The sequence below is a fragment of the Delphinapterus leucas genome, chromosome 17, assembly GCF_059928025.1.
Source record: "Delphinapterus leucas isolate spDelLeu-1000000601 "Yukka" chromosome 17, BTC_Dleu_Yukka2, whole genome shotgun sequence".
NCBI lineage: Eukaryota > Metazoa > Chordata > Mammalia > Artiodactyla > Monodontidae > Delphinapterus > Delphinapterus leucas.
Genome location: NC_143145.1, coordinates 42,319,362 through 42,551,139, shown reverse-complemented (window position 1 = coordinate 42,551,139; position 231,778 = coordinate 42,319,362). Strand labels below are relative to the sequence as shown.

The window sequence follows — 231,778 nt, the reverse complement described above, 5'->3', positions numbered from 1 at the left end:
TAGAAAAGTTCACAGAATATTTATCTCTATACAAATGGTCTTAAAATTGAGAAGGTTATTAAGACTGAAATATATATATGTATATTTTTTGTTTGTTTTGTTTTGGTTTTGGTTTTTGGTCGCATCACACAGCTTGCAGGATCTTAATTCCCCAACCAGGGATTGAACCTGGGCCCCAGCAGTGAAAGTGTTGTGTCTTAACCACTGTACTGCCAGGGAGTTCCCTAAGACTGAAATTTTTATCTTACCGGCATATAAAACCCACAAATGACAAATTTGTCCCTGAATTATTGAGTGCCACTCCATGCGTTTGTCTTTATATTTCACTAGACTATGAGTAAAGGAACTACAGTGACAGGCCAGTCCTAGCATGGTTATTGCCCTGTCAGGGACCAAAGCTGACCCAGGCAGCAAGCACCGGGTAGAATATGGAGAGGCCCAGGTGTATGAAGATGAAAACAGCTTATTGTTTATGGAGACTCAAACCAAGACAGCTATGAACATGAATTATTCCTTCCTGGCAACAGCTAAGAAACTGCCAGAATGAACCCTAGAATCTGGGGGTGCCTTGGGCCAAAGCCTGGGTATGGATCTCCAAGAACAGTCCCAGCAGAGTAAGAGTCAGTGTTGTAGCAACTGAGCAGGTGGCTAGCAGCAAACAAGTGTTGAGCGAGCATGAGAACTAAGAAATAACCTCCATCCCCACCGCTCAGCACACAGCCCCTACGGTAGAAGCACGCTAAGCCCTGGCTCCCAAGGGCTGCCTCCTAACAGCTCCATCATGGCACTTTTTACCTCTCTAGCAACCAACACCAGGCAGTTGTTGCCACTGGCCTCCAGCCCCTACCCTGGGGCTTGGGGGTCAGGGGTCAGATCCCCCAGGACTCACCTTCTAAAACAAACTTTCTTTACTTTGCATTATAGGTACAAGACAGTGACCTACTTATCTTTCCTCCTCCTCGCCATGTCTTCAGAAAACATTTTTCGTCTCCTGCCCCTTCCCATTCTGCTTTTGGTCAATCTGCATCCCCTTTTCCTCCTCTCCCCAGGATGGAGAAGGTGGTGAACCCAGGACCTGAGGAAGGAGGTTTTCTGTTCAATGACATTAAAGGCCCTCGGGGGAAGGTAAAGCTCAGAGCAAGAGGGAGTTTTTGTTTTTATTTGGTTGGAGTTTCTCATATTTGAAAACACTGCAGTATTCATGAGTTGGCCATGTGGAGGGTGTTTCTAAGTGGAGGTGAGAATGGGAAGAAAAGTCTTGGGCACCAGGTGGGAGTCATGTTGTTAGTAACTGGGCAGAGGTGAAAGAGGTGGAGCTGCAGTGTCATCTGTGCCTCTGGATCTCTTCCAGGACCTAGTTTCCCCTCACCCAACCTCTTAGATAGCTTTTCCCCCATAGTGGGGGAGACTCTGGACCCCAGAGTCCTCCAAAGAATCTTCACTGGTTGCCTGAATCTCGGGTGCTGCTGTGATCTAATTGGAGGAGGGACAAGTTTCTGATACCCATACTCTGATTTATACATAAGCATTTTCCCCCCTCTGGCCTGCAGATGGCCTTAGCCCCAGCCACTAAATCCCCCTGCAACTTTGTTCTTTAATGGTAGTTCAGTTGTGATAGTTGTTTTATGAGGGTTCTGATTGATTTACCTGCCTTCTTACCTTTTTAATTAAATGGAATCCAAGGTGTATTTGAGGTTTGGGGAGGGGCTGTAGAAAACAGTATGGGCGGCAGCTACTCCAACCCAGTCTCCACTGTCAGCTTCCTCCAATTCTGATTCTTACTTCACCTATATTCTTGCCAACCCAGCTCTTGGGTAGAGGTTTGCCTTTCCTGGGGAATTATCTGAGAAACTGGAGAAGGATCTCAGGATAGTGTAGACCACAGTAGGGGAATGAAGAGGAGTCAGGCAAGAGGGAGGGGTTTTCTATCCTTTCCCAGGGTTCACATTCAGTTTGATCCACTGGTTATCAAGCTTTTTCTACTTCCCTCTAAATAGGTATGATCTTCAGTTCCACTGTACAGTCTGTTCTGTCCCCCACCTCCCATGAGCCCTATTTCTTTTCTCCTTTGTTAGTAATTTTAGTTTGGCCTCTCCAGGCTTATGCCCAAACCCACCCACCATGCAACCAGTGGTTTAATCCTTGTACCAATGGGGGTGGCACCACAGAAGCCTACCTGTGGCCCCTTATATCATAACACGTGCTCCTGTGGACAGGGAACAACTGGCACTGAAGGTCCCCCACAGCTGTCTCACAGCAGCAGAGGACTTTCTAAATCTCTAGCCTCTCTTCACATCCCTCATCAGGTATTTTAGGGTGTCTTTGGGAAGCCATCAAGGCAAAAGAGAACTCTGAACTCCTTTTGTTCTAGCCCAGAGTTTTGAGAAAATTGTGGGAAGTAGATAGGAGAGACCACAGTGACTTAGGATGGAACTTTTCTGCCTTCTTGGCCTACAGACTGCCTTCTGTCCCAGAGCAGCTGAGAAAGCCATAAAGCTGAACTTCTGAGGGACCCCGCTTAGGTTCCCCCACTTAGGCCTTCAATTCCTTTCCTTTCCAGGGGCAGCCTTGCTGTCCGTGGCCCTGAAACACGCATACATTTACCCCTTCCTTTCCTGGCACCCACAGTGCATCCTTACAAGTGGAAGAATTAGGATAGCTCTCAAATTTCTTTCTTCTTTTTTTTTAAAATAAATTTATTTATTTATTTATTTTTGGCTGTGTTGGGTCTTCGTTGCTGTGCACAGGCTTTCTCTAGTTGCAGCAAGCGGGAGCTACTCTTCATTGCAGTGAGTGGGCTTCTCATTGTTGTGGCTTCTCTTGTTGCGAAGCACAGGTTCTAGGCGCACAGGCTTCAGTAGTTGTGGCACATGAGCTCAATAGTTGTGGCTTGCGGGCTCTAGAGCTCAAGCTCAGTAGTTGTGGCGCACGGGCTTAGTTGCTCCGCGGCATGTGGGATCTTCCCAGACCAGGGCTCGAACCGGTGTCCCTTGCATTGGCAGGCAGATTCTTAACCACTGTGCCACCAGGGAAGCCCTCAAGTTTCTTAAAAATGAAGTTTTTCTCTGTGCTGCTTTCTCCGTGGAGCAGGAGAGAAGATGTTTCATTGCCTTGGGACTGGGAAACCATTTGTCCAGCCTTCGTCTCCCCTCCCCCACCCCCCTTAGGAACAGGATTGGCCTTAGCTTCTGGACCTATCTGCTGCCTTTCTTCTGCTCCCTACCAGCTCTTCTGCTTTCCTGTGAGCTCTGTTGGGCTTGAAGAATCTTAGTGTTTACTTCCCAGCTCTTCATTTTTTTCCTTCTGTTCAGATTTTGGTTTTTTTTGGGGGGGCATGTGTGTGTGTGTGTGTATGTGTGTGTTTTTCTACTAAGAAAGTTTTTGACTTTTTCCCCCCTTCTTCCTCTTCCAACATAACAATGGTAATGGAATTCAACTGCTGATTTACTGCGGCATTTACTGTAAGTAAAAAAGGAAAAAAAGCAAAGAAAGAAATTAAATGAATGATAGCAATGACCAGAAGAGAAATAGAGACAATGAAAAATTTCTTCTACTGAACTTTATATGTGTGTCTCTGTCAGTTAAAAAAAAAAAAATTAATTAATTAAATAATAATGTAATAATAGTAATAAAGTACCTACCAGCTTTTTTTTCCCCAAGGTAACAGTAGTGTTTGTTTTATTTTAAATTGCACACATCTATAAACCTAATAAACAGGTTTTTTCTATTTTTTTTTTATACAGCAGGTTCTTATTAGTCATCAATTTTATACACATCAGTGTATACATGTCAATCCCAATTGCCCAATTCATCACACCACCACCACCACCACCCCGCGGCTTTCCCTGCTTGGTGTCCACACGTTTGTTCTCTACATCTGTGTCTCAATTTCTGCCCTGCAAACAGGTTCATCTGTACCATTTTTCTACGTTCCACATATATGTGTTAATACACAATATTTGTTTTTCTCTTTCTGACTTACTTCACTCTGTATGACAGTCTCTAGATCCATCCACATCTCAACAAATGACCCAAGTTTGGTCCTTTTTATGGATGAGTAATATTCCACTGTATATATGTACCACATCTTCTTTATCCATTCATCTGTCGATGGGCATTTAGGTTGCTTCCATGACCTGGCTATTGTAAATAGTGCTGCAATGAACATTGGGGTGCATGTGTCTTTTTGAATTGTGGTTTTCTCAGGGTATATGCCCAGTAGTGGGATTGCTGGGTCATATGGTAGTTCTATTTGTAGTTTTTTAAGGAACCTCCATACTGTTCTCCATAGTGGCTGTATCAGTTTACATTCCCACCAACAGTGCAAGAGTGTTCCCTTTTCTCCACACCCTCTCCAGCATTTATTGTTTCTAGATTTTTTGATGATGGCCATTCTGACTGGTGTGAGATGTTATCTCATTGTAGTTTTGATTTGCATTTCTCTAATGGTTAATGATGTTGCAGCTGTGTTTTTTTCCCTCAAGACTGCTTTGGCTATTCAGGGTCTTTTTGTGTCTCCATACAAATTTTAAGATTTTTTGTTCTAGTTCTGTAAAGAATGCCATTGGTAATTTGATAGGGATTGCATTGAATCTGTAGATTGCTTTGGGTAGCATAGTCATTTTCACAATATTGATTCTTCCAATCCAAGAACATGGTATATCTCTCCATCTGTTGGTATCATCTTTAATTTCTTTCATCAGTGTCTTATAGTTTTCTGCATACAGGTCTTTTGTCTCCCTAGGTAGGTTTATTCCTAGGTATTTTATTCTTTTTGTTGCAATGGTAAAGGGGAATGTTTCCTTAATTTCTCTTTCAGATTTTTCATCATTAGTGTATAGGAATGCAAGAGATTTCTGTGCATTAATTTTGTATTCTGCAACTTTACCAAATTCATTGATTAGCTCTAGTAGGTTTCTGGTAGCATCTTTAGGATTCTTTATGTATAGTATCTTGTCATCTGCAAACAGTGACAGTTTTACTTCTTCTTTTCCAATTTGTATTCCTTTTACTTCTTTTTCTTCTCTGATTGCCGAGGCTAGGAGTTCCAAAACTATGTTGAATAACAGCAGTGAGAGTGGACATCCTTATCTTGTTTGCTATTCACTACAAAGTCTTTACCAAAGATTTAAGAACAACAGTTGGGAAATAAAGAGTAAATACAGCTAGAGAATGTGATCTACAAAATCTCTGGAGTGCACAGCACACAGCTATCCAGCTCATACTCTGCCTGCTATGGGCTGAACTATGTGTCCCTCTGACAAATTTGTATGTTGAAGCCCTAATTCCCGATGTAACTGTATTTGGAGCTAGGGCTTTTAGGAGCTAATTAAGATTAAATGAGGTCATAAGGGTGGGTGTCCTAATTTAATAGGATTGGTGGCCTTATTAGAAGAGGAAGACACAAGGAATTCCCTGACGGTCCAGTGGTTAAGACTTGGCGATTTCACTGCCTGAGCCTGGGTTCAATCCCAGGTTGGGAAACTGAGATCCCGCAAGCCATGTGGCATGGCCAGAAAAAAAAGAAAAAAAAAGAGGAAGATACATTCTCTCTCTCTTTCTCTCTCTCTCTCTCCCCCCACCCCCCGCCTCTGCATGCACAAACCGAGGAAGGACCATGTGAGGACATATCAAGACAGCCATCTGCAAGCCAGGAAAAGAGGTCTCACCAAGACCGAATTGGCAGGCACCTTAATCTTGGGCTTCCCAGACAGGAGTGAATTGGGAGAATTTCCAGTTAAATAGTTGTCTCCTGTCACACATGGAATCAGCTATATGCACTCATTTCAAGAGTAAGTTCTCTATGAGAAATGAATTTCTGTTGTTTAAGGCACTCAACTATGGTATTTTTAAAAATTTATTTATTTATTCATTTATTTAATTTTTGGCTGCATTGGGTCTTCGCTGCTGCACGCGGGCTTTCTCTAGTTGCAGTGAGCGGGGGGCTACTCTTTGTTGTGGGGCGCAGGCTTCTCATTGTGGTGGCTTCTCTTGTTGTGGAGCACAGGCTCTAGGCACGCGGGCTTCAGTAGTTGTGGCTCACAGGCTCTAGAGCGCAGGCTCAGAAGTTGTGGCGCACAGGCTTAGTTGCTCCGCGGCATGTGGGATCTTCCCGGACCAGGGCTCGAACCCGTGTCCCCTGCATTGGCAGGCGGATTCTTAACCACTGCGCCACCAGGGAAGCCCCTCAACTATGGTATTTTGTTGTGACGCCCAAGCAGACTGATACACTGCTCCATGTAGTGAACTCCACCTTGCTCTGACAGGAGTTGCCGAAGATGTGGCTGTAATCAAGAAGGATATTTAATCCATGGCAAGCAGAGGAAGAACTTTTGGGGCCTTAGAGTGCCCAGACTGGAGATGACTGTGGACTTGGTAGATGGACTCCAGGGAGAAGAGGGACACATGAGACAAACTCCTGTGCTTGAGCGCCAACTTTCCTTTCACCCCCAATTTATGACCAGTTTGTGTGTGTGTGTGTGTGTGCGCGCGCACGTGCACGCACACTAATGCATATTTTATTATGCCTCCAAGTATCTTTGGAATTAAGACATTTTAAATATAGTTTAAAGTGAGTACAAGAAGAATGAAAGGGGAGGCATTAAAGAGAATAACCGTAGAAAGCAAACAGAAAGAGGCAGAGAGAAAGAAAAAGGAGGAAATTAGAAGATGGGAATAAATGGTGGAGGAAACACGGATTATTAGCGTGAGTTCCCTGCATTCACATCAGTTGGCAACATGAGAAGTGACTAAAGAGACAGCAGGGTCAAGAAATATTCAACCACGGATGTAAAAACTTACATTGATTATCATTGGGAGAAGTTGGGTGAATGCATAAAGGAACTCTCAGTAGTACTGTTTTTGCAACTTGTTGTGAGTCAAAGTATTTAAAAACTGAAAGTATATGCATATTTAAAATATATAAATATACTTTAGCTTAGAAGAAAAGCTACATCTAAAACTCCACTGAGCAGGTAATATAACATACTGTCAAATAAGAGTATAGTTTATATCCGTTAAGTGATCTGTTGAATAAATATTCTTTTCTTTTAGTTATATTAAAGTTTTATTCAAGGGATAGACACCTACAAAATGGGCAAATGGCAGAGGTTTTGGTCTGATACTATTTAATTAATTTTAACTAATAACTAGGGAAAATATGAGGGACATACAAAGAACAAAATATGGACATTTTCCACAGTTATGAAATTGAATAAATATTCTTTTATATAGATCTTGTGCCAACCAATGTGCTAGGAGCTATGAATATAGAGGTGAAAAGATAAGGTCACTGTCCACAAGGAATTGATGGTTTAGTGGAGAAATAGACACACATATAATAAATACAAATATATTTAATAAATATAATATAATATGACCACCATTTCAAAGGAGAAATGGACAAATTCTGTAGTGGACATTTGTTTGTTTTGGTTGTCCAGCTTCTAAATATCCTTCCTATTTGGAAGCAATCTGAAGACCAACAAGAGGCAAGGCTGCACTGCCCAATATGGAAACCTAAAGGGGGCCCTGCCATTGTCCCCTGTATTGGCAGGTGGATTATTAACCACTGGACCACCAGAGAAGTCCCAAGTTACTGGTCATTCTTAGCTGCAGTGGTATGTTGGAGTCACCTTGTACCTGCTCATGAAAGCTTATTGTAAATTATTCAGGAATATTGTGAAAATATTGTGACAATGCTGAGTGTATTAATTTCCTGTATCTGGTATAAAAAACTGCCACAAACTCAGTGCTTTAAAGCATCCCAAATTTATTACCTTATAGCTGTAGAAGTAACAAGTCTGACATTGGTCATCAGGGCTGCATTCCTTCTGGAAACTCTAAGGGAAAATCTGTTTGATTGCCTGTTCCTTTCCTTGGCTGTAGGAATTACCTCCATCCATCTTCAAAGCCAGCAGCATAGCATCTTCTACTCTCTCTTTTTCTGACCTCTGCTTCTATTGGCATATATCTTTCTCCTCCCTGTGATGACATGGAGCCCACCTAGATAATCCAGAATAATCTTTCCATCTCTAAATCCTTAATCACATCTGCAAACCTCATTTTGCCATGTCAGGTAACATATTCACAGGTCCTGAGGATTCAGCTGTAGATATTTTTGAGGAGCCATTATTCAGCCCACCATTAATGATCAATCTTTCAATTCTTACTGAGTACAGACTTGGTCTCAGATTCCTAACACAAGCACTTCATAGCAATAGGTCTGAGTCAGCACAGGAGATAAAAACCTATATTCCTATCTTTAGCCAATGTTAAATTTGTCCAATCATTCAACATATATGTATAAAGATTTTACTATGAGTTATGTGTTGTGCTAGACAAATGTTGATGGAAATGGATGTAGACCCTGCCCTAGTGGAGGTCAAAGTCTATGGGGGAAGAGAGGCACTAAGCAAGTAAGCAAACCAAGGAATACAATAAAAAAGTAAGAAGAGTGCTAGCAAGGGAACAAACGGGGTCCTGATAGAGAGCAGGTGTGATGGTCAGGGAAGCCATGTGTAAGAAGGTAACAAGCTGAGGCTTGAAGGATTGGGAACCAGTGCTGTGAAGAGTGGAGAAAGATGTTACCAGTGAGGCACCTCTGTGTGGGAAAGCTCTGAGGCCGGACTAAATGCTTTCATGGAACCAACACTGACAGTGCTGAGAGAGAATGCTGTGGCAGCCCCAGATTGCTTCCTTGAGGTACAGATTCTCTGAATAAAGCTGACTTATTTCCCCATAGAGGACTTACCATGGTGAGACTGTATTCACCTATGGCCAACTTCCGTCCCCACCTGGCCACAGCCCAAGCCACACCCTTTGACTAGAGCCATCTAGCAAAGAAAGCTGTTAGAAAATAACCTTTGCTCTCATTCTTCACCTGTCCAGATTGCCATGCTGCAGCACTTGAGTTTGGCCAGAGTCTTTCAACAGTCTGTTTTTCTGTGTAGGAGGGAGAAATTGGACTTGTGCATTAGTTCAGAGGGATATAACATTCTAGACAAGTAGGTATTGCTTTTATTTTAAAAGAGCAACTAGTATGTTCTCTGCCCACGAATCTGTTACACACATTGACGCTGTTAAACAGATACACTTTAACTGAATTAAAAAGGTACAGTTTTACCTATCTGTTGAATATTTGAAAATGTCGTAGTAGTTTTTTTCTTCCAGAACTGCTGTTTCCGTCTTGCTTCATATTTCATGTTTGATTAATACTGTCATTGTTCCTAAATGCCCCTACTGTTAACTACGTTTTATTCATTGGAACCTCTAATTTGTTTTTTATTATTGTCCTTTCTGTTTTCAAATTAAGGTATTGATATTATTCCCACTTTTTAAACTTTTTTAAATTGAAGTATAGTTGATGTACAGTATTACATAAGTTACAGGTGTGCAATATAGTGATTCACAATTTTTAAAAGTTATACTCTAGGGCTTCCCTGGTGGCGCAGTGGTTGAGAGTCCGCCTGCCGATGCAGGGGACACGGGTTCGTGCCCCAGTCTGGGAAGATCCCACGTGCTGCGGAGCGGCTGGGCCTGTGAGCCATGGCCGCTGAGCCTGCGCGTCTGGAGCCTGTACTCCGCAACGGGAGAGGCCACAAAAGTAAGAGGCCCGCGTACCACAAAAAAAAAAAAAAAAGTTATACTCTGTTTATAGTTATTATAAAATATTGGCTATATTCCCTGTGTTGTACAATATATCCTTGTAGCTGACATTATTCCCATTTTAGGACAGAATTCTTGAACTCAAAAACAGAAGCTTTAAAAATCTCTATTGTCTCTTGTCATGAAGAACTCTTTGGTAGGAATGTCTATTTTAAGGAACTTTAACAAAGGCCAGGGAGGGAAGGCAGAGTTTAATTCTGCAAGTTGCTGTACTGACTCCATATGGCCACCAGGGGGAGAAAAAACCTTTGAAGCTCTTTTATCTCCAGAGCTTCTGCAGTACTTTTCTTTAGCCGTAATCTTTGCCTTTGACTTGTTCCAACCCAAACATGTACATAAATTAGGGAAGTAACTTGCATAAAGCAGCTCAGTCCTGTTTTCCTCATATAATATAATTCCTGGGAGCCTTTCCTATTTGTTTACTGCTCCACCAAAATGGTTAAGTGGCCCATATGACAAAGTGAGCTTTGTAAGCAAAAGTGAGGTCATGAGGATAAAAATTCTGACCACTACTGCGTGCAGACATGCCCCAGTAGATCATGTAGCAGAGAATCAAAGCGAACTCAGCTTTTCACACAGATATGTGCATCTTTTACACTTCAGACTGAGCTCTCAAAAGTGGCTGAAAAAAAAAGGGAGGGGCCCTGGATACTGAAAGGGTAACAGTGTTTTAGCCATGCTAAAAGCAACACTAAGCTATAAAATGACAAGTGCAATGTATTCTGAGGGCTCCCTGCCACTTCACAGAAGAGGAACTGGGAGCATAATTTCATGTAAAGAAGTTCTAGACAATATTGCAGTCATTTGATCACTGACAGGCAGCAGGACTTATTCAAGCAGGTAGAAGTAGAGATGCAGATGTGACAGGTCATTTTATAATGATCATCTAATAGATTTCATGAAAAATTGCCTCTATTTATATCTCTATTGATGAATTTACTAAAAGGAATGTGTTCAAATTTATCAAAAAACTGATAGAGTAAATTCAATTTAGTGAATTATTGAATTATTTTAACCATGTCTTCTAGATTCTCTCCTAACGCTCCAATCACTCATGGACTCAAACAAACAAAAAATGTTTGGCACTGCCTTCTTAAATTTAGGTTCAGCAGATGAGGCAATTGGGCTCAGATATCTAAATTTTTATAAAGTTGTAGAGATGAGTTTGATTCATGGTCAGACCTGAGAAAAGGCGACATGGATTCACCATGTGAATGAATGGTGATGAATTCATTATTTCTGACAAATATGTCAAGGTGGGACTTCCCTGGTGGTCCAGGGATTAAGACTCCATGCTCCCAGTGCAGGGGGCCTGGGTTCAGTCCCTGGTCTGGGAACTAGATCCTACATGCCGAAACTAAAAGATCCCACATGCTGCCACTAAAGATCCCGCACGCAGCAACAAAGATCCTGCATGCAGCAACTAAGACCCGGCGCAGCCAAATAAATATATAAATAAATAAATAAATATTTCTTAAAACGTGTCGGGACCTCCCGTGGCGCAGTGGTTAAGAATCTGCCTGCAAATGCAGGGGACACATGTTTGAGCCCTGATCTGGGAAGATCCCTCATGCTTCCGAGCAACGAAGCCCGTGCGCCGCAACTACTGAACCTGCCCTCTAGAGTCCTCCAGCCAACAACTACTGAGCCCGCGTGCCACGACTACTGAAGCCCATGCACCTAGAGCTCGTGCTCTGCAACAAGAGAAGACACCGCAATGAGAAGCCCTCACACGGCAAGGAAGAGTAGTCCATGCTCACCGCAACTAGAGAAAGGCCGCACATGGTAATGAAGACCGAACGCAGCCAAAAATAAATAAATAAATAAATTTATGTTTAAAAATGTGTCAAGGTTATGGAAGATGGAAGATGGATGAAGGGTATACAGGAACTCTCTGTACTTTGCAACTTTTCTGTAAATCTAAAATTATTCCAAAATAAAAGTTTATTTTAAAGTTAAACAAAAAACTTAATAAAACCAATTTAGTTAAATAACCATTAAATATTTTATCTAAATGTTTCCCATCAAAAGATATTTTAATTGTCAAATTTTTTAAAAAAGGAGATTGTAAAACAGTTTTATATGTATAATACAGATGAAATACAAGTAACTGAAAAAATATATTATACTACATGTTACAGTTTTCTCTCTTTGGAAGACGGGATTATAGGTGATTTTTTTTTCTGGTTACCATTATTTTTAAAATTTTCTATAATAAGTAGGTGTTATTTTGGTAATGAAAGAGGTTTTGTTTTTTGGGTTTTTTTCAATTTAATGTTCTCCAATATAACTCTAGAGAGGTCCCATATCAAGGCCAGTTATCATGCACAGCTCTGGGCTTTTTCCAAAGTTCTGATTCTTATTAATTAGTGCTTTCTAGGAAGTACTCCACTTAATGATGGTAATTTGACTCCAGGCAGAGGTTGGAGAAGACAGATTCAATCTCCTCTAGGTCCTTCAAGTCAGAGCAGATCCACAGCTGGGTCAGAAAGCCCAAAGATGCGGCTTCCCTGGTGGCGCAGTGGTTGAGAGTCCGCCTGCCGATGCAGAGGACACGGGTTCGTGCCCTGGTCTGGGAAGATCCCACATGCCGCGGAGCGGCTGGGCCCGTGAGCCATGGCCGCTGAGCCTGCGCGTCCGGAGCCTGTGCTCCGCAACGGGAAAGGCCACAACAGTGAGAGGCCCGTGTATCGCAAAAAAAAAAAAAAAGAAAGCCCAAAGATGGTTCATTGGGAAAAAGTACTAGTCTTTTACATAACATAAAATTTACCATTGTAATCATTTTTAAGTATACAATTCAGTGGCATCAGATAAGTACATTAGCAGTGTTGTGTAGTCAAAACCACTATCCATTTCCAGAACTTTTCATCCTCCCAAACTGAAACTCTCTACCCATTAAACACTAACTCTTCATATCTCCTTACCCCCAGCCCCTGGCAGCCTCTTTTTTACTTTCTGTCTCCATGAATTTAACTACTTTAGGTACCTCAAGTAAGTAGAATCATACAATATTTTTCCTTTCGTGTCTAGCTTGTTTCACTTTAGCAAATGTTTTCAAGGTTTATCTATGTTGTAGCATGTGTCAGAATTTCATTCCTTTTTATGACTGAATAATATTACATTGTGTGTATATACCACATTTTGTTTATCTGTTCATCAGTCGAGGGACATTTTAGTTGTTTCCACCTTTTGGCCATTGTGAATAATGTTACTATGAATATTGGTGTACAAATATCTGCTCAAGTCCCTGCTTTTAATTCTTTGGAGTATACAATAACAATAATTCTAGGAGTCGAATTACTGGGTCATAAGGTAATTCTGTGTTTAACTTTTTCAGGAAAACAGCTAAGCTGTTTTCCTCAGAGGCTGCACCATTTCACATTCCCACAAGCAGTACACAAGGAAGGGTTCCAATTTCTCTATACCTTTGTCAACACTTGTTATTTTCTGTTTTTGTTTTGTTTTGTTTTATTTTGTTTTTTTGCGTTACGCGGGCCTCTCACCGTTGTGGCCCCTCTCGTTGCAGAGCACAGGCTCCGGACGCGCAGGCCCAGCAGTCACGGCTCACGGGCCCACCCGCTCCGCGGCATGTGGGATTCTCCCGGACCAGGGCACGAACCTGTGTCCCCTGCATCGGCAGGCAGACTCTCAACCACTGCGCCACCAGAGAAGCCCCTTGTTTTGTTTTGTTTTATCATAGTTATCGCACTGAGTGTGAGAACCACCCACATTTTATATGTCACATGTATTCTTAGCAAGCACACTACCAACAAACAATTATACTTGTTTGTTAAGACTTGTCACAATAAAAAAATAAAAAGATTTGTCACAATAATTAATAATTGACCCAGGACAGTTGAAAAGCAAAGTTTGCTGTTTACTGTCCCATCTCCAGGACAGTGTGTCAGAAAACAGGCACGGGACTAGATTGCCACCGGAAAGCAGGACTAGAGGGGGCAGGAGGGCTTCAGAGGGAAATACTGGAGAGGCAATCAGAGCCCAGAGGAAACCAAGCAAAGCCAAAAGCACACGACAGGGGGCGCCTTCAAGATGGCAGAGAAGTAAGACGTGGAGATCACCTGCCTCCCCACAAATACATCAGAAATACATCTACATGTGGAACAACTCCTACAGAACACCTACTGAACGCTGGCAGAAGACCTCAGACTTCCCAAAAGGCAAGAAAGTCCACACGTACCTGGGTAGGGCAAAAGAAAAAAGGAAAAACAGAGACAAAAGAATAGGGACGGGACCCGCACCAGTGGGAGGGAGCTGTGAAGGAGGAAAGGTTTCCACACACTAGGAAGCCCCTTCACTGGTGGAGACAGAGGGGTGCATGGAGGGGAAGCTTCAGAGCCATGGAGGAGAGCACAGCAACAGGGGTGCAGAGGGCAAAGGGGAGAGATTCCTGCACAGTGGATTGGTGCCGACCAGCACTCACCAGCCCGAGAGACTTGTCTGCTCACCCGCCGGAGTGGGCGGGGCTGGGAGCTGAGGCTCGGACTTCGGTCGGATCCCAGGGAGAGGACTGGGGTTGGTTGCGTGAGCACAGCCTGAAGGGGGCTAGTGTGCCACAGCTAGCCGGGATGGAGTCCGGGAAAAAGTCTCGACCCGCCTAAGAGGCAAGAAACCATTGCTTTGGGGTGCGTGAGGAGAGGGGATTCAGAACACCACCTAAACAAGCTCCAGAGATGGGCACAAGCCGCAGCTATCAGCATGGACCACTGAGACAGGCATGAAATGCTAAGGCTGTTGCTACAGCCACCAAGAAGCCTGTGTGCAAGCACAGGTCACTATCCACACCTCCCCTCCCGGGAGCCTGTGCAGCCCGCCACTGCCAGGGTCCCAGGATCCAGGGACAACTTCCCCAGGAGAACACATGGCGTGCCTCAGGCTGGTGCAACGTCACGCCGGCCTCTGCCGCCACAGGCTCATCCCGCCTTCCATACCCCTCCCTCCCCCCGGCCTGAGTGAGCCAGAGCCCCCAAATCAGCCGCTCCTTTAACCCCATCCTGTCTGGGTGGGGAACAGATGCCCTCAGGCGACCTACACACAGAGGCAGGGCCAAATCCAAAGCTGAACCCCAGGAGCTGTGCAAACAATGAAGAGAAAAGGAAATCTCTCCCAGAAGCCTCAGGAGCAGCAGATTAAATCTCCACAATCAACCTGATGTACCTTGCATCTGAGGAATACCTGATTAGACAACGAATCATCCCAAAATTAAGGCAGTGGACTTTGGGAGCAACTGTAGACCTGGGGTTTGCTTTCTACATCTAATTTGTTTCTGGTTTTATGCTTATCTTAGTTTACTATTTAGAGCTTATTTTCATTGGTAGATTTGTTTACCGATTTGGTTGCTCTCTTTCTTTTTTAATTTCATATATATATATTTTTTCCTTTTTCTCTTTTTGTGAGCATGTATCTGTATGCTTCTTTGTGTGATTATGTCTGTATAGCTTTGCTTTTGCCATTTGTCCTAGGGTTCTGATTGTCCAATTTGGTTTTGTTTGTTTGTTTGTTTGTTAGTATAATTTTTAGCACTTTTATCATTGGTGGATTTGTTCTTTGGTTTGCTTGCTCTCTTCTTTCTCTTTTTTTTTTTTACTTATTAATTTTTTTAAATAATTTTTTTCTACTTTGATTATTTTATTTTATTTATTTTATCTTTCTTTCTTTTTCTCCCTTTTTTTCTGAGTCATGTTGATGACAGGGTCTTGGTGCTCTGGCCAGGTGTCAGGCCTGAGCCTCTGAGGTGGGAGAGCCAAGTTCAGACCACTCATCCACCAGAGACCTCCCAGCCCCATGTAATACCAAATGGCAAAAGCTCTCCCAGAGATCTCCATCTCAACGCTAAAACCCAGCTCCACTCAACGACCAGCAATCTACAGTGCTGGACACCCTATGCCAAATAACTAGCAAGACAGGAACACAAACCCACCCATTAGCAGAGAAGCTGACTAAAATCATAATAAGGTCACAGACACCCCAAAACATATCACTGGATGCAGACCTGCCCACCAGAAAGACAAGATCCAGCCTCATCCACCAGAACACAAGCACTAGTCTCCTCCACCAGGAAGCCTACACAACCCACTGAACCAACTTTACCCACTGGGAACAGACACCAAAAACAACGGGAACTACGAACATGCAACCCGCTAAACAGAGGCGCTAAACACAGTAAGTTAAGCAAAATGAGAAGATAGAGAAATACACAGCAGATGAAGGCGCAAAGTAAAAACCCACCAGACCAAACAAATGAAGAGGAAATAGGCAGTCTACCTGAAAAAGAATTCAGAGTAATGATAGTAAAGATATTCAAAATCTTGGAAATAGAATGGAGAAAATACAAGAAACGTTTAAAAAGGACCTAGAAGAACTAAAGAGCAAACAAACAATGATGAACAACACAATAAATGAAATTTAAAATTCTCTAGAAGGAATCAATAGCAGAATAACTGAGGCAGAAGAACGGATAAGTAACCTGGAAGACAAAATATTGGAAATAACTAAGGCAGAGCAGAAGAAAGAAAAAAGAATGAAAAGAATTGAGGACAATCTCAGAGACATCTGGGACAACATAAAATGCACCAACATTAGAATTATAGGGGTCCCAGAAGAAGAAAACAAACAAAAAAGGGACAGATAAAATATTTGAAGAGATTATAGTTGAAAACTTCCCTAATATGGGTAAGGAAATAGTCAGTCAAGTACAGGAAGCATAGAGAGTCCCATACAGGATAAATCCAAGGAGAAACATGCCAAGGCCCATATTAATCAAACTATCAAAAATTAAATACAAAGAAAAAATATTAAAAGCAGCAAGGGAAAAGTAACAATTAACATACAGGGAATCCCCATAAGGTTAACAGCTGATCTTTCAGCAGAAACTCTGCAACACAGAAGGGAGTGGCAGGACATATTTAAAGTGATGAAAGGGAAAAACCTACAACCAAGATTATTGTACCCATCAAGGATCTCATTCAGATTCGATGGAGAAATTAAAACCTTTACAGACAAGCAGTAGATAAGAGAATTCAGCTCACCAAACCAGCTCTATGACAAATGCTAAAGGAACTTCTCTAGGCAGGAAACACAGGAGAAGGAAAAGACCTACAATAACAAACCCAAAACAATTAAGAATATGGTAATAGGAACATACATATCGATAACTACCATAAATGTAAATGGATTAAATGCTCCAAGCAAAAGACATAGACTTGCTGAATGGATACAAAAACAAGACCTATACATATGCTGTCTACAAGAGACCCACTTCAGACCTAGAGACACATACAGACTGAAAGTGAGGGCATGGAAAAAGATATTCCATGCAAATGGAAATCAAAAGAAAGCCGGAGTAGCAATTCTCATACCAGACAAAATAAACTTTAACATAAAGACTATTACAAGAGACAAAGAAGGATACTATATAATGATCAAGCGATCAATATAAGAAGAAGATATAGCAATTTTAAGTATTTATACACCCAACATAGGATCACCTCAATACATAAGGCAAATGCAAACAGCTATAAAAGGGGAAATCGACAGTAACACAGTCCTAGTAGGGGACTTTAACACCCCACTTTCACCAATGGAAAGATCATCCAAAATGAAAATAAATAAGGAAACACAAACTTTAAATGATATATTAAACAAGATAGACTTCATTGATATTTATAAGACATTCTATCCAAAAACAGCAGATTACACTTTCTTCTCAAGTCCTCAAGGAACATTCTCCAGGATAGATCATATCTTGGGTCACAAATCAAGCCTTGGTAAAATTAAGAAAATTGAAATCATATCAAGTATCTTTTCTGACAACAACACTATGAGACCAGATATCAATTACAGGAAAAAAATCTGTAAAAAATACAAACACATGGAGGCTAAGCAATACACTACTAAATAACCAAGAGATCATTGGAGAAATCAAAGAGGAAATCAAAAAATACCTAAAAAAAAAGAAAATGAAAACATGATGATCTAAAATCTATGGGATGCAGCAAAAGCAGTTCTAAGAGGGGAGTTTATAGCAATACAATCCTACCTCAAGAAACAAGAAACATCTCAAATAAACAACCTAACCTTACACCTAAAGCAATTAAAGGAAGAAGAACAAAAAACCCCCAAAGTTAGCAGAAGGAAAGAAATCATAAAGATCACATCAGAAATAAGTGAAAAAGAAATGAAGGAAACAATAGCAAAGGTCAATAAAACTAAAAGCTGGTTCTTTGAGAAGATAAACAAAATTGATAAACCATTAGCCAGACTCATCAAGAAAAAAAGGGAGAAGACTCAGATCAATAGAATTAAAAATAAAAAGGAGAAGTAACAACTGACACTGCAGAAACATAAAGGACCATGAGAGATTACTACAAGCAACTATATGCCAATAAAATGGACAACCTGGAAGAAATGGACAAATTCTTAGAAAAGCACAACCTTCTGAGACTGAACCAAGAAGAAATAAAAAATATAAACAGACCAATCACAAGCACTGAAATTGAAACTGTGACTAAAAATCTTCCAACAAAAAAAAAGCCCAGGACAGATGGCTTCACAGGTGAATTCTATCAAACATTGAGAGAAGAGCTAACACCTATCCTTCTCAAACTCTTCCAAAATATAGCAGAGAGAGGAACACCCCCAAACTCATTCTACGAGGCCACCATCACCCTGATACTGAAAGCAGACAAAGATGCCACGAAAAAAAAGAAAACTACAGGCCAATATCACTGATGAACATAGATGCAAAAATCCTCAACAAAATACTAGCATACCGAATCCAGCAGCACGTTAAAAGGGTCATACACTATGATCAAGTGGGGTTTATCCCAGGAATGCAAGGATTCTTCAATATATGCAAATCAATCAATGTGATACACCATATTTACAAATTGAAGGAGAAAAAACATATGATCATCTCAATAGATGCAGAAAAAGCTTTTGACAAAATTCAACACCCATTTATGATAAAAACTCTCCAGAAAGTAGGCATAGAGGGAACTTACCTCAACATAATAAAGGCCATATATGACAAACCCACAGCCAACGTCATTCTCAATGATGAAAAACTGAAACCATTTCGACTAAGATCAGGAACAAGACAAGGTTGCCCACTCTCACCACTATTATTCAACATAGTTTAGGAAGTTTTAGCCACAGCAGTCACAGAAGAAAAAGAAATAAAAGAAATCCAAATCAGAAAAGAAGTAAATCTGTCACTGTTTGCAGATGACATGATACTATATGTAGAGAATCCTAAAGATGCTACCAGAAAACTACTAGAGCTAATCAATGAATTTGGTAAAGTAGCAGGATACAAAATTAATGCACAGAAATCTCAGCATTCCTATACACTAATGATGAAACATCTGAAAGAGAAATTATGGAAACACTCCCATTTACCATTGCAACAAAAAAGAATAAAATACACAGGAATAAACCTATCTAGGGAGACAAAAGACCTGTATGCAGAAAGCTGTAAGATAATGATGAAAGAAATTAAACGTGATACCAACAGATGGAGAGATATACCATGTTCTTGGATTGGAAGAATCAATATTGTGAAAATGACTATACTACCCAAAGCAATCTACAGATTCAATGCAATCCCTATCAAACTACAATGGCATTTTTCACAGAACTAGAACAAAAAATTTCACAGTTTGTATGGAAACACAAAAGACCCCAAATAGCCAAAGCAATCATGAGAAAGAAAAACGGAGCTGGAGAAATCAGGCTCCCTGACTTCAGACTATAATACAAAGCTACAGTAATCAAGACAGTATGGTGCTGGCACAAAAACAGAAATACAGATCAGCGGAACAGGATAGAAAGCCCAGAGATAAACCCACGCACATATGTCACCCTAACTTTGACAAAGGAGGCAAGAATATACAATGGAGAAAAGACAGCCTCTTCAATAAGTGGTGCTGGGAAAACTGGACAGGTACATGTAAAAGAATGAGATTAGAACACTCCCTAACACCATACACAAAAATAAACTCAAAATGGATTAAAGACCTAAATGTAAGGCCAGACACTATAAAACTCTTAGAGGAAAACATAGGCAGAACACTCCATGACATAAATCACAGCAAGATCCTTTTTGACCCAGCTCCTAGAGGAATGGAAATAGAAACAAAAATAAACAAATGGGACCTAATGAAACTTCAAAGTTTTTGCACAGCAAAGGAAACCATAAACAAGTTGAAAAGACAACGCTTAGAATGGGTGAAAATATTTGCAAACAAAGCAACTGACAAAGGATTAATCTCCAAACTATACAAGCAGCTCATGCAGCTCAATGTCAAAAAAACAAACAACCCAATCTAAAAATGGGCAGAAGACCTAAATAGACATTTCTCCAAAGAAAATATACAGATTGCCAACCAACACATGAAAGGATGCTCAACATCACTAATCAGTAGAGAAATGCAAATCAAAACTACAGTGAGGTATCTATCACCTCACAGCAGTCAGAATGGCCATCATCAAAAAAATCTAAAAACAATAAATGCTGGAGAGGGTGTGGAGGAAAGGGAACCCTCTTGCACGGTTGGTGGGAATGTAAATTGATACAGCCACTATGGAGAACAGTATGGACGTTCCTCAAAAAACTAAAAATAGAACTACCATATGACCCAGCAATCCCACTACTGGGCATATACCCTGAGAAAACCATAATTCAAAAAGAGTCATGTACCAAAATGTTCATTGCAGCTCTATTTATAATAGCCAGGACATGGAAGCAACCTAGGTGTCCATCGACAGATGAATGGATAAAGAAGATGTGGCACATGTATACAATGGAATATTATTCAGCCATAAAAGGAAACAAAATTGAGTTATTTGTAATGAGGTGGATGGACCTAGAGACTGTCATACAGAGTGAAGTAAGTCAGAAAGAGAAAAACAAATACAGTATGCTAACACATATATATGTAATCTAAAAAAAAAAAAATGGTTGTGAAGAACCTAGGGGCAGGACAGGAATAAATATGCAGACATAGAGAATGGACTTGAGGACACAGGGAGGGGGAAGGGTAAGCAGGGATGAAGTGAGAGAGTGGCATGGACATATATACACTACCAAATGTAAAATAGGCAGCTAGTGGGAAGCAGCCGCATAGCACAGGGAGATCATCTCAGCACAGGGAGATCAGCTTGGTGTTTTGTGTCCACCTAGCGGGGTGGGATAGGAAGGGTGGGAGGGAGACTCAAGAGGGAGGAGATATTGGGATGTATGTATATGTATAGCTGATTCACTTTGTTATAAAGCAGAAACTAACACAACATTTTAAAGCAATTATCCTCCAATAAAGATGTTAAAAAAAAAAACAAAACACGACAAAGAGATAAAAGAAGAAAAAAGGAGAAAGATTAAAGAGTTAAGGGGAAGGAGTAAGAGACCAAATATTCAAAGGAGATTTTACCCAAACAGAAATATTACCACCTGTCACTCATCTGGATCAAGCCCGCCTCCAGAAAAGCCAGTTTGGCAGGTTGAAAAAAGAAAAGGGTAAAAATCAAAGCTTCTGATTTGAGCGTTAAGAAACATATCTGGACATGACCCTTTTATATTTTGATGCTTTTTGGTTCCTTCTTTAATCCCCACCCCAATTAAATTTCTTAATTTCAGAAATTAAGTGATTTCTGAAATTAACCTGGGCATTACATAATCACAAACTTATTCAGGCATCTGCAATGAAACTCCTTTCACCAGCTTTCAGAAATAGATGTCTGGTTGTGTGCAATCAATTAATTACCAAACTTGCATGTCTCATACACCATCCTGTCCCGCAAAAGCATTTTGAAGACTGACAACATAGTTTATATTTTAAAAGAGTTTTTAAACTTTTTATTTCCTATTTTTTTCTAGAACTGCTAGGTTTTAATAAAAGCCTTCCATTTCAACTGTAAAGGATTAATCTCGAAGCCATGAGTAAAACATTTTAAAGTATATATAATATTTTTGATTGCAATAATTGACTCCTATTCCTAATGCCTGTTTTCCTCCATTTCGCACTGGAACTTGGTGATCTGAAAAGAGATTTTTTTTTTTTTAATCTTAAAATTAAAAACACTTGGGAAAAATATTTCAAATATTCTCTTGAAACGTTTGTCATAGAAAAAGAAAAAACTAAAGAAAAATAGAAAAATTCTCAATGGAACCTTAGCTATTATGCTACTCTCCAAAACTAACTTCATTTCTAGGCACAACTAACTGGACATCTTTGGAGACCTTCAGGGAAAATCTACTGTGCTTCGGGACATAATATAGGTCATTTAGTAAAACAAAATTTCCTCATGAGTCAGCAGTGGGACAATCTTGTTTATACATAAAATGACACATAAGGCATAAACAGGAATCTCAGGTTGACCTTTTAAGGTGCCAAGTAGGCATTATCTCATCTATTTTACTATATGTCATTTCAAGAACATATTTATTTACAACTTCTCTTCTTTTTCTTAATTTCTGCTGAGGTTCCTTTTTTATACTGTCATTCAATTCCTCTATATCAGAGAAACAATCAAACACTGTTTATTGAGCCCCTTTTGTGGACACCACACTAGCAGACATCATGAGAGACAGAAATGAGGTAAAACATAATTCTTGGTCCTTAAAAGAAGTGACTTTTTTTTTAAGATTTCACAAGAGCTGTGCGGCCTGTTTGTGAATGTACGTTTTGCCTTCTGATATAATTAGTTATTTAAACATCTGTCTCTCCCAATAGACTATACATGTGAATTCCTGAAGATAGGGATAAAAACTATCCAGGAACCAGGCTTTATTCTTCCATGGATCCATCACAATCCAATAAATATTTATTGAAAAATATAAACAGATGGGCCACAATTTATAATATCATGTTTCTATAGTTTATTAGTTAAGTTTCAGGAGTTCAGCACAAGGTTTCCCATAGACAATTTTTAAATTGGTGGTTCAATGACCAAACTGGTAAAAATGGGAGTTCAGTGGCCAAACCTACAACACTGGAAGTTGAATTTTGATACTATATTCTAGTATGTAAGGTGTAGGAGAGCAGGAAATGTTTCTGTCTTGGTGTATCAGTAAGAATACTTTTGCTACAAAGCAACATGAATCAACTCTACGGGAGCTTAACGTGTACAGAATCATAATCAATGAAGCATATGACAGAGGAAGAGATTAAACTATAAGAGCACACGATAGAGAAGGATAGAGAAGGTATGTGGAAAGTTTCCAAGAGGTTGTTTCATTTAAGGTGAATCTTGGAGGAACAAACACATTTCCAGGCAGAAGAGAAGAGAAAGGACCATCCCAATGGCAGTGGCAGCTCCTGCAAATGTGAGAAGGGGAAGTGAGAGGTTACTTGAGGCATCCAGGGAATGACTGTTTAATAGGACAGGAAATAAAATTTTCAAGTATTCAGTCATTGATTCATATAAAAATATTTCTTGAGTGCTTAGTATGTGCTAGTATAATGAGTGTTTGTTGTCTTTTTAGCTATCAGGTATCCATTTTCTCTTCCCAAAATCATCTAATTTCCTTTCGAGAAATTGCTTCATCCCAGTTCATCAGTTATATGGTACTTCATCAGGGGCCCTACTTTCATGGTTAGGGATGGGGATAGCTAGGACAATTGGATATTCCTTTCTTGAACTTTGCCCAGCCAAAGAGACAGAAAATGGTTGGAGTTCATCCAGTTTGCTCCAGCTACAAGACTGTTCTGTCCACTTCTGTTTCCTATTTCTTAAGAACAGCCCTGGACCCTTCCTACTTCCAAATCTGGCTCTCCATCCTTCCCTTCTATGAGCTGATATCCCTCCTGTAAATTCCCTTTGGTTTAGGTTAATTAGAGTCGGGCTTCCATTGTTAATAGCAGAAGACTCTTAACAGATACAGCCAGTCCCTATGTTAGCAATGATAACGTACAACTAAAAAAGTGGTGGTTCTTATTCTGAAGAAGCATATTTTCCAGAATGGGGTTGGGGTCGTGGTGAGGATTATATAAAGAAACATAACTGGGACTTCCCTGATGGCACAGTGGTTAAGAATCCGCCTGCTAATGCAGGGGACACGGGTTCAATCACTGGTCTGGGAAGATCCCACATGCCACGGAACAACTAAGCCCGTGCGCCACAAGTACTGAGCCTGAGCTCTAGAGCCCGCGAGCCACAACTACTGAGCCATGTGCTGCAACTACTGAAGCCCACGCACCTAGAGCCTGTGCTCCACAGCAAAGAGAAGCCACTGCAGTGAGAAGCCCGTGCACCGCGACGAAGAGTAGCCCCCACTCGCCGCAACTAGAGAAAGCCCGCGCACAGCAACGAAGACCCAACGCAGCCAGAAAAAAAAAAAAAAGAAACATACTTGAGTTATGTAAAAGATATAATGAGAACATAAGGAGAGCAACCCTACGTCTGTCTGGGAAAATCAAGACAGACTACACAGAAAAGGAAGCTCTTACTCTATCTCCTGAAGGAGAGGAAGAAATTTATGGATAGGGAATTGTGGAAGGACATGCCAAGAAAAGAGAACTTTATGCAGGAAGGAAAAATCATGGCTTATTTGGGGAAACTACAAGTATATTTTAGAACGTGCAAAAGACCTTGTATAGGATGCAGAAATGTTTGCATTTTATCCTATAAACAGTGACAAGTAATTCAAGAAATTTTAGGCAGTAGAATTATATGACAGGATTTATATTTAGAAATATAACTCTGCAGAGCATTGAGAATAAACTAAAAGAAGGTAAGAGATGGGAAGAAGGAAGAAGTGTGAAGTGTGAGTAGGAGGGATGGGATGGAGAGGAGTGAAGTATTAGCCTGGAAGGAGAAAGTTTCCACAAACAAAAATGTTATTTAGGTGAGAGATGGCAAGGGTTCAAGTCTAAAAATTATAGTGGGAAGGACTGTAGAAATATCTAGAGATATTTCAAAAGGTATTTGACAGACTTGAAACCTGTTTGCTGTGGGAATTGAAGGAGAGCTGAGGGAGAATAGTATGGTCTAAGATAAAGGATAAATCACTGGGTAATTGGTAACGACCAAGATAAGGCACGCAGGGGAGGAGCAGATTTAAGAAAAGATGATGTGGCACGTTCAGGAGGCTATGACTGCATGTCAGGTCTAGAGTTCATGATACATGGATGTGAGTTATCACGAATCAGTAATTAAAGACGTGGAAGTAGATAAAATTACTTGGGAGAGTATGTGGAATGAAGGAAAGAAGAGGGCCCCAGATGGAAGCTTGATATGTAGCAAGTCTCCAAATATGGCCCCAGGGAACCACACCTCTCACTATTTATGCCCTTTTATAGTCCCTGCTTACATCAAGTCTGAGGTGTCAATGTTCTATATCTTGGTTGTAGTCATGGCTACACATCTACATGCATCTGTCCAAACTCATCAAATTGTACACCTAAAATGGGTGAGTTTTACTAAATGTCAATTATCCTTCAATTTTTTTTTTAATTAAGAAGAGAAATAAAGCCAAGAGAATGACATTCTAGTTCTATTATCTCCAGTGTCCTTGAGAACCAGGATTTTTGGTGAGGAGAAAATAAGGCACAGATGTAATATAGAAGGTTATACAAAAATCTCGTAGTCCTGAATTAGAATTGAAAATATCGTATGACTCATGAAGTATTTTATCAAAACGAATGAAAGGAAGAAAGGAAGAGATAAAGAAAAAAACAGAAAAGAAATAATGACAAACTCAAAGGCAATTAATAACTCTAATACTCAAATGTGGTCTTAAAAATGCTTTTCAAGAGGGCTTCCCTGGTGGCGCAGTGGTTGAGAGTCCGCCTGCTGATGCAGGGGACATGGGTTCGTGCCCCAGTCCGGGAAGATCCCACATGCCACGGATCGGCTGGGCCTGTGAGCCATGACCGCTGAGCCTGTACGTCCGGAGCCTGTGCTCCGCAACGGGAGAGGCCACAGCAGTGAGAGACCCGCGTACCGCAAAAAAAAAAAAAAAAAAGAGTAGACCCAACTCGCCGCAACTAGAGAAAGCCCATGCGCAGCAACGAAGACCCAACGCAGCCAAAAAAAATTAATTAATTTTTTTAAAAAAAGTGTGGCACTGCCATTAAAAAAAAAAAAATTAAGTGGTTTTATATGTCTCCCAAAATGTAACATGACACATCTACTTTGGAAAACTGGCAGTTTCTAATAAACTTATATATATGCCCTATGACCCAGCAATTCTGCTTCTTAGTAACTTCCCCAAAGAAATTAAAACCTACATCCATGAAAAGAGTTGTATACAAATGTTCGGAGTAGCTTTATTCATAACAGCCTGAAGAGATCTGGAAACAGTCTAAATGTCTATCAGCAGGGGAATGGAGGAATTCCCTGGCAGTCCAGTGGTTAGGACTCCATGCTTCCACTGCAGGGGGCACGGGTTTGATCCCTGGCTGGGGAACTAAGATCCCGCGTGCCACGTGGCACGGCAAAAAAAAAAACAAACAAAAAAAACAATTAGGGGAGTGGATAAACAAATCTGTTATATCCATACAATGGAATAGCATTCAGCAATAAAAAGAACTATTCCATGCAACAGCATGGGTAAATCTCAAAAATGTGACGAGTGAAAGAAGACAGACCAAAAAAAAAAAAAATCACATATTGTCTGATTCCATTTATATGAAGTGCAACAACAGGCAAATGTAATCTACGGTAATAGAAGTCAGAATAGTAGTTATCTCAGGAGGGCAAAAATCTATTCTTCCCAGGAAGTTTGGAAAAGTACACGTTATAAATCCTTTTGTCCGAGTCATTTTTATTAATAGAAAACTAGTTTCTCTCCACCCTCACTAAATAAACGTTGAACATTTGCAAAATATCTGTTATTTGAAGGGATACCAAATTCTCATTCCAGCCCTGGGAGTAACTGCCGTCTGTATCATGAATAAGGGACATGGAGAAAAAAAGGAAACACACCATCGAGGTGTTGAGGGGGAGAGTGTAACTGAATACAGAAATACCTTGGCCTTCACCACCCCACAGAGAAAGCCAGTTCTCCTGAACCCCCCCGAGTTGAGAGATTCTCCACTGCCTGGGTCCTTCTGGGAACGGAAGCTGAAGATGGAGGGAGTTTAGAAAGAGGGAGTGCTGTCATTGCCGTCAGAAATGAGTGTTTTCAGTTTCAGCTGCTAGGGGGCAGAATTGCAGCAGCAGGAATGGTGGAACGTTTCCAGATATGGAGAGGCTGGAGGCCGAATTAGGCACCTAGCCAGTGAAAAAGCAAGAAAAGTTACAGGCCAGAAAAGGCATAGGAAACATAGGCTCAGCAGAGCTGGTAGGTTGGAACGAGGGTGTGTACAGACCAGGAGCATAATGCTGAGGTGGCAGTAGGCTACTGAAAACTACTGAGAGGCAGGGTGAGAAGGGCCCAACCAACCTCCAGAACCTGGCATTGCCTCTGACAAGGGTACCAAGGTGTAGCTACTGCAAGCAAGAATCCGTAAGCCCGGACACTTAAACATATATTGGGAGTGGGGGGAAACTAGAGGAACAGTTTTCAGAGGGAACCTCCCAGGAAAGTTAGAAGGAATCAAGAAGCAAGTACAGAGAGAAAATGGGGGTGGCCTCTGTGAAAACCGAGGTAGGATTTTTCAGGACAGTGGTGAAGAAATTCTCCTCGGTCAGTAAATTGTTGATTGAAATCTCACTAGCGTGCTTCATCTTTTTTTTTTTTAATAAATTTATTTATTTATTTTTGGCTGCATTGGGTCTTTGTTGCTGTGCGAGGGCTTTCTCTTTGTTGCTGCAGAGAGCTGGGGCTACTCTTCATTTCAGTGCATGGGCTTCTCATTGCTGTGGCTTCTCTTGTTGCGGAGTGTGGGCTCTAGGCACGTGGGCTTCAGTACTTGTGGCACACGGGCTCAGTAGTTGTGGCTTGTGGGCTCTAGAGAGCAGGCTCAGTAGTTGTGCTGCACAGGCTTAGTTGCTCTGAAGCATGTGGGATCTTCCTGGACCAGGGCTCAAACCCGTGTCCCCTGCATTTGCAGGCGTATTCTTAACCACTGCACCCCCAGGGAAGTCCCTAGCTTGCTTCTTCTTGATCTTAAAGCTTCGATCCCAGGTAAAATGCAATGCCTCCCAAAAATGGAGTACTTGGAGTATTTGTCAGTCGTCTGCACTATTGTGCAAATGAGTGATTTATTAGACAAATGTTAATTGAGCATCTGCTTTGTGGGGCTAGAGCTTGCATTCTAGTGGGGCTGTACCAGCAATAAACAAGTAAACAGATACATAAATTAAAATTTCACACCATGAAATGGCAAAGAAGAAATGAATCAGATACTGAGAAAGAAAGACTAGGCAGGTTGGGAGAATCTTCAGTTAAGATGCTCAGAAGAGTCTCAAGGGTGATGTCTGAGGAGTGCCAAGGAATCTACAATGCAGAGATCTGTGGCAAGAACCTTCTAGGCAAGAGGGGACAGCAGTTCAAGGGTTCAGACTTTGTAAGCTCCAAAATAAGGGGTTGGATTTTATTCTACTTGCAATGAAAAGTCATTGGAGAGTCATAAACAGAAGAGGGGTCTAGCCTTATTTACATTTTTAATAGTGTTCAGTGAGACATCAGCTCTAAGGAGGGCAGAATGGAAGCAGAGAGACCAATTAGGGACCAAGTGCAATAGTTTCAATGAGAGATCATGGAGGCTGAACTAGAGAAGAAGCCGAGGGATGGAGAGGGGTGGAGGGGTATTGACTATTTTCTAAGTGAATGAGGGAGGTCAGCAGAAGCAGAGATGATGGCTAGATGTTTAGCTTGAACAACTGCATGGGTGACAGTGCTGTTAAACGAAAGGAGGAAGGCTGCAGAACCAGTCAGTGGTTGTGTCGGTTGTGGGGGTCAGGGCTCTATCTTGGACATGTTGAGTTTGAGATGCCTAACAGATATCCAATGGAGATGTCAAGTAGGCAGCTCTGGAGGAAGGTTGGGGTGGAACTGTACATGCCATCAGCATATGGAGAGTAGAGGTGCTAGCGTTTGGATGGCATTTAAAGCCATCTGCTTAAATGGGATCACCTAGCAAAAGAGTGCAGATGGGGCAGAAAAGGGAGCCCAGCCAGAGCTCCAGGCATGGGACCTGGAGGGGTGAGGCCCGGGAGGTGGACAGCAAATGAGCTGAGAAGGAAGAATCTGAGAGGTAGGACAGCCCAACATGTGGAAATCAAGAGCTGGACGTGTTTCAAGCTCAAAGGGTGTGCCGCCGTGTCTAGCGCTGCCGAGCTGTTGCGCAAGATGAGAAAGCAGTGATGATGACCTTGGCAAGGGTAGTTCCAGGGAGTGAGGAGGTTGAAACCCCACTGGAAACAAGGTTGTGATAAAAGGAAAACTTTCTGAGGACAGAGCTTCCTGGAGGCACTGAAAGCAAATCCCAAACAGAAGAGGTTCCCAACCTGGCTGAATGTCAGAATCATCGGAGGAGCTTAAGAATATATACACAAGTTTCCTGGTCGCCTCCCAGATCTACTGACTTAGTAGGAGTGGGAATTGGAATATATTCGTAAATTATTATTTTTGTCATCGTTAGTTTTGAACTTAGTTTTTACTAATTGAACCTATATTGTTTTACAAGCTCCTCGGGTAACTCTGATTTAGCTGATTGGAGTAGAAGATGAGTGAGGCAGGAATATTCCCACCAAAACAGGATAAACACTTTCTCCTGGTTTGAAAAAAAAAAAAGGTTTATTAACCTATAAACATTTTGGTAGAACTTTCAAATTTTGTTTATCTCCCCTAAATATTTCTTCTACCTTTAGAGCTTGCTATCACTTTTCTTTTGATGAACTTTAGCCAAATACAAAATGAATATTCACAGAAAAACTCAGAAACAGGTAACCAGGCTTAGGCATCCTGCTCTTTTTCATGGATATGTCTGCTCACGACTGTGATTTTATACTGCATACATAGAATTAGAGAATAGAATTTTTTTCTGCCATTGAAACTGTTTTTTGTACTTAATAGTGGCGCTGGTTTTAGCAGTTTTGACAGTGTTATGCAAATTGCCATCAGAACGGGTTTGAGAATTGTTAAAAAGAGCCCTGAAATCTATTCATGCTCTCTCTCTCTCCCTTTTCTTCTCTAAATCTCTCTCCCTCTCTCTCTCCCTCCTCCCCCATTGTCCACCACCGTCCCCCAACCATCACCACTTTTCTCTCGCTCTCTCTGCTCAAGTAAGCAATTTCCTCAAGGGAGGAAGGCCTGAAAGTTAAATTCCTGTCCCCCTTGAGCTCAGCCGGCTGGAAGAAAATCCCAAAACGGGAGTAATTTGATATGTCTGGAAGAAGCAGTAAAAACAAAATTTAAACTAGGAGCTTCCCTCAAAGAGGTCTTTATAACGTCTATGTGCATCACTTCACCGTTCTCAGTGCACCACTGTGTCTATTACTTCGTCTGATCCTCATACCAATCCTGGGAGAAACTACGCTCTTAACAACTTCCCACCATTTAAAAAAAAAAAAACAGATGGATAAATGGAGGCTTAGAAGGGTTAAGACAGTTTCTGGGGGTCTTCAGGTAGAAAAGTATAAACTTCTAAGTGACATTTTCACAATCACAGAGTGAAAAAGTGAATGAACTCGGCAATGAACAGGAACAAACTATTGATACATCCAACAGTTTGGATGACTCTCCAGGTAATTATGCTGAGTGAAAAAAGCCAGACCCAAAAGATTACATACTCTATGATTCCATTTATATAAAATGTTTGAAACGATGAACATTTAGAAACACACTAGTGGTTGCCAGGGGTTAGGTATGGTGGAAGGAGGTAGGGCAGGAGGGGGTGGGTGTGGCTGAAATAAAGCAACAAGGGATTTTTGTGATGATGGAACTGGTCAGTATCTAAACTGAGATGGTCGATACCTGAACCTGCACATGTGATAAAAGTGCATAGATCTAAATACACACACACACACACACACACAAATGAGTATGAGTAAAACTGCAGAAATCCGAATAATAGATTATTTCAATGTCAACCTCCTGGTTATGATATTGCACTTTGGTTTTGCAAAATATTACCATGGGGGGAAACTAGGTAACGGATATACTGTATTTCTGTTTAATTTCTTACAACCGCATATGAATCTGTAATTATCCCGATAAAAACTTCAATTAAAAAAAAGAAATGAGTCAGGGTGTGTCCCTGGCTCCTGGCTCTTGTCTGTGCATTATTTACCTTCCCCAAGTGTAACGAAATGAGATATGGCCTTGCTCTTGGAATCCCTAGTTTGACTCAATGCCTTTGGAGTGAATGAGTTAGAGATGGGGTATATCCAAATTTGACCATGGAAGGTATTGTTAAATCAGGCAAGGAAATAGTTTCCCTAAATAATTAAACTCAACAACAAGGATTTACTGTGTAGTGCAGGGAACTATATTCAATATCTTGTAATAAACTATAACTGAAAAGAATTTTTTAAAAGAATATAGTTATAAACATACATATGTATAATGGAATCACTTTGCTGTACACTTGAAACAAACACAGAATTGTAAATCAACTATGCCTCAATTAAAAAAATAATTTAATAGAAAAAAAGAAACTCCCAGAGTGTTTCCTACATTGAGATCCAGAAGAACTTAGATTTTTTTTTTTTTTGAAAGTATGGTTTTGGCCCCACCTCGCAGGATCTTAGTTCCCTGACCAGGGATTGAACCTGGGCCACAGCTGTGAAAGCGCCGAGTCCTAACCACTGGACCGCCAGGGAATTCCCAGGAGCCAGGAGAAGTTAGATTTCACACCGAGCATTGCAACATTCTAATTTTTCTGAGCTAGCTATTCCAACACATACACCCTGAGTTTTCCCTGACTTTGGGGGCTCAGCTACGGATAGGGGACAGCGGTAAGTATAGAAAGGAGAGGACAGTAATACAGCCTTAGATCTGTGGCGTGCAGCAATCGGAGTGGATGGTGGGAAAGGTGCTGCTTTCTAAGCGATTATTTGTGTGACCGAACCAGAAGCTGAGGGTCGGTCTGACCAACAGTCTGGAGCAGAATGCTCGCCTGTTCCATGCCTTGGATTTTCTTTGCCCTTTTATTTCTCTTCTCTTCTTGTCACATAAATTTAGTTGCTTTTCTCTCCCCTCTCCCCACTGCAATTTCTTGTCTGTCTCTTTCTCTTGATTTTTCCTTGCTACATTTTTCTACTAAGACCACATTTTAATTAATACACAATTTTAAAATATTAACCAAAAAAATCACAAGAGAGTGGCTGAAGGCTGGTACAGTTCTTGCCATGAGCTCAGGACTGCAGCTCCAGTCCAGAGTGGTCTGCACTGCAACAGCTCCCTGACACAGGTATGCTTCATTGTGGGGAAGAAAACCTGAGTTACCATCTGGCCCACACCACTAACTGGCCACTTGACCTAGAGCAGTTTTCTTCCTCACCTACGGGACAAAAGGGATGCACTAAGAACTCCCTCTCCAAAGTCTCTAAGTTTTGTCTGAGTCTCAAGAAACAAGCCTTTCTGGCCAGGAGTGGTGAAATGCTGAAAAAAGGCTCACAAATGTAGGTGAAAGTAGGTCACTTCATTTGGAGCCTTTCCCGGAGACTGGGTGTTCCTAGGGCCAGTAAGTTATGATCAAACCATGTGCCATCAACCCAGGGCTGTGCAGGCAAGCGCTGTAATTACACTTAGGCCTTAATGGCTGGCAAGACCTGTAGGCATTGGACCACAGAAAGGGGGTGGGTCATCAGGAAAGGAGGAGGGATCTGACCTGTGCAGAATGACTGTCGAACTAGAAAAGGGAGGTGATTCATTTCATGCATCTAGGCAGAAGTTTGGGTGGGGTGATTCAAACAGTGGCAGAGAGAAGGAAGAATTGGCTCTCCTTAGGGACTGAGTGAAGAATAGAAAACAGAAGTAGAGTCAACTAGTGGAAAACACTGAAGAAAGAGAAATGGCTATTCCCCGGGGCTGATTCCCATAGCAACAGCAAACCCCAACCCCTAGGCCCTCACAGGTTAGGAGCAAAGTGGAGGAGAAATTGCTCGTTGGGGGCGGGATACACAAACGTTTATTGTGCTCTTAGTCTGTGCCAGGCACTTTCATGGGTGTTACCTCATTTATTCTTCACAGCAGTTCTACAAAATAAAAATATCTCCATTTTTTATTGGAGAAGAAACTGACATTCAGGGAGGTCAAGTCACAAAGTAGGACCTTGGGCAGAGCCAGCCCTGAAACTGGGTCTGTCTGAGTCCTAAGCCTGAGCTCTTCCTTAGGGAGAGCTGGATACTTCTCTTTAGGTCCTTTTTAGCAGCTGCCGAGCCACCACCTACTCTGAAGTCACTTCTCACCTTGCCACTGACCATACTTGCTCATACACTAATGATAGCTCTAGGAGTGCCACATGATCTGGCAGTGGGCAGGGAGCTGTGGCCCAGATTTTGAATCAGAAAATCCTGAATTTGAATCCTGACTCTGCTAACTTGGTGCCTGTGGGCAAGAGGCAAAACTTTATTAAGCCTCATCATTCATTTCTTTAAAGTGGGAATACTAATACTAAAGTCCTAGAGTTGCTGTGAGAATTATATATAAATGTAATGTGACGCTCAAGGCTTGGCACATTATCAATGCTTAATAAATGATGGCTATTAAATTATACCAACATGAGCCTAAGCAGGGGTTCTCAGGCTTGGCTGCACATCAGAATCACCTGGGAGGCTCTGGAAACGCCGAGGCCTGGGCTGACTCCACACCCAGGGATTCTGGCTTAATAGGCCTGCGGCGCAGTCTGGGTTTGGGAGTTTCACAGACTCTCCGGGTGATTCTCCCATGGTTCTCAAGACTTCAGAACATGCTTCAGGATCACCTGGAGGGTGTGTTGTAACACAATTTACTGGGCCACATCCCCAGGTTCTACATCTGAAATCTTAAATCTTTCAGACAACCTCCAAGCTTTCCAGCTTCCTTAATGAAAATAACATTTTTATTGACTAGCTGTTTTGTGAGGTTGTATTGACTAGCTATCTTGTGCGGACATTATACTAACTCCTTTACAGGTAGTGTATCTCATTTAATCCTTACAAAAGCCCTATGATTATTTTTCATTTTACAAATGAGGAATCTGAGGGACTTCCCTAGCGGTCCAGTGGGTAAGAATCCGTGCTTCCACTGTTGGGAGCGGCGTGGGTTCAATCCTTGGGCGGGGAGCTAAGATCCTGCACGCCGCTGCTTGGCGCGGCCAAAAAGAAAAGAAAAAGAGGAATCTGAGTCCCTGCGTCTCTGAGAGGTTAGGTGACTTGTTCAAGGCCCCACAGCTGCTCAGTGGACAGAGCCAGTTTGGACTCCCAAGCGCATCCTCTTAATCAAGACCCCGTAGGCCCTCTTTTCCCCCTAATGCAACTGTTCTTTGATCGTACTGAGAACTGCAGGCCTCGGCCTCTTGTTTCTCCCAGTCTCTCAGCTATCATCCTTCCTTCCTTCCCTCTCTATCCTCCAGCCATGCCAAGGGTGGAGCCTGAGAACTTGCATTTCTAACAAATTCCCAAGGTGATGGTGATGCTGCTGGTCTGAGGACCACACGTTGAGAACAGCTAGCCTAAAGGAAGTGGGGAGGGGGTTGAAAGGTGGAAAAGCACTTGTTTTAAAATCCCACACCCAGGAATCATGGTTAGGTCTCCAGAGATTCACAAACCGTTTGCTTCCAGAAGCAGAACAAGGTTCTAAGCCTGGGTTTCCTCACCTGTTGAATGAGGTTGTTCAGAGTGGTCGGGAGATGTGGTTATAAGTGCCTGGGATCTGTGGGTGGCATCGAGTGGGCGTCCAACATCTAACCTGGTAATTGGCAGAAGGGGCACCTTTGCCCTAAGTCCTAATATATTTACAACAGGTAGTCCCATCAGGAAAGGAAACGTTCTTACAAATTCTTTACACCTTGCTAGACAAAACGTCCTGCCCTCTGCACAGCTGTTCTTCAATGGCCCCACTCAGGGAGTCACATACAATGGCTTTCTGGCACAAACTCTGCACAGCAAAGCATCCTGGGTTTGCCCTATGATCCCTCCCTGGAATATCTGCCATTTAAAAGACTTTGATAGGGAGTGTGAAGTTAATCACAAATTGAATTACTATTAGATGGAACTATCTAGAGGTAATAAAAATGCCTTTCATTGGGGAGAAAGATAGCTGAGTTAGAAGCTATAGAACTACCACCAGGCAGGGTCCTTCTCTCTGTTCAGTTTCCTTGGTAATTCAGCAGCACTGTAGGGTCTAGACTGGGGCTGACCTTGTCTGAGTAGAGTTTTAGTGAGGTCACTGGAGGGGGTGGAGGATGGATTTAAGAGGGCAACCCTGGAGCCAGTGTTCCGTTCAGAGGTTCTGAACAAGGCAAGAAGAGGCAGCCAGGGAGCGGAGGTGCTGGACATGAGGTTTTAAGGAACAAGAGTCTGTAGGCCTTGTGATACACTGAGTATGAGGGGTGACATGGAAGAAGAGTCTAGCATGATGCAGGATTCTAACTCCCAGAAGAGAGTCTAGAAAGAGAAGTGGGTTTAGTTTAGCTGGGGACACATACAATTGTATTCATGTGTTTGGAACAGCTGAGTGGAGGTATCCAGTAGCTAACATTTATTGATCAAAATAGATACTGTGATCAGTGCTTCACAAACCTTATTTCTCAAGTCTTTTGGAGAGGTACTTCATTTTCAGATGAGACAAAGAATTAATCAATAAGCTAAATAAATTGTCTAAGATGGGTAATAGAATTGGGGTTGAAGCCCAGTCCCTAAACTGGGAAGAGATGTTTTCTCTGAGGCCCTGAGACTTGGGAGTAGAGCTGGAGCCATGGCAATGAGGGAGAGAAAGAAGGTGGAGGGAAACAGTGTTCAGAGGATGAGAAACCTGCAAAGGCCACCGAGAAGGCCCTGCTGGAGAGGTAGGAGGAAGACCAGGATAGACTGTTCCCTTAAAAGCCAAGCAGGGCTTCCCTAGTGGCGCAGTGGTTAAGAGTCTGCCTGCCAATGCAGGAGACACAGGTTCGAGCCCTGGTCTGGGAACATCCCACATGCCACGGAGCAACTAAGTCCGTGCGCCACAACTACTGAGCCTGCGCTCTATAGCCCACGAGCCACAATTACCGAGCCTGCGTGCTGCAACTACTGAAACCCTCATGCGTAGAGCCAGTGCTCCGCAAAAAGAGAAGCCACCATGATGAGAAGCCTGCGCACCACAACGAAGAGTAGCCCCCACTCGCCACAACTAGACAAAACCTGCACGCAGCAACGAAGACCCAACACAGCCAAAAATAAATAAATTAAAATAAATAAATTTAAAAAAAAAAAGCCAAGCAAAAGGAAGCGATGCATCAAATGAAGGGACAAAGTGCCGTATAGGAAAGGACAGAGCAGCAGCCGTGGGATTTAGCAACTTCCCATTGGTGACCTTTGCCAGAGTAAGTTTCAGCAAATTGTGGGGACCTAAAGCTAGAAGATTATTGCTCGGTTGAAAGAGGCACAGAGGAAAGGAAGAGGAGAAAGATACTAAGTTTTCTGAGGCAGTGGCTGAAGAGCAGGAAAGAATAAAGGCTTTATCTAGAGGAGCATCCACGAAAAGGTTTTCTTAATGAGAGGGAAGATTTGAAAATACAGTTTAAAAATATGTGTATGTATTTATAATCACCTAAACTTTTTTTTTAAGTAGGTGAAAGCTTTTGTTTTTGTTTTTAATATTTATTTATTTGGCTGTGCTGGGTCTTAGTTGCAGTATGCAGGATCTAGTTCCCTCACCAGGGATCGAACCCAGGCCCCCTGCATTGGGCACGTGGAGTCCTAAGCACTGGACCACCAGGGAAGTCCCTAAACTTTTGTATTATGAAATATTTCAAGCGTACAGGAAAATTAATGATATTATATAATGAATATGCTCACCCACATTTGTCATATCTTAATGTTTTACCACATTTTATATACATGTATACATTTCATGTTAAAAAATTAGCCACATCATGCTTAAGTTTTCAAATGGTGACTGTTATGGCCTGTCTTCTGAGAGACTGTTGAGATGATCTGATTTATTTTCACTCATTAAGTGCCAGGGCTCTTTGCCTTGTGTGATGCCTGTGGTACAAGCCTGCTTAGACAGGGTGGGGAGACTTGACTCTGTAACAGAGTTGCGTTGTACCCACGTTAAAAACAGGATTAACATGTAAGTTTTTTTCTTTCTGGTTATTATTCTTGTCAAGCTTTTAGAATCAAAATCACATTAACCTCATGTCACTCAAAGGGTACAAACTTTCATTTACAAGATATGTAAGCTCTTGAAACCTAATTTACAGCATGGTGACTATAGTTAATAATTTATAGTTGAAATTTGCTAAGAGACTAGATCTCAAATTGTTCTTACCACCCCCAGTCCCGCTCCCATGCATATCCAAGCATGGTGGTAACATGTAAGGTGATGGATATGTTAATTTGATTGTGGTGTCAGGATGGCGAAGCGGGAGGACGCAGTGTTTGAGTCTCCCCACAACTAGGGCACCTATAGGATGCTGGTGGGGGGCCTCGATGCACAAGGAGACAAGTGAAACCCCTGAGCGACCGGGTAGGACATGGGGGGGAGTGGGGGGAGGAGAAGTGGAGGCTGGACGGGACTGGCGCCCCTGAGGGGTGGCTGCGACAGAGGGAGGGGTTCCCACACCTGGAGGGACCCTCCGGGGCTCAATGGATTGGGGGGAGCTCAGTTAGCGTTTCCCCCACCCAGTCGGCCCTGGGAAGCCTGCTGGGCTCCTGGGCGCGGTCCTCCCCGCTCTGAGGCCCCCTCCTGCCTCGTGGGTCCTAGAGGCATAGGAGGGAGGAAGAGGGGGGAAGAAGAGGAGAGGTGGATGGGGAGGGGCCCTCCGGTATTGGAGGATCAGGGGAGACGCAACTAGTTTCCCCTGCCCACTCAGGCCCCAGGAGCCTGCTGGGGTCCCAGGCCAGGTCTTCCGCCTTCCAGGGCCCTCCCCAGCTGCGTTGGTCCTAGGGGTGTAGGAGGAAGTGGGGGGAAGAAGAGGAGGGGCCCATGCAGAGGGATCCTCCAGGATCGGAGGATCAGGGGCAAAGTGCCCAGCCAACTCAGGCCCAGGGAGCCTGCTGGGGTCCTGGACCTGGTCCTCTGCCCTCTGGGGCCGGAGGCACTCCTGGGCCCCTCTGTGACACTGAGCCTAAGCCCCGCCCCCAACACCCCAGGGCCTTTTCCGACCCTGTGGATCCTAAGGATAGTCCCCCCACCCCCGCTAAACCTCGCCCCTGCCTAAGCCCCTCCCACCGCAGCCAAGGCCTTTTCCAGCTTTTTTTTTAAAACTTTTTTCTTGCTGTGGTGGTTCTGTTTTACCTTCCAGATGTTGTTTCATCTATATTTTTTCTAACATACCTTATTTTATTTTTTACTTTTTATTTTTTTCTTATTTTATTTCATTTTTTTTTTTTATTACTATTCTGCTCCTTTTTTACTTCTTTTTTTTTCTTTTTGCCACCCCACGTGGCTTGCAGGATCTTGGTTCACGAGTCGGGGGTTGGGTCTGAGCTCCTGTGGTGGGAGCTCCGAGTCCAAACCACTGGACTAACACAAAACCTCAGACCCCAGGAAACATTCACTGGAGTGAGGTCTCCTGGAGGTCCTCATCTCAGCACCAAGACCCAGCTCCATCCAACAGCCTAAAAATTCTGGTGCTGGAAGCCTCAGGCCAAACAATCAGTAAGACAGAAACACAGTTCCACCCATCAAAAAAAAAACACAATGAGACAACAAGAAAATATGTCATAGATGAAGGAGCAAGGCAAAAACCTACAAGACTAAATAAATGAAGTGGAAATAGGCAACCCACCTGAAAAAGAATTCACAGTAATAACAGTAAAGATGATCCAGGATCCCGGAAATAGAATGGAGGCATGGATTGAGAAAATACAAGAAATGTTTAACAAAGATCTAGAAGAACTAAAGAACAAACAAACAGAGATGAACAACACAATAACTGAAATGAAAAATACACGAGAAGGAATTAATAACAGAATAACTGAGGCAGAAGAACGAATAAGTGAGCGGGAAGACAGAATGGTGGAAATAACTGCCAAGGAGCAGAAAAAAGAAAAAAGAATGAAAAGAATTGAAGACAATCTCAGAGACCTCTGGGGCAACACCAAATGCACCAACATTCGAATTATAGGGGTCCCAGAGGAAGAAGAGGAAAAGAAAGGGTCTGAGAAAATATTCGAAGAGATTATAGTCAAAAGCTTCCCTAACATGGGAAAGGAAATAGCCACCCGAGTCCAGGAAGCGCAGAGAGTCCCATACAGGATAAACCCTGGAGAAACACACCAAGGCACATACTAATCAAACTAAAAAAAATTAAATTCAAAGAAAAAATATTAAAAGCAGCAAGGGAAAAACAAAAAATAACATACAAGGGGATCCCCATAAGGTTATCAGCTGATTTTTCAGGAAAACTCTGCAGGCCAGAAGGGAGTGGCAGGATATACTTAAAGCGATGAAAGAGAAAAACCTACAACAGAGATTACTCTACCCAGCAAGGATCTCATTCAGATTTGACAGAGAAATCAAAAGCTTTACAGACAAGCAAAAGCTAAGAGAATTCAGCACCACCAAACCAGCTTTACAACAAATGCTAAAGGAACTTCTCTAGGCAGGAAACACAAGAGATGAAAAAGACCCACAAAAATAAATCCAAAACAATTAAGAAAATGGTAATAGGAACATACATATCGATAATAACCTTGAATGTAAATGGATTAAACGCTCCAACCAAAAGACACAGACTGGGTGAATGGATGCAAAAACAAGACCCATATATGTGCTGTCTACAAGAGACCCATTTCAGACCTAGGGACACATACAGACAGAGAGTGAAGGGATCATGCAAATGGAAATCAAAAGAAAGCTGGAGTAGCAATAATCATATCAGATAAAATAGACTTTAAAATAAAGACTGTTGGGTTTCCCTGGTGGAGCAGTGGTTGAGAGTCCGCCTGCCGATGCAGGGGACACGGGTTGGTGCCCCGGTCCGGGAAGATCCCACATGCCGTGGAGCGGCTAGGCCTATGAGCCATGGCCGCTGAGCCTGCGTGTGTGGAGCCTGTGCCCCACAACGGGAGAGGCCATGTCAGTGAGAGGCCCGTGTACCACAAAACACACACACACACACACACACAAAATAGAGACTGTTACAAGAGATAACGAAGGACACTAGGACTTCCCTGGTGGTGCAGTGGTTGAGAGTCCACCTGCTGGCACAGGGGACACGGGTTCGTGCCCCAGTCTGGGAGGACCCCACATGCCATGGAGCGGCTGGGCCCGTGAGCCATGGCCGCTGAGCCTGCGTGTCCGGAGCCTGTGCTCCGCAACGGGAGAGGCCACAACAGTGAGAGGCCCGCGTACCAAAAAAAAAAAAAAAAAAAGAAGGACACTACATAATGATCAAGGGATCAATCCAAAAAGAAGATATAACAATTATAAATGTCTATGCACCCAACATAGGAACACCTCAATATATAAGGCAAATGCTAACAACCATAAAAGGGGAAATCAACAGTAACACAATAATAGCAGGGGACTTTAACACCCCACTTACACCAATGGACAAATCATCCAAACAGAAAATAAATAAGGAAACACAAGCTTTAAATGACACAATAGACCAGATAGCTTTAATTGATATTTATAGGACATTCCACCTGAAAGTGGCAAAATACACTTTCTTCTCAAGTGCACATAGAACATTCTCTGGGGTAGATCACATCCTGGGTCACAAATCAAGCCTCGGAAAATTTAAGAAAATTGAAATCACATCAAGCATCTTTTCTGACCACAACGCTATGAGATTAGAAATCAATTACAGGGAAAAAAACTATAGAAAACACTAATACATGGAGGCTAAACAGTGCGCTGCCAAATAACCAAGAGATCACTGAAGAACCCAAAGAGGAAATAAAAAAATACATAGAAACAAATGACAACAAAAACATGACCACCCAAAACCTATGGGAAACAACAAAAGTAGTTCCAAGAGGGAAGTTTATAGCAATTCAATCTCACCTCAAGAAACACGAAAAATCTCATAAAATAATCTAACCTTACACCTAAAGCAACTAGAGAAAGAAGAACAAAGAAAACCCAAAGTCAGTAGAAGGAAAGAAATCATAAAGATCAGAACAGAAATAAATGAAATAGAAATGAAGAAAACAATAGCAAAGATCAATAAAACTAAAAGTTGGTTCTTTGAGAAGATAAACGAAATTGAAAAACCTTTAGCCAGACTCATGAAGCAAAAAAGGGAGAGGAGGCAAATCAATAAAATTAGAAATGAAAAAGGAGAAATCACAACTGACACCACAGAAATACAAAGGATTATAAGAGACAAACAACTATATGCCAATAAAATGGACAACCTTGAAGAAATGGAAAAATTCTTGGAAAGGTACAATTTTCCAAGACTGAATCAGGAAGAATTAGAAAATATACACAGACCAGAAAAAATGTAAACAGACCAATCACAAGTAATTAAATTGAAACTGTAATTAAAAATCTTCCAACAAACAGAAGTCCAGGACCAGATGGCTTCACAGGTGAATTCTATCAAACATTCAGCGAAGAGCTAACACCTACCCTTCTCAAACTCTTCCAAAAACTTGTAGAGGGAGGAACACTCCCAAATTCGTTCTAGGAGGCCAGCATCACCCTGACACCAAAAGCAAACAAAGATATCACAAAAAAAGAAAATTACGGACCAGTATCACTGATGAACATAGACGGAGAAATCCTCAACAAAATACTAGCAAACAGAATCCAACAACACATTAAAAGGATCATACACCATGATCAAGTGGGATTTATCCCAGGAATGCAAGGATTCTTCAATATATGCAAATCAATCAATGTGATACACCATATTAACAAATTGAAGGATAAAAACTATATGATCATCACAATAGATGCAGAAAAAGCTTTTGACAAAATTAAACACCCATTTATGATCAAAACTCTCCAGAAAATGGGCACAGAGGGAACCTACCTCAACATAATAAAGGCCACAGCAAACATCATTCTCAATGGTGAAAAACTGAAAGCATTTCCTCTAAGATCAGGAACAGAGAAGGATGACTACTCTCACAACTCTTATTCAACACAGTATTGGAAGTCCTAGCCACGGCAATCAGAAAAGAAAAAGAAATAAAAGGAATCCAAATTGGCAGAGAAGAAGTAAAACTGTCACTGTTTTCAGATGACATGATACTGTACACGGAAAAACCTAAAGTGCCACCAGAAAACTACTAGAACTAATCATTGAATTTGGTAAGTTTGCAGAATACAAAATTAGTGCACAGAATCTCTTGCATTCCTATACACTAACAATGAAAAATCAGAAAGCGAAATTAAGGAAACAGTCCCATTTACCATCATAACAAAAAGAATAAAATACCTAGTAATGAACCTACCTAAGGACACAAAACCTGTAGTCTGAAAACTATAAAACACTGATGAAAGAAATCAAAGATGACATAAACAGATGGAGAGATATACCATGCTCCTGGATTGGAAGAATCAATATTGTGAAAATGACCATACTACCCAAAGCAATCTACAGCTTCAATGCAACCCCTATCAAATTACCAATGGCATTTTTCACAGAATTAGAACAAAAAATTTCACAATTTGTGTGGAAACACAAAAGACCCCGAATAGCCAAAGCAGTCTTGAGGGAAAAAAACGGAGCTGGAGGAATCAGGCTCCCCTGACTTAAAACTATACTACAAAGCTACAGTAATCAAGACAGCATGGTACTGGCACAAAAACAGCAATATAGATCAATGGAACAGGATAGAAAGCTCAGAGACAAACCCATGCACATATGCTCACCTAATTTATGACAAAGGAGGCAAGAACATAAAATGGAGAAAAGACAGCCTCTTCAATAAGTGATGCTGGGAAAACTGGACAGCTACATGTAAAAGAATGGAATTAGAACACTCCCTAACAACATACACAAAAATAAACTCAGAATGGATTAAAGACGTAAATGTAAGGACAGATACCATAAAACTCTTAGAGGAAAACACAGGAAAAACACTCTTTGACATAAATCACAGCAAGATCTCTTTTGACCCGCCTCCTAGAGTAATGAAAATAAAAACAAAAATAAACAAATGGGACCTAATGAAACTTCAAAGCTTTTGCACAGCAAAGGAAACCATAAACAAGATGAAAAGACAACCCTCAGAATGGGAGAAAATATTTGCAAATGAAGCAACAGACTAAGGATTAATCTTCAAAATATACAAACAACTCATGCAGCTCAATATCAAAAAAACAAACAACCCAATCCAAAAATAGGCAGAAGACCTAAATAGACATTTCTCCAAAGAAGGTATACAGATTGCCAACAAACATGTGAAAGGATGTTCAACATCACTAATCAGTAGAGAAATGCAAATCAAAACTACAATGAGGTATCACCTCACATGGGTCACAATGGCCATCATCAAAAAATCTAGAAACAATAAATGCTGGAGAGGGTGTGGAGAAAAGGGAACCCTTCTGCACTGTTGGTGGGAATGTAAATTGATATAGCCACTATGGAGAACAGTATGGAGGTTCCTTAAAAAACTAAAAATAGAACTACCATATGACCCAGCAATCCCACTACTGGGCATATACCCTGAGAAAACCATAATTCAAAAAGACACATGTGCCCCAGTGTTCATTGCAGCACTATTTACAATAGCCAGGACATGGAAATAACGTAAATGTCCAGTGACAGATGAATGAATAAAGAAGATGTGGTACATATATACAATGGAATATTACTCAGCCATAAAAAGGAACAAAATTGGGTCATTTGTAGAGATGTGGATGGACCTAGAGTCTGTCATACAGAATGAAGTAAGCCAGAAAGAGAAAAACAAATATCGTATATTAACACATATATGTGGAATCTAGAAAAATGGACAGATGAACCTATTTGCAGGGCAGGAATAGAGACATAGACATAGAGAACAGACATGTGGACACAGGGTGGGAAGGGGAAGGTGGGACTAATAGGGAGATTAGGATGGACATATATACACTACCATGTGTAGAATAGATAGCTAGTGGGAACAAGCTATAAAGCACAGGAAGCTCAGCTCGGTGATCTGTGACGACCTAGATGGGTGGGATGGGGGGCGGGAGGGAGGTCCAAGAGGGAGGAAATACAGGTATACATATAGCTGATTCACTGCACTGTACAGCAGGAACTAACACAATACTGTAAAGCAATTATACTCCAATAAAAAAATTTTGATTGTGGTATCATTTCACAATGTACAGACATACCTTGTTCAACTATTGCAACTGGACGATATTGTATATTTTACAAATTGAAGGTCTGTGGAAACCTTGCGTCAAGCAGGTCTATCCGCATTATTTTTCCAACAGCATTTGCTCACTTCTGGTAATTCTCCCAATATTTGCCTCTGTGTCACATTCTGGTAATTCTCCCAATATTTCAAACTTTTTCATTATTATTATTTTTGTTATGGTGATCTGTGATCAGTGATCTTTGATGTTATTACTATGACTTGCTGAAGGCTCAGATGATGGCTAGCATTTTTAGTAATAAAGTTTTTTTTTTGGCAGGGTGGCTTGCAGGATCTTATTTCCCTGACCAGGGATTGAACCCTAGGCCCTTGGCAGTAAAAGCACGGAGTCCTAACCACTGCAATAAAGTATTTTTTAAATTAAGGTATGCACATTGCTTTTTTAGACATAATGCTACTGCATACAAAATAGACCACAGGAGAGTGCAAACATAACTTTTACATGCACTGGAAAACCAAAAAATATTCTTATCTGTGTTGTCTGTATTAATTATGGTTTTCACATTAATAATTACTTACTTGGGGGATTTCCCTGGTGGTGCAGTGGTTGGGAGTCCGCCCGCCAATGCGGGAGACATGAGTTCGATCCCTGGTCCGGGAAAATCCCACATGCCGCAGAGCAACTAAGCCCGTGCGCCACAACTACTGAGCCTGTGCTCTGGAGCCCGCGTGCCTAGAGCCCATGCTCTGCAACAAGAGAAGGCACCGCAACGAAGAGTACCCCCGCTCGCCGCAACTAGAGATAGCCCACGCGTAGCAACGAAGACCCAACGCAGACAAAAATAAAGAAAGAAATAATTTTTTTAAAAAAAAGAGGTACCATGCTTAAAAAAAAAAAATTACTTACTTGGAAAATAATGTTATTAGGTCCTGGTATTAAAAAATCATTGATGGGGCTTCCCTGGTGGTGCAGTGGTTGAGAGTCCGCCTGCCCATGCGGGGTCACAGGTTCGTGCCCCGGTCCGTGAGGATCCCACATGCCGCGGAGCGGCTGGGCCCGTGAGCCATGGCCGCTGAGCCTGCGCATCCGGAGCCTGTGCTCCGCAACGGGAGAGGCCACAACAGTGAGAGGTCCGCGTACCACACACACACACACAAAAATCATTGATGATTCACTGGTTTATATGCTGCAGTATCTTCATTTGCAGTTAACTTTACTAATTTTTACTTCGTTTTGGGTCACTGTTTAACAAAGATTCTTGGTCATCTGTTTGTTTTAATGAGATATTTAGGGTTATAGAAATGTTTGCCCTAATAAAAGTCTACTTGAATATTGCGATATTCACTTTATTGTGGTGATCTGGAACTGAATCCACAAGACCTCCAAGGTCTGCCTGGTATATATGTATATCAAGACATCATGTTGTACACCTTAAATATATACAACTTTTATTTATCAATCATACCTTAATAAAAAATAACATATTAATCTCATAAAATAAGTAAAATTGTAATAAAACATGCCTCCATCTTTTTTTTTTGGCTGCCCGACACGCTTGCAGGATCTCATGTCCCCACCAGGAATTGAACCCAGGCCATGGCAGTGAACTCCCAGAAGTCTAAACACTAGGCAACCAGGGAACTCCCAGCCCCCATCTTTTTTAAAACTGTAATGTAATTTAACTTACGTAATGTAATATGGGGTTTGTACAGTTTTTAAAAGTTTGGAGAAGTCTTCTCAGAGTCTTTTGAGACAAGTGACCATTTTTTCCCAAATATCTTCACTGATTTTACCAATTTTAGTCACTGTAAAAAAATCAATTAGAAATGTTTTAAGTAAAAGAGAAATCTTCATATCTTATTCATTACAGATAAACACTATTACAGTTTCATACACTTCATCCTCCCAGTCTTTAGAAAAATTTTAAATTGGATTATATATATATACCTTTGTAACCTGTGTTTTTTTCTTCTATCAATAGATTTTGCCCATCATTTATGTCAATACATAGAAAATTATGCTGTTTTTATACCACATCAAATTTCCAAAATTTTTATTCTTAAAAACAATCTATAAGTAAATCAACTATACTTCAATTTAAAAAATCCTTTGAATTATCATTAAAAAATGTTTGTGATGAACAATTTCTCTTTCTCTCCTTGAAACATTCGTATTCAAACATTTAGTAAATAAAGTACAATTGCAGGTTCATATATTTGCTTCCCCCCCAGAAAAAAATCTTGATATTTCTAAATGTTACTCCAGAAAAGTTCCACTACTTACACTCCCAGGAACAGTGCATGAAATGGTGGCTTGTCTGTTGTTATTCAACTAACCATCTGGTAAGTGCCTGCTGCTTTCTCTGCCGTGTAGATCTTCATGGAGTCTCTTTGGCCACCTTGAGTTTGCTAACCTTACACTATCACAGGCAGTATCCTCTTCTATTTCTTTAGCACATTTTATAAGCTTGTGGCTTAAAATAACATTTCTGTCATTAAAACATATGTCTGAATTATACCACTTTTTTCCGTCCGTGACTTTGTTAATTTGAATTTTCCTTTTATTTTATTAACTACGCTAGTGGTTTCAAAATTTTATTTCCAAGCCATACTGTTTGTCATCAATTACATAAAGGCAAAAAATAGAATTGATAAGCAAACCAATATAGTTCTTCTAAAAATTAACAAAACTAATTTTTCAAATCCCTAATTTTATATGAAATATGGCAAAATGTTAAGGTATGGCTGAACTGGGTTGTAAATGAAACAGATACTTTCTTTTTATCATCTTTAGCAGAGACTTAATTCATCATTAGCTTCTTTCTGAAAAACTTTTTTATGAATATTTTTTAAAAATTATTTAAGAACAAAGAGATTTTCTTCTAAATACTGACTTAACTATATCTGATATGTATTATACCTTATATTTTTATTTTTGTTCTTAAGAAAACTGATATTTTCATCTGGATTTGCTTTATTACTTAGGTTTTATTTAAGAGACTATATGTATATATACATGTGCACACACACAGTACACATACATGTATGAATGTATTGATTTGAAAAAACACTGCACTAAAACCATATTTAAATTTTGTTTTGTCATTGTCTAAGAATGTCCTATATAGAAATGTTATCTTGAGGTATTAACTGTATCTTTGTCCTATAATACAGGATAAAATTCTGTGAATCTCACAACTACACTTGTGGAGAGTGTGTTCCCCATGTTCTACCAGTAAGATCTTTTCACATGAAAGTCTACCATGAATTTTCCAGTTCTGTAATTTAAATTTTTCAGTATTAGGAGAGTGACATATTAACTTTTCAAATATACTCTATTGTTATGGTTCCTTTTTATCTTTCACTCTGCCAGCTTTCCAATGGGTGTGGTAGCTTTGGCTCATCCAGGCAGTGGGAACAATCTGTACAAAGGAGGTGCCAGACCGTACACTGGTGGGGTACCTGTGTGGTTTGGCGGGCCTAGAGGATAGAGAGTAAAGGAAGGAAGGGTGATGGCCAGGAGAATGGGGAGAAAAAGGAGGCCAAGGCCTCAGTAAGATCAAAGAACAGTTGCCTTAGGAGGAAAAGAGGCCCTATATGGCCTTGATTAAGAGGTTGCACTTGGGAGCCTAAACTGACTCTATTCGCTTAGCAGCTGTGGGGCCTTGAACAAGTCACCTAACCTCTCTGAGCCTCAGATTCCTCTGTAAAGTGAAAAATAATCATAGGGTTGTGAAGATAAAATGAGATACACTACCTGTAAAGCAACTAGCATAATGTCCAGCACATAACAGCTGATCAATAAAAATGTTATTTTCATTAAGGAAGTTGGAAAGCTTGGAGGTTGTCTGAGGTTTAAGATTTCAGATGCAGAATTATTCTGAAGTGTAAGTAATTGTTTCCTCTCATAAGTAATTGTTTCCTAATTTTGTTTATTAAGGAAATTTCCATATCATTATATCACTTGCCCATTATAGCATGTATTCACATTTTATTTTAATTATTTGCTTCCCTAATGTAAACCTGGGGCTCTGAAAGCTGGGATGGGCCTCATTCTTGTTTATATTCTCAGTGCACCAGGCATTTTGTCACCCCCATAACATTTGTTGAATTGATTTTGGAAGTCATTCGCACAGAAGCCGATGGCTGAGGTAAACGAGAAAGATCTCCAGGAGGGAACTTTGGGTCAGGAACTGCGCACTTTGCTAGAGACTAACAGTCTGCAGATTTGATTTCTGTTCTCATTAACTGTGCACTTACAAGTCTGGCAGAAACATATTTTCACAATGTTGCCATCTGCTGCATTCATTACTTGGCTTCATGACTGCTGCCTGTTTATAAAATTGATAATAAGCACAGTGGTGATTTATTAAAAATTTAAAAAGAGCAAACGTAGGGACTTCCCTGGTGTCACAGTGGTTAAGAATCCGCCTGCCAATGCAGGGAACACTGGTTCGAGCCCTGGTCCGGGAACATCCCACATGCCGCGGAACAACTAAGGCCGTGTGCCACAGCTACTGAGTCTGCGCTTTAGAGCCCGTAAGCCACAACTAGTGAGCCCGCGTGCCACAACTACTGAAGCCCACCTGCCTAGACCCCGTGCTCCTCAACAAGAGAAGCCACCACAATGAGAAACCTGTGCACCGCAACAAAGAGTAGCCCCTGCTTGCCAAAACTAGAGAAAGCCCGTGTGCAGCAATGAAGACTCAACACAGCGAAAAATAAATTTGTTAAAAAAAAAAAAAAAGAGCAAACCTAACAGTTCTCTGTTGCCTTATTGTTTACACATAGGCAGAGGCAGCTGTCCCCTAAGAAGTCAGACTTTCCTGTCTCAGAAAGGGGTAATGGAAAAGCAACCAATTAGAGGTAACAGCGGGGTTCCCAAGCCGACTTTGCTGCATACTAGCTGTGTGAATTGAAGGAATCATTTAACCTACCCAAATCTCACTTGCCCTATCTGCAAAATGAAGATAATACTTCACCTACCCTTTTTAATAGATTTGAGTAACAAATGGAATATTGCATGTGAAATCCTTAAATACTGCATAGTTCTCTTCTATAAAAACGCAAAACAGGATTCTCACTAATTCACTAGAGCCTGGTTTTTAAGCTCTTTCTAAAATGTTGCTACTAATAGCCCAGTGGAAATGCTTCAACTCAACATTGGACGCAGTGACATATATTGAGAGCACAATTTACTTATTCACTGCCATATCCAGTGCCTGGCACAATGGCAAAAAGTGCTTGATAAATATTTGTTGAATGAAAGAAGGGAAGTATGAAGCTGGGCAAGTAGGTACAACCAGTAGGCTTCTGGCTTTAAACTGTGTGAATGAAGCATGCTGATCACCTGAGGCTTTTTTTTTTTTTTTTTTTTTTTTATGGCCACACCCGGCCGCCTTTGGGAACCCGTGCCCTCAGCAGTGAAAGCGAGGAGTCCTAACCACTGGACCGCCAGGGAATTCCCACCTTAGGTTTTTTGTTTTTTTTTTTTGTAATTTAGACAAGTCTTTTTCCTATTTATTTTGGCTGCGCTGGGTCTTAGTTGTGGCACTCGGGCTCTTAGTTGCAGCAGGCCAACTCCTTAGTTGCAGCATGCGGACTCTTAATTGCAGCATACATGCGGGATCTAGTTCCCTGACCAGGGATCGAACCCATGTCCCCTGCATTGGCAGGCGGATTCTTAACCACTGCGCCACCAGGGAAGTCCCCCACCTTAGCTTTGAAAGAAGGATTTCCAGAGTGAACAGAGTTGGTTGTGGCAGACAAAGATGAAACTATTCTCCTTCTCTGTTTTTTTCCAATTGAAGCAAATTCCTTTGTACCTTTGTCTAATCTAAGGAGGTAGGAAGAGGCTTTAGGAGAGGGTTTGAATCAGCATTTTGTCTGAAAATATTTTTAGTTAGTGAAACACCATCAGTTAACAATATTTAACAATAATTAAAAATGGAATACGGGTTTCCCTGGTGGCGCAGTGGTTGAGAGTCCGCCTGCCGACGCAGGGGACACGGTTTCTTGCCCCGGTCCGGGAGGATCCCACGTGCCGCGGAGCGGCTGGGCCCGTGAGCCACGGCCGCTGAGCTGAGCCTGCGCGACCGGAGCCTGTGCTCCGCAACGGGAGAGGCCACAACAGTGAGAGGCCCGCGTACCCCCGCAAAAAAAAGAAAAAAAAAAAAAAAGGAACACACTTAGCAGATAGTACCGCCCTTACCGCCCATATCTAGACTGCTTCCTCTCCTGTGTCTCCTAGCCTAGGGAATTGCTGGCTGCTCCAACCCGGTGCTTTTCCTTCTTTATGCCTCTGCTCTGCCACCAATAATCTTTCCTTCCAACTTCCTGCTAAAGTCTTAAACTTCTTTCAAAGATTTCAAAGAATTAATTACTGGATCCACAAGTATTTATTGTGTTCATTGAGTACCTCCAATGTGTAAGGATGAAGTAAGTTCATAGTCTAATTCTAGTTGGGGAAGAAATACATATGAACACACAATTTTAATGCTATATGATAGGTACTTTTCATACACCAGCTTTATTGACATATAATTCACACACCATAAAAGTCATCCTTTTACAGTGTACAGTTCCGTGGTTTTCAGTATATCACAGAGCTGTGAAACCAACATCACTATCTAAATTTAGAACATTTCATCACCCCCAAAAGAAACTCCAGGTTCATTAGCAGAAATTCCCCATTCTCCTCTCCCTCCCAGCCCCTGGCAACCACTAAACTACTTTATGTCTCTATGCATTTGCCTGTCCTGGACATTTCATGCAAATAGAATTATACAGTATATGGCCTTTTGTGACTGGCTTCTTTCACTCAGCATAATGTTTTCAAGTTTCACCCAGGTTGTAGCAAGTATCAGTACTTCATTCCTTTTTACAGCTGAATAATATTCCATGGTATAAATATACCACATTTCTTACAGTTAGGTCTATGATCCATTTTGAGTTAGTTTTGGGTACAGTATAATGGAGGAGGTCTAACTTCATTCTTTTGCATATGGCTATCCCACTGTCTCAGAACCACTTTTAAAAACACTATTCTTTCCCTATTAAATGGTCTTGACACCCTTGTAGAAGATCAGCTGACCATAAATTTAAGATTTAAATTTTTATTTTATTTTATTGAAGTATAGTTTACAATGTTGTGTTAAATTCTACTGTATAGCAAAAGGATTCAGTTATACATATGTATGTTCTTTTTCATATTCTTTCCATTATGGTTTATCACAGGATATTGAATATAGTTCCCTGTGCTACACAGTAGGGCCTTGTTGTTCACCCATTCTGTATATGAGTTGCATCTGCTAATCCCAAACTCCCAATCCATCCCTCCCCCACCTCCCCACCTTGGCAACCACAAGTCTGTTCTCTGTGTTTGTGAGTCTGTTTCTGTTTTGTAGATAAGTTCATTTGTGTCGTATTTTATTTTATCTTTATTTATTTATTTATTTTTGGCTGCATTGGGTCTTCGTTGCTGCACGCAGGCTTTCTCTAGTTGCGGTGAGCGAGAGCTATTCTATGTTGCGGTGCGCGGGCTTCTTATTGTAGTGGCTTCTCTCGTTGTGGAGCACAAGCTCTAGGCATGTGGGCTTCAGTAGTTGTGGCGCATGGGCTCCGAAGTTGTGGCTCGCAGGGTCTAGAGTGCAGGCTCAGTAGCTGTGGTGCACGGGCTTCATTGCACCGTGGCACGTGAGATCTTCCCAGACCAGGGCTTGAACTCGTGTCCCCTGCATTGGCAGGCGGATTCTTAACCACTGTGCCACCAGCGAAGCCCTGTGTCATATTTTAGATTCCACATAGAAGCGATATCACATGATATTTGTCTTTCTCTGGTTTACTTCACTTAGTATGATAATCTCTAGGTCCACCCATGTTGCTGCAAATGGCATTATATCATTCTTTTTAATGGCTGAGTAGCGTTCCATCACATATATGTACCACATCTTCTTTATCCATTCATCTGTCGACAGACATTTAGGTTGTTTCCATGTCTTGGCTATTGTAAATAGTGCTGCTATGAACATAGGGGTGCATGTATCTTTTCAAATTATCATTTTCTCCAGATGTATGCCCAGGAGTGGGATTACAGGATCATATGGAAACTAAGAGCTTCTTTTTTGATTCTCAATTCTATTCTATTGATCTATATGTCTATCCATATACCACATTGTCTTAATTACTATAGCTTTGTAGTAAGTTTTGAAGTTAGGAAGTGAGAGTACTCAAACTATTTTCTTCCTTTTCAAGATTGTTTTAACTATTCTGGTTCCTTGGCCTTCCATATGAATTATAGGATCAGCCTGTCATTTTCTGCAAAAAAGGCCACTGGGGTTTTGATAGGGATTGAATCCATAAATCAATTTGAAAAGTACTGCTATCTAACAACATTCAGACTTCCAGTCTATAAACATGGGATGTCTTTCCATTTATTTAGGTCTTCTTTAATTTCTTTCAGCAATGTTTTATAGTCTTCAGCGTACTCATCTTACGCTTTTGCTAAGCTAATTTCTAATTATTTTATTCCTTGTGATGAGATTGTGAATGGAATTGTTTTTTAATTTCATTTTTGGGTCATTCAGGGCTACTGTTATAAAAATACAACTGATTTTTATATATTAATCTTATATGCTATAACCTAGTTGACAGTTTTTAAATTTTTTTAAAATAACTTATTGAAATATAGTTGATTTACAATGTTGTGGGGGGGGTTGTTGTTTTGGCTGCATGGGTCTTTCTGGTGTTCAGGCTTTTCATTGTGATGGCATCTCTTGTTGCGGGGTCTAGGCACAGCCTTCAGTAGTTGTGGCTCGCGGGCTCTAGAGCGCAGGCTCAGTAGTTGTGGCGCATGGGCTTAGTTGCTCCGCGGCATGTGGGATCTTCCCCGGCCAGGGCTTGAACCTGTGTCCCCTGAATTGGCAGGCAGATTCTTAACCACTGCACCACCAGGGGAGTCCTTGTTGACAGTTTTTTAGTTCAATTTTTATGTCGATTCCTTAGGATTTTCTATTACAATATCATGTCATCTGTGAATAGTTTTATTTCTCCTTTTCCTATCTGGATGCCTTTTATTTTCTTTCCTAATTTCTTGGGCTAGAACTTTCCAGTATACTGTTGAATAGAAATGGCAAGAGCAGACATTCTAGTTTTGTTCCTAAACTTAGGGAGCAAGCATCCTGTCTTTCACCATTAAGTATGAGGTTAGCTGTGGCTTTTTCATAGATGCTTTTTATCAGGTTGAGGAAGTTTTCTTCTATTCCTAGTTTGTTGAGTGTTTTTATCATAAAAGGGTGTTGGATTCTTTCAAATGCTTTTTCTGTGTTAATTGAGATGATCATGTGATTCTTGTCCTTTATTCTATGAGTATGGTGTATTATTACATTGATTTTTTTTGTATATTGAGCCAATCTTGCATTCCTGGGATAAATTCCACTTGATCATGGTGTATAATCTGTTTAATATGTTGCTGGATTCAATTTGCTTTATTTTCTATATTCATAAGAGATACTGGTCTGTAGTTTTGTTTTCTTGTGATTTCTTTATCTGGTTTTGGTATTAGGGTAATACTGGCTTCACAGAATGAGTTGGGCAAGTGTTCCCTCCTCTTCCATTTTTCGGGAGAGTTCGTGAAGGATTAGTCACTTCTTTAAATATTTGGTAGAACTACCTGTGAGCCATCTGGGTGGATAGGTTCTTTAAATGCTATATGATAGGAAGTTTGAGCAGTTGTGGGAGGTTGGATGAACAAGTGGCCAACTCTGCCTAGAAGAAAGGAAACTGGAAAAAGAGGAAACAATAAGAGTTTTATTTATATAGCTGATATGTTCAGGGTAAGGAGAATGAGAGGAAAGGGGCTGGAAAGACAGGCTGGAGACCATGAAGCAGGACACTGAATGTGTGATCCAGACCCTCACCGGAGATAATCTGCTACTTCTCCTATGTGGTTGTTCCTGCCATTGTTTTGAGAGCAGGGGAGGTAAGGGAGGTTAGTTGAGGGTTTTTTTTACTAAAGAACAGAGCCACTGACCAAAGGATGGTGGAAATTTAGCTAGCAAACTATCAGTCAGTAAAGATCACACTTCAAGTGGAAGAATGTAGTTGAAGCCTGAGTGTCCAATAAGGAAGATGGAGAGCTGATAGAGTAGGTACAAGTTGGCGGAGGTAACAAAGTGAGAATAGAAAATGGGTTAGCCACACCGGTGACCTAGGGGTTCAGAAAGCATTCCTGTGCAGGTCATCTGCTGCAACATCCTTATGCTTATGCTTTCTCTGGGCTAGGGCCATGTTCTTAAGGGGTCCACACCTCACCAAGCTCTTTGAACTTTGCCTGTTTTATCAGATTTCAGTCTCCTTAACAGCAGAGATCATGTCCTGTGTGTCTGTATCTTCTACAGAGAGATTTACTAAAATCAAAAGAATGCATCCATTAAAATTTCTTTGGGGCTTCCCTGGTGGTGCAGTGGTTAAGAATCCGTCTGCCAGCTCAGGGGACACGGGTTTGAGCCCTGGTCCGGGAAGATCCCACATGCCGTGGGGCAACTAAGCCCGTGCGCCACAACTACTGAACCTGCGCTCTAGAGCCAGCGAGCCACAACTACTGAGCCCGCGTGCTACAACCACTGAAGCCCGCGTGCCTAGAGCCCGTGTTCGGCAACAAGAGAAGCCACTACAGTAAGAAGCCTGTGCACTGCAACAGAGAGTAGCCCCCACTCACCACAACTAGAGAAAGCCCGCGTGGAGCAACGAAGACCCAATGCAGCCAAAAATACATAAGTAAAAAAATAAAATTAAATTAAAAAAAACTTGGACAGTTTAAAAAAACAGAATGGCTCATCTAAAGTCCACCTCCTACCTCCTGCCCCACCACCAAAACTCTTCTGAATTCTCAGTGTGTCAGGCACTAGCTCCAGAATCAGACTCCAGGAGAGTAAGAACTGTGTCAGCATCAGAGGTGGACTCCCAAGTCTTATTTCCATCCCCTAGGCTGCAATGAAGAGCGCTCAACCAAAATGTCTTTTCCCTACCAAAAGAGATAATTGTAACCAAAACCAGCTACACAGACATCTCTGAGTCCCATCTAGAAATCCTGTTGTATTCTCAGCGTGTACCCACGCTATCTGGGTAGTCGTGGACACAACAGGGAAAGAGCATTGGGTTGGGAGCCAGGAGACCTGAGCTCCAAGTACAGTCCTGATGCTAATTAACTGTGTCACCTTGGTTGGGCAAGTCACTTAACTTCTTTGGCCTCTTGTGAAACAAGGATGTAGGAATAAAATTTTCAAAATTCTCTTTCAAATATGAAAACAGTAAACTTTGATGACACATTTGATACTTATTTTAACTACCATGCTATTTATAACTATTCTAGAATGTTACTTCTTCTAATGGGTCTCAAGGATACTTTATAATTCATGATTATCTTGTAAACAAGCTGAAGTATAAAATGCAGATTACTTTATAAAATTTAAGGTGTGATATTACTAAACTGTTAAGTCAGTTTACTGTAGCTTTGCTTTTGTGGCTTATTATTGGTCATGTGTATGTGTTGAAGCTCAACTCTCATAAGGAGATAGGTTTTACTTTGTGACAGCTTGCCTATTCCATTTTTTAAAAAAGATTTCTAAAGTATAAAAGTGGTTCATGTTGAGTATAGTATAGTGGCTAAACACAGTTTCTGGAGTCAGAATCCCTAGGTATAAGTCCCAACTCTGTCAGTGCCACTTGTCATTTTCACCAAGTTATTCTTTTTTTTTTTTAAGCTTTATTATTTATTTATTTTTGGCTGCGTTGGGTCCTAGTTGCTGCACGAGGGATCTTCGCTAAGGCATGTGGGATCTTTTGTTGTGGCGTGCGGGTTTTCTCTTCTCTAGTCGTGGCGCACAGGCTCCAGGGCACATGGGCTCTGTCGTTTGCTGCACGTGAGCTCAGTAGTTGTGGCACGTGGGCTTAGCTGTCCCGCCACATGTGGGATCTTAGTTCCCTGACCGGGGATCGAACCCGTGTCCCCTGCTTTATAAGGCGGATTCTTTACCACGGGACCACCAAGGAAGTCCCTCACCAAGTTATTCTTAACCTCCAGTTTCCTCAGCTGTAAAGTGGGGGCTAAAAAAGAGTACTTTTAACTACCTGTGAGAATTAAATGAGATAATGCTTGTAATGGTGTTTGGTATGTAGTGATGATTCAATAAATAAAAGCTATTTTATGGTTGTTATTTATATATGTAAGGAGAAAGATCTCCTTTCTCTTCTCTCTCCCATCAACTTCCTCCCAGGGAGTAAGTCCAAATGATTTTTTTTTTTTAAGATGTCTTACCTCTTTTTTAAAATAATTAATTAATTTTTGGCTGCGTTGGGTCTTTATTGCTGCACACAGGCTCTCTCTAGTTGCAGTGAGCGGGTGCTACTCTTCCTTGCAGTGCACAGGCTTCTCATTGCAGTGGCTTCTCTTTGCTGCAGAGCACAGGCTCTAGGCACGTGGGCTTCAGTAGTTGTGGCACTCGGGCTCAGTAGTTGTGGCTCGTGGGTTCTAGAGCACAGGCTCAGTAGTTGTGGCGCATGGGCTTAGTTCCTCCGCGGCATGTGGGATCTTCCCAGACCAGGGCTCGAACCCGTGTCCCCTGCATTAGCAGGCAGATTCTTAACCACTGCACCACCAGGGAAGTCCCCAAATGATTTTTTGTGTTGCCTTCCAGAATGAAGATGTGATTCAAAATATTGTTTGCAGAAATGAATTCCGATTTAAATCAGATATTTCCCCTATTAGCTAAAGCAGGGATACCGATTTGGACAAGAGAGGAGCAGTTCTTCTATTTCAGAAGTGTTTATTCTTCCGTCTAAGTTTAGCAAAACTGATAGATTCCCTCACCAAATTTCCTTCCCAAGTTCTAAGCATGAGCAAGTTCTGCTGGTTGTTAAAGTACATATAAAGAGAATTTAACAATGGGAATGAAACCAGCCATAAGGACAGTGACCAACAATTGAGAGTCTAGAATTTTAGTAAAAGAAAGTCACTGTCCACGTGAAATAGATAATACAGGGCAGTATTTTAAGTATATAGTCTATAGTGGTAACCACGAAGGGCTTCGCTATCTGGGAAGCATCATAGATGGATTTGAGATTTTACAGATATACAAAGAGTATATGTTTTATTCCATAGCTCCAGTTCAATTTGAAAAGGGGAGCAACACGACTGAAGTTGGCTTTTAGACTTTAAAAAATGGTGTTTAGGATTAGTAAGTACATGTTATTTACAAACGAGGAGGTAACTGCCAAAACAGAAAAACAGCTTAATGGGGATAGTAGCTGCCTCTGGGAAGCAGGAATCAGAGTGCAGGGGGAATGCAGTTCTTTATTATAAACCATGTGCAACTACTAGATTTATAAAACGATGATTTATATTACTTTGACTTAAATAAATATATATTAATTTTAAAACAAGTGAGTTTTAGGAAAATCAATTTGTTGATACTTTTCAGAAGGGATCAAGGCACTGGCTCCGAAACCCTGGCATATAATTTTCCCAATGTGAGGTTGAATGAGTCAAAAAAGGACAATGTGGCAAACTTTTCATAAAGCTGATTCATATAACTAATATAAAAACTGTCCTTTTTTCTGAGATGAGTATTTTTGGTGTTAAAATAGCCTTTCTTTTATGAAATAAAGGGGACAGTAAATGGTAATTGGTTTTGTTTTGTTTTAAAATATCCTTCTTGGGAATTCTCTGGCGGTCCAGTGGTTAAGACTTGGTGCTTTTACTGCCTTGGCCTGGGGTTTGATCGGGGAACTAAGATCCCACAAGCTGCACAGCACGGCTAAAAAAAAAAAAAAAAATCCTTCTTAGCAAAATTAAAAATTGAGGGACTTCTCTGGTGCCGCAGAGGTTAAGAATCCACCTGCCAATGCAGGGGACACAGGTTCGAGCCCTGGTCTGGGAAGATCCCACGTGCTGCGGAGCAACTACGCCCGTGCGCCACAACTACTGAGCCTGTGCTCTAGAGCCCACGAGCCGCAACTACTGAGCCCGCTTGCCACAACTACTGAAGCCCAGGCACCTAGAGCCCATGCTCCGCAACAAGAGAAGCCACCACAATGAGAAGCCTGCGCACTGCAACGAAGAGCAGCCCTCGCTCGCCGCAACTAGAGAAAGCCCGCATGCAGCGGCAACGAAGACCCAATGCAGCCAAAAATAAAATAATTTTTTTAAAAAATTGAAATTCTTTCTATGGCAGTCACTGTTCCCTCCTTTTTGGTTTAATTTTAAAGGTCTGTGAAATCCAGTATTCCTAGAAACCACTGGATGTGTGGGAAAGGTTAGAGCACACAGTGGACGGTTGCATCCATTGGAAAGATTCTGTAGTTTTGGCCCACAAAGGTCACATGAGGAATGGAGCGGGAGTGAGTGGGGAGACTCCAAGGGACTTGGGGAAAACGTAGACAGGGGGGTGGAGGGGTGGGGGGGAGTCAAGGGTGATGCCCAAGGTCTTGCCTTCTCCTCAAGCACCTTCAGTCTTTATTTCCATAGCCAGCGCCCTCCCATCATAGGCCTCTGTACACTGTGCTGCTGAGACAGCGCTTTCCCTCTTCCTTACCCGCTCCTACCTCTGCTTATTTCACTACTTGTGGATTTTAATTCAAATACTGCTGCTCATTGGCCTCTTTCTGGTCTCCCTGATGGTGTTTATGTCCCCTTGTGCAATCCCAGAGCACTGTGTACCTTAAGGACACTAAACACCGTTTGCAGTAATACATTTGCTTTTGTGATTATTTGTGCCCCCACTTAATAAGGGCAAGGACCCTGTTTGTGTTTATTCCCTATTTATTGTGTTTCCGGTGCCTAATACCTTTCTTGCCTGGTGCATAGTGTGGTGCCAGTACATAACTGTTAAACAAATGACTTAATGTATCCATCAGGACTGACACTTTGTAAAGACTTTTATAGTCGTTTAGGAATCTCTAGGTGAGAATGCGCTGACATGGAAATGAGATATAGGCCTCTCATAAAAATTATCCTAATTGTCTTCAAATGGCGGTGTCCACCAAGTAAACGATCTCAACAGCACTTTAAATACTTCAAACAGACACACAGCAGGGCAACAATGATTTCTTGGTCTTTGGGTTACATTTTACCAGAATAACAAAACTGGCCCTTTATCAGTCAAATAGTTGGATGAGTAGGCAAAGTACAGGGGAAGCAGAGGAACTCAGGAAATAAGAGTAACAAAACTTCTTTCCTTCCTAAAAATCTTTAAACACTCCCGTCAACCCACCTTGACTTAAAATATAAGGTCTGCTGCTGTCCTTTCCTCTCAGACTGGATTTTGAGAGAGGCAAGGAGGTACAGTCATCCCTTGGTATCTGCGGGTAATTGGTTCCACCCCCGCCCTTCCACATACCAAAATCTGAAGATGCTCAAGTGCCTTACATAGAATGACGATAGTATTTGTATATAACCTAGGGAAATCCCCCATTTACTTTAAACCACCTTCAGATTACTTATAACACCTAACACCACGTAAATGCTGTGTAAATAGTTGCACTTTTGGGAATTTTTTTTCCCTAGTATTTTCAGTCCTCGGTTGGTTGAATCTGCCTGTGGATGCATAACCACAGATACGGAGGTCTCACTTTACTCCCGAAAAAAGGACTTGAGGCCGGGAGTGAGGAGGGAGGAATTCCTTAGGTGGCATCTTCTCCCTGGATGCCCAGTTTAAATGGATCAGTTCTGTAGTCCCCAAGGAGAAGACATGTCTTGCCCAGATTCATGGCCCATTTCCCTACGTGTAGTTTTTCTGTGCGTCTTCCTACCACCGACAGTCAGTAAAATCTTATTTAATGTTTCATCCTCACTTGATGGTGTCTTCAGTCCAATCTAAGGCCAGAGCCTTTGTGGTCGTTGTCTGGAGAGACCCCTCCCCATGGGGAGATTCCTATTTTGTAGTAACCTTCCTGGTTCTCAAGTTTTTTTCCTTAAAGAAGACACTTCTTTATACATTTCCTCTCCCCTGAAAACCTATGAAGTGTAATCCCCATTTTTACAGGTGAGAAACTGAGTCCTTGTAAGGCTAAGGAACATGCCCACAGCCACGAGGTAGCACATGGCAGGGCCGATTATTAAACCCATACTTTGTCCACACAGATCACCTATAATAATTGCTATAATAAAGGTTCAGACCAGTAATTTGCTTAAATGTGTAATGCACTGAGTAATTCATAGAAAATTATATATAATGTATTTAGTTGCCCTGACCATCATTTCCCCCTACCTCTCCACTTCAGAGAGATTGGATGAGTCTAGGGAGTATAAAATGTGATCTGTTTTACAACTTCATCCAATACAAATAACTAGGAAACACCAATGGCTTGTGGTAGCCTCAGAATAGAAGCTTTTACTTTGATTTCCTCTTTTAAAAACTGAGATATAATTTACATACCATAATATTCACTTTTTAAACTGTACAATTCAGTGGTTTTTAGTATATTCACATGTTTGTACAAGCACCACCACTAACTAATTCGAGAACATTTTCATACTTTGATTCCTTTTTGAAGGCTGTTTTCTTACAGGTATGAGAGAACAACTGAGTACGTGCAAGTGAGAACTCCAAGAAAGATCTAGAGACTCAAAACAAAACTGGAGCCAGCAAATGCAGTGCTGCTACTGTAGTCTTTAAAAGGGAGCTGCATTGCAAGTAATAAGCATATGATATCTAGGTACCACTGTGTCAATAGTCAGGCCATGGTGGGCACGTTTGTCTTCTGTCTAGTTCAAGGGCTGCTCTCTAAAAGTGGTAAGAGGAGAAGGGTCCAAGGAGCATAATGAAGATAATTAAAGAGCAGGGTAGTAAGATTCATGATGAAAACTTTAAAGAGCTTGCAGTAATTTAGTCTAGTTATTTAAGAAAACCTTCAAGGAAAAAAAAAAAGAAAATCTTCAAGGATATGAAACGATTTTTATACAGAAAATAGTGACCTTTTCTTTCTCCTTCTTTCACTAAGGAAAAGACAAAGAACATGGGTTCATTCTATAGTATGGAGGATTAGGTTAACCTAGAAACTCATGAGACAGACCCTTGTTAAACACCAAATGACGGTGGCAGCAAAAAGTCCTCTGATGCTTTAAAAAAAAATTTTTTTAAGTTGCAAAGAATAGTATAAAGAATTCCTTCACTCAGATTCTACAACATTAACATTTTACACATTTGCTGTATCATTCTCTCTCCATGTATGTATATATATATGTATGTATGTATATATGTATATATTTTTTCAGAATCGTTTGAGAATAAGTTGTAGACAATGATTTCCCGTTATCACTAAATACTGGGTACTTCTTAAAGCAAAGGACATTCTCTGCTGAACTACAGTAATATTACAAAAATTAGGAAATTAACAGTGATACAATATTATTATTTAATGTTCAGCTCTTATTTGATTTTTTCCTATTGTCCCAATAATGTCCTTTAAAGAAAAAAAAAAGTTTGTTTTTTAAAGGAAAAAAAAAAAAGTTTCTGGCCCAGGATCCGTATTGCATTGAGTTCTCATGTCTGGTAAATTCCTTTAATCTGGAATAGTTCTTCAGAAAATAATTTCAAGGTCTTTCATGACTTTAAGAATTTTAAGAATACAGGCCAGTTATTTTGCTGCCTGTCCTTCAACTTGGGTCTCTGCTGCTTTTAACAAAGATTCGCTTCTGTTCTGAGAGTTTTAGGTGCGGTCTTTTTTTTTTTTTTTTTACATCTTTATTGGAGTATAATTGCTTTACAGTGGTGTGTTAGTTTCTGCTTTATAACGAAGTGAATCAGTTATACATATACATATGTTCCCATATCTCTTCCCTCTTGCGTCTCCCTCCCTCCCACCCTCCCTATCCCAACCCTCCAGGCGGTCACAAAGCACCGAGCTGATTTAGGTGTGGTCTTAAGTGAAGACCAACGGTAAAAGGAGGTGCGAGGTTCCTCTCTCGTACGGACTATTCCTGCTATATTAGAACTGTTTGTAGCTGGTGGGATGGACAATAAAACGTCTTTGTATTAGGAACTGACCTTTTTGTATTACATAGTTTTCTCAGCATCCCTGCATTTTACAAGAGTTTAATTTCTTTAACAGAAGTAGTTTCGTCTGTTAGCAAAACAGACAATAATTGTATAATTAGCACCTACTCTTTTAAAAAACATTTGAGACTTGAATTACCTGTAGACTCCCATTTTCATAATCTCACCGTTGCAGTGATGAACTATGCCCTAGCTCAGGAGTCAAAGAGCTGCAAAAATGGGTGGGTGTTACTCATTAAAATCATTCAACAAATATTTGAGTACCTGGTGTATGTCAAGCTCTGTTCCAAGCCCTAGGAATACATTCGAGAACAAAATAAAACAAAAACCCCTGTCCTTGTAATCTAGTTGGACAAATTAAACTTTAAATTAAAAAAATCGCACACCAGGAATCCGACTTCTTAAAGAGGAAGAGTACAAGTCTCTGAGAAAAGGGACAGCCCTGCGGTTCGATTCTAACGTGGATAACGCCGCTGAACCCCTGGCTGGTAATCAAGTTCTCAGTTTATCCAGACGCGCTACTCAAATGATTAATCCGAACACCAAAGACCTGAAAGGACCGGCGGGGCAGGACTTCCTGAGCTGTTCTAACCACTTTTTCAGCAAGTCTCCCGCCCGGTGTGGGGCCTGACCGCCCCGCGGGGACCACGCACCTGGTCTCGCGCCCCTGCGCGGCGGTACCTCCGGCGCCCGGCAGAGCCGAGCACCTGGGAATCAGTCGCGCACCGAGAAAGCCCCGCGGGGAGATGGCTCTGGGGAAACGGCTCCTCCGGCGGCCTCGCCCACTGCAATGCAATCTGGGTGGCTTTTCCAGGTCCCTCCCTGCCTCGTTCCGCGCCCAGCCCCTGCCCCCGCGGCGCCTGCGGGCCCGGGAGGGTGGCTGGGAGACACGAGGACTAGGCAGGGCTGCAGCTGCGAGCTAGCTGAGGGGCGGCGGGGGGCTCTTTCCGGCCCCCGCACCCTGAAGTCCAGGAGCCGAAAGCACGCGACTGTGGAACTCCAGCTGCGGACGAGGGAGGGTGGTACCCAGCACCCTTGTGGGCCCTTGCAAAGCTTCCTGGCCCTGGTAGAAACCGGCCTTCTCCCGCTCTCTGGGGACGCGAGCTGCGCTACCTGTGCCGCGACCGTCGTAGCCAGCACCCTCTCCAGCCAGGAAGCGCGGCGCCGTCGGCCTCAGACTCCTAAAACCCTTCCGCCACCTCCCCACGCAGTCCGCGCTTCCTCCGCGTCAGGAAAGCCGCATCTCCAGCTTCCCCTGACATGCGTCCTGAAAGGTTCTCAGATTTGCACCTGGAGTGGGTTACTGGCGTGATAGGTGTCTGGTTGCCCGTTTTCACCTCAGGAATAAAGGGCTGGACACCTGGAGCCGAATTAGTAATACTTCAGACGGAATTGTGTTCCCAAGAAGAGATCACTTTCAAATATAAAAGCCGAAGAAACTTCATCTCTAGCGCTTTTCTCTCGAAAATGTCAACAGGACCCACCACACTGCCGTCCGACTTGGTGGCAGGACGATGGGGGCGGCGGGTGGGGGGCGGAGGTGGGCGCTCAGGCCCCTGGGCAGATCTAACTGCGCTAGGTAGGGAGACCGCTCGGGAACTTGGCCAAATCGACACAGAAGTACAAAGAAGAAGGTATGAGGTAGAGGGCGGGAGATCAGAGCGGGGACCTGTGGAAAAAATCTGGCTTTGGCCTGATTTAGGAAAACATTAGGTACTGTAGATACATTTCACTTAGGGCCCAGGGCAAATCAAAGGAAGTGGGCCCCTGCCCCGGAGGAGGCTCCAGTCTCGAGCTAGAAGCCAGGACCAAACAAGGAGTAGCAATTAAGGGAGTAGTTGAGAGAAAAGGGCGTGGGTTCCATTGTGCCTGAACTTCCTCACGGGCGACCCCCTGCTGCTTTGCGCGCCGCAGCTGAGTCCTTGGGCGTCCCTTGGTGGCTGGGCGTCCAGTCCCGCGAGTTCCGCTCAGCCGCGCGCGGGGGGTTTCACTTCCCAAGGTGGACAGTACCTCGGGGTCTGGAGGAGCGGACGCCCGGAGAGGGGGAGGGCCCCAAGGGTTTCGCCTGCTGTTTGCACTTCAAGGTGTGTTGGGCTCGGGAGAGGCTTTTCCGGTGCTTGGCAAGTGCTCCCGCCACCTCCCGGCTGCCGTTGGCCGGTCCCTCCCTCCGTGGTTCGCCTTCTTGGGGCGCCGCGCCCTGGGTAGCTCCGCACCCGAGCCACACCTCTGGCCTCCTTTCGCCTCTCCGCGCCAGGCCTTTTCTCTTGACCCTTTAGGACCTCCGGCTTCGCTCCCCACAGCCGGCATTTCCCCAAGACCCCCACAGTTCGGCTACTTCCAAATGGGTAACCCGTCCCTGTGTGCCCTTTAGCCCTCACCCTTTTCCCGTGCGGCCTCGGCTACCCTCTGGGTGGCAACCGCCTCTTCCCCGCCCCTCGCGTCTCCCCCTCCTCCCTTCTTGCCCTCCCCTCTCCAATCATCCAGCCATTGTCTCCCGCCCCCTCCTCCCCTTTCCCCCGGGCGGCCTCCTCCCCCACCGCTGCCACGTCGTGGTTTGAAGGAGCCAATGGGCAGGCGCCGCCAGGTGTCTCCTACCTGCACCACGTGGGGGAGGGGGAAGGGGCGGGCAGGTAGAGCCACATCCCAAAACAGAAAAGCTTTCAGCCATTGCGCGCGCCTCCCGCGGGTGCAGCCCTGCTCCAGGGTTTTTGCATAGACGCACGGGCAATTGAATACAAAAAGGGCAGGCCTCCTCCGCCCTCCTTCTCACCCCCCTTCCTGCCCTGGGTGTGGAGCTCGGGCCAGGTGTGGGCTTGGGTGGTTGGTTACCGCCTTTTGCACCAGCGGCGGCGAGGAGGGGGGGGGGTCGCTCTTTCTTTTTCTCTTAGAAGAGGTTTTAGCACAGGTTTCCTCGTTCTCACTTCCACCTCACCTCACCGCCTCCCGACCCCCCTTCTCCCCCTCCCCACCTATCGTCATGACGGCGTCTCCGGATTACTTGGTGGTGCTTTTTGGAATCACTGCTGGGGCCACCGGGGCCAAGCTGGGATCGGATGAGAAGGAGCTGATCCTGCTGTTATGGAAAGTCGTGGATCTGGCCAACAAGAAGGTATTTATCCACGTTTCTGTCCAAATGATAGGAGTGGGGCAAGAGCTTGTAAAAGTTTGGGGAGTCGGTAAACAAGTGCTCTTGTTTGCCCACTTGGGAGGCTGGACCCGGGGCCTAGAGAACCCAGAATAAAACCAAACCTCTTGGCCAACCGCCTTGGAACCGTTTCAGTCTTCCAAAATCTGGCCCAGGTGGGGAGGCCGGGGGCCGCCAAGCCATGCTCTCTACCGGACGGGGGACGCCCCGGGAAGGCGGGGTGGGATCCTTGGGGGCCCAAGTGCTCACTTCCAGGGCCTTTCGGACCTGATCCGGGTGGGGGTGGGGCTGGGGGCTGGGCTGCGACGACCTCTCGGCCACTGGAGCCGCTGGCGACAAGTGAGCTTTGATTCTGAGGCCAGACCCGTCGAGAGGTGTGGGCCGCCCCAGCAGGGGAGCAAGGAAGGAGAGCGAAGGTAGAGGTTCCCAAGCTGAGGAAGGGAAAACTGACCCCTAATTTTCTCCCCCGGAGGTGGGACAGTTGCACGAAGTACTAGTTAGACCGGATCAGTTGGAGCTGACGGAGGATTGTAAAGAAGAAACTAAGATCGACGCCGAGAGCCTGTCCTCGGCGCCGCAGCTGGACCAAGCCCTCCGACAGGTGACAGCCCTGGGCCGCGCCGCCCACCCCATCTTAGCCACCCGGGCGTCCCTCCAAGCCAGCCCAACTTTATCAGGTCCCACGCCCTCGCCGGGCGGTCCACGCGTGTCCCCGGAGCGAGGGGACAAGACCTGGGCTTGCAGCCCCTGGTGGACCTTCTGCGAGGAGGTCGCTGCTCCTTTTCGCCTCTCAGCCCCCCAGGGTCTTTGGGCCAAAACTTGCTAGCTTTCGAGTTGCTTTCTGAATTATTCCTGGGGCCAGAGAATCTGCCGAGTTTTACCAGTCGAGTGATGAGCGGAGTTTGAATCCTAGCGCTCCATCTCCAGCTCCAGACCCCAGACCCCAGACCCCAGACCCCAGCCCCGCCAGCCCTCTGCCGGGTTTGGGTCTGCAGCTCAGCCCTGGGACAGGGGGCGCTGTGGTGTAGACGACCTGTGGCGTGCTGGAGGCGGCCCCAGCTGGGTGGGAACCTGAAGGTGCCTGCTTGGGTTTAGGCTCCTGAACTCCCAAAGGCCCGGTTCCGGTTCCGCTTCCTTCTTTAGTGGCCTTGGTCCTAGCGCCGGGAGGGTTTGCAGACCCGGACATGTGAGGCTGCTCCTTGGGTCACCGTGAAAGTAGTGGAATCCCCTTACTGGGATTGAGGTGACCTAAAAACCGGCTGCTCCAGGGTGCCGACGGGTACTGGATTGCGGATAGGGCGGGGCGCTAAACACCTGTGCACAGGTGAGTGTCCGGCGCTCTCACGGCTTCTGCCCTAGCACAGGAGTTGCGAATTATAGGGGAAAGTTATCATTTCTGTGGTGTGTTACAGGAAACGTATTACTAGATTTTCCAGAGGTCTATATACACATTACCCACATTCGTATCAGAAACTGACATCTTTCTTAAGTCTAGAACATCCTAACATAAAAAACAGTAGCGCCGGAGAATGAAGTAATCAGAAGGCAGCTTGCTGATGAAATGAGACCCCTGACTTAAAAGTCTCCAATGGATTTATCACAAAAAAGAAGGCGGTGGGTGTTGAACGGGAGGAAGAATGCGTTTACTAAATTCTCCTGTGCGTAAACTGAGGATTGACTGGAAAGCTACCTGTATAAAGGAAGCTACACGGGTTTTGGGAACGGAGTCTTTCTAATGTTGCCCCCAGCATTGGTGTTCTTCACAGCAGTTAGCGCGGTTTTCTCAGGTTATAACCAAGTGGGGCCACTTTTCAGAGTTTGTAAATCCTGCATCCATTGCATCCCTGGGTGTGTTTTGTTCTTTTCAGTTTAACCAGTCAGTGAGCAATGAACTGAATATTGGGGTAGGAACCTCCTTCTGTCTCTGTACTGATGGGCAGCTTCATGTCAGGCAAATCCTGCATCCTGAGGCTTCCAAGAAGGTAAGAGTGCTGGCTTCTCGAAAAAACGATTGGACCTTAGGGGTGACTGGAGGCTTAAAAAATGGTTTATCCAAGTTTCTCCATTTTAAAAATATGCATATGAAGAGTTAGTATTTCATGAGTACAGAATTTGTTTGAGAAGATGACAAAGGGATGGTGGGGATGGTTGCACAACAGTGCGGATGTACTTAATGCCACTGAATTGTACACTTACAAATGGTTAAAATGGTAAATATTGTGTTATGTATATTTTACCACAATAAAAAGGTCACAACACTTTCATAGAGATGTTTGAGATTACAGTAATTGTATAGATACCCTTTGGTGACTTAATAAAATTTCCTTTTTGTTTATGTCAAGTTTTTGAGATGCTTGACATGCTCTCTTTTCCAAAGCATATTAGCTGAATTTTTGACATTTAAACTAACTACAAGTAGGTAGAACTGTATTTTAATACATTGTAATATTCCCGTCTGTGTGCCTTATCCTAGAAAGGAAAGAGCAAAGAAAAATCCAATTAAAACTTTTAAATTGCAATTCTAATAATTTCATTAAAAAGTTTTGTACTCTGACTTAACCATATAACTAGTGAAGTGTTAATTATAGCATGCTGTACTTTGTGTGACTTAAAGTAAATGCTCAAAACTGATTGAGTTTTGTGTCAAAACAATAGGGTCACCCCCATCTTTTACCTTTACTTATCTTTCTGGTATGGAAAAGAGTATGAAATGAGAAAAATACTATCTTACTGTAGATGTGATTTCTCTCTCTGGGAAGAATACTGAGGGGCTGAGAAAAAATGGTGAGCACAGACAGCAGACCCAGTGTAATCAATCATTGCTAATATAGTTGATCTTATCAACTTAGTTAATTAGAGCTGTAACTTTTTATTGTGGTAGGCAGATACTGAACTTGAAAAGATGGAAGTAAAATATTTTTAAGGAAACTTTGTGAGGTAAGTCTTGCAATGAAAAGTTTAGCCTGGCATTTGATGTCACAAGTGAGTAGTCAGTGCAGATTTTCTTTCTTTTTACTCCAATAGGGAAAAGGGAAGAAATGAACTAAATGTATAAGGACAATTTTAAAAGTCTGAAGGAGAAACTCAAGTTCCTATATCTGGAGGCTTGAAGAAAACACTCCCTTTTACATTAACCTTAGTAATTATTTGATGAAAAGGGGGGAGTATATTTTATTAATTAAATGCTAGACAAATTGCTATACCCTTAATCCAGAAATAGATTTATATGAGAATTTTTTTTCCCCTCAAACTCATGTAAGGGATAAAACTTAATCCTTCCCTATTGGGCTGGAGGAAAACAGCTGTTTTTGTTATTTTAGGTACACTGCTTTGGATGTGGGAAAACCTCCAGAGAAAAATTGAGACATTTTCCTGAGCTACTTCTATTAGGATTTTGATAAAGAAAACTAAAACAATTAATTTAGTATCATTATGAAAATAATTCTATTCATTACAGAAAAATAAGGAAATGGTAAAACATAAAAGAAAATAATCCTTCCAGTCAGAAAACATTAAAGTGGTTTTTTGAATGTGAGCATAGTTGAATGTATTCTTTCAGAGTTGTAGAAAAGGCTTACTTTTACAAGGAGCATTCATACTACACAAACATTTTAGCCTACTTTAAATTTAATATAACATTTGTATCCTTCGTAAGCAGTAAATAAAATATTCAGTATTTTAAATGGATATACCTATTGAAACCAAACATTGTTGGACATTTGAGTTATTGTCATTATAAACAGCTTTTACATAAGCATTTTTGTAGGTAATCTTGAAGATTCACAGTTCTTTTGGTAACTGTTTTGGAAAATGTCACCACGATGTAGTGATACCTATTTCAAATATAGCGTGAGCAGGTCACATCTAATAGAATCCAATAAAGGAAATTTATATAGAGACATTATTACTTAAATATTATGGGTCACAAACATTAAAAAGTATTTATTTCCTTGACTTTATAATGTACAAATTCCCCATAAGTGAATACAAATTATCTTGAAATTAAAAAAAAAAATCTAAATTCAGTGTAACAAAATTAAATTTTGAAAATTATTCAATGAAGATTTTTTTTTTTCAGGAAAAAAAAAGTGACACAATAGTATAATATTTGCTCTGACAGTTGAGCTTTGTTTAATTACCACAAGAGTGATGCTAATAGCTAAGAACGACTGGTAGCACCTTCTCCTTTGCCGTTGGGATTTGTGATATATTTTTTTTTAAGTGTAATTTGAGTTCTCAGGTTTAGCCAAAATAATAACGGTCAGGAAAACTAATGTGCGACTATAATTTGGCACAAAAATAATCCTCTTCAGGTAATCAGGAATTCACTGTCGTAATCTAATTTTAATACACAGAATATGTATTATTAGAATCCAGTATTTTAAACTACTAGGTTTTAATAGAAAACTCAATTTTGATAATCACATAGAATCCTATGTCTAGATATGTATTGTAAACATATGCATCTGTATGAAAACTGAGAGGGTTAATATTGCTGCGTGAAAATACAGATGGTCTAAAATAATTATGGCTAGACAAAGTACATAATGTTATCAAACAGAAAATATAGTAGCCCAAATGTTTTATAGCTTCAGAACTGTTTTGAATGGAATACATAATGGAGCACAAACGTATAATCTATTGCCTTAAAATAAGATGAATTTTTCTTCCATGAGACTTTTACGTAGGATGTAATACTGTAACAGAAAATGAAGACACTCTAATGTTTAATTTAAAAATATTTTTTTAAATTGTGGTAAAATATACTTACATTCAATTCTTAGGTTCCCAATCATTAGGGAATCACTGAACTAAATTTATCTAGTTAACGGTGTCTACCTTGTCCCTCCTCAGAATGTATTATTGCCTGAATGCTTCTATTCCTTTTTTGATCTTCGGAAAGAGTTTAAGAAGTGTTGCCCTGGTTCACCTGATATTGATAAACTGGATGTTGCAGCAATGACAGAGTGTATCCTTTAAGTGATGACCCAGGAATCATTTGAAAAGACAGCTCCAGAAAACAATGACAATTCAAGAAACTTTAAAACATTTTTAACTTTGACAGTGTATGAAAATTGACTTGTCCAAAATTTGTCTACTGTGCTAGGAAAAATGGTGCAATTACTGGCGTCTTTCAAAGTAGTTATAATTTACTGAATTTGAATAGTGATTTAGATGGATTTAGACATGGATTTTTGTTAGGTGAACACATCTAAAATAGAATTCAATTTTGGATTATGGGAGTGGTTTTGTTTTTTCAGTTGATGAATTGATAAATGATAAAATTGATAAATTGATAAAAGAATGTGGTGAAGACCACATTCTTTGCCAATTCTAAGGCCACTTGTTCTTGATTATCTTGGTTTTAGGGTTAATTTCATCTTTTGAATGGATAAAAATTTTTTAAAGTTTGGATGTATACTCTTGACAAACAGCTGTTCATTGGCACCCGTTTTAACCTTCTCTGGGTTTGTCAAATACATGTAGATTGTGGTAATTATTACAAGCCATCTTTTGAGATGATAAAATGAAGCTGAGATTTTATCCCAAATTCTTTCATAACCAAGAAAATATATCTGATGCATTATGTGTTGTAAAAGTAAATTTTATAATCACAAATCTTGTCATGAATGACCCATCATCTTTCATCCAGTAAGTCTTTAAAGTGCTAACTAATAAGAGTCATGTGCTAACATATCAGATGTAACACTGAGTAATAGAAGTGTTGGGGACTCGCCCAAAGCCACTATGAGAATCATCATGAAGTCAGATTCAAGTTATTTTCATGAACGTGGGGGTATAGATGTTTATTCTAAAAATTTCTCATCCATTTTCAGGTGCTAAAGCTTGATTTTTGTTTTATTTCAAAATTTCTTGATGTAAAACGTTGTTTGGATATTTTTCCTAACCATTTGTAAACAGATCAAACCCATTTTATTTGCCTTCTTGGAAGTAGGTAGCTAGAATTTTGGTGTAGCTGATTTAGCTACTAGTTAATTACTGGTTTAGCTCCCAGCAGTGCCAGGAGAAGGGTAGAATAAGCGCATTTGAGTGAATTCTTACAAGAGTTTCATTAGAAGGTTGGGACAGTAGAAAAACTTGCTATGTGTTTTGTTGGCTTAAATGCTGTATGAATTAGCTCAGGCTGCCATAACAAATACCATATCACAGTTCTGGAGTATGGGAAGTCCAAGATCAGGGTGGCAGCATGGTTGACTTCTGGTGAGGGCTCTTTCTGGCTTTCAGATAGCTGCCTCTTCCCTGTGTCTCAAATGGTGGGTAGGGGGAGTGGCATGGCCAGGAGTGTTGGGAGAGGTATCTTTCTTTTCCTCTTTTTATAAGGCCACAGGCCTAACAGATTAAGCCTCCTTCCTTATGGCCTCATTTAACTTTAATTGCCTCCTAAGTACTCTATCCCCAGATACAGTCACATTGGGGGTTAGTGCTTAAACACATGAATTTTGGGGAGGGACACAATCCCATCTATAGCAAATGCTAAACCATTTAATGTGCTGGTACAAAATAGAGAACGAAAAATTCTGGCAAAGCGTTAGTAGATATTGAAGGGAAAGTGTAATAAGTTAATTTAGAGAAAGACAACTTGAGTAGGAAAGACAGTATATTAAGAACCGTTTATCCTGACTGCTCTGTTTTCTCTTTTAGCAAAGAAAATCTTTCCCTAGTAATTGTAGGTCAGATATTAGTAAAAATTTCCATAGCTACAAATAAGAGGTTCTTATATTTAGGTATTTCGGGTTTTCTCAATGTGTTCACAGTTCAGAGAGCTTGTTAAAAGGTTACCTATTTTTTTTCTCCTTGGTTTCTTCTTAAGAGCTTCACGTATATACGATTTGGGGTTATTAGTAAACATCTTCAGTATGGTAACCTGGGCTTTTTACTTGCTCTATGCTGTATTATCTGCACAATATATACGTACTTTTAAAAAGTACTATATACTTTTATATAGTTTTTGCATTGTCTGACCTTAAAGGTGACCTAAGGTGAATGGGTAAGCTATGCTGATTATTTTTTCTGTCATTCCTTTTCATCCTAGCTCTATAACTGTTTGTTGGCAGTTTTTTTTTCAAGTACCATGGAGAGGAAAATCAGAAATATTTGACTACAGTAAACAGGTGAATTGTGAATAAAGCTAAGCTGGGCTTCATTTCAGCCATATAACACCTGACATTTGAGGAAGGATCTCATGACCATTAAGTAATGCATTCATTGAAAAATTAGGGAATTTTTCTGTTTATTTTAAAACAGCCTAATTTTAGCCTAGTTTCTTTGGCCTTACATTGGAAGTCTTAGCTTTTTTAGTTTTATTGCCAATCAAAAAGTGGATTTTTTGTTTTTGTTTTTGGCCACACCGTATGGAATGTGGGGATCTTAGTTCCCCGACCAGGGAAGGATCCCTGGCCCCTGCAGTGCAAGAGTGGAGTCCTAACCACTAGACTGCCAGGGAATTCCCCCCAAAGTGGATTTTAATCTTAAATGTTTTTATTAGGGTTTTATTTGCATACTTCTTTCCCATTTAACAGGTAAGAAATGTTATTAAGCCTTTCTATCTGTGGTTTTTGTTTTATGTTGCTGCTGTGATCAATTACTTTATGACTCTTAGTCAGAGGATTCATTATTTCCCTGACTAGGCCATCAAACTCATTCCTCAGGTCAAAGACAATCATACCAAATTTGACTGTGCAGAGGATTTCTACAATGTCTGAACTAAAGAGCTGTCCAATTCTCTCAGACCACTAAACATTTTCCTTTCTAATATGGAAATGGCACTGGATTTGGAAACATAAAGGTACTCATTACGCATCCTTGATGGTTTTGCCAAGTAGATGGAGAGTCATTTGCTCCAGAGGGATTACCTGTTCCACCAGGTAACCAGCGGGGGAGGGAGAGAGGCTCTTGCCAACCCTCAGAAAGGAACAAGTAAGAATTTGCAGCTTTGCTTCCTTGGGAAAGTTACTGGCCTTCTCCAAGCCTCACTTTTATCTCAGGTAGTCCCCAGTGAAAGCTTCGTGAACCGTGGGTGCTATGTAAATGAAGTAGTATGACCACTTAGATAAAAGAAAAGGTTTAGGCATTTCTTGAATGCAGTCTTCGTTCTTATTTTAGCACATATTTTCCTCTTTTGTCCTTGTGTTGGTTCTAAAACCATTTCTGGTGTTAGAGTTGATCCTCTCTGAGTTATTCCAGCTGCAGTTTTGTTACCTGCTTTGAGTTATGCAGTCCTAGCTGGAAAGAAGACCTCATTTAGCAGGTGAACTGTGGGTGGCATTTTGTAAGCTTTTTACTGAATCATGTGAGGTGGTGAGGGTGTGAGGTGAAAGAAGAGAACTGTCTATCAACTGGGTGCTTACTATTTATCCCATCAGCCTCCCAAGAGCCCGGTGGAGGAGGTATTGCCCCCTTTTCATAGCTAGGGAAACTGAGGCTTAGAGATTTTATCTTAAGTTAGAAGTGTCAGCATTTGAACCTGAGTCTGACTGCAAACAGTCTGCTTGTTAACTAGGGGATAATATTCTAGAATTTATAAAGATTATCTGAGGGTGGGGTTGGCTATTTAAATAGATTATCTCCCTTATAAATTTATAGTCTATGTTTCCTGAGACTAAACTCTTCAGGAGAAAAGGGAAGTTAATTTTGTAAAATTTCAATCTAGTTGTAGGGTATTGCATCCATATGTGCTGTTTGATATTATAAGCATATGCCGTTTCACTAGTGTAGCTTTCCATTAACAGGGCAAAAAAAAAAAATCACTAAACCACTCTTGTCTACCCATCCAAGTGTTAGTAGGGGTGTGTGTGTCTTTCCCTGTGTTTGTGTTTCACCACTTCTTGTTGGGGGTATACGATATGTGTTTCTGTGGGCGTGCTACTGACACAGTGACGAGGGAGGGCAAGTTTTTCCCATATATTAAAGATGGAGATAATAGCCTTACTAGCAGAGTGGTTAAGAACACGAGCTCTGGAGTCGGATTTACTGGGGATGAATTTACTGTACCTCTCAGCCCCAGTTTTCCCATCTTAAAATGGGCATAACTACTGCAAGGAATAATGAGCTAGTACATGCAACCACTCAGCCACCGCCTGCCCTACTGTGTGCTCTCCAGTGTTGACTGGGTTGTAGCATGTCTCCAAAGAAGAAAGCCATCTGCCAAAGACTCTGAAAGGACTTCCTTATTCATTTAAGACCTTATCTAAACTATCTTACGCCTGAAGAATTTTTTTCTACTCTTTCGTGAGACTGGTTATAGATCTTTTAAAACATCAGCTACATGTTAGCACAGGTAAGCTTCAGGGTTTAGCTTCTCCATATGTAAAAATAGTGTGTGCGAGTGTGGTTCATTCTGCACTTACGTGCTTATCTGTTATGACTAGTTGAACTGGGCCTTTGCAGTCGCAGAACCTTCATTGCTCTTAGAAAGTGCAGGTAGATGCTGAAACCTCCTTGGCACCTTTCTGCGTATGAAAGGGATTTTAACTATCACCAAGTGTACAGTTAAGTTGGGTTAGTAGTTGACCTCGCTGGCTAGAGGGGAGAAGAAATGATCTTTGGCACCACATCGGTATGATGTGAGCTAAACTGGCGAATACTCTGGTATGTGGTCTGTAATACGTTAGGTGACTAGAAATACTGTATATTCTTGGCCAGCACTCAGAGTTGTTATGTTAATTTTGTGTGGTTTGTTTTGATTATAAAATAATTTACTTTTAAAATGTGAGTTTCGGAATTCCAGGATAGTTTTTTTGTTTTAGAAGGCTTTGGAAGACATTATCATGGAGTCTCCCTTTCCTAATTTATTTATGCCATATAAATGTCTTTTTCTAAAGTAAAAATTTTTATCTTTTTTTTTTTTTTTGCATTAGTTCCTACTTCTACCTTATTTCTTCGGAGGTATAATTGACTTGTCAGTTTTGCGCTTTGTTAACAATAATACCTCCTGAAGTAATATTTGGTAGGATGGATCTCGCTTTTTGTGTTTGTTTTTCCCCCTCTTGGAAAGAGTAAGCTTCTGAGGAATAGAGTTAAAACTATGGTTTTAGGTTCCCCAGCATTTATTACTGGTATAAAGAAAGTTTTTGTTGCTTTGGCTCTTAGTTACATTCTTTTACACTGGCATTCTTTTTTTTTTTTTAATATTTATTTACTTTTGGCTGCGTTGGGTCTTCGTTGCTCCATGCGGGCTTTCTCTAGCCGTGGCGATCGGGGGCTACTCTTCGTTGCTGTGCGTGGGCTTCTCATTGCCGTGGCTTCTCTTGTTGCAGAGCACAGGCTCTAGGCATGCGGGCTTCAGGAGTTGTGGTTGTGGCTCATGGGCTTTAGAGTGCAGGCTCAGCAGTTGTGGCACACGGGCTTCGTAGCTCCGCGGCATGTGGGCTCCTCCCGCACCAGGGATCGAGCCTGCGTACCCTACATTGGCAGGCGGACTCCCAACCACTGCACCACCGGGGAAGTCCCTACACTGGCATTCTTGATTTGCTTCTTTCAAAGCTCATTTTAAAATATAGCAGGTTATTTATAGAACCTGTTTTTTATTTTTTTATTTTATTTATTTGGCCATGCGGCAGGTTTGAGGGATCTTAGTTCCCCTACTAGGGGTCAAACCCTTCTCCCTGCAGTGGAAGCATGGAGTCCTAACCACTGGACCGCTGGAAAAGTCCCTAGAACCTGTTTTTTAAATTATACAACTCCTATAAGGGTAATTTATCACTTTCTGGTTTTTCCTTCACATAATTGTAGGAAATTCAGTTCTTAGTTGGAGCACGATTTCAACTTTTCTCGTGACAGTTTATGCTTGCTATTCCTTTGTTCCTTTAGCATAGGAATTTTATTGAAAAATGTCTGGCAATATGGGCGGTTGTGTTACTCTTATAAAAAAGTAAACAGAGTAGAACGGGAAGAAACAAACTTGTTGTGTTGGGGGGACGGGGCAGTGTTTAATGGCAATGAAAAATGGCTTTGAGTTGGAATTTTGAATTGGGATGCAATTTTAACATAGTTTAAACTTAATTGCTCCACAATGTATTTTTATATGGTGCTTCTTTTATTTATTTATTTATTTATTTATTTATGCATACATGCACGCGGTACGCAGGCCTCTCACTGTTGTGGCCTCTCCCGTTGCGGAGCAACAGGCTCCGGACGCGCAGGCTCAGCGGCCATGGTTCACGGGCGCAGCCGCTCCGCGGCATGTGGGATCTTCCCGGACCGGGGCACGAACCCATGTGCCCTGCATCGACAGGTGGACTTTCAACCACTGTGCCACCAGGGAAGCCCTATTTTTATTTACTTTTAAATTTTTATTTATTTATTTTGGCTGCATTGGATCTTAGTTGTGGCACGTGGGATCTTCTCTAGTTGCGGTGTACAGGCTTCTCTCTAGGTATGGTGTGTGGGCTCCAGAGTGTGCAGGCTCAGTAGTTGTGGCACACGGGCTCCCTAGTTGTGGCTTGAGGGCTCAGTCGTTGCGGCGTGTGGGCTCAGTTGCCCTGTGGCTTGTGGGCTCAGTTGCCCAGTGCCCTGTTGCCCTGCGGCGTGTGGGCTCAGATGCCCTATGTGGGATCTTAGTCCCCCAACCAGGGATTGAACCTGTATCCTCTGCATTGGAAGGTGGATTCTTAACCACTGGACCACCAGGGAAGCCCCCTATGTGTGCTTCTTTTAGATAGAAACTAAGAACTTACTTTTAAAGAGAGGTTATTTACCTGGGAAAACTGAGTGTTCTGAAACCAAATGTGTCCATTTTCCGCAGTCAGAAAAGGTAACTTCTTTTGAATGGATAAGTTAATATTGATGGACTTTGTGGCACTAAGGAAACGTTCCTTCTGTTCAACTATAGGCGAAGTCTCAGGACTTCTCTAAGCTCTGTGTAAATGCAGCAATTTGCTCAGTTGTATCCTGACATGCTCATTTTGTTCCCACCATGTCTGGCTTTACTCTTCCTCGTTTCCTCATGGCGTTTCTCATTGCAAAGCTGGCTAAGCCTGTTGGTGCTGTTGTGGCTGCCTCAAGGGCAGAATGACTAAGTTGCATGACAACCATAAATCAGGAGGCACAGACTCATCTTTCCTTCTCTCAAGATCAGACGTGCAGCAAGTAATTCAATATATAATTATAAATTGATAGGAGAAAGAATTGGTACTAAAAGTTTTTTCTCACTCCCGTTTATTTGTTGTTCATGGTACATTCTGGTAAGAATTATGAAAAACTGAATGAATCTTCCAAAGACAGTGGTGTGAGTGGGTGGGCGGTTTGGGCATGCAGGAGGTTGGGTGACTTTTAAAAGTTGCTGGGATCTTAGAGCTGCTGATCTTCCTGGTGTGTGATGACTTGAAGGGAAACATGTTGGGACGTGTTACGTGGGACCAAGTTAGCCAGATGTCTAGAACATATTCTTAATTTAAAAAGTAGACTTCAGTAAAATCTTCAGCTACAAATCTATTCTACAGAGACAGGATACTTTACGTTGTTGCTTTTTCACTTGGCTTTCATATCATACATTTAGAAAGCTTCTCACAAACTATTGCTCAAAACAAAACAAATTAAGCAAAACTTCTTATCTTGGTGCAGGGAATTACAGACACATTGTCAAATCAGAGCTGGGAAACTTGAATGAGTTACAGAACTTCTCTCAATCCTAGTTTCATCTGTTTGGTTTTACTGTTATCTACCTGGCAGGGCTACTGCAAAAATAGGAGGAAATAGACAGTGTTTGGCACAAAATGGTGTGTAGTAAATGCCATCATTATGTCAGTAGAGTCTTAGAAGTAATAGGTGCTGTGGTAGATGGAAAGAGATCAGAGGAAAGCGGACCTGTGCTCAGGAAATGCATAATACAGTTGAAGAAAGTAATATTTTATAGGAATAGTATCTAATCAACTCTTAACTTGATGGTTGTGACCTAGAGCAGTTAGGGAAGACTTCGGTGCTGAGTGGGAGTGATCCATGGTCTAATTTGGTTAAGGGATTAAGAAGATAAGAGGGTTTTATAGGGGAGTTACCTGAGCAAAGGTGAGAAAGTTTATGCCTCTTGTCATTGATAGAGGAGAAAAAACTGGTTTGAATTGAATATAGTTTCCAGTTCCTTCAAAGCTTAATTTTTCCCCAAGATTCTGTTTTGGGGTAGAAAGTTACGATGTGGCAAACATTCCTGTGGCATTCTCTATTTTCGGCAATTTTCATTCCTCTTTAGCCCTTCAGTAAAGAGCTAAAGAGTCAGTGTTTTAGTTTTTTGCAGGCCACGTACAGTCTCTGCTCATTCTTTCTTTACAATCCTTTAAAAAATGTAAAAGCCATACTTTTCTCTGGGCTGCACAAAAATAGGGTGAGGATCAAGGATTGACTCTTGCTGTGTTTTCATCCATGTTCCTTATGGTGTAGGGTATGCGTGCTTGCGTGAGTGTGTGTGTGTGTGTGTGTGTGTGTGTGTGTGTGTGTGTGTGTTTGTCTCTGCTGATAGGGGTTTTGCCACAGCATCAGGTTGGTCCTTATGCAGTGTTTCCTTGGTCAGATTTCTTCAAAATTTCTATCTAGTAATGGTCTCCTACGTGTAAAAGTTGTCTCTGAATCAATAGATGGTAAGGGGTTAAGTTGCCACTCTTGGGAGATGTTGGCTTATACCTGCGGTTTTCAACCTGGGCTGGGTTTTACCCACCTGGGGACATTTGACAATGTCTGGAGACATTTTGTTTTGTTTTGTTTTGTTTCTGTTTGTTTGTTTGCTGTATGTGGGCCTCTTACTGTTGTGGCCTCTCCCATTGTGGAGCACAGGCTCCGGACGCGCAGGCCCAGCGGCCATGGCTCACGGGCCCAGCCGCTCCGTGGCATGTGGGGTCTTCCCGGACCGGGGCACGAACCCGTGTCCCCTGCATCGGCAGGCGGACTCTCAGCCACTGTGCCACTAGGGAAGCCCTGGAGACATTTTTAATTGTTACTACTGGAGGTAGGTAGAGGTCAGCATGCTACTAAAAATCCTATAGTACACAGGACACTGCCCCACCCCCCAACAAAAAATTATCTGCCCTATGTGCCACTAATGCTGAGGTTGAGAAACACTGGCTTATACAATGGCATTGGTCTCCATTTCTTGGATATGTTTCTCTTTACTTCATTGTACGCCCTTGTAAGGCTGAAAGTGTTATTAGAGTTGCAGGGTTCCAGACATTTGGTGGCAGAGTTTACATGATAAACTATGGCTAGTCACAGCTCTTCTTTCTTAGTTCTGTAAGGATCCATAAAGTCCCTCCCATCTCCCCAGAAAACTTAGGGCAGTTGTCTCCCTAAAGCATCTTCATCCTTTGGCTCCAGTTTTTCTGTCCTATCATTATGTTCTTTGAAAATGGCGCTGAATTAATAAATACTTTATAGTACAGCTTCCCAAGGAAAATCATTTTAATGACCCCAGTCAGTGGTCATTGCTCTGTTGCTTGAACATCTCTTGGGATTGATTTTCTAATCCCTCAGTGGGGAGCACATTTATTTCATCACCAGACGATTGATGTAGAGGGCGGGACTGCAGGGGGAAATGCAGAAATTATCCACCATTTTAGCTTGATGATTATCCTGTGAGCATACAAATAGGCATCTGGTGAGTTCAGATTTTTTAGTCATAAATGTGACCCTCTTAAAGTGTGATTATCATAAGTTATGGAAGTTGATCACCTGAGGGTTCTAGGAAGAGCGGGGAGAGCATCACGTATTAAATGCCTGCGTTGTGTCCTGGGCTTGTTTTATCTCATTTAATCTTCACAAGAGCCCAGGGAGGTAAAGATTATCACAGCTTTGGCTTTACAGATAAGCTGAAGTTTAGTGGGGTTAAGTAATTTGCCAAGGAACATATGGCTGCCTTTCTACATGCAGCATATTTAATTACAGAGAAATGTAACCGGTTGAGAGATGACACACAAATGAATTTGCTTAGCATGTCTCTTTACTGGAGAAAGACAAGAGGAAGCTGTGGGGATGAAATAGAAAGGAATTTTGAATTGAGAATAGAATATTACTCATTCAGAAGACTGGCTATAATTCTTGGTGGGGAGAAATCTCTGAGTTGTTTTTACATTGTATTCTTTTTGTTTGCAGTAAAATAGTACCTACCGACTTTTTCTTAATATTTGTCTTCACATTTTACCCTTCTTACAAAATACCAGTCAGGAAACATTTTTATAAAATAAGGCAAACATCTTAATAACCACCACTCAGATGGCTGTTTTCATTTTAAACTCGAGAAAAGATAGAGTCCCATAGTATTATTTGTTATGTGCATTGTACTACATTATAAAACTTATGCAAAACGTGATGGAAATCTCTTCTGGTTGCACCCTCAAACCCAACTTGAGCCATGCATTTCTTTTAAAGCCGTGTTTCCTGGCTTACCCAAACAGTGTACTCACTGAATCAAAAGCTACATTAGCCATTGTTGTCTCTGAGTGCTTGAACCGTTTCTACACATCTGCTCTAAAAGGACAAGCATTTGCTGTCATCCAAGATGGGTGTGTTATGGGGTTCCAAAAATCTTCTAGAAGGGAGTTCTGGATAAAAATGGAGTCATAGACATGTTTTCAGTGATCTGAAGTGTTTTGAACATTAGGCTTAAAAAAGTCATTTAATCCCTTGTGGTCTTGAAGGATGTAACTGTATCTTTAAGTCAGCATGGTCATTGCCTTGTGTGTGTTGTAAAGACAGGGTAGGAATTCTGTTAACTTTGTTGTACGCTTCATGGTTTGACGCTAAAGTGCTCAATATTCATGCATTTGCTACCACTCAATAAACATTTTATTCCTGGTAATCCTCAGGACAGGATTGATTTGGCCATCTTAGCCCAACAGGGCAATTGGACACTTCAGGAAGCCTGGGTGAAGTCCAGACTGATGGGAAGCAGCTAATCTGAGATTTCAAGGAATTGTCGATCTAGATGCATTTTACTTGGCTTCTTGGCTCCGTGAGAGTTTAATTTTGGGTAAAAGCAACCTCATTTTACCTCCCCAAAATGTTTCCTTAACTTAATCTCCCAGGTTTAAATTTCGAGAAGAATAGTTCAGCCTCCCGGTATGGAGCCTGTCAAGTTGAAGATATGGGAAATATAATTTTAGCAATGATTTCAGACCCTTATAGTAAGTATTGGTGTTGTAACAATGCGGGCCTAGTATCTGATCCCATCTACTTTCCCTCGCCTATACTTCTGAATCGCCACCACCCTCCCCCTCGGCTTTGTCTCCCTGATAGCTAAAATGATGACTTGTATGTTCTCATTCTAGATCACAGGTTTTCAGATCCAGAAAGAGTAAATTACAAATTTGAAAGTGGCACTTGGTAAGTACTTGCATACTATCCCATTTGAGCCTTTTAGTGTGTTTTTATCCATATTGTGATATTTAACTCCTGTTATATTTTAGTAACTTTACTAAACCTTTTGGGTATCCATTTTTAAATAATAGGTCATTTGTTAAAGAAGATTGTATTTTAAAGTAAGCTTGGATGTTGGGATTAACATTTAATGAAATATTTGTATCCTTAGTCACTATGACTTTAGGTTTGTGTTTGTGTTGTGTTTGTGTCTTTAGGTACATCATAAGTTTGTGTTGTTTGTGTCTGCGATTCTGATTTTAGCCTGTCTGAACTGTCCATCCTCACTCGAAAACTTCCAAAGGAAAAAATCATAGGCTTTAAAAGAGTTCACAAGGTTTTTACTGAGATAGTTTTAAGTATGTTCTATCAGCTCCTACTTTAAAGCAAAGGAAATAACTGGGGAGAAGTATGAAATGGTGGTATCTCTGTTTGTGATCACAAGTAGACCTATTTAAGTTTGTAAATCACTGCAGTGAATTTCATGAGATTGCTTGGTGCCTGAAGTGAACAGAAACTTCTGACATGTTTGCCCATAAGAGAGATGTTGAGGCCTATTTAGTTGTGGAGAAAATGCCTCATTAGGAAATGTCCTAGGAGTACTGAAAATATAAACATGAGAGGAATAGAACATCAGAAGGTGTCAAAATGTAGAATAGGTGATTTACAAATGACTCATTAAGGTGTGGGAACTCCCAAGCATTTCCATAAACGCTCTCTGTGATGCCTCCCTGTTTGATAGGGGAGATATTGTAATGGCAGACTTCTTACCATGTGCACACATTACCCATGTGGGTTAATTACCAGCTTTAGGTGGATCTTAAGTTTTGCTGTCAAACTGGATTTAAACCCCACTGGTATACTAGCCAGATCAGAGAAGGAATTTAAACCCATCCTTCTCGGCTGTAGGAACTTACAGGCCATGAGAGTATTGGGAGAACTTCACTTCCTATGAATTGTTGCTGCGTTCTTTTGAGAACAAGGAAGCAGCAACTCAGCTGATAGGTGGTTTGCTGGGTGAGCAAGCTGTGCTGAACTGGCATGGGCAGTTGCCTCTGTGTAGTAAACCACCTAAATAATACTTTGAACTGTGCCCAGATAATTTTTGAGGTTATGAAGTAAGTTGGGCAGTACTACAAGTCTGTCTGAACTCCAAAGAAATAATACCTCAAGTGTAAATAGGCCAGTTGTCTTCTGGGGGGGTCATAGGTCAGACTGCCTAGCATTAATCATGCAGCCTGACGTTTTGCTTGAATCCGCAGCAGCAAGATGGAACTTATTGATGACAACACGGTAGTCAGGGCACGAGGTTTGCCATGGCAGTCTTCGGATCAAGATATCGCAAGATTCTTCAAAGGACTCAATATTGCCAAGTTGGTTTTCCTTAATCTCTATTTTATTTAACAATCCCAAAGGGATAATAGATTTTCTGTCATTTTCTCCTCACTGTTTGTTTTTTTTCCTATTGCTTTCTGTTCTGTTAATTTCAAAGGGGAGGTGCGGCACTTTGTCTGAATGCCCAGGGTCGAAGGAACGGAGAAGCTCTGGTTAGGTTTGTGAGTGAGGAGCACAGAGACCTAGCACTCCAGAGGCACAAACATCACATGGGGACCCGGTACATTGAGGTATGTGCTCACAACCTGACATGTGACACCCTGACCACCCTGGCATCTTGAATGAGTGTTCGCGTCAGAAGGCTCAGAAACTGTATTTAATTTGCCTTTCTTTTCTTAGGTTTACAAAGCAACAGGTGAAGATTTTCTTAAAATTGCTGGCGGTGAGTACCTTTTATATAATGTGGCTATAATAAGAAGAATCTAAAATTTTACTTATATAGCAAAGGTAGATAAATAGGGTCATGAATGGTAGATAAATAGGGTCATTTTATTCCCGATGAAACATAAAAGTTGACTTTTTTTTTTTTTAATAGGAGGAAGAAATATCCAGTAGTGTCAGTGTAATGTGTAACGCTTGCCCTAAGGCTTGAGTCAACCAACCGTAGTTAAATAGCCATTAAAAATAGTACTATACAAAGGTCAAAGGGTCATATAAAGTCGTGTACAAAGGGAAAGAGTAGTTCATGAAAGAAATTAAATGGTCTGAAAACTACTTTCAAACGGCCATATCAGAATATCTGGAATTGTTGCATATCTGCTTCTAGTCTTTCTCTTAACTTCCTTTACTCATCAGTGGCCGGGAACATGGTAGCATTCTGGCTTCTAATGCTTTAGAATATATGGTGTTTGTAGTAATACGGTCAGAAAGAAGTGGGAACAGATAAAGTCATTATCTAATTCTTGAGTGATTCATAACTTTAAAACCTAAAAATAACATGCATAAAAAATGTTAACTGTGGTTTGTCCAACAGATGTTTTTCTATATGTGTACCTACTCTGTAAGTTCCTATTTTTCTGCTCATATTGTTTTAACTTCCTTTCTCCTTTTAGTATATTATGAATATCTTCTTATGCTACTCAAATTTCTTAAATGTTATCCAGTATTATATGTACCATAATTTTTTAAAAAAACAATCCTATTGGGCATTTAGAGCTTACCTCCATTTCACTCTATGTTGCAGTGAATATTTTTGTATCTCTGTATGTGCCACTCATTAGGATAAATCTCTAAAATTAGGATAGCTAATTCAGAGAATGTGGGTGGACCTTTTAAGGGGCTTTTGACACCTATTGCCGAAATATACTAAGGTGATTTTCACTTAAATACAGAGAACATTTATATCCCTTCATTATATAGTCCTGATAAAAATCTTTGCAGCTGTAAAACTTGTCGTAATAATATCCTGTTTATACAATGTGCTGGTATATTTCTTGCACTTTTTTCTTGAGGTAAACCAAGGCTTCCCAATTCAGAGCTTCAAGGTTAATAGTGTTTCCATTGTTTGATATTGGTTGGGGATAAAGTATATTTGGAGGTGCTGTGGTCCTGAGGTTCCATGGCAGATAACATTGCGGATGGCAAAGTTAACGTCCACATCAGTGCCTGGGACTTCATGGTATATGCGCAGTATGATAAGAATTTGCGCTTGGGGAAAATGTTACTAGTAAAGGATGTATATTTGAGTATTTGCTGCAGCAGTGTACAAAATGCTTTATGTCTGGCAGTGTTGATAAATGTTGAAACTGGCTGCTAAGTATATTCATTATTCTCTCTACTTGAGTATGTTTGGACCTTTCTTAATAAAAAGTAATCAGGAAAATAATACCAAAAATCACTAAAGAGCTTTCTATGTAATAACTTATTCTCATAATTTAGGAGGTAGGTAATTTTACTCCCATTTTACAGATGAGGAAACTGAGATACAGAGGTTAAACTTGGCTGAGGTCATAGCTTGGTAAATGGTAAAGCCACAGTTGCACCCAGACATTTCTAGTTCCAGGGCCTGTGCCCTTAACCACCATGACTAGTTGCCTCTCCTTGAGAAGAATACGGTGGTTGGTCCATGATGTAACTGTATGGCTACCTTCCTATATTAACAGGGGTATTTTATGAAAATGGTAGGGGGAAAGTTTTAAATTTATGGGAAGAGAATTCTGATTCCTGGGATGTTATTATGAACTCGTATGGGAGTGTGGGACTTATGAATTAAAGACATTGCCAAAAATTTTACTTTTTTAAATTTGGTAAAGTTGATGTCTTAACCACTTCTCCCTGTGCTTCCTGATATTTGTGTTCCCTAGGTACATCCAATGAGGTAGCCCAGTTTCTCTCCAAGGAAAACCAAGTCATTGTCCGCATGCGGGGGCTCCCGTTCACGGCCACAGCTGATGAAGTGGTGGCCTTCTTTGGACAGCATTGCCCCATCACTGGGGGGAAGGAAGGCATCCTCTTTGTTACGTACCCAGATGGTAGGCCAACAGGGGACGCTTTTGTCCTCTTTGCTTGTGAGGAATATGCACAGAACGCATTGAGGAAGCATAAGGACTTGTTGGGTAAAAGATACATTGAACTCTTCAGGAGCACAGCAGCTGAAGTTCAGCAGGTTGGTTTTTAAGAGCATGTTGGTGGCTTTGCGTTATTTCTATTCTTTCTTTTTTTAAAAATTAATTTATTCTTTAATTGAAGTATAGTTGATTTACAATGCTTCAGGTATACAGCAATGATTCAGTTATACACACATATATATATTCTTTTTCAGATTCTTTTCCATTATAAGTTATTACAAGGTATTGAATATAGTTCCTATTCTTTATTTCTGAAAATAATACATTATTCATTGTGTTAAAATAAAACTTGGAAATTACAGAAAGTATAAATGCATGAAAAATATCTATTCTGTAACCAAATGATAGCCACTGTTATGTTAATATACACACAAAAAAATACTATGTTTTTATATAACTGGAATGTTGCTGTAGATATACTTTTGTGTTCGGTTTCAAAAGTTTACTCATGTCTGAAAATTTTAGTCTTTAAGTTAATACTATGTCTCACAGGAGCATATAATTTATTTATTAATTCTATTGTACATTTGGGTTGGGTTTTTTTCTATCAGAAGAAATTTCTAGGTAAACATGCTTATCTGTCAATTTCTTCTTTTTTTAATTAATTTTTATTTTTGGCTGCGTTGGTCTTCGTTGCTGTGCGTGGGCTTTCTCTAATTGTGGTGAGCGGGGGCTACTCTTCGTCGCAGTGCGCGGGGTCTCTCATCGTGGTGGCTTTTCTTGTTGCGGAGCACGGGCTCTAGGTGCGCAGGCTTCATTAGTTGTGGCTTGCGGGCTCTAGAGAGCAGGCTCAGTAGTTGTGGTGCACGGGCTTCGTTGCTCCGCGGCATGTGGGATCTTCCCAGACCAGGGATCAAACCGTGTCCCCTACGTTAGCAGGCGGATTCTTAACCACTACGCCACCAGGGAAGTCCCTATCTGTCAATTTCTCATTGATTTCTTTAGAACTGGATCTAGGGTGTGAGCTTTTAAGGCTTTAATGTCTTGCCAAATTTATTTCCCAAAAGGCTTGATCAGTTCCATATTGCTGGTGACAGTGCAAATTGTCCTTTTGTCCTGTTACTACCTTTCAGAATTCAGCGCTGTTTCTGAGGCACAGATGGGACAGTCATCTCCTGAAAACACACTAAGATCCAAGCATAAAACCATCTGTAGGGTCTCAAGCCTTTCAGCTATTCTTCTTGACTGAACATTTCTCTTCAAGGGTCAGTTAGTATTACCTTTGCACCTGAGATCTTATAGACTGTTTCACATGGCTCTTCAACTTATTTCTTTTCTGTTTTTTTTTGGCTGCGTCGGGTCTTCGTTGTGGCTCGCCGGTTCTTTGTTGCAGTGCTTAGGCTTCTCTGTAGTTGTGGCTTGCAGGTTTTCTCTCTCTAGTTATGGCGTGCAGGCTCCAGAGTGTGTGGGCTCTGTATTTTGTGGCACACGGGCTCAGTAGTTGTGGCGCACAAGCTTAGTTGCCCTGCGGCATGTGGGATCTTAGTTCCCTGACCAGGGATCGAACCCATGTCTCCTGCATTGGAAGGCGGATTCCTTACCACTGGACCACCAGGGAAGTCCCTGTACTGGTATTCTTGAACCCTAAGCTATGAGCATACTTGTAGTTTAAACAATTTGTACTTTGTTGAAAATGAGTATCATAAATTCTGAATCTCTAAAGTATGCTGAGCATGCTTAAGACTTCAAACACCCCAAACTAAAGGGGAAAAATGAGATTTTTATTTTAGATCTTTAATTCGAAGAACAGTTTCATGGAAATCATGCCCTAGAATCATACAGAGCCTTGGCTACTGTACATTAATTGGTTTGGTTGTAGAGTATGCTTTCTCTGTTTGACTCAGCCATAGGTGGTTTTGAGTGTGGGTGAACTTTCGCTTTCCAGCCTCCCATCTCTAATAATTTATTTAATAAGTGTTGAAGTAGTCATAGACCTTGCACTGTCTTCTTTTCATTAATAATAATCACTTCATTCAATAACTTTTTACTGATCTCCTATTTGGCAGGCACTGTAGGTGCTAGACCATTTCCTGTTCCAAGTTTGTTTATAACATTTATTTTCTATTTGTGTTCTCCCCCCAACGTTTGTACTGTGTCTGACTTATTCGCATAGTTTCTTAAAGTCTTGCTTTCTCTTTGGCTGTGTTGTGTTTACTCTTTGATTGTTGTCACCTCTTATTCAGATAGCAACTGGACAGGGTGTGAGTGAGGAAATTAGGGCAATTTGGGGGGAGTTCATTGATTGTCTTATATTTTTAGTTATGAGCTGATAAAGGCTGCAGTGGTAAATGGTTCAGAAATCCTGGGGATTCCACACACGGCATTTGCACAAGGACCTCCTCGTATTATCAACTAGTAGGCATATTCTAAACTAAGACAAAAGTAGACAACAACCTTGTAACATGAATTTTGCCTGGGAGCAGTTCTTTCTCCAAAATGTACCTGACCTGGCATCCATTCTCAAGATAGCAGGATTCCGTGAATTTAAAAGGTAGTCAAGGGACTTCCCCGGCTGTCCAGTGGTTAAGACTCCGCCTTCCAGTGCAGGGAGGCACGGGTTGGGGAATTAAGATCCCACATGCTGTGCAGTGTGGCCAAAAAATTAAAAAAAAAAAAAAAAAAAAAAAAAATATATATATATATATATATATATATATAGTCAAGATCTGCTGTTTTGCCACTGTCTCAAATTCACATGATTATTTTTATTTTCACTAATTGATTTTTTTCAGGTTTACATTACCCAGCCATTCTGCCTTCTGCTTTATACCTCATTATAAATGTGACATATTTTAATATAATACAGTCACTGTTTGACCGTCGTTACTTTGCTGGGTCATTTTCTTTATATTTCTTGGGTTTGGAGGTGGAATGTGAAGACAATATTGAGAGAAACACTAGTGAAATGAAATCTAATAGGTTGTACAGAAGTCCACATTTTAACAGTATGTCCCGATTCTTATAAAAGCAACAGATTGTCCCAAGGCAGGTAGTGAGACATTTGTCCAGGTGGATAAGTCCTTAATCTAAGTGCATTGTGTTGTGTGTGGTGTATACCTCAGCAGGCATCTCACAAAAGTTGGTGTCATGCTTTCCCAGCTGGAAAGCATGAACAACTTTCTCCACGAGTGCTTCTCAAACTTTAACATGCTTGTGGATCACCTGGGGATCTTGTTAAACTGCAGATTCATATAGACTAGGTCAGGGTGGAGCTGAGATTATGCATTTCTAGCAGTTCTCCAGGGATGTCAGCGCTGGTCTGCAGACAACATTGGAGTAGCAGGGCTCTAAACCACTTCTATTTTGCTTTGGCTACAGGTGCTGAATCGATTCTCCTCGGCCCCTCTCATTCCACTTCCAACCCCTCCCATTATTCCAGTACTACCTCAGCAATTTGTGCCCCCTACAAACATTAGAGACTGTATACGCCTTCGAGGTCTTCCCTATGCGGCCACAATTGAGGATATCCTGGACTTTCTGGGGGAATTTTCCACCGATATTCGGACTCATGGGGTCCACATGGTATTGAATCACCAGGTAAGAAAGTCACTTACTGGAAAACTGATTTGCTTATTCTTACTACATACACCCTTCCAATGAAAAGGTAACAAATGTTCATCGGTTGTATAGCAAGTCTTAAAGGAAAGATTTAACTATAAATGCAAGGGGTCTTTAAGATGAACTCCGGAAAGAATGCTATCATTGGTATGGTAATTCAAATTCAGCTCTGATTCCATCATCACATATATCCATCAAATTATCAATAGCATCTGGTAGGAGACAAATACATTACCAGTCTAATACAACATTTTACTGTTGCAGTTACTGAAGTCTGCAGCTCTGCTGCTGTAGTATGAAAGCATTCAGACAATATATAAACCAAGGAGCATGTCTGTGCTCCTAAGTATTTTGTATCCATAGACTGTTTAGAAATGACTTATTTTATTTCACATATATATAGTAGATATCAAATTACATTCAGTAGAGTACAAACTCCAAAATAACTTGTATCTATACCACCTAGAACACTATGTGATCTTAAAAGGCGCTCAGATGTGTTAGTGAATTGTTGAGAATCCTCTATCAAAATCTAATCAGCTTCTTATAGTATGCAATATATATTCTAAGCATATTAAAAGTAGTTCCTGGCTTGGTATCTCTCATTTTTTAAATAAAATTAATTATATTAGTTGCTGGGCAATTTGCCAGTATTTTGTGCCATCACAAGCAGGACTTTAAAAACCCATAAAGCACGTAGTTCTAATTAAAATTTTGGAACTCTTTATTAAAAGCGAAGTATCAGTTTTTGAAAATAAGATGTTTTCTGTGCATCGTAGTCTGCATATAGGTTTGTATTAAAAACAGCAATTTTTTTCTAAACTGCTAGTTTCCCACTTTCTCTTTTCATGTGATGATTTGGTCACATTCATAACCATAATCCTGTCTCACCGGAAAGTGCATGCCACTGGGTACAAGGAATCAGAAAACATCGAGCCTCTGTTTGGTGTTCCACACCAGCACATGCTCATTCTAACTCTCACGTCAATATGAAGCTATGCAGCATTTTATCTGACTAGGAGTCCTCTCGGCATGCTTCACTGATGGGATTCGTTTTGGGTAAAGTTCCCCACAGTTCAGCATCACCAGGGAATTGTTCGGGTTCTCTCTGAGTCACCACTTCTAATAACCTAGGAGCTATTATTACTCTATGATTAACAACAGTAGACAGATTTGCCTCTCATTGACCCTGTGACCTATTTGACTACACTTGGGAGAAATGCTTCTTTGATGATGGACAAGCTCTTAGCTGCCTCGAAGATGTTAGTTTTCCATCTTGGACTGGGTTTCCCTGGTGTCCTTAACTTCCCTGGTATGGTAACTCTTATGGTAACTTGCATGGTAATAATTTGCAATAACTAGTCCCTTAGAGACTTTAAAGAAATCCATAAAATAAAAAAGGAGTCTTATAAGCTGGTTGTGCCTTTTTTCTCTCCCATAAAATGTCTATGCTAAAGAAAACTAAGGCATTCTGGTTCTGTGGAGCAGACATCTACCAGCTTTGTTTTAAATAGGATTTTTAGCAAGCTATTAGTAACAGAGGAAATGTCTATAAACATCTGTCGGCCAAGGTTGAAAACAGAGATGCAAGGGAAGAGGTGAGAGAAGGGCTCCCAAGCAATGCTGGTGATAACAGCTCTCACCACCCTTCACTGTGCCTTGCAGCTCCCAATTCCTCTCCTCCTTCCCTATCCACAAGCCACATTCCAATCTAGGCTTCAGGGAGAAGGGGAAGGGATGTTGCAGGTCAGTGAGGGACAGACTTGAAAGACAGAAGAGAGCAGTGGTTTGTTCAGTTTCACGTAGGAGGATGCATAAAGCTCTAATACTGGTTCTGTTACTAGCTTTTCTCAATTGAGTAAGATTTAATCAATTTTTCAGAAAGGAAAAACCCAGTATGCAAGCCTCTACTCTGAAACTGCAGTCACAAGGAGACGTTTTCAAAAGTCCATAAATCTGATTCTAATCGATAAAAATCAAAAAGGATCACATTCAGCTATGAGCTCTCAAAACTATTTCTTCAAGGTTTTGTGGGCAATTCTGTTGATTAGGTGATGAAACATAAGTCTGATTTCAGTAGATCATGCTGTCACCCAGATGTTATGGCTAAAATGTCTGTACTATGGGTGATTGTCACTGTGCATGTTTTGTAAGCAACCACTTCCTTGTTGAAGGAGACAGTCTCCTTTTCTTTTTATTCTTCCCCCACGTGCTCAGGGACGCCCATCAGGAGATGCCTTTATCCAGATGAAGTCTGCGGACAGAGCATTTATGGCTGCACAGAAGTGTCATAAAAAAACCATGAAGGACAGATATGTTGAAGTCTTTCAGTGTTCAGCTGAGGAGATGAACTTTGTGTTAATGGGGGGCACTTTAAATCGAAATGGCTTATCCCCACCGCCATGTAAGTTACCATGTAAGTTTTTCTTGGGTCTTGGCGCTATTCTACGCTATATGCTGGTAGGTGCTTAAGCTGCTTTCATAACTTTCTGTGCCCCTGGTTCTTTCTAAGGCAGGTGAGGTGGTTACGTAAGTCTTTCCCATCTGAAATCGGTAGTATCTGGTAATCATTTAAGACCTTGGTTGTGGACACCCATAATTAGAGATCCTACAAATACCTCCTTTCAGATTATATTCTTGCTTTTCCAGGGATAAGCACTTGATTTCTGAAGCTTAGTGTGCTCAAGATAAGCACTGACTCTGGGAGACAACCTGGCTATGTAGATACTTTAATACGTAATAAATATTACCTATTAAATACATAACATTTAAAGGTAAAATAAGTATGGACAGATCCTTTTTTTTTTCCTGCAACACATTAAGCTTTTTTGTTTTGTGTTTTTTTAAAGAAGGGCGAGTTGATGCCCAGTTTGCATTTTTAAGTTTTTTGAGCAGTAAGTATTTTGGGGGAAGGATAACCTGAAGAGCATCCCTCTTGCTCTCCAGGATATCTGGAATGAGCAGGTTAGTAAAAAACAAAAAAAAAGATACAAATGCGTAAATAAATTAGCCAAAGTTACCATTGGATCGCAGGATCAGTGCTTAATATCAAGCCATGCTGTTGCTCATTGGCACCTGGGTGCACGCCATCTGGAATCCTGTTTGAGAGGAATAAGCCCTTTAGTCGGGAGACCAAGTTCCGGTTTGTGACTAAGGAACATTTGGGGACCTGATGTTTAAAACTTGAATTTTCTGACCAAGTTTTCACTTTTGAGTAAGACATACCTTGTTAGGAAGCATGCTGGGTATGTTTAAAGAAAGTAGCACTTGGAATACAGTTCAAAGATAACTGAGAAAGTAAACTGGATTATGTGCTTGATTCCAATAAAGTGGGGAGTGTTACGACATCACTTTCTAGTAAAGAGGGATACACCAATAAACCTATTTGGTAAAGTATTATTCATAGGACATTCAGTAGGGCTTAATCCTTTATTTCCCTTGGAATTCCTAACTGCTAATGTTCCATTTATCTGCTGCTTGCTATTGGTGGATATCTAAGAGTTGATCATTAATGAGCATCAAGTTTTAAAAATTCATGATTGGGCTTAAGTGGATATCTTAATGTAATCTTAGTTGTAGGTTTCCTGTCCATAAACCACTGATAATATCAGTAACTTTTACAATTTCCCATACTGATAATCTGTCAAGCATTATGAGATAAGGGAATTTCTCCATCATGTATAACCCAAATTCTTTTGCTGTGATATCCTTTTACTCCTCTCTTCTTGGTGGAAATGTCGTCATTACAGACTTCGTAAGATTTTTACTTCTTCCCTTTTCCCCCTCACAAGCCCTAAAATAATAATAATTTCCCTGGCAGTCCAGTGGTTAAGACTCTGCACTTCCACTGCAGGGGGCACGGTTCCAGTCCCTCTTTGGGGAAGTAAGATCCTGCATGCTGCACCATGCACGGCCAAAAAAAAAAAAAAAAATTTTTTTTTTAAATCTAAATGCATTTTTACATAAAATATATTTACAAATCTTTTAATACTTTCTAAAAATTTTATTTAAAATTTGGCCATTTGTCAATTTAGTGGAAGAGTTCACTCATTAAAAAATCAGAATTCTAATTTATGCATGCTAATATGCTTGTTCTACTGGACTTTCTTTTTCCTGCCAACTCGCTTTAGGTGACAATCTCTTTATGACTTAGGTGCCTCGGTTTGTTCTGTTTGTCCTTTTTGTGGACTCTTTTAGGCCAGGGATCATAATTTTAAAATTATCTACATTAGGTATCTACCATGTAGCAATTTTTGATGGGTATGAAGGAGGTACCCAAAAATTGAATATGAAATCAATATGTTGGTCTTGGGTTTTTTTGTTTGTTTGTCTGTTTTTGGGTTTTTTTGGCCGTGCTGCACAGCTTTCAGGACCTCAATTCCCTGACAGGCGTTGAACCTGGGCCATAGCAGTGAAAGCCCTGGAATCCTAACCACCAGGCCACCAGGGAATTCCCAGGTCTTGGGTTTATGTACCCATATTCAGCTGACTCACTCATCTCCATAGACATATAGAAGCTCAGAAGAAGAGCAAAAGACAGTAGAGATTTTCCTGTGAAAATTATCCAGTGGGCTTCAGCTATTTGCAGCATATATTAGGTGGTTCTAGGTTTGAAAATTAAAGTCAGGAATTCCAAATTCAGTCAACCTCTCAGTTATCTCTCCTGTTGGGTGCAGATGGCTTGGAGAGTTGTGTTCATCCTACACATTAGTGACCAGCAAGTGGTCTGACTTAAGTGAGTTACTGGGCCTTGAAGATGTTGCATAACCAGAAGACAAAGGAATTCATCCTTTCTACTTTATTTAATCTGAATCAACTGACTCTCAGGAAGACTTGCACAGGGTTATCTCCCAGATTGGATTTTTTTATTTTTTTAGACTGGTCTGAAGATGTAGATTAGCGTCAAAAACCCATCTTCCGGGTTGCCTTGAAGTGTACATGATCCAGAGTTAATCTACTCCTTTTAGGTCAGTTTACTCTGGCACAGTCTATGCTTTGGCATAATACATGGTCCTGGTGAATAGTCTTTTATCATAACTGTCTTCATGTTGTCCTATAGAGTAGATAACAATATGAACAAGCAGTCTAGTCCTCAAAGGGGGAAAAAACCCAGCTTTTGGTCTGAAGTTACACTAAATGTCAGTCTGTCCCATGTTTCTTTCCTCAAAGAGTTACTTTGTGGTAACTGGCACTTAGGAGTGGGGAAAAAAAAATCACGTGTCATGAAATGGTTGCGAAGACTTGAAAGTCCACTTGATACTGGTTTTTCCAAGTTTCAGACTAAGAACCGTTCCTTAGGTTGACGGAGTGTGTGAGATTTGAGATTGCTTCTAGGTGTTATCTATATAAGCAAAAGGAAGATGCTTGGGATGGTATACAGAACTGGTCTCTCTCTTTCGAATGTATATATGGAACAGCGACCTTGTAGCTTTAGTGCTAGCACATGTGTCAACTACTACAAATATATCTCAAGGTCTCTCTCTTTGCTTATTTAGGCCTGTCTCCTCCCTCCTACACATTTCCAGCTCCTGCAGCAGTTATTCCTCCTGAAGCTGCCATTTATCAGCCCTCTGTGCTCTTGAATCCACGAGCACTGCAGCCCTCCACAGCATACTACCCAGCAGGCACCCAGCTCTTCATGAACTACACAGCGTACTATCCCAGGTAAGGCTCTGATGGAAGTGGAAATGAGGGACAGAAACAAAGGACTCCTTTAATAGCCGCTGCCTGAGTTCACAGAAGAATGTTGCCTGCCACGTTGAAGGTTAGCCTGACCAGCAACAGTTTCTGGTCATATCTCTGACCAAGAAGGTTGTTTCGAGACAAACCAAAATGTTTATTTTTTAACCATCTATTTTCAGCATGATATTTTAGGTTACGTGTGTATACAACTTTCCGTTTTTCCTTCTATTTTAGGGTTAGTGAGTAGCACAGTAATCATTCTAATAGGGTGGCAGTATCATGTGAATGAATTACAAAACGGGAAAATCCATGATGATGACAATTATATTTTTAAGTACCATGAATTCATGTCAACCCAAAATAAATAAAAACTGTTGTTTTAAATTTTATAGGGCTTGTATTCTTTCCTCTCTAAATCTTTACTAACAAGTCCAGAATGAGATTATTCAGTACTTTATTAGAATCAACATATTTTAAATCTGATTATTTTTAGTTGTCCTCAATTTCTTGGAGGCAGCAGGATATAATGGAGAGAAATTTGTCACTCTGGAAATTGGGAGACCCGAGTTTTGGTCTCATCTGTTCTTCTACCTGAGGCAATTCACTTGACCTTTCTGGTTGTTACAAAATGATCAGATCAGCCACGCTTTTGGAGTCCCTCCCAGGTCTGATTGCCTGTGATTCTAACTTGTATATATAATAACCTCTCGTTCTCAATTTTCTTTTCAAAAAAAAAAAAATTTTTTTTTTTAAAGTCTTTGTTTGGACTTCCCTGGTGGTCCATTGATTAGGACTCTGCACCTCCACTGGAGGGGGCCCACGTTTGATTCCTGGTTGGGGAAGATCCCTCCCACATGCTGCAAAGCCAAAAAAAAAAAAAAAAAAAGTCTTTGTTTAGCTACTAACCAGTTCACTTTATTAAAATAAAATTTTACTTTGGCACAAGCAATATTGCTCAAAAATTTTTATAAGTATACCAGGCCTTGTTTTTTCCTTCTCAAGCTATTTAAAATAAATGTTTTGAGTACATCCACCAATGTGTATGTGAGGTTTTTGATAAGTGGCCTGGAACTTACCTATCTGATCTCTGTGTGGTTTTTTTTGTTTGTTTATTTGTTTTTTTGGCCTTGCTTCGTGACTTGCAGGATCTTACTTCCCCGACCAGGGATCGAACCCAGGCTCCCTGCAGTGGAGGTGCGGGGTCCTAACCACTGGACCGCCAGGGGATTCCCTGTCACAGTGTATTTTTTATTCCCTCTCCATCTGCAGTTTCCCAATAGGGAGCAAGAACTTTGGAATCTTGGTAGCAGTGAAGCTGGTAGCCACTATTAATTAAATTTCTTTAATTATTTTTAGAAATTTAAAAAACATTCATTAATGCTATTGAAAATGTTCCTTTTGTTTGTTTTGTTTTGTTTTTTGAAAATGTTCTTTATTCTCCTGGGGAAGAAGAATAGGGAGAAAGCCATGATAATCATCAACTGGCCATCTTTTGAAAGCTTGCAAAAGGGCTCAGAAGCCTGAGTAATTGTTAATTGTTCATGGTTGAGTACTATGTCAGACACCCAGCCCAATCCCAATCTGTCACCTTCTCTACACCCTGTGACAGTCACTTGCTGGTAGTGGCTCTGGTTATAAGAAAGATCTCTGTCTTCCTGTCTTACACCATCAGAATGTCAGGAGTGGAATGCGTTGTGCCACCGGATGCCTGGTGCAATTTCTTGTGCCTATAATACACTTGCAAAGTATCCAGTTCCACCATTGCCTTGCTATCTGGACACTGTTAAAAGAAGGAATCTCTTAGAAATAGTTTTCCATCATAGTGAGATGGGAACTTGAGTCTTGAATTGAAGCCCCAAAGGCAAACGGAACTGACATTTATGGCTTAATAGCTCCTGTAATTTTGGGCCCCTGCTTATATGTTAATTTTTTTCTACTAGTGGTTTTTTTTTTTTTTCTACTAGTGGTTTTCAAGTTTGTAATGTCCTCATTATTAAGTCTAAGAGGATAGAAGTAGTGAGTAAAAGTAGACTCCCATTCTACACAACACCGAGTCCAAAAGTAACCACTACTATCAGTTTGATAACATACACGTATCTGTGTGCCTGTAAATAATGTGGCGTACTGACATACTGCCCACTGTTTTGTTTTGTCTGTTTGTTTGTTTTAACTTGCCAGTATGTCATTGACTTCTTTCCTAAGGAATATCTGTATATATACCTCACTCTTGTAACTTCCATATGATACCCCAAGAATGAAAATATATCATAATTTAACAATTCCTTTATTTTTATAGACATTTAATTTTATTTTTCTGTTAAACAAAACTTGTATTGATCTTTAAATACTTCTATTTCTGTAGAACAATTTCACAGGAGTGGGATTTTAAAATCAAAAGTCATGTGTGTTATATTTAAATTAATATTTCCAAATAACTCCTAGTATGGTTCACTCTCTTAATTTACATTTCCCTAATTCTAGTGAAATTACTGACACAAAGCGTTCAAACATGGGGATGTGCTGTTAACCATACTTAAAATCTGTAATAATTTAAAAAGCAAATTCCAAAAACGATAAAATATTTTACAGTTTTGGGAGAAAGCCATTAATTTCTAACATCACATGACTGTAAGGCATTTGAGGCTCTGTAATGTAAATGTTTAAGTATATTTTGGCCTATTCTCTGATACGTAGGAAAGTGTGAGATAGCATACTTTAGGCTAAAACAAGATATTAAATCAGAAGCTCTGGAGTTTGTCTCTTTTTAAATTAAAAAAAATTAAATTCCCTCCATTTTTATATTTCATTGAAGTATATTGATTTACAGTATTGTGTTAATTTCTGCTGTACAGCAAAGTGATTCAGCTATATATTCTTTTCCATTATGGTTTGTTACACAATATTGTCTGTCCACTTTTTTTTTTTAATTTTTAAAAAATTTTTATTGGGCTTCCCTGGTGGCGCAGTGGTTGAGAGTCCGCCTGCTGATGCAGGGGACACGGGTTCGTGCCCCTGTCCGGGAAGATCCCGCGTGACGCGGAGCGGCTGGGCCCGTGAGCCATGGCCGCTGAGCCTGCGCGTCCGGAGCCTGTGCTCCGCGACAGGAGAGGCCACAGCAGTGAGAGGCCAGTGTACCTTGGAGTATAGTTGATTTAAAATGTGTTATCCACTTTTTAAATGAAATATGTCCGTTTGACTTCAGATTATGCAACATGTTCATTACATTAAAACATCAATATGCTAACATTTTGCAGACTTTTAAAAGTATGCCCCTCAAAAACAGTAACTGGTTTTACTGTTTCTAACTTTGAATTTATCTGGGCAAACTCTAATTTAGTACCTCTGTGTGCGACATACTGGAAATATTAGGGTTAATAAAATATGGACCCTTTCTGGTGTAGAGTAGCTGACAGAGTTCATCCCTGTGCAAAGTCAGTGACTTCAAAGGGCTCCTTCAGCTAGCGGGCATTTGTTCTTATTTCCTCTAACTTGGTATATTTGGAGATAGAACCTATGATAGGTATTTCATCATAAGGATTTGGGTTACTTGAGGAACATTTAAGGAGAAAACAGTGAACCAGTGAATTGCTTTCTTTTTGTTTATTGTTAAATGAGTTTTTAGCAGTCTAAATGTGTGGCTGTAACAACAGCATCTTGAAGAGCAAGTGAAATTAAAGCAAGTGGTTCTATTTTCTGATTATGAACACTGGTTTTTCCTTTCACCCCTTGGAAGAAGATTTCGGTTACCCAGTATCCCAGAGCTTAGCCCAGGGTACAGAAGAATTAGAAGGGACTATCTGTTCATGCCCACCCTGCTTATTACTCAGAACTCTGTTTTATCACACCTTGTCTCTCCCATTACATAAAGTCCTACCTTTTGTTCTGACCTCTCATTTTTCTTAGAAAAGAATATTATTCTCTTTTGCATCACAGCTGTAGCACAGGTAAGAAACATGCTGAGTCTTCAAACAAATGTCATGTGATTTAAAGAAAGATGGATTAACATAAATGTCTTTTGTATATCCATTGCCTCACCTTTTGTAGGTGAGGCAATGGATATACAAAAGACATTTATGTTAATGTCTTTTATATGTTATAAATAATAACATATCACCTTGAACCAAAAGAGAGGGCAAGGGATGTTTGACATTTTGAATGAGTGATGCTTTACTTGCATACCCATGAGAAAGGTTTGGGAGGTGTGGGAGGGGACTTTTATTTTTTTCAGATAACCATTACTTGTAAAATCATTCTTTCTACCCAAGCAATGAATACGTATATTTAGTAATATTGAGGCATTCTGCAATGCTTGGTTTGTTGTGTGGTGTTCTTGTATTCTATTCTGAAATTCTTTGCACTTGAGCCAAAAAGAATACCAAGCCTCTGAGAGATGCATGCATTTCCTATTTTGAACACTTGGCTTTCTTATTCCAGTTTCCTTTTGTTATTGAGATAAGTATAGGTTCACAAGGTTGTAACTAACAGTACAGAGGCATTCCATATACACTTTAAGTAGTTTCTCACAGTGGTAACATTTGACAACCAAATGTAAAGTTAAATTTACTTTCTAATTTACTTATTGAAAGCTTTCTTTTTTTTTAGTATGTATTTTATTTATTTTTGGCTGCATCAGGTCTTAGTTGCAGAACGCGGGGTCTTCCTTGATGCATGTGGGATCTTTCGTTGCAGGACAGGCTCCAGAGCACATGGGCTCTGTAGTTTGTGGCATGCAGGCTCTCTCTTTGAGGCGCGGGAGCTCAGTAGTTGTGGCACGCGGGCTTAGCTGCCCCGCCGCATGTGGGATCTTAGTTCCCTGACCAGGGATCGAACTTGCATCCCCTGCATTGAAAGGCGGATTCTTTACCACTGGACCACCAGGGAAGTCCCAAAAGCTTTCTGATAGGACTAAGAAAAAGAAAGAATTCTTGTTTTAAAAAAATTCTTTTTATAACTTAAACATGTAGTGCCACAAATGCAAACTGGAACTCAGCATGCAGTGAAATTATACTAGAACATTGTAACAATGCAATATTAATGCAATATCAGGCAATGTTGTTATAACGGAGAAGCACCAGATAATTTTTGTTGGTGGGAACAACTCTTTTTTTTTTTTTTTTTTTAGTTTGAATGACATTGCTAAATGATGTAAGCAGGAACTGCTGTGGGCAACTCAGTCTATACTATCAGTCCCTGAGAATTCAGTGTAGTTTCATGGAATAGTCATTTGTTAGTCTAAAGACCTTATTCATATGATGAGCAGTCCAGGGAATTTAAAATATGCTTAAAATTCTTTTCAGCATTGTAGAAAATTATCAAGTGCAGTGAACTTCAAGGAAAAAAAATTTTCATTACCCCAAACACTTGATTGATTTCAATGTGTAAGGTTTTTTTCCCCTAAGGATTTTTTTTCTTACAAAATGGGGATGGTATTATACATGTTATTTTCAAGCATAACTTTAAAAGAATCTATTACAGAAATTTTCAAACTAACATAATTTGGGAGAATATCTATTACCCAATTTCAACAATATCAATATTTCCCAATCTTGTATCATCTGTTTCCGTGCGTACCCTGCTATACCCTTACCCGCAGAACATTTTAAAGCACAAACACCTAGAGATCATCTCTTTCACTTGTTGCTATTTATGTGCCCAATATATCTTTAAATTAAGCACCTTATTCTTAAGCATTAATGACTTTAGTTAAAGCAGAACTTAACTAAAACACATGTGTCAATGTTGATAAACCTATTTTGCCTCCATTGCCTTATTTAAGCATTTCCTTGGTATATCTTTAAGACATTACCTTGAAGTAGGCTAAAAGGAAAAATTGACATTTGTCTATGAATTTTATCTAATAATATAGAGTAATGACTTTTGATTTTCTTTACTGTGTGTTATGTGGTCTTTTAAGCCGCCTTTTTTTTCTTTTTCTTTTGGCTGCTTTGGGTCTTTGTTTCTGCACAGGGGGCTACTCTTTGTTGTGGTGTGAGGGCTTCTCATTGCGGTGTCTTCTCTTGTGGAACTTGGGCTTTAGGCTCACGGGCTTCAGTAGTTGTGGCTTGCTGGCTCTAGAGCGTGGGCTCAGTAGTTGTGGCTCACAGGCTCTAAAGCGCAGGCTCATTAGTTGTGGCTCACAGGCTCTAAAGCGCAGGCTCATTAGTTGTGGCGCATGGGCTTAGTTGCTCCGTGGCATGTGGGATCTTCCCAGACCAGGGCTGGAAGCCGTGTCCCCTGCATTGGCAGGCAGATTCTTAACCACTGTGCCACCAGGGAAGTCCCTAAGCCGCCTATTTTTAAACCAAAAGCAAAATGGCTTTATTAGCAAACATTTTCCATTTAAGTTCAAAATAATCAAATCATAATAACCACGAAGCTAGAATGGGATTGCTTCTGGAGAGGTTCTGATCTGGAGGGGGAGGGGTGTGATGGAGTCATACTGCTGGCTCTGTATTTGTACCTTTCAATGTTGTATGCTATTCCTATTCCAAAACAAGACAAAAGCTCATTTAAAAAACAGAACACCAAAATAGTTTACAAAATAATAACTTCTGTAAATGTGCCTCTCTGGAAATTGTTGTCTTCTGTTACTTCTGTTACAAATGTCCACGGTTAACAGTGTGTTTTGCTTCCTTCTTCATCTAGATTTTTCATCAAAATATTACTTTTAAAAATGTCACTGTTTTCTAAACATGTGAGAAGATCAGTTGTTATCATTTTATACTTTAAATCAAGCAAAAAGATTAATTATAAAATAATTTCTACTATAGGATTCAGTTGTCAAATTTAAAATGAAGCTTTGTGAGGGCAATCCTTGTTTTGAGTAAGCAGTCTGTAACTTTACTATGTATTTGGAGCATATTATGATAACTGTAGTAGGGGTTTTTTGGTTTGTTTTTGGTAATCTTTGACATAATTAGGGTAAGTTAAGTTTAGTTACCAAACTGTTTTCACAGTACCTAAATTTGCTTACAGTTTCAGTGAAATAGATTCTTAGAAGATTTCTTTATTCCTTCCAAAGTGTTTTTATATTTGTTGGTTACTTAAACTTTCTCCAAGAGGTAGATGCACACGCACAGAGCAGCTTGTACAGCCTTTAGGAAGAGATAACAGAAATTGAGAATCCAGATGTGATCATTAGTCCTTCTGCCTCAGTATTAAACTCAAAAAGAATGTTGAAAAGTCATCCTTCTTGAGATTGTTCATTTCAGATGAACAAGTTAGTTCAGAAGTTTCCTACGTGAAAAGTGACTCCATCTTTTGCACTTGCTAGGATTAAAACATTGTTTCTCCAGTCACTTTCCAAAAATATATGGTTTTTGTAACACTAGGGGTGTTAATAACCTTAATACAAAGGCTCGGTGCAGTAATTTTGCAAGAAGTAGAAACCAGATTTCTTTTTGAAAGACTTCTTGGCATGTTTTCTATGTAAATGTGTTTTATGTGTGTTAATTTTCTATGTTTTTTATGTGTTTTTTAATTAATGTGTTTTAGTTTTCTATGTTAATGTCCTCTCATCCAGAGGAGAGAATATAGTCTTCTATTCTTTTCACTTAACCTCTTTTTCTAATAGGACAGATAATGCTTTGATCCTCTCTCCTCTAGAGAAATATGGCAGGTCCTCAAAATATGAATATTATCGTGCTATGACTACTTCTATTTTGGAATGCTACCTGATAACATCAGTGTTACCAATGTTTAGTAATTTGTAATTATTAGATGAAAGGGTGTTATGAGAATTATTTCCGATAGAGTATATATTGTGTTGTTAGACACCCTGGCCTTCAGTATTTTCATATCTTTCCCTGCTCTACAAAGAATTTTCTATGAGTTATTAGGATACATAGAATATTATAAAAATTAGATTATGTAAATTAGGATTTGAAAAAATATAAGATAGGAAGAAATATTTGATAGTCTGACAACAGAATCTTAGGCAATTAAATTAATATTGGCATAACAATCATAGGCTCTGAGCAGGAGGAAACTTGAATTACAAAACTCACAATTTCAAAGGAAAGAAAGTCATTAATTCTCAGGGAAATATAGTTTTTCTCTACATTGGGTTTGAAAGTTTTTACCCAAATACGTAGAGAGAACATGGAGTACTGCCATGGAGGAAATCTTAACCAACTTTATAATGTAGTCACTGGTGTGCTTCATTCAGTAGTTTCTTTTTCTTTTTTTTTTTTTATAATTTTTTTTTATTTTTGGCTGCACTGGGTCTTCGTTGCTGCACGCAGGCTTTATCTAGCCGTGGTGAGGGGGGCTACTCTTCGTTGCTGTGCGTGGGCTTCTCATTGCAGTGGCTTCTCTTTGTTGCAGAGCACGGGCTCTAGGCGTGCAGGCTTCAGTAGTTGTGGTGCGTGGGCTCTGTAGTTGTGGCGCACGGGCTTAGTTGCTCTGCAGCATGTGGGATCTTCCCGAACCAGGGATCAAACCCGTGTCCCCTGCAATGGCAGGCGGATTCTTAACCACTGCGCCACCAGGGAAGTCCTCAGTAATTTCTTAATGCAATCTCAGTGTGACTTGCTGAATGAGTCTCAGCAGTAATGTCTTCATAACTCTGATGCTCTAGCAGTTTTCTGAATATAAACCTTTGGGGAGACCCTTCTTGTGCTATTTACTTTTTCCCTTCATTTCCTCTCATCTCCCTTCAGTTCTTTGCCCATTCAGGCAACTCCAACAGGGTTTCTTACCCAGCTCAAGTGCAGTCTCCTTGTTAGTTTATGTGATGCGGTACAGTCCCTCCATGCACTGTAGGACCTCGGAGTTCAGGGTTACATTGACTCACTCATTTGGCCCCTAACCCGTTGGGTTCCTTTGTAGTTTTATCAATTTTTGAACCTCTGTAGCTTTTGAGTAGCAGTTACATTATTGTTACCATGTACATCTGAGACTGATAAATACTGACACTTGAGAATCTGAAACCTAACTAAAGATAAAATGGAGGTTAAAAACCCAAAACAATGACTTAAAATGAATGTTAGGATGAGCTACTGGCATAGTCTTGTTTTGATGGACAGCTCTCTTTTTGCCGTTATTTAGGGTGTGGTTAAAAAATTCCTTATCTTTCTCTAAACCACCGCCACAAAGCAAATGCACATAATTTTTACGTTATCCTTATTCTGTGGCGATGGCATAATCCATTTATTCTGTGGTGATGGCCTAATCCATTTATACTTTATACTTTGAAGCTATTATGTTTAAAATTGTTTCCCTTATAACATACAGCACTCCCTACCATTCCTTAAATTATATGGGATTTGAAAAAGGCTAAGATTTTCTGATAACTGAGTAACTTTCCATGGAAAGCATTAAATATCTCAAACATTGACTGTAAATTGTACTTAACTGAATTGGATTAGTTGAAAAGTTAATTTATTTACTTATTTTTTGCTGCATTGTGTCTTTGTTGCTGCACACGGGCTTTCTCTAGTTGCGGTGAGCAAGGGCTACTCTTTGTTGCTGTGTGCGAGCTTCTCATTGCGGTGGCTTCTCTTGTTGTGGAGCACGGGCTCTAGGTATGCGGGCTTCAGTAGTTGTGGTGTGTGTGCTCAGTAGCTGTGGCTCCTGGGCTCTAGAGCACAGGCTTAGTAGTTGTGGTGCATGGGCTTAGTTGCTCCGCAGCATGTGGGATCTTCCTGGACCAGGGCTCGAACCCATGTCCTCTGCCTTGACAGGAGGATTCCTAACCACTGCACCACCAGGGAAGTCCTAAAAACAGCTTTATTAAGGTAGTTTACATATCATAAAATTAACCTATTTTAAGTATACAATTCAGTGGTTTTTAGTGTATTTACAGAGTTGTGCTGCTAATTTTAGAACAATTGTGTAAACTAATTTTTAGATAATATAACAATCTAATTTTAGAGTAACCCATTACCCCCAAAGGAAACCTGGTGTCCATTAGTAGAAACTCCCGTTCACTTCCTTTCTACCCACTTTACTTGCCCCTCCCCATCCCTAAATAACTATCAATCTATTTTCTGTTTCTGTGGATTTGCTTGTTCAGATATTTCATATAAATGGAATCATACCATATGTGGTCTTCTGTGATTGGCTTTTTTTTTTGGCGGCATTGGGTCTTCATTGCTACATGCAGGCTTTCTCTAGTTGTAGCAAGCGGGGGCCACTCTTTGTTGGGGTGCGCAGGCTTCTCATTGCGGTGGTTTCTCTTTTTGCAGAGCACAGGCTGTAGGCGCACAGGCTTCAGTAGTTATGGCGCGCAGGCCCAGTAGTTGTGGCTCACGGGCTCTAGAGCGCAGGCTCAGTAGTTATGCTGCACGGGCTTAGTTGCTCCGCGGCATGTGGGATCTTCCCGGACCAGCGCTCAAACCCGTGTCCCCTGCATTGGCAGGCGGATCCTTAACTACGGCGCCACCAGGGAAGTCCGGCATGTGAACTCTTAGTTGCAGCATGTGGGATCTAGTTCCCTGACCAGGGATTGAACCTGGACCCCCTGCATTGGGAGAGCAGAGTTTTAGCCACTGGACCACCAGGGAAGTCCCCGCACATTTTTAAATTGAGTTATTTTTCTTACTGCTTTTTAGTTGTAAAATTTTTGTATATATTCTAGGTAGGAGAGCTTATATGACTTACAAATATTTTCTCCCAGTCTGTGGGTTGTCTTTTCATTTCCTTGATGGAGTCCTTTAAAGCACAAAAGTTTTAAGTTTTGATGCAGTCCAGCTTATCTATTTCTTCTTTTCTCACTTATACTTTTGTTGTCAGATATAATGCAAGGTCATGAAAATGTATTACTACATATTCTTTTTTTTATTATTATTTTTTTTTTTTTGCGGTACGCGGGCCTCTCACTGTTGTGGCCTCTCCCGTCGCGGAGCACAGGCTCCGGACGCACAGGCTCAGCGGCCATGGCTCACGGGCCCAGCCGCTCCATAGCATGTGGGATCCTCCCGGACCGGGGCACGAACCCACGTCCCCTGCATCGGCAGGTGGACTCTCAACCACTGCGCCACCAGGGAAGCCCACTACATATTCTTTTAAGAGTTGTGTAGTGTTAGCTCTTACACTTAGGTATATTATCATTTTGAATTAATTTTTTATATGGAGTGAGGTAGAGGTCTAAATTCATCCTTTTGCATGTGGATATTTCATTGTTCCAGCACCATTTACTGAAAAGACTTCTTTCCTCATCAAATTGTCTTGGAACCCTCGTCAGAAATCAATTGACCAGGGAATTCCCTGGCTGTCCAGTGATTGGGACACCACGTTTTCACTGCCATGGGCCTGAGTTTGATCCCTGGTCGGGGAACTGGGATCACATCGGCTGTGCAGCGTGGCCAAAAAAAAAAAAAAATCAATTGACCATAAATGTAAGGGTTTATTTCTCACCTCTCAAATTCTATTCTATTGATCATTGCCTACCCTTATGGGAGTACCACACCATCTTGATTACTGTAGCTTTAAAGTTTTGCATTTAGGAAATGTAAGTCTTCCTACTTTGTTCTTTTTTAAGAAAGTTTGGCTATTCTGGGTCATTTGTATTTCCATATATGTTTTAGCTTCAGTTTTGTCGTTTTCTGCAAAAAAGCCAGTTGGAATTTTGATAGCTATTGCATCGAATCTGTACAATTTAGAGATAGTATTGCCATTCTGACAAAATTAAATCTTCTGTTTATGAACATGGGCTGTCTTTCCATTTATTTAGACCTTTTATTTTCTAACAGTGTTTCATAGGTTTTAGTGTACAAGTCTTGCTCTTCCTTTGTCAAATTTTTTTCCTAAGTATTCTGTTCTTTTTGATGCTATTGTGAGTGGAATTGATTTCCTAATTTCCATTTTGGATTGTTCATTGTAGTGTATAAAAATGTAGTTAATTTATTTTGTGCATTGATCTTATATCTTTTAACCTTGCCAAACTGGCTTATTCTAGTAATAATTCAGCAAACTGTATTTGATTTTCTATGTATAAGTTTGCCTTCTTTCTTTACTACCATTTTTACTCCATAAGTTACTTTATTTCTTGCTGTTTTTTATTTCAGTAATCTGAAAGACCTGGAATTTAGGTTGAGAGAAAATTCTTATTCTCATGTCCTGTCAGGTAGATACAGATTATTTAATTTTTCTTAAGATATCTTGTCTACAGCAGATAATCCTAGTGCAAAGAATAAAGATGTGAATCCCAATTGTATTGTGTTTTGGCTTCATTGGAATAGGTGCTACCCTCCAGATGCTGAACATAATTGTCATTTATAGCCTTAAATTTCTAGTTAGATAACTTTTATTTTATCTTGATTGTATTTTGAAGGTATTGGGTTGGCCAAAAAGTTCCTTTGGTTTTTAAGTGAAAATAAAAGACATATTTTTCATTTTCACCAAGACCTTTATTGAACAACGTATTCACCATTTTGTTCCACTACCTTCTGCCATTTTTCAGGCAACTTCATAATTCCATCTTCCCAAAAGTTCTTATCTTTTTGAGCAAAGAACTGTTCCGGGTGCCTTTTACAGTCTTCCAGGGAATTGAAATTCTTTCCATTAAGAGAGTTTTGTAAAGACCGAAATAAATGGAAATCTGAAGGTGCAATGTCTGGTGAATACAGCAGATGAATCAGAGCCTTCCAGCCAAGCTGTAACAATTTTTGCCTGGTCATCAAAGAAGCATGCAGTCTTGTGTTATCCTGATGAAAGATTATGCATTTTCTGTTGACTAATTCCGGACACTTTTCGTTGGGTGCTGCTTTCAGTTGGTCTAATTGGGAGCAGTACTTATTGGAATTAATCATTTGGTCTTCCGGAAGGAGCTCATAATAGAGGACTCCCTTCCAATCCCACCATATACACACATCACCTTTGGTTGAAGACTGGCCTTTGGTGTGGTTGGTGGTGGTTCATTTCACTTGCCCCACGATCGCTTCCATTCCACATTATTGTACAGTATCCACTTTTTATCACCTGTCACAAATTTGTTTTAAAAATGGAACGTTTTGGGGCTTCCCTGGTGGCGCAGTGGTTGAGAGTCCGCCTGCCGATGCAGGGGGACACGGGTTCGTGCCCCGGTCCGGGAAGATCCCACATGCCGCGGAGTGGCTGGGCCCGTGAGCCACGGCCGTTGAGCCTGCGCGTCCGGAGCCTGTTCTCCGCGGCGGGAGGGGCCAGAGCAGTGAGAGGCCTGCGTACCGCAAAAACAAAAAAACAAAACAAAAAGGAACATTTTCGTTATGTTTCAGTAGAGAATTGCATGCACAAATATGGTCAAGAAAGTTTTTATCACTTAACTTAATGTGGAACCCAAACATTAAAGCAATTAACATAACCAAGCTGGTGCAAATGATTTTCAGCAGTTGATTTGGATATTTTGAGTATGTCGGCTGTCTCCTGCATGGTATAACATTGATTGTTCTCCATTAATGTCTCGATTTGATCACTATCAACTTCAACTGGTCTTACCCGACCTTGGAGCATCAGGCAGCTCGAAATCTCCAGCACGGAACCTCACAAACCACTTTTGACACGTTTGATCAGTCACAGCACCTTCTCCATACACTGCACAAATCGTTTTTTACATTTCAGTTGCGTTTTACCTTTCTTGAAATAAGAAAGCATAATATGCCGGAAATGTTGCTTTTTTTCCTCCCATCTTCAATATTAAAATAGCTACACAAAAATCACCAATTTTGTTAAGTTTTTTTTTTTTTTTTATGCATGCTGATATGATAGCTGTCACAATGCAATCTAACAAAATTGTTTCAAATGAAGTTAAGACAACTAAGTGCTACTAGGGCCATCTTACGGAAAAAACCAAGTGAACTCTTTGGCCAACCCAATACTAGATACCTAGATTTAATTTATAAGAGATCTTTAACCAGAGGCATAGAATATGCCAGGTCAGAGTCATAGAAGTAAGTTGTATACTATGGAAATGATCTGATTTTCATATCCAGTGTGGAAAGTCTGAGTAACTCAGCAAAATACACAGAAGCCTTGATAGTCTTTGAGTATTAGTGTTAGTATCTATCAGGCATTTGACATGAGCAAATATGGTCTTTGAATGAATGGTGCTTGTATAGGGAGATACTGAACTAGAAGTTGAGAAATCTGGGTAGTTCTTCAGTTTTGTGAAGAGCTAACTGGTTGTGTGACCTTTGGGAAATTATTTAACTCTTAGTTTCCATTTCCATCTCTGTAAAAATGAGAAGGTGCGGCTAAATGATGGCTAAAGTCCTTCTCAGGCCTAAAGTTCAGCATTCCGTCTCTTTGCTCTGACAGTTACACACAGATTGACTCTTGATCTCTAAAGAGACTCTCCTCGGAGAGTTGTAAAAATCTCGCTAAGTGACTCTAATATGCAGACAAGTTGAGAATCACTGTTTTAGAGACTTAACAAGTTATGGGCAGCTTGATGTCAAGTAATATTTTTTCAGGCTCCCATATTTTAGAAATGAAATGGAAGAATGATTATGGAAATAGCAAGAGTGAGAATAATAATAGAACAAGAAATTACTGCATTTTATGGTTTGTGGAGTAATTTGATATGTTAAATCATTGAAGCTGAAGAACAATTATGTGAAACTAGGAAGTGTGATCCCCATTTAACAAATGATAAAATTGGAATTCAGAGACATTAAGTGACTTGCTCAAGGTTACTGTGCTACTAAAATGGAGTCTGAGGGGCCTCCCTGGTGGCGCAGTGGTTGAGAGTCCGCCTGCCGATGCAGGGGACACGGGTTCGTGCGTCCGGGAAGATCCCACATGCTGCGGAGTGGCTGGGCCCGTGAGCCATGGTCGCTGGGTCTGCGCGTCCGAAGCCTGTGCTCCGCAACGGGAGAGGCCACAACAGAGGCCCGCGTACCGCAAAAAAAAAAAAAAAAAAAAAAAAAATTTGCATAAAACGGAGTCTGGGACTGGATTCACCATCTGGTATCATTCCTATTAACCCATCAGTTAGGATTATGTAGGATAGATAATCTCAGAGATTTTTAGTCCCTTCCATTATGTGTTTACTTGTCTTTGAAATGGGATAATTACTTACTTAGAATGATTTATAAGAGTTAATAATCTAAAACTGTGGGTCTTTATTGCTCTTTAAGCTAATGACTACTTCAAAAAATTTTCTTCCCTATGTGTGTGTGTGTGTATATATATATATATATTTTTTTTTTTTTGCGGTACGCGGGCCTCTCACTGTTGTGGCCTCTCCCGTTGTGGAGCACAGGCTCCGGACGCACAGCCGCTCCGCGGCACGTGGGATCTTCCCGGACCGGGGCACGAACCCGTGTCTCCCTAGCATCGGCAGGTGGACTCTCAACCACCGCGCCACAAGGGAAGCCCATATTTTTAAATATGGTTATCTAGCAACTAACTGTGGTGGCAAACAGATTGGGTAAGGGACAGGGTGAAACTAATTTCATAATACAGTAATTAGTTGAGTTACCACATAAAGAATGCTTAGGGAGATTTCCCTGGTGGTCCAGTGGTTAAGACGCTGTGCTCCCGGGCTTCCCTGGTGGCGCAGTGGTTGAGAGTCCGCCTGCCGATGCAGGGGACACGGGTTCGTGCCCCGGTCTGGGAAGATCCCACGTGCCGCGGAGCGGCTGGGCCCGTGAGCCATGGCCGCTGAGCCTGCGCGTCCGGAGCCTGTGCTCCGCAACGGGAGAGACCACAATAGTGAGAGGCCCGCAAGACTCTGTGCTCCCAATGCAGGGGGCCCGGGTTCCATCCCTGGTCAGGGAACTAGGTCCCACCTACCACAACTAAAGATCCTGCACGTGGCAACGAAGATCCTGAGTGCCACAACTAAGACCCAGTGTGGCCAAATAGATAAATAAACATTTTTTTAAAAAAGAAGAATGATTAAGTATTCATGTGGCTTTTGTTCCTTGGAGGTAATTGCCCCAGATACACAAAGAGGACCCATCATCAATTTCCCCTCGTGTTAATGGTGGTTGATGTAGTTTGTTATGCATCCCTTCCAATTTACTTGTTCCCTTCCACCCCCCACACATTTTTTTTTCAGTCAGGTTGGAAACAATAACTCATGGGTGCTATAGTACTTTGCTGTCGTATTATGCTCTACTTACTGTGTTGTACATTTGTGTATAGGAGTAAAACAGTCTCTTCTTTGGAGCAATCATTTTGTATACTTTTCGGTCTCTGTGGCTATGGTTTCTATCATTCCTTTGCGTTCATGCCTTTTCATGCCTTAGTATTCCTGATAACTAGCCAGTTAATCATCAATGAGCTCGGCTTTGGAAGCGGTGCTTTGTGGTTGAGTGGCTGCAGAAGTTTCCTTCTCTCCTTCCTTCATTTAGGACTCTCAGACAGAACTGGATCTTTGGGGAAACCCTGTATTTAACTCTGCATTAACCCTTCTATCTTTCAACTTTCGGCTTTTGTGGAGCTGTGGGACAGAATAGCTATGGTGTACTTGTCTTGGGAGAGATAACTCTAAGAATTCTAAGAAAGATCACCTTGAGAAAGTCTGTTTCCTTAAGTAACTAATGTTTTTAGAGTAAATATTAGACATTGTCTATTTCTATTGGTTCACTGTGCTTTCTCTCCCTTTAGCCCCCCAGGTTCGCCCAATAGTCTTGGCTACTTCCCTACAGCTGCTAATCTTAGCGGTGTCCCTCCACAGCCTGGCACGGTGGTCAGAATGCAGGGCCTGGCCTACAATACTGGAGTTAAGGAAATTCTTAACTTCTTCCAAGGTTACCAGGTCAGTACCTTGAAGAAGAAAAATACTCAGTGCCCTTATTACTTAAGTTGATGTGCCTAAAGAATGCAGCCAGGAAAGAAGCAAATTCTCTGAAACTCGTGTGTACGTGTTAATAAATAGATTTTCTTTATGAAGAACCAGAGTCAAAGTCATGGGGACTAGTTGTCTGAGTGCTAACTTCAAACTCATCCCTTTAATAGGATTGGGGCTTTTCCATGCTGTTTTAATTACTTCAGCTTAATCTATTGATGCTTTGTTTTTTTCCAATTGGGCTGCTTTGAGAAAGCTCTTTAGGGCACGCAGTCATGTGGGTGTTTCCATCTATAGTAAGATTGGCTAAGAAGGAATTTTCCTCAGACGTGGAATTGGAGTATTTAAAAAGTAGCCCGAGGCCTCTCTGCCTAATCTGGAAAAATAAGGGTGACTCAGTGAATCTTTAGATGGTAACTCCTTAAAATGAGCTATAAGATATTCAGTGAGTCTTTTATGATCTATTAATTCTTGTGAAACTGATATTTACTCTTGTCAGTTTTTCTACGACTGTCTGTGTCCATCAGCTGTTCTTTGACTTAAGAACAGCTTGGTAAGAGCTCCTTAACAGCAAGCAAAATCTTCTCATTGTCATCTCACCTGAGCGGACACCTTTCCTTCCTTAAATCACATGGTTAGAACCCGAACTCCTTCCTTTCCTGCAACGTCTGAAAATCAGTACCTTGCAGCCTTTTAATTGCACTAAAAGCAAAAATGGTCTTTCCTCCTGGAGCTGAGCCGTGCTTGAGTCTTCAGAATTGAGAAGCACTTGTAGGCATAATCATCAAATCCTAAAATAGCCCTTGAGCATTTACAGTACAGCATGATAAGGGCTGTGCCTGCAGGTGCCATTTCACTCTTAGAACAGGTTTACAAGCTCTTGGTATCCATGAATCATGGAGGATTGTGGAGCTCACCTAAAATGATGTCAGTGGGGATGCCCCGAACCTACCAAGTTACCATGATGGAATATTTTTTGACAAATGAAGAAAAGCTGTGTCTGATAGTGAAAGACTGAATGAAGGTGGACAAAAGTTATCTTTTGTTACTGCTTGGCTTAGCACATTCTTTCCAGAAGTAAGCTATTTTTCAGAGATCAGTAGATACTTTACTTCTTCCTTAAACAATTATGCTGCCTGTTGGAAACCCTTGCAGGAATAAAAATGTTACTTTCCGAACTTCGTATCTGATTCACTAGATTATGAAAAGAGTAGAGAATTTTACTGAAGGCTATTGAAAAGATTATTTAATCTCATGGGGAATACATTTGAGATTTGTATTTTCTCCCATGGTTTTCCAGTTCTAGAAAGTATAAGCAAAGTTTCAGGTTTTAGTAGTCAGTTGAATTAATTTCTTTTGTTTTGACTAATTAACTTTTATTACATTCACACTGAATAGAATTAAGTGGTCATACACATATATTGATTATGAGAGTAAGCAAAATTGCTCTTACTATGAAGAGTGCCATGGCTGGCTTTTGTGGGTATTTATTATACCACAAACACGTAATAGCAGCTATTTCTAGATTTATGGCTAAAAGGTTGACATGCTTCAAAATTAAGATAAATGCTACAGACTGAAGTTATTTTATTTAAAATTTTTATTTACTTCTTTAAAAGATTTTTTTGATGTGGACCATTTTTAAAGTCTTTATTGGATTTGTTACAATATTGCTTCTGTTTTATGTTTTGGTTTTTCGTCTGCGAGCCATGTGGGATCTTAGCTCCCCGACCAGGGATCGAACCCATACACCCTGCATTGGAAGTCTTAACCACCAGATGGCCAGGGAAGTCCCTGAAGTTATTTTATCTTCTGGTAGCTTCTAGGGAATCATTCAAGGTTGGAGCAGACCTAGTATAATCAGAAGCACAAAGATTCTGTGAAATTATTTTGTCTCAAGGCATTTGCCTTCATTTCTGAAGTGCTTGGAATTTATGAACTGGATCAATAAAGTAGGATGACATAGGAACCTGAATTATCTAATTCAGTATATCGTATTATTCTTCAGTAGTTTGAGCTTTAAGGTAGTTACAATGCATACTTTCAAAATCTTTTGTATATAACCTAATTTCATATCACGCTTACATAAAAGCTGATATTTTCTACTGTGTTTAAGAGTCCTTCCTTGCCTTCTTATTTATTTTTGTCTGTTCTCAGTTATTTTAGTAATAGCCACTAACTGTGAGAGTCTAGATTCTTTTAGATATGGCTTTGTCACAAGACAAAAATCAATGGATGGCTTTTAAAAAAAATTGTTCTCAAGTGTAATCTGTGTCTGTCTTTACCTATGGTGCATTTTTTGCTGTTGCTGATTTCATGGGAGGTTTTCATTTGATTGTTGGTTATTCATGATTCATCCTACATAATTATATAATTTACTTATGTAATTAAGCAAATCCTTGGTAGTAATTGGTTGAATGAATGAAATCTCTTAATGGTTTCTGTTTCTGTCTTTTAACTATATATATATATTATATAGAAAATGGCATATGTCATCTTTATAAATGTTATTTTTAATTTTGGGGTGTATGTTTCCTCTATCCTCAGCAAAATTCTTTCTATAAAACTACTCCAACTTAATTTTTCCATACTTCATTTGGGGTCGAGGAGGCTGTAAAGTTGGAAAGGGCAAGGATTTACAAAAACGGAAGAATTCTGGTGCTAAAGCAAGATGCAGGACATGGGTTCTGCTATCAAATCTTCATTCTTGTAAAAGTACCCGAGTTAGGCCCATTTTGATAAATGAGATTAATAGAATGAGGATTGAATTTACGAAGGCAAAAAGACTACTATAAAAATATTGGTGATGAGGATGTCATTCTGGTCATGGAAATAAATCTGTGTCTGTATTTTAGTTGATGGGCCTCTTATTCTGAAATGGGCTGTTAGGTATCCTTATATAAGTCCTTTAACTTTTTCACTTGCTCTTTGCATTAACCTCTACCGTCAATGGCTTTGCGTTTTCAGTAGTGCTAGTTTTTGTTTCTCCTCGAAGTACTGACTTTATTCATTATCTCCTTGGGCCTCTCACTGCTTTTTACTTGCTGCACTGCTGAGAGAATTAGGTTGATATTACAAATATATCTAATACTATTTAAAGTTCACCAAGTTATATAGAGATATTGGGCTTATTGTAGAATACCTTGAAAATAGTTGGTGCTCAAATATTTGATATCTAGTCACACTTGTGGTGTGATGGAAACTGTACTATTATCAAGATCTGAAGTGTTTGGTGGCGTTGCAGTACGATGTTCCTTTTCTATCCACGTGTTCAATCTAACTTCCGTCCTAGTAGGGATTTTTATGGTATTTAGACGAGTTAAGTAAGAAATGACGACTTGGGATTAGCAGTTACATATATGGCTTGTATCAGCGTTAACTTGTTTCCTATGGTCTAAATGTCCTATAATTCAGTTGGTAGATCTATTCAGTTGAAATACTAACCATCCATAGTGACAATTTGTCCATCTTTTGATCCTGTTTGTTTTAACTTGCATTTTAGTATGCAACCGAGGATGGACTTGTACACACAAATGACCAGGCCAGGACTCTATCCAAAGAATGGGTTTGTATTTAAGGGCCCCAGCAGTTAGACCATCCTCAGAAAAGAAGGTAAGGCTCTATGATGTGAAAGTTAAATTATAAAGGGCCAAACAAATAGAGGTCAAGAATCTCAAAGTGTTTTTTAGAAGTCAGGTGGCAGTTGCCATCTTCCCTTCATGTGATGTAAGAATGTCAGAAATCTTAGAAGGAATGGAGACTGGAATTAAGGTTGTCATCTAAGTAGATAGTATCTAAGCAACATATATGGAAATACTTTTCCATTTGGAAATTTATTCATATCATGTGGAATACAGGTTGGGTATGCTTTCTTTCTTTTGTTTTTCTTTTTAATTGAGGTAAGAATCGCATAACATAAAATAAATCATTTTAAAGTATACAATTGAGTGATTTTTATCAACTCTGAAAGAAAATCCTACACCCATTAAGCAGTAGCTCCCAATTTCCCCTCCCCATAGACCCAGGCAGCCAATCTGCTTCATTTCACGTTTTTGAGGTTTATCCACGTTGTAGTGTGTATCAGTACTTCACTCCTTTTTGTGACTGAATAATATTCCATTGTATGGCTATACCACATTTTGTTTCTTTCATTTATCTGTTGATGGGCATATGGGCTATTTCTACCTTCTGGATATTGTAAATAGTGCTGATATGGACAATTATGTACAAATATTTGAGTATTTTAAATTATTTTGGGTATATATCTAGGAGTAGAATCACTGAGTCATATGATAATTCTATCGAGTTGTTTACACTTTTTTTTCCTAGTTTCATTTTTTTTTTAACGTTGTGGTAAAGTAATACATAATATAATACCATTTTAATCATTTTTAAGTGTATAGTTCAGTGGCATTAAGTACATTCACATTGTTATGCAAACATTACCACCATCAACTTTTTCACCTTCTCATACTGAAACTCTAAATACATTAAACAATCTCCTTTCCCTCTTTCCCCAGCGCCTTGGGAACCATTATTCTCTTTTCTGTTTCTATGCATTTGACTATTCTAGGTACCTTATAAATGGTATAACACAATATTTGTCCTTTCATAACTGGCTTATTTCACTTAGCATAATGGTTTTAAGCTTCATCTGGGTATACTTTTAAATATGCTCCATTCCAAAATGACTGTGAGGTTTTTGTTGCATGTCTTTCTTCTCTTTTAAACTAAATCTAGAAGACCCAATACAGCCATCAGTCAGTCAATCAATCAGTCAATCAATAAAAGAAAAAAGTCACACTATCTGTCTTCTCATGTAGCCTAGTCCTCTCAAACCAGCCAATATTTGTTGACTGCCCCAAGAACTACTGTAGATATGCCTAATTTTTTTGGTCATAAAAGACCCCCAAGGACAGCTCACAGTCTATTAAAGATGCCCAAGTTTCCCTCCAGAGAAGGAGATTGTGATGGCGGGCTGGAAAGAATGCCTTCTCAGATGGCCAGGGTTCTTGTACCCCCCACTTTCACTGTGAGTTCCAAGTCTCAGACTCTTAGGATCTCAAAGGGGCAGGGTCAGCTCATAAATTTAAATCTGTCAACAAGTGCTTCTTAACTATATTTACAACTATATTTTGCATACATATGGAGATGATAATTCTTTAGAGGTGACATTTCCCTTCTCTGTAAAAATTGGGAAAAAATCTCTTCTACATATGTAACATTTTTGGGGGGTGAGAATTAGGGGGATTAATGAGTATAAAGTTATACAAACTAAAGTTCTTTATGTATACAGATAACTATCTTGTTGCTGTGATCACAATAATCATTACACGGGCAATGTTTTTGACTACTATCTACATTACAGACATTTTTCAGATTTCACCAGTATTTCCATTAATGTCCTTTTTCTATTCCAGGATCCAGTCTAGGATTTCACATTTAGTTGGCCTGTCTCCTCAGTGTCCTCTGGCCTATGTTAGTTTCTCAGTCTTTGCTTATTTTCTAGACCTTGACAATTCTGAGTTATGCTGCTTTTGAAGTCTTATGGGCTGTCCTTTAGTTTGAATTTGTTTAATGTTTTTCTTGTGATTAGGCTGGGGTAATGGGTGTTAGGGAAGAATACATAGAGGTGAAGAGCCCCTCTCATGAGATCTCATGATACGTAATATCTGTTGTACTATACCCACATGACCTCCCTGGTGGTATCAATTTGATCATTGGGTAAATGGCTTCATCCATTCAGGCTGTCCTAACGCAATTCGATGGACTTGGGTGGCTTATAGACAACAAATATTTACTTTCTCACAGTTCTGAAAGCTGGGAAGTCAAGATAAAGTGCTTATAGTTTTCTTTGCTTTTTTGTGAAAACTTTTGTCTGTATACTAGGTATTTTTGGAGATTCTTGCAATATATTAAGCCTGGTATTCTCACAACAGCTAAATTTTATGCAAAAAAACAAAACAAAACAAAAAATCTCCATGTAACTCATTTGAAGAGTGTTTTTTATACTTGGTCTCTTAAGTGTATAGTTTAGATTACTTTGTGGATTGAAAAATCTTTTTTTGTTTTTTTTTGGATCAATATTTTAGTTTTTGGCCCAAAAAGTCAAGGTATCTTTTGTTTGTTTTTGTTTGCTTGATTTTAGAGATTTCAGTTTTGTTTTGTTTTTTAAATATTTATTTATTTATTTAGCTAGCTAGCTAGCTAGCTAGCTGCACCCGGGTCTTGGGCACCCAGGGTCTTCGTTGCAGCATGTGGGATCTTTAGTTGTGACATGCAAACTCTTAGTTGCGGTATGTGGGATCTAGTTCCCTAATCAGGGATTGAACCTGGTCTCCCTGCATTGGGAGCATGGAGTCTTAGCCCCTGGACCACCAGGGAAGTCCCTCAAGGTATCTTTTGGATCAAAAAAGTAGCTTTCAAAATTGGACAAAACTTCTGTCTTCCTCCTCCAACTAGTATTATAAAAATGGGCAAGAACAACAGATAAATGCTGATTCTATTGATTTAAATGACAAACGGGCTTTCTTTGATTAAAGAATCTGAGTTATGGGTTTTATTTTATCTTTAATGTAAGGAAGAAGAAGCTGTTCTTCAGTCCTAACAAAAAAAGCTCACCTATGAATTATACTTTCAGAAAAGAGATGTCAGAATTACTGGGAGGAAATAAAATATTACAACTAATCAGAATTGCAAGCTTTTTTTTTAAGGGGTTTAGGTTCATTGCATAGGGCATAACACCAGTTGGTGAAATCCAGATATCTTAAAAGAATTCTTGGTACATAGTACTTTTAATGACAGTTTAATGCAAAATACAACATTGTATGTTTTAACACAGACCTTACTAGAAAGGAAAGGCTGATTTGTGGATACTTGCAGTTGTAGCTTCAAAATTGTCTTTGCATAATAGTGTTTGCTTTCCTGCAGCTAAAGGGGAATAGGAAACATTTTCTCCTTATTAGTCTGAGATTTTCTATTTTTTGCTGGCAGCTAGGAATGTGCTCTTTGCTAAATGCTAAAATTCCATTGGATACCACTGGGATTAAAAGGCAGGTCTGAGAAGGTTAAACTTTTAATTTCTTCTGAACTCTTCCACATTTTGACAAAATATGAAGGTATAATTTTCAGCATCTACAATGGTTTCCTACTAGAACACTAATAGTATGGGCTGAGAATGAGGAAGGTAGAATTCATTGACTCCGATAACAGACAGGTCCAGAGTTGACTGACTTGGCTGGATCCAAGGGCTCACTCTCAGCCAAACTCTCTCCATGACGTACTCCCAGCAACTCCTGCCTTCCCACCCTTCCAGTGCAAGTCCAGAGGAAGCCAGGAATTCAGTGTCACTGGCCCCACTTTAAGTCCATCTCTGAAACCACTGTGGCCAAGGATATGCAGGGCTCTTATTGGCTGTATCTGAGTCACTTGTTGGACTCAGCAGTAAAGTTGCCTCTTTATGGCCTTGAGATTGGGTGAGGGGCAGTCATTTAAGGAAAATCTGTTGCTATTGCCAAAAGAAGGACAAAATAGTTACTGGACAGTAATGTTGTTGGGTCATTGATAGAGATTTTCTTGTCTGTACCAAGGAGGAGGTTTCAATGCATAATGTTTAAAGCTAAATGTTAACTATGGTCACTTTGTAAACCACATTTTAAAGGCGAGTTCTAACAAATAAATGTTTCTCTGCTCTTAAAGTACCTGAATCTAAATCTCTACCAATTTTGGAATCTGTTCTAAAAGCAAATCTAGTCTTAACCACAGTTACAAACTGGCCATATGAATAAGGCTGAACTCTGAACAGCTATCTTTATTTCTATCTTCATTTCTGTTTCTCATTTACATGTCACATGCCTAGTTACAGTTTTCATTTTAAAGATTTTGTGTGGTGTATAAGAAAAATAGCACAGTGGAACTAATTTACATTCAAATTCTAGATCTTCCAATTATTGGCTTAATTGCTCTGTGCCTCAGTCTCCCCATCTGTGAAGTGGGGATAACATGGTAATATAATAAGGTGGTTGTAAGGATGAAATAATCCACATAAAGGTGGCTTTTATCGATTAGTCACTGACATGTAGAGCTCATGTTTGCTACAGTGTCAGTGTCATTCCTCAGTGCTTCCTCTTTTTTTTTTGGCCGCCCCACACGGCATGTGGGAACTTAGTGCTCAGACCAGGGATCGAACTTGTACCCCCTGCATTGGAAGTGAGGAATCCTAATGACTGGACCGCCAGGGAAGTCCCCTTTCAGTGCTTCTTACTGACACAAATATTCTTGAAATTTTTTAAAATTTCTTATACTAGAATTTAATTTAAAATTTTTGTCTTAATGGTTTAATTTATTTTTAAAATGGTATTAAACCTCTAGTATCAGTAAAATGTTCTGATAACTTGGGAACCCAGAATAAGGAATGAGGAGAATAGTCTCTTCACAAAAGAATTAAGTGGGGAGGTGAAAACACACACGTCATCCCATGCATGGTAATACAAAGGGTAGGGTATTGTGGAAATGCCAATTATCGCATAAACTTCACTTGTCAGCACTGTATTCCCTGAGAATTTGCTGGGTAAATCCCAATTCTGTCTGTGTAAAATAAAAATTTGGACTACCTAAAGGCTTTTTCAGACCGTTTAGAATTCAGAATCTCTTTTTTTATGGCTACTAAGAATTGTAAAATTTAGAGACTATAATTTTTCCTTTGTTCATTTTTTTCAGTGTTTGAAAGATGTATGGTGATCCTGAATCCTTCAGACATAAGACAACTTCTAGCAACTTCAGGAGAAGTTTGTCTACACTCAGCCTGCAGTATGTTCAGCAAACATGATTGGACAGTGGGCCTGTGCCCTATCTTTTGGTGGAGTGAAAAATTTGAGCCAGTGAAGCCAAATTCTTATTGCAAGCAGCATGCTTGGCTCCTTGCTGATTGCAAATAGGCATTTAAAATGCGAATTTGAAATCGGGTGTCTCCATTACTACCAGCTAACGTGGCATCAGAGGTGTTTCCTAAGTTTTAAGTCTTGGGGGACTAGTGTCTACTATCTCCATCAGGAACTCTGTTATGGAAGCTTCATTTTTGTGTGTTCCCACTCTTTTCTCCCCGTCTTCTGCACAATCACGTGCTCTTCCTAAGTAACTCAAGAATAAGGTCCTGGAATAAAGTCACAAACTTACAAAAAGAAATAAAACTAATATTTTCCCAGTCTCTTGGCCATCACAATGTCTTACAGTTAAAAGCCACCAAAACTATTTTTAAAACACCTTGGAAGAAGTGAGATGAAATGGTACACCCACCACAAAACATACATAGTTAAAAAGTTGGATTTTTTTCTCAGTAGGTATCAATTGTAAATAAGAATGAACTAGGGGCCAAAATGTAAAACCAAAAATGAAGCAGCTACGTGTAGTTAGTAATTTCTAGTTTGAATTGTAATTGAATATTATGGCTTCGTATGTATTATTTTATATTGTACTATTCCCATTATTGATGGTTTGGACTTTAATAAGGAATTCCATAGTTTTTAATATCACAAAAATGAGATATTTGAACAGTGTATTCTAGAAAGCAATATACTAACTAAAGTGAATGCTTGTATATATTAAGATAGCCTTAAAACTTTTTCTCTAATGCCTTAACTGTCAAATAATTAAAACTTTTAAAAGCATAGGGTTATAGTCAGCATGCTAGACTGAGAGGTAAACACTGATGTGGTGAGAACAGGTACTGATGCTGTCAGTGTTTAGCACTATGTGTTTAGCTGTGTTTATGCTCCAAAAGTGCAATATTAGACACTAGCTAGATAGTACTGCTGCCTCGTGTAACTCCAAAGAGGAAACAGGATTTGATTAATTGAGTGCACGTTTCTTTAATTTACTCATATTGTCCTTAGCTTGGATGCAATGCCATGCAGATTTATGTGGCTGCTATTTTTATTTACTTTGCATTACTTTAACACCTTGAATGGAGAGCCAAACATTCCCTCTTCACTGACCAGCAATGGCCCTTTAACTGCAGTAGGAGAAATAAAAAGAAAAAAGAAAAACCATTTTGTGTGAAAATTGGTGATAACTGGCACTTAAGATCAGAAAAATAGTTCTTTATACTTGGCTACCTTAAGATGCTGTCTGCCCAAAGCTCTGAAAGACTTTAAGATAGGCAGTAATACTACAATACTACTGAGTTTTTGTAGAATTGTTACATTTGATAATAAAACTTGCCTGTTTAATCTCAATGTTTGCATTCTGTTTTGTTATTATAGAAGAGTTAAGGGTAATGGTGGAAGGGTGTGGTGGGTAAAGCCTTTTTTTCCTGAGGTGGTAGGATATTTACCTAAGTTACTATAAGTATTTGTAAAAGCTATCAATGATTAATGCATTTCAGATACAGATCAAACAACTATCCTTAGAACATAAATCACTGAGACTTTGATTTTGAAATTCTTAAGTTATGGTAGTGATAGATACTAATATGTGGTCCTTGCATCTTATTACTAGGGCTCTATTTGCTTGACAATTTGAAAACCTATTCAAGCCACTTAAGCCTTTTTTAAGGATTTTTTTAAAAAATTAATTTTTGGCTGCGTTGAGTCTTCGTTGCTGTGCCCGGCCTTTCTCTAGTTGCAGCGAGCGGGGGCTGCTCTTCGTTGCGGTGTGCAGGCTTATTGCAGTGGCTTCTCGTTGCAGAGCATGGGCTCTAGTCGCCCGGGCTTCAGGAGTTGTAGCACGCGGGCTCCGTAGTTGTGGCGCACGGACTTAGTTGCTCTGTGGCATGTGGAATCTTCCCGGACCAGGGCTCAAACCCGTGTCCCCTGCATTGACAGGTGGATTCTTAACCTCTGCGCCACCAGGGAAGTCCAAGCCATTTCTTAAAAGCCATATAATAAGAGCTAGAACTTTAGTGTTTCTGAATCCCACATGCTCCTCCATTATTCCAATAACTCTTTGCTAAGGCTGAGTTCTCCAATATTCTCGCTAAGCCAAATTTACTTAGGACCCTGGTTAAGTCTTGTGTGACTTACAACCACTTTAGAGTTACACATATTGTCAGTATCACTTATTTGATGTATATACTCTTTATAGAGTTCAATTCCAGATTTAGGTTATAACCTCAAGCGCAGGAAGTACCTGTATTTCCCTCAATGTCTAGTACATTTCTACATACATGTTCTTGTTAAGCATCCACCAAATGAAGTTTAGTTCACCTAGACAGTTTTTCAGTCTCAGTCCTTGCCAATGTCATTTATAAAAATGAAGCAATGTCTTTCAATTTTGTGCTTCAGCTTTGGGTCTCTGTTATCTGCGAGGAGGCAACAGAGCTCTCTAGGCAAGCTGAGGTTCTGCACGTTCCTTTGCGCTTTGATGTCTCTGGCAGGCATTTAACATTGTCCAGGCTATTCCTTGCCTTCAAGAAAAACAGGTTGCGTGGGCTAAGGGGATTTCCTCTTTACCTCCTTGAAATAGCACCTCATGTAGCTGCCCTCCTCATGGCAGAAAAGGAACACAGGCAGTCAGGAGGGTATGGAATTGAGTAAAGCTGGTGGGGAAGGGAGAGAGCGAGAATAGAGAGGACTTGAGTATATTAAAAAACCTGAACGGTCCACCTTGTAGGTTTACAGTTGATTTCACAACTTCTCTTCCTCTCTGCTTCCCCTAGCTCTTTGGGGAAAAATTTTTTTAACATATACAAAAATAGAATAATGACCACCATGTCTCTTTCCAGCTTCAACAATTATGAACTCAAAGCCAATCATTCCTATAGATTATGTAATCAATTGTATAATCTATTACATACAGGATTATATGTAATTATATAGATTATCCATATTCCTTTCCACTTTCCCCACTGCTGTATTATTTTGAAGCACATTCTTTGGGTCATGAGTAAGATGGAGTTCCAGGTTTAAAACTGGGCCACGGTAGGAAGTGCTCTTATTGAGAAGAGGAAAAGGATAAATAGGACCGAACTGGTGGAAGTAATTCAGTTGCCGGATGTCTTCTGTTTAAGGTTGAATCTCTACAGTTGTGCTCAGTACTCCATTCCCTAGCCCATGTGCTAATATGAGATACAGACTAGACAGGAGGTGATGTAAACTTTGAGGACTGGAAGGCCACCAGGATGAAATTCAGGAGTAAGAGAGCACTGAGTGGGTGCCATAGGGAGAAATTGTTTTTCTACGTTTTTGCTGCCTCCTTTGTGTTATGTGAGATCTTGAAGGCCAAGATCCCAAAGGGTGGCCCGAGGGATAAAAGGTTCAGAAACAAACAGCTTGACTTGCCCCTAGCTCAGACCTAAGTTAAAGGGCAAATGTCCTTATTTCAATGTACTTCCCCTCAATTCCTTTATGTGGAAGCTGGAGGGATATTTGGGGCCAAAACCCAAGCTGGTAATCATGACCTTGGCAGAGTATACTATGAGCTACAACCAAAAAAACCACCGAGAATATGTGTGATCAACAATAAAAAGCATTGTATTGGTTAAGTGAATCTTCACAACAACCTATTACCGTAGGTACCACTATTATTATTTTTATAGACCAGGAAATGAAGGGTAGGTTAAGTAAAACATATCATGGTTGCACAGAATGTACAGGAAAGGATCTAGAATATAAAGATCTGGAGACAGGTTGAGGTGATTAACGCTCTCCTGATTGCTTAGCTGCTCCTCTTTTCCTAGCATTGCACAAATACAGTCCATCGTTACAGAGTCACAGTAGTGCTTCATAGTGTTCCTTTGGTCTGCCTTTTTGCTTTATTGCCAGTATGCCATTAATTCAGCTGCTGAATTATTCTATAGCTATGTATTGTTGCTGTACTAAAAGTGAATGGTGATAAATGGGTAACAAAGCTGCTTATTACAGACTCGAATTTGAGCCAGTGTTTTATAATGCATATAAAACCAATATGATAGTAAACACCAGAAACATTTTTTTTAAAAAAAACAATGTGGAATTCTCAGCTGGTTCTGGACTGTTCTCAGCCTGTGTGTGTGTGTGTGTGTGTGTGTGTGAGAGAGAGAGAGACAGACAGACAGACAGATTCATCCTTCTTTACCTGATGGTGTTTCTCATGATTTCTTCCTCAGCCACTTTCTCTAACTGTTCTCTGGGCAAACTCACTAATTTACTTCCACACGCTTCTTTGTAGCTACCGGCTTCTAAACCCAACAATGCAATAGATATTTCCATTTGGAAGTCTCCCTGGGCGTTTCAATTTCAACATGTTAAAAAAGAACATACCTTTCTGTGTCCAAAAACCTGCTGGTCCTTGTGTTCTCTTTATTTCAGGAACCAGCACCGCATACCACCAGGTATTAAAGGTAAGAAAGCCTTTTTTTTTTTTTTTTTTTTGCGGTACGCGGGCCTCTCACTGTTGTGGCCTCTCCCATTGCGGAGCACAGGCTCCGGACGCGCAGGCTCAGCGGCCATGGCTCACGGGCCCAGACGCTCCGCGGCATGTGGGATCTTCCCGGACCGGGGCACGAACCCGTGTCCCCTGCATCGACAGGCGGACTCTCAACCACTGCGCCACCAGGGAAGCCCTAAAAAGGTGTTTTGTTTTGTTTTTTGCGGTATGCGGGCCTCTCACTGTTGTGGCCTCTCCCGTTGCGGAGCACAGGCTCCGGATGCGCAGGCGCAGCGGCCATGGCTCACGGGCCCAGCCGCTCCGCGGCACGTGGGATCTTCCTGGACTGGGGCATGAACCCGTGTCCCCTGTATCGGCAGGCGGACTCTCAACCACTGCGCCACCAGGGAAGCCCAAGAAAGCCATTCTTAACTTCCTTGCCTCACCATCCTAGTCATCAGTAACTCTCACCGGTTCTTTGCCTCAGTATTGGATTCTTTATATCTGCTTTCCTCTCTTGCCAGTATGCTTTTTTAAAAGAACAATCTTTTAAATTAAAAATACAGATCTGATTACATGTTTTTTAAACCACTTACTGAGGTATTATTGAGATATAAAAAGCTGTACTTATTTAGCATACACAACTTGGTGAGTCCTTGGAGATAAGGCTATACTAGTGAAACCATCACCACGATCAATGCCACCAACATCTATTACCTCCAAAAGTTTCCTCCCACCCTCTTTATTTTTGGTGTGCATGTGTGATAAGAACACAACAAAGTGATTATGTGCCCTTAAAATCTTTTTATTAAAGGTTTCCATTTGCTGTAGGAAAAAATACCCAGATGTACGACTGCATGCTATTGCATGAGCTGACTCTTGCCTACCTCTTGAGCTTTTTTCAAGGCACTCTTCCTCTCACGCTCTACACTTTGTTGTACTTTTTCCAGTTCTTCGCAGGAATGATGCACTTTTTGTTTCCTCTGCCTGAAACACATTTTTTTCCTGTTATTCCTCTCTTCACTGACTGCTATGCAGAAATCTTACTTTTCTGAGGAAGGCCTTTCCTGACTCACTAGACTCTGTAAGATCTCCCTATAATCTGCTCCCCATGTTGTAACTTCCATCAAGGTAAAATGTGTCTTCTTTCCCCCTGTATCCTTAGTGACTAGCCAGCCCTTGGGATATATACAATAAATATCTATTGAATGAATTAATGTATGTTCATTCCTGCTGGTGAAAACTAATGTGCTTTGCACAGTTTTCTTTTAGAGTTGTTTACAAATTTAAATGTTAAAAATCAAAAACTGTTTTTCTTTAGCACCGTTTAAAAATGTTTAAAATGTTAGTATTAATCTAGTTATTAACAGTATGCTTTTTACACTGAGGTACAAATTCAGAGAGTTGCCTTTCACATTGATATACCCATCCAAAGAGAGAGTTTGGTGTGAAATTTACCTAAACATGATTTCAGCTGCTTCTGCCATCTCCAATTCTCAACCAGAGGTGAGGATTCCAACAAGATTTTAAAAATATATCTATATTTAAATCATGTCATAATCGATGAACAGGTTTTTGTTTTTTTACTCTATTAAAAAAAATATCATGGCCATTACTCTGTGACACACAAATTGTTATGGTGATAAGTCATAATTGGTGGGAACTATTTTTCCCCCCCACAATCACTGTATGCTTTTGGCTTTAAGATACCTATACTTTGGAAGTGTGATTAGTCCTCCAAACAGCAGGTCTAGATATGCCCAGTCAATCATCCGCACTGGCTGGTTGACTAAGAAGTAGTTCAATGCCAGCTCCAGGACTGCACTAGACCCATCCAGTTCTGGCTGGAGCCCTTTGTAGGGTGGGAAGACAGCAGAAGCAATTTCATGTATCAGGGCATTAGGAATGGCAGATTCTTTCCTGAATTAATAATTGAGGTACTCAGAATCCATCTGCTATCTAACTACCTTTCCTCTATCGTGAGAAAGAATTCAATCTGTTATTTACATGTGCCCAGAAAGGCCTAAGAGTAGTCAATGCTAGGGAGCTCCTAGCATTGAGGGGGCAGTCTCAATCCATAAATAGGGTCAACAGAGGAACAAAAAATCAAACCAAAAAGCAGGATACTCAATTAAATGGAAATTTCAAATACACAACAAATAATTTTTAGCTTAAGTCTGGCCCAAATATTGCATGGAACATGTACTAAAGTGTCCTATATTACCTGGCAATTCTAATAGTCAATTCAACTAAATTTCACAAATATTTGGAGGGCTTACTTATCTGAAAGAAGAGAGGATGGAAACTTGGTCCAAAGTCAGCAACCTTTGTCTACTAAAATAGCTTTGCCTGGGAAAATCTTGATAATAGGCCGCTTAGTACCAACAATGTTTTTCTTTATTTATGAATATTATTTCATATGATCAATTTGGTAAAAAAAAAAAAAGTCTCTTCCTGGAGGAGTTTTAACTGTAGGAAAAAAACCTACTTTAGAAAATGTCCTAAGATGCTTAATATGTTAATTCAAAAATATCTAAATAGAACACACATTGTTCAATGTGTCCCACTAGGGAGGATTATATGGTTCCCAGTTTGACTCTGTTGGTTTGTATGACTGTGGTTCTCCCAGTCAGTGGAAAAGGAAGACAGCAGATCCTTATGAGTGATAATAGAGCAAATATACTCAGGAGGCACTGACACACAGCTTCAAACAATGAGGAAGAAGTGAGGCCTGCTTGAGAAATAACTGCAGGAGCAACTGATAAGTGCAGCCCTTTATCCCCTTTCTTACAGAAAAGGCAGAGAAAAAAATTAATCCGGGCTTCCCTGGTGGCGCAGTGGTTGGGAGTCCGCCTGCGGATGCAGGGGACACGGGTTCGTGCCCCGGTCCGGGAAGATCCCACATGCCGCGGAGCGGCTGGGCCCGTGAGCCATGGCCGCTGAGCCTGCGCGTCCGGAGCCTCTGCTCCGCAACGGGAGAGGCCACAACGGTGAGAGGCCCGCGTATCGCAAAAATAAATAAATAAAATAAAAAATTAATCCATAGTCACAAGTAGAACTAGTGACAAGCTAAGACAAAACGGCTTCAAATCATAGTTCTCGTTGATAGTGCAAAATATACAGCTTATCACGTTGGTCTTCTAAGACACCCACAGCTAATACTATTGTCAACAACTTGTAAGTCAATTACCAAAATACTTGTCTACAATGTGTTTCAAAGAGTTGAAACAACGGTATAAAACATGACCAAAATGCAAGCCAGAATATAATGGTGGTAAGAGTGTTATGTGTTTTCAAAGATGAATTGATCGTATTTGGTTCAGACTTCACAAAGGAGATGGTGTTTGAAAATAATTTAAATATGTTCATCAATGGATAATTACAAATTATGACATAATAAACATGAAACAGAGTTCCATATCTTTAACAGAAGAAGAGCTGAACTAATGCAAAGATTTCACACTAATTATTCTGTTACTAATAATAAGGTGACGCATTGGATAGAAGAATGTTTTTGAAACAGACTTCGCCTGTACTTTTCTGGTTTCAAGTAGGTAAGTCTTCAGGGGCTTTTGTTTTATATTTGTCTCATATCCTGGTAACAAACTACTTGGCACACAGAAGGCACATATTTAATTTTAAGATAGAAACCTCAGGAATCATTTCAACTCATCATTTATCACATCCAATTTGTCACTAGGCCCTGTAAATTTACCTCCAGCATTCTTTTGAATCCCTTCTCTTTGAACATTTTTATTTCCATTGCCTTATTTCAAGACTTTACTTTTTTAACCCAGCTTACTACAATAGCTTCCCAATCTACATTTTCTTAAAAGACTTTTACAACAAAGCATTTCACATCAATCCCTAAAAATATCTACTGCATACTAAAGGGGTCCTCAAACTTCTAGAGAGGAGGCCAAAAATCATATTGTTCTTTGAGAGTGGACTGTAAATAAAAGACCATTTGAGAAAATTTGAGGTGTTTAGGATTGGTCAAGATGAGGCAAAGGATAATGAAATGACCCTTCAAATTCTGGATGGGAAACTAGCAGCCCATGGTTTGCAGTCGTAAAATGGTCAATCAAATTCGAATCGGAAGTTATCTTAGGACCATGTGCCCACTAGCTATGTGCATTATTATCTCGAAGCAGCTGGTCTTATCGACTTATGGAATGACTTACTGAACGCTCAGCTATACGGCCAGCTGCAAGGCAACATCTTGAGCAGTTAGGGGTACATCTTTTTGGATGAGTTGATATTTTGAACAAAAAATGTCTTATTTTTCTCATAGCAAAATTACACTGGTTCAGGGATAAAATGACCCATTCTCATTATTCTTATGTGGAAGTTTAGGCTTCAAGGGAAGAATGTTTCTACTAGGGAACACAATCACGATTCCACTGATTAGTATCTAAAGACTGAATATTTATCTCTCTTCTTTCATGTTTCCATTTGATTTTGAGAAGCTATTTTTTTCTCTGTCTCCACTACTGTATAGAGCATACAGTATAATTTAAATTATACTTAAATTTACAATTAAGTCCTTGAGGTGATCATGAAGGAACTATGGGAGGAATGGTCATCACCTCAAGACCCTAGACTTGGAAAACAGTGGCCCTCAGTGGCCACTGTATTGTTCTCACATGAGGTGGAGCTCTGCCTATCATCTGATAAGCTGGACGCTGAAATCTGCTGCTGTGTACGTGGGCTCTTGTGGTTTTCAAAGACCAACAGTTTTGTTCTCTCTGCTTTGACCCAGGCCTTTTCTGGGCAACTGGTATCTTCCATCCATGTTTCTAACTCCTGGTCCAGTGCTGTTTGACAGGCAAGACATATTTACGTGCAACCAAAGGCATAAAAAGCGTTCCTGGAACTGTTTTTGCACAGCACTGAAAACTGATAGCTTCTCCCCAAATTTCCTAACTTGATAAAGGAAGGAGACTCTTGCTGCCTGCTAAGAACGTCTTTTTCCTCTCGTTCTATAATGGGCATTTTGTCAGTTCCTAAATTACTTCTTAGTACTGTTGAGGGAGATAGATCCTGGTATATTTGGAGAATGCCAGATATAATAAAAGTGAAGACAAACAGTATAACAAGTTAAAACTATGTTCCATTGTGGAATATCTAAACGCACCTCTCCCCCGCACTGACCATAAGTATTACTGTTTTCAAAATAATATCATGCAAATACATTTGTTTAACCAGTTTGGGTGGTTAAAAACACTAAGTTCCAAGTACAAGCCTCTTTCCTGTAGATGTCTAGCGGCTTACTAAACCAACGCGTCAACCCAGAGGGTTTTGCCTCGCTCTGAAAGCACCAGGAGGACGCAGGAGCCCTAGGTTCCAGTTCTGGCTTCGACTAGCTTTGTGACTTACACTCGCTGCACCTCAGTTTCCTCTCTGCAAAATGGGGCGGGTACGCGGGCTGGATCTGGATATTCTCTGACTACCTGAGTCCACCCACAAAAGCCCCAGAAAGCCCGCTCGGGCGCCCACCTTTACTGTGAGGACGGGCGAGGAAAGGGGAGGCAGCTGGACGCCCGCACTCGCCTCCCGTGGGGGGCGGAGGAGCCGGGGAAGCTGTACCGGAGCACCAGCAGTGGGCGGTGCCACTTCGCGTAGAGCCGCCTTCCGGCCCGCGCAGGACCAGGCGCGCCCGCCAAACGCTCCGGCCGCCCTCCGCTCCCGGCATTCTGGTTCCAGGGCCGCCCGGGGGGACGCGGTTGGCCGCGACACCGGAGGGGGGCGGGTCAGGAAGTGGGGGCGCGGCGGCCGGGAGCGGGCCTGGGGAGGGAGGGGTTCCGCAACACGGAGGGGGGGAGACTCTGAGCCGCGCGGGAGCCGGAGGGGCGCCCCGGCCTCCGCGGGGACGATGGCGGAGAAGGAAGGTGACCTCCCTGGGGTCCAGCGCGCCTACTGTCGCCCGAGGTCTCGGGAAAGGGGGCGGGGGCTCGAGGGCCCCGGGGGCCGGGGCTGCGGGCGGTCGCGGCGGTCCGGCGGGAAAGAACGGGACGGCGGGGGGAGGTGTGTGGAGAAATTCAGAAGGAGCGGAGTAAATAGCCCGAAGTTGTGTCGGCTCTAGTGGGAAGCGAAAGTGAAGCTTGAAGTTGGGAATCGTGCAGGAAGAGAGAAACCCGTGTGGGGAGTGATGGAGAGGGAGGTCTGTGAGCACATGACTGATGGGGGTGGGGGACATACTTTGGTTTAGAAGATGTAGGTTTAGGTACTGAGTGCATTTTCGAGAGGGATAGTTGTTTAACCAAATGCCCCTCAGTCTGAGTGCGCTCTTTAGAGGTCTGTGGATTCTGACAAATACAAAGTCATCACCGGTGAGAGGAGCCGCAGGCCAAGGGGACAAACAGGCAAGGGTTTGGGGTAGACGTGGTAAGGTGGATTGGGAGGGGATGAGCAAGCAGAAACTGAAGAAGGTCAAGTTCAGTTACAGGTTAGGGCGAGATGGCATAGGGAGAAGGGATGTAAGTGGTTTTGGGGGGATCTGGAAGCCAGGAGTGCTTTCTGGGTGAAAGTGGGTGGGCTGGAGAAAGCTTTTCATGCCCCTTCAGGGCCAATGCCAAGAAAATTAATTCATAGAAATCGATAGGTATGAGATAAAAATGCCGAGTTGGGAGGAACTTAGCTAGTGAGAGATGTTATAGGAAACATTCGTGTCATGATATCTTCATGATAGGCATGCTACTTTCAGGCATAGGTATAATGGTGTCTCTTGACTGAGCAGTTAGATTTTTCATCCTTTTGGAAAACATGACTTTTTACCTTATTGAGGGGAGTTGTGAATGTGATCTATTTAGATTGAAGCCTTACTGAACCAAGAGTGCAAGAAGGGAGTTTCAAGAATTCAGTGGAAAGCAATTTAAAAAAATTAATTGTAAGAATTGTTTGCTGCTCTGTGTCTTGCTGCTCTGTCCCTGTGCTCCCTCTTGCTTCATATTTGCCTCGTCTTCCTTAAGTTTTCTGTGTTAAAACTGATCTAAATTTAAGACACTCTACCTAAAAACAGCTTGAAAACCAAAACTCTTTGTAGTTGGTAAGGAAGAATGTAATTCTGTTTGTTGCCTTGGTTTTATCTTTGGTTGCAGTATATGTAATACATTTTTTGATACTTTTTCCTTTTCTGATGAACTGCAAATCTCTAGGGGTAGGTTGATGAGCTAGCTCATATGTTTCCATGAGCACTTAAGTTAAAGCATAAAAAAATTAATACTGCAGTACTAAAAGTCTTTAATATTATATATCATGCAAATGAGAAATTGTTTTAAGAGGTTATAGTTACACCTAACCAAATAGGTATGATGTAGAACCAGTTATGGTTTCATAAACCATACAAGTTTGTGAAATTTAATTCTGTGATATAAAATGAAAAATGATTTTTGTTTGTAGAATTACAGATAATCCAAAGCAATGAAATACATCTTGGAACAATTAATGGATTGCAGTTTTGTTAAAGTTTATTCAACAGAGTTTTTAATTCCATAAATATTTGACTGTCTAATGTGTTAGGTACTGGGATATAATAGTCAACAATGAGTAATTCTCATTTATTGTAATCTAGTAATGATATTTATAGTAAACATGTCTATGTCCTACGCATTTTTCTGAGTACTTTCCATTTATTAGGCATTCTATACTGTTTTTCAAAATGCATGTTATTGGGCTTCCCTGGTGGCGCAGTGGTTGAGAGTCCGCCTCCCGATGCAGGGGACACGGGTTCATGCCTCGGTCCGGGAAGATCCCACATGCCGCCGCGGAGCGGCTGGGCCCGTGAACCATGGCGGCTGAGCCTGCGCGTCCGGAGCCTGTGCTCCACAACAGGAGAGGCCACAACAGTGAGAGGCCTGTGTACCGCAATAAATAAATTAATTAAATGCATGTTATTTGTATTCACTGTGTTAAAATTAGACTAAATAGTCTATTTTACTTGTATCCAGATGTTCTCTATATCGCTTTTTGCTTATCTTTCACATTCACTTGGATCCTCTTCATTGTCCCACTTTTCTCTAAGTAAATACTCTTTGGGAAATCTCATCTTCTCTTGATGCTGTAGAGGGTCATGGTATTTATATTTATGTTTCCTGGAAGATATGTTAGAGCAAAGAAAGAAGTGATAGCCTTGAGCAGAGTAATGTTCATAATTCACTTGGAAGTTGCTATGTATAGTCTAGATGGACATTTGCAAGCCTATTTGTAGCCCTGTTAACTATCGTATGTGAAGATCACTGAGCCAGAGACTGAAATGGCAGGTTATTTTTGTGGCTATGTTATCATTTTTATTTATTTGACTTTTTCTTTTATTCTTTATTTTTGATATGGATAGATTCTTTTTTTTTTCTCCCTTTATTTTGGCTGTTGGGTCTTAATTGCAGCACGTGGGGTCTTCGTTGAGGCATGTGGGATCTTTCTTTGTAGTGTGCGGGCTTCTATCTAGTTGTGACGTGTGGGTTTTCTCTCTAGTTGTCGCACAGGCTCCAGGGTGTGTGGGCTCCGTAGTTGTGGCGCGCAGGCTTAGTTGCCCGTGGCATGTGGGATCCTAGTTTCCCGATCAGGGATGGAACCCGCTTCACCTGCCTTGGAAGGCAGATTCTTTACCACTGTACCACCAGGGAAGTCACTCTTTTTTTTTTTTTTTAATTGAAATATAGTTGATTTACTACTTTGACTTTTTCTTTACAATGCTAAAAGTATAAGATAGTGAAAAGGAAACCTGAATTCTATCCCAGAGCTTTCCTATCAGGGTTAATAATCTAGTTTGTCCACAGCTTTGGCCTTTGTTACTTATCCACCTAAAGATTCTGGGCTTTGTTTATCAATTATGAAGTTAAAAGATCAATATAAAGGAAATGAGGTAAAGTTTGCATCCAGTCAGTTTTGATTTATGGTCACAGTCAAAAAATTTAGGGACAAGATTGTAGAGATTGGTTAAAAAGTTTACTGTATTTCCCAAGTAGTACTTTTTGCTCCCACAATTTAATGCCACTGAAATTGCCATGTCTTAAAACCAATGCACATATTTAACATGGTAGTGCCAATTTTCCCCTTGAAAAACATCAAATAGTATCTTAAAATATATGGCTTCTTAGAATCAAGAAAATATAGTATTGGAATTCCCTGGTAGTCCAGTGGTTAGGACTCTGCGCTTTCACTCTGCGGGTTCAGTCCCTGGTCAGGGAACTAAGATCCCACAAGCCGTGCAGCACGGCCAAAAAGATAATAATAAAGAAAATACAGTATTATAGATCCTTTACAGATTATTTATTTGTATTATAAACATTGCTAATATAGATTCCTGAGAGATGACTGATTAAGATTTATATACTTCATAAATAACGGGGTTCTGTGCAAAATTTTTGTTAAATTCCCTGGTGGTCCAATGGTTAAGACTCTGTGCTTCCACTGCAGGGGGCACAGGTTCCATGCCTGGTCAGGGGACTAAGATCCTGCATGCTGTGCAGTGCGGCCAAAAACAAAAACCAAACCAAACAAAAAAACCATTTATGTGCACAGAGAACACTTTATTAAAATCCTTGTAAAGTGATTGATTTTATAGAGAATTTTTTTAAAAAGAAAAATAATAGCTTTTTGTAAAGAACACTTTATGTGAATATCCCCTTCCTTCCCAAATTATCTTTATCTTAAATGTGTGCTTTTAGACTGTCTAATAAAAAAAGCCCTATCTAACCATTGGTCACATAATTTGTTAACTTCCTCAGTAGATTTGTTAACTTGATTTCTGAAATTACCCAATTAAAATTTTTTAATCCAGTACTGTTAATGTGTTTAATCATGCACGTGTATCTACTAAGTATATGTCTTGTGGTTATATTTTTTCCATGTATTCTTTTTTAATAAAATTTAAAATAATAACTTGCATTTGAAGACTTCATTTGGCTTTACATAAATTTTCATTCTTGTTGAATGCTTCTAACTTTTGCTTTAACCCATAGCGGGGGAAAATTAAAAGGAAGTCATGAAGAAGGAATATAATAATATTTATTAGTTGTCCCAGATTTGTATGCAAAAATATTCAATATCCATGGTATGGCTTTTCTAATAATGTCATTTTCTAATGTCTTCACTGACTTTACTACTTAACATGATTATAAAATAAATGATAAATAGTATAGAAATGGTTAAAAATTAACTAGTCAGACAGAATCCACTAAATATACAGTATTTTTTCCCTCAGTGTGTCAGTGTTTAAAGATATTTTAGCAAACGTGAATTTGCTTTGAAGCTACTTTAAAATCCATTTTACTCATTTTCCACAGTAAAGTTAGAGAATCGGCCATCTGATCATCAGCAACAGTAGCTGATTCATTTCTCCTTTTTTAACTCCTCTTTTTAGGCTCATTTTTCCTAGCCTTAAGCCATTACTAAGAGAAAAGAAAAAACTCTTCTCTGCTTCTATTAGAAGGAGATAAGTTCTTGTACCACCTGAAACCTTGACAGCCCATCATAGTATCCTATATCTACATGACATAGTCTACCTCATAATTAACTCTAGGGAGGAAAAGTAGTTAAGTTGAATATCGTAAATTCCTGTTTAATTTGGAATTTAGTTTACTGATTTGGAGGTACTTTCCGCATTACATTTTTTAAATCTGGTATAGAAAGAGTAGATACTCTAATTTTGGGAAAATTTCTGAGAGTTTCCCAAATATAGGGATTTTTAATAGGTTCAGCCTATTTTCCAATACCTAAATCTCTAAGACTGTTGAATGATAATGATACCACAGCACTGTGAAATTCTCCAGAACCTTCAGGATTATTTAAAAAAATGAAGTATAGGACTTCCCTGGTGGCGCAGTTGTTAAGAATCCACCTGCCAATGCAGGGGACACGGGTTCGAGCCCTGGTCCGGGAAGATTCCACATGCTGCGGAGTAACTAAGCCTGTGAGCCACAACTGCTGAGGCTGCGCTCTAGAACCCACAAGCCACCACTACTGAGCCCATGTGCTACAACTGCTGAAGCCCTCGTGCCTAGAGCCTGTGCTCTGCAACAAAAGAAGCCATTGCAATGAGAGTAGCCCCCGCTCACCACAACTAGAGAAAATCCACGTGCAGCAATGAAGACCCAATGCAGACAAAAATAAATAAAAAAATGAAGTATAGTTTTATGATCAATGTATTTTATTTAAAAAAATTGTTAACTCATGAATGATGCATGTTATACTCTCAGGTAACTAGAATAATAAGCTGATTTATTAAATAACACTTTGTTCTCCAGTCATTCTGGAAAAGAGTTTACTTATTGGGATATTTTGAAAATAGCATCATCTCAGGAGAAGAGCTCAGTTTATCAGTAGGACTCTGAAAGCATGAGTTGGAGGCAGAACTTATACTGTCTTTTTGTTTGTAGGAAAGGAAAGTTTTGCGGGGAGTGCTAAAATAATTATGAAGAAAGTTATCTTTGGTACGAATAGTTCTTCATGGGACTTTTACCTAAGTATAATAAAAGTAAATCAGTTTGAGATATAGACAGAATAATTTGATACATACATTGCAATAACTTTTCAAATATTTTAAGGACTAACTATAGAACTGCGCCAAAGAAAAAAGCCAGAGTCTTCAGAAAATAAAGAATCTGCCAAAGAAGAGAAAATCAACAATACTGCAATTCCTGAAAGAGTTCCAAAACGTAAGTTAGAGAGATTTGGAGTTTTTATGCTATTACAAAAATAGTTACGTTAGGTAATATATTTTACATTAATATTTCAAATGTATAAACATATTTTATCTTAAGTATGTGGTGATATTGGTCAACTTGCATTAGGTTTTGCTGTAGAACAATTCCTAAGTCTCACTGGCTTACAAAAAACATTTATTTCTGATCAACATTACATGTTGTGGCTGTAGATGTAGCTTCACGTCATGAAGGCATAATCCCTATTTGGGATGTGTTTTTCTTGTGGCAGAGAAAAAGAGCAGGAGAACAGGCAGAGTCATGCAGTACCTCTTAAAGTTTCTGCTGAACTGGCACACTGTCACTTGTACTCACATTCTGTTGGCCCAACCAAGTCATATAATCAATCTAGACAGTGGGATGGAGAAATTTAGTCTGACTACAGGGAAGCATGGCAAGTCACATGGTAATAGGCAGGGATGAAAAATCTTTTTATAGGAAAGGACAAAATAGTTGGGAATAAGGATAAGTCTACCACATTCTGGCCTTTTGGTCATAAATATTTACTTGTCTCCCTCAGACAAAATATACTTGGTACCTCCCCGACCCCAAGGAAGACACCCAGTGTTATCCAGTCAGGGCATCAGTCTTGAAGCCCAAGGTCTTGTTATCTTCATCAGGGTCAGCTATGACTCATTCAATCCAGAGACCTATGAATTAAAAAGACAAGTTATCTGCTCTGTGTTAGGGGTCCCCAAGAACACCCCCATGTTCAGAGATTAGGAGGAGTCACAGGTCTCAGAATTTAGTCATATTCACAGCTGTAATTTATTACAGTGAACATACAAAAGAAAATCAGCAAAGAGAAAGGACCTATGGGCTAAAGACTGCAAGAAACTAGGCAGAAGCTTCCAAGTCACATAGGACATACATAATTCCTTCAGCATCAAATTGTGACATTTGTAGGTTTGTCTACCTGGGAAGCTTATTAGCAACTCTGCTCAGGGTTTTTACTGGTGGCTGGTCGTGTAGCCTCTGCTTAATGCATAGGAAAATTCTAGATTCCCAGAAGGAAAGCAGTAGGTATGAACCACACTGTTTGCACAAATAAGTTAGGCACAGTAAACCACTCATTAGAAAATGGTGGGAACCCTTTTGAAATCCAGGTTCCCAGATGCCTGCCAAGAGCCTGCCTTGTAAGCAGGCTTTTCTTAGCAAAGCACATGCCCCCTTTTCCATTATACACTTTTGGATGAGTGTAGGATATCAAAATAAATGCTTCCACTCAGAAAGAGGAAGAGTGAGAGACACATTAACCACTGGTCCATAGCAATTTTGAAATCCTACTAGGTAAATATGAGGTCTTCCTCCTCTGGGGAATGTTTCTTGATTAGGCCCTAGTTGTTTTCCTTGGAAGTAGTTTCCCAGTTCATTGTTCTTTGTCGTCCTTGGCTTCATCCTCTGGAGGTCCTTCCGTTTCTGTTATCCTTCTGAACCATATCTGAAAGTGGCTTTGGAGAATATGCCATCCTTAGGAGCTGAACAGCTTTCGTAAATAGATTTTTTCCCATAGGGAGTTCAGGGGCCATTTATATAAATTTGCTCACATAAGATAAAGGCAGTGAGTCACCTACAGATCTAGTTCAAAGGTTAGCAGCAAGAAAACTTTTTGGGAGCTGGAAGATAATAATCCATCTGCATGACAAAACATTTTATAAAACTGTTTCCTGTGAATAGTTGCAATTTTAATACTAATTTTTAAATTATTTTAGGTAACAAGATCACAAACAGAATATTATTAGAGTACCTTGATTATCAGCAGCTTCTTTTTTTTTGACATTTTTATTTTAGACTGCAAAAAACAAAAATGAGCAAACAAACAGACAACAAAAAACTTGAAATAGGCTTGTCAAATGATGTAAATTCATCCTTCCCAGGGAAGCAGAAGATAGACCAGTGCAGGTTATCCTCAAGGCCACATATATCCTGCTTCACTGCTGCTTGCACTCTGCTGGGTTTTGATCCTTCTTTGGGTCATAGTCTGGATTATTTTCCTCATCTCCTTCTTCTTCCCCTTCCTCATCTGCTTCTTCACCTTCTTCATTCTAACCATCATCACCTTCAATAGCTTCTCCAGTAAAGTATAACACTGATCTTGGGATTATACGCTCACATAAAAAGTGACCAATTTCAAAGTCCACAGCAAGGATAGCTTCAGCCATCATCCAGATCTCCACTCTCAGGAACTTCAGGAGGGGCAAAAACATTAAAGAAAGAGTCATTAGAAACTTTTTTGGTCACACTATGAATTGTCCCACATCCCTTGTGTTTCTGTTTCTTCTTAATGGTTTTCAAAGTGACATTCTTCCGTTTTTTCCAATCTATCTGGCACACTGTACAACCCATAATTTCTGGTCCATCAAAAGAAAAAGGATCAGAATCATCTGGTTCTGACCTCATCCTATATGTCTTGGTCAACCCTTCATTTGTCAAATATTCATTGGGTTCAAAGTGAAATTCTAAGACAAAACTCATAGGCTGACCAGCATCTGAGAACTTCACTTCAGTATCTTTCAAGTGCTTCAGAATAGGTTCATCCCGTTCCTGAACCATATCACTGACCAAGTCAACATTCTTAAACATGGTCAGCCAAAATTCAGGAATTCCCTTGGGGTCTTCTTTTTCTTCATCCTTTTTCTCATCTACAATCTTGGCCTTTTATTTTAGCTCCTCCGAAATTTTATCTTCCTCATCTGGTTTCCATTCACATTCTTCTTCTATAGGTTCATAAATGGCATTAATGATCTCAAATCGCTTATCAAATAGAAGCTGATAGGGAACAGCATACTTTCTTTCAAGATCATGAACTTCCTCATAGAACTGGGCTTCTATCTGTGCACATTTAACTTGAAGGTTTTTGAGAGCATTCACACATCTTTTAACTACCCTAGACAAGTTGTCGATGTCTGCCATGGTGTATGAATGCCAAATATCAGTGGCTAGCAGGGGGAGCCAGGCGGCCAGAGGTGTGCAGGCAGTGACTCAGGGCGGCGGTGGGAGGAGCAGAAGCTATCAGCTACTTTTGATTACAGGAAAGAGACACATGAGAACAGAATTGGCCCATTTGCAGTCAGGAAAGAAGAGGAAAATAGGAATCCAAAATTTCTGGGGCTTGTAGTGTTGAAATTAGTATTGTTTGTCTTTTCAACTAGGAAAAAATACTCAATAAAATTGAGAAATACTTTAACAAAGGCTGATTAAGATGAATCCTTAGGGCAACACCCAAATCAAGGGCATGACTGTCACATAGTTTGTTAAAATGTATAAATGGATTAAAGTAGCTCCTACTAACTCCTTTCAGTTGAATAAAGCACTCAGGGAAAAAGAACAAAGGGTGTGGCTTTATGTGACAAATAAACAAAGCTTCATAAGCTCAAAATACTTGTAGTTAAATCTTTGAGAGAGGCTTATCTAGAAGAATTGTGGGTATAGTTATTGGAGTATGGAGTTGACTGGAATCAAGTAGGTAAAAAGCCAACAAAATTGTTCTTTTCTTTGCAAAAATGAATGATTTAATTTTTAAAAATTAAGGTATAACTAACATATCATAAAATGCACAGAATCAGGGCTTCCCTGGTGGCGCAGTGGTTAAGAATCAGCCTGCCAATTCAGGGGACATGTGTTCAAGCCCTGGTCCGGGAGTATACCACATGCCGCGGAGCAGCCAAGCCTGTGTGCCACAACTACTGAGCCTGTGCTCTAGAGCCCATGAGTCACAACTACTGAGCCCGTGTGCCACAACTACTGAACCCTGCATGCCTAGAGCCTGTGCTTCACAACAAGAGAAGCCACCGCAATGAGAAGCCCATGCACCACAACAAAGAGTAGCCCCTGCTTGCCACCACTAGAGAAAGCTTGTGTGCAGCAACGAAGACCCAACGCAGCCATAAATAAATAAATAAATAAATAAAAATAAATAGAAAAGAAAGCCCTGCTTAAAAAAAAATGCACAGAATCATAGGTATTTAATTAAATGAGTTTGGGTACTTGACTACAACTAAGATACATAACATTCCCTTATCCCAGAAAGTTCTTTTGTGTCCCTTTCCAGGAGATTTTCCCTGTACTCCCCAAAACAACCACTCTTCTGATATTTTTCGATATTGATTAACTTTGCATGTTCCAGAATTTCATATAAATGGAGTCATACAACATATATGTCCTTGTGCCTGGATTCTTTCACGTAGCTCAATATGTTATCCTTTAAAAATATAATCATTTTGAGATTCATTCTTCTTGCTGTAAGTGTTCTTGCTTTTCCTGTTGGACATTTGAGTAATTTCCAGTATTCTGCTATTATGAATAAGGCTGCTGTGAATACTTGGATGAATCTTTTTGTGGACATCTATTTTTATTTCTCTTAGGTAAAAACCTAGGAGAATTGCTGGCTAAGCTTTGAGAGAGACATACTGTCAAAAGAACTGCCAGCCTAGATTAAGGACACAACTCTTCATGTCTTAAAATGATGTATGAGTCCCTAACTTTCTACATGCAGAAAGCAGGCTGAGTAAGCTGCTCTAAGGGTATCTTTCTTGAGAAGGAGTGAGTGTGTTTTGCCTTTGGGAGGGAAGTAGACATTTGTGACTAATGGGGCAAATCCTGGTGGATCCTTCTATTGTTCCCAAATGTTTTCTCCCTGCCCTGAAAGTGGATTATACATTCCTTCCCGTTACCATGTGATTTGGATTGCCTCTCTGAAGTGGAGTATACTTCCCTACCCCGTTGTCAGGTTTATCCATGTGACTTTCCTGGGCCAATGGAATGTGAGTGGAAGTAGCGGTGTACTAGTTCTGACCAGAAGTTATAAGAGGCATTGCATGTTTTTGTCTGTTCTGCTGCTCTTTTCCTTTGTAATGAGAACAGCATGTCCCAAATAGGGACTGATCCCATTCTGGAATTCTGAAGGTACAGGAAGAGCCACAGCTAATCTGAAGTCTGGAATTGAGTGGAGAGTGACTGCTGACCCAAAACCCACAGTAACATGAATGAGAATTAAATATATGTTCTGTAAGCCACTGGTAATATGGGGGTCACTTTTTTACTACAGCAAAGCTTACTAATAAGAGTGATCATTTAAAACGTTTTGGAAAATACAGTATAAGAAAGGTATTTAAACAATTTAGAGATAGCTCCTATAAAATAGTATTTTCCCCTGATTACAAAAATGTATTTTTAGGGTAGAAAATGTGAAAATAGAGATAAGTTTAATAAAAATATATGCATAATTCCAGTAGATAATAACTATTCTTAAAATTTTGGCAAGTACTGCTTATATTTTTTTCAATGTATTTATACTTTTTCTTTTCTTTTTTTTACTTTTTGTGAAATTGAATCCTACAATTTTTTTTTTCTTTTGGCCGCGTGGCTTGCCGGATCTCAGTTCCCCGACCGGGGATTGAATGCTGGTTGAGCCACGGCAGTGAAAGCCTGCAATCCTAACCACTAGGCCACCAGGCCCATGATAATTTTTTTATATAAATTTACTTATTATTTATTTATTTTTGGCTGCATTGGATCTTCGTTGCTACACGTGGGCTTTCTCTAGTTGCGGCGAGCGGGGGCTATACTTCGTTGTGGTGCATGAGCTTCTCATTGTGGTGGCTTCTCTTGTTGAGGAGCACGGGCTCTAGGTGCGCGGGCTTTAGTAGTTGCGGCTCGCAGGCTCAGTAGTCGTGGCATGCAGGCTTAGTTGCTCCACAGCATGTGGGATCTTCCCAGACCAGGGATTGAACCCACGTCCCCTGCATTGGCAGACAGGTTCTTAACCACTGTGCCACCAGCGAAGTCCCCCGTGATAATTTTTTTTTTTTTTTTTTTTTGCGGTACGTGGGCCTCTCACTGCTGTGGCCTCACGCGTTACAGAGCACAGGCTCCGGACACGCAGGCTCCGGACGCGCAGGCTCAGCCTCTTCGTGGCATGTGGGATCTTCCCGGACTGGGGCACGAACCCGTGTCCCCTGCATCGGCAGGTGGACTCTCAACCACTGTGCCACCAGGGAAGCCCCCTGATAATTTTTTAATAAATAATTTCCAGGGCCCAGAGCTCTTTATTTTCTCTAAAATATATACACTTATACCAAACACTGATAGCTTGATTCCAGCTTTGACTCTTTACAAAATCTTTCATAAACAAAATAGCACTAAGGTAAGGCATTTATATATAAGATTTGGTTGAATATATTTTTTGTAATAGCCCTTGATAATTAGGATTAATTTGTCATTGTCCAAGACTTAATTTAAAAGAAAAAACAGAAAAAGGTACATATTTAGACACTTTGTAGCACTTTTACCAAATTGCCATGGTAGGTAAGTTCTTTTATTAGTCTGTTTATAGTTTACATTGTGTCAACATTGCTTTAATTAACTGTCTTTTTTTTTTTTTTGCGGTACGCGGGCCTCTCACTGTGACCTCTCCCGTTGCGGAGCACAGGCTCCGGACGCGCAGGCTCAGCGGCCATGGCTCACGGGCCCAGCCTCTCCGCCGCATGTGGGATCTTCCTGGACCGGGGCACGAACCCGTGTCCCCTACATTGGCAGGCGGACTCTCAACCACTGTGCCACCAGGGAAGCCCATCTGTCATATATTTTTACAAGTATGCTTCTGTAGCCCAATAATAATGCCTATTAATAGTATTTACTGATCTCTTACTATGTGCCAGGCCAAATGCTTTACACGTACTATTGGAAGCAGTGATTTTATTTTATTTATTTATTTATTTATTTAACATCTTTATTGGAGTATAATTGCTTTACAATGTTGTGTTAGTTTCTGCTGTATAACAAAGTGAATCAGCTATATGTACACATATATCCCCATATCCCCTCTCTCTTGCGTCTCCCTCCCACTCTCCCTATCCCACCCCTCTAGGTGGTCACAAAGTACTGAGCTGATCTCCCTGTGCTATGCGGCTGCTTCCCGCTAGCTATCTATTTTACACTTGGTAGTGTATATATGTCCATGCCACTCTCTCACTTCATCCTAGCTTACCTTTCCCCCCTCCCCATGTCCTCAAGTCCATTCTCTACATCTGCATCTTTATTCCTGTCCTGCCCCTGGGTTCTTCAGAACCATTTTTTTTTTTTACATTCCATATATATGTGTTAGCGTACGGTATTTGTTTTACTCTTTCTGACTTACTTCACTCTGTATGACAGTTTCTAGGTCCATCCACCTCACTACAAATAACTCAATTTCGTTTCTTTTTATGGCTGAGTAATATTCCATTGTATATATGTGCCACATCTTCTTTATCCATTCATCTGTCAGTGGACACTTAGGTTGCTCCCATGTCTTGGCTATTGTAAATAGAGCTGCAATGAACATTGTGGCATATGACTCTTCTTGAATTATGGTTTTCTCAGGGTATATGCCCAGTAGTGGGATTGCTGGGTCATATGGTAGTTCTATTTTTAGTTTTTTAAGGAACCTCCATACTGTTTTCCATAGTGATTGTATCAATTTACATTCCCACCAGCAGTGCAGGAGGGTTCCCTTTTCTCCACACCCTCTCCAGCATTTACTGTTTGTAGATTTTTTTTTGATGATGGCCATTGTGACCCATGTGAGGTGATACCTCATTGTAGTTTTGATTTTCATTTCTATAATGATTGGTGATGTTGAGCATCCTTTAATGTGTTTGTTGGCAGTCTGTATATCTTCTTTTGAGAAATGTCTATTTAGGTCTTCTGCCCATTTTTGGATTGGGTTGTTCGTTGTTTTGATATTGAGCTGCATGAGCTGCTTATATATTTTGGAGATTAATCCTTTTTCAGTTGGAAAGCAGTAATTTTAAAGCAATTGTGTCATGCTGATTATTTTTTTAAATTTTTATTTTGTTTATTTATTTATTTTTATATTTTGGCTGCACCGAAGGCTTGTGGGATCTTAGTTCCCTGATCAGGGATTGAATCCGCTCCCTTGGCAGTGAAAGCGCAGAGTCCTAACCATTGGACTTCCAGGGAATTCCCTGATTCTAATGTTTGATTTATTGGGTAGTGTCTTTCAAGCACTTTGAATATAATTCTTATTAATTTAGTGATTTAGCTAGTTATTCTATTTAATGTCTCTGGTATACTATACAAATTAATATTTATTGAATAATGTTTTGAAAATAGCTAAGTTAATAAGTCAACCAGTTTGTCTTTATAAACCTCTCAGTCATTTAACAACGTAACACTGGGCTTTGGGCCTTTAGGCCTGGGCTTAATTTACTGAATCTTTTTTTTCCCCTATAGTTTTATTGAGATATAATTGACATACAGCACTGTATAAGCATAATGATTTGACTTGCATACATCATGAAATGATTATCACAAAAGTTTAGTGAACACCTTGTATAGATACAAAATTAAAGAAATAGAAAAACATTTTTTTCCTTGTGATGAGAACTCTTAAGATTTTACTTTCTTAACAATTTTCATATGTAACATATAGCAGTGTTAATTATATTTATCATGTTGTATATTATATCCTTAGTACTTATTTATCTTACAGCTGGAAGTTTGTACATTTTGACTGCCTTCATTCAGTTCCCTCTCTTCCGCCTCTCACCTCTGGTAACCACAAGTCTGATCTTTTTCTCTATGAGCTTGTTTGTTTTTGAGGTATAATTGAGCTACAATACTATGTTAGTTCCTGTTACACAACATAGTGATTTGCTATTTCTGTAGATTTCAAAATGATCACCACCGTAAGTCAGGTTGTCATCTGTCACTATAATTATTGACAGTATTCCTCACACTGTACATTTCATACCTGTGATTCATTTATTTTGCAACTGGAAGTTTGTACCTCTTAATCTCCCTCACCTATTTCTCTCCTCCCCCCACCTCTCTGCTCTTTGGCAACCACCTGTTTGTTCTCTGTATCTATGACACTGTTTCTGTTTTGTTATGTTTGTTCATTTGTTTTGTTTTTTAGATTCCACATATAAGTGAAATCATATAGTATTTGTTATTATTATACTGAATTATAGTAAATAGCTATAACAGGACTAAATCATCCTGTGTGTTCAAAATTCAAATGGGTTTTATGTTTTCGTCAAAAAGTATTTACATAGGGGCTTCCCTGGGGGCTCAGTGGTTAAGAATCTGCCTGCCAATGCAGGGGACACAGGTTCAAGTCCTGGTCTGGGAAGATCCCACATGCTGCGGAGCAACTAAGCCTGTGCGCCGCAACTGCTGACCCTGCGCTCTAGAGCCCGTGTGCCACAACTACTGAAGCCCACGTGCCTAGAGCCCATGCTCCACAACAAGAGAAGCCACCGCAGTGAGAAGCCCGCACACTGCAACAAAGAGTAGCCCCTGCTCGCCGCAACTAGAGAAAGCCTGTGTGTTGCAACGAAGACCCAACACAACCAAAAAATAAATAAATAATTTTAAAAAAAATTATTTACATATATATAATGTGAATACTTTGTATATGATGTTGTATATGATGTTTTAAATACATAATCATCAAAAGTCATTGAATTGTACAATTTAAAGAGCTGTATGTAATTTATAGTATGTAAACTATTCCTCAATAAAAACATTTCTTGATAAGGAAAAAAATAACAATAGTAATTCTGAATGAACCTGTTTTTTTTTTCTCTAGATATTCGGTAGTATGTTCCTTTTATTCCTTTTTTAAGTTAATAGACTTTAATTTTAAATTTATAGAAGAATTGAGCAGACAGTATAGTACAGAGTTCCCATTTTACATGCCCCCCTCACAGAATTTTCCCTATTATTAACATTTTATATTAGTATGGTACATTTGTTACAATTAATGAACTAATATTGATACATTATTTTTAACTAAAGTCCATACTTTATTCATATTTCCTTAGTGTTTATCTAATGTCCTTTTCTGTTCCAGGATCACATCCAGGATACCACATTACATACAGTTATCATGTCTCCTTAGACTTCTGTTGGCTGTGACAGTTTCTCAGACTTTCCTTGTTTTTGATGAACTTGACAGTTTTGAGGAGTACTGGCCAGATATACTGTAGGATGCCCCTCCCTTGGAATTTGCTGTTTTTCTAATGATTAGACTGGGATTATGGGTTTTGGGGAGGAAGACCACAGTTAGAATGCCATTTTTGTCACATCATATCAAGGATACATACAACCTTTGATTACTTTTTTCTTTTTAATAGAAGTCCATAAATATAAATATCATCCACAACTGATTACTTTTAATATGGTTTTTCAGATATATTATTTCAGCGCTTTGCAAAGATATTCATTGGCTGTCTTGCAGCAGTTACTAGTGGTATGATGTATGCTCTCTATTTATCAGCGTACCATGAACGGAAATTCTGGTTTTCCAACAGGCAGGTAAGAAGAAAGAATTTTGAGCATATGAACGTTTGTTTTAATATTTAATGTTAATTTAAATAATGTGTTTTCCAGGGAGCCAAAACATGCATGATAAGTATGACACGTGCTTTCTTTCTTTTTTTTTTTTTTTTGGTTGGTACGCAGGCCTCTCATTGCCGTGGCCTCTCTCGTTTTGGAGCACAGGCTCCGGACGCGCAGGCTCAGCAGCCATGGTTCACGGGCCCAGCTGCTGCGCGGCATGTGGGATCCTTCCGGACCGGGGCATGAACCCGTGTCCCCCGCATCGGCAGGCGGTCTCTCAACCACTGTGCCACCAGGGAAGCCCGAGAAGTGCTTAATGTTATGCTGTAAGCCAGTAGGAACAAAATGGTATAGAAGCTGTCTTGAGTCACAGTATCAACCTTGAAAAATTTAATAGCATGTATTTCAAGGTGGTAGAACAGAAATTATGAGGGGGCTTTCCTTCATGCAATTGATTTATCGGGACTTTTGATGACAGTGAAATGTTATGAAGTTTAGTCAGCTTTTTCGTAGTTTTGGTAGTTTACATTTAAGAAACAGTCTGTGGCAGTTTCAGCATCAAAATATTTTAATTTTTAGATTAGAATGTTTTGAAGTGCTGAAAATGATTAGCAGACATAACAGTATTTATTAAAATGTTGCCTCATATTAGTATGTTTAATGTTTGGTTTTAAATCATGTGTTAATCACAGACTCTACTCACTATAGTTATATTCATAATTCGTTTGGCCTTTGAATAAGTTTGTTTTCAGACTTACCTTCGCAATCAGGTATACCTGTAATATACATTGGCCAAGTTCGTGGTGTTACCACTTGACTCTAAAGTTTTTTTATTTTTGTTTTAGCCCAAACTCTTTTTTGTTGTTCTTATTTTTGAGCGAATAGTCAAGCTGACTAAATGTTTTTAAGCCATTGATTTATCTAACACCACCAAAACATTTAACTGAATAATTACTCACCTGTATTGATTTGACCAAGGATTTTGTATAGCCTATTTCCTTGAAAATGTTATGAAGATTAAGTATTAGTTGTTCTCAACACTGGATGTACAATAGAAAAATCTGGGATGATTTAAAAAATAACTTCCCTCACAGATTCTTAGGTGGGGTGAGGCAAGTGTCTGGGTCAATATTGCACAAAATCTTTCCATGTGATTCTGTTATGTAGGCAGAATTGAGAACAATAAGGTTTAAAAATCTAGAAGACATTCATGAAGAGCATTGTGATGAGCCAGGAGCATTGGCATCATCTGGGAGCTTTTTCAGAATTGCAGATTCTCAGGCCACACTTTAGAATCAGAACCTATGTTTGAATAAGATCTCTAGAAGTTTTATATGAACATTAACTTTGAGAAGCACTGATTAAGAGTTCACATCTTTGAAATTTTAGAAAGAAAAATCAGTACCCATTCATAAAAAATAATTTTGAGGAAATTTATTTAGACTAATAAGCTCTAGATGAGAAAAAAAAAGGGTTCACTGGTCAAATAAATCTAGGAAAGACTTTATAGAGATTCTCAGTGCATAATGAATAGTGAAACTCTGAAAAGTTGTAATGAAAAAACTCATATTTTTCTCTAATCCAGCCTTTACATAGCTTATTTAACTCTTTTTAGGTAACACCCATTAATACCTTAGGAAGTTCTGTTGATCAAACTTTGGGGAAACTGCTCTGATATCTTTTGTATTAATTGATAAAATTATGCATGAAAATAAACATGTTTCATTTTAAAAGATTATAGATTTATGAAAGTTTGATTCAGCATGAAAAGCACAGGTTTCAGTGTTTTTGACTACCTATGTTCTTGGTTCTGTACAGCCTAATTTTAGGAATTTTAAGATTTACTTACATTTCTGGGAGTTCATTTGAAAAGAACTGGTTAGTTGTCTGCTGCTCTTTGAAAGCCCTAATTAAGGGCTTGCTGTTCTGGATACCTAGGGAAGTGGAATAGCAATAGAAAAATAATACTTTCTTTTTAAACTTACATTTTTATTATGGACTTCTGACACCTCAACCATCATTTTTTACTTCCTGCTATACTGTTCTTGTTCTCCTTATGGTACTACTTTGGGTTTTCCTTCCAGATTTTTCTTATATATAATAGGCAAATAACTTACGAGTTACCATCTAGTTTAAACCTTAAGTATTTCATTAAAGTGATTGCCAGATTATTGAAAAGTTTAATCTTATTAATATGGCTACTAGTGGTTAAAGGAAAATTCAAACATGTCTTTGAATAAAAGGATAAATAAATAGCATTAATTTGGAATATGAGGAGAGAAAAAGATTGCAGTTGAAATTTAAGACACTGGTATTTAAATAATCATTTCATTTTCTTTTAGGAGCTTGAACGGGAAATCACATTTCAGGGTGATAGTGCCATTTATTATTCTTATTATAAGGATATGTTAAAGGCACCTTCATTTGAAAGAGGTATGATAACTACATTTGTATATTTAGTAACAATATTTTCCTAAAATAAAACATTGTTCTTATATGTGGGAGCCCTTGAATGTGGAGATTTGTCTCAGAATATAGGTATTGGTCTTCCTTGTAGTTAATTTAAAAATTGGAAAAATGAGGCACAGAGTATTATATTTTGAGATCCTTCTTGATAATAAAGTATTTAATGACCTCTGAATAACATGTTCAATTCTTGTAAAAGCAGAATAAATAATCTGGAGAAAAATTTTTCTGGCTTTAGGTGTATACGAACTGACACACAATAACAAAACTGTATCTCTGAAGACTATAAATGCAGTGCAGCAAATGTCTCTATATCCAGAACTTATTGCCAGCGTTTTATATCAAGCAACTGGTAGCAATGTATGTGTTTCTTTTGACTTTAATATTTATTTTTTCACATATTTATGAATCCTCAAAATTATATGTTGTCATCCTATTATCTCCTTCTCTCTTTTTTTTTTTTTCCCAATTAGGAGATTATTGAGCCAGTATATTTCTATATTGGCATTGTTTTTGGATTGCAAGGAATATATGTCACTGCTTTATTTGTTACAAGTTGGCTTATGAGTGGAACTTGGCTAGCAGGAATGCTAACTGTTGCATGGTTCATTATTAACAGGTAAGAAAGGTGTTTTTAATTAAGTTTTACAATTTTTTGTGACTGTGGTAGAGTTCTAAAAATGGCTCCCCCCTCCAAACCTTCCATGCCCTGATTCCTGCCTGTGAATATGATGAGATTTCATCCCTGTGATTATGTTGTGTTGTACGGCAGCAGTCCCCACCCTTTTTGGCACCAGGGACAGGTTTCCTTGAAGACAGTTTTTCCACGGAAGTGGGGTGGATGGGTCAGGCAGTAATGCGAGGGGCAGGTGAAGCATCGCTCGCTCGCCCGCCGCTCACCTCTTGCTGTGCAGCCCAGTTCCTAACAGGCCGTGGACCAATACTGGTCCGTGGCCCGGGGGTCAGGGACCCCGGTTATACGGCATAGTTGACCTTAAGGTAGGAAGGTTAGCTGGTGGGCCTGATCTAATCGTATGAGCCCCTAAAAGTGAGCAGCTTTCTGCAGCTGGTACAGAAGGGAAGTCAGAGATATTTGAAGCATGAGAAGGATTTGGTGCCTTGTTGCTGGATTGAAGTGAGGAGGAAATGAATTCTGCCAACAACCAGTGAGCTTGTAAAAACTCTACAAGCCCTGTATAAGAACTACAGCCCCAGTTGATGCTTTGATTTTAGCTTAAGGAGACCCTGAACAGAGAATCCAGCCATACTGTGCTGGGTTTGTGAGCCAATGAATCTGTGTTATTTTAAGCCACTACATTTGTGGTCATTTGTCATGCAACAGTTGAAAAATAATACACCCACTTCTATCTCTCTATTTTCAACCATAGCAACATTGGCATACATGTCTTTCCTCATTTATTTAAAATTGATGACATAGCTTCATGAAAAGAAGGAAGAGGCATCAGATGTATCAGTTTTAAGTTAACCACTATATTAATCTATGACAGTGTGCTTTGAATAATAAATCCATTCCTTTTGGTGATTAAAGGAGCCTCAGTTCTTTAATAGTGAGTACAAAGAGAGTAGGGGATGGGACTTCTTTGAAATGGAGAGCTAAAATTTTCTTGGCATTGGTCAGTGTCAAAAATTTATTTTTTGAATGATCCTTTTTTGGCTTTTGAAAGTGCTTCCTCTCCATAGCACTTTGCCCTCATAACACTTAACGTGATTAAATTTTAGAAAATGAGACCTTTCTTTTGTTACACATTTTCTTTTGGCAGCTGCCAAATGAAAAATATGGTACTTCAAAGACACTGAGTTTCAGATTTAGGGCTGTATCTCTTACTGGGCTTTGGTTAGGGTCACATGCTGGCAACAGTTTGAAGTAAACGATTTTAAAAATATTCCTTAGAAGTTTTCAAGTATGGCTGTCCAGCTTTATGAGTTATCAGTATATTTCTTCTTAACTCATAAAGGGAGTACAGGGATGAACCAAACTTTATTATTATAAAAGCAACACATGTACATCATAAAAAACTTGAAACCAGCAAAAATAAAATAATAAGTTCACATTCCCACCACCTGGAAATCACTCAGCATTGTTTATATCTTGGTGCATATTCTTTTGGACCTTTTTCTATTGTGAATATGTGGGTGTATACATGTATGTATTTGTGGTATATGTATGTATATATATGTATATATTTTTTAACCAAGATGAGATATATTGCACATACTGTTTTATATGCTGCTTTCCTTATTTAGAAGCCTCTGCCTTTCTATTTCAGTAACTTTTTTATCTTTTCTAATACCCAGCCCATATTAGAATTTCCTGTGTTGACCCCAAAATACACTCTATAGCTGATTTATCCAAACCAGTATTTAATCCAGGACTACGTATTGCATCTGGTTGTTAACGTTCCTCAACTCTCTTTAAATCTAACATAGTCCCTTTTTTTTTTTTTTTTTTTTTTTTTGCGGTAAGTGGGCCTCTCACTGTTGTGGCCTCTCCTGTTGTGGAGCACAGGCTCTGGATGCGCAGGCTCGACGGCCATGGCTCACGGGCCTAGCTGCTCCGCGGCATGTGGGATCTTCCCGGTCCAGGGCACGAAGCCATGTCCCCTGCATCGGCAGGCAGACTCTCAACCACTGTGCCACCAGGGAAGCCCAGTCCCTTTTTTTTAATGACAGTTGGCTTGTTGAAGGGACCAAGTCAGTCGTCCTACAGAATGTCCCAACTTCTGGATTTCTCCTATTGCTTCCCTGTGGTGTTATTTAACTTTTCTCTCTGTCTTCTGTGTTTATGTAATCTGGAAGATACCTCTAAAGGCTTGATGGATTCAAGATAAACAATTTTGGTTAGAATATATTGTCGATGATGTAGTTTTCATGTTCTGTGACTTTACAAGTTACAGGGTATTTAGTTGGCCTAACCCTAGTGAAGCTGAAATTGCTGGTTTAAAGGATGACAGTCTGATCTCTCCATTGAATAATTATGTTTTCCTCTTATGACTATAAAACAATCTGTGCGGTGTTCTGGGGCATCAAATGAACGTCCTTTTCACCATTAACAATATACCCAAGGGTTATAACTCTAGTTGACAGCCTTTGCCTAATTTAGGGTTTATAAAATTAGGGTTTTCTATTTTCATTAGCTTCATTCTTCAAAAGTAGAATCTTTCTTTATTAACCAGGTTCTTTGGTTACCTTTAAATTCAGTTATTATTAGAAAGTTAGGACAAATGCTTAATTTCACTTTAATTACCAATTTCTTTGTAAGAGATTGTCTTAATAGCTGTTTCACACAGTGATAAAAAGCATTTTCTGGTGTTCTCCTTTTTAAGCATCTTTCTGTACTTAGAGATTTTCATTGACTCAATAGGGCTAAAATACATTACCATCATTATTCTTTTTCTTGCTTAAATTTTTACAGCATTGGTCGATAGGAGTGCTTTCAGACTGGCTCCCGAGTTCTTTTGACACATCTTCATTAATCTTTGAAAGTGTCTTGTTTTCTGGCTCAACAGGAAGAGCAGGCTCACCTTGTATATTCCAATGAAAGATTTGCAATTAGCCTTTTCTCTCTGGAGCTTTGATTCCTTTTAGTATAAAATAGTATTAGAGAATCTGGTGTGGATGCCAGGGGTATAGATGACTTCTTGTTAAGTCAGAAAGTGCCCGTTAGAGAATATTTTAAGTTGCCATGTACTCTTCTAAAATTTCATTAGGATTCATTGTTAGAAATTTAATAGCACACTCACAGAATTTATTTCAGTGCTAATAGACTAGGTCTAGAAATTTCTTGCTTTGTAGAGTGAAAGTGTGTTTCGTATACAGCATTATTTAAAATAGAGACCTTCTAAAAGGATTGCTTTCTTGACTATGTGATGCATTAGTTATTGCTGTATAACAGATCAATCCAAAACTTAATAGCTTAAAACAACAAACATCTCTCACAATTTCTGAGGGTCAGGAATCCAGAGTGGCTTATCTGTGTGCTTCTAGCTAAGGGTTTCTTATGAGGTTGAGTCAGTAGTTGGTTGGGGCTACAGTCATCTGAAGGCTTGACTGGCCTGGATCATTTTTACTTAGTTCACTTCATGTGGCTTTTGCAAGAAGCCTCAGTTCCTTGCTGGCTGTTGGCCTAGAAGGCCTTAGTTTCTCATCACATGGACCTCTGCAGAGGGCTGCTCACAGCTTGGTTGCTGGTTTCCTTTAGAGTGAATGATCCAAGAGAGACTGGAGTGAATGTGTCATAGTGGAAGCCAGCTATCTTTAATAACCTAATATCAGAAATGATAGGACATCACTCTGCCATATTCTGTTGGTCATGCAGACTAATCGTGGCACAACATGGGAAGTGGCTACACAGGGTGTTAATACCAGGAGGCAGGGACCGTTATGAACCATCTTGGAGGCTGGCTGTCACCTACAATGAACTTTAATATTCATTTCATTTAATCCCTAGATCTTTCTTCATCAGAAGTTCAAAGAGAAAGACTAGGCAACTTTATCATGTAAAAATAACAGCAATTAAAGAATAATAAGACTCCCTGTCAAATAAATTATTTTAAAGATCTTAGTGAGAATTGTAAGGAAATTGCCTTATTTAATTATAATTCAGTTGCCTTATTAACTTGCCTTGTTTAATGATACAGTATATCCTGGGTAGCTGGAGCAGGAGTTAGGTGGAAATATTAATCTGATATATTCTGTTAAAGTGTATCTTTTAGCAATTGAAACATTTAAGCAAGTAGCTTTTTCTTTATGTGTTTGTTTTGCATTGTTTATTTTTTATTGGTTATTGGTATATATTTTCCTTTTTTTTTTTTGGCTGTGTGTTGTGCGGCATGTGGGATCTTAGTTGCCCACCAGGGATTGAAGCCGTGCCCCCTGCAGTGGAAGCACTGAGTCTTAACCACTGGACCTTAAGGAAGTCCCATATTGGTATATATTTTATACTGCAAAATATATTTGAATGCCATGAAAGAGTATGCTGTCTTTTTTATTTATCAGCTTTGGTTTATATATGATTGCCTAGAAAAGTGCAAAAAGATATTAGTCATTCCATTATATTATGATTATTAGTTGTGTTCTTAGTGACGTTTTGTGATACTCATTCCTTAATATTAGAAGTAGAAAGCAGGATTATAAAATAGCTCCTGTTTGTTCAAACTAAAGGATGTAGGTATATTAGAAAATTCAAGAAAATTTCAGGAAATAGCACTGTACATATAGTAGTGGGGGGAAATCAGAGGCAGATGACTCCCTTCGATCAGACTATCACCAAAATGGGCTAACCTGAGTCCAATCTTCATGTATAAACAATATAGAAATTGCTCTTGGTCCCCACTGATCTTCTCATCTACAAATATATCCCTGAGAATCACTTTCAGTGGACACATGTTTATATTTGAAGAGCAAAGAAAATATATCTGATTAAAAGCCTATACTAAGTTTAATCTTTGGCCTAAAACGGGTAACTGTGCACATCGGTGATTCATAAAAGGGTAAGATGCAAGGAATGCACATGTCCCAGAGTTAACAAAAAATAATGGTAACACATGGTGCTGGGTCTATAATAATGGTATTGGTATACTCTGGATGCTTGTGGAAGTATAAAGTTTTTCAATTTTAGACGCCAGTTTTTCCCAGGAATTTCATTGTATTCTAAGGAAGTAATTCAAAAAAGAAGGAAAGAGTTCACTGTTTCAATTTATTTATTATAGTATTATTTGTAATAATATGAAAAATTAGAAAACAACCTAAATTTAAGGGAATGGTTAGGTAAATTGTAATATGTCAATGCAAGGGAACATATAGCCATTAAAAGTTATACTGATATTGCATAGGTGTTTTTCAACTTTCCCACATTATACACTGGATTGACATGCCAAGCTGTTTTTCACATCTAATCTAAATCAATGTTTCTCAAACTTCAGTTGTATATATTTAAAACTTAATAATCATGGATTCCTTGTGTTGATTTAAATAATTTGAATGATAATGCTACTTAAATATAAAGCATTAAACTATGTTTTTAAGCTCCTTATGTATTGAAACCAATTTACTAATGAAGTAACAAACCAGTAAAATATTAACTAAAAACTTTAATGTGAAAAATTATATTTTGCTAACACCAAATTTCTACTCTCTGTGTATGACAAACCTACACAGTTAGGTACCGTGAGATGACTCATTTCTCATCATGTTGCTCTGTTCAGTCCATTATGAAATCTCTTTTTGTTTCTTTTAGCACAGTGATCAGTACCTCATTCTGTTTTTACTTGGCAATACATCATTTAGTATTTTTTTTCTGATTAGCCTAAGCTAATTGAAGTAGTACTGTGTTACCAACTGGATTGTTAACACAAACATGGAAGTCCTGAAATCTTTTTGGCAGTAGTGGGTTACAAAGTGGTCGTCCAAGTGATTCAGGTTATGTTTATGCTATGATGTGTTTAAAAGGAAAACACAAAAACTCAGAGTTAGCTGATCTCTGGGAATGCATCCATGGATGAAATTGATAAAAGTAGTTGTTATTTGAATTGCTGGTTTGTGCTGCTGTCTGCTAGCCTCGGCTGCTGGGGAGAAAAAGTGAGTCTCATTGGATTTTGTCACATTCCACTAGTAGCCTTCTGGTTCTCACTACCACCAGGCATGGATGGTGTGGGGAAGAGCAAGAGTAGCACAAGTGTTCAGGACTGTGGCCGTGAGGATGCTTGTTCACGTGCAGAGAATAACTGGCAGAGACCCTACTCAGTTTTTGCTGCAATGACTAGAGGTTTCCTTCATCCCTTCTCCAGACAGTGCTTCTGGTGCAGAGTTTTATAGGTTTCACTGCACTAAGCTGTGTGTTGGGTAGGGGTAGTGAGTGAGCCTTTGGAATGAGGATTGCTAGGTTCACCTTCCCAATTCTAGGCTGATAGAGTGGTTGGCAGAGTCCTGACTTGAGAATAGACATCTTCTCCTTCGTACTTCCTGACTTACGACATGTGAATATCTTGTTTTGTCTTTTAGAAAGCTAACTTTCACAACAATTTTTCATAAATAATATTGCATGAAAGTAGGTGGCCTTTAGAATACATGATGTTCACTAAATGGTATTGCAGCAATCAAATCTGGAAAAGAAATACTTATTGCACACATAGTAAAATAAATTCCAATTGGATTAAAGAATTAAAAGTTAACAGTGAAACCAATGATCACTATACAAAATCATTGGTTCCTGGTTTTTTTTTGTTGTTGTTGTTCTTTTTGCGGTACCCGGGCCTCTCACTGTTGTGGCCTCTCCCGTTGCGGAGCACAGGCTCCAGACGCGCAGGCTCCAGACGCGCAGGCTCAGCGGCCATGGCTCACGGGCCTAGCCCCTCCGCGGCATGTGGGATCTTCCTGGACCGGGGCACGAACCCGTGTCCCCTGCATCGGCAGGTGGACTCTCAACCACTGCGCCACCAGGGAAGCCCTGGTTCCTGTTTTTAAAAAACGTTTTTAATAGATAAAGCCAGAAACAATGTAAGTGTATAACAATAGGAACTGGTTAGATTATGATAAACCTGTACAGTTATGTGCCATGACCATTCAATATTCTTGAAGTATATTGACATATATACTATGGAAAGATGCTCATAATATATTGTTAAGTAAAAATAGTTCATTACAGAGTTACAAAAGAGATAAGATCTAATACTGTTTACTAGGTTCTGGACACTGTACTAAGTTTTTTCCAGCTTTTATTTCATTTGATCTTCATGTTTTTAATTTATGTATATATATTCAATTACATATACATTCATAGAACACAGGTTATTTTCTAATACTTTTTAGAAGTTTTATTGAGATGTAATTGGCATAGAATAAACTTGTACATATTTAAAATGTAGAAGTTGATAATTTTAGACATTTAGACACCCTTGTGAAACCATCAACAAAATCAGTATAATACACATTATCATACCCAAAAGTTTCATTGTGCTCCTTGGTAATCTCTCCCTTTTTCCTCTTCTTACCCCACCTCTACTGCTGTAGAAAATCAGGAAAGATCAGGAAACCAGTGACCTGCTTTCTGTCACTATAAATTAGTTTTCATTTTCTAGAATTTTATATAAATGGAGTCATATAGCATATACTTTTTCGGTTTTTTTTTTTCCTCCACTCAGCATAATTATTTTGCGATTCATATATGTTGGGTATATCAATAGTTCATTTCTTTTTATTGCTGAGTAGTATCCTATTGTATGGCTATACCACATTTAAAAAATTTTTTTTAATTTATTTAGTTTTTTTTCGCCATGCCGCGTGGCTTGTGGGATTCTAGTTCCCCAGCCAGGGATTGAACCCTCACCCTCGGCAATGAAAGCATGGAGTCCCAAACCACGGGACCACCAGGGAATTCCCTGTACCACAATTTGACTGAACTAAATTACACGCAAGAATGTTTGTCTCCATTAGGAGAATTATGCAGCAATTTTCATGAAGTTTTTTAAGCAATAGCACCTTTGTTTTTTGTGTGGGAAATAGCCATTGGGTTTATGAGATCCAGATTTAATTATTGTTGGGAAGGGAGTCCATTGTGGTGTGAGGATATGCATGGGAGACAACAGGCTCTCAGTGAAAACTGATAGAGGAGAAACTTAGGAGGAGCCTGCAAAGACATTGTGTTTGATTCTGGAGATTTTCAAAGCTCTCTGGATCTATCACATAAAGGACTACTGTAATGTTAATTCTGGGTAACCTGCTGATTGAAAAGAGTATTAAACTAGATATCAGAAGATATGCATTGTAATCCTAGTTGTGTCACCTACTAGCTATATGACTTCATTAAGTCATCACCTCTCTGAACTTCATATTCCTTTTATATAAGGATTAGTATAAGAACTGTGGATCTGCCAGGCCTGCTAGTTATGTAGCGCACATTGTGCTCTAGAGAGGGATAGCCATCTTGTTAAGGGAAGGGAGGGTGGGGGGCTGAACTCCAGTATACTCTGCAGCAAGCTGTGTGTTGTAGCATGAGGCTGTATCTGCCCAGAGCAGGGATGCCTTTTTCAGCTTCTCACAGAGGCCCATCTATTCATCAAGCAGACACAGCAGCACTAAGTCTTCCTGGGTGGGAGGTAAGGTAAGGGTGAAACACTATTAATTTGTTCAAAGTTACTGTATAGGTAATGGTGGCTTTGTCCATGCCTACCTCACAGGATATGGAGAACAACAGTGTGTGAAAGTGCCTTGAAAAGTATAGTGTTACACAGATATAATGTCTTGCTATTTTGCTGTTCATCTGTGGTTTATTTTAGGGTAGATACGACAAGAATTGAATACTCCATTCCTTTAAGAGAAAACTGGGCACTACCATATTTTGCATGCCAAGTTGCTGCACTTACAGGCTATTTAAAAAGCAACTTAAATTCTTATGGAGAGGTAAGATAACAAATTTATTTGTCACAATTCTGATGTATTGCAAATGTGGTACATTATTTTAAAGCTATTCATATTAAGAGTTAAATTATATTCAGTGAAACCTGAACTACACCGTAAAGGATATAGTTAGGTAGTCTTGTTATAACTGTTATTCTGTAATCTGATTGACAGTAAATTATATTTATGAGAAAGGAGATGTTATATTGTTTTAGCGCAGTTACTTGACAAATATATGAAGAATATCTTATTTTGAAAATTAATCTGTCTCGTTATTTTACTGTTTCTCTCACTTCTGGAACATTGATAGCCTTTAATCATCACAAGTTGAAGAATATTAATGAAGATATAAAGAGTGACTACAAGGGACAACAATGGTAGCACTGCATATTTTGTTTGCCCGTATGTTTTCTGTGACTGAGGTGTAGGTAAGCTAGTGAGCTTCAGGAGACTATCCTGGATAGTTTAGATTCTTAGTGTTGTGCTGTTGTTGTTGTTGCCATAAGCCCTTTCAGCAGTCAAGTGAAGCTTAGAGACTCTGTATCAGAATAATGATTTTAAATGCATAAAATAAAATAAATGTGATTATAAAAGGCAACCAATTACACTGAAAGTGACTTAAATGTAGCAGTCCTTTGACAGTCTGTCTGCCTGTCTTAGGTTAAGAATTCCTGGCTAGAAAAAGGGACTGTAGGGACCTGGTTGGCCAGGAAATTGTATTTACTTATGGTTCCTTTTTGAAATCTCTGAAAAATGTTCTTTCCTCCTTTCAGTGATGTCAGATGTCCTGAGCATAGCAAACTTTATTTCATTTTTTATAACACTAGTATTTCCTTTCTTAGTCTAAAATAATAAGAACACATTTCAGATTTGTAATTTTCCTTTTGTTGGTTTTGTATAAACAGCTTTCTGAGAAAGAATATTTTCTATAATAGGGAGTATTTGAGTGTTTTCCTGTTAGATTGTGTAGCTGTCTCTTAGGAAAGAATAGTTCTTCAGTTTTTTGTTTTGTTTTGTTTTGTTTTTTTGTGGTTCGCGGACCTCTCACCGTTGTGGCCTCTCCCGTAGCAGCCTCTCCCGTTGCGGAGCACAAGCTCTTTTATTTTACTTTTGGCCATACCGCCCAGCACGTGGGATCTCAGTTCCCCGACCAGGGATCGAACCCGTGCCCCCTGCAGTGGAAGCGTGGAGTTCTAACCACTGGACCGCCAGGGAATTCCCTTTCAAATATCTTTTTAATAAAACTATTATTCTTATTTATTTTAAAAGAAGGAGTTTTGGAAAAGGTAGAATGAAATGTAAACTTATTTTTTCCCTTCTATACTATATTTTATATTTTTCTAAGTAACTTATTTTTATTGCCATGTTATGTATTCTTTCTAGTAGTTTTTTAAATTCTAACTTTTTTTAATTAAAAATGTAATACGGGGGATTCCCTGGTGGTGCAGTGGTTAAGAATCCGCCTGCCAATGCAGGAGACACGGGTTTGATCCCTGGTCTGGGAAGATCCCACATGCCGCGGAGCAACTAAGCCCATGCACCACAACTACTGAGCCCACGCACCGCAACTACTGGAGCCTGCACACCTAGAGCCCGTGCTCCGCAACAAGAGAAGCATCCACAATGAGAAGCCTGTGCAGCACAACAAAGAGTAGCCCCCGCTCGCTGCAACTAGAGAAGAAGCCTGTGTGCAACAACGGAGACCCAATGTAGCCAAAAATATATATATAAATAAATAAATTTAAAAAAAAGTAATACATCTACATTGTACAGGTGGTAAAAAAAAAATTCAGTCATTGCAAATGGATAGATATACAGTGAAAAGTATATTTCTGTTCAGTTTACTGTTGTTTACCAAGGACCTGGTGCTTTTTGAAGGGATCCAAGAATAGCTTATACTCCTATTTTAGTTTACATTTTGTTTCTCCTTTTTTATTTAACCACAATTATTTTTCTCTATTTTGAAAGTATTCCATAATATTCTCCCTTCTTCCCTCCCTTCCTCTTTCTCTTTTTTCCTCTCTCATATTAAGGTAAAGGAGGAAAATTGTCCTTATCAGTTATTTGGTTATTTATAACTAACCACTCATCTGGTATTCAAGAGTACACAGCAAGAGCAAAATATCTATGAAAATATTAAAGGGGTAACAATATTAAGGATTCTATAAAAACATGGTAGTAAAAAAAAACAAGTTTACTGTATTCTTAACCCTTCAGCTTAAAACTCAATTTTTTAAAAAGCAAAACTGCTCTTTCTGCCTATGCTGTTGCCATGGTGCCCATTAAAAATCTCATGGCACAGGGTGGGCAAAGAAAAGAAGTAGGTCCTAAAGTTTACTCTTGACTATACCCATTCTGTAGAAGATGAAGTCACAGATGCTGCCAACTTTGAGTAGTTTCTTCAGGGGAGAAAGTGAATGGAAAAGCTAGGAATCTTGGTGGAGGTGTTGTAACAATTGAAAGAAGCAAAAGCAAGATTACTGTAACTTCTGAGGTACCTTTTTCCAAAAGGTATTTGAAATATCTCACCAAAAAATATTTGAAGAAGAATAATCTGTGATTGGTTATGCGTAGTTGCTAACAACAAAGAAAGTTATGAATTGCGTTACTTCCAGATTAATCAAGATGAAGAAGAGGAGGAAGACGAGGAATAAAACTCAATTATCTGGTATATTTTGTATGAGTTCTTGAATAAAACTTAGGAACCAAAAAATATATCTATATAAAAAGCAAAACTGTCCAATCCTTCAATTATGTTTGCTTCCCCTTGAACTTACCCTATACACACATGCCTTTGTGTGTGTGTGTGTGTGTATGTGTGTGTGTGTTGAAATCTAAAGAAGGTTTGTACCTGCATTAATAGTATTGTATCAGTGACAATTTACTGTTTTTTTTGTTTTTTTTTTTGTGCGGTACGCGGGCCTCTCACTGTTGTGACCTCTCCCGTTGCGGAGCACAGGCTCCGGACACGCAGGCTCAGCGGCCATGGCTCACGGGCCCAGCCGCTCCGCGGCATATGGGATCTTCCCAGACCGGGGCCGAACCCGTGTCCCCTGCATCGGCAGGCGGACTCTCAACCACTGCGCCACCAGGGAAGCCCAGTTTCCTGGTTTTGACAGTGTATAATGGTCGTGTAAGATATTGTCATTGAGGGAAGCTGGGTGAGGCAGTCCATAGGAATTCTTTTTCTTTTTTGGCTCTGTTGGGTCTTTGTTGCTGTGCACAGGCTTTCTCTAGTTGAGGCAAGAGGGGGCTATTCTTGATTGCGGTGTGCCGGCTTCTCATTGCGGTGGCTTCTCTTGTTATGGAGCACGGGCTCAAGGCGTGCGGGCTTCAGTAGTTGTGGCACGCTGGCTCAGTAGTTGTGGCTCGCGGGCTCTAGAGCGCAGGCTCAGTAGTTGTGGCACATGGGCTTAGTTGCTCCATGGCATGTGGGATCTTCCCAGACCAGGGATTGAACTTGTGTCTCCTGCATTGGCAGGTGGATTCTTAACTACCACACCACCAGGGAAGTCCCATGGGAATTCTTTGTACTGTTTTTGCAACTTCATGTGAACTAATTAAAACTAAATATATATATGTATTTTTTATTATAACTTTTTTACATGCATTCCTTTTCTGGGGGAAGGGTGTATAATTGTATGAATTTTTATCATGTGTAGTTTCAAGTAACCCTTACCATAATCAAGATGCGTATGTATATATACACACACACTATACGTCACTTACGTTACCCCTTAATAGTCATATCTTTCCCTCAGCCCTAACCTCTGGCAACCATAGATTTGTTCTCTGTCACTGTAATTTTGTCACTTTGAAAGGTTATGTAAATGGAATTCTGTAGTATGTTATCCTTCAAGATTGACTTTTTTCATAAAGCCTAATGCCATAAACATCTATCCAAGTGATGCTGCATGTACCAGTAATTTGCTCCTTTTTGTTACTGAGTAGTAGTATAGGAACATGGATATTTTAATCATATATTTTGTACTTTGCTTTCCACTCTTGAGACTAGATCTCATGGTCCCAGTTGCATCAGGATATCCAAGCTCAGATCTTTTGTGCAGTTACCTGGAGCCATCCAGAGATATCTGTGGTTGATTACCAGAACCCATTTAATGTTACTTAAATAATGTATATAAAAAAGCTGACAATAAAGGCATAGTTGAAAATGAAGTGAGAAAGGTAAGGGGTAGACAAGAGTGCATAGAATTTTGAAAATGTCCAGAGAAAGGAGAAACTTAGGTCATTCTCCAGATTGTGTTTGACATGTGTTCCTATTATTATTATTATTTTAAATTTGGCGGCACCGCGCGGCATGCGGGATCTTAGTTCCCTGACCAGGGGTCCAGCCTGGTGAAAGCGCCAGTGAAAGCACCGAGTCCTAACCACTGGACCTCCAGGGAATTCCCTCTATCATATTTTCACTGCATGTTCTTAGAGTAGTTTGAGAATAAACCTTTGGAATTGGCAATTTGTTTCATTATACTGTAGCTTTTCGCTAGCATCCCCAAAGTAATCTCTAAGTGGCCAGTAGGTTACTTAAGCTGAATCTAGATCTGACCCTTCACTGATTTCTGGAGCTGGTTTTTCTGAGGATAATGGTTTTAGGCCTGGTTATTACAGTCCTGTTGTTCCACATGAGAAGATTTCCAGAACACTTTCTCTTACAGCTATGGTGATAGATGGAGCAGAAGCTTATGTATTCTATTAGTGCTGAGCCCTTCTGGGCCTTGCCCTTGATATGTCATCAACTAGTGGAATTTTTTCATCTCTTTCATTTTGTTATCTGGTCTTAATCTTATTCAGGATGCTGAAAAATTCTTACATCTGCTCATGGTCTGAGGTATCTCTGACTCTGGAATTTATCATTGAGTATATAGTCAGCTGAGTCTGAAAGATTTAGTTTTAGAGAACACAGTTCTTACCTTGGGTTTCTTGACTTGACTCTTATTGTCCTTTCATTGTTCTTATCAGAACCAATTCTTTTGACACTATGGCTGATGGAGGAATTAGGAATAAAAAGGTAGGTCCCTAGAAGAAGTTGAGACTGTTGCTAGAAATATGCTAAGACTTGGTTTCTCACTAAGGGATCACTTGGGAGATGACATTTGGAAGGACAGAATAGATTTTAGCCAGGCATATTTCAGGCAAGGGCAGTGAAATCCTTGTGTTTAGCACTTTAGCAGATGAAAACAGCTGAGAGTTTTATATGGTTGACAGTATGAACTTTGGGAAAAGGTAAGGCCACACTGTGCTGAAAGGAAATGAAAAAAGAAATGGACGTTTTTCCATGGGGTGTGGAATGGGCTGAGACATAAATAAGACTAATCACATGGAAGCTCTTAGGAAAATATGAAGCACCAGGGAAGTGAAAATATTATAGAGTGAAAGGAGTTACTTCCACTGTAACTAAAGCCGAGCAGTCAAGTCTAGTAAAAGCCACCATTTAAAAATATTTATTCCTTTATCTCTTTTGGGGTGAAAGAAAATTGTACTGAATTTTCTTTTTTTCTTTGTCTTCCTGAAGTTCTCAGTATAATGTTGAACACTGAAGGGCAAGTGGTTGATTTCTCTCTAGAGTGCTTGATTTAAGATCTTATTGTTTATGTAAGGATTTAATAATTATGTGATTTAAAAACAAAAGTTTCAAAAATTGTATAGCCTTAAAGTGGAACCAGTAACAGAGCTGCAATATTTGAGGTAACAACCTCATAGATTTTTATAGTAATGGAGCTGTTGATATTTAGTTTCTTTCTTTGTTTTCCCTAGAGGTTTTGCTACTTGTTGATGAGTGCTTCAACTTACACATTTATGATGATGTGGGAGTACAGCCACTATCTCTTGTTTCTTCAAGCAATATCTCTCTTCTTGCTAGATAGTTTTTCACTGGAGCAAAGTGAAAAGGTATTATGGCATTTCAAAATTATGATTTTAAATCTAGAGAATAAATGTCTTTATAGGGTTGTATTTAGCTTTTAAGCTTAATTTGAAATGTTTTAATAGGCTCTGATTTATACTTCTACTCAAAAGGTTGCTAAAGTCATTCTCCCCTAGTCCTTTTAGAAGCACTTTGAAATTCCCTTAAACATGGTCTGCTTAACCAGAGTCACCCCTGTGCTTCTTCTCTATTTCTAGCCATTTCTCCATCTTCCCTTTCTGTTTCTTTTAAAAAAGAAAAAGGTGAAATATAGGAATGTACAAAAGAGTATATGCATGCTGTATATACAATGTATAGAAAAAATATGAGTATTTGAATACCCAGGCCAAGATATGGAGCATATGAACACTAGAAGCCCTTTTTTCTCAGTCACATCCTGTTCCCTCCCCATCAGAGGCTAACTGTCCTGAATTTTGTTAATCCTTTCCTTCTTTTTCTTTATGTTTTTTTACCACCCATCTGTGTATTCCTAAAACTATGTTGTCAAATAATGTATTGTTTACTTTTGCCTGATTTGCTTCTGAGATTCACCCCTGATGATGTACAGAGCTATATTTCATTCATTTTTATTTACTGATGTATTCTATTGCTGACGAACATTTCAGGTTTTTTCCAGTTTATTGTTCATATGACCAGTGCTGCTATAACGTTTTTATACATGGCACAGAAGTGCAAGATTTTTCTAGAATATATAGTGGAATTACAAGTCAAAGGATGTGTACATATTCAATCTAACTAAAGATACCAAGCCTTTCCCCAGAATGGTTATATCAGTTTATACTTCAGTCAGCAGTAAAGGTTCCCATAAACATTTTGTTCCTTTGTTTCTTTGTCTTTTTCTCTTTTGCCCTCTCTTATCTTTTTTTCTTTATTTATAAACATGTATTAAGTATTTAATATGTTGTCTAAGCCAGAAATTTGGGAATCTTCTTGCTCTTCTCTTCCTTTTCTTCAGATGGTCCAGAATTCTGATGAGGACCAACATTTAGGTTATTTCAATAGAGAGAATTTAATATAAACAATCATTAACCAAGTATAAAGTTGTTAACTTGTTAAATGAAAAGGTAATAAGTACCTGAAAGTATTATAGAGGTAGCAACTTCAGGAAGCAGCTACCACTCCTAGAGCTGAGGGCTGAAAGGAAGAATTTGGAATTATTAAAACGTAGAAGCTTAGAAGAGGGAACCCTGTGGAGCTGAAACAGACTTCTGAGGAAGGGCCACTGCTCAGCTTTGCTGGTATCTCTGAACTGGGGAGAAGGGCTCTGTGGAAATGGGACCCAGACTTCTGAGAAGGGTACTCTGGCCAGCTGATTCTGCCATCTCTGGGGTAAGAAGATGTGATACAGCTCGTTCTTCAAGTGTTAGGGAAACTGCAGCTGCATCCAGCTGCCTTAACAGGAAGGAATTAACTCTGTTGGAGTGAAGAGGCATTGCTGAGGTGATCCTCCCAGGAACTGCAGGCTGCAGTAAGGAACACGCCCCTGCTCTCTCCTCTAACTCTTATTATCTCTCGCTAGCATGGATTGGCAGAGATTAATAGGGAGCCAAATGAAAAAGCAGAAATGTAGACTGAAGAAGCCGGCCGCAGCATTACGAGGCCGGGATAGAGGGATAGGTTTGGAGCTAAGAGAACCAGCAGCCAAAATGAAAAAATAGAACATTACCAGCACCCAGAAGATCCCATAATGCCCTCTCTTGTCATTGCTTCAGCCTCCTGACAGTGGGGTATCTTTTTAAAAAATGGCTCTGGCCTTTTAGGGATATTTTTTCTTTTGTTTTTTTGGTTGGGTTTTTTTTTTTAACTTTTAACGCTCTGCCTTTTGATTCCTCCCCCTTCCCCCCAACTAGTGTCTATATTTTGTCTTAGTTCTCCCCTTTCTAAAAGGAATTTATTTTATGGTAGATTAAATTATTATACTATTGAATTTTAGAAAAGAAATATAGTAAGACATAACTTTCCTGGGAGATCTTCTATTAGGAAATTGAATTTAACTTTCTTATTGTCACTGTTAAATGAACCGAGTGCAAAATACTTTTCTCTGGTGCTACATTTCATGGGAATATATTTTCACCGGATAGGTTTTGGGAACTGCTGCTAGTGGTTATGATTTTTGATTTATGCAGCTTGATGTTGCATAGATGGACAAGACAAACCAAGTAAAATTAAGTCAGAGCCTGGGATTAAAGAAAGTTCTTCCAGTCTGATTTAGACATCCATGGTTTCAAAGCTTTTTACTTTGTGGAGAGTTCTTTCTAAAAAGGAAGTGATAAATTAGTTACGTCCCATGGCATTAAAACTACGAATTGAATGGTTGTAAATATACTGTCCAAAATTACAGTAGAGCATTTACTTTATAATTGTAGTCAAATCTTATGTAATGAAAAGATGTACAATAAAATTCATTTAATTCTCATTCATTTTATTTTTGTCCCAACAGGTTCATGAAGTTTATAAAATCTATATATTTTCTCTCTTTCTGGGATATTTACTGCAGTTCGAGAATTCAGCTTTATTGGTATCTCCTTTATTAAGTTTTGTAATAGCCTTAATGCTTGCTAAGTGCCTTCAGGTAATTAGAATTGCCTTTTTATCATTCTTGGGGGGAATTTTTAAATTGTTAATTTTTTTAAACCTCACTTCTTTGTTCATATAATTTTCCTCCCTGCATAGCTGAATGTGAAGAAAGGAACTTTCGTGGCTAAAATAATGAAAGTGATTAATTTTTACTTGGTGTGTACTCTGACAGTGACATTGAATATTATAATGAAAGTAAGTAACTCTGTGTTTGAGATTCATGTGGTAGAGCAAATTGAATAATGAACTATACTGGGCTAAATTTTAACGAGAATAATGGGATAGCAAAGTAAGAGTTTGTACAGTAACATGTTTAGTTGAACAATAATCATACCTAGTATATTAGGTGAGAAAATAGGATTCTGAGTCTTTCCTATAGAAATACTTTTTAAAAATTACACTTTATTTTTTATTTAATTTAAAATGTCATCATTACCCAATTAACACTAAGTAATATATGGAATAAATTCAGATGAGTCAAAGACATTCAAAAGAGTGGGTAAGTTATTTAAGCCAGGTGGGATAAGGTTAAAATCTTCTTACTACCCCATTATAGTTTTATGCTTAACTATAAGGTAATGTGATTGACTATGCCAGTAAATCTCCTTGCTTCATAGTTACATCGTGTATTTTTAATTCATATTTTTTGTTTTGTAGTCTTGCTGTATTTTCTAGTTCTAGTATTGGACTAAAGCATATTGCTGTAAACTTAGCTAATAGTTCTTTGTTGTAACTAGTGTTTTTCTCCTTCAGATGTTTGTCCCACACAAAGAAAATGGACATATGCTGAAATTCCTTGAAGTAAAATTTGGACTAAATATGACTAAGTAAGTTTTAGATTATGTAAGTTTACCTAACTCTATACCACTTAGAAGATAAAGAGCAAAAATAATCAAAGGAGGGAGTACACACCTAATTACATACCACTTAGAAAATAATTTGGGATATTACAATATCTAGAAGAAATAAGACATTAATACTTTTCTCATTTAAAAAAAAATCTCACTTAGGTCTTTTAAAATTAGATATACTTAAACCTCAGTAGCATCACAGTATGTTGAGGCTACTTTCCTTGATGAGGAGTGATGATACAATCTAAGGTCAGAATAAATTAAAGATTTAAAATGAATAAAGAACCAAGGAAATTTTAACCACTAACTGCAAAATGTTATATTACAAAGAGTATGGGTGTAAATCAACTATAGTTCAATTTAAAAAAAAAAAAGTTCATGATATACTCCAAATCTATACTTTTAAAAAAGAGGGCATAGGCATTAAAAATGGGGTGGTCAGTAAGATATTTATTTCATAGCAAAGAATCTTATCTTTGGTCATAATAGTGGATTGGACCAGAAGCTGACTTTTTAAATTCAAAAATAGTGTTGTACCTTTTGTTTGTTGTCTAAATGCATTTTTTAAATCTAAAATGAAATAAATGATTTTATGTACTGATAGAGTCCATTTGCATAACAGAAAATATATATTTACCTATACATATCTCTAGTTCATATAGTAGACCGTAGAATCTTATAATCGTTTGCTGGGATTACATGGGATTTTAGATACTGTGAATGAAATTTTATGTTGTGATATATCAGTTAACCAAGGGTTTGACATTGCTTAAACACTGGAGAAGTCTTCTGAAGTGTAAATCGTATATGGCTATCTAGTAAGATAAAAGGATCCTTTAAGAGGCCATGTGCTTCATAAAGGTAGGGACCATGTCTTTTTCAGGTGTATTTGTAGGCCTGACACTCAGCAGGCAACTAGTAAAAGTTGGTTGCAGACCTCCATAATTGACTGGCCTTTTCACTGACTTTCTCTTTAACCTTGGAAGACTCTAGAATGAGCCTAGCGTTAAGGTCTGCTTTTGTCCAGTGTTTCTTAGTTGATGTTCTATAGTGCGCCTTTGTTCCTCATGTCAGGTACTAGGCTTCACAAGGTAATATACTGGGTATTTTAAGATTAAGACTTATTAATCTTGTCCTTAAGAGTATTTCTGGCTCATTAGATAGTTTTTATACAATTAATGGCATGGGTGTGTAAATAATAAGTGCCTTGTGTGCAAATGTGCCAATTGGATATCAGGATTTGTAATTCACCAGAGTTTCAGGAGACATTTCTGTTGAGACGGAATTTTAAGAATCAGTAAAGAGGGCTTCCCTGGTGGCGCAGTGGTTGAGAGTCCGCCTGCTGATGCAGGGGACAGGGGTTCGTGCCCCAGTCCGGGAAGATCCCACATGCCGCGGAGCGGCTGGGCCCGTGAGCCATGGCCGCTGGGCCTGCGCGTCTGGAGCCTGTGCTCCGCAACGGGAGAGCCCACAACAGTGAGAGGCCCGCGTACCACACACACACAAAAATAAATAAAATAAAAAGATGTTAAAAAAAGGGGCTTCCCTGGTGGCGCAGTGGTTAAGGATCCGCCTGCCAATGCAGGAGACACTGGTTCGAGCCCTGGCCTGGGAAGACCCCACATGCCGCAGCGCAACTAAGCCCGTGCGCCACAACTACTGAGCCTGTGCCCTAGAGCCTGCGAGCCGCAGCTACTGAAGCCCGCGCGCCTAGAGCCTGTGCTCCACAACAACAGAAGCCACCGCAATGAGAACCCGCGCACAGCAGCGAAGACCCAACGCAGCCATAAATAAATAAAGAAAAGAAAAGAATCAGTAAAGAAGTGTTAATAAATATTTATTTAATGTGCAAGATACTGGGCCAGGTACTCTGGGGTATACAAAAATGACTACAATCTAACGCATAGCAGATTGCATTAAGCACTATAATAAAGGGATAATTAAAGTGCCATGGGAATATGGGGAAGGAAGGATTGAGACTGGGGTTATGGAAAGAATATCATTAAATTGGAATTTGAATTAGACCTTATAGAATTAGTTACTTTAGTAGGCAGATTTTTAAAAAGTGCTTTCGTCCTAGGTACAAAATATTTTGATGGCAGCCTCTTTGATACAGTTGTATAGCTGTTTGGCACATTGTGAAACTTTAACCTTTTAGTTTAAACCCAGTGATTTGTGAAGCATTCTCAATCCATCCGTGGGCACTCCTGAACATCATTCCATCGCTTACCTCCTCCCCCAGGGCTAGGAATTTGAGGATTAAATGGAGGTTGAAGATGGATTGGGAGTGAGAATGCAGATAAATCTACGTATAACTAGGAGGCTTGTTGATTATATTTAGTGTGGGTTAAAAAAAAAAAGTTTATCCTGACTGTTATAGCTCAAAAAACTTACATTTCAAATTTTATGATTTCTGTCTTAATAATTAGATAACCTCTTTTTAAAATGGGTCCTAGTCAAGTTACATTTATCAATATAAAACAGGGTTGTCCAATAACAATATGACATTAGTTGCATACATAATTTTCTAGTAGTTGCATTAAAAAAAAGTAAAAAGAAACAAGTGAATTTAATTTCAATAACGTACTTTATTTAATCCAGTATATTAAAAATGTTATTTTAATGTGTAAACATTATAAAATTATTGAGATATATTTTGTACTTTTTAAATTCCTTTTTTCTTGATTTTTTTATCTTTGAAGTCCAGGGTGTATTTTGTGCTTAAAGACTATCTCCATTTGCACTGGCCACATTTCATGTGCTATTAGCTACGTGTAGCTAGTGACTATCATACTGGACAGTGCTGTTAGAGGTTAGACAGTTGAATTTTTTTGGTATCTTCCAGGTAAAAATAGAAAGTAAAACTCCCCTAAAACTCTATTGGGTTCTAGAGATGGTCACATTGCTGGATCATAAAAATGTAGTAGTTTTAAATTTATTAGGGCAGTTTGTTGAGGAGGGTTACTAATGCTATTATTTTCATTTATAAAGGGTATGACCTTTCTGTTGTAAGTTAACGGATTTAGGAAGTGCGTTTAGTTTTGCCTTAGTTTTTACTGAGATGGAAAAAATAATTTTAAGTTCAGTACTTTAAAACATCTGTGATTTTAATATCATGCTTTTGTTTTCTGTAGGAATTTTACAATGAATTGGCTCCTATGTCAAGAATCCCTTCAGGCACCATCTCAAGAATTTTTTTTGCGATTGACACAATCTTCTTTATTACCTTTCTATATTTTAGTGTTAATTACTTGTTTTCTTTCTATGATTCAGGTTATTTTTAGGAGAATTAAGTAAGTACCTAGGAGAACCAATCATATTACTAACTAATAAATTATGGAAATATATAAAACTTATTTTTAATATCCTTCCAATATTTGTGTGTTTTAGAGTTTCTAATTGAATTCTCTCTTTATCAGTGTGTAAAATATCATTATAAGTTAAGTAGATGAAATTCAAATTTAAGTTTATACATCTAAATATGTAATATTCATATTTATTTATTTAGGCAGTGCCGGGTTTTAGTTGCGGCACATGGAATCTTTAGTTGCGGCATGCATGCGGGATCTAGTTCCCCGAGCAGGGATCGAACCCAACCCTCCAGCATTGGGAGTGTGGAGTCTTACCCACTGGACCACCAGGGAAGTCCCTGTAATGTCCATTTTTAATGCAGGAATAATATTTAAATAATCAGTTAAACTTTTACAGACTAATTTACTCAGATTTTTTATTTACTGTAAGCATAATTTTTTCTAATTACTTGAAACTAGTAGTATAAGTGATTTTAAATTATAAAGTTTGACTATTTAAAAATATTTTTATCAAACTTGAAAGGAGGCTGTGTGTAGTAACTTAATTTTGAGAACTTAGTAATTCAAATTATTATTTAACTATATTGATTTAACAATCATTAGTTTAGTGATAATTCATCTTGGAAAAGGAACCTATGTATCTTTTTTATTATATTTCCTGAACTTTCATGTTTAGTCTTTATTGAGGCAGTTGTCTTCAAGCTTCAATAGCCATTTTCAAAGACTTGGAGATACCTAAGTTAGGTGTTTGACCAGCAGAATATACTTTCAAATTTTAAGAACTACCTATATTTTTTTAATGAAGATATTAAAGATCTTTGATTTTTCAAATAAATATTTTCAAAGTAGTAAAAAAACACATTTCTTTCAGTAGTGGTAAGTCCCTGAAAGAAACTATTACGCTTGAAGATGGACAAATTGGAGAAAGGCCAGAAATAATTTATCACGTGATTCACACTATTTTATTGGGCTCTCTTGCAATGATTATAGAAGGGTAAGTGTATATTTGAGCCATTTGTTTTTACAAAGAATTGTCCTTTCTAATGGTAGTTAATGGATACTTTCAAGAACACATTTATAAGAACACTATAAAAACTCAAAAAAACCTTAATCTAACTGGAGTTTAGAGAGGTGTTTATAGTACAGTGAACCGATATTTACTTAGTAATTTATTTGTTCAAAAACTATTGAATGTTTTCCAAGGGCCAGGCATTGTGCTAGGTGCTGGGGGTACAGTGGTGGACAAGATTCTCTAACCTTATGTGACTCATGGTCTATTGAAGGTGACAGATGCTAACCACACAAAAATAAAATTATAACTTTGATAAGCGAAGGAGAGGTAAATGGTGTTATGAGGGTGAGGGTTCAATATAGCCTTTTCTTTGAAGTTTGACTCAGATGAGAAATAAGACATAGGAGTATGAAATGGTTCTGAGCACCCAATTTCAAAGTGGGGAGGAGGTTTCTTCATACCAACAAACAATTCTCTGGACACCAGCTGGGTATCCTACAATTCAACTCAGTTTTGACTATCTGCCAGAAGTACCATCAGAATCTACAGGCTTGGGTTCAGTCCAACAAGACTCCCCTGCTACCTCTTCAGACACCAGTTACAAGTCCAGGTTGTCACCTGTGTTTCTGGTGAACTGGCTATAGATCAGAGGTTCCCAAGACCCCCTCCTTCAGGTTTGATTAATTTGGTAGAGCAGCTCACAGAACTCAGAGAAACATTTTACTTACTGGTTTATTTTCAAAGGATATAAATCAGGAACAGCCACATGGAAGAGGTTCATAGGGCAAGGTACGGGGAAAGGGCTGGAGCTCCCATGCTCTCTCCAGGAGAGAGAAATCCCTACATGTTCACCAACCGGGAAGCTCCTGAACCCTGTACTTTTGGGTTTTTATGGAGGCTTTATTACATAGGCACGATTGATTAAATCATTGGCCATTGGTGATTGAACTCAGCCTCCAGCCTCTCCCCTCCCCAGAGGTCTGGGGGGTAGGACTGAAACTTCCAACCCTCTCATCACCTGGTTGGCTCCACTGGCAACCAGTCCCCATCCTTAGCTGCTGTCCAAAAGTCGCCTCATTAACATAATAAAAGATACATTTAAGCTCTCAGCGCTTAGGAAATTCCAAGGGTTTGGGGAGTTGTGAGCCAGAAACCCGTGGTCAAAAACCAAATATATATGAGGAATATATTTTGGTCATCTCAATGATTCTGATTCTGATAAAAGTTGCATTGGAGAACTCTTTTTCATGTGTGACCAAAAGGCCTTTGAATATCTTCCACCCCAAACTGAGTTTAGTCCTTAAATTTCAGGCCTTCCCTCTTGAATGGCCAGAGCCTTGGTAAGCCTGCTGCACCTATACACACCCGTGCTGCAAAAGGAAGATCCAAACTGTAAAAGCCCATAAGTGTTTGTTGAGTATTGTCACCTCACACTCACAAATCAGATAACTTGCTGCCACGAGGAGGAGCATTTAGGGTTCTGAAGTATAGGGAGGGGAATAAAAGCAGGGAGAGGTGAAGAATATTGATACAGTATAAGATTTAAGTTTCCTTTAATTATGAATACAGATACAGAATCACAGTCATTTTAGCAGTACCCGTGGTGCTTTCACCAACAGAAAGCATAGTTATTTTCTCATTGTACTGGTTTTTTACAGGTATCTTGAATATTGTTTATATACATCACTACTTCAAAATTATAGTAATTATTAGACCTGCATTTAATGTATTAATAAACAAGTACAAATATTGCTGTATTACAAATACAAATTTTATTATTTAATATCAGTATTTCAGTATAATTGGTTTCCTTTGTAAGCCTATGTATTTTATGCATTTAGAAATGTTTTCTTATAAGGGGTCCACAGACTGCCAAACCCATGACTAGGGGGTATATCTATGGAAACTTGAAGTGAGAATAAAGTTCACTCTAACAGTTAGCAATCCATAGTACCTAAATAGGATGAAGAAGTGTATTAATCCATGAATATTTTAAGTGATTCAGGGTTTGATTCTCATCTTGTTGCCTAGTAGTACTAGAATTTGGAGCATGGTTTACCTTTTTCCCCTCCTTCCTCAGTTTTATTTCTCTCTGAAAAAGAACTTTTTGTTATTCCCACCATTCTTCATTGTTGGATCGGTCATTTTAAGTTCAAGATCCCTTTTTTGAACATGTAATCTGCATTATTCTATCACTGGTCCTTAATTCTCTAATTTACTCACTAGACCTCTAAGACATGATCATCTATTCATGCAGGTAACTTGCATGGTCCCCTAGGAGGTGCCAGGCACTCTACCAGGTAGGGCAGTAGGGATTAGAGAGATATGAAATCTAGTCTTTTTGAATCTTTTCAAAGAGTTCCTATTCTAGATAAGTAAACCAAGAGCTAGAACAAAGTAAAATACTATGAGAAAGGTATACAGAGGGTGCTCTGGTCATCCAGAGGAGAGGTACTAACTCACTTGTGGAAGGTAGGTAGGGGAAATAAGCTTAAGGGAGATTTTCTAAACAGGGCCACAGTCTTGAGAGATAGAGATTGGCCAGGCTGTCAGTTTTCTCACGTGCGTGTGTGTGTATGTGTGTGTGTGTGCGTGTTGCGTGTGTGTATAATAATCTGGGAAAAAGAAGTATTCTTTGGGAACGAATACTATGGGATGAATGTGAGGGAAATAGCGAGATATGTCCGGAAAAATAAGCAGGGAACAGGTCAAGTGTTTTAAGCAGAAATTTGACACGATCACCTTTACTCTTTTAGGGAAAATCTCTCTGGCAGCGATGATTGAGAAAGATTTGAGGAAAACAAGATTAGAGGAAGATAAACCAGTTAACAAGGTATCATAGTAGAATCTAGAAGTGAGTAGCAATGGAGATGGAGTAAAGGGGCCAAAACTAAGATATTTGGGAATTGGAAACTAAATAAGGAGTTGCAGGGACTGTGGTGGAGGGATCCTAGGAAGAGTTGCAATTCAGAAGCCAAAGGAAGAGTTTTTAAAGGATATGATCAGAGAGAAAAGAAGGTGAGGAAAGAGAGATGAGTGTAGACTTCAAGAAGTCTGGCTATAAAGGGAATCAGAGGCTAAGGCAGCAACTAGAGAGGGGTGCAGTTTTACCAGGAGGGAGAAACTTGTGTGCATTATGGGATGGAAACACTGAGATTGTTCTGCAAACTCTGGCTGGAACTCTAATCGTTTAGGGAAGTAGTAGAAAAAACTGAAAAGGTATGTCGGGACCATATTTTAGACGGCCCTGAAAACCATTTGGGTGAGTTTCATTTATTTCTGTAGGTATTGGGAAACTAAAGATTTTTGAACAGAACATGTCTTCTCATAGTTATGTTTGAAAAGGATTCATCTGGCATTTGGTTGAATTGGAAGAGAATTTAAAAGTTGAGATGTTAATTAGCTGGCTATTGAAATAAAATGGTAAGGAGAGGTTGTATACGAAGAAATCAGTGGATTGGCACAATGGTCCAATGTCTAGAGCATGTGAGTAGTCTCTCCTGGAGTTATAAACCAGACTCTAGCATTGATTCTGGCTGACTGGAAAAATAGGTTTGGTATTTTCTGAAATGGGGAAGTTAATGGTTGGAGGAGTTACTGGTTAACCAGAGGAAACGAATGCAATTCCTCTGTCTTAGCAACATGTATTCTATATACATCCAGCTACTTCTCTCAAAGCCTGATTCAGTATGCATTGTTTTAAACCTTAAGTACATTCTCAAATTGGTCCTTTTGCTTTCATATCACCCTAGACCTTATATAAATTTTTTATACTTATTTTCTAATTGTTTCCCGTGTGTTCAGTTTTATTCCATCTTAATAAAGCCCTCCTTGAGGGCTGTAGCCATGTCTTGTTTTTCTTTTCTTCTCTCTAGTACTTTGGTCACCCTGAAGTGTATGATCAATAAATTTTTATTAGATGAATGTTACTTCGTTTTCCCCATTTCATAGCTTTGCTGTTTTATAAAACCAAAATAGTTCACATTTATACTCTGGCCTCATATTCTTCTAGTCTCTTTTGAGTTTGTCATCAAAGAATATATCTTAGAAGGATCTTATTGTTTCCTTAGTCTTAACTACAAAAGTTATCTTCTGAGATGTTATTTTTCCTTGATCATCTGTGTGAAGCAATGACATCCACAAAGTTTTCTAAACTCTTCCTCTTCTGTCTTCAGCATTTACCATCACCTAGGGTGATGGGTTTCTTCTGTTTCCTGTACAAGTTACAACTTAAAGTAAGGTACTGCCTTTTATTTGCACAAGTTCATTTTTCTGTACACCTGGATTTTTAATCTTTTTAAGGGCCCTAATTTTTCAATCCTGTTTTTAAAAAATTAATCTCAAAAGTAATAATGCAGATTGTGTAACAGACCCAAATAATATAGATATGTATGAAGTAAAAAATGAAAATCCTTCTGTCCCAGTCCTCAGAGGTCACAACTGTCAGCAATATCTTTTCAGATGTTATTTTTTGGCTATACTGCATATATGTACATTAGAAAAAAAATCACCAAAAAACAGGGTAACAGTATACATAAAATTTTGCAGTTTGCTTTTTTGTTTTTCATAAGGATTTATTATTTAATCAGTACCTGTTGAAGGATAGTTAGGTTTCTTTTTTTTTTTTGCAATTAAAACAACATACTGCAGTTAAAACCCCACATGTATATCTTTATACATTTATGCTAATATATCTGTAGGCTAGTTTACTAGAAATGGGATTGTCTTGTATTTAGAATTTTTATAGGTTCTGCCAAATTGCCTTCTGAAAAAGTATAACAGTTTATGTTCTCTCCAAGAGTACAATTTTACTACACCTCATCTATATTAATGTCTTATTTCATCCTCATTTTAGTAACCCACATGTCTCTTGATTATTTAAGAAGTGAGTAACAATATGTTGCTGAAAATTAGAGGCTAAGCTTTTTCATTGTCCTTCAACATTGTGGTATTTTCATGAGTATTAGGAAAGAACTCAGAAAAGAGAAATCACATAATAATGATGTTTATAGGATAGCTCATGTATGACTCTGTCTTTTCCAGCTTGAAATACCTCTGGACTCCTTATGTGTGCATGTTAGCAGCATTTGGTGTATGTTCTCCTGAACTTTGGATGACACTTTTCAAGTGGCTTCGATTACGAACTGTACACCCAGTATTGTTGGTGAGTCATTGTTATTTTGTGTTAAGTTCTTGTTTCTCTTTCAATTATATAAATGGGAACCACATGAATACAATTAAAATAGCATGAGTAGGGCTTCCCTGGTGGTGCAGTGGTTAAGAATCCTCCTGCCAATGCAGGGGGCACGGGTTTGAGCCCTGGTCCAGGAAGATTCCACATGCTGTGGAGCAACTAAGCCCGTGCACCACAACTATTAAGCCTGTACTCTAGAGCCCATGAGCCACAACTACTGAGCCCGCATGCCACAACTACTGAAGCACACAGCCACAACTACTGAGCCCGCCTGCTGCAACTACTGAAGGCTGAGCACCTAGAGCCCGTGCTCCGTGACTGGAGAAGCCACTGCAATGAGAAGCCCGCACACCGCAACGAAGAGTAGCCCCCACTCGCCCGCGTGAGAGAAAGAGAAAGCCTGCGTGCACCAATGAAGACCCAACACAGCCAAAAATAAATAAATAAAATAAATAAATTTATAAAAAATAATAGCATGAGTAAATCACATTATGATTTACAGGTAGAAAAAAAGAAAAAGATTCTATGGCAAACATTTTTTAATAATTTCTGATTATAAAAGTAGGGTGTTTTCAATGCAGACTACTTAAAAAATAGAAGGTAAAGATATACGTGAATCAATGTGAGAGGCTTTCAAAAATTAATTTTGATAATATTTTTCTCAGTTTGATTTAGAACTATGGAATGTTTTCAGTGAGAATGCAACATTTACACTGTGCCTGCTATGTGTAATGTGCTTGCAGTAAAAAGATAAATAAAACATAATTAGGGGAATTCCTTGGCAGTCCAGTGGTTGGGACTCCACACTTCCACTGCAGGGGGCACAGGTTCGATCCCTGGTTGGGGAACTAAGATCCTGCATGCCCTTCGGTGTGGCCAAAAAAAAAGAAAACAAAGAGATTAATTTCATCAGGTGGATTATAGTCTCCCAGTCATAAAAACAGATAAGAAGTGTTGATAGGGTGCTGTTGGAACAGAGAAGGGCTAATTAATTCAGTTTTTTTAGGGATTCCCTTTGATGTATTCAAAGGGAATAAAAACAGAGGTAAAGAAAAAGCACGATATATTTAGTTTTGTTGGCACATAAAATGTGAGGTAATAGTGGTCAAGAAATGAGACTGGAGAAGTCTAGGAGGGTAAGGTCATCGAGGTCTTTGAGTGTCCTGTTGTGCTTGGTGCTATCCCACAGGCAGTAGGAAGACATTGACATGTTTATGCAAGGGCAGGAGAGAGTCAGCCTTACATTTTCTCTCAGCTCACCCTTATAGTTCTGTGAAGGATGGGCTTAAGGGTGAGAGACTGGAATCAGGAAGGGGGCTGTCACCCAGGTACAGGCCATGGAGAATGGAAACGATAAAAACTTCAATTGTTTTGAGAGCTCACTATGTGTCAGGTACTGTTTGAAGCATTTCACATGCTATTCAAAGCTTACAAAGATCCTGTTAGTTAAGTTTTATTATCTGTATTTTATAGAGAAAGAAACTAAGGCATAAAGTGGTTAAATAACTCACCCAAGATCACATAACTTGTAAGTGTAAGAACCGTGATTCAGTCCCGGGTTCTTCTAGCTCCAAAGCCCATTTAATTAATACTGTACTACACTGAAGTGGAAAAAATAGTTAGAAGAGTAATAAGATTTGGTGCCTCAGTAAGTATGGGAGAAGGAAGAATAGAGAGAAATCATAGATGTTTCTTAGGTTTGGGGTTTGTGTGACTGGATTGTGGGGTCACCAACAGACATGGGACAATAGGAAGAGAACAGGTTTTGGTAGGGAGATGATAAATTATGTCTAATAATAGTCATGTTGTATTTTGCCAGTCTTTTTCCAGAGGAATTTATGCATTCTTATCTTAGCATAGTAGTATATTGATGTATATTGGCTATTTTTCCTGTGTTAATTCATTGTCTTTTTGTTGTTGTTAGCTATTTTCATAGCAGTTCAATGTTTTTTGTAAGCTCTTCATAAGTTAAATTCCTGGAAAAATTGTCAAATATTGACTTAACTATTTGAAATATTGCGATGTACATTACCCTTCTTATGTTCTGCCTTAAATTTATATTGCAAATATGTATTTCTCACTTTGTCTCCAGCTTGATATAAAATGTATTATTCTTCACCCATCTCACTCTGTGAACTAGGTTCCATGCCGACTCCAATTTCTCTGCCTGAAATTGTTATAACTGTAAGAATATTTGATTGGTCATAGAGTCAGTGTCTAGTACCTCTGTAGTACATTCTGAAATATGTTTATCCATAACCCTTTTTGCTTTAACATTTTAGGCTCTCATTCTGAGCATGGCTGTCCCTACCATAATAGGTCTCAGCTTATGGAAAGAGGTAAGAAAATTAGATTTTTCATAAGATGAAAACATATGTTATCTATAAGGTAGTGATAAATTTATATATGTGTGTAGGATACTTATATTGGAACAGTATTCTAACAAAATAAAGCGTGATATACTTAATAATACGTAATTTTCTACCAATAGGAGCATGATAGAAGAGGTAAAACATTTTTACTCTGATGCAATTTTCTGTAGTCTAATACTGGTATTAATTCAGTTTATAACTGACAAAGGAAATGGCTGAATAAATGGTATTTATTAGTAAATAGTAAAAAGTACTTTGGCAATCTCCAAATTTAAATATTTATAAAATAATGTAAGCTCTTTGGCTTATCGTAATGTAACATGAGATTAATTGCCAGTAAACCTGTGAATTCTTTGACTTGATCTGAAATTTGTTTGCTTACTTATTTATTCAGTGTGCATGTGCATGAAAGATACAACTGATGATTAATTGTTTGGCTGATAAAATTATGTATTGAGCGTAGGCAGTGAATTAACCATACAGTAGATTATTTGGGCTGAGAAGAACTAGCAAGAAACTGAAAGAGAGTAAAGCAATTCATGCCATTTTTTCTGTGAGAACAGTGTTGTAATATTGTTTGTCCTAAGCTGGCCTCTTAGTCTTTGGAAGTTTTAAACTTTCTAATTACTTACACACAGGTTTTGGGGATTTTGTTTTGTATTTTAGTTTTTTCCAAGATTAATGACAGAATTAATGGAACTACAAGAATTTTATGACCCAGATACGGTGGAACTTATGACCTGGATAAAGTAAGAACTGAACTGCCCAAGACTGTTGTTAAGCTATTAATTAATCATTGAATGCTATTTAATGGATTCAGGGGAAATAATAAATTAATCCTTTTCCAAGTTCTTCTCATAAATCTCAGGGATTTTACCCTGTATTTTTAGGGATATTTAGTTTTCATTTAGACATATAATTCTAATTTTCTAATTGAACTCATTTCCATCAAAATACAGTATTGATAAGTTTTAGATATGAAACTCTAGCTGTTAAACATCTAGAAATGTGGAATAAAAAGGAACCAATGTTCTTTTATTTAGATAGTCAAGAGATGCTGCTTTTAACCGGAGTTGGAGGTGAATGAGCGGTGGATTTCTAGTCTTGATAACCAAGGTTAACAAGATTTAAAATTTTAACACTCATGCAGATTTTAATACGACAGGAGATGTGCTCTTGGGCCTATAGAAGCTGGGAATTTTAATTGAAACACCTCGTTCCCTCCCCTAACATACATATGTAACTAAGGGACCCTCAAAGGGCTACACTATCAGTGAAAGGATGGACTATCACAAAATAGCCATCAAGGGGTAGAGAAAGATGATAAGAAAGCACATCTTCCTCGGTTTCAGCTCTTGGTCAGAAATAAAGTGTCTCCCCTGAATTTGTAGCAATGCATCTGAATTCACATGTTTGTAGTTTGAAATTATACTTGTCTAATCCAGGAAACCCTATATCAAGAGATTAGCATAAAAAGTGGTTCTGGAATGGTCTGGAGTGCCTGATATAATCCTCAACCCAGGCTACCCAGGATTTCACAAATAAAGCTTCATGAAGATAAGCTCTGAAGTTACAAAACACATGAAGAAACAGTTCAACACAGCAACTATCAGTTGTTGGTTGTGATAAGCAATAGAAGTAGACTTCTAGCAATTTCTGATAATAAAATTGGCTTGCGTCAGTTCTTGCCGCACAGTAGACTACCACAAAACTTAGTGGCGCACAAACAATAAACATTTGTTATTTTGCACCATTTCAGTGGTCAGCTGAGTAGAAGCAATTGGTAGGATTCTTCTGGTCTGGGCCAGCTCATCTGGGACTGGATAGTCTGGCATGGCCTTTCTCACATGTCTAGACTGGGTAGGTGTCAGCTGAGGTAATGGAGTTGACTTAGCCACATGCTTCTCATTATCCAGCCCAGGTGAGACTGGGCTCATTCATAAGGTGGTGGTTGTAGAGTTCCCAAGAGCAGCAAGAGAGGACAGGTCGCAAGGTCAAGCATGTTTTAAGTCTCTGCTCAAATTATGTTTGCTGTTGTCCTATTGGCCAAAAGAAGTCACATAACGAAGACCAGCATTTCCTCCAAGAGCATACCTATAGAAAAGAATCATTGTAACCATTTTTCCAACCAGTCTACCCTATGGATAGAGACTATGAAATAGTATGAAAATTTTTAAACACATAGAAGAAGAAACTAAAACTTGAAAAAGGAATGAAACACTCTCAGAAAAGGCCAGGATAATAGGGGGAAAAAGGCAAAAAATGTTTCTAGAAATGAGGAATAGGTTTATAGAATAGGTATATAGAAATGAGAATAATAGGTCTTATTATAACGTCTCGTTATTGTAATGACACCTCTTGTATGTATAAAAATTATGATTTTTTTTAGATCATCCTTAACTACTGCCTATTAATACTTTTTTGTGAATTGTATTCACCTTTGTGGAACACTGACTATATAGCCTTGTGTTGTCATTAACAAAAGAGAAAGTCACATCTATGTGTGTGATTTACCTCAGTATTTTCAAAAACAGCAAAGGCCTGAACATTGGACCTTTTACATCAAATGATTGGACATTTATGTCACCGTGTTGTGATTCTTCTGTTTCATTTTAGTTTCCCCATTACTGAGGGCTCCTTGAGGACAGTGGCTGTGTGCTGTCTCTCTATTTTCAGAGCTTGACAATATCACTAGCACATAGTAGGTAGATGCTGAATGTTGAATACAGGGAGGTAATAAATAAGTCAGGACATAAGAGCAGCCCTTTGGGACCTGTCTTGTGAGTGGCATCTATCTGGGACTTTGGATTATGATTTAGAGTAGAGAAGTCCTTCCTGTGTTATCTGGAGATAGACATATGGGTAAAGGTAGGGAAGGAGCAGGAGGATAGATGGATCTGGAAGGAGTTGGGTTCTGGTGGTTAATATTTGCCAAAGACGAATTTGAGAATTCACAGTATCAGCATTGAATTGTCACTCCCATCACCCTGCATTATTTTTTAATAGCATTATTACCACCTGACCTATATGCTTATCCTCTCCCCCTGCTCCCTCTTGAAAGCAGGGACCTTGTCCTCCCACCTCTCTTTTTAAAATATTTATTTATCTTTAGCAGTCTGAACAGTTTCTGACACATAATAGGTGCTCAGTTTTTTTTTTTTAATAAATCCCAAAATGAAATGAAAACTGACACTGAAACTTAAGTGTGCAATACATTTTAAGTTGCTTGGTATTTCAGAATTGATATAAATCAGTGATCTAAATAGTATACTTACCTTTTCAGTGTGTGAATCTTTATGGTTCTTTGCAGAAGGCAAGCTCCAGTCGCAGCTGTTTTTGCAGGAAGTCCACAGTTAATGGGTGTGATTAGATTATGCACTGGATGGATGGTGACAAGCTTGCCTCTTTACAATGATGATGATCTTCTCAAGAGAAATGAAAATGTAAGGCATTTTAGATTCTACATTTGGATCATTTTTATTTGACTCCTTAGTATAGTTCTGTAATGATGCATATGTTCCTGGTTAGCTAGGAAAATCCAGACAATTTTAGAAGAGTTAATTAGCTTTAGTTTTAAAAAAAAAGCTGTATAATACATTTAATAAAGAGAGGCCAACATTAGAATATGAAGTTCTTTGTTTTATGGAAAGTATGGATATGTTTCTAGGAGAAACATTTCATTTCCCATAAGGTTTCAAGGGACTGATGTGTAATATTTTATAAAGGGAAGCATTCTTTTGAGAATATCATTGTTCTCAATCAAATTACTGAAGGAAGGCTCTCAGTTAATGTCTTTATACACTTTGTATTTCCAAGCCAAAATTCTATTATTGCTTATAAAACACTGATTGATTTTTCATTATGGGCTATTATTAATAACTTAGTATAACATTAGTATGGTATCTAATTGCTTCTTCTTCAGAGAATATATTATTTTGCATGTTTGGTATGGATTTAAATAGTAACTTCATATCTGAAGGTAATGACCAACTGAACCTGAGTTCTAAATATTCTGTTTTTCAGTTGGAGAGAATTTCATATAGTTTTTAAGTATACTCTAAGCTAAAGAGGAAGTATAGCAATATAGAAGTTAGACTCTAATACAAAGGTTAGACTCTAAGCTTTGTGACCTTGAGCAAGTTTCTGAATCTGGAAGTAATAATAATTCTTACCTCCTAGTTGTGAGAATTAAATAAGATAATGCACTATGACTGAAACAGTAAAATTTAAGTGTTAGCTAGTATTAATATGTACTATTAAATTATAATTGTATGTGCGCACACACATTCACATATAACCACAGAAAGTAGAGAGGAGTTCAAAAGCAGGAGCAGTCAGTTTTGCCTACAAAACTCCAAGTCCTCATAAAGAGCATTTGCTTGATCTGGGCTTTGAAGGATGACTAGAAACTTGTTTGGAAAAAGAATACAGTGATTCCAGGTTAAAAAAGTCACATGAGCCTTGAAATTTGTTCGGCCATGAAACTGGAAAATAAATAAGGCCAAATTCTGGAGGACCTGGAAGGTCATGCTTAAGAATTTAGACTTACCCTAGAGGCATTTGGGAGTCATCAGAGACCTTTCATAAGCCCAGGAGTGGAACCTTAGATCTGTTTTAGAGTTAATTAAGGTCAGGGAACAGTTGAAGCAGGGGAGAGGTCAGAGACCGGGGAGATCTACCTTGAAATGATTTACCTGAGAGACAACAGCTGCCTCTGATTAGTATTTGCTGCAGTTGGAAAGGTAGTGTTGCTTAGAAGATATACTACTGCATATTCCTAAACTTTACCTTTTGTGGATTTAAACCAACAGACACTGACATGGCTTTGTTTTCTTTGTTGTCTTTTGATTGGTCTTTGTCCTAATATAGAATTTCAGAATCACTTATAATTAGGTCAGAGTTCTAATTAGGTTCTAATTAAATTTAAACATTTTAGAGTTTTTAGTTTTATGTGACTTGGCTGTGAGAATAGGAACCATTTTTTTTTTCAAATCTTGGTCTTTCTATATAGTGTCTAGTACCTAGCAAGTACTGAATAAATTTATTGTTAAAATAAAATTCAAATTGAACTCCATAAGTGAGACCATACCATTTGAATTAGACACTGTCTATAATTCATAACATGGGACTAATCTTTATAATCAGTGATTATAGGCCAGTGATTCTCAAACCTGGGAAGATGGTACTCCCAGGGGACATTTGACAATGTCTGGAGACATTTTTGGTTGTCACAGCTAGGGGAGGGGTTCTACAGACACCTAGTGGGTAGAGACCAGGGATACTCGTAAACATCCTCCAATGTACAGAACAGCCTTCCATTCTGTCCTGACAAAGAATTATCTGGCCCAAAATATCAATAGCGTTGAGGTTGAGAAACCTCACTCTAGTCTAACAGTAATGTTATTGCCATTGCATAGAGGTGTTTTTTATAGGCCCCAGTAGTATGTTACAGTTTCCCCAAACTTAAAAATAAGTAAAAAAATATATATAAAAAACTATAGATAAGTATAAGCTGGATAAGATAGAACCATTCACATGAACTTATTTAACAAAGTGAAATGAGTGAGAAACTTCCTCTTGATTTATTAACATTCTGTGTTCCACAGAATGAATATCTCTAGCACCTCAATGGACATTGGACCTAAAGTTGCTAGATAGACAGCAGGCGTAACATGTCGTAAGCACCTGCTGAATATTCTGCAGGTAGACTGGAATCTTGTCCAATCTAGGTTGCAAATCTCAGTATTTTCACAACAAACAGTATATGATACCTTTGGCCTAACTTTTGTGATTATCCAAGGTTAACGTTTCAGAAAACCTGAAAAACGTATTATAAGATCCAAAGCTTATTATCTAATAAGGTCAGCAAAATTGTAATGGAAAACACCACGTAATCAAGACATGAGTTTTAAGCATGCATCCCTGTTCTTCCAGTATTTGTGACAAGGGTCAAATTATTTTTAACCTCACTGACTTTATCTCATGTATAAAATGAGTATAAAATACTATGATACATGGTAATAAAAAAAAAGTAATGGAACAATTACAACTCAATAATAAAAAGACAACCCAATTTGAAAAATGGACAAAGGCCATTTGCAACAACATGGATGAACCTTGAGGGCATTACGCTAAGTGAAGTAAGTCAGATAGAAAAAGACAAATATTCTGTGATATCCCTTATATATGGAATCTAAAAAGGCTGAACTCATAGAAACAGAAGAGTTGTGGTTGCCAGGGGTTGGGAGGGTTGGAGAAATGAAATGTTGGTCAAAGAGTACAAACTTCTAGTTATAAGATGAATAAACTCTAGGGATCTAATGTACAGCATGGTGATTATAGTTAATAACACCGTATTGTATATTCGAAAGTTGCTGAGAGTAGATCTTAGATGTTTTCCCCAAAAAAAGAAATGGCGATTATGTAACATGATGCAGGTGTTAGCTAAAGCTATGGCGCTGATCATTTTGCAACATAGGAGCATATCAAATAAACATGTTGTACACCTTAAACTTACACAATGTTATATGTCAATTATATCTCAATAAAACTGGGGGAAAATGGGCAAAGGACTTGAATGGACATTTCTCAAAAGAAGATACACAAGTGGCCAATAGCAGATGAATATAAGCTTCCTGAGGGAAGGAATCAAGTCTTAGTGAATATCTTTATTTTCCACAGATAGTACTAAGAACGTAGTAGAGGCTTAATGTATAATTTTGATAAACAGAAGTTTTAAATGTCTTTTAAAGTTGTTGTTTTAATTATATTCTTTCAGATCTATCAAATCTATTCAAAGCGATCTGCTGAGGATATTTATAAAATACTGACATCCTACAAGGCTAATTACCTAATTGTAGAAGATGCTATCTGCAATGAGGTGGGAACCGTGAGGGGCTGTAGGGTTAAAGATTTATTAGACATTGCAAATGGCCACGTAAGTAACCATTTGGAAAATTAAATATTTTTGAGAAAAATGACTTTATTTAAACTTATAAAAGTACTTTCAAACTTTATTTTTGGAACTTAACTAAGAATATAATTAAAAGTTATATAACAGTGGGGGGAGCTTATTAAAAGTAGTTTGAACTATTTTTTCAATGTACAAAAGTTGGGCAATTTTGCAAAAAAAAGTTTACCAATATCTCGATTCCTTATTTGTTGCCTGTACTTGTGCATGTTCAACATTTATAAACAAAAGATAGTTTGTTTTGAATGATGATTTTATTTTAACATATTATAAAGAGCAGCCGTTTGTTTTGTTATATTCTTATGTTGAGAAATTTCTTGTAATTTGATACATATCTAGAAAAATTGCTTACTAAATTGACACAGTCCTGTATATTGGGTCCCTATTAGCCACAAAAATTAGTGTATTCAGAGCTACTTTAGTTGTTAGGATTTAACCGTATCTTAAGTTTTCATTGATTTTAGCTATTTTACCAAGCTTTCTTACTTCTCAGCCTACAGTGTATACTGTATACCTGGCAACTAAGACTGACAGGGGAGTTTGCACATCTGGTAATTTGTGTTTGTATATCTGATAATTAGGCACTGGAAAGGGTGCCTTTACTCCTGGGAAAGTTGGGGGTGAAGGATCTTAGGCATAGTTCAGTAGGTCATTCTTGTTTGGAGTGCATATTCTATTCAGGTTGCAGCCAAGACTTTTTCTGTCCCTTCCTAATTAATTAGCTCTTTGTCGTAATCATCCCAGACCAGTTTGGAGGTGAGAAGTTAGTTTGTTGGGTATTTTTGGGGGGGCCACGCTCTGCAGCATGTGGGATCTTGGTTCCCCAACTAGGGATTGAACCCACGCCCCCTGCAGTGGAAGCGCACGCAAGAGTCTTAACCGCTGGACCTCCAGGGAAGTCCCGAGAAATTAGTTTTTATGATTTCCACCTTTCCCTCTCTTCATGACCCCTTAATCTTATAATATAAACTTATTCTGTTTTCTGCTGTATGTATTTTGAATTTTCTCTGTTGGCACTTGATATCTGTGGTCTTTGGCTTAATTGGTGACAAAATGGAATTTTATTAAACATCAGGTATTCAGTAATTACTCCTGTATTGCTATCTGCTGTCTAGAGCCTTATCCTCTGCTCTTGGCTACCCTCTTGCTCCATTTTGAAGATCAGGTTACTTCTTCTTTCGTGTAATGCCAGACATGGACTTAAAGCGAATCCATCCTTTTATTCTTAAAGTTGACTCTCTGACATCTTTCCTAGGCATTAGAATAATATTTAGTATTTTATTATAGAAAACTCTTCAAGCCAGCTAAGCTCTCTTAGTGAACCTCATTAAGGTGAAAATGTAAAGGATTGTACTGGATAAGTCACAGAAACTTGCTTACTAATGTGAATCAGTCCTGCACAAGGAGAAGAGTATGAATATACATTAAGAGTATATGTCCAAAAAAAAAAAAAAAAAAAGAGTATATGTCCATTTCTCAGCCTTGGCAGGCTCCATGATAAGGTTCTTCAGAGGAATGATAGTAGACTATGGAGACATAGCCTTCTAAATTTCAGGATTAAATCTTTTAAAAGTTGGAAAACACTTTATACTGATTTCTCAATCTCAATGGGAAGCTCAAGAATTTAGTGGACATGGTAACTCTTATGAAGAGGCTTTTATTTGCTGAACAATATGAGATGTTTGCTAACCAATGTGAGATAGTCCATGTTTAGCAATAATATATTTCTTCATATAAATATCATCACTTGTACATTGATTGCATTTCTCCTGTAAGCTTAATAAGCTTTTTAATATTTTGTTTCATATCGTTTGATAGGTGGTTTGTGAAGAAGGTGACAAGATAACCTACTCAAAACATGGAAGATTTTGTCATGAGGTCAAAATTAACTATTCTCCTTATGTGAATTATTTCACTAGAGTATACTGGAACAGATCCTACTTTGTGTATAAAATCAACACTGTGATATCCTTTCAGTCTTGAAAAATAGCAGAGCCTTCATTTCAAAGACTTATACCACCTGAAGTAAAATGCAATTTTCTTCTACCTACGTGGTGTCTTTTGGAAATCAGAGTATGGACATTTGAAATGTTGCTGCTGCTTTTCCCCTCCTGCTGTTAACTGGATCTAGAATTCTGTGGGGGAAAGAAGATCAAACATTACTGTCCTTTGGTAAAATGTCAAACCTGCCACTCTGCATCATTCCAGCCAGGTGTCTTCCTTACTGCTACATGGTCTTTAAAGGTTTTACCTTCTAAACTATTGTAAAATTTTCCTCATAAATCTTCATTCCATCATAACATTAGTCTTGAATTTGAATATGTTCAAGGTCAGAGTATATATCTCAAATATAACATTTAATAAATAATTAATGTGGTATAATTATAGAATAGAAGGAAAGAATTATTCTTTCCCTCAAGAAAGTTTCTGAAGGTATTTCATGGTGTATAATAGAACTGAAATATTACAATAAAAAACTAATTTAAATGTTCACTGAAAATTTGTGGCATTTAAATTAAAATGGAAATTATATAAAGGAAAGTGATTTTTAAGGATATACATAAAGATATATCCAGATTTTCCACGATACTGCTCTCCTCATTTGCTGCTTATGTAAATGAGCACTTTCTTAGTCATATACGGTGTATGATATTGCATTTCATCACTTTATGACTATTAAGTGGTTAGTTTTTTCACTTACGCCCATAAATTTGATACCAATTTAATCATGATAAAACAGTAACTCTTGTTACCTATGTTTTTTTTTTTTTGGTTTGTTTGTTTGTTTGTTTTGCGGTACGCGGGCCTCTCACTGTTGTGGCCTCTCCCGTTGTGGAGCACAGGCTCCGGACGTGCAGGCTCAGCGGCCATGGCTCACGGGCCCAGCCGCTCCGCGGCATGTGGGATCTTCCCAGACCGGGGCACGAACCCGTGTCCCCTGCATCGGCAGGTGGGCTCTCAACCACTGCGCCACCAGGGAAGCCCACCTATATATTTTTTAAAACAGACATTTAAAAGAATGTTCAAAATTTAAAAATAAGAAAAAAATAAAAGTATGTTGGTTAGGTTTTTAAAAAATATGGATATGGAGTATATAATCTATTCACATGTTTTCTATTGAAGTATTAAGTAAAAAATTAAATCTTTATCAGAATGAGAATATGAGCAACTAAAGTGAGCAACAATTTCTGGAGATATGTGCAGGTGCTGTTTAACATACCTCTGCATAGAGGTGTATTTATGATAAAACACAAGTGCTGTTATTTATGAAACGATGATACAATCTTGAACATTAAGAACAAAATGACAATTATAATAAAATTCAGAGCACAGTTCCACAATCTGTTATGTTCCTTTAAGTTAAATGTTTTCATATTTTTAATTATTAATTAAAAGAAATTCTAAATGATTAATTTGGCCTTATAAAGAGATTCAGGATGGATGTATCATTTTAATAAGATGGGATACATATTCAGTTTTACCTTATACACCTGTTAAGTGAACAGATTTTAAATTTTTTCACTTGTTAGAGTGCTGTAAAAATTGCAATTTCATTACTCTGAATTACTACGTTAGAAAGGAACATCTTTCCATTTTCTTTATTTTCTGTAATATATATTTTAAAAGTACAAAAGCACATGCATTCTTAGATTAGCTCTAAGATGTTTTGTTCTTTTGGAGCTTAAGAATTGTTTGATGGCAGTGTCATACGTCTGGTGCGTTAGTTTTACTGGTTCTCATTTCACGTTTTTATATAACTTTTAACAATTATATTAAGATAGCTACAGGCAGGTTATTTCAGGTTCTCTGTACATCTTAATAGTGAGTCACTAGTATTTAGCTTCAAGCCTTACGAAAATATTACCATAGTTACCTAAGTAAACAGTGAATAGTCACATGGTAGTACTTAAAATTAGAGGGAGCATGTAAAACAATGTAATTTAAAAGTCAGCTTGCATATATTTTTTTTTTTTTTTTTTTTTTTTGCGGTACGCGGGCCTCTCACTGTTGTGGTCTCTCCTGTTGCGGAGCACAGGCTCCACATGCGCAGGCTCAGCGGCCATGGCTCACGGGCCCAGCCGCTCTGCGGCATGTGGGATCTTCCCGGACCGGGGCACAAACCCGTGTCCCCTGCATCGGCAGGTGGACTCGCAACCACTGCGCCACCAGGGAAGCCCAGCTCACATATTTTGAAAGGGAAATAGAACAACCTACTTTCTATGTAGCATGAGATATTTAATTGAATTTTTATTGATTTACTTCATGATCAAATATGCTGAATTAGTTTTGATTGTTGTATGTTTTTTGTTTTTGACGTATTAGTAAGTTGCTTTTGCTTCTGTCAACTTATTTCTTAAATAGATTTGGATCCGTTTTTAATTGAATTTTTTAAATAATGAAGTTTTCACTCAGCATCAGTTGAAAAGAAAAATGTGAACCTTATTATAGAAATAATAATACTGGGTATGAAAGATAAGCTTTTTTGCTTCTATTTTAGCTGTAGTTAAAACAATAGTGCTAGAAAACTTTCAGGAGCATTTAATTAATTTCCTTATTTGTAGAGTAACAAATGATTAAGAATTCTGCAAGTAATTCCATTTGGGTAACTTACCGTTCTTAGGTATGACAATAAAGATCTACTGTGAAAGGGGCAAAGTTTATGGGTTTGGGGTAGAAGGAATTTCTCAAAGAAATACAAAACATAAATACTTTGCCCTTGATGTTGCAAAACTATTGAAATAAGTGCCTTAATGAGGAGGTTAAAATAAGAAGGTTAAAAGTAAATAAAAGTTTACTTTTTATTTTCAAAAAAAAATTATCCATTTCTTACTTTTTCATAAGAAAAGTTTGGTAACTTTTTCCTCATCATTAAGCACAGAGAAAGAATCCTCACTATGCTATTTTCACTATTAACTTTAATTCATTGGTAAGCAAATCTTTGTTAAGGGTAGTGATGGGATTTCTAGCCTGCTAAATTAATTTATTTAGCTTCTCAAATGCCAAACGATAGAATAAGTAAAACTTGATAAGGTGTATGATATTGACTCTGCTGGTTTACATTTTCTCTAACTTTGGCATCTGTGTCTCGGTGCTTTTTGTTAGACTGGTAGGGTTTTACAGCCTATGGAGTATGCATTGCACTTCTAAATTTTTTTCTTCATTACTTTCTGAGTATATACACAGCATGTTTTTTCAGGACATTAACCCAAATTGCTAAAAGCCTAATGTTATGACACTTCCGTACAGTCTAGATTGATTCAAGGAAAAGTAGAAATGGAGGTCAAAGTGGGGCTTTGACAAGTTGGGGCTGAAAAATACGCTTTAAAAAAATAGGCTGTTAATTTCTTGAACAGTGAATAGCCATCTTGTTAAACTTTGTTGTTTTGGAGAAATCAGTTGGGTTTTGGCCCTTTCTATTTTTGAACTGTTAAAACATTTTGTTGCCTTTTGTGGGTAAAAGTAGTGTCTCTCTTTATAAAATTGTTGGGGTTTCTAAAAGTTGTATGTAAATCAATTTCTTGGTAAATTTATTTTAAATGCATGAATATTTAAAGGGCATATAATATGAACTATTCTGTGTATTCAAGAACCTATTGTAAAGCAAATAACTACTTCCTGATTTACATCACAATATATTATCTCATTTGTCCAGTTTTTAAAATATACATTCTCTATTGTTGCTATTTGCTAATAGTTTTAGATCCCAATATGTATTAAAATTACACCTCTGAAAAGTTGCAAGTAATTCTTATTGAAATAATAGCTCGTTATTTAGTTTTGGAATGTGTAAAATTAATACTTTAAATAAAGTTAGTTGTGAAAATTGCAAAGGAATGTATTTGATTCAGCCATTTTCCATCCATTAAGGTTTCTAAGCATTATATTTGTTTTCCGTAATTTAAAAAAAGGGGGAGCATTTTAGAACCATATTTGCTGAATTTAACATAAAAGCATCTCTGAATCATTTCTGTTTAGAAGTCTCTTAGAATTTGCAACATTCTAATTTTGGTATGTATAATCTTATGTGCAGTTTTTTTGGCTGCACTGGGTCTTTGTGGCTGTGCGCGGGCTTTTCTCTAGTTGCGGCGAGCGGGGGCTACTCTTCGTTGCGGTGCGCAGGCTTCTCATTGAAGTGGCTTCTCCTGCTGCAGAGCACAGGCTCTAGGTGCGTGGGCTTCAGTAGTGGCACGCGGGCTCAGTAGTTGTGACTCACGGGCTCTAGAGCGCAGGCTCAGTAGTTGTGGCACACAGGCTTAGTTGCTCTGCGGCATGTGGGATCTTCCTGGACCAGGGATCAAACCTGTGTCCCCTGCTTTAGCAGGCGAACTCTTAACCACTGCGCCACCAGGGAAGCCCTCCAGAGATTTTTAAGTGGTTGTTTTTTTAAAAAATCATTGTCACCAGTTAGGTTTTTTCATGGGGGCTCCTCATGCTGCCATTCCAACTGTGGGAGTGTATATGTAAACTTTAAGGCTATTAAGGACTGGAGAAAAATTTAGCAGGTCATTTACAGTAGCTACTAATCAACTCTCTCTTGATAGTATCATTGTTAAAGAAATAGAATTAATAGAACTATTGCTTAGCTGAAAACTTGGGGCTAGAGCTATTGAATGCGGGAATGGCTATTTGTCAGTCTGATAAATGTCCTATATAAATGAAAAAATAGGCTCAAGTAATTGATGCAAATATTCAGTTATAATACTATTTAGTGGATTTCATAACCACAGTGACAAAGTACAATGAAATGAGGATAATGTTTACCCTGTAGGGTAAGTGGTGAGAAATAAAAATCAGATTTTAAGTAAAGCATTTTAAGTTCTTGCTACATAGCTAATGTTTTGTAAATGTAATTTATTATTATTTACTATTATTTTCTCACATTAAGTTTTTGTCCAGTTCCTAATACATAGCAATGTAAGCACTTTCACAGCTCCTATACAGTATTGTCTTTTAAAAAGCATTAAGTGTTGCATTAGAAATTAATTCTTCAAGAGTTAGCCCTAAGGGGGAGGAAAAAACAGCCCTAAGGATGAGCTTATTAAATAAAATATAAGTATATTGGACCAAGTAACTAGCAATATATATTTACATGATTCTAAGGACTTATAATTTTTATAAGCAAAAAAAGTGATACATATATAATATTTTAAAAATTTGAGATCCTTTTTTACTCCCTACTCAGTGAGCATTAATATAAACAAATCTCAGCCATTCTATTATTACCTTATAAGATTGGATTTGAATTTTGAGTCATCTTTAATGGTGAAATGCAAAGAATTTTCACGGTCATACTTTATTTATAGGACCAGCTCTGAAATTAATCCTGCTTTAGTCGCATGAAACATGTATATATGACCAGAGTTAGGGTCTGGTTTCTTTTCATCACTACCTGCTTTCCTGGAGCAGAGAACCAGCTGGAAACTCCTGTTTTATAGTTGCTAACTTAATCCAGATGGAAGCAGAGAAACAAAGTGATGTCATGTCATTTTGTTCCAATCACAACTGGGGAATCCTCTAGTTAAACGCTTCCACTTGCAAAGAGCAGAAGTTAACGTACCTTAAAAGTTAAGGAGGGGTCTTCCCTGGTGGCACAGTGGTTGAGAGTCCGCCTGCCGATGCAGGGGACGCGGGTTCGTGCCCCGGTCCGGGAAGATCCCACATGCCGCGGAGCGGCTAGGCCCGTGAGCCACGGCCGCTGAGCTGAGCCTGCGCGTCTGGAGCCTGTGCTCTGCAACGGGAGAGGCCACAACAGTGAGAGGCCCGCGTACCGGAAAAAAAAAAAAAAAAAGTTAAGGAGGGAGGAGTTTCATTGTGGAAATAAATATCAGGAGCCAAGACCTCCTAAGTAACCAGTGTCTCTCATTTGCTGCATGGTCCCTCACCAGACATCTGCATCTCACTGCATCTCCTCTGTTAACAGTTACCTATGCTTACTCATTCCTACTTTTTTATTCCTTTGGCTTGGCCCATTCCTAAATCTGGGTCATGGCATCATTTCAGCTTCAACTCCGATTTTTTAATTGCCTTGATCTATTAGATTCATTTCAAGTTTCTGAGAGAGGGAATCTGGCCCAGCTTGAATTTTTGGACTAGGCCACTGGCCATATTTAGTAACACTTATTGAGCATTTACTTTGTACTAGTCACTATACTATATGCTTTGACATAATTTTTTCATTTAATTCTTTAACAACTCTATAGAATAATTAGTATTATTATGTCCATTTTACAGATAATGTTCATACAGCAAGTAAATGTTGTAACTGGGATTTAAAGCTAGATTTGCTCTCTTGGCTGGCTTCTGGCATTTATCTCAGATTTATGGGAATGGGAGATCTAGGAGATGGGGACCTCTTTGGCAGAAAGAACTGAGCAGCAACCTCCGCCGAAGAGGTTGAGACAGGCTGGGACCTGGGACCCTTTGCTGCACTGCTGCAATGCCTGTTGCTGGACAAACGTCTCCTCCAGCTACAAAAATATTGAAACAAAGAAACTATAAGGGACTAAAAATAACTATGTGCATGCACAGTTGGGACGAATTATGGGCAAAAAATACAAAAAGACAAAAAAACCCCGAAAACTGCCACTTATGAAGACCCGGAGCAAAAGTAGGGTACTACTGCACATGCCCCCTGCACACACCACCGCCAAAGGGCTGGGCAAAACACTTGAGTCATCGCTCTGGCCCGACCCCTGGACACACCCCTACCATCACCCCATATAAGGAAGCAGCTCGCCGCCCTCAGGGAGTGAGCAAGGGAACCTTACTTGTTATTGCTCCTCCTTGCTGCAGCAGGGGCCCCAATAAAGCGTTGTCTGAATTTCTTGACTGGCCTCTGATCAATTTCTATTGACTGGGGAAGGCCAAGAGCCCTGTTCAATATCAGTCCCAGATTATTCTCAGGTGCGTAAGCTTTATTCAAGGAAACAGAAGCCAAGAGACCATGTGCTAGAGGCTAACGTGAGGTCTCAGTGTAGCAGTTCTAGCTAGAGCCGTCTGAGTGCAGCTGCACAGTGCACAAAGGGCCCTCTGCCTGGAATCTAGGCAACTGCAGCAAGGATGGGGACCCCGGGAAGCGCCCCCGGTGGGTGCTCTGTGTTGAGACCAAGTCTCTCGGGTTGGTTAACGCTGCGAGGCATCCTGAAATCGACGAGTATTTAGAGAATACTGCTTGGCACTAATTAATGGAAACCGTGTTGACAAAGTGAAGGGAAGCCTAACCCTCCCGCAACAAACAACTGCAAAGGCTCGGTGGCCAATTGCCCAGGAAGCGAATGGAGAGGGGGCGGGGCCCGCCGCCAATCGAGGGGAGCGGATTGGTTGCTGAGGATCAGGGAGCGGAGTCACGTCCTAGTGTCTGGGAGCTCCGGCAGCCCCGTCGCAGATCGCCGCTTTCCTGCCTGCATCCCGGAGCGTCTGGGTCTCAGGTTTCCGGGTCTGCCGTTGCTTCTTCCTTTCCTCCTGGGCTTCAGAGAGCCCCGCGCTCCCCCAGACGGCTTCACAGGGTTGCGGGCCCCGCCCCTCCTTGTCGCCTCCGCGGGACCCCCGGAGGGCGTCACACCTCGTGCCGGTGGCCTCGGGAGCACAGCCTAGCGACCAGCTGTTCGCGGTGCCCCAGGTCCGCGCTTGTCCGGGCCGCGGCCGGTTTGAACTGCTCGGAGGCGGCCAGCGGCTGCCCGGTTGCGACTCGCGCGGGCCTCGGCGGGGGCGTGCCCAGGTGCGCGTCGAGGTGCAGCTGCCCAGTAGACGCTGCAATCCCGCCGGCGGGCGGAGCAGCGGGTGCGCCGCTCCCCGCGTGGATACCGGCGGGCGCCGGGCGGCGAGGCGCCGTCCCAGCTCCGCGGCCCCCGGGTCCATTCCCCAGGCTGCGCCTGCATCGCCGCCGCCGGGGGAATGGAGGTGGCCGATTGCCGCGCGACGTCGGGGCACCGGGGAAGCGGAGAGGGAGAGCCTGGGACCTCGGGGTCCGCGGCCAGTCGGGAGCCCGAGAGTTCTGGAGTCCTGTGGGTGATGCTCGCGCCCTTTCTTGGGTCCTCCCAGAGGCACTAATGTTCGCAAGCGTTGGTTTTGGTTTTATGGGGCGGATGCAAGTAGCCAGCAGTTTGGGGCGCAGCTGCAAACACAAATGGAGTGAAGCGCCGCCGGAGCGGTGGGGGACTCTGGCTCTTGGGTGCGCTCACTTATTGCTACCCTCTCCCGGACGCTACTGGTAGAGTTGACCTTCTCTGAGACTAATTCCACTACAGCTACTTAGAACTGCAGGTTGGGGACGGGGTGGTCGGGAAGTGATGAGGCTTTGATTCCCTTATTCTGAAGTTTTCGAAGTGTGGTCATGGGAAAGATTTGGCGCCTACTTGGGAGCTGGGAACGACCTGGTGAAGAGTTCAAGGCACCTTGATGGGAAGAAGGAGCAAACCTAGTCAAAGCAAAGTGCAGCAGTCGAGTGTGGATGGAGGGCGCCCCTGCTCCGGGAAGGTCTGGGGCCTCAGCCTGGGCCGCGCTCTCCCTGCGGCCCAGGCAGTGGGTGTCTCTGGTGATAAGGGTGTCCTTTTACCTCCAGAGGCAGGGAGGAAACCTTTCACATGGGAGACTCAGTTCCTGCTCTCAGGAGGACAGGGAGGAGGGTCAGTGTCCCTCTTGTATCAGCTATTTCTTAAGTAACTTTAATGCAAAATAATTAATATGCCACTTAGGCATATTTGGCGGCAGCCTGCCCAGAGCCCCAATACTCTTTGAGATGATCAGTTTATTATGAAAGGATATAACTGAGGAACAGCCAGATGGAAGAGATGCACAGGTCAAGGCGCAATGAAACAGTGCAGAGCTTCCGCGTCCTCTCTGCGCTCGCAGCTCTCCCTGAATCTCCACTTGGTCACCAGCCTTGAAGCTCTCAAGAAGGAATGACTTTTTTGTAAAGGTGTTGAGGCATAAACCAGATAAAGGGCTTTAATATATATATATAGATAATTTCCCCTGCTTATTCCAAAAGGTTTTTAAATAGTTTACGTCAATATAGTAGCACAAGATAACTTGAAAATAACTGGGGGAGGAGTTCAGAATAGGGAAATAAGGACGAGTTAGGTTATGTAAGTGGTTGGTTTGGCTCGTAGAATGGAAAAGGGAGGAGTAGAGGAGAGGTGAGAGAGTGTGTATGACACCAAAAGGGGTCACTTAACACACAGACACACACATGAATGAATGCGGTTTTTTTTTTAATGCTGAAAATGTATAGGAGGCCTATAGTTAACAATAATGTGCTAAGGTCCATTTCCTGTTTTGATATTGTACTACAGCTATATGAGATGTCACCATTGGGAGAAGCTGGGTGAAGGATATAGGGGAATCTTTGTGTTATTTTTGCAACTCCCTGTAAGTTATTTCAACTTAAAAAGTTTTATTTAGAAAACTGTAGGGCTTATGGAATAAATAGGGTTGGGACACTGTCCTCAAAAGCTTCATCAGTGACACTTCTTTAAAGAAAGAGATAAAACCAGTAACACAGCTTTACACATGTTAAGTGATTGCAAAATTTATAAGTACTACAATAAATATGACTACCTTGAAATAAAAATTGGTATAATTTTACTTGCCTCCAGCTCTACCAGTTGGTACTGTTAGCTTAAGTATAATATGCACTGTTCAATTATCGTGTATGCCATTCAAAGATGGCTTTTTTTATTCCAGAACTCCTCTTTTCCCTACCCCGTCTGCTCTTACTGCAACCCCACCCCCCCACCCCCGCTTCTGTTTTCTCAGCTTCTGTTTTTCCATTAACTCTCTTGAGAACTCACATGGTGCCTATTGACTAACGCCCTTTGGACCTGAGACCATTATTCAAGATGTGCCCCGAGCCCCTGTCTGGGTGTGTGAAGAGAATCGTGCCTACAGCTGTTACTTTACCCCCCAGGCATACAGTTAATAAGCTGCCAGCTGGTGTAAACCAAAAAGTGAAGAGATGAGCAAGCCGCGTTTCATTGAAGCAGTTGTACTTGTTTGTATAGCTGTTGCTATTTCAACTGTTATTTTAAACTTTCTAAACTTGCCTGACTTTAACAGAATTACACTCAGGTTGTCGTTTTGGCTGTACTCGAGAGGTACCGTGGTACAGTGTGACACCGTGAGCCAAGCATCAGTTTTCAAGTGCAGCTTTCTTGATAGTTTGGTTCTTTAGGAAGCTTAATTTCAACGCTTTCATATCAGATCTTTTTCCTACTGATAAGATAAGGAGGTGGATAGGGGATGTAACTCAACATATTTGTGGGGAGTCACACGATTAGGAAGAAGAGAGAATAAAATATATTGTGGCAAAAAAAAAAAGAAAGCTTAATTTCTCAGTTGCCCATTTGGGGAAGGCACAGGGTAGGGTTGTGTTTCTTTCTGGGGAGGGGACATGCTAGCCTGACTTTTTTTTTTTTTTGGCCGTGCCCCGTGGCTTGTGGGATCTTAGTTCCCCACCAGGGATTGAATGTGGGCCCTCGGCAGTGAAAGCGCGGAGTCCTAACCACTGGACCGCCCCTAGTCTGACTTTCACTGTTTGTTCTTTTTCAGATTTTTAGTTTCCAAATGCTAAATATGCATGAGATTTATAGCTGCACGTCTAACCTTAATGCATGGCCCTACCTCTCCACATGGACTGTGGCCAGAAGAAATGGTTTTGTGGTTTAGGGAGCTCTGCGTCCAGTGCTGTCAGCCCCCGAATTTGAGGTCACAACTGGGATTATCCACTGTGTTGAAGGGAGGAAGTCAAATGATGTGCCCTTCGCTCTGGCCTTTGGGGTCAGATTGTGGGTTTAGGTGTTCCTTTAAAAATCTCCGGAAAGGGCTTTTTAAAATTTTGGCCAAAATGGTCAGGCTGCTTCTAAACCTGTGTGCATTTACAGTGAAAGAAAAATTGTGTTAGGTGTTGATGGTTTTTAGTTGCCATCCACATGCAGTAATAACAACAACATTAACATACACGAGATTTATCAGGTTCTGTGCAGCCTGGACTGTCTGTTTTATGCTCTTGCCCTCCTTGAACCCTCCCAACGTCCTACGAGGCGGATGGTTTTAGGAGAGGGGAAATGGTTTCCCAGGCGCACAGACGCCTTCCTCTCCAGCGCAAACACTTTTATTTCGACGTTTTCTCTTTCTCTTGTAATAAAATGGTTTCCAAGGAGTTTAACTTGTCAAACCTTGATTAATAAAAGAAAGAAAGAAAAAAAACACCTTTTTTGAAGGGAGCAACAACCAATATTTTTATTAGAATATTAAAGGTGGTTGTTTAAATGTGCAATTAGAGGTTCTGACTTCCTGGTATTCTCATGCTTCTATTTGGGTAAGGTTTAGGGAAAACTTCGTGGGGGAAAGACTGATTCTTGGGAAATTTGTTTTTCACCCCTTATTTTCCCCTTTATAGTCTCCCATTCAAGCACGTGGTGGGATGCGGGATGCATTCTTTGGTCGGGTAGGAAGGGCACTGGCAGATCCTTCCAGCTGGGGAGACCCCTGCTTGTGCCAGGTGTGGAGGAGGGCAGAGCCCCTCAAGGCCTGGCTGAGTGGAGTACTGGTGGGGACACCATGCTTGGCATGGAAGCCACAGATCCAAGAGCTCGTGTGGGCTGGAATGAGAGAACCTTTGGCATCGTGTTAAGACCCAAAGCTTGATACTCCCCTAGGAAGGTGAGTGAGAGCCCCAGGAATGACCTGCGTTACATTTTCTGCCAGCCTGGCGGGATGGAGTCTGGAGTCAGCTGTAACACTGAGTGAGATTCATACCAGTTATGTGGGTAGACGTTTGTATAATATGTGGATGATATCAAACTCCTTTTAGAAGTCCTACTCTACTCTCTGTGAAATAGCCAAAGCCGAACCATCCAGCCTGAAGCAAAAGGAGAGGTGTTTGTTCTTGAAAGGAAGGTTGGGTTCAATTCATTAGATTACAGGCATACCTCGAAGGTATTCAGTTCCAGACCACCACAGTAAAGTGTCACATGAGTTTTTTGGTTTCCTAGTGCAAATAAAATTATGTTTACGTGGTACTGTAGTCTATTAAGTTCATATGCAATAGCGTGTCTTAAAAAATCAATACACGTACCTTAATTTAAAAATACTTTAATGCTAAAACATATTAACCATCATCTGAGTCTTCAGAGGGTTGTAACCTTTTTGCAGGTGGAGGCTCTTGCTTGGATGTTGACGGCAGCTGACTGGTCAGGATGGTGGTTGCTGAAGGCTGGGTTGGCTGTGGCGATTTCTTAAAATAAGACAGTAATGAAGTGTGCTGCATCGATTGACTGTTCCTTTCACGAATGATTTCTCTGTAGCGTGCGATGCTGTTTGATACTATTTTACCAACGGCAGGACTGCTTTCAAAATTGGAGTCAGTCCTTTCAAACCCTGGTGCTGTTTTATCGACTAAGTTTATGTAATATCCTGAATCCTTTGTTATTTCAGCTATCACCATAGCATCTTCACCAAGAGTAGATTCCGTCTCAAGAAACCACTTTTCTTTGCTCATCCATAAGAAGCAACTCCTCATCCGTGAAAGTTTTATCATGAGATTGCAGCAATTCAGTTGCATCTTCAGACTCCACTTATTCTTTTAAAAAAAATATTTATTTTATTTATTTATTTTATTTCTTGGCTGTGTCAGGTCTTAGCTGTGGCATGCGGGCTCTTCGTAGCGGAGCGCGGGCTTCTCTCTAGTTGTGGTGCGTGGGCTCTAGAGCGTGTGGGCTCTGTAGTTGTGGCATGAGGGCTTTCTAGTTGTGGCTCATGTGCTCAGTAGTTATGGCTCATGTGCTCAGTAGTTATGACACGCAGCCTTACTTACCCGAGTCGTGTGGGATCTTAGTTCCCTGACCAGGGATGGAACCGGTGTCCCCTGCATTGCAAGACGGATTCTTAACCGCTGGACCACCAGGGAAGTCCCCCCCCGCCCAGACTCCACTTCTAATACTAGTTCTGCTATTTCCACCACATCTGCAGTTAAGTCTTCAACCCCTCAAAGTCATCCATGAGGGTTGGAATCAACTTCTTCCAAACTCCTGTTAATGTTGATATTTTGACCTCTTCCCATGAATCATGAATGTTCTTAATGACATCTAGAATGGTGGATCCTTTCCAAAAGATTTTCAATTTACTTTTCCCATATCAATCAGAGGAGTCACAGTCTATGGCAGCTGTAGCCTTACAAAATGTGTTTCTTAAATAGTAAGACTGGAAAGTAAAAATGACTCCTTGATCAGATGATCCTTGATGGGCTACAGAATGGCTGTTGTGTTTGCAGGCATGAAAACAACTTGAATCTCACTGTACATCTCCATCAGACCTCTTGGGTGACCAGGTGCATTAATGAGCAGTAATATTTGGAAGAGAATCTTTTTTCCTAAGCTGTAATTCTCAACAGTGGGCTTAAAATACTCAGTAAATCTTGTTGTAAACAGATGCGCTGTCATCCAGGCTTTGTCATTCCATTTACAGAGCACAGGCAGAATAGATTTAGCATAATTCTCAAGGGCCCTAGGACTTCCCAGTGGTAAGTGAGCATTGGCTTGAACTTCAAGCCACCAGCTGTATTTGCCCCTAATAAGAGAGTCAGCCTGCCGTTTGAAGTTTTAAGCGAGGCATTGACTTCTCCTGTCGAGCTATGCAAGTCCTAGATGGCATCTTCTTCCAATAGAAGGCTGTTTCATCTGCATTGAAAATCTGTTGTTTAGTGTAGCCACCTTCATGAATTATCTCGGTTAGATCTTCTGGGTAACTTGCTGCAGCTTCTACATCAGCACTTGCCGCTTCACCTTGCACTTTTATGTTTTGGAGCTGGCATCTTTCCTTGAACCTCGTGAACCAACCAGCTTCAGACTTTTGTTCTGCAGCTTCTTCACGTCTCTCGGCCTTCATAGAATTGAAGAGAGTTAGGGCCTTGCTCTGAATTAGGTTTTGGCTTAAGGAAATGTTGTGGCTGGCTTGATCTTTTATTCACACCAGTAAAACTTTCTCCATGTCAGCAATAAGGCTGTTTACTTTCTTATCATTCGAGTGTTCACTGAAGCATCACTTTTAATTTCCTTCAAGAACTTTTCCTTTACATTCACAAGTTGGCTAACTGTTTGGTGCAAGAAGCCTAGTTTTTTTTAAAATTCAGTTCACTGTCTTATGGCCACGCTTCGTGGTACCCCAAAACAACAACAATAGTAACATCAAAGGTAACTGATCCCCAATAACAAATATAATAATGGAAAAGTTTGAAATGTTGTGAGAATTACCAAAATGTGAGAGACACGAAGTGAGCAAATGCTGTGGAAAATGGGGCCAATAGACTTGCTCAACGCACGGTTGCCTCAAACTAATTTGTATAAAGAAAGCATTATTTGTGAAGCACAGTGACGTGAAGCTCAGTAAAAAAAGGCATGCTTGTATTCTCCAAGGATGTTCAAAGTCTGGTACAGTGAGCCATGCAAAGAGCATTGAGGGAGTTGTGCGGGGTGGGGGGCGGGCAGCCGGGGATGGGAGGAAGGAGGTAGGACTTCATTCTTCTGGGGGCTTATTTGTGCCAGACACTTATCCTTACATCCACATTGTGAGGTAGGTAGTGATTCTTGTACTTTACAGATGAGGAAACAGGAGACTCAGGAGAGCACTTGCCTGTGTCTGAAGAACTGGCGTGAGGGTCGTGGAATTTGCCACACAGGCCCGTACTTACTGCCCTCTCTCAATTTCCCGGAAACTCTTGGGTTGCACATTTACCTATCAAAACAGTCAACGAGGGCTTCCCTAGTGGCGCAGTGGTTGAGAGTCCGCCTGCCGATGCAGGGGACGCGGGTTCGTGCCCCAGTCCGGGAGGATCCCACATGCCGCGGAGCAGCTGGGCCCGTGAGCCACGGCCACTGAGCCTGCACGTCCGGAGCCTGTGCTCCACAACGGGAGAGGCCACAACAGTGAGAGGCCCGCGTACCGAAAACAAAAAACAAAAACACACAAAAAAAACCAGTCAACGATTTTGAAGCGCCTCAGGTAAAGGTCCTGGCCAGTCTCCTCTGCTCTTCATTACCTCCTCTCTGAGGCCTGCCTTCACCCTCAGAGAGGAGTCCATTCTTTGATGTAGGTTATAGGTTGAGTTATGTCCCCCAGAAGACATGTTGAAGTCCTCACCTGTGAATGTGACCTTATTTGGACATAGTCTTTGCCAATGTAATCAATTTAAGATGAAGACATTAGCGTGGGCCCTCATCCAACGTGATTGGTGTCTTTGTAAGAGGAGAATGCCATGTGAAGACACAGGCACACAGGGAGAAGGCATGTAGAGACAGAGATTGGAGTGACGCGTCTACAGGCCCGGGAAACCCAAGGAAGCTAGGTGAGGCATGGGACAGACACTCCCTCTGAGCCCTCAGGAAGAATCAGCCCTGCCCACACTTTGATTTTGAACGTCTAGCCTCTAGAAATCCGAGAGAATAAATTTCTGTTGCTTTAGTCACCCAGTGTGTGGTACTTTGTTACAGCAACCCTGGGAAACAAATACATTGCACTGCATAACCGTTTGTAACGTGAGGCCCTTCACAGGTTTTCTTGTAACTGGTGGCTCATCCATCTCTCTCCTGGCTCACCCGTGGGCTGGGTCGGTCTTCTCTCAGCCCTGTAATCATAGACTTTGAGCCTCCTTTCACATGTGGCCCTAATTTTGTGTGTCTTAAAAGGCCCAAAGCTAAGGCTTCTGTCAAGGCTAATGCTTCCTAAGGGCTCTGGGGGGCTGAGACCAAGGAGCAGGGGGTGTAGTGAATGAGCCCAGCAGTGGGTGCCAACAGCCCTTCTGTGGCTTCTTTGGCCCTGAGGTGGGCAGAGCGTGGCTGTGGCCAGTGCTGGGTTGGTGGGCATCATGGGGGTCCCTGTGGGGCCACTGTTGCCAGCTGCATTTGAGGTGCCCGTGGAATGAGGCTTGGATACGTGTACACATTTAAACTCTTCCAGAGGAACAGTACCATGAAATGGTGTGGGTCCTGCCCTCTTCAAGCTCTTGGCCCAACCTGTGGGTTTCAGTGTTGGACACCATGTTTTTAAACTTTCTATGTGACTTGAAAAGACATTTTGGGAGCTAAGAACTGGTTTGTAAAAGAACTATCACTGCTCAAGTGAAACGAAAGTTCTCCTTTTCCATTAAAAATGATGTCTCATTTAAAAAGGCAAACAGCACAGTTTAAAGAGGCACAGCAAGCATCAGAACCAGACATAGCAGGGTTGTTAGAATTATCCAACTAGGCATTTAGGATATGGTTAACATGCCAAGGGCTCCAATGTACAAAGTAGACAGCATGCAAGAACAGATGGGAAATATAGGCAGGAAGATGAAAATCCTAAAAAAGAATCAAAGAGAAATGCTAGCGATAAAAAAAATAGTGGAACAGAAATGAACAATGTCTTTGATGGACTTATTAGTAGACTGGACATGGCTAAGGAAAGAATCTCTGGGCTTGAGAATATATCAATAGACACCCCCAAATAAAAAAAGAGCTCTTAAAACTCAACAATAAGAAAACAACCCGATGGGCCAAAGACCTTAATGGATACCTCACCAAGAAAGTATACAAATGGCAAATAATGTTCCATGTCATATGTCATCAGGGAACTGCAAATAAAAATAACAACGAGATACCACTACACACCTATCAGGATGACCAAAATGTGGAACACAGACAACACAAAATGTTGGTGAGGATGTGGAGCAATAGGAACTCTCATTCATCAGTGGTGGGAATGCAAAATAGGACAGCCACTTTGGAAGACAGCTTGGTAGTTTCTTATAAAACAAAATCTACTTTTACCACGCAACCCAGCAATTGTGACCCTTGGCATTTACCCAAGGGGTTGAAAACTTATATCTACACAAAACCCTGCACATGGATGTTTACAGCGGCTTGATTCATAATTGCCAAAACTTGGCAGCAACCAAGCTGTCCTTCAGTAAGTGAGTGGATAAATAAACTGTGGTGCACCCACATGATGGAATATTATTCAGTGTTATAAAGAAATGAGCTGTCAAGCTATAAAGAGACATAGAGTAATCTTTAGTGCATATTACTAAGTGCAACAAGCCCATCTGAAAAGGCTACATACTGTGTGACTCCAACTATATGACATCCTGGAAAAAGTAAAACTCTGGAGACAGTAAAAAGACCAGTGGTTGCCAGGAGTTGAGGGGAAGGATGAATGGGCAGAGCACAGAGGATTTGGGGGCAGTGAAACTCCTCTATATTATGCTGTAATGATGGATACATGTCATTATATGTTTGTCCAAACACCTAGAACGTACAACACAAAGATTGAATCCTAATGTAAACTATGGACTTTAGGTCATAATGATGTGTCACAGCAGGTTCATCAGTTGTAACAATGTACCACTCTGGTGGGGGATGCTAATAATACGGGAGGCTACGTATTTTGGGGCAGGGAGTATACGAGAAATCGTTACCTTCTCCGTTTTGCTGCAATCCTAAAACCTGTTCTAAATTTTTTTTCTCTAAAAGAATACTGATGGCTCCATTCCACAGGCTGGGATTTTGACTAAGTTGGTCTGAGTATTAGGATTGGTTAAATCTCCCTAGGTGATTCTAATGTGCATCAAAGTTTGAGACCCATGGCTATAATGCATGCATCAGAATCACCTGGTGAGCTTGTGCTCGCACAGCTCTTTGGGCTCCATGCCCAGACTTCCTGGTTCACTAGGTCTGTGGTGGGGTCTGAAAATTTGCATTTCTAGCAAGTAATCTGACGATGCTAATGATGCTGGTCCAGGAAGAATACTTTAATCTTTTTTTTTTTTTTTGCGGTATGCGGGCCTCTCACTGCTGTGGCCTCTCCCGTTGCGGAGCACAGGCTCCGGACGCGCAGGCTCAGCGGCCATGGGTCACGGGCCCAGCCGCTCCGCGGCATGTGGGATCTTCCCGGACCGGGGCACGAACCCGTGTCCCCTGCATCGGCAGGCGGACTTCCAACCACTGCGCCACCAGGGAAGCCCCAGGAAGAATACTTTGAGAACCACTGTATGAGAGTGACGTCAGCTAACATTTTCTTTCCTACCCACTTGCTTCTCCCTCCCATACCAACCCCTGACAACTAGTAGATGACTCTCTTAGTTTAGTTATACCTACCCAGGCAGAGCACATTCAGTTTAGGAAAGCTATGTCATGCATAGGCCTCTGTTACAAAGCAGGGAGAAAATTTAGAGAAAGATATTGAGAAATTTTTTTTCTCATTTATTTCTCATCACTTGAGTGGAAGTGATGGGTAACACAGGGACAAGTGGGAGGGTGAGGCCAAAGGAGATCTCTCTTCCTTTAAGTTGGTCAGTCTGGGAGCCAACTCCATCACCCACTGCTTTACTAAACATTTCTCTTAAATTGCATTCTTCAAGGAACAGAGACTGATTTCTGCCCTACATAACACATTCCATAATTTCAACATTCCATGGCTGTAAGAGTGGGAGACACTGCAGTGGCGCTCCTCAACTCTGTGTGACACGGCTGTGATTCCATGGTGCTCCATTTCAGTATCCTCTGAAACATTTCTGTGGTGCTGAGAAAAACTCATCTCTTTACATCTAAAATCACTTTTTTGCTAGAGAATGAAGTTGAGGAGTTAAGGTGTGTTTTATTAGTTTACTCATTTGTTCCTCATCAGGTCTTCAAAATGCTAGGGGGTCAAAACTCAAAGACCAGTGTTGTGTTTTAGGCCAACAGGAAGTGTAAAGCCAGTTTTCTGGTTGAATACAATAATGCTGAGAAACATTGTTTTGTGTAGTTTTAATTTAACACAAATTTATTTCATTGAGTTTTCATTTTCTTCTGGAAAACTAGAAATCAAATGAACATGATGGTATTTATCATCAATGTTTATGTAATGAATTACCCCAAAAGTAGTGTCTTACAAAAATTAACATTATCTCGTAGTTAATGTGGATTGGGAATTTCTTTTTCTTTTTTTTTTTTTTGCGGTATGCGGGCCTCTCACTGTTGTGGCCTCTCCCGTTGCGGAGCACAGGCTCCGGACGCGCAGGCTCAGCGGCCATGGCTCACGGGCCCAGCTGCTCCGCGGCATGTGGGATCCTCCCGGACTGGGGCATGAACCCGTGTCCCCTGCATCGGCAGGCCGACTCTCAACCACTGCGCCACCAGGGAAGCCCTGGATTGGGAATTTGATAGTGGCTTGGCTGGGTGTTTCTGGCTCAGGGTGTCTCATGAAGTTTCGATCAGGATGTTGGCAGGGACTATAGTCATCTAAGGCATGATTGGGGCTGGAAAATCTTCTTCCTAAATGGTTCACACACATGGCTATTGGCAGGAGGCCTCAGTTCCTCACCATGTGAGACTTTTCCAAAGACTTCTTGAGTGTTCTCCACTAGTACATGCCCAGCTCTGAATCTGGGGGTGAAGTCTGAGCCCCTGGTTCTCCAGAGGAGAGTTGGGTGCAATGGTTTAAGAAAGTTCAGTGTATTCTGGACATGGAAAACAGCAAATGCTTATGCCAGTCTTTATCTTTGTGCTGCAGGCTGCTTAATTAGCATAGCAGATAACATGTAGTAGACATCCAGGAAAACTTTCTTGAACTAAATATAAGTCCTGCTTTTAGGGAGACAAAATTTGGCGATGACAAGTAAACATACATTTTAAATGCAGTGTGGTAAATGTTCTGATGGGGGCCATGGAAACACAGGATGGGGCACGGACAGGCCAGTGGTGGGGAGAGGACCAGAAGAGGCCATGTCAGAGCAGAGTCTCTAAGTCAGCCTTGCATTAGGCTACATGAGCTCCAGCAGAGAGACTGCGAAGAGAAGAGTATGGGGCACCATTGGGAAGCTGTAGATCAGTCTGTGTGACTGAATCAAGGTGTAAGGAGTTGAGACCATGGCAAGACCAGAGATCAAAGAGATGGACGAGGTCTGGCAGGCCTTGCATGCCCTGCTGGGGACTTTGGGTTTTATCCTTAGGGAGATTCAAAACGATCTGATTAATGTCATAGAAGGATCCTATGGCAGCAGAACGCTGGCTGGATTTAAGGAGAGCAGGGGATGTGTGTAAATGAAGGCAGAGGGACCAGTGAGCTGGTCACTGGAGCAATTAGGTCACATATGATAAGGGCTTTAACTGAGGCAGAGATAGCAGCAAAGAGGATGGAGACAAGGGACGAGAGTAGAGGAAGAGTAGAGAAGAAACTCTTTCCAGTTTGATGTGGCAGATACTGCTAATTGTCTCCCAACACCCATTCTCCCCTTCTTCCTTTAGAGTAGGATACTACTATACCTCCAAGTACTTTAGCTGGGCACGTGGTTACCCAGAACCATGACTACATTTCCCAGCCTCCCTTGCAGCTAGGCGCAGCAGCCATGTGGAGCAGCCATCCCGCACCACAAGGTGAATACCTCACTTTGAGGACAGCAGAGCTACAAAGACAAAAGGAGCCTGGGCTTCTGACATATTACCTCTGGGTCTCTTTCCTACAAGAGCTAAATGAACTTTGTCTTTTTATTTTTTTTAAAACCTCTTATTTTTATTTTTAATTTTTGGCCATGACTCATGGCTTGTGGGATCCTAGTTCCCCAACCAGAGATCAAACCAGGGCACCAGGAGTGAAAGTGCTGAGCCCTGAGTTCAGGAATTCCCTGAACTTCTGTCGTCATTGATTCTTGTTGTTTTGGATTTTCTGTCACTCACAGCTGAACTTACTCCTAATGAATAAACTTGGGAAGGACTCATGTCATTTATCCATTCTGACTTCCTGTCTTTAGACAAAACTTCAAACCATTCTAAATAGAGACAAACTTGCTGTTTTACAATATTTGAGAGGGTTTTCTTATGAAACCTCTTTTGCTTTTCATTGTTGATTTTTAACAAGTGTTTGATGTAAAATGCTTAATATAGTGCCCAGCACATGGTCAGTGTAGCTAATGTGAAAGAAATCGCTATCTGGAAGAGATATCTGCACCCCTACGTTCATTGCAGCCTTATTCACAAAAGCCAAGACATGTAAACAACCTAAGTGTCCATCATGTAGTATATATATATATATATATATATATATATATATATATATATAAAATATATACACAATAGAATACTATTCAACCATAAAAAGAAGGAAATCCTGCCATTTTTGACAACATGGATCAACCTTGAGGGCATGAGGCTGAATGAAATAAGACAGGCAGAGAAAGACAAATACTGCATGATCTCACTTATATGTGGAATCTAAAAAAGTCACTCATAGAATCAGAGTAGAATTGTGGTTGCCAGGGGTAGGGGGTGAAAGAAATGAGGAAACGTTGGTCAAAGGTTACAAACTTTCAGTCAGAAGATGAATGAGTTCTGAGGATCTAATGTACAGCATGGTGACTGTAGCTAACAATGCTGGATTATATACGTCCTTGAAATTTGCTAAGAGAGTAGGTTTTAAAACCCCACACACAGAAAAGGTAACTATGTGAGTTAATGGATGTGTTAACTAACTTTATTGTGGTAATCATTTCACAAATATGTGTATCAAATCATCATATACACTTTAAATGTATACAATCTTATTTGTCAATTATATCTCAAAGCTGGAGGAAAAAAATCAGCATGATGTAACTGAGAAGAACCCACAGAAAATAAACATATATGTATTTTGCATTCCTGAGACTCTTCTGTTGCACTGTCTCTAAATATTAATTAAATGTTTTTGTCTTTAAAAAATCTCTGTGAAAACTGCTGAAGAATAGGAAAGTTATAATTAACAGCTATGATTCCACAACTAAACTCATCCTTGTTGAGTCTGTGGAGATAGTTTATCCCAGGATCTGACTTCCTCTTGAGGGGGCAAAGTATGATTTAAAGTGACTGGCTCCTCAAGGGCCATTGTCATAACTGGCCGGCTGCTGCTTTCCTGGAACCTGGATTGTGTGGTCGGCGTCCAGGCCACTGACAAGAATGGCTGCAGAGGCCTAATTGCATCCATCTCCATCTTGGTGGGTTCCAGGCCTCCCCAGTTTATGAATGTGATTCACAGTGTTCTTATTCCAGAAAATACACCAGCAAAGGAGCCGTAAGTGTAGCAGTCAAGATCCCAGCAGGAAACAGATGAGCAGCACACTCAAACGGTTAATTGAAGAGAGGTAGGGGTGGCCATAAGGGGCCCACAAAGGATGGAAAATTACCCAGGGCTGCCACTGTCAGCCCTGAAGAGGCAAAGGAGGCAGGGGTGTTATTAGAATCAGGGGAGAACCGTAGCCTTGAAGAGGGGCCACCGGATAGGAGCCACTGCCCAAAGTGAGGTACCACAGCGAGGGAGGGCAGTGGGGGTGGGCCGGAAGTGCATGCCTGACCTCTTCCCCCTCCTTCTCTCCTCTCCTGCCAGTGCCTCCCATTGGGTAAATCCAACTGGAAGCCAAAGACAAGGGGACCCAGGCCTATAGGCCACAGAAATCAGCCCCTTTGCACTTAGTTTTTTGTCTTAGCGATGGACAAGGGGCACCCCGCACAGATGGGTACCACCTCCACCCAGTTCTGTGAGGCCCGTGTGGATGACCAAGTGCCACATTTTCTCAGGCAGTGTGAGTTCCCGACAGTGTGCTGTTGCTAGGCAACCTGCTAACTTCCCTAAGAAAATCCACTCGGTTCCTATGAGGAGTCAATGAAATTTACAGCACCCCTTTGGAAAGGGATATTGGCCTGGGAAATGCCACCAATGAGCTCTGTATTGTTGATTATCTCTCAGACCCTGGTTGTCAGTGCCCGTTGAACACAAGGGGTCCTCAAGGTGGTATCGTGGTGGTGGTCATGGGATGGGGGATTCCTGTGAGCACAGGCAGCTCTGGAGCCACCGAGGGGTTGGGCAGAGTCAACGAGAGGCAGGTAAGTTGTGTTTATCTATGGTGCCCCATTTCAGTCTTTTTTCTGCAACCCGACTCAAATTTTCTGCCCTTGTCATGTTCTCTCTCCCACTTTTAGACATGTTTGCGTTGTGCATAATTCTATTATCTAATATTTATTTAATGTTCTGTAGCCACTGAGCACTGGTGATTTTATTTTTCAGTTTTGTTTTTGTTTTTTTGCTGCGAATGAAATGCTAATCCACTTCTGCCATGTGTTACCAGGAGAGCCCTGACAGCTGGTGTAAATGATTCTCTGACCAGCTCATGGTGGTTAGTGTTGAGTTTGGTGGGTTGAATTACTTGACGTTCTCTTAATCCTAACCCAGGTCACTGAGAATACTGTTGGAATAATTGCACTTGCAACGAAGTGTAAAGTAATCTTTTATCTTCTATATATATTTAAATGATAGTTTTATTTATTCTAGGGAATACTTGACAGTGTGTAGTTCAACAAATTGTGCCAATGAACTGCTCCAAGATTCTATGTCTCTCCTTCGTAAATAGTTGAAAATTAGGAGACTTTTATATTGTATGCTTTATACAAGTTTCACTTTATGGGAGAAGTAGGAAAATATTGATGAGAAGCAAGAACAGGTAGATTATTTCACATTTTCTTGTTAGGCTAGAATGCCCTGGTTGAAGTCTGAAGTCTGTGGCTTAGCAACACGGTGGCCTTTGGGAGGCCCTGGTTGATTACCTACATCACCTTATGGCGGAGCTGCCTCTGTCTTCTAGTTCTCTCTGTAATTAGATAGTATAGACTGAAAGCAATCCATGTTCAGTGTAAAAAAAATTAGGAAAATTGAGAAACCCATGAAGAAAAGGTGCAAAAATTTAAGTGGATTGAGGATTTTGGAGAAGAAATCAACATTCTGTGGGTTTGGACAATTGTATAGTGACATGTATCCATCATTATAGTATCATACAGAGTAGTTTCACTGCCCTAAAAATCCTCTGTGCTCTGCCTATTCATCCACCTCCCTTCCTTACCCCAAAGACATGGCAACCACTGATTTTTTTACTGTCTCCATAATTTTGCCTTTTCCAGGATGTCATATAGTTGGAATCATTCAGTATGTAGCCTTTTCAGATGGGCTTGTTGCACTTAGTAATATGCCCTTAAGGTTCCTCCATGTCTTTTCATAGCTTGACAGCTCATTTCTTTATAACACTGAATAATATTCCATCATGTGGGTGCACCATAGTTTATTTATCCACTCACTTACTGAAGGACAGCTTGGTTGCTTCCAAGTTTTGGCAATTATGAATCAAGCTGCTGTAAACATCCATGTGCAGGTTTTTGTACGTTTTCAGCTCCTTGGGTAAATGCCAAGGAGCACAACTGCTGGATTGCCTGGTAAAAGTAGATTTTGTTTTGTAAGAAACTACCAAGCTGTCCTCCAAAGTGGCCGTCCTATTTTGCATTCCCACCAGCGATGAATGAGAGTTCTTATTGCTCCACATCCTCCCAAAATCTGGTGTTGTCTGTGTTTCAGATTTTGGCCTTTCTGATAGGTATGTAGTGGTATGTCACTGTTTTCATTTGCATTTCCCCGATGACATGTGATGTGGAGCATATATTTGCCACCTGTATATCTTCTTGGTGAAGTATCTGTTAAGGTCTTTGGCCCATTTTGTAAGAACAACGAGGTTGTTTTCTTACTGCTGAGCTTTAAGAGTTCTTTGTATATTTTGGGGTTTTCTAGTAATATATTCTCAGGCTCAGAGATTCCTTCCTTCGCCACGTCCAGTCCACTAATAAGCACTCAAAGACACCCTTCATTTCTATTACAGCGTTTTTGATCTCTAGCATTCTTTTTGGTTCTTTCGTAGGATTTTCACCACTCAGCTTACATTTTCCATCTGTTGTTGCTTGCTGTCTACTTTATTCATTAGAGCCCTTAGCATATTTATCATAGTTGTTTTAAATTCCTGGTCAGATAATTCCAACATCCCTGCTATGTCTGGTTCCGATGCTTGCTATGTCTCTTCAAACTATGCTGCTTGCCTTTTAGTGTCTCTTGTAATTGTTTCTTGATAAGTAGGCATAATCTACTGGGTAAAAGGAAGTGCTGTACTTATGCCTTTAGCGTATGTGGGGGAAGGTGTGGAGGAAGGGGAAGCAGTCTCTAGTTCTATGATTAGGTCTTGGTCTTTTAGTGAGTCTGTGCCTCTGGAATGTGAACTTCACAAGTGCTTCTCACTTTCCCCCACTTAGGTGGGAAAGGATGGCTAGAGTGGTCTGGGGTTGGGTATTTCCCTTCTCCCAGGACACGTAGGCTCTGATAAAGCCCCAGCTGTTAAGCTGTGGTTAAATAGTTTTTCCTGAGGGCAAAGTTCTTTGTACAATTCTGGATAACAGTCCTTTATCAGATATATCTTTTGCAAATATTTCCTCCCAGTTTGTGGCTTGTCTTCTCATTCTCTTGACATTGCCTTACACAGAGCTGAAGTTTTTAATTTTAGTAGTCTAGCTTATCAACTATTTCTTTCATGGATTATGCCCTTTGGTATTTTATCTAAAAAGTCATCACCATACCCAAAGTCATGTAGAGATTCTTTGTGTTATCTTCTAGACATTTTATAATTTTTCATTTTAGGCCTATGATCCATTTTGGGCTAATTTTTGTGAAGAATGTAAAGCTTGTGTCTAGATTCTTTTTTTTTTTTTTGCATATGGATGTCCAATTGTTCCAGCATCATTTGTTGAAGAGACTGTCTTTGTTCCACTGAACTGTATTTGCTCCTTTGTAGAAGACCAGTTGACTCTATTTATGTGGGTCTCTATTCTGTCCCATTGATCTATTTGTCTATTGTTTCATCAACACCAAACCGTCTTGATTACTGTAGCTTTATAGACTTAAGGAATTTTCAGGAAGACTGATAGGCAGAAGAAACAACAACCACACCATGGAACTGCTCTAGAGCAATCTCTACTGCCTCTGCTTGGACCTTAGGTCACATGCAGAGCTCTGGATGCGATTCTGGGAAATGTTGATTTTTAGCTCTCCTTACAGAAAAGAAGCCACTAGAGGGTCATTGGGATGAGTGATGCTGAGCCAGTTTATCATATATGCCACAAGGATGATGCAATTTTTAAAAAGAATTGTGCATACAGATGAGTAGGAAAAGGACTGGGAAGGGTATATGGGCTTTCCTTGCTTTGCATGGTTCCAGTAGACACTGATGTCATTTTCCTTGGTTTAGTTAAATGACACCAGTCCCTCAACAATACAGTTCAAATTTCAGTTACCATGGTCTGTTAACTGTAAGGAATCAAATAAAGTATAAACTTCGCTGCCAGGCCTTCAATCTGAGTCACTATGGAAATAACAGATACATGATGAGTCATGATCGATGACCCATTAGGTCACTTCTTTCAAAGTCTGTGATTGGTAACTGCACATCTGTTAGTCAGTTCACACACAGACAGCAAAGCTTGTTGATTCCTTCAATCCCAGAGAGAACCCCAAGTGACATTTTACAGAAATGGATCATTGAAAGAGGGAGTTGACCAACCAAAATAAAACTACAGGAAAGAAAGAAAGAACAAGTGATAATGTTTGAATGAAACTGGAACCAAATGTAAATGGAGTTGTGGAATAAATACCTGACCATGGGTATATCAACGTTGTCACTGTTCAGAGACTAGATATGCGCCCAGAGGAATTTCGTGAATGTATTGCTATAAATGAAGAAAGACGAAGATGTCCCAGAGGAAGTCACATCAGCAAAACAAAAAACTTAACATTAAAGGACCTCTCAGAGATATTTCGTGACATTGAAAGCACAAAAGATAAAATTTTGGAAGCTGATCCAAATTTAGAAAAAAAGTATGGGGATTTGCCAAGGTGTGGAAAAGATGATCTCTCCATCTCATGAGTTATATTATGAGAAGAAGGCAAGCTCTGTTGTCACTACTTCCAATAAATTTTTTATGAGGCAATAAAATATTTTAATTTCCAATATTTCTAATGTTTAAATTACAATGTACTACATAAATATTAGTTTTTCTATTTTTTCAATTCCCTGTTCATTTATAACCATCAGAGAGCTTTTAATGTTCTGACAAAAATTTTTAAAGGTTATGAAACAATAGTAATGTTTTCCATTGATTATTGAGATCATTTTTGCATCATTTCAGCTTCCATTGTCATTTTTATGGTTCAGCCCTACTGTGCAAAGCAAGGACTGCCTATATATCAAAATGTTGATAATGGTAAGGTGATATAGGATTATTGGCAATTTTTAATTTCTTCCTTTTGCTTATATGTATTTTCTAGTTCTAATTCCATAAACATGTATTGATCTTGTAATTTAAAAAGTGGCAAAAAATTATAAAAATTTTAGAAGAATAAAAACGACACAGTTTTGTGCAGATATAACTATATGAAAGTGTCCATTAAGTCTTTTTTTGGCGTGGGTTGGGGGAAGCTCTGAGGAACTAACACAGATCTCTTGTGGTTAAATATTATCAGTAATAATGAAAACATTTCATGATTGATTAAATCTCATTCTCTAAGAAAAGTAGAATCAGCAACCTAATATTTTAATTGGAAAATCAATGAGAACTGATAAGTATTACCTAAAGTGGTCTAACAGCAGCAGCAGTAATTATTGGATTCACCATAATTTAATTAGACCAACAGTGTTAATACTTTAGAATAGATTTAGGTATAAAGAGTAATACATTTTGTAACTGTTTTAGGTTTTGACTGCTTTTTAAAGTATTTGAATCAGAATCAGCCAGGCTAAATTTGTTCATTGTAGTTCCATTGTTTGAGAGATTAAATTTTAATTAATATTTAAATATTTAAGAAACATTGGTTCTCAAAAATGTGTTTATTGGATTTAACTATGTGAGCAATAAACAAAGTCCAAATAGTAGTGAATGCCCCTCTCCAAGCACAAGAAATCCTTGGGTGGTATAGAATCTTATCCACAAATACGTGGAAAGGATTAGTACTCTGAGTAACCCATGAATGAGAGGATACTTAATGAGCAGCCCTTATGTGACATACATTGGAGAATAAGGCCACCTGAAATCCTTTTAAGAGCAAAGTGGAGGAAAGAATGAATGGACATTGGAAAGTGTATGCATCTGTAATCAAACAAGATGATTACGTTTTTATAAAATTGTAAAATTCCAGCCAGAATAATTTTTCCAAAAATCACAAAGGCCCAAAGGAATCTACCCTTAGCAAATAGTAAGTTGGCTTGTTTCATTGTTAAGATTGAGTGATTCCTGTCCTCATAACAAAACTCATGATGGTATTCGAACATTCTTCTGTACTTTGGTTTAAAATAGTTCTCTCAGAAGATGCTGGTCCTAATACCTTAGTAGCTACTGTCCATGCTATGGATCTTGACAGCAGTGACATGTTACATAAAATTGCAGGAGGAAACAAAAAGGGGGACTTTGACCTGGAGAGTCAGAAAAGTAGAGATAAGGGCTTAAGAATGAGGGCAGGACACAGTCATATCCATCATTTTATTTGAGCCTGATGACAACACTATAAGAGCCATTGTTATCCTCATTTTAGAAGAGACAAAACAGGTTCAGAGGGATTGATTTCCCCAAGTTCCCACAGCTGTGCCAGAACTGAATCCAGAATTGAATTTCTGGCTTCTGTCTAATATTCTCCACTCTATACCATTCCATGTGGAAATCTCAGGATTTAGCGTGAGTCTAGACAAATGTTTCTCAATTTCTTCTTTTTTCTTATGGCCTCCTAGGGAGCCTTTTCAGGTACTCTTTTTGCAATGGTTTCCCCCATGAAAATTTAATACCACAGACATACTCTATATATCTGTTTATGTACCTGAATGTATGTTGTGCTTTATCCATAAAAAGAGAATTTTTCACTCCTCCAAGAACGAATTTTCTCCTCTTTGGGCCTAATATCACTCCCTTAGAGAAGGCGTGGTCTAGAGAGCCAGTCTTTTTCACCTTGTGGATTTGGGGGTGAAGGTGATCGCTGCTGGTATATTGGTGAGACTCAAGCACCCACTGGGCAATCCCACTGGATCATACTGCACACCCTAGGTAACACAGTTTAAAATCCCGTAATTTCTTTTGAGAGACAGATTATGAGACACACATCAGCCTTGGCCATGGACACCTTCACTGACCAACAAGGAAAGACATCTTTCTCTATCTGTGGTAGAATTACAAATTCTACTGTGAATTTTTCTTGGTCCAGAGTTAAGCACTCTAGTTCTTTGTTCTAGGACATTTCTATGGGAATTTCATTGTTGGAGTTGCTAACACCAGCTCGTTGCGTTCATTGTATCAGCATTTAGAAGCTGAAATCACGTCGTGGCAATGAGTCTTACCTTCAGTGAGAAAGCAGACTCTTAAAAGCGAGTGCTTAGAGGCAACGCCATTCTATTGGTCGAGACACCTTGTCCAGGGGTGCGCTGTGAAATGCAGCATCGTGCAACGGTTGCCTCGCGGCAATGGATCATTAAGATATCACAGGGACAGATCATTCACGTGATGCAGTGTCCCAAACTGGGAAATGGCAACGACGAGGTATACTGAGATTTTAGGGATTACAAAGAACAGACACCATCATGGTCATGGAAAGAAACAAATCTCAAGGAATCTGAGGACAGGAAACTCAGGGAAAACACAATACTGCTTAAAGTCTCTTTAATTCTATCTCCAGCAACTGGCCTGAAATGGATACTAAAAAAATCTTTAGGCGTTTAGTTACTCCCCCTCTCCTTGGAGCTAAACCTGGTATCGTATCTCTGCTTCTCCACGTATGTCTGCTCCATTCTCATCCCTTTGTAGACCCGCTTGCTCTGCTTACGAACGACTGCTTCCAGCTCCTAGGCCTCGTGATTGTCCAGGTCCAGAGCCTGCCACGGGCAGTGTTAGTCCCTGGGCCCCTTAGTTCATCCGTCGAAGGCATGTGGCAGAGGTCACAGACTGCTGACCAGCCAGGGGGCTGCCTGCCTTTGGGTAAGTGACTGTCCCTGGCTCTCCCAGGAGCTCATGGGAGGCAGCACCACCTGAACTGTCAGAGTAGAGCAGGGCAGGGTATCAGAGATGACCTGCTTCTATTATCAGCACAGCTGAGGTCACCAAAAGCGCAAGTGCTTTGAAGCTAGTTAGAGCCGAGGGCTGGGTTCCCCACACGTTTGCAAAAGGCATGTGGCTCTTGGTGACAGTCAGTGCTGCTGGGTCAGAGTCATTCCAGCATCTAGGTTTCTCGTTGCCCGTGACAGTCTCGCGGCTCTTCATCTCAAGTCCTGTGTCGTTCTCTCACAATGTAGTTTGGATACGTGACAGGCAGCTGAACGGAAGACCATTACCTCTGGACAGTACAAGTGTGGGGTGTGCGGTGGCCATGGGCGGATCAGGCCTTGTGCCGGGTGCCGCTCCTTAGGCTCCCACACCAAGCTCTGGCAGTCCTGCTTGCTGCGTGGACTTGTGGGGAAAGCGTGAGTGCACGTGTGCAGAGCATCCTCCTTTCCTGTCTCGCTGCTGACCTTGCCTCCAGACCAAGGGGGTGTGGCTCCCAGAGAAATACGTGAAGGAATGGGGTCAGTTCTGATTTGGCTTAAATGACAAACTGAATTACTTTTCATTCATAAAGGTCCTTCCAGGGTTCTGTTGTTTGTTGTGTACAGTGAACTTCAGGCTTATGCAACGTGGCTGAGAATTCCTTTCATGTATGTTCTAGAACAGTGCTTCTCGAACCACCCGTGGTGAAGAACGAGTTTTGTTTTGTGTTTTAGTTTCAATCTGTTACAGACTGACGTGTGGTTTTCCAGTTCACACTACATGTTGAGCTGCCACGCAGGTCCCCAGCCTCCAAACTCTGCTGAACGCGCTCGAAGGCCAGGATGATGTCCACTTACTGCGAGCATTTCCAAACTCATGCTTTCAATCCCAGTACTTAGCTCGACGCGGACCAGCAACCGGCAGTTTGCGGGCTGACACCAGTCTGTGGACCACACTTTAAACGTCGCTGTTCTCTGACTTTGTGTGTATGGATTCTGAAATCAGGTGATTTGAAGCAGTCACATCGTTGGCCACCGTATTCTCATCTGTGCTAATTCTGAGCTTGTCTGGATAACACTTCGGAAACTTATGCCATGAGATTGAATGAAGTCAAGCGCTTGCTAAGAGCCGAGTATCTGCCTCGGTCACTTATGATTCTTCCACAGCATGAGGAAATTGAGAGTAAATATGGCCTGTGGTGCCCAGGGTGATATGTTACGTAACAAAATTCTTCTAGCTACTGAGAATGTCAGTAAAGCTCTGGGGTCCAATTCTGAAAGCACACCTTGAATTTTTGTCCTGCCTATCTGTATGCAGAGAAATGTTTATGTTTTCAAGCCTTTAGTGTAGAGGTATATGGTACTTGGAAGTAAAACAGAAAGAGAGATTAAAATGAAAGTTCCCATGACTTCTTGTCTCCAGATGCCCTGCCGATAGACCGGATGTGACAGACTACCAGCTAGTCAGGAGGGCTGTGCCTTTTTCTGTGAAACCTGGAAATGCAGAAATGGAGGCACCTGTCTGGCCCAGACCCTGACTAAGGTTGTCTGCCACTGTAGACAGGGTTATACAGGAAGGTGGGGTGAGGCTGCCAGGTTGGAGCAGAAAGATCTCGAGGACGCAGCTTTGACTCCATCGTGGCGATCAGCATGTGCCTGTTCCTTGTATTAGGTAAGGAAGATCTACGTTCAGTTACCCATTCAGCTGGGAATTATTTATGGGTAATACAAAGACAGATGTTTGCAATGTGAATGCTGCCTTGTAAGAGCTTTAAATACGTTGCTTGGTTGTAAAGCCTAGAACATAGCAGTGAATCACAAGTTTTAGGAGCAGTTTAGTAATGCTATAGGTCAGAGAAAGGAGATAAAGGTTTGCAGCTCTGGTTTATAGTGACGCATTTGCCTGTATGTGAAATGTAGGTGCTACATGTTCAATAACATGTCTTATTTAGTTGACAAATATTTATTGGGTGCCTGTTATGTACCAGGGACTGTACTAGGTAAACAATGCAACCACTAACCTGCTCCTTCCCACTCTACCCTTGAGAGCTTAGAGTCTAGCAGGGACATTGGACTGTTAAGTAATTGCAAGGAGGTGAGATGAATGCCAGGATGCGGATGTGCAGTGCTGTGGCAGCACGGAACAGGACTCAGAGAAGGCTGCAGAGAAAGTTAATGTAAGAGTAAGGAATTTATGTTTGATAGCTGTAGGACTCACTTATTATATCTCTCCAAAGATCTACTTTTGGAAGTCTCTATGAAGATGTGATTCAGTTAGGTGCAGCAGGAAAGCTAGATTACCTCTGAGACTTTCCTGGTGGCACAGTGGTTAAGAATCTGCCTGCCAATGCAGGGGGCACGGGTTTGAGCCCTGGTCCAGGAAGATCCCACATGCCGCAGAGCAACTAAGCCCGTGCGCCACAACTACTGAGCCTGCGCTCTAGAGCCAGTGAGCCACAACTATTGAGCCCGCTCGCCACAACTACCGAAGCCCGCGCACCTAGAGCCCGTGCTCCGCGACAAGAGAAGCCACCGCAATGAGAAGCCCGTGCGCTGCAACGAAGAGTAGCCCCCGCTCTCCACAACTAGGGAAAGCCTGCATGCGGCAACGAAGACCCAACGCAGCCATAAATAAATAAATTTATTAAAAAAAAAAGACTAGATTACCTCCAATCACCAGCCTCATGTTATATTCCTTCTTCCACACTGCGAAGTGTCAGAGGTGAGCTAGGTATGAATACCACTCCCAAAAGGCCACAAGATGGCAGTGTAACTATTAGCAAAATACTTGAATAGTTTAAATTACACATTCATAATTGTATTCCACTGGCTTTTTAAAAAAAATTCAAATAAATGAACTACATTTAAATTTATTTATATTTATGTGATTCTCAGAGGCCCTTTATGAAAAGAATCTTTAGGGTACACAATAGTCGTAATATCTCTATTCATTTTTTTTTTTTCATTATAACTCTATTTTCCTATAGTAGTCAGTGGGGGAGGCCAGATTTCAGAAGGCAAGAATTTATGACTTACTGGAAGAACAAGAACGCTGGGAGGATATAAGAAAATATTTTAAACTCTCATGAAGTCTTCTTATAACATGAAGGCTTCATGAGGTGACTATGACCAGCTACTGCTGTTTATTATGAACATAAAACAGAAACTCCTACTTGAATAACCGTTGAGCACATACAGAATATGGACCTTGCAAGATACTCTGTGACACATAACCAACATTGTAAAAGTGTTTGCTAGAATTCCACTTATTCTTATGATATTACTAAATCTGGTACCATCTCTTTTGTGAAATTTTCCTTGACCTAAAGTTACACACTCCATTGCCTTTCAGGTCCTGTGTCAGCCTTCAGGCCATTAATAATTACTACAAGTTTCCCTTCCCATCTTCCTTTTCCTTCCCGTATTCCTCCTCCAAGGCGAGATGTCAGCACCCAACATCCAAGCAGTTGGGGCAAAGTGAGGAGTTGTTGTTGCACGGTGACTTGCCTAGCGTTAGGGCTTGTCCTGAAGGCAGCCAGGGTCATTGGGTTGTAGGACTTTCACTTTTAAAGCTGGGAGAGTCCTGGCCAAACCAGGATGAGCTCAGCACCCTACTGGTGTCTAAGGAAGCAGGGTGGTCCGAGAAGATGTTGTGGAGAGAGGATGATGGAGGAAGTGTAGTAAAATATTAACAATTGAGACATCTGGGTGAAAGGGTTGTGAGAGTTCTTGCAACTTTTCTGCAGGTTTACAACTATTTAAAAAACAAACAAATAAACAAACAGCAAAATATCTTCTTTTTGGGCGTGCTGTGTGGCTGTGGGATCTTAGTTCCCTGACCAGGGATTGAACCCTGAGCCCCCAGCAGTGAAAGCGCCGAGCCTTAACCACTGGACTGCCAGGGAAGTGCCGCAAGGCATCTTCCTGATGAAGTAGAATGGTAAGTTTGGCTTCTGGGATTCAATAAAATGGAGACTCAAATCCCTATTTTACTACTAACTAGGTGTGTGATACTGGGTAAGTCACTTAATTCCTTTGAAACTCAATTTCCTCATCTATAAAATGGGCACACTTAATAGTACCTACCTATTGTAGGACTGTTATGAGGCTTAAACGAGATGGTATATGTAAAATACTTGGCACAGTGCCTTGTTCATAAATGATAAATACTATATTAGCTATTATTTTTTATTATATATTTCAGGTGTACAGAATTATTATTCATCATCTGTATATACTACAGAGTGACCACCACCACAAGTCTAGCTACCATCCATCACCATACAGTTGACCCCCTTCACCCATTTTTTTTTTGGGGGGGGCTGCGTTGGGTCTTCGTTACTGCATGCGGGCTTTCTCTAGTTGCTGCTAGTGTGGGCTACTCTTCGTTGCGGTGCGTGGCTTCTCATTGCGGTGGCTTCTCTTGTTGCGGAGCACGGGCTTTAGGCGCTTAGGCTTCCGTAGTTGCAGCATGCGGGCTCAGCAGTTGCAGCACGCAGGCCCTAGAGCTCACGGGCTTCAGTAGTTGTGGCACGCAGGCTCAGTAGTTGTGGCTTGTGGGCTCTACAACGCAGGCTTAGTAGTTGTGGCGCATGGGTTTGGTTGCTTCACGGCATGTGGGATCTTCCCCGACCAGGGATCGAACCAGTGTCCCCTGCATTGGCAGGCGGATTCTTAACCGCTGCGCCAGCAGGGAAGTCCCCCCCTTCACCCATTTCGCCCACCTCTCAACCACCTTCCCCTTTGGTAACCACTAATCTGTTCTCAGTACTTATGTTTTTGTTTAATTTTGTTTGTTCATTTGTTTCATTTTGTCTTAGATTTCACATTTGAGTGTATGGCATTTGTCTATCTCTGTCTGACTTATTTCATTTAGCATAATATCCTGCAAGTCCATCCGTGTTGTTGCAAATGGTAGGATTTCATTCTTTTTTATGGATGTGTAGTGTTCCATTATATATATAATCTTCTTCATCCATTCATTTATCAATGGACACTTGCAGGTTGTTTCCATGTCTTGGCTATTATAAATAATGCTGCAATGAACATAAGGGTGCATATATCTTTTTGAGTTAGTATTTTCATGTTCTTTGGATAAATACCCAGAAGTAGAGTAGCTGGATCATATAGTAGTTCTACTCTCTTTTTCTTTTTTGGTCCACACTGTGTGACATGCAGGATCTTATTTCAACAACCAGGGATCGAACCCGTGTCCCCTGCATTGGGAGCTCAGAGGCTTAACCACTGGACCACCAGGGAAGTCCTTGGTAATTCTATTCTTAATTTTTTGAGAAATCTCCATACTGTTTTCCGCAGTGGTTGCACCCAATTTTCAGTCTCACCACCAGTGTACAAGTGTATATGAACTATTATTTTTAATGCAGAAATGGGTTATATTTCCTTCTGCCACATTTAGGAGCAGCAAATAATTCTACATGGGTAGGATTGTCAAAGCTTAAAGGAGCAGGTTAGTTAAACAGATGTTAAGAAAGAAAATAGAAATAGCCCATGAAGATGAACTATGATTTCAGAAAACTAGAACAATTACTTAGCCCACTTTTTAAAATTATCATTAGTGCTTATGAATCGCAGTGAAGGAATTTATGCTTAAGTATAATTCCTCTGGCATGTAATTTTATTTGTGAGGAATAAGATTCTAATGGAAAACAGCTCATCTTTAGAAACAAAAAACTCAGCACATATAGATACTGAAAATGTCATCAGGCAGCGGGCCATGACAGAAAGACTGTCATTTTTTGGTACTTGCAGAAGATTGCTTCTCTTTCTGTTTTTTAGCATGGTGAAGTATTTCCAAGAAAAGTTTCAGTTGGAACATTTAAATCAATTTAAATACAGCATACGGCCTAATTATCATTTAGAGTTATCAGGTAGAAGGTGGTCCATTATACTGAAGCCCAAATAAGGGCTCAAATTCTGGTTTCACCAGGATTGTTTGCTGGGAGACTTTGGGAAAGTTATTTAACTTCTCTGATCCTCACTTTCTTCAGCTGTAAGATGGGGTCATAATACCTACCTTGTAGGATGTTGTAAGGATTGAAAGAGAAAATGAGGGTAGAGTACCTGGTATGAGTCATGGTATATAAGCAATGCTCCATAATAGTTTGTTTCTATAAGCCCATAACAGTTTTCATGGGTTTTGAGGAGATATTGGGGACTGTAAAAACATGAATACATTTTTATACTTCTTAAGAATAATATCTTTTATTTAAATTTTTATTTTGAGAATTTAAAAACGTTTACAGAAATACAAAAAATAATATACTACACGTTTTCACTATACACCCAGAATTGACAAATGTTAATTATAAAACATAAATATTAAATATATAAATATTACAGATAAAGCTGCAGTACCTGTGACCCTTCCGCCACCCCACCTGCCCCTTCCTACCCTACTCCTGTCCTAGCCCCTTTCCCCTCTCTCTCAGGGCCAAACAGTGGAAAGACTTTGCTGTGCAAGCCTCAGTAAAGTAGTTTTTCAAACTTTTTAGTCTCAGGACCCCATTACACTCTTAAAAATTATTAAGCACTCCTAAGAGCCTTTGCTTATGTAAGTTATAGTTATTGATATTTACCATATTAAAAACTAAAACTGAGGAAAACTTAAATATGTAATTCATTTAAAAATAACAGGCCTATTATGTGTTAACATATAATTTTTATGCAAAAACCCTTTATTTTCATTAAAAAATGTAGTGAGAAGAACAGCATTGTTTTATATTTTTCCAAATCTCTTTCATGTATGACTAATAGAAGACAATGGATTCTCATATCTGCTTCAGCATTCAAACTGTTACAATATGTTCTTTTGGTAGAAATATCAAAATTTCTTTTCATCTTCAATGAAAAACCAGCCTTATATAGCTATGTAGTTGAAAAAGGAGAATGTTATGAGCATTTTCAGATAGTTGTAGATTCTCTTCTTTGATACTATACCAAAACTCGAGAAAGTGGTGTTTTTTTGGTTTGTTTTGTTTGTTTTTGTTTTATTGGAGTATAAATGCTTTACAATGTTGTGTTAGTTTCTGCTGCACAGCGAAGTGAATCAGCCATATGAATACACATATCCCCTCCCTCTTGGACCTCCCTCCCCCCATGCCACCCAACTAGGCCATCACAGAGCACCGAGCCGAGCACCCTGTGCTATACAGCAGGTTCCCACTAGCTATCTATTTTACACATGGCAGTATATTTATGTTGAACCTAATCTCCCAGTTCATCCCACCCTCCCCTTTCCCCCCATGTCCACACGTCCATTCTCTACATCTGCTTTTCTATTCCTGCCCTGCAAATAGGTTCATCTGTACCATTTTTCTAGATTCCACATATATGCGTTAATATACAATATTTGTTTTTCTCTTTCTGACTTAACTTCACTCTGTATGACAGACTCTAGGACCATCCACATCTCTACAAATGACCCAATTTCATTTCTTTTTATGGCTGAATAATATTCCATTATATATATGTACCACATCTTCTTTATCCATTCATCTCTCAATGGACATTTAGGTTGTTTCCATGTCCTGGCTATTGTAAATAGTGCTGCAATGAACATTGTGGTACATGTGTCTTTTTGAATCATGGTTTTCTCAGGGTATATGCCCAGTAGTTGGATTGCTGGGTCATATAGTAGTTCTATTTTTAGTTTCTTAAGGAACCTCCATACTGTTCTCCATAGTGGCTGTATTAATTTACATTCCCACCAACAGTGCAAGAGAGTTCCCTTTTCCCTGCACTCTCTCCAGCATTTATTTGTAGATTTTCTGATGATGCCCATTGTAACTTGTGTGAGGTGATACCTCATTGTAGTTTCGATTTGCATTTCTCTAATAATTAATGATGTTGAGCATCCTGTCATGTGTTTGTTGGCAATCTGCATATCTTCTTTGGAGAAATGTCTATTTAGGTCTTCTGCCCACTTTTGGATTGGGTTGTTTGTTATTTTGATATTGAGCTGCATGAGCTGCTTGTATATTTTGGAGATTAATCCTTTGTTTGTTGCTTCATTTGCAAATATTTTGTCCCATTATGAGGGTTGTCTTTTCATCTTTTTTATGGTTTCCTTTGCTGTGCAAAAGCTTTTAAGTTTAATTAGGCTCCATTCACTTATTTTTGTTTTTATTTTCATTATTCTAGGAGGTGGGTCATAAAAGATCTTGCTTTGATTTATGTCAGAGTGTTTTTCCTATGTTTTCCTCTAAGAGTTTTATAGTGTCCAGTCTTACATTTAGGTCTTTAATCCATTTTGAGTTTATTTTTGTGTATGGTGTTAGGTAGTGTTCTACTTTCATTCTTTTACATGTAGCTGTCCAGTTTTCCCAGCACCATTTATTGAAGAGGCTGTCTTGCCTCCACTGTATTCTTGCCTTCTTTGTCATAGATTAGGTGACCATAGGTGTGTGGGTTTATCTCTGGGCTTTCTATCCTGTACTATTGATCTATATTTCTGTTTTTGTGCCAGTACCATAGTGTCTGGATTACTGTAGCTTTGTAGTATAGTCTGAAGTCAGGGAGCCTGATTCCTCCAGCTCAGTTTTTCTTTCTCAAGATTGCTTTGGCTTTTCAGGGTCTTTTGTGTTTCCATACAAATTGTATAATCTTTTGTTCTAATTATGTGAAAAACGCCATTGGTAATTTGATAGGGGTTGCATTGAACCTGTAGATTGCTTTGGGTAGTATAGTCATTTTCACAATATTGATTCTTCCAATCCAGGAGCATGGTATATCTCTCCATCTGTTCATGTCATCTTTGATTTCTTTCATCAGTGTTTTATAGTTTTCTGAGTACAGGTCTTTTGTATCCTTAGGTAGGTTTATTCCTACGTATTTTATTCTTATTTTTGTGATGGTAAGTGGGACTGTTTCCTTAATTTCTCTTCCTGATATTTCATTGTTAGTGTATAGGAATGCAAGAGATTTCTGTGCATTAATTTCGTATCCTGCAACCTTACCAAATTCATTGATTAGTTCTAGCAGTTTTCTGGTGGCATCTTTAGGATTTTCCGTGTATAGCATCATGTCATCTGCAAACAGTGACAGTTTTACTTCTTCTTTTCCAATTTGTGTTTCTTTTATTTCTTTTTCTTCTCTGATTGCTGTGGCTAGGACTTCCAATACTATGTTGAGTAAGAGTGGTGAGAGTGGACATCCTTGTCTTATTCCTGATCTTGAGGAAATGCTTTCAGTTTTTCACCATTAAGAATGATGATTGGGCTTCCCTGGTGGCGCAGTGGTTGAGAGTTCGCCTGCCGATGCAGGGGACACAGGTTCGTGCCCTGGTCTGGGAAGATCCCACATGCCGTGGAGCGGCTGGGCCCATGAGCCATGGCCACTGAGCCTGCATGTCCGGAGCCTGTGCTCCGCAACGGGAGAGGCCACAACAGTGAGAGGCCTGTGTACCGCAAAAAAAAAAAAAAGAATGTTAGCTGTGGATTTGTTATATATGGCCTTTATTATGTTGAGGAAGCTTCCCTCTATGCCCACTTTCTGGAGAGTTTTTTATCATAAATGGGTGTTGAATTTTGTCAAAAGCTTTTTGTGCATCTATTGAGATGATCATATAGCTATGTAGTTGAAAAAGGAGAATTTTATGAGCCTTTTCAGATAATTGTGGATTTTCTTCTTTGATACTATACCAAAACTCGAGAAAGTGGTGCATATATATATATATATATATATGTATGTATATGAATTTATTTATTTGTTGGCTGTGTTGGGTCTTTGTTGCTGCACGCAGGCTTTCTGTAGTTGTGGTGAGTGGAGACTACTTTTCGTTGCGGTGCGCAGGCTTCTCATTGCAGTGGCTTCTCTTGTTGCGGAGCATGGGCTCTAGGCATGTGGGCTTCAGTAGTTGCAGCACACGGGCTCAGTAGTTGTGGCTCGCAGGCTCTAGGGTGCAGGCTCAGTTGTTGTGGTGCACGGGCTTAGTTGCTCCACGGTATGTGGGATCTTCCCGGACCAGGGCTCGAACCCGTGTCCCCTGCACTGGCAGATGAATTCTTAACCACTGTGCCATCAGGGAAGCCCAGTGGTGGTTTTTTAAAGGTTAGTTGCAATTTGGAATCTGCAATTGTATCAGTTAACTTTTCGAAATCTGTTCTATTAAAATCCATTCCTCTGTCTTGTAATAAGAATGGATCTTGTACCCATTACAAAAATATTGGTTTTCTGAATTATATGACCACCCAAAATTTGACACATTTTATTCCAATATCAAAAAAAACCCCTAATTATATCACCACCTCTTTCATTAGAAAAGTCTGTAAGCATTGGAAAGCTGTCAAGCTTACAGTCCAGAATTCTAATTTTTACTTGAAAACTCAAAATTTATCATTAGCCACAAATACTGTCAGTTGTTTTCCATGAAGTGACAGACTCACTTCGTCCATTTTTGAGAAAATGTCTGCCAAATACCCAACTCTGAATAACCATAATTAGTCTGTCCTTGTTCTTTCAAGTAAAAATGGTGTTTCATGAAAAAGCTGCTAGCTCGGATCATAGCTCAAATAGCTCAAGTTGAGACAACCACTGTAGTTTGCTACCAGCAGAGGTGCTTTATGTGTGCTTCTCATTTCATATAGAGACTATTAAAAGGATATGACGTATTCAAGGTTGAAGAGTTAATAAAATTAATACTTATTACTGTGTCACCATGGACATAAGTGAAATTGTTGTTTTTTAAAACTGCCAGTAAGTGGTGTCGGTGAAAAACAATGTCACTGCTTTGATGCATGCTGAGTTGCTACAAGTTCTTCCCATCATTGCTTTTGAATCATCAGCACAAATGTTAACACAGCAAAAAAGGCAAATTGCATCTTAGTATTGTGAAAATAACTCTGACCTCAAAGACTCTCTGAAAGGATCTGGGAGGTCCGCTGGGGATGGCAGACTATACTTTGACAATGCCACTTCAGTCCATGTGTACATATCTGTATGTATACGGATATGTAGGGCTTGAATAGTTGTGGCACATGGGCTCAGCAGTTGTGGTTCGCAGGCTGTAGAACGCAGGCTCAGTAGTTGTGGGACATGGGCTTGGTTGCTCCGCGGCATGTGGGATCTTCCCAGACCAGGGCTTGAACCCATGTCCCCTGTATTGGCAGGCGGATTCTTAACCAGTGCACCACCAGGGAAGTCCCTACCACATCTTCCTTATCCATTCCTCTGTTGATGGACATTTAGGTTGTTTCCATGTCGTGGCTATCGTAAATAGTGCTGCTATGAACACAGGGGTGCATGCATCTTTTCAAATTATAGTTTTATCTGGGTATATGCCCAGGAGTGGAATTGCTGGATCATAGTTCAACTCTATTGTTAGCTTTTTGAGGAACATCCATACTGTTTTCCACAGTGGCTGCACCAATTTACATTCCTACCAAGAGTGTAAGAGGGTTCCCGCCAGCATTTATTATTTGTAGACTTTTTAATGATGACCATTCTGACTGGAGTGAGGTGGTACCTTATTGTAGTTTTGATTTGCATTTCTCTAATAATTAGCGAAGACGAGCATCTTTTCATGTGCCTATTGGCCATCTGTATGTCTTCTTTGGAGAAATGTTTATTTAGGTCTTCTGACCATTTTTCAATTGGGTTGTTTGTTTTTTTGCTATTGAATTGTATTAGCTATTTGTGTATTTTGGAAATTAAGCCTTTGTTGATCTCATCATTTGCAAATATTTTCTCCCAGTCTGTAGGTTATCTTTTCATTTTGTTTATGGTTTCCTTTGCTGTGCAAAAGCTTATAAGTTTGATTAGGTCCCATTTGTTTATTTTTGCTTTTATTTCTATTGCCTTGGGAGACTGACCTAAGAAAATATTGGTATGATATATGTCAGAGAATGTTTTGCCTATGTTCTCTTCTAGGAGTTTTATGGCGTCTTGTCTTATATTTAAGTCTTTATGCCATTTTGAGTTTACTTTTGTGTATGGTGTGAGGGTGTGTTCAAACTTCATTGATTTATAGGCAGCTGGCCAACTTTTCCAACATCACTTGCTGAAGAGACTGTCTTCCTATTGATATTTTATTAATTTAGGTCCTCATGATTTTACTACTCTAATACATGATTTCCAACCTGTGTTCTTTAGAGCCTAGGATAGAGTTTCAGGAGTGGGGGGAGTGATGCAGGGATGGTTTTTACAGTGAGAAGAGGACTAAGGCCAGGACCCCAGGAAGGACCAGAATGAAAGAGCGGGAGAGAGGCATGGCAGAATCCAGAAAGAGGATTGCACAGGAAGAGAACAAGGCAATGGTTGCCACTGAAGCACTGATTTACTTTCACGTATGGAGGAGCTACTTCCATTTATTTTTCCTAAAACTTTTCAAAGCTCTACCATTTCATTCTGGAAAAGACCATAAGCCATCAGTCTTATCCTGTCTATCGAATGTTGGAAGCAGCCTGAGTACAGTGGAAAGATCACTAAAGCTCTGGCCCCACCCCTCGATTGTTGGGAAACCTTGGACAAATGATAACTCTGAAACTTCAGTGTTTTCATTGGTTAAAACATGTGTAACAGGGTCGTTTATAGGAGAAAACTAGAATCATGTATATGAAGAAAGCACTATATGATATTTGCAAACATTTGCCCATGTTTCTAGATGTCAGGCCTTGTTTAAAAAGCTTACCTGTATTATCAAGTTCTGCCTTTAATTCTCTTATCAACCCTAAGATTAGGCACTATTATAATTCCTGATTTACAAATATGAAAACTAAGGTTCAGAGAGGTTAGTTTGCACTCAATATAGATCGTGTGCACCATCTATGAATACACTTTTTTCAACTTCGTTAAAAAAACCCACCAGAACATTACAGAATGAAGGTAAATGTAAAGTGGGCTTAATAACGCTAGCCGGGATATCAAGAGAGTTAATTAGGCGCTAACACTGAGAGCTAGTCCTGAGAAGCAGCAGAAAAG

The 231,778-nt window shown here is 40.0% G+C and overlaps 2 protein-coding genes and 3 pseudogenes across 13 annotated transcripts; 4 read left to right on the top strand and 1 right to left on the bottom strand.

Annotated features, from left to right (window-relative positions):
- Positions 1–370: 370 nt before the first annotated feature.
- Positions 371–64,835, top strand: LOC149746946 (uncharacterized; annotated as a pseudogene).
- An 86-nt stretch (positions 64,836–64,921) lies between these two features.
- Positions 64,922–121,679, top strand: ESRP1 (epithelial splicing regulatory protein 1). Of its 11 annotated transcripts, none has more exons than XM_022584540.3 (16): positions 64,922–65,139; positions 65,648–65,776; positions 67,044–67,157; positions 70,030–70,144; positions 81,201–81,299; positions 81,444–81,498; positions 82,794–82,904; positions 83,024–83,156; positions 83,266–83,308; positions 85,230–85,531; positions 88,812–89,030; positions 91,269–91,455; positions 94,547–94,715; positions 111,267–111,417; positions 114,950–115,059; positions 120,166–121,679. In XM_022584540.3, exons 1-15 carry the CDS (start codon positions 65,008–65,010, stop codon positions 115,022–115,024), a joined length of 2,034 nt encoding a protein of 677 aa, XP_022440248.1. In that variant the 5' UTR covers positions 64,922–65,007; the 3' UTR covers positions 115,025–115,059; positions 120,166–121,679. The 11 variants fall into 11 exon arrangements, with proteins under 11 accessions (XP_022440248.1, XP_022440247.1, XP_089755034.1 ...); XM_022584539.3 differs by having other exon boundaries at positions 91,269–91,467; XM_089898908.1 differs by having other exon boundaries at positions 91,233–91,455.
- An 8,886-nt stretch (positions 121,680–130,565) lies between these two features.
- On the top strand, positions 130,566–192,776 carry DPY19L4 (dpy-19 like 4). 2 transcript variants are annotated; one of them, XM_022584779.2, is made up of 19 exons: positions 130,566–130,679; positions 136,335–136,445; positions 146,689–146,813; positions 149,180–149,270; positions 149,542–149,663; positions 149,777–149,922; positions 158,597–158,720; positions 164,490–164,624; positions 167,099–167,230; positions 167,332–167,430; positions 167,989–168,062; positions 171,221–171,379; positions 172,272–172,391; positions 177,453–177,573; positions 179,886–179,942; positions 180,642–180,724; positions 183,286–183,418; positions 186,754–186,912; positions 188,764–192,776. In XM_022584779.2, exons 1-19 carry the CDS (start codon positions 130,664–130,666, stop codon positions 188,926–188,928), a joined length of 2,172 nt encoding a protein of 723 aa, XP_022440487.1. In that variant the 5' UTR covers positions 130,566–130,663; the 3' UTR covers positions 188,929–192,776. The 2 variants fall into 2 exon arrangements, with proteins under 2 accessions (XP_022440487.1, XP_089755032.1); XM_089898906.1 differs by lacking the exon at positions 130,566–130,679 and having other exon boundaries at positions 130,728–136,445; positions 172,269–172,391.
- Positions 138,097–139,525, bottom strand: LOC115801919 (nucleosome assembly protein 1-like 1 pseudogene; annotated as a pseudogene).
- On the top strand, positions 158,727–164,482 carry LOC149746945 (large ribosomal subunit protein eL22 pseudogene; annotated as a pseudogene).
- Positions 192,777–231,778: the final 39,002 nt, after the last annotated feature.

Excerpts from the sequence above, each read along its gene's own strand:
- ESRP1 (XM_089898907.1), top strand. The coding sequence starts at position 65,008 with ATGACGGCGTCTCCGGATTACTTGGTGGTGCTTTTTGGAATCACTGCT. Across the intron at positions 65,777-67,043 it reads TGGACCAAGCCCTCCGACAG|TTTAACCAGTCAGTGAGCAA; the intron begins GTGACAGCCCTG and ends TGTTCTTTTCAG. Across the intron at positions 83,157-83,265 it reads TGGGGACCCGGTACATTGAG|GTTTACAAAGCAACAGGTGA; the intron begins GTATGTGCTCAC and ends TTCTTTTCTTAG.
- DPY19L4 (XM_022584779.2), top strand. Across the intron at positions 172,392-177,452 it reads CTTGCAATGATTATAGAAGG|CTTGAAATACCTCTGGACTC; the intron begins GTAAGTGTATAT and ends TGTCTTTTCCAG. Across the intron at positions 179,943-180,641 it reads GTCTCAGCTTATGGAAAGAG|TTTTTTCCAAGATTAATGAC; the intron begins GTAAGAAAATTA and ends TTTGTATTTTAG.